Raw genomic sequence first — 288,358 nt, forward strand, 5'->3', positions numbered from 1 at the left:
TACAAATATTTAAACTTACATTTCCTACTCCGGTCAATGCAACAGTAGGGAAAGTGTTGGATAGCGGAGGAATGCAATGGACTATTCCCACTGCACTCAGTGCAACAGTAGGGAAAGTGTTGGATAGCGGACTGGTAAAAATTACTATTCCCACTCCTGTGATTGCAACAGTAGGGAAAGTGTTGGATAACGGAGGGATACAAATTACTATTCCCACTCCAATAAGTGCAACAGTAGGAAAAGTGCTTGATAGCGGATGGTAAAAATTACTATTCCCACTCCAAGTGAGTGTAACAGTAGGGAAAGTGTTGGATAGCTGAGGGGTAAATAATTACTATTCCGACTCCAGTCAGTGCAACAGTAGGGAAAGTGTTGGATATGGGAGAGATACAAATTACCATTCCCTCTCCAGTAAGTATAACAGTAGGGAAAGTGTTGGATAACGGAGGGGTAAAAATTATTATTCCCACTCCAGTGAGTGTAACAGTAGGGAAAGTGTTGAATAGCCAAGGGGTAAAAATTACTATTCCAACTCCAGTGAGTGTAAGAGTAGGAAAAGGGTTGGATTGCATAGGGATAAAAAATTATTATTCCCACTACAGTCAATTCACCACACATTTCACAACCCCCATCTACATTGAAAATAAAATGTACTGCCATAATTAACATAAATAATTATCAATTAAATATATATTATTCATAAAAAAACATAAAAATGTATTAACGTCTTTACCCCTATTAACTCCACAACCCACATCTAAAATTAATAACATAATTCCCATAATGAAATATTATTAATTAACAACTAATTTATAATTCATAAAAAATAAATTAATTCCCCCCCTTTACCCCTTTACCCCTATAAACCTGCACCTAAAATTAATTTTACAAGTCCATACTTCATTTTTAATAAATTGATAATAATTAACAAGTAATTATTAACTCATTAAAAACTAAATTACTTCCCATCCCTTACTTCTATAAACCCGACAACCTGCACCTAAAATTAATTACACAATTTCCATATGTAATTTTTGATGAATTAATTAAGAACACATGAATAATTAATTAGAAATAAATTACTTCCCACAGTTAACACTATTAAACCTCAATTAAATAAAAATAATAAATAAATATCATTAATTTATTAAATTACTTTCCACCTCTTCCCCCTATAAACCCACAACCCGCCATGGAACAAAAAAATGCAAAATTAAATTAAAATATAATTGATAAACACTAAAAATATAACACATATATTAAAAAAACATAAACAATACATATACAAAAAAATAAATCACGTACATTTAAAATATATACTAAAATACATAACACTAATTTAAAAAATCGATATTTTGAACAAGTATATTCTTAAAAACGATATTATTGTCTTCTATATTTTATTAAACGATATTTCTTACCTTCAAATCGATATTCTTGACCACGGTATTCTTGCTTTCTGTATTTCTCGCTGACGATATTTAGGACTCGATATTTCTGTAGTTTGAAACTTCCAACTCGATATTTTGTCTGCACACCATTCTCCTGTATAAAAAAACTTCACCCTCGTGACTGACCACCAAGCATTGTGGTTATTATTTGGAAACCCTAAGGGCAAAATGCCTCTGCGCTTTGACAGATGGGGGTTACATTTGCAGGGATACTGACTTAAAATAATTCACAGTCCTGGAAAAGACTACAATATTGTGAATGATATATCTCTTTTTCCTATAAAAAGCTCAGCAATGTCTCCTTCTATAACTGAGGAACACCTGTGATATGTTATTTGGTAGTCACATCACTATGCTCTAAAGCATCGAGAGTTAATACACGCATCCATACAATACCCCACTATTTTTGCACTGAAGGCTGTAAAAGCATCTCAGGTATGGCACAGACTGGAGAAGATCAACAAGTCTCACCTGCTGAGTAAAATGAAAGATCTATGGGCATTCAAAATTGTAAAGGTAAAGCTGGCTTAGCATCCAAAAGAACTGTTCTTGTGGGTCACACTATTGGTCATCCCACGGTCACTACAAAGTCATGTATTTGTTCTTGCACATGAAGCTCTCTGGGAAGTGGTGGTCACAAAATGGCTTCTGAGGCAGAATATGTTGTTTCTGTATCTTAATCATTGCATTGAAAACAGTCAACCAAGTGCTGAGCAAAGACGCAGATCCAGAACCTCTGCAGATGTCCACAATCCCAATGCAAATATAGAATGAAGTAGCTGTTGACTTCCTTGAAACCTTACCCATTTGTCGGCATCACCTGATATTCATTATTAAATGTTCCAGGTTTCCTGAAGTAATATCTACACCCAGCATTCCTTCAGATACCACCACTCCAGCATTGAACAAAGTATTTTTATCATTTGGCATTCCAGCTATTGTATATCCAAACAATGGCCCCCTTTTCAGAAAAATAATTCAAATATTGTGCAAGTAAAATAGAGTTTAAACATTGAAAAATCACATCCCTGTGGCCACAGGTCAATGGGGTCACCAGACTTTTTATGGCTACTTTGAAGAAAGCTCTGCAAGTAGCTAAGCTCATTAACCAGTCACTGTCTGAAGTCGTGTGCTAAACTGCATGACTGCAGAGCCACTCCTCATAGTAGCACAGCCTTGTCCTCTTCTGAATTGGTGTTTGGTCACAAAATCTGCATGACCATTCTGCATCCTGGTGTAGACTTGAAGTCTTGCATATCATAAGAGGTGCAATGCAGAGATGCTCTGGACAACTGTAAGATGAATCAATATGCAGACGGACATCAAGCATGCTAGGTTTCTCTCATACAGCAAGGTGACTTAGAGGGTCATTAGCATGGTGGGCGGATCACCACCGCCCAACCGGTGGTGGCGATCCACCCGCCTAAGCACCCCGCCAGTCGGCATGTTACCCCCGCCACTTTAGCATGGTGGGAGTACCGCGGTTGATCGGAAAGATTGTCCCCGCTTTTCCACCGGTAGGCAATCGTCCTTATTGTCTACCGGGCAAAAAAGGACCATAATATGGTGGCGGTGCCTTGCAGGCACCGCCATCCATATTAGTATGTGTCATTTTCAATGCCTTTCCATGGCGGAGACTCCGCATGAAAAGGCACGAGGAGTTCTCTTTGGGGGCCCATTGTGGGCCCCCAAAGGGGTCGGGGGGCCTCACTTGGGGGATATCCATGGTACCCCCCAACATTTGCATTTGCAAGGTGGCAGGCACTGCGTGGTGCCTGTCACGTTGTGCATGCCAATGTACAACATGCATATATTGCATTGTGGCGGGTGCTGCTCACAATGTAATAAGTGCGGGATGCCACCACCACTGTGGCGATGGCATCCTAATTGCCATGGCAGGACCGCCGCACCACTGGCTGACGGTCCCAGCACCGCTAGGGTGGGGGGTGGACATCCTAATGGGCCCCTTAGTACTTGCCAAATCACTTAGTCATCGGAAAGAAGATTTGAACTTAGACCCTCAGCCTTAAGTGATTATTGACATAAGCGACTCCATGAACACCTTCTGAAGGCATGGACACATCATCACTTGAAACTCATCGGTGTGTCACACTAATGACTGATGAGCATCAGGGAGTAGGCTGTGACTCAATATGGGGGGATTCTGTTTGTAAAAGTCCTGAAATAATTCCAGAGGACCTCCTGGACATTTCAGTAATAAATCTACCTGCGCCTAAACCAGGTTCCCTGACACTTCAACCTCTCATATTCAATATCATAAACATCATCCAATCATGATGCTCCTTTGGCAATGAATGTAGCTACTCCCAAATGGACCTCAATGAACGATTTGCCCACCAGCACGTCTCATCACTGTTATGGACTAATGTGAACTATATATTTGTGCTATGGGGAAATGTAATGTTGTGAGCACTATAACTTTGGGGTGTGTCCTCTCTCCTAGTCTGGTGATGCGTTTCTGGGTTCTGAGCTGGGAATGGAGAAACACACGCAGGGCCAGGAAGGCTGTTAGCATGTGACCACCAGCAAGGGCAGATCAATAAGGTTGTGCTGGCAATATTAAGTTGCGGTGTGCTTCCCAATTGAACTCTGATTGCCTGAGTGATATTAAACTTGTTGATGCAACTTTATGAGATGTTTGCATAGAGGGTGCAGCTGAGTTGCAGAAAAGTAAATGTGAGTGGCACACTCCGCTCGGCTGATGGAGTATGTGGAATTTTCCCAATCTGTGTTCCATTTGGAACGTGGAGTTTGTCATAAAGACTCCACCTACAGCAGGCGGAGCGGAGTCACTGGCACTCACCCATTGCGCCAGGCACCTACTTCAGGCTGCTCACCATAAGTCTCACTTCCCAAGCCCCAAGGGGATCTCCAGCTCCACCATCTAGAGGTTCAGACAGACAAGAAGCTGGTGTATTCTCATCTGGATGTGTGGGGAGCTCCAGCAGGGAGCATGTAACTATGCCAACATCTTGCCCACACCTCAATAATTCTTATTCTAAAGACCAGCATTGCAGCTCCGAAGGGCTGCATGGCTTCCCAGCTGTTTCTTCATACAGCCTTTTAAGTCTGAGAATGAAGTTACTAATAGGGTTGCCTGACCCAAACATGGTCGTCACCATGACACGTTCACTTCACACCCAAGAGCAGACTAGCTACCCTGGTTGAAACTGCAAATAGGAGGAAAGTCTGTTGTCGCACATCACAGGCGCCCTCCCTGGAAAAGACCTTGAGGCTGGAGCTGGCTAGTGAGTTTCTGGCACCGAGGGGTCCCTCAGCCAGCTAACTTCTACTGACACTGACCTCCTTCTACTCTGCTGGTCACGAGGACGGTGGGTGTGTGATGAGATGCCAGCTCTGCCTGTGGCGGTTGGTGTCACCTCCCTGCCGGAGTCCTTCACCAGAGGAACATCATAGTCGGTGAGCTAGGTGACATGCTGGTGCTTTTGGTGACAGCAAGGCATTGAAGTTAAGCCCAGTCTGCACACCCTGTACACCTGAGTGGATCACTGGCCAATATAGGCAACAGTGCTATTGTGGCAGGTATTCAGGTACCTACAACTAACGCTGCCTGCTCATGGAACTCCGAGGAATTCTGGAGAGTTTTTTGGCAACTCTGCATAATTCCATGTAGTGCAACACCGCGAGCTTCACCCAACCTTACAGAGAAGTCAGTGCCTCTCATTCGGAACTTGCTTAACTCGCCCACAGAGGCACGTGGGACGTTGCTCATTGTCTGCCCTGGACAATATAAATCCAGTCCAACTCAGGAATCTATTTCAATGCTACATTCCCTCTAGACAGCTGCAATCCTCAGGCAAACATCTTCTAAACTGAGATTGGGAGATAGAGCCTTTTCTGTGGCCATATCCAAGCTGTGGAACTCGCTTCCCCATTCGATCTTCAGTCTTCAATCTCACGCTTCATTTTGCAAGGCCATAAATACCTGGCTTTTTACTCTCAAATGGGCAGTCAACGAGCTCTTTCTTGCTTTCTCTTCCATTCCTAAGACTAACTGCTATTAAGGCCTTGAAGCCATTTGGCATTTGTTGCGATTTAAAAGTCCTAAAAAAAGAAGAGGCGAAAAACATGAACGGATTCCTGTCTGTGTTCCTCTTGGAATTTACTTGACTGACTGCTAGAATTTCAAAGAGCACATAGCATTCAGATCTAAGGAGGCACATGTTGTTACACCCCTATGGCCTAATATTGCATGCTTCCTTCTCCACCAACAGGCTTGAATGGTAATCACTGCAGTTAAGTGACAGAATGCTCCCTTTCTCCATAATGACACCAAGATCTATTTGGCAGCTGACTTGTTCCATGATACCTTTATCCACCAGAAGAAATTCCTGGTGCTCCAACCAGTTCTAAGAAACTTGACATCCATTTTGGCTTATTGAAATTTGACGCTATGCTTCTAACCATCAATGGGGAGAAAAGAGAATTTGATGAGCCGGATAAACTGAAACAATATTTGTTGACAGTTCCTGAAACAGACAGATACTGCGCCATCAGCAATAGACACCCTGGCGAGGGGAGATCTGAACATGGCCACTGTTTCACGGCAAGGCCCGACCTCCACTTACCCTGAACATCAGAGACTGGACTCTGTGCTTAAATGATGGGAGAGTGCCCTAGGCCGGAGTGGGCCCTGCAGATAGGGGCCATGATAAATTGCACTCTCTCTTCAAACCATGGCTTCGCAGACCCTTGTGCAGACTGGTGACCAGATTCCAGCTGCTACTCTTGGCAAGATCCAACTGCTGCTATGGTAAATGGGACTTTGTCAGAAGCCAGCTTCTATACTGCACCTCTGGGGGTGAAATCCATAAATGTACTTTGTACAACCCCGAATTCAGAGATAACCACATTTACTGGGCACCCAAATGGTCTCTCACGTTCTCCCTCCCTACCATGTGCTGGGGTGTATTTATTGTAACTGGTGACAAAGTAGGTGAGGTGGTTTACTAGGAAGTTACAGCATTCAAGATGGCATGGAGCTGTTGGTTTTTTTCATGCTGTCAGATTGGGAGTGCCGAGTGGCTATGAGACTTGGAGATAAGCTTACCGGTTTAAAGTTTTCTATAGTTTATATACAACATTTGTACTTGTTCTATTGAGCTATACGTAATTTCCTTAGGAAACATTGAGTTTTCACCTTGCTGATAGTCGATACACTACTAGTTTGGTGCCACTTTGTAGTCCCGGCATAGTTATCCCTTAACCTTCTGTGTGCAATTCACACCTAGATACTGTTTGGTTGGTCATTGGGCCATGCCAATCTTCCCACATTTTAGCTGACAGTATTAATTCATTTCGCGTATATCTGCACCACCACCTAAGAGATCCACGGCCCCACTTCCGCGATCCAAATGCCTCTGCATTAAATCCAGCAATGTAAATGGCTCCACACATTTCATTAAGCAGAAGAAAACACTCATATTTTGCATTAAAAGACCCTGATATTGCCCTACTACAGGAGACACACCTGTCCCCTTCAGAGCTGGAAAACTAAGGAGAGACTTGATGGAGAAATGTATTTGTAGTGGCCTTCTGCCTTCAACTGCTGCTGCACCGTCCATGAAAAGATGCAGAGTTGCCATTCTGTTTCACAAATCCTTCACATTCATCATTTTGAAACATGGACGGGACCCATGGGACACTATGTTTTTGTGAAGATAAAAACACTAAGTCAGATCTTGATAATAGTGCCCATATATGCACCCAACCATGATTGAGCGCCCTTCTTATCCTCCTTATCGAGACTTCCGATGGAGTTTGGTACCACCATAGTCATAATTGGAGGCGAATGGAATGTGGCCCTAGGCCCTAATTAGACTGCTGTGGCCTTCTGGACAAAGCCAACGCCAAGGACAGGGCAGACCTACATGATGTAATAGAGGACCATGGTTTACGTAACCCTTGGTGCTTGAGACACCTCTAAGACAGAGATTAAATGTTTATATCCTGGTTGCATGGGGCTTGCTCCAGGATAGATTTTTTCCTCATCACCCATTCCTCACTAGCCTTACTGCCTGACTGAAACATAGAAAAGTGGGGATCTTGGATCATGCTCTTACCATACTTGAGCTTGATCTCAGACATGACTACTTTGCCTCTAAATGTTGGAGGTTAAATCTGTCCCACTACAGAACTCCGGAGAGCAAATAACTGTTAAGGGTCACCTACACCAATATCTGCATGACAATTAATTCTTTACATAAGCATCAAAACTATGTGGTTCTGAGTCTGCTCAAGCCATCAGAATATGTTGACCTAATTCCTGACTAGCTCACAGTGCGCCATCTGGGCCCCTAAACTGACAGGGTACCAGAGGGTGTAGGCAACCTCAGAATATTATAAGCCAAATTTCCCCAATAAAATCGTGGAAACAAATGTTGCCCTTTTGTTTGTAAATCAGGCATGCCCAAAGAGGTATACAAGAAATACACAAGTGGTGTTTCAAATACCTATTGAGGCAGCTCGAATCTTGTGTAAAATATATTTGGTACAATGATTAATAGAATGAAGCGAACCAATGTCACCAGCATGAAAAGGATGGTGAAAAATATGAATAAATTAATGATTTTAAATTGCATTAGATTATATGAATAGCTATAATTGTACTTCTAACTAGCTTTGCATATCTTAAAAGGTATAGGTGTGTTAATCTGCCAGATTTCCCATAGTGGTCTAACTGACCATTTACCTGTGTGCGTGTATCATCCGACAGCCAGGTCTGGTGTAGAGCAGGCTGCAGTTCTTCTCAGGATTGGGATGCAATCCAGCTGGGCTAGAATTCAGGCACAGAGTGACCACAATAATCCTGTCAAAATGCTCCTTTACCTAAGCAAGGGCTCATGTGGTTTATGGATTAAATAAAACACATGCATTCAGTGCCTGTGATCTGGACTGGTTGCATCTTGTTTATTCTACCCACCCAGAGCTGTTGGGTAATGAACAATAATCTATAAAATAGTTTGCGCAGTACACTGGGACCTTGTACAGAGTGTTTTAAGAGATGATAATGTGCCTTCAAAGAAATTTACATGTAAGCAATTATTTTCTGAGTACGCTGATGTGCAAGAAAAATGTGTTACAAAGGTCACTGTTTAAAAAGATGTCAACTTTAGATGTGAATATGTAAAATGGAAGTATTTCTGCCAAGGGCCTAGGCAACTACACTACACTAGAGGGCCAAATACGTACTATTTCAGAAGCTTACATGAGGCATCCCACTCCAACTCTACTGGGTAGAGAACGAGCCAAATATGATATGAATACTCACTTAACTTCATAGGCAGATTACACTCTACACTATGAGCAGGGGGAGAAGGTAGGTAGACTTCTGGCAGCACATCTACATCAAAGGGAGACTATTAGTGCTATCTCTGCAACCTGCGTTTGCCAGTTTCCTTCGCACTCTTTATCGATTGGAAGCCCCTAATGATCCCACCCTGGAACAGAACTTTTTCTGAACTGTTCTTCTGCCCACCCTATTGTAGGCTGGTAGACAGCTGCTTGAGGGTGAGATCATGGAGATTGAGATCTCAGAGGCCATTGGGGCCATGTTTAATAATAAAGCCCCAGGGGATGATGGATTTCCGATTGAATTGTAGAAACTTAATAAAGACATACTAGTACTCCTACTCTATAAACTCTCCGAGGAGTTGGAGGGCCCAGTCATGCTATGTCCAGAGTCCAATAGAGCACTTCTTAGCCCTATTCAGACACTGAATAAAGATCATAATAGCTGTGCCAGTTATCACCTGATCTCGCTTCTAAATGCAGATATGAACGTGCTTGTGAAGGTCCCAGCAACTCGTCTTATACGGGTGATTCCAAACTTAATTCACAAATGCCAGGTAGGATTTATTCCAGTGTCTTTTTCCTGTGGTGATGGGGGCACAACAACCAAGTGCACTGGTGAGCAATTCAAAGTCTTGTTTTAACAAATCATGAAGTCCTATATAAATGATGCTTCACTGTTCCAGGTCCCACCGCCAAAGACCCAGTCCTCAAAAATGATGTCTACAAATGGAAAGGAGCGTCAATGTATCCGCTATGGTATCCAATTAATAACTGTTTTTCGAGACTCAAATCCATAGGCAAACTCATTTCATATGTGTTTTCCATTTATTAATTCAAAGGAAAATCATAGCTCCAAAATATAAAAGTATCCAGTCGTCAGCCAAATATAACAATATCCAATCATCAGCCTATGCGTTTCGTCAGCACTTGGACGTCACCAGGGCTGGAAAAAAAGGATAAGTACACAAATCAATATAGATTTCTATGTATTTTTAGAAAATCAATAATTCAATCGCATTCCCCAAAATTAAAAACATCATACCAATTTCATTGTTCTACAGTCCATTCGAGACTGCCTATTTTCAATCTAATTTCCATATATTATCCCCATAAATTAAGTAACATTAATGGTTTTTTGGATGGAAAACATCATGTGGTGTCAGCACCCTCCTTCTTGCTACCACATCAATCCTCGTCAATTTCTCTCATGTACAATATACACTGTTATTGTCATGCATTATGACATTATATTTAGACTTCTGCCAAAAATTGATCATACAAAAATCTCTTAAATTCTTATCCATCATATACTCCCCAACAGCCATACTGTCTGCTAAGTTTCTTTTAGTCGCCTTTTGGAACATACCTCCACTGAAGCATCGCAGCATGTGATTACATAGTCACAGTCTAACTAACTAAGAAGTGGCCTATTGACAGCCAGATAAAGACTCCATGGCTGTTGATTTGGCCTGCAAGCATTTTCATCTTATCTTGAGTTCACTGACAAAACATCAACTCCTAAACATCCCCAACCCACAATAGCGAGGCATAAATATAGATGTAAAAAATAAAATATAGGTGTAAAAAATATCGACAGCCGATGTTTATAAAGGTAAGTACCAAAAAGAAAGGGAAAAGAAATTGATGACGTAGATATAGATGTAAAAAATGTTTATTATTTTATTTTATATAAAAAAATATCAAATATTAAATATGTTAAATAATAAACTTAAGTTAAAATAAATAAATTGATTTAATAAACATTTTAGCAAAAATATTAAACAAATAAACTTAACTTAAAACAGTTAAACACACATATATAATTATTCTATATATTTACTGTAAAACAATTAAAAAACTATTAATTTAAATGTGTTTCATAATTTATATATATAAATATATATAAAAATGTAACAAATAAAAAAATATATATATATATATATATATATATATCAATAACTTAAAATGCATTTTAAAAAACTTTCTATATTTAATTAAAACATTAAACAAATTACAAATATTTAAACTTACATTTCCTACTCCGGTCAATGCAACAGTAGGGAAAGTGTTGGATAGCGGAGGAATGCAATGGACTATTCCCACTGCTCTCAGTGCAACAGTAGGGAAAGTGTTGGATAGCGGACTGGTAAAAATTACTATTCCCACTCCTGTGATTGCAACAGTAGGGAAAGTGTTGGATAACGGAGGGATACAAATTACTATTCCCACTCCAATAAGTGCAACAGTAGGAAAAGTGCTTGATAGCGGATGGTAAAAATTACTATTCCCACTCCAAGTGAGTGTAACAGTAGGGAAAGTGTTGGATAGCTGAGGGGTAAATAATTACTATTCCGACTCCAGTCAGTGCAACAGTAGGGAAAGTGTTGGATATGGGAGAGATACAAATTACCATTCCCTCTCCAGTAAGTATAACAGTAGGGAAAGTGTTGGATAACGGAGGGGTAAAAATTATTATTCCCACTCCAGTGAGTGTAACAGTAGGGAAAGTGTTGAATAGCCAAGGGGTAAAAATTACTATTCCAACTCCAGTGAGTGTAAGAGTAGGAAAAGGGTTGGATTGCATAGGGATAAAAAATTATTATTCCCACTACAGTCAATTCACCACACATTTCACAACCCCCATCTACATTGAAAATAAAATGTACTGCCATAATTAACATAAATAATTATCAATTAAATATATATTATTCATAAAAAAACATAAAAATGTATTAACGTCTTTACCCCTATTAACTCCACAACCCACATCTAAAATTAATAACATAATTCCCATAATGAAATATTATTAATTAACAACTAATTTATAATTCATAAAAAATAAATTAATTCCCCCCCTTTACCCCTTTACCCCTATAAACCTGCACCTAAAATTAATTTTACAAGTCCACACTTCATTTTTAATAAATTGATAATAATTAACAAGTAATTATTAACTCATTAAAAACTAAATTACTTCCCATCCCTTACTTCTATAAACCCGACAACCTGCACCTAAAATTAATTACACAATTTCCATATGTAATTTTTGATGAATTAATTAAGAACACATGAATAATTAATTAGAAATAAATTACTTCCCACAGTTAACACTATTAAACCTCAATTAAATAAAAATAATAAATAAATATCATTAATTTATTAAATTACTTTCCACCTCTTCCCCCTATAAACCCACAACCCGCCATGGAACAAAAAAATGCAAAATTAAATTAAAATATAATTGATAAACACTAAAAATATAACACATATATTAAAAAAACATAAACAATACATATACAAAAAAATAAATCACGTACATTTAAAATATATACTAAAATACATAACACTAATTTAAAAAATCGATATTTTGAACAAGTATATTCTTAAAAACGATATTATTGTCTTCTATATTTTATTAAACGATATTTCTTACCTTCAAATCGATATTCTTGACCACGGTATTCTTGCTTTCTGTATTTCTCGCTGACGATATTTAGGACTCGATATTTCTGTAGTTTGAAACTTCCAACTCGATATTTTGTCTGCACACCATTCTCCTGTATAAAAAAACTTCACCCTCGTGACTGACCACCAAGCATTGTGGTTATTATTTGGAAACCCTAAGGGCAAAATGCCTCTGCGCTTTGACAGATGGGGGTTACATTTGCAGGGATACTGACTTAAAATAATTCACAGTCCTGGAAAAGACTACAATATTGTGAATGATATATCTCTTTTTCCTATAAAAAGCTCAGCAATGTCTCCTTCTATAACTGAGGAACACCTGTGATATGTTATTTGGTAGTCACATCACTATGCTCTAAAGCATCGAGAGTTAATACACGCATCCATACAATACCCCACTATTTTTGCACTGAAGGCTGTAAAAGCATCTCAGGTATGGCACAGACTGGAGAAGATCAACAAGTCTCACCTGCTGAGTAAAATGAAAGATCTATGGGCATTCAAAATTGTAAAGGTAAAGCTGGCTTAGCATCCAAAAGAACTGTTCTTGTGGGTCACACTATTGGTCATCCCACGGTCACTACAAAGTCATGTATTTGTTCTTGCACATGAAGCTCTCTGGGAAGTGGTGGTCACAAAATGGCTTCTGAGGCAGAATATGTTGTTTCTGTATCTTAATCATTGCATTGAAAACAGTCAACCAAGTGCTGAGCAAAGACGCAGATCCAGAACCTCTGCAGATGTCCACAATCCCAATGCAAATATAGAATGAAGTAGCTGTTGACTTCCTTGAAACCTTACCCATTTGTCGGCATCACCTGATATTCATTATTAAATGTTCCAGGTTTCCTGAAGTAATATCTACACCCAGCATTCCTTCAGATACCACCACTCCAGCATTGAACAAAGTATTTTTATCATTTGGCATTCCAGCTATTGTATATCCAAACAATGGCCCCCTTTTCAGAAAAATAATTCAAATATTGTGCAAGTAAAATAGAGTTTAAACATTGAAAAATCACATCCCTGTGGCCACAGGTCAATGGGGTCACCAGACTTTTTATGGCTACTTTGAAGAAAGCTCTGCAAGTAGCTAAGCTCATTAACCAGTCACTGTCTGAAGTCGTGTGCTAAACTGCATGACTGCAGAGCCACTCCTCATAGTAGCACAGCCTTGTCCTCTTCTGAATTGGTGTTTGGTCACAAAATCTGCATGACCATTCTGCATCCTGGTGTAGACTTGAAGTCTTGCATATCATAAGAGGTGCAATGCAGAGATGCTCTGGACAACTGTAAGATGAATCAATATGCAGACGGACATCAAGCATGCTAGGTTTCTCTCATACAGCAAGGTGACTTAGAGGGTCATTAGCATGGTGGGCGGATCACCACCGCCCAACCGGTGGTGGCGATCCACCCGCCTAAGCACCCCGCCAGTCGGCATGTTACCCCCGCCACTTTAGCATGGTGGGAGTACCGCGGTTGATCGGAAAGATTGTCCCCGCTTTTCCACCGGTAGGCAATCGTCCTTATTGTCTACTGGGCAAAAAAGGACCATAATATGGTGGCGGTGCCTTGCAGGCACCGCCATCCATATTAGTATGTGTCATTTTCAATGCCTTTCCATGGCGGAGACTCCGCATGAAAAGGCACGAGGAGTTCTCTTTGGGGGCCCATTGTGGGCCCCCAAAGGGGTCGGGGGGCCTCACTTGGGGGATATCCATGGTACCCCCCAACATTTGCATTTGCAAGGTGGCAGGCACTGCGTGGTGCCTGTCACGTTGTGCATGCCAATGTACAACATGCATATATTGCATTGTGGCGGGTGCTGCTCACAATGTAATAAGTGCGGGATGCCACCACCACTGTGGCGATGGCATCCTAATTGCCATGGCAGGACCGCCGCACCACTGGCTGACGGTCCCAGCACCGCTAGGGTGGGGGGTGGACATCCTAATGGGCCCCTTAGTACTTGCCAAATCACTTAGTCATCGGAAAGAAGATTTGAACTTAGACCCTCAGCCTTAAGTGATTATTGACATAAGCGACTCCATGAACACCTTCTGAAGGCATGGACACATCATCACTTGAAACTCATCGGTGTGTCACACTAATGACTGATGAGCATCAGGGAGTAGGCTGTGACTCAATATGGGGGGATTCTGTTTGTAAAAGTCCTGAAATAATTCCAGAGGACCTCCTGGACATTTCAGTAATAAATCTACCTGCGCCTAAACCAGGTTCCCTGACACTTCAACCTCTCATATTCAATATCATAAACATCATCCAATCATGATGCTCCTTTGGCAATGAATGTAGCTACTCCCAAATGGACCTCAATGAACGATTTGCCCACCAGCACGTCTCATCACTGTTATGGACTAATGTGAACTATATATTTGTGCTATGGGGAAATGTAATGTTGTGAGCACTATAACTTTGGGGTGTGTCCTCTCTCCTAGTCTGGTGATGCGTTTCTGGGTTCTGAGCTGGGAATGGAGAAACACACGCAGGGCCAGGAAGGCTGTTAGCATGTGACCACCAGCAAGGGCAGATCAATAAGGTTGTGCTGGCAATATTAAGTTGCGGTGTGCTTCCCAATTGAACTCTGATTGCCTGAGTGATATTAAACTTGTTGATGCAACTTTATGAGATGTTTGCATAGAGGGTGCAGCTGAGTTGCAGAAAAGTAAATGTGAGTGGCACACTCCGCTCGGCTGATGGAGTATGTGGAATTTTCCCAATCTGTGTTCCATTTGGAACGTGGAGTTTGTCATAAAGACTCCACCTACAGCAGGCGGAGCGGAGTCACTGGCACTCACCCATTGCGCCAGGCACCTACTTCAGGCTGCTCACCATAAGTCTCACTTCCCAAGCCCCAAGGGGATCTCCAGCTCCACCATCTAGAGGTTCAGACAGACAAGAAGCTGGTGTATTCTCATCTGGATGTGTGGGGAGCTCCAGCAGGGAGCATGTAACTATGCCAACATCTTGCCCACACCTCAATAATTCTTATTCTAAAGACCAGCATTGCAGCTCCGAAGGGCTGCATGGCTTCCCAGCTGTTTCTTCATACAGCCTTTTAAGTCTGAGAATGAAGTTACTAATAGGGTTGCCTGACCCAAACATGGTCGTCACCATGACACGTTCACTTCACACCCAAGAGCAGACTAGCTACCCTGGTTGAAACTGCAAATAGGAGGAAAGTCTGTTGTCGCACATCACAGGCGCCCTCCCTGGAAAAGACCTTGAGGCTGGAGCTGGCTAGTGAGTTTCTGGCACCGAGGGGTCCCTCAGCCAGCTAACTTCTACTGACACTGACCTCCTTCTACTCTGCTGGTCACGAGGACGGTGGGTGTGTGATGAGATGCCAGCTCTGCCTGTGGCGGTTGGTGTCACCTCCCTGCCGGAGTCCTTCACCAGAGGAACATCATAGTCGGTGAGCTAGGTGACATGCTGGTGCTTTTGGTGACAGCAAGGCATTGAAGTTAAGCCCAGTCTGCACACCCTGTACACCTGAGTGGATCACTGGCCAATATAGGCAACAGTGCTATTGTGGCAGGTATTCAGGTACCTACAACTAACGCTGCCTGCTCATGGAACTCCGAGGAATTCTGGAGAGTTTTTTGGCAACTCTGCATAATTCCATGTAGTGCAACACCGCGAGCTTCACCCAACCTTACAGAGAAGTCAGTGCCTCTCATTCGGAACTTGCTTAACTCGCCCACAGAGGCACGTGGGACGTTGCTCATTGTCTGCCCTGGACAATATAAATCCAGTCCAACTCAGGAATCTATTTCAATGCTACATTCCCTCTAGACAGCTGCAATCCTCAGGCAAACATCTTCTAAACTGAGATTGGGAGATAGAGCCTTTTCTGTGGCCATATCCAAGCTGTGGAACTCGCTTCCCCATTCGATCTTCAGTCTTCAATCTCACGCTTCATTTTGCAAGGCCATAAATACCTGGCTTTTTACTCTCAAATGGGCAGTCAACGAGCTCTTTCTTGCTTTCTCTTCCATTCCTAAGACTAACTGCTATTAAGGCCTTGAAGCCATTTGGCATTTGTTGCGATTTAAAAGTCCTAAAAAAAGAAGAGGCGAAAAACATGAACGGATTCCTGTCTGTGTTCCTCTTGGAATTTACTTGACTGACTGCTAGAATTTCAAAGAGCACATAGCATTCAGATCTAAGGAGGCACATGTTGTTACACCCCTATGGCCTAATATTGCATGCTTCCTTCTCCACCAACAGGCTTGAATGGTAATCACTGCAGTTAAGTGACAGAATGCTCCCTTTCTCCATAATGACACCAAGATCTATTTGGCAGCTGACTTGTTCCATGATACCTTTATCCACCAGAAGAAATTCCTGGTGCTCCAACCAGTTCTAAGAAACTTGACATCCATTTTGGCTTATTGAAATTTGACGCTATGCTTCTAACCATCAATGGGGAGAAAAGAGAATTTGATGAGCCGGATAAACTGAAACAATATTTGTTGACAGTTCCTGAAACAGACAGATACTGCGCCATCAGCAATAGACACCCTGGCGAGGGGAGATCTGAACATGGCCACTGTTTCACGGCAAGGCCCGACCTCCACTTACCCTGAACATCAGAGACTGGACTCTGTGCTTAAATGATGGGAGAGTGCCCTAGGCCGGAGTGGGCCCTGCAGATAGGGGCCATGATAAATTGCACTCTCTCTTCAAACCATGGCTTCGCAGACCCTTGTGCAGACTGGTGACCAGATTCCAGCTGCTACTCTTGGCAAGATCCAACTGCTGCTATGGTAAATGGGACTTTGTCAGAAGCCAGCTTCTATACTGCACCTCTGGGGGTGAAATCCATAAATGTACTTTGTACAACCCCGAATTCAGAGATAACCACATTTACTGGGCACCCAAATGGTCTCTCACGTTCTCCCTCCCTACCATGTGCTGGGGTGTATTTATTGTAACTGGTGACAAAGTAGGTGAGGTGGTTTACTAGGAAGTTACAGCATTCAAGATGGCATGGAGCTGTTGGTTTTTTTCATGCTGTCAGATTGGGAGTGCCGAGTGGCTATGAGACTTGGAGATAAGCTTACCGGTTTAAAGTTTTCTATAGTTTATATACAACATTTGTACTTGTTCTATTGAGCTATACGTAATTTCCTTAGGAAACATTGAGTTTTCACCTTGCTGATAGTCGATACACTACTAGTTTGGTGCCACTTTGTAGTCCCGGCATAGTTATCCCTTAACCTTCTGTGTGCAATTCACACCTAGATACTGTTTGGTTGGTCATTGGGCCATGCCAATCTTCCCACATTTTAGCTGACAGTATTAATTCATTTCGCGTATATCTGCACCACCACCTAAGAGATCCACGGCCCCACTTCCGCGATCCAAATGCCTCTGCATTAAATCCAGCAATGTAAATGGCTCCACACATTTCATTAAGCAGAAGAAAACACTCATATTTTGCATTAAAAGACCCTGATATTGCCCTACTACAGGAGACACACCTGTCCCCTTCAGAGCTGGAAAACTAAGGAGAGACTTGATGGAGAAATGTATTTGTAGTGGCCTTCTGCCTTCAACTGCTGCTGCACCGTCCATGAAAAGATGCAGAGTTGCCATTCTGTTTCACAAATCCTTCACATTCATCATTTTGAAACATGGACGGGACCCATGGGACACTATGTTTTTGTGAAGATAAAAACACTAAGTCAGATCTTGATAATAGTGCCCATATATGCACCCAACCATGATTGAGCGCCCTTCTTATCCTCCTTATCGAGACTTCCGATGGAGTTTGGTACCACCATAGTCATAATTGGAGGCGAATGGAATGTGGCCCTAGGCCCTAATTAGACTGCTGTGGCCTTCTGGACAAAGCCAACGCCAAGGACAGGGCAGACCTACATGATGTAATAGAGGACCATGGTTTACGTAACCCTTGGTGCTTGAGACACCTCTAAGACAGAGATTAAATGTTTATATCCTGGTTGCATGGGGCTTGCTCCAGGATAGATTTTTTCCTCATCACCCATTCCTCACTAGCCTTACTGCCTGACTGAAACATAGAAAAGTGGGGATCTTGGATCATGCTCTTACCATACTTGAGCTTGATCTCAGACATGACTACTTTGCCTCTAAATGTTGGAGGTTAAATCTGTCCCACTACAGAACTCCGGAGAGCAAATAACTGTTAAGGGTCACCTACACCAATATCTGCATGACAATTAATTCTTTACATAAGCATCAAAACTATGTGGTTCTGAGTCTGCTCAAGCCATCAGAATATGTTGACCTAATTCCTGACTAGCTCACAGTGCGCCATCTGGGCCCCTAAACTGACAGGGTACCAGAGGGTGTAGGCAACCTCAGAATATTATAAGCCAAATTTCCCCAATAAAATCGTGGAAACAAATGTTGCCCTTTTGTTTGTAAATCAGGCATGCCCAAAGAGGTATACAAGAAATACACAAGTGGTGTTTCAAATACCTATTGAGGCAGCTCGAATCTTGTGTAAAATATATTTGGTACAATGATTAATAGAATGAAGCGAACCAATGTCACCAGCATGAAAAGGATGGTGAAAAATATGAATAAATTAATGATTTTAAATTGCATTAGATTATATGAATAGCTATAATTGTACTTCTAACTAGCTTTGCATATCTTAAAAGGTATAGGTGTGTTAATCTGCCAGATTTCCCATAGTGGTCTAACTGACCATTTACCTGTGTGCGTGTATCATCCGACAGCCAGGTCTGGTGTAGAGCAGGCTGCAGTTCTTCTCAGGATTGGGATGCAATCCAGCTGGGCTAGAATTCAGGCACAGAGTGACCACAATAATCCTGTCAAAATGCTCCTTTACCTAAGCAAGGGCTCATGTGGTTTATGGATTAAATAAAACACATGCATTCAGTGCCTGTGATCTGGACTGGTTGCATCTTGTTTATTCTACCCACCCAGAGCTGTTGGGTAATGAACAATAATCTATAAAATAGTTTGCGCAGTGCACTGGGACCTTGTACAGAGTGTTTTAAGAGATGATAATGTGCCTTCAAAGAAATTTACATGTAAGCAATTATTTTCTGAGTACGCTGATGTGCAAGAAAAATGTGTTACAAAGGTCACTGTTTAAAAAGATGTCAACTTTAGATGTGAATATGTAAAATGGAAGTATTTCTGCCAAGGGCCTAGGCAACTACACTACACTAGAGGGCCAAATACGTACTATTTCAGAAGCTTACATGAGGCATCCCACTCCAACTCTACTGGGTAGAGAACGAGCCAAATATGATATGAATACTCACTTAACTTCATAGGCAGATTACACTCTACACTATGAGCAGGGGGAGAAGGTAGGTAGACTTCTGGCAGCACATCTACATCAAAGGGAGACTATTAGTGCTATCTCTGCAACCTGCGTTTGCCAGTTTCCTTCGCACTCTTTATCGATTGGAAGCCCCTAATGATCCCACCCTGGAACAGAACTTTTTCTGAACTGTTCTTCTGCCCACCCTATTGTAGGCTGGTAGACAGCTGCTTGAGGGTGAGATCATGGAGATTGAGATCTCAGAGGCCATTGGGGCCATGTTTAATAATAAAGCCCCAGGGGATGATGGATTTCCGATTGAATTGTAGAAACTTAATAAAGACATACTAGTACTCCTACTCTATAAACTCTCCGAGGAGTTGGAGGGCCCAGTCATGCTATGTCCAGAGTCCAATAGAGCACTTCTTAGCCCTATTCAGACACTGAATAAAGATCATAATAGCTGTGCCAGTTATCACCTGATCTCGCTTCTAAATGCAGATATGAACGTGCTTGTGAAGGTCCCAGCAACTCGTCTTATATGGGTGATTCCAAACTTAATTCACAAATGCCAGGTAGGATTTATTCCAGTGTCTTTTTCCTGTGGTGATGGGGGCACAACAACCAAGTGCACTGGTGAGCAATTCAAAGTCTTGTTTTAACAAATCATGAAGTCCTATATAAATGATGCTTCACTGTTCCAGGTCCCACCGCCAAAGACCCAGTCCTCAAAAATGATGTCTACAAATGGAAAGGAGCGTCAATGTATCCGCTATGGTATCCAATTAATAACTGTTTTTCGAGACTCAAATCCATAGGCAAACTCATTTCATATGTGTTTTCCATTTATTAATTCAAAGGAAAATCATAGCTCCAAAATATAAAAGTATCCAGTCGTCAGCCAAATATAACAATATCCAATCATCAGCCTATGCGTTTCGTCAGCACTTGGACGTCACCAGGGCTGGAAAAAAAGGATAAGTACACAAATCAATATAGATTTCTATGTATTTTTAGAAAATCAATAATTCAATCGCATTCCCCAAAATTAAAAACATCATACCAATTTCATTGTTCTACAGTCCATTCGAGACTGCCTATTTTCAATCTAATTTCCATATATTATCCCCATAAATTAAGTAACATTAATGGTTTTTTGGATGGAAAACATCATGTGGTGTCAGCACCCTCCTTCTTGCTACCACATCAATCCTCGTCAATTTCTCTCATGTACAATATACACTGTTATTGTCATGCATTATGACATTATATTTAGACTTCTGCCAAAAATTGATCATACAAAAATCTCTTAAATTCTTATCCATCATATACTCCCCAACAGCCATACTGTCTGCTAAGTTTCTTTTAGTCGCCTTTTGGAACATACCTCCAGTGTATCTCCTAAGCATTTAGCCTTAGAGTTCTTAAGCTCTTCATTTGCGCAACCCATACAAGTGGAAAAGATTATCCTGAACAAAAGAAAAAAAAAAAAAATATATATATATATATATATATATATATATATATATATATATATATATATATATATATATATAAATATATATATATATATATGCTTAAAACCAATTTATAAATCCCTATTAACTTGAGGAAATTGTTGTGAAAAATTTCATTTTTATAATTAACTTTTTACATACCCCAAATTAGAGACATAATGGTACAATGGGAATCCTGAACATTTTTCTAATATATTATCCAATTATGGAACAAGAGAACACAAAATACTTATTGCTCTCTTGATCATTAGTCACCAAGCTCTACAGGTCTATTGCTAAAAAGCCCTAGTCAGGCAAAGCTCCCCAATATCACCCCCTGGTTCTTACCTCTCGCCAGAGTGTCTTTTACTTTGGTCTTTCTGTCACTGCCTGGCCCGATAAATCCCGCCATAGAATTGACCATCTAGAATGCCTGTATTTCAATGTGCCAAATGACCAATAGGCAGTCGCTATTTCAAGCCTCTGAATTAACATTACATCAACCGCGTTTCCCTCTCAGGTCCTCACAGTACGTGACCAATCACCTTTCAAGAGCCAATGTTACTACTGTTTGGGCCAATCGCCCACCAGTTTTATTTTTATGACTGTTTTCTCTCTGGTCCTCACTTACTTAGACCAATAGGAAGTCGCTATTGCAAGCCTCTGAGTTAACATTGCTACAACCATGGTAACCTCTCAGGTCCTCACAGTACTTGACCAATCACCTTTCAAGAGCCAATGGTACTATTATTTGAGCCAATCGCCAGTCAGTTTGATTTTTATGACAGTTTTCTCTCTGGTCCTCACTTATTTGGACCAATCTTGAGTGAGACATCCTCCTTCCCTACCTCCCATGTGTCTATGTGTCTAGTCTTCCGCCTGACCTACCTGTCGTTGGGCGGTATTGTATAGCCATCTCCAATGACATGGCCACAAAATTCACATATTACATTTGATTTGTTATAAAGGCAACCAATGACTATAATGTCTATATTGTTTTGAAACTACAATTCACATGGTCGTTGCAAAACAAAATACTCCCTGGAATATTGTATTTCTATTCACCGCCAAGTGCGCTCTGGAATTCTGATGCCTGGCCTGCCTGGAGGTGGGTGTTTTCACTATCACTTCCAGTCCCTTATGCGTACCATGTAAAGGTTTGCATTGAGTGTGGACAACATCGATCACCCATAAACATTTTTATAATGAATGTCTATACTTTCGTTAACTCTCTCTAATTATATTTGAATTACTTAATCCCCAGTAATTGATTTGACACAACCTTACCTATCCAGGGTAGAGCGTGATGACATTGCAAATGGTCGAAGTTACAAAGGCATCTAACCGGTAACATCTAAAAATTTTTAATATGGTATTTTTCCCCGCCTATTTTTCCCCTGCTAAGTGCCTCCCATTTGCTTCTCACACCTTCCAGGACTACTTATGGAGGGTATAGCGCAGTTCCAGGGAGCAGCTCCTCAACCTCTGGTCTGTGCCCTGCACCCCCGCTGCTGCTGATCTCTCTTTCGGTATCTGGGACTACCATAGACCCATAGTGCTCTGCAACCCTTCTTCTAAATTCACGGTTATTTTTTATTTGCCTGTATTGTAACCCTTCTTCCAAATTACTGTATTTAGTATTTACATACTGTTCTTGGTTTCTCTTCTGTTCGCCACTCCTACCATTTTTTCCCAGTTCAGTACCTCCCATTAGCCCCTCGCACCTCCCAGGACTACTAATGGAAGGTATAGAGCGTCTCCTGTGAGCAGATCCTCAAACTCTAGTCTGCACGCTGCTCCCCCACTGCTGCAGATTGCTCTTTCTGGTATGTGGGAATGCTTTAGTCCCCCAATGCTCTGTAACTCTTCTTCTGTATTCACTATCATTTTGTATTTGACTGCTTTGTAACATTCTTACTTATTACGGTGTTTTGTATTTGTCTGCTGTATTTGTTTTCTCTGCTGTTCGCCGCTCCAACTTTTTTCCCACTCTGTGCCTCCTGCTAGTCCCTCCCACATCCGAAGACTACTTATGGGGGCTGTGTCATGGATGCAGCACCAGTACACCAATCACACGCCAGTCTGCGCCTGTCCATGCCTGGACCATGGCTAGTGCCAAGACCCCTGGACCCTTCGGTCACCTGAAGATACACTAGCACCGACTTCCAAGCCCTGGACCCAGGACTCTGCAACATCAACTGCTGTTGAACCTATCCCCGATCCACAGCTGGACCTTTCACCTGCCCACACTGCCTCTTCTCCTCCAACACAGAAGCTCAAAAATGCATGGAAACCACCACCAAACCTACATCGATCACCCCGAACCTTCTCGGCTGCCTCCTGCTCAATGCACAATCTTGCTGCAAAAAAACCACTGAGATTTGGGATAGCATCACCTCCCTCCCACCAATGTCATTTTCCTCACTGAGACCTGGCTCAACGCTGTATCAGCACCAGACATTACCACAGCCATGCCCAACGGCAACAGGATTGCACACTGAGATCGCATCAACAAGCGCAGAGGTGGAGTAGTCACAAGAAAACTATCCACTACACGACCACAATATCAACACAGCCAACTTCCTCAAAAGCATGAGCAACAGTGACCTCACCCAATTGGTTACCAACCCCACCCACATCCCAGCACACACTCAACCCGATTGTTATGGCCATCAACAGACTAAAGTACAGCCATGTTGCCGAGCTCACCTGGACCAAGCATGCCATCATCCAATTCACCATTTCTGGATTCCCCAGCGCCATCCCTAATATACCCAGCAAATCACACTGCAGCTGGAACAAGATCTCAGAGAACCAATGGACCGAAGCCCTCCACACATCCCACCAACCCACATACTGCAACCAACCTTGAATAGGCAGTCAAGAACTTCTCAATCTGGATCACAGTCTACAAAGACAGAGTTGGCCCCTGAAAATCAACCAAGTTCAAAAGATCCTCCAAGCAAGCCAGTTGGCACACGACACAACTAACAACCTCGAAGTACACCCGCAAAAAATGGCACACCAGCTGGGAGCCCACCTCCAACCACAGCAACAAACCGTTCAGGATTATCAAAGCTCTCCATTCCATCAGTCACCAAAAACATCATCACCGCTTCACAGAAACTCTGCGAGTCCCTGGCAGACTTCTTCCACAAGATCTCGACCATCTATAAAAACGTACAACTCTAATCTACCAACCTCCTCAGCAATCTCTACCCCACACATAAGGAACACAACTACCTGTTCCCCACCTGGGACCCGCTCACCACGCAAGACAACACAAGCATCATGATTTCCATCCACTCAGGAACACATACGGACCAATGCCCCCAACAAGTCTTCAAGCTCTGGAGCAAGACGATCAGTAGCGAGCTCACCACCATCCTCATCACTTTGATCACCACTGCCACATTCCATGATGTCAAGCCCCCACTCAAAAAACCACGGCTGGCCCCAACAAAACTAAGAACTACCGGCCCATCTCTCTGCTCCCCTTCCACACCAAAGCCCTCAAGAAGGACACCAACCGCTAACTCACAGAACACCTGAAGAACAACAATCTTTCGACACTACCCAATTCGTATTCTTCACTAACCACAGTACTGAAAGTGTTCTGCTTGCAGCCACACACAACATCAGAGTCCTTCTTAACCAAGGAAAAATGCCAGCCATGATTCTCCTCAACCTCTCAGCAGCTTTCGACACAGTATGACACCCCACCCTGATCAAAAGGCTTCACAACATCGGAATCCAAGGAGATTGCATGGATTAACCCGTCTCCCTGCCTTCACTTTGGAACCTACAAACACCATTAGCAGCATCCCTCAAGGTTAGGGCCTCAGCCCAACAGCTACATGACTCCCTTGGCCAATGTCGTACGATCGTATGGACTGTACATCCTATCCAAGCCTACGATACCCAGCTCATCCTCTCTCTATGAAAATATCCCTTTGCACTCAGACAAACTTCCACAGGTGTATGACGAAAATTGCCGACTGGATGAGAAACAACTGCCTACAACTCAACACAGACAAGACAGAATTGCTGATCTTCAGAAACACCACCCCATCTAACGACGCCTGGTTGTCCCTCAAACTAGGACCCTTATCTTCTCTGACCAACCACACCCGCAGCCTTGGCATCATCCCGGACAGTAATCTCACAATGAAGAAACAGATCTGCACAGTCTCATTTGCTTGTTTACTCACCCTCCCCATGCTCCACAAGATTTTCAAGTGGCTCCTCATCGAAACCAGATGCACGGTAACACAAGCCCTCGTCACCAGCAGACTGTACTAGGGCAATGCACTCTACATAGGAATCACCTCGTACCTCCTCAAGAGACATCAGATAATACAGAAAGCAGCGGCCAGACTCATTCTGGAACTCCCTAAGTGGACCCAACCACCCTCCCACCTCGAGAAGCTCCACTGGCTCCCCATTCAGAAGAGATGCCAGTTCAAGATGAAGATCCACACCTTCAAAGCCCTCCACAACCAGGGACCAATATACATCAACCAGTGATTGAACTTGCACCTTCTGTCCAGACACCTGTGCTCTGCCTCCTTCTGCCTCACCTGCATCCACTGCAGCAATAGTCTCCTACCTTGCCGTGAATGCTTGGAACAACCTCCCTTTTCAACTACAGACCTCACCCTCTATGCTGGAATACAGAAAGGTAATCAAGACCTGGATGTTCGACTGAGCCCCTGGCAGCAGTGCTCTCAGTGCCCGGAACCCTCACAGGTATTGGCCGTGCTTTACAAATCCTGATTGATTTATTTCTTGAAGTACAGGCAAGTACTGCTTATAAAAACCTGAATAAAGAAATGTTTAAAAATGTTTTTATACATATATAATTCGATGACAGATTACAGTGGAAGGAATGCGAGTAGAGTGTCTGCTGTGCGGTAGAGGGGGTGTTTATGCTTGAGCAAATGCAAACAGCACAGCTCTTGTACATTCGAGAGTTGTCAGCTGAGCCATGAAAATCAATGACCATAGCACAGGGTCAGACACTGCATGAACATGACTCTTTAAAAGCATGCAAAATAAAACTTACAGGCTGTAGGGCCAGAAATAAGGGATAGTCAAAGCTGTTCGGAGTGGGTTCAGCACTATTTCTTGTTTCTTGATCCTACCCCAGCTGTGCTAAAAAAATATTTAGTCTTCTTCATCGTCAGCTCGTACCTCTAGCAGGTGCCCTGAGCAGTTTGCTTGTCTGTTTCTGATTGTCTGTAGCAACAGATGAAGAATGCTGCTTTGTGATTTGTTAGAGCTTCTTTTAGAGGTCGAGAGAAAATTGGGTGGGAGAAGAAATACAGGGAAGCAGGGGCGGCCTTAGGCCTGTGCAAGCTGTGCACCTGCACAGGACCGCCAAACCCCAGGGGCCACCATGCCAATATATATCCTTATTATAATAATCCTCTGAGGATGGATAGATATTTGTGTGGCGGGACCCTGGCAGGGATTTGGCAGCCTCCGGCTCTGTTCCACTTCAAAACACCCTGACCCACCCCCCTTCACTGGCCTCCGCGCTCCGCCCCGCCCAGAACCCCTCTTCCGGAGCCCCCTACCTACGCTCTCTCCCCAGGGCCGCCATGATCCTAGAGCCGCCCCTGAGGGAAGTGACAGAAGTAGAGTGTATATTAGCAGACTTAATGAAACTACCCTTCGAAACATCAGTTTAACTACTAATAGACAGTAATATCACTTTGAACGAGCACTTTAATAGAAAATGTAAACACGAAAGCTGTTTGTGGCTCATTAACCTGCCCTTCTTTAGCGTCCTATATGCTCTTATTACTTAGTCCCCTTTCCTTGTTGCTCCTATTGGTTTAGGCTTTATTACTGTTGTCCATGCCATTGGCATCAGAGGTGCTCATAGTCATGGACTGGGGTGGTGGGGATCATATTATGAGAAATGCTGATAGACATTGAGGATCATGGCCGTTGAGGGTTACAGAAGGGTGGAAGGATGGGTTTAACTACACCTTAGACATCAGCGAGAGAGACTTGGGGGCTACTAAAGAAACAACCTGGGTGAATGCAGTGGGTATGAGACATGAGAAGGTCTGCTATGCTTAAACAGGCCTGTAGTGGCCTCATGGAATCTGTGCGGGTGAGTGTGGTGATGGGTGCAGTGGGGACAGTGGTTACTCAGACATGGAGAGAAGGCTTGTCAGAAGATGCTGCAGAGGCCTAGTGGATATTGTGTGAGGGACCGAAGGAGATCTGGCTCAGAGCGGGCCCAACGGCCAAAGTGTGGCATGGCTCATTAGTTGGTTCTATGGATATGGCTGCCAGGAGACATATTGGCCAGGGAAGGAAAGTTTCTTGGCCTAGGGGATATATATGACTGGCGGGGAAGATGTGCTAGAGACTGGTACTTGTCTAGTAGTTATATTATAGAGACTACCTGGTGAACAGGCATAGGCACCTGAATATGCTTGAAGAAATTCACTCATGGAAAGAAGTTCTCGCATGCTCCATTAGTGGGTACTTCCTGAGAAGCCTCGGCAAACCACTAGGCTTGTGCTAACTGACTGCTATACCAGAAGCAGTAGAAGGTGCTCATGCATGGGATAGACTGGGCATCAAGCTTCTAAGGTAGACTCTAGCTGAGAACAACCTGCTACATGACTAGGTTATCCAGAATGCAACTTTTTATTTCATTCACAGGCAGAACTGTGGTGTTCCAGCTCGAAGACAGCAGCACTTTGTGACCAGAGACCTACCTGGCAGCTTCTGGTCTCAGTACACAGAGACAGCAACATTTACCCTGGGTGCCCTGGCTCGTGGTACTGTGCAAGCAGGAAAAAGAGGCAGCACACCTAGGGCTCATTGCATGCTTTGGAATGAGTGCCACGTAGAGGGGGGCCAGGTATGCATCAGGTAATGAGGAGTGACCTCAAAGAGCATCTGCTGTGTCAGGAAGTGTCAATGCTGAAAAATACCAGTGGGAACTATATATGGCAAACAGAGTCATGAGTGTTCAAATGTCAAAGGAGAGCTCGGTTAGCATAACGCTATAGGTGAAGCATCCAATCGGTGTAATTTTCTCAAGTATGGGTGGTACAGTAAACCAAGAGAGGGACTAGGAGCCGATTAGCAGGTCCAGCACTCACTCTCTTTATTTATCATATTCAAACAAAAGAAAGATGCTGGTGTTGCAACATAATAGGCAAGAGAAAGAGATGAGAAGCTGTTGGTCTGGATCAGGAGAGGGGCTGATCAACTGGATTTGGGCATCCATGTGATCAGAAGTGATTGCCCTCACACACCCAAATGGTTGTCATGCTTCATCATTTCCTGTTTATGTACGGTTGCTTAGCCATGGGACATTTGCAGTTGTCTTTTTTCTATGAGCGTGCATTATTTAGTGCTGATGTATGTGTTTAAAGGTTCCCTCGCACCGCACTATTTTACTTACTTTAGAACTACATCAGGCAGGCTCACACATGACTGACACCACTGGATGACAACCAGGGCCTCAGCTACGTTTATCATAGATGAGATACTCAGAACACCCTCCCTATTGGGGCAGATGGCAACACTCCAAACAGCCATAATAATGGTTTAAATTCAATCGCAGCACTAAAAAATGCAACACGTCAAGATTGCTCTTCATGGAGCAATCATGACGGAGCATCTCGGGGTCAATATTGCGCCCAAAGGCCTATTAGTCATGACCTCACCTTACTTATTCCTATTGGACATCATTTCACATGTGAATGGACCCAGGTTGCATGAAAATGCACCCGGGATTGATTGATCCTTATAATTAAGCAATCCAAAAGGATATTTGGGGCAATGATTGTCAGGATCACCATCGCGGAGAATGCCCTCAAAACAGGGATTAGTATCACAGATTTGAAATCATGGCAGCCCAGATTAATTCAGAAATAAATGAATATAAGGATTATCTGATGCAACAGAAAATTACCAAATAAAAGAAGGATATTAAAAAATTTGAGAAAGGACAGGTTTTCCCATACATTATAGAGGAATTTCAAGCTTCTAGAGGGGACACTTTATTTGACGTGGGGGCTACCACTCAACATAGGAAACAGAACTTCTACAGCAGTTCATCAAGTGCAGACAGTTAAGGAAGCCATGATAGCTATTGCAGAGCACCATCTCCACCTGTGTATGGGTACCCGATTGCGCCATACCCTAAACATCAACTGATGCTCCCATATTCCACATGCTCCCCCCAAGCACCTCAACCACATTTTCCTCAACATTTCTCCCACCAAAGTGTTTTAGACAAAGACTGGGACAGAGACGGAGGCAGTGGAAAAAGAAGAGGGGGATACAAACGGGTCCAATGTCAGCAGCCCTAATTGCAAATGCAAACCAGAAGCCAGACAGTCAACCTGTCCACCAAAGTGATAACATCACATGAAAGAGATGCTCTTCAGAAAGGCCTAGGTTTTGTGACAACTCATCTAGAGGATAAGTTGTTCCTGGCAAGCAAAGTTTACAACTTATGTAAGTTAGACTCTAGGCCTTTTTCCATGGCTAGAAGATAGAGATTCCAGATTATACAATCCCTCCAGATTCACTCCTATAACTGGGATAACTCCCAATGAAGTACTTACCTTTGAACAAACAGTACTAAAGGAGGTAGAACAGTCTAACCCTTCGACGCCTTCTACAATATGGCAAACAGAGAGCAAGATCTGATGAGGACACTTACCATTAACCTCAATAGCAACATAAAGTCTGCAGACAAGGGTGGTGCTATTGTCATTATGACCACTTCTGACTGCAACAATAATGATAATAATAATAGAGAAACTTGTAAAGCGCACAGCTACCCCAGATGGGTTGTCCTGGCGCTAGCATAGACATTGAAAGAGATAGTGGTCAGAATACCTTAGTCACTACGACTAAGGAGCCAAGTATTCAGGGCCTTTCTAAATTCTTGTTTAGACTGCAATGTGCACTGTTGAAGAGGAAGGTTATTCCTGCATTTAGAGGTCCCCACTTCGAAAGTCCTTCCTCCTATTCTAGCTTTCACGAAACGGGGGGTGGAAAGGTATCATTTGTGGTTACATCTGTTCTGCTTGTAAGGACGAAGTCTCTTCCTCAAATAGTTGAGCCTCCTTCCTTGAAGTGCCCGAAAAGCAAACCTAAGAACCTTAAATTCAATGCGCTTGCCCACAGGTAGCCAATGCAGTTGCCTCAGGTAAGGGGAACTGCGTTTGCAAAGAGGGACCTTGCAGACTAGTCTGGCCGCAGAATTCTGCACTATCTGAAGCCTACGGATCAGTCCAATTGGCAGACCCATCTAGAGACCGTTAGCATAATCAAAATGAAATGTGATTAGGGCGTGCACAATGGTTTTACGTGCTGACTCAGGCAAGTTATCAAGGAATTTCCTAATGATTTTTAGCTTGCCGAAGAGCCGCAGATACCTGTTGAACCTGGGTGGCAAGGGACAGATCTTTGTCCCACCTAACTCCTAGATTCTTAACTGAACCCTTAGGAGTGGGGGGGATCCTAAATCAGCTGGCCACCATAATGCTGAGGACGGTGTTACAGCTTGATTGAAAAACAAGACCTCCGTCTTTTCAGCATTAAGTTTAAGAAAGTTAGTGCTCATCCAGGAAGAGATGTTTTAGGCATAGTTTCAGAGAGTCAAAGGAAGGTGCGGAAACTCCACTGAAAGTAAACATCAGTTGAGTGTCATCGGCATGAGATGTCACCTTGATCCCAGTGTTTGGGATAAGCTCCGCAAGCGGAGTCAAAAAATATTTGAAAGGCAGAGGGCTCAAGGCCAATCCCTGTGGTTTTGCAGTGGAGGTGTAAGAGGGGATCGAAACCTGTTGTACTCTGCCATGTAGGTAAGACGCGATCCAGTCAAGCACCGTCTCCTGGATGCCAATTTGCTTTAGGTGATCCAGTAAGATGGAATGGGACATCATGTCAAATGCTGCTGACAGGTCGATTAGTACCAGCATGACCGCCGCCCATCGGATGACATGTGCAATTTCAATCAGTGCTGTTTCTGTGCTAAAACCAATGCTAAATCCAGGCTGGGAATCATGGAGTATGCTATTTAACTCAATAAAAGTCACCAACTGCTGGTGAGCTAGCTTTTCAATAATTTTAGCAGGGGCAGGCAACAGGGAAATGGGCCTATAATTACTAGTGACTGTAGGGTCAGCATTAACTTTCTTTAAAATAGGAAAAAGAAATGCATGTTTTCCAGGCCGCTGGAAAGAACCCCCCCTGTCTCAGCGAAGAATTCCAGATGGCATTCAGGGGGGGATTGAACAGCTAAGCCAAGGCACGATATTGTTTCGCCTGCCAGGGATCACCAGATGACCAGGATTTGTATTTTTGGGGTTCCCCAAAGAGGCTTCTAATGAGATAGTAGCAAATTCCGAGAACACTGGCTGAGTATCGCTGGGACTACAAAAAATGCCCTCACCAGAAGGAGAATGTGCTGCTGGGAAAGTTGCATAGATCTGGGATATTTTCTCCTCAAAGAAATCTGGTAGCTTATTACAAAACTCCCATGATGGGGTTGAGAGAGCGCAATTTGAATGAAAAGTATATCTGTACCATATTTACAAGCCTATAACGCAAACGTAGAACTTGTAATGTAAAGTTAGAGCCTATAGCGTAAAGTTAGCATATGTAACATAAGTCATAAGAAATGTATCTGTACTTACTCTAGAAATGCATTAGAATTAGGAAAGCCGTATATAATGGGTTAATATAGAAGTGTAGAAATGCTTAAGAACAGTAGAACGTGCTGAGTAGAATGTACGTATGTAATTAATTAAACGGAGAAAGAAGACGAAATGTAAAGTGAAGAAATGTGCAGAATATATAGCACTGTATAAGAAGAGAGTATAACGTTGTATTTTATGTAATACGGATTCACTTATAATCAATGATTTGCTAATTCAAATATATATGTATATATATGTGTGTTAAAAGTTATACTGTGTAGAAGGGTTTGTAGGAATGTTAGAATAGTGTGGTCATGTGTGATTTTAACCTAACTGACCAAGTGTTCGCAGGAGTGTAGTCCGCTCCATGTAATTTAGTGGGCTCACAGGAATAGGGGATAGCCTTGATCTGAACGTGCGAGCCAAGAGTCAAAGGTCTTGTTAAATTTAAAGTGACAATGCTGGACGAAGTTTATGGCCCAAACTGAGATAAGGGACGCTTGGAATTTGGGGTCTTGTTTAGAAGTGACTGTTCACAGGACCAAAAGAGGTTATGATCACAACTGTAATGAATAGAGTTCTGTTGAGGTGATAGACTTTGGACTGAAAGTGTCAACTGGAATGTCATGAGGTTACCAGCACGAAGATGAAGTTGGCGCCTGAGAAGCAAGGTCAACTTAACGGACGACGCAAAGAGACGAAGCTATGGAAAGAACCAGAATGAGATCATGTGAAATGTGTACGTGGTGGGCGTCAAAGGGGCGTTCCACCCATACTGTGATTTTGTATTTAGGGACAGCACCCCGGGGAGGAGAGGAGAGATCAGAGCAGATGGCCTGAGAGCAGAGGGAAGAGAGCAGTAGGCCGAGGACCCTTAGAGAGCGGATGGGTAGGCAGAAAGGGTACTGCTTCTCGACATAGGTTTCCATCAGAGACTAAGAGAGTTTGAACTTCTTTTAGAAGTCAAACTGCTGACACCTTTTTAGGTAAAAGGACTTGCTAGTAGAGATGTCACCTAGCATAGAGTAGGGACAGATTTAACTTGTTTATTCTCTTTCTGTAAATGACGCAACAGATCCACTTTGTGTCTATGCTTTTCAATTTGCTGATTCTGGAATTGATTCTAATCGTTTTCTTTTGTAGACTTAGATTCTTTAGGGAATTTATGTTCCTTTTAGTTCCTGTATACTTGTTGAATCTTATCCTGAGAGGATTGTATATGCAATTGATTCTGATTTTATATTAAACTTTTAAACTTTATCAGTCGTAAGTGGTTCTTTAGAGTTGTGTCAGTTTATGGGGTTGATTTAACCTATGTGGGTTTGCCTTTTACTCAATGACAGATAATAATCGATCCAAAGATTTGATGAATGAGATAGGTATCTAGGTGATCAGAAAAGGTATCAAAATCTCATTCCCCGCAGTTGGTAGCAGAGAAAGATGGTTTTCTTCTTGAGGAAGGCAACCTAGGTCAGGTTTAGATTACCCCAAGGTCCCTAGTCATCGACGACCAGAAGAAGAATCCCTGCCGAAGAAGGTGCTGACGGTGCGAGAGAAAAGCAGCAGAGTCGGTCGAGAGTGAGTATAAGGGTCATGCGTTGCCAGATTGCGGTGTTTTGTGTTGTACCTGTGTTGTAATGTCAAGTGGAGTTGAATGCCTGTAGTGTGATTGTGGGAAGGTTGTGAGCGCGCGCAACCGGATAAAATCTTAAGTCCAGAGAAGGGCTTAAGTGGTTCGGGTGTATCGAACACCCAGAGTAATTGTCTACCATTGTAAAGGGGGTCATGAGGTACCATTGATCGCCCGCAGGACCGTTGATAGGGGGAGTGTCAGAGTGAGTGTATGAGTAACGGACGCTGGTCGTACGTCTACTGTGTGTAAGTAACCTATCAGTTAAGGCGAGCGTCTGAAGTGAGAGGAAGACGTTTCGTCAGTTGAGGTGACAATTACAGTTAGACTGTGGACGTACAGTCAAGAAAAGTGATCGCTTGGACGGAAGTAGTCATTTTTCGGTGTATGAATGAGACGCATGCCAGACCGCGAGACGAGCTGAGAAAGGAGGGGAACTGCTGCAGAGGGGACGAGTGACGTCAGCGTAGAGCCGCGCTGGGATTGGCCGGTCAGCGTAGAACCGCGCTGGGATAGGCTGATCAGCGAGAGCCGCGCAGGGATTGGTGGTTTGTCATCGGGAAGAAAATAAGGAAGAGAATTAAGGAAAATCGTAGATTCTTGAAAATGAAGTGTTTTAAACGTTTAAGGGCGATCTTTAAGAGAGATAGAGGAAATTCGTATGCAGGGGAAGAAGCCCCACCGGAAGGCACACCAGCTTATTATATGGCTGTGAATGTAGGGTTACACTCAATACTATGGATCTCCGAGTGGAATAAGCTAACAGAAGGAAATGAGGAACTGACGTTCCCGAGATACGGGACGTTTAGGGTAGAAGCATTGAACCAACTGAAAGCGGTAATGCTCGCAACGAGACCTCTACCGAGGCCAACACAGTCCGAAGCCCTTAGTGCATGGTTTAGGGCGGCACACGATAGGAGCTTGAATAGGCGCCAAGAAAGAGTGAGACGATCGGTAAAAGCAGTGCAGGATGCTAAATGGGACGATGAAGCTAAAAAGTGGAGGGTGCAAAAGATAGAAGCAGACAAACTGTACCCAATGCTAGAGGCTACGGGAGAAAAGAAACCTCTAGAAGAAGATGAGGATAGCGAGCCGGATGAGGATCTGATAGAGAGGCTATTATTAGATAGACCACCTCCGTACAACAGAGAAGCCGAAAGTCCCGAACTACAGCAAGGGGACGGGGCTAGGTGGGGGGAATATAAACCGCTCCCCACATCAGAGTGGGACCCCAAGAAAGGTGAGGAAATATCTCAATCTAGTCCCGTACAGAGAGTAGTAGGAAGATTTGTGGTCCAGAAGGTGCCAGAAACGGAGCATGCAAGGTCGTATCAACTGCCCGATGCTCTACAAGTACCTGTTACCATAGGTCCTATAGTGTCAATCTACAACCCGGAGGGAGCCCAGCAGGAGGAACAGGCACGGTGGGACAGGGAAAGGGCAGAGATGGAAAGTAGGAACAATACGATCAATTCCCAAAGGCAGTTGCTAGGACCAAGGAGTTGGAGTACCCCATTGGATCCAGTAACGGGCCCCTGGATAGAACAGGGGGGTCAGAGAGGACACATGGATTTGAGGGGACCGAAACGGAAATCCTTTAAGGAATTAAGGGAATATTTGAAAGAATGGGATGTTGCCGTAGAGACGCAGAATAAAAGAATAGAAACAGAAACAGAATGGAGAGATCAGGATAACAGGATCCTCTCTCACTGCGGAGCTGGCGAAAGCAGTCCGGAGTGGGAGGGAGGGAGTCAAGGAAGCAAAGGAGATACTTGCCATACCATCAGTGGCAATAGACAAATGTGTGAGGACAAGAGTACAGGGTGTGGGGGAGTGCCTTGCCTCATCCTTAATGAGGGAGAACGAAAAACACAGGAATACCGAGATAGTTTCAGGTGCACTCACCATGCCCCGGACGAAAATGTGCGACATTGGAGTCACGAGAATATAGGGAGTCGCGAAGGGTCTCGCCATGCATCCGGTGATCACGGACGGGATCGCGGGAACATGGAGGGCCGTGAAGGATCTTATCGTTTATTGAGTGACACCAGACAGCAAGGGAATTGCAGTGATTTAGAACAGAACGGAGGATCCTATCTCGCAGCTAGAGAGACCGAGCCGAAAAGACAGAATGCAGTAATGGGGAATAGAACATTGTTCCACCACACCCCTAGGGAAGATGGGAAAGCTTGGGACCTAGAGAGGTGGGAACAAAGAGAAGCAAGAAGAACTCCTCATAACTCACCTGTACCTAGACGTAGGACTCGTAGTGGGGGTGAGAGGGATGTAAAAGAACCACCTAGGAGTGAGGTACTGAGAGCTGAGATAAAAGCAAAACGGCTTGATGTAATGAGTTTAAAATCAGACTTGGAGGAAATAATAGACGGCACATTGCCAATGGAAAGGATCGATCTGTATGAACAGGATGAAATACTGTTTATGTCTAAGGACGTTACTCGGAAAGCGAGGTCAGTTCATGAAAAATTATCTGAGTTGGCAGACAGGTATATGATAGACCTATCACGAACTAAAGCTTTACAGGGTAACCATAGGCTAAATTGCACGGATCAGGATCTAGATGAGCGTAGGACGATTGGGCTGAAAATACACATAAAGGAACTGATCCTGAGTATCAGGTTGTGGAGGAATTTGGATAAATGGGAGGAAAGATGGTCCAAGAGGGGATCCGTCAGAAGGAGTACACTTGCGAGGTCCCCGGATGGAGAGCTAATGGGAATGGAAGCTTTCCCTTTGCGAGAAATCGCGAACGGAAGCTACGTGCATGTGCCCTGGAGTAGGGGGGATTTAGCGGCATTTACCAATTCCTTTCCAAAGCTAAGGGAGAATCCCGTCGAGTGGTACAAACAGGTAGAGAGGTTCGTGAAGATCTCTAAGGTGCTGTGGGTCGACATGAACACCCTGTTTGACATTGTAGTACCCGGAGATTTGTGGACGGCATGCAAACTTAATGTCGAATGGCCCATTTGTGAACCCGAGAGGGATCCCCGGACGAATGGACCATCAGAGAGAGTCATGGAAAAGTACGAGAGGGTAATGGCATGGTTAAAAGAGAAGGTGCCGTTGCAGGACATAGACTGGGTTAAGATAGATCGAACCACTCAGGAACCTAAAGAGACCGTTCACGAGTTCTATGAGAGATTGCTGAAAGCGTTCAAACAGTACAGTGGATTGGACGTGATGGATCCTAAGGACATAGGACAGTTTGTGTCGAAGTTCGTCCTGGGATTGAGATCAGACATAAGCTTAATGATTCAACAGCATTTGATCTGTTGGCAAAACAAACCTTTAGATGAGATCCTGAGGTATGCGAGGTATTGCAGCGATGAAATAGATACGAAAGCAAAGAAACTTAAGGAGAAGCTGATGTTAGTGCAGATGCAATCAGCTGGAAAGGGTGGACAGCAGCAACAGGGAACAGGAACCCTAGGGAAGAAACAGAATAATCAAAGCAGAGATGAGGAGGAAAAACCGAGACCTAGGGTAGATATCGTGACATTGAAAAAGACAACGAGGTGCCATCAGTGTAACGAGGTGGGACATTGGAGACGCGAGTGTCCCTATAATGTCGAGACGGGGGAATTAGAACAGGAGGAGGATGAGGTTCAGAACAGCCTGGTAAAGGGAACAGCGGTCCCGAAGGGAAAGTTTGTCAAAGGGGGGACTCAGACTCCTCGAGCTCAGTTCCCTCAACCGCCTCGAATTGCAAATGGAGGGAAAACCTATAGACAACTGCCACTGTTCGTAGGTGGAGAAGAATGCTACTACGTTGATCCCCTTACGGGACAACGAGTGAATAGGGATGAAGACTGTACTCTAGGAGCAGCCCTGGAGGTAGACCAGAGAGGACCATACGTGGAAGCTGAAGTAGCTGGATGTCCTACGACCTTTTTGGTGGATACGGGGGCCACTCGATCCACTTTGAGATCGGCGGTAGTCCCAGGTCTGCCAATGTCGGGAGAAACGATCCAGGTGGTAGGAGTCGCAAATAGGAGAATGACGAATCCTCTGACCGAACCAGTGTCAGTGAAAATAGGGAAATACAGTGATGAACACCAGTTTGTGATTTGTGATTCTAGCCCTGTGTGTCTGTTAGGAAGAGATCTGTTGTGCAAACTAAACTGCACCATATATTGCACACCTGAAGGAGTAGAAGTGCAGACTAACGATGATGATGCCGACTTTAAGGTTGTAAACTCGCAGGGATGCGTGGAACTATACCCTACCTTAACGGTGGAGGAGCTTCCACAGGATTTGAAGGAGACGGTGTCGGCTGAGGTGTGGGATTTTACTGGAGAAGAAATAGGACTGATCAAAGGAGTAGAACCGGTAAAGATCATGGTAAAACCCAATGCCGAGTATCCAAGAACACCACAATATAAGTTGACACCGGAGACGATTGCAGGAATAAAGCCTGTGATCGAATCCATGATTAAACAGGGAATACTGAAGGAGATCGTGGGAAGTCCATGTAACTCCCCGATTATGGGTTTGCAGAAGCCTAGTGGGAAATACAGAATAGTGCAGGACCTTCGAAAGATTAATAATATAGTTGTTTCATGTTGTCCAGTGGTACCGAATCCATCAGTGATATTGTTTCAGATACCGTTCCAAGCTGAATGGTTCACAGTGATAGACTTGTGCCAGGCTTTCTTTTCAATCCCTTTAGATGAGGAGAGCCAGTATGTGTTCGCTTTTAAGCTGGAAAATCGCGTTTTAACATGGTGTCGTATTCCCCAGGGGTATACAGAAAGCCCATCAATTTTTAACCAGCTGTTGAAGAAAAATCTTGAAAGTCTAGTACTACCCATGAACTCGGTTCTGGTCCAGTACATAGACGACCTACTTGCAAAACAGACACCATCACCTTATTAAATCACTTGGCCGAGAACGGACACAAGGTGTCTCCAAGTAAATTGCAGTATTGTCTGACCGAAGTGCAATACTTGGGCCACAGGATTGAAAAGGGAAAACGGAAGGTGTCTCCAGACAGAATAGAGGCGATCATGAAAATGAATGCGCCTAAAACGCAAAGAGAAGTCAGAATGTTCCTAGGCATGGTCGGTTATTGTCGGCAGTGGATAGCCAACTTTTCACTGAAGGCAAAACCTTTACGAAAACTGACGCACAAGGGGGTGAGTGATCCGGTACCATGGGACAAAGATTGTTTGATGGCATTTTTGCAGCTGAGGGAGGACTTGTGTCGTGCCCCGGCTTTGGGAATGCCAGACTACGAGAAACCATTCTTGCTTTACTGTTGTGAAAGGGAAGGTTGCGCTTTAGCAGTTTTGGCCCAGATACACGGAAATGCCCGTAGACCAGTTGCATATTTTTCGCTACCTTAGATCCAGTAGCCGCAGCGTTGCCCGGATGTCTCAAATCCGTTGCTGCAACGGGTGTCAGCATTGAAAGGTGTGAAAATGTGGTTATGGGACATCAGTTAGTGGTGTATGTACCGCATTCTGTGGAATTGTTAATGACCAGGACCAAGACTCAACATCTGACGAATAGCAGGCTCACACGCTACGAGCAAGTCATATTGGCTGCTGAGAATGTGACCCTAAAGAGATGCTCTGTTTTGAATCCTGCTACTTTGATGCCCCTTCCAAATGATATTGATGATGAAATTTGTACAGATCATGACTGCCTTGATGTGACTGAACTATGCACCAAACCGAGACCAGATATCGTAGATGAGCCATTGACTGACCCCGATGAAATTTTCTTTGTTGATGGTTCATGCGTAAGAGACGATATCGGTCAGCTGAGAGCAGCATATGCAGTTTGTACAATTACCGGAGTTGTGGAAGCCGCCTGCCTGGAAGGAGTACATTCCGCTCAGGTAGCTGAAATCATTGCTTTGACTCGTGCCTGTTTGGCAGGCAACAAAATTCGAGTCACCATATACACCGATAGCCAGTATGGTTTCGGGGTAGTTCATGACTATGGGCAGTTGTGGTCTCAAAGAGGTTACATGACCTCCTCGGGTTCTCCTATTAGGAATGGAGAATTCGTGAGATTATTGTTAGAAGCATTACAAGGACCAGCAGCTATAGCGGTTGTCAAGTGCGCCGCGCACACGAAAAATACAGATTTTGTGTTGCAAGGAAACCGATCTGCAGATGAAGTTGCACGTTATTGTGCGGAACAGGGGTATTCTCACACCAATGTAGAAGTGGGGGGAATACAGGAAAGAACTGATTTGACTATGTTGTTAGACACTGTAGACACGTGGGATGAACTGAAGTGTGTCCAGGAGAATGCGCCTGATTTTGAGAAAAAAGCATGGGAAACAGCAGGTTGTACCAAAGGTGAGATGAATTTTTGGATTTCTGCAGATGGGAGAGCAGTTTTACCAAACAAACTTGTTAGTCCAATGGCAAGGAGATTGCATGGACCAGCACACATAGGTAGAGATGCTATGGTGAGAGTATTCAGACAAACGTGGTATAATCCGAAGTTTAGAGTAGCGGCAGAAGCAGTATGTCAGCGTTGTGCAATCTGTCAGCAACTAAACGTAGGGAAAAGAACACCAGTCACATTGAGTCACATAGGGAGGTCTGGGGGGCCTTTCAATAGAATGCAGCTGGATTTTATTGAAATGCCTAAGTGCAATCGACTCAGATACGTCTTAGTGATTGTCTGTATATTTTCCAGATGGGTTGAGGCTTACCCTACACGTAGGTGCGATACACTTACAGTAGCAAAATTGTTGCTTAGAGAGTTGATACCGAGGTTTGGGGTGCCAGCCTCTTTGGAATCAGACAGAGGAACTCATTTCAACAGCGAAATAGTGAAGATGCTATGTTCAGCCTTGAGCATAGACCAGAAGCTCCATTGTAGTTATCGACCAGAAGCTTCGGGGATTGTAGAACAAATCAACAGCACAATAAAGTCCAGACTTGCCAAAGTTTGTTCATCGACATCACTGAGTTGGCCTGATGCACTTCCATTGGTCCTTATGAGCATACGTAGCACACCAGATAGAAGAACAGGTCTCTCTCCACACGAGGTGCTAATGGGGAGAGCTATGAGACTGCCATCGGTTCCGACTGCAGCATTGTTGAACATCACGGACGATTTGATCTTGGACTACTGCAAGGGACTATCTGATGCCATTCATTCTGTGTCCCTCCAGGTCCAGGCTGCAGAGGTTCCATCAGCTCAAGACTTGTGCCATGACCTGTGTCCAGGGGACTGGGTCCTGGTGAAGAAGCATGTCAGGAAGAACTGTCTAGACGTGCGCTGGCGTGGACCATTCCAAGTCATACTAGTTACGAACACTGCAGTAAAGTGTGGAGGCTTGCCCAATTGGATACACGCCTCGCACACCCGAAGAGTTCCAGCACCTCTGGAAGAAACAGCTCCTCTCTCGGATGAAAATCCAGCAGAAAGCGGAGAAGCCACAGAGAGGGAAAGTCAAGCTGTAGAGGTGATTGAAGAGGCTGAACCTGTGTCGGAACAGGCTGATGACGGTCAAGACACCAGTGAGACCGAAGCTGTCTCAGAAGAGGAAAATAGCTGGGAGTTCGAGTCAGACACCGAACAAGCCGTAAGTGATCAAGAGACGAGTCCAAGAACAAGAAGCAGGAGGACAAGGAATGGAGAAGCCAGTTGGCCGGAAAGAAGGAGAAGGTCGACCTTGAGATCAAATCCAGAGAGCACCCTTGTCCCGATCTCTGAAGATTCAGATCTAGACGAAGAAGCTACGGACTCAGGCTCTGAGAGTCCGAGAAGATCCAGGAGGGTACGTGTGCCCTGCAGAAGATACGCCACCCCAGAGTGGACTTATCTAGCAGATGTCTTGGGGACAGAGATCTGGGAGAGTGAGAGAAGTGCAAGTGACCTATCTCGATCCAATTGTGACGGTGGAGATATGGATGTTGACGCCTGGAATCGAGACTGAGGGGTTACTGACCTTTACACTTCCCATTCCCCTTTTCCTAAGTCAAATTGAAGACCTGGTGCTGAATCGATTAGAGTTTCCAACTTTTGGTCATCCAATACCAGCACAAGAAGAAAAAGTCATTCGTTTAGAACTATTGGAATATGTTATTAGAGCTGCAGGTACGAGAATCATTGTAGATGCATAAAGACTTTTGTGTTTAAGCTATAAAGAAGAAAATAACCTAGCGCCGAGTGGAAAGAAGAATAAAATTAGGGATTACATTTAGAGGACGGAGAAGGGTTAGGGTTGTCAGTTGCTAAAGATAAAAAGACATTGTTGTGAAAAGGAGACTTTTTGTTGATGAAGAGCGCTTCACAGACTGAGAAAAACAAATAAAACAGATAAAGACTTGAAAAAGAAAACTTTTCCAGGAGAAGGAAAGAGCTACATTGTTTGATAACATGGAGAATGGCAACCCAAACCGAAAGAGCAAATGCATAATAGGTACACTAATAGCAGTAGTAATTTTTCTCATTTTTACAGTAGTTACCATATCATACATAGTAGGACATACAAGTGTGAAGGAGAAAACAGATGTAAAGCCTGTAACGACTTTGAAACCTGTTCTTGTTGGGAAGAAGGAGGAGAGCAATGTAATCCGTGAAAAGGCGCTACTGGCAGATGAAGCTCGTAGGTTACACATAGACGAGTCGCAGGGAAATTTTAAATCAAATGCATATGCCAAACTATTGTATGAGTATATCGATGCCATGGAGGCCAAAGATTGTTATGTTTGTATGCAATTGCCGGCTTCTGTAGATGAAGGTATCAGATATCATCATCTCCCACTGACATATGGGATAACATGTAGTTTACTGCTTAGTATATTTTATGGTAGAGAGGGGTTTGAGTACTACTTTTCAAATTATGATTCGGTACTGCCTGAAGTCCCGAATTATAAACAAATGAATAAGTGGGACTATTATAAAAAGGAAGATAGATTGGCAAAATTCTTTCTTCCTTGGGATACATTAGATACTTCATATGCACGCAGAAATAATCTGACTTGCAAAGTGTCAGAGATTGAGAAGAAATTCATTGGACAAGTAGATGACAGGTACAGGAGGCAGAAGATTCTAAAGATGTCAGGACAGTGGAAAACTGATTGGACCGAAGAGGAAAAGGCACATAAAAAGAAAGGTAGTAATGGTCCAATAGCTTTGGATAGAACGCAGAAAGGAAAGTTATGTTTAACTCGAAGCAAGGCATATTATGAGAGTGTATTTGTAGGTGAAGTTAATTGCGAACATGCTTTCAGGTTAGAGTATTATACGAAAGATTTCATGAAAGAGATGCAAGCGATTCCTAATGTATATTTTGTATGTGGAAGAAATGCCTATGTAAAATTGCCTGACAATTGGTATGGTTCATGTTATTTGGCAATTGTCTTCCCCAAAATATATCATGCGAAAGATTTAGAGATTATAGAAGGAAAGGCTTCGATAAGAGCGAAAAGGGAAGTAGGAGATGCTGAAGTAGTTGGAGACATATTTGGAGCAATGTTTCCTCTTTTAGGTTTGGTACTTAACGATGTTAAGATCAGGAGACTAGCTACAGTTGTGCATAGATTGTCTGCAAGTACTGCAAGGTCATTGATACTAGTGGAAGGAGAGATGCAGTCGATTAGAGCAATGGTTCTTCAGAACCGTCTTGCTTTAGATGTTCTGCTAGCAAAAGAGGGCGGAGTCTGCAAGGCTCTGAAGGTCCAGGAATGTTGTACTTATATTCCAGACAATTCAAAACCACTTGAGAAAGTCATACAGAACATTACAGAGATACATCAAGAAATCGAAGATTTAACAAAAGTAAATGTTTGGGAAAAAGTGGGTCATGGAATGGGAAAAGTTGGAGATTGGTTTGCCAACCTTGGTAAAGGCGTTGTGTGGTATATATTGAAACCTGTCTTAATAATATTAATTTGCATAATCACATTGTTGGGGTTAGTGAAACTGTACAAATGGTATAGGACGAACCGGTTACAAAGGTCCATGAGAGAGCAAGAAAGGAGATTAGCTGCTTTACAAGATCAACAGTATAAAAGTTTAAGAGCTCTCGGAACAATAAAAAGAGGGAGTCTTGTAACTAGTTCTGTGTAAGGTGTCATTCAAATTGAGGTGTTAGTGATGACCCCTAGAGGTCATCAAAGGGGGGAACTGAGAGAGCGCAATTTGAATGAAAAGTATATCTGTACCATATTTACAAGCCTATAACGCAAACGTAGAACTTGTAATGTAAAGTTAGAGCCTATAGCGTAAAGTTAGCATATGTAACATAAGTCATAAGAAATGTATCTGTACTTACTCTAGAAATGCATTAGAATTAGGAAAGCCGTATATAATGGGTTAATATAGAAGTGTAGAAATGCTTAAGAACAGTAGAACGTGCTGAGTAGAATGTACGTATGTAATTAATTAAACGGAGAAAGAAGACGAAATGTAAAGTGAAGAAATGTGCAGAATATATAGCACTGTATAAGAAGAGAGTATAACGTTGTATTTTATGTAATACGGATTCACTTATAATCAATGATTTGCTAATTCAAATATATATGTATATATATGTGTGTTAAAAGTTATACTGTGTAGAAGGGTTTGTAGGAATGTTAGAATAGTGTGGTCATGTGTGATTTTAACCTAACTGACCAAGTGTTCGCAGGAGTGTAGTCCGCTCCATGTAATTTAGTGGGCTCACAGGAATAGGGGATAGCCTTGATCTGAACGTGCGAGCCAAGAGTCAAAGGTCTTGTTAAATTTAAAGTGACAATGCTGGACGAAGTTTATGGCCCAAACTGAGATAAGGGACGCTTGGAATTTGGGGTCTTGTTTAGAAGTGACTGTTCACAGGACCAAAAGAGGTTATGATCACAACTGTAATGAATAGAGTTCTGTTGAGGTGATAGACTTTGGACTGAAAGTGTCAACTGGAATGTCATGAGGTTACCAGCACGAAGATGAAGTTGGCGCCTGAGAAGCAAGGTCAACTTAACGGACGACGCAAAGAGACGAAGCTATGGAAAGAACCAGAATGAGATCATGTGAAATGTGTACGTGGTGGGCGTCAAAGGGGCGTTCCACCCATACTGTGATTTTGTATTTAGGGACAGCACCCCGGGGAGGAGAGGAGAGATCAGAGCAGATGGCCTGAGAGCAGAGGGAAGAGAGCAGTAGGCCGAGGACCCTTAGAGAGCGGATGGGTAGGCAGAAAGGGTACTGCTTCTCGACATAGGTTTCCATCAGAGACTAAGAGAGTTTGAACTTCTTTTGGAAGTCAAACTGCTGACACCTTTTTAGGTAAAAGGACTTGCTAGTAGAGATGTCACCTAGCATAGAGTAGGGACAGATTTAACTTGTTTATTCTCTTTCTGTAAATGACGCAACAGATCCACTTTGTGTCTATGCTTTTCAATTTGCTGATTCTGGAATTGATTCTAATCGTTTTCTTTTGTAGACTTAGATTCTTTAGGGAATTTATGTTCCTTTTAGTTCCTGTATTTTTGTTGAATCTTATCCTGAGAGGATTGTATATGCAATTGATTCTGATTTTATATTAAACTTTTAAACTTTATCAGTCGTAAGTGGTTCTTTAGAGTTGTGTCAGTTTATGGGGTTGATTTAACCTATGTGGGTTTGCCTTTTACTCAATAACAGATAATAATCGATCCAAAAATTTGATGAATGAGATAGGTATCTAGGTGATCAGAAAAGGTATCAAAATCTCATTCCCCGCAGGGTGATAGAGTGGGTAATTGCTGTTGGGTTAGTGAAGGATTTCACAACCTTAAAAAGCTCTCTGGAAGATTTCTTGGCACTGGCAATGCATTCAGTAAAGAAATCTCTTTTAGCTCAGCAGAGCAGTTTGCGATATTCTTTAAGTGCTGCTCGATAACAGATCTTGTCCTCCAGAGAATACAGTAATCTCCATTTGCGTTCCAGCCTTGTGCATTCACTTTTCTTGACTCTAGAATTTGCTGAGAAGCAAGGCGTGGAAGGGGAGATTCTTGAGGAGGTAACCGGCCTCCGGGGTGCAATTATATCGAGAGCGATATGCCTTCATCAACTTGCTGATAACAGATATTACTGGCCGATCAACACTGACCTGACTCAGAAACTCACCATCAGGATCTAGACATCAGTCACTGCAGCAGAAACCCAAGGCTGGGTAATGAAGAATAAGACAGGATTTTTGGTCAATCCACCCTCCAAACCACCATATTTCTACATCTTGCCAAACATGTATAAACGTATAGCTCCCCCTCTAACATATACATAGTGTCAGGCATTGCATTCCAACTGTAACCATTAATTAAATCCTGCAATAACTACATGTGGCGAAGACCCCATCCTTCATCAGGGAAACTAGGGATATCCTGAACTTGATTGAAGATGCTAACCGCATGTATGAGATTGAACTCTTGGGGCCTCATTTATGAAAAGTTACGCATCGCTGCGTAAAAAAAAGAAATGCGGAGTGTGTTACAAAAGTGATGCATCTTCTGCAATGTGTCCTTTCAAATGGGGCAAGCCCCATGTGAAAGGGCCTGCGTCAGTCTTACGCCTGCTGTGAATCAATAAATTGACGCATTTGCGTCCTAGAAGTGGCGCAGTGAAATCTCATAGATTTCACTCCGTCACTTCTATGACCCTGTCTTGCACCAGAACGCCCCCCACCCCTGCATACATGATACCTGGTGCAGGTATAATGTAGCGCAGAGGTTTACAAAGTGACGCATCTACCTAGATGCATCACTTTGTAAATATGGTGCAACAAGGCACGTTTTTTTACGCTGCTGGTACGTCACAAAAAGTGATGCACCGGTGGCGTAAAAGTGATGCACGGCCTCATAAATGAGGCCCTTGGTCACCCTCGATGTTGAGGCAATATATACCAACATTCCCCAGAAAGCCACAATCCAGGTTCTACAGAGCAGGCTCCTGTATGAAACTTCGGCTTCAGCAACACCCGTAAGCTTCATTACAGAGCATGCAACCATCGCACTAAAAGAACGTTTCTTTCTGTTCCTGCACCAACTCTACAACCAGAACCAAGGTAGCGCTAATGGGGAATACCTTCACAACCGGTCTGGCCTGCCTGTATGGCTGAGCTTGAGAGGGAGCACATATTTGCCAATGCAAATACCGTACAATACCAACCTAATATTGTGGCTTACTACATAGGTCAAAAATAATATTATTTCAGTTAATACAAGCAATAAAATATTGCACAGGTAAACCATTAAAAACATAGATTGCTATATCATGATTCAGATTTTAACTATTTCCTTTAAACATCACAGAAGTTCGTATTGTGCCCTGTTTGGATAAAGCCACGTGGATCCAATTACATTCATCAGATTTTTTTAGGTCAATAGTCAATCAGCTTTAAGATACAACTCTATGAAAGCAGGTATAATTTGTGGGGATTCCCCTTTCATGACGAATAGTAAAGCGTGCTGACATGATCTAATACCAGACATATTAAAAAATCTTTTCAGTGACATTTTTCTTTCCATTAATAAGATCGGGCAGATTGATAAAATATGAGTCAAACTTTCTTCATGTAGTAAGCAAAGTCTGCACTTTATATTCAAAGGTTGTGGTTGTCATTTGGGGATATATTTTAAGGTTTGGCATATATCAAAACGTAACTGCAGTAGCTTGTTTTCATAAACTTATCTGAGTTGTGCCATGCGGTATTTTTGGTGGTGCGGCCACCTGTAAGTGTCTGTCGTTATTCATGCATGCCTTCTTGTTCTGAACTCTTCTTTATCTTAGAGCCATGACAGCCTCCTTGTTTGCTTGTTAATTACGTTTTTAAAAGAGTTGTACGGAAGTGCCATTTCCCATAGCTCTTTAGCTTTCGTCGTTTTTAGTAATATGTTAAGTGTTAATTTGTTTTTATCGGAGGATCTTACTGATGACATGTATTTGATCAGTGCACTTCTTTGTGCTAGTTTTTGATTTATTAGCCCAAATTCTAGTCAGATCTGAGAGGGAGATTCACTCTGGGGAAGCTAAAATAAAAGTCTAAGAAAGGGCCCAAGTTTACCCACGAAAGCTTCAGTGCAAGAGCATAGAGTTGGAGTGAGCTTGGCTTGCATTGCAGTTAGTAGTGGCTAAAAGGTCAGGCCATGTAATTTCCGGTGTATTCACTGGACACCTGAGATTAGGCAAGCAATTCTTGGTTTTAGTGCACTCTGATGTAAGTTGTGTGACTGCCGATCTTGTAACCATACGCCGAGGTATTCGTATGACGTAGCTCTTAGAATTGGTTTCCCACCCAGAGACCTGCTTCCTTTCTTGTTGAATTTCCTGCCAAAAATCGCTAACTGTATTTTTCTAAAGTTAATAGCCATTTCATTCTCAGTACAATAGATGTTCAATTGGTTGAGTAGCTTCTGGGATCCCATCTTAGATTCATAAGGACAAGATCAACAGCATATTGTAGTAAGACTGCATTACTGGTTGCCAGTTTTGGTGGATAAGAATTGGTTGTCTCCAAGTAAGCACAAAGATATGCCAGAAACAAATTACTGCATAGACGACATCATTATCTTTTGGCGTGGTAATTTACCCAGCCATGAGCTCTACACCTATATCAACTCGCTCAACCCGTACCTTAGATTCATCAAAATGACAGAGAACTCCCTTCTTTTGGATCTCGTGACCCCCCTCAATAAGTGTAAGCTGTCTATTACCACTGTCAAAAAAACACAGACTGCAATACAAAAGGCACCATCCGAAAGCAATCTTGCACAACCTCCTTTACAAATAACTTCTCTGTCTTAGACAGAACTGCAGCAATGTAAGTGACTATGATTTACAGGTCACTGAACTTAGCACTAAGCATAGAGTCCACAACTAACCCCAGGACCATGACCTAGGGATACAAGAGGGCTACAAACAACCACTAGGAAGCACTGTTAGAACCCAAACCAGGTCCAATGATGACATCATCACATGCATCACCACTTTCACTCCAATTCAACCATATACAAAGGATTATATGAAAACACTGGCTGATACTGCACTCAGGTTACCTCAACATGTCCTCTCCAAGGTTTGCATTTAAACGCACACAGAACCTCATAGACATGTTGATACACACAAGACCTCGGGCAGTTCCTATGTCAAAACAATGCCCGCTTTGCAAAATCCCCTACGGTACTAGACACTACACATGTGGTCATGTTGGGCATGCTATCTCACCAAAACAACACAAGGAATCAGGCTAGATCATTCACATATATGGACACAGAGAGGCCATACCAAGTGCAACACAAAGAACTGCATATATCTCATCCTCTGTCCTTGCATGCTTTGATACGTTGGCATGACAACAATACCAGCAAACACTAGGCTCACAGAGCACTGCAGCAATATACAGTGCAAACGAGCACCACCAAGGTGAGTGCACATTTCCTGGCCACCAACCACACCCCAGATGACCTCCAGGGGACCATCCTGGAAGCACGTAATCATTGGGACAAACAGAACCTGTTCTAGGGGAAACAACACTGGTTCTTTTGTCTAGCTACCGACATTACGGCCTGAAATAGCGACATTCCCTGGAGTGAAGTAGACACTTGAGGCTGCAGCTACGACTCCTCTGAACTCGGCTGTCAGAAGGTGATGGCATCTCACCTCTGTAAAGAACCTGAGACACTTTCCGTCATTTTGACTACAGTATGACATGACACACAGACTGCACTTGGCCTCGTGATATTCTCCGGTAGTATCACTGACCTGTCACCTACTATATAATCATTTAACTGACTCTACGAACACATTTGCTGCTCTTTTCAACTGACATGAAAGGACCATATGACATACAGTCAGCAGAGGGTCACCCGCACTTCCACTGCCATTTACATTACCTGCTCTTTCACAATTATTTATTTATTTTAAGGTTTTATAGAGCGCGAACATGACCCGTGAGGGTATCAGAGCGCTTTACAGATACAATAGAGTAATACAGGGTCATAGCACACAAAAAAGACCAGGTAAAATGATAAAAATCTTAGTACATAGGAGAGCTTACAGAGAATCAGGGAGATGAAGGTGGGACAGGGTAGCAGACGGGTACTGTACCTGGGGGATACGATAGGCTATACAGCAGGATAAATATAGCACAATGAACAAGAAAGGTGATGTACAAGGACGCAGGATAGAACCACAGTCTCTCAGGTGGCTGAGGGAACGAGATTAGCCAAGGAATTCAACCATGAGAAAGGCCTTGGCCTCTTTTTTGAAGCGAGCAAAGGAAAGGATTTTTCTAATGTCGGAAAGGAGGGAGTTCCATATTCTTGGTGCAGCTCCAGTGAAAGCCCGATTGTAGGTTGTTCTTTTCCTAAAGCGTGCAGGCCGGAGTAGGAGGACCTTGGTCGATCTTGAGTTTCTATTTCCTCCAGATAACACAAGCTTCTGAGCAAGATACGCAGGGGAGTTAGAGTGAAGGGCCTTGTGCGTGATGCATGCCAGCTTGAAGTGAATCCTCGCCTCGAGGGGGAGCCAGTTTAACGCTTTCAAGTGAGGAGTGATGTGTTAGAATTTTATTGAGCCTGTAAGTAGTCTGGCGGCTGCGTTGAGGCAGGCTTTTAAGGGTGCCAGCGAGATCTTAGGTAAGCCAGAGAGGGTGGAGCAACCGTATTCCAGTCGAGAGATGACTAATGATTGGACAGCGAGTTTGAGGTTCGAAGCGTCTAGAAAGGGTTTCAATTTCCATCGGTAGCTCAGGTGGAATCTGGCCGATTTTGCCATTGTGTTGATGTGGTCTCGCATATTTAGGTTATAATCCAAGGTGATTCCCAGAGATTTGGCTGAGTTCACAACGGTCGGGGAACAGTTTAAGGCTGTGATGGCTTTAATCCATGTCTTGATGTCGGGGTTGTTCTTGGGTGGGGAGATTAGAAGGAACTCAGTTTTTTTGGCATTAAGTTTTAGTTGATTGGCGGAGAGCCATCTGGCGGTCAGCTTCAGGGCTTCATTCAGGGTGAGGATCTCTGCCAGAGATGAGATTTTTATGTAGATCTGAGTGTCATCAGCGTACATATGAAAGGAGATATTTGCATTACGCAGGACTTCGGCAAGGGGTTCCAGATAGAGATTGAAGAGGGTAGGGGACAGTGTTGATCCCTGAGGGACTCCCGCCGTGACCGCGGAGGGAGCGGACAGTTCGCCATTGACTAGAAATCTCTGAGATCGGTACTGGAGGTAGGATCTGAACCAGTCGAGGACTGTGCCTTCTAATCCCATCCTGAGTTTAAGGCGTTCGAGTAGCATTGCATGGTTGACCGTGTCGAAGGCCGATGATAGATCAAGGAGCATCAGGAGACAGGTTTTGTCTTGGTCAAGGGCTTGAAGAGCGTTATCAACGATGTGGCGCATGGTGGTTTCGGTGCTGTGCCCGGGTCGGAAACCTGATTGACAGTCGTCGAGTAGATGGTAGTTGTTGATGTGGTGACTTAGCTGTAATTGTACACACTTTTCCAGCACTTTCGCCAGGAGCGGAATATTGGAAATTGATCTAAATTTGTCTGGGGAGGCTGGGTCCAGCGACGGTTTTTTCAGAATGGGTAGGACTTGGCCTGTTTTCAGCGAGTTCGGTATTGATCCCTGTCTTAGGGATGCATTAATGATTGCAGTCCAGCTAGGAATGATGGATTTGATAACGGTTGCGAGACAGTTTGAGGGGAGCAGGTCATTGAAGGGGTTGTTGGGGTTCAGGGAGGCCAGGATTTTCGCACGAGTGACTTCGTCATAGGATGCAAATTCAGGCCAGTGAGCTAAATTCTTTGGTAAGTATCGTGGCGGCGAGGAAGGAGGAAGCAGAGGGTCAAAGTTCGGAGGGGGGGAGGAGGCAGCCTTGAGTTCAGTATCCAAGGTTTTGATTTTGTTTGTGAAAAATGAGGAGAAAGCCTCAGAGGAGATGAGAGGCTTGGGGTTTTCTTTCACAGTTTAGGACAGTTTGTTCGATTGTAGTTTAACCATCTCAAAGAGATTGCGAGGTCTGTTTTGGGCGTTTCCTAGTTCCGCTCTGAAGAATTCTTTTTTTGAGTTGACGATGTTCTTGTTGTAGATATTTCTGGCCTGGCAAAGGAGTTTTAGGTGGTCTGTTGAGGGGTGCTGTCTCCAGGTTCTTTCATGCTGTCGGAGGGATCTTCTCTCGTCATTGAGGGAACCAGTGAACCATGGGTTTTAATCTCTGAGTTGAGTTCTTTTTAGTTTAAGAGGGCCTAGGTCATCCAAGATGCTTGACATAGTAGCGGAGTAATGATCATTGAGGTCACTGACCGAGGTGATGTGGGGGGGGGGGGGAGGGGTAGGTCTGTTTTGCAGCGGATCTCAAGCTTGTTGATGTCTAGGTTTCTGGTGTCTCTGACCCAGCGCGTTGGGAGTACCTGTTGTGGTGTCCTTGTCTTGCGTGTGCTAGGTAACAGAAAGGCGATGGTATGGTGGTAAGACCAGTCGCAGGGCTCTATTGAGGTGAGCTTGACGGTGGTTTCCTTGGAGATGATCCAGTCAAGAGTGGCTCTTTTCAGGTGGGTTGGGAGAGGGCAAGCTTGGGTCAAAGCTAGATCGGCCAGGAGGTCTTTAATGGCGTTGACATGGGGATCCTTAAGATCATTCCAGTGCAGGTTGAAGTCGCCGAGGAAAATGTCCTTGGAGTTAGGAGAGTTCTTAGCCGTAATAACTTCCATGAGGTAGTCAGTGAAAAGCTCGTCTGTGCCTGGGGGTGATAAAAGATGTGTAGGTTACATATGTGAATGAATGAATGAATAAAATATTTAATAAAGCGCGCGATGGCCAAGCGGCTTCCTGGCGCTAGGGACCTGATCAAGAACTCGGCAGAGGGGACCCAGGGAAGTTTAAGAGGGGAATGCCTGAAGAAAGAGGAAGGTTTTAAGGGCTTTGCGAAAGTGAGAGTAGATGGGAATGGAGCGAATAGAAAGAGGAAGGCTATTCCAGTACTGGGGGGCAAGGACAGAGAATCGGGTTCCCCCGGTTCTGGATTTACGGAAGCGAGGGGTGTGAAGAAGAGAGAGAGAGGAGGAACGGAGGGTGCGAACAGGGGCATGAGAAGAGACAAGAGTGTTGATGAACAAGGGTGCGGATCGAGAGTGAGCCAGGAATGCTAGACAGGCCAGTTTGAAGAAGGATCTGAGACGAACAGGGAGCCAGTGAAGTAATTTAAGAGCCGGGGTGATATGAAAGGATTTAGGGAGGGAGAGGATGAGACGAGCAGCTTGGTTTTGAATGGCCTGTAGGCGGCGAGATTCGTAAGCAGGTATGCCCACATACAGGCCATTCCCATAGTCAAGGCGAGAGATGACGAGGGCCATGACTATGGATTTAAGAGCATCAGTGGAGAAGAAGCGGGAGATTTTCCGGATTAAACGGAGGGAAAGAAAGCAGGAGGACACAACAGAGCTGATCTGACTGTGCATGGATAAGTCATGGCTGACTTTGATGCCAAGAGTGCGGACAGAAGAAGAGGGAACAGGGGGGGGACCAAAGGAGAGGGGCCAATGTGCGGGGGTCCAGGGGTTAGAAGGGCCACCGGTGAGAACAAGTTCAGTTTTATCTGGATTGAGCTTCAGTTGGTTAGCGCACATCCAGTCAGAAATGAAAACTAAGGTGGAACAGAACTTGGGAAGAGAATCAGGGGTGGAAGAAAGATCGAAAACGAGCTGAAGGTCATCTGCGTAGTTATACACAGAGACCCCCAGCTCAAGAAGAGAAGTGATGAGGGGGTGAATATAAAGATTGAAAAGGAGAGGGGAAAGAGAAGAGCCTTGGGGAACACCACAAGTGACAGGACGGGGGGGAGCGGAAAAACCGGAGAGATGAACTGCCTGGGACCTATCCTGAAGGAAGGACGCCAGCCAGGAAAAGGCCACGCCCCGAATGCCCGCTGCGCTGACACGGTTGAGGAGGATGGCATGGTCAACCGTGTCAAACGCAGCGGACAAGTCGAGAAGGACCAGAGCTTGGGGGAGATTGGAGTCGGCCTTCCCCTTGAGCTCGTCCAAGACTGCGAGGACCACCATCTCCGTGGAGTGGCCCGGGCGGAATCCTGCCTGATGGGATGCAAGGAGGCTGTTCTCCTCAATATAAGAGGAGAGGCAGGAAGTGACATGAGCCTCGAGGATCTTGCCAAGGTAGGGAAGGAGAGAGATGGGACGGAAATTGGAGGGAAGAGAGGGATCTAGACCAGTTTTCTTTATAATCGGAAGGACTATGGCAGATTTGAAAGCGGAGGGGACGGATCCGAGAGCCAAAGAGGAATTGTGGATGGTGCTACTGAAGACTGAGAGGGCTAGATATTCGCATGAGTCAGTAGTATTCGTTGAAAGCTCAGTGACAAGGAGGTTAGCGCGATGGATGCAGGCAATACCGCCTCCTTTTTTGTTGTGTGGTCTGTCGAGCCTGACAATGTTGAAGTTAGGGGGGATTAAGAGGTCGAGGCATGGAGATGAGGATTCATTAAGCAATGATTCTGTTAGAATGGCTATGTCAGTGTTGTTATTCAGAATGAGTGCGGCGACATCAGCCGCATTCTTCACTGCCGAATGACAGTTGATTAAGAGACCCGTCGGGGCAGGTAGAGGAGTGGTGGTGAGGGTCGGGACAGACAAGTGCAGTGACGTGAGGTTGCTTCTGAGCATTCTTCTATTACTGGTGGGGGGCTGATCTGTGTGGGTCGATGGCTACCGTGTGGATTTGGTGTGTGGCACTCACGTCACTCACAACAGGTAGGGGGGGTACAAAAGGGGGTGGTAATGGATGGAGCATCTGAACCAATCAAACACTCACACCGGGTCAAAAGATCTGGGTTTAATCCATCACCGTTCATTAGCCCACTCTTCCACCCCACTACAGACATGGCTATATGCAAATCAGTCTGACCCTGTGCCTCATGGGAACAGTCCAGCCCGAACTGCCAAGCCATGCCTTCCCTGGACCGGAAACAAGCTTCCGAGGACCGGTTTATGGCATTCCAGCCGTCTTCAGCCCGGCTTGCTTGAATCCAGTGACAAAGAGAGCAAGGGACTCACGTCTGAGCATACCCTGCCACACTTATGGCGGCCAAAAGCGGTACAAAAGGGGGTGGTAATGGATGGAGCATCTGAACCAATCAAACACTCACACCCAGTCAAAAGATCTGGGTTTGATCCATCACCGTTCTTTAGCCCACTCTGCCACCCCAGTTCAGACATTGCTATATGCAAATCAGTCTGACCCTGTGCCTCATGGGAACAGTCCAGCCCGAAAGGGGTTTAATTTAACCCTGTGGCTTCTGGTACGCACATAGGCCTTTTAACAGAAAGCACACGAGCCCCACCCATGCAGGGGGCTTAATTTAAGCCAGTGTCTGCCGGAACTCACATGGCTACATCCCCAAAAATAAATAATAAAAATAACGCACAATACATAAAAACACATTTGTGAGACAACACTGAGCATTTTTCAGCCCCCTTCTTTCATTAGCATGCCCTCCTTTCATTCTTCTTCTTTGTGCACAATGCCAAGCTCTTAGGGCACCTTCAAAACCAGGCGCATACTATAGGCCCGTGCAGAGGGCTTAATTTAAACATGTGGCTTCTGGTGCGCACATCGGCGTGCAAACAGAAAGCAGACCAGCGCCACCCAAGCAGGGGGCTTAATTTAAGCCGGTGTCTGCCGGAACTATCACGGCTACATCCCAATAAAAAGAATAATCACCTCCACTCCCCCTCTCAAACTGCCCCCTTCCTTCCATAAACCCAAAAAATCGAACACTTTTTTAAAAATTACTTCTGGTTTTTATTAGGATACTTCAGTTATATATAATGTTTTCTGGGTTATATATAAGGTAATAAATGGTTATATCACTGTTGTAATTATAACTTATAACTTTTAAACATACTACACAACATCCAGAATGCTCTGCAACAAAACGTTAACAAAGCCAAAAGCTCTCTCTAAACACTTATAAGGCCCCAAGGCAAGACCTATTGGCTACGCCAATGCTTGTTACTCCTGCATTTGACTTTGCAACTTCTGTGACACTATGCCCATTCTATTTGCAGCCGGGGCACTCCAGAGCCAAGGCACTCATCAATTCAAAGCAATGAGAAAATAAAGCCTGCTCTGGACTCTGTTGCACCTTCACTTCTGGTCCTACAATTAAGAGTGTTCCCTTCATGTGGAAAGTGAAATACTGTTGTCACCTTCTACTGTGAAAGTCAAGTTTGATAAATTTATCACACTCAAAGTTATGACACAGGGGACAGGCAATGCCAAAGTCTGGGGCAGCCTTTATCGCCACTCCCATATGTGCAGTGGAGCATTGTCACACGTTATTGCAAAATAGTCCCAATTCACTGCTCTTTACAAACATCAAAGTAAGATAAACAATTCAAAAATATTCTTGCATTGCACGTTCCAGATATGATGATGCTCTTGCTCACGTTAACAATCTTGCTGTAGTCAGAGTGTGACAACCCAGATTGGAGCCATGTGCGAGGAGGGAGTCCCAATGCTATCTCACCATTCTCCATACACTTGGAACACTAAGCGGAGTAATAGGAATCTCCAATCTGCTAGATCATAGTAGGGCAATCATGGATGGCGAGAGAGAAAAATACACTGGAGTAGATGTAGTGTCTCACAGGTGTTTAGATGTTTCTTGGCTTGTGCTTGCATTATCTCTCTTGGAGGTCTAAAATGAAGCACATCATACCAGCGGGAGATACAAGGAGTCACCAGCACTCAAATGTCAAAGGAGAGCTCGGTGAGCATAACACTTCTGGTGAAGCATCCTAACTAGGTAATGTTCTGAGTATGTATGGTACAGTAATGACAAACATCTGATGACCATTGGCAGAAGAGTAGGCACTTCCAAAGGAGAGAGGACAGGAACTAGTGGAAGGAGAAGGCGAAAAACAAGAAATCCGGGTCTCCAGTGGTGAACCAGATGAAAGCAAGAGTCTTTCTGAGGGAGTGGTGGAAAGCGTGGCAAGAACAGACACCTGGGAGGAGCAGCAGGATAGCCACTTGGTGCCCTTATCATGGGGAGTCATTTAACTCACTATAATGACAAATGTAGATGGTAAGTATTAACAGTGATGCCAGCGTGGCAGTTACAAAGCAACCCCATCCCTTTTTAGGTCTCGCCTATGCAGCGCATGCGCTGCTTAGGAGAAGGACCTTTTGGAATCTGCTCACTTTTCGCCCTAAAAACGTGCATGTGTTGCATTATTTTCAATGACAACGCGTGCATGTTTGGTGATTACCTGGCTGGAGGGTGCTTGACACCATATGTTTGTAATTAACTTGCAAACATATGTTGCCCCAGCTTGCTCCTGCAAGGGAAATGCTGTGCAAGTCTTTTTTTTAAACTTTGAAACTGAGCGAGGCGCCGCTTCACGGAAACCGCACTCAGTTTATTGATATATTTCTTAACTTTAGCACTGAGTGCAGCGTCCACTTCAAGGACACCACACTCAGTGTTGAAGTTAAGAAATATATAAAGAAACTGAGCAAGGTGTCCGTAAAGCGGCGCCGTGCTCTGTTTTAAACTTAAGCATTTGCAATGCAATCGGACTGATTACATTGCAAATGTTTATTAATTGCCTCTCTACAAGTGTGACAAGCTTACAAAGATCAAACTGAATACTAAACTGAAATGAAGACATTCAACATGCTGGTTTGTGCACAAGGTTTGCACGGAGTCCATGTAAAGATGCAACAGCACCGAGAGGCCACACCAGTAGCAATACAGAGCTATGCAATTGTGGCTAACATAACACAACATTCAAGAAAATCTTAAGTTCAAGGCAAAGCTAAAACAAACTTTATCAACAATGGTGACAGTGGGGCTTTTTAAAGAGGTCCAGCATATGTGCCCTGCCAGATGCACCACGATGCGGACATTACGCTAGAGGGATTTCAAACACTTCTTATCACTGTCTTGCACCATAAGTGAATGAGGAGGGTGCATGGTACGAGCATGATTGTTTAGGGATATTCACGATACCATAGAGGTGGACTTATGTGAACTGACATTCCTTTTGCATACTGTCCACTCTACACGTTTTTAACTAGGTGGATTACCAACCAGAATAAAACATTATTTGGAATATCCAACATCTTTTAACGCACTCACTGCACTTCACCATATCTACACCTCCACGGGCCACACATCCCCACTTCATCATACGGCAAAGGAACAAAAGATCTCTGACAAATAGCCCCTTCACGGGTTTCCTGTTGGGTATTGCAGCGCGGACCCAACGACTAGCAGGTCCAGATGATTAAGCATGACACCTAACTTGCTGGGTGTGTGAGGACCCTAGTTCCGCAAAAGTGGGATCCCCATATCCCTCTTCCTCCTAGTATATTCCTTTCCCCTCCACCACCACTCACTTGTTGGCGGTTGGTTCTCGCACCTAAGTTTTTTAGGCACCATCCATAGAGTGACAGTGTCCATTTTTTGTTTTCAGATGTTCAAACAAACCCCAGCCAAACAGGGAGTGCACTGCGATGGCATCTAGTTACGACAGGCTATTATGGACATCTATTTTAAATCCTCTTCAAGTTCTACATTGATTTGCTTGAACCCGGAGGCGCAAGTGCTGTGCAGCAGTGTGTGGCGTGCAGCAGTGTGTGGCATGCAGCAGTGTGTGGTGTGCAGCAGTGTGTGGCGTGCAGCTGTGTGTGGCCTGCAGCGTGCAGCAGTGTGAGGCATGCAGCAGTGAGTGGCGTGCAGCGTGTTACTGAATACATCAACCAAATTTGGGTTGGTGTATTCAGTAACATTGAGAGTAGAGTGTGACATACTGGGCTTATTGAAACATGCTGAGGGAACCAGTGTGCAACCAACAGAGCGAGAAGTGGAAATGGCACCACATGAGAGGAAGCGTCCAGAGGCTGTTGCGGTCAGTGCTGATGCAGACAAGTTGTGAGACTAAGTAGAAACATGAATCTCCGACAACATAGCCTTTTAGGGGTTCTCAACAAAGGTCTCTGATCGCAGTTGTGATTTACCCCTAAGCAAAGACAATCCTTTTAGAGTTATTTTCTTAACGCAGGTCTTCAAGACCAAGCACTCCTCTTGGAATATAGGTATTTAAACTCTTTGATGTCGCACAGTTGGGAGATCAACAGCTGAACTATACATTTTCTGTTTTGCATGTAATTGTGTTATATCTAGGGAGACGGACGGACGTGAAAGCGAAAGTGATCGGGGGGAGCGCGTGAGTGGTGTATGTATGTGCCTAAGCGAGGCGCTTGGGAGAACGAGGCTGACCAGGAGGGAGAGGGGAAAAAGGAGGGGTTACGGCAAACAGAGGAGCCTGATTAGGCCACAGCTTGAAGTCTTTGAAGTCTCCGCATGCTGGCAAATGGTGACTTGCAGAGCGCGTGAATGGGAAGAGCGGCCGGCCGTGGGAGGTGGGAGGGGAAGTAGGAGAGTGCTGGTGTGCGCACGCAGGGGGCAGGGAGGGGCAGCCTTTGAAGTGTGATGTGAGGGACAAACAAATGGTGGTTTGTGACGTGGCTGGTTTGTGCACGCGCATAGATCACATGAACTGTGGCTAAGCCGCCATAGGTAGACTGTTCTTTTGCCCTTACTATAATCTCCACCAGCAATGAACAAGCGCATTGACAGGTCGAGACCTAAAAACCCCAGCACCTGCATGGTCTGCAACGTGCCCTTATCCGAGCCCAGCTCCTTGCGCCGCAGACTTCCGGCTTCTCGACTCTTCTGGTGCACACCAGTGCGCAGTCAAAGCTCCCTCTGACCGGGCAAATCAAAACACACCCAGCACAAACCCGGAAAAGTAATTTTTACCGTACTTACTAGTAAACTGAATTTTCTTCCATGGGAAACCATTGACTGCTTTTCTGTGAAATTTCTTCTAAGTGTCGATTTTTGCAAACTACAAATATTCTTTAAAAATCGTACCACCTACTACCAAAATGTAATTACTTACCTGTCTTAGATAGATGTCCCAGTGCTAAACCTAGGAGTCCAGTACTGGATTACAAAAGTAATGTTAACATGCATTATCTGCAAATTGAATTTCCTTCCATAGGATAACATTGGTAATTTCAACTGAAAACGTTTCTGAGTCAACTTTTAAAATACAATAATATTCCTTAACCCCTTCCCTGCTGCCGTCGGCCGTTGGCCGTCGCGAGCACTACCTTGCTGGTGCTGCGAACGTCCAACGGCCGGCTTGGCCCCACCCATTTTGCAGAACCGCCGCACTGCCGCGAAAATGCGGCGGCGGCTATGGGGTTAAAAATCACTACTGTAACCAAAATGCTTTTACTTAACTGTTTACAGGACATGTCCCCTGACTGAATCTAGGATCCAGTCTTGTGGTTAGAAAAGTAAGCTACAAAGTAATCAATTGCCTTTAATTGAAATTCCTATTGAGCTCAATGTTGCATTGTGTTTGAAATTGTGTTGCCCATTGCAACCAACTGTAACTATTCCATTCCAAAAGTCTAATGCCTATTTGAAAAGTTTAACTAAAGTAATTAATTCTGAGAAAGTATATTTTAATGCTTTGTTGGTTCTAAAATAAAACAACTATATATTTTGATACAAAACAATTGGCCTAGAGTTCAGTCCTTGAGTGTGTGAGACCATTTGCTGACTGAGTGGGTACAACAAATGCTTTACACTGTCCTCTGATACTGCCCTACTGCTCGACCAAGCTACCACTTTAGAGAGTAAGGTTATATCTAACTTTAGCCTCTGCCAAACCTCTGGGGTCTGTGGACTCTGTGCACACTGTACCTATTTGGGAACAGTGCATACAGAGCCACTTTCCTACACTGGAACCTTTATCATTGCAGAGGCACTCTTCCCTAGGGCCCTCTTTAGGCCGTAACATTGTGGGTGGGGCACTTAGTATTTGTCTCCCTTCTACCGCTGACAATCAGCACTTGCTCCCTTCTGCAACCAAATTGGATTTGGAAGCTTCCCTCGCCACTCCTACATGTTCCAGTCCAGCTACAAGATCACAAGCCCTTTTGACTCATTCCAGGGAGAAGTCAACTGAGCCACCGGGGAAGCGGAGGAAGGGGAGGGTACCCGGAAACCTAAGCAGCCTAAACCTAAGCAGCCTAAGCAACCGGAGCAGCTGCAGAGATTCAATCATGAGGAACCCCAAATCTGCAGCACTTGCACTATTGGTACACAGACCGATGATCCCTTACTGGCACCTGTAAGTGACGCTCTAGAGTTCACCTCATTTGTACCCGCAACTACTGAGGGAATTGCCACGAGTCTGGCTTTTGTTCAATTGAAAGAACTAATCAACAACAGCTCTGCTGAACTTCGGGGTCAAGTAGACCTTCTGGACCTTGAATTACGAAAACTGACTAGTTTAAATGAGCCATCACAGCCTACTGTTTCAATAGGGGAAGGCCTGGGTACAAATGCTCCACAGACTATACAGTATCCCTAGAAGCTATGCTGATCAGAGTAACAGCTATTGAGGACTTGCTCAAGAAGGGACATGGAGCACACACCACTAACTCTATATTAGAACATTGGAATGTTGGTAGCTCCATTGAAAACAATGGAGTGCTCCACGCTTATAATGGCTGGTATAAGGCTGGAGCTCCAACAGTCCAATGTTTCTTTGTTCACAGCTCTGGCTATGAACAAAGGCTTCAGGGAGCCGGAGGGGATTCCAATCCCCTCACCCTCCCATAAGGCGTTGTTCTTTTTTGGTAGAACATACTCTCTCTAGTGGCAGAATGTTCTAATAGCCTTATAACCCTTCGTAGCTGGGCTATACAGGCTATTAAAGTCCCTCCCCCTTCAGCTCGGGCCTTTAATGCTGGAGAGGGCCTTTAATAGCTGGAATAGCCCTCTACGGCGGGCTATAATGCTATACGCAATTCCTCAGATTGTTTATCGGTTGATGGAGCCTTGACATTGTCCTCCCTGGCAAACCCTATGCATACTTTAAATCATGGACCTTTAGAACCCATACCAATTACTGGCCCTTTAGTTAATCCTATTTTGGCTCACACTAAGTCTAGTAAAATCGAAATGCCACTCATTTTAGATAAAGTTGTAATGGGAAGGGAGGAGGCGAGATTGAACTTGGCTCCTGAAGCTACCCCATACACAATAATTTTAGCGAACGCACCACACCCTACCACTCAGGTAATTGAATCTTGGGAGACATTGAGAAACAAGGCTCTCTGCTGACTTGGGACCATAAACGGGCTTACAGACGCCTTGTTTGGCGAATTTAAGATGGTGAGAAGAGTAGGCTGGGTAGGGAGAAGAGAAAAAACACTGCCTGGTCACTGCATTGTTCCCACTTTTAGGTCACCAAGACTAGAGCATGAGATCCTGTGCAGACTTGGTAGTGACCATGTGTCACAAGACAGAATTAATGTTCTTTCCATAGGATACTTCTATCCTCCTAGGCCCCATGGATATCAGCCCTCATTACCTAGGCCTACAATACCTACCATCCGCCAACAAGTTAGTCTCCCTTTACATAATGTATTTAAAACACTTTCTAGCTTGGAGGGCATAGATTGACTTATTCCTACTATAATACAAGCAGATAACAGAGAACCTGCTACAAATAAATCCCCTAGTATGGCGCTGGCATCCATGGTCCCAAAGGATGCTGTACAGAATCCTGGAGCATTAAATAATAACTTTACTTTACAATGCCTGGGACTAATGGTTAAAGTGCAGCCACATTATGAAGTGGTGCATCATCCTCTTGTTGCCCCAGCTCTTGTAACTCCACAAGGTCCAATGTGCTCCCAGTTGGACAACCTAGACTCATCTCAGACATATATTCCTTGTGAGAACCATTAAGGGTCCTTAGCGGTCATGTCCTGGAATATTGCTGGCTATAATCAAAAAAGGCTCAACATAGAATGGCTGTCCTAGTTGACAACTAAACCTCCAAAGAAACTTTGAAGGTTGACCCAATATATGTGAATGGATATCTTTCTTTTTATACTCCTGCAATTTCGTCTCCTGCAGGTCGGGCATAGGGTGGCTTACTGACTATGCTCTCTAACAATTTCCTTTTTAAGGTGAAGAGATTTCTTAATACGTCGCCCTTTTACCATGTAATTTTGATAGAATATTCTGTGGATTCTTGCTGGCTTCTTAATAATTTTTATTATAATAATTTTGGAATTAATCAGGCAGAAGTCCTAGTCCCATTAGAAAGAGATATTAATGCTGTGCAAGCAAAATGCCATAAACCATATAACATCATTTGGCTTGAGGACTTTAATGGCCATCCCTGTGACAAGAGTAATGCCTTGGTGTGTGGAGTCCGTGATGATGAAGGGGAGAGTGTCCTTCACTTTAATCATACAGAGTATGGTAATGCTCTAAACAGAATGTTGTCTATTAATGATCTTGTATTTTTAAACACCTATGAACCCTTAACTGGTCAGTTAGGAGATACCTTATTTAATCATTCTATTTCTTCTACCCTTGAGTATGTTTTGGTCTCAGATTCCATAAGAGGGATCTTTCATAGTTTTAAGACTGATTTCTACTCTTATAGTGACCATGCTGCATTAACGTTTCTTGTGTCCACATCAAAGAAAAATGAGTCTGTTTTTAAACTCCCAGTAGATCCTGTGGTTGCAAGAAAGAATGGTATCGCCCTGAAGTGGGAAAGAGTGGACCCTTAAAGGTTCTTGGCCAATTTACTTGCTAAATGCTCCGGGGACATAATGCACTGTTTAGACCCAGCCGTAACTGACTGCATGCTTTCGGCTTTTGAGCTCATACTATCTGATGCTAAAAAAAATGTAACCTGTATTATACGTAATGACTAACAAAAAAAAGTAGCTGTTTTGATGATGAATGCGAAAAATCTTTAAAAAACCCTCACACAGCCTTGAAGTGTAAGGCCCGTAATCCACCTTTAATGAAGTCCTTGCACCAAGCTTTGAAGACAGCAATGACTATGAGATTGAAAACACAAAGGAAGAATGGTGGGAAAATCTGCAGAAGGCCGCGATATTAAAAAGCCCACAGATGTTTTGGTCACTCATTAATGCACCATTTTTGAAAGACCAACAGGCTTTGAGTACAGACACTCACGTTGATCAGGCGGAATAGGTGACCCACTTCTAAGGCTTATTTGGAGCTAATGAGACTATACCCACCCAGTCTTGTTCCGAAATCTTAGGAGCAGTAGGGGGCGCTCTTAGTTTTAGATTAGAGGAAGTGAAGTACGCTCTAAGTCAGTGAACACTGGCAAAAGCACCAGGAACGGACGGAGTGCCCATTGATCTGTTTTGGAGGAACCAAGATTTATGGGCTCCGCTCCCAAAAAATGTTTTTAATAAAATTGCCCAAACATGTGCCCCTCTGTCATGGAAAACAGCAGTAATCGTCCCCATTTATAAGAAAGGAGATAGGTCAACTCCGAAGAACTACAGACATATCTCACTGATAGATTTGACTGCTAAGTTAATGGGTCGCCTTCTTTTAAATAGGTTGGAGGAATGGGCCTTGGATAAGAATATTATAACCCCCTGTCAGTTTGTTTTTAGAAAAGGGAAATGCACTGTCGATCAGTGCCTGAATCTGAGTCAAATTATAGCGAAATATACTGCAGCTAAAAAAGGCCACCTCTATCTTGCCTTCACGGATCTGTCCGCAGCCTTTCACTGCATGGCACAGTCTAGGCTGTGGCAGATGATGGGGGAAATGGGGATTGACAAGAATATTATCAACATCATTTGTGACCTATACATAGGTGCTTCTGCATGTGCCCGATATGGAAGGAATGGTGAAAGCACCAGAAATTTTAATATCATGAGCGGTGTTAGGCAGGGGTGTGTTTTAGCCCCTTTCCTGTTCGCATTTCACCCTAATAATGTAGAAGCTGTTCTGAGGGAGTCCACCCCAGATATTGCCTATATAGACTACAAACCGATACCTATATTACTTTATGCGGATGACGCAGTGCTAATAGGACGTGCTAGTAATGCACTGAGTCATTTAGTGCTGGATTACACACACTATATGAACTACCTGGATATGAAAGTTAATTAATCCAAGTCCTTTATCCTTGTGGCTAGTCCGAAATTGCTGAAACAATCCCAAATTGTCACTGAACAGGGGAATATGGGAGTTGTTGACTCTTTTAAATATTTAGGGATCATGTTTGATAGGAAAATTAATTGGCAAAATGTGATTCTAAAGAGAGCAACCAAGAAGGAAAAGAATATTGAGGCTTTAATTAAGTTTATAAAAAAAACAGTCTAAAACCTCTGGATGTTATAAAAACAGTGTATGGAGCAAAGACGGTGTCTGCTGCCACTTATGGAGCGGCCATCTGTGGAGTCAGAGTATGTACAACATTCCAATCAATTGAAGATAAAAAATGTTTAAAGTTACTCTCATTACCAAAGTCTTGCACCAATTTTAAATACCATATGGAAAATACAGCCCCTACATTTCTGATAAAATCTCTTTGGTGCCAATATTACTGTGGCACTCAATATGGCGAAAGGAGACCCTCACACTGAGGAGAGATATTATAAGTGATGTCCTGAAACTTGATGGGGTGTTGAATCTACTTTAAAAGCTAACGGGCTACATCACCTTTTTTTTGATCCTATAAGCTGCTGTTCTATTTCTAAGAACAATCTGAAAGCCCAGCTATTATCTAATATGCAGGTTGGAAGGGAGATCTTAAACGCCAAGTTGTCAACAGGTAAAATATATCTAACTGTACCGAGTATCTCACAAACGGAAAAAAATCAACATACCTAACTTTTGTAACTAATCTACAGCATAGGTACATCCTGGTGAGATTACGGCTAAACTATACTCCTTTAATGTTGGGTATTCCTGGTAATGTTTATGCTGCTGCCGATCTCCCACTCTGTACTTGTGATAATCAGTCAATACAGAATGGTATGCATTTTTTGCTTTTTTGTAAGCATTACCATAATGAGAGGAAAACTTTTATCACCCCCATTTTGCAAAAAAAGAACATTAGACAATGTTGTCAATGTTGTGTGGCCTTTTACTATTTACAGCTATTGTCTGACCCCTTTATTTGTTTCTCTGTGGTATCCTTTCTTTTAACTGCTCTAAAAAAGAGACGTTCAATCTGCGGATCCAACTAATTGTAATATGAACTTAATCAAGTATGAATTTTTATCATAAATTTTGAACTTGTATAGCTATTGTATCTTAAAAATGATCGTACTGTAAAGATGTGGAATGTTTTTATCTTGTATCCTTTTATATATGTAGTATACATTTATGCCTTTATCATGTTGGCAGAATAAAGTTATTCTGACTGACTGACTGATTCAAAGCAGCAACATATTTACTACTCTGTAGCATTGCCTTGAAGTTTCAGAAGCTAATTTTAACACACACGAAGGCGCAGTCTACATCGCACAGTTGTGATGGTTTAAAATATCAAATCACATCCTCAAAAGAAAGTCATGTTCTTGAAAATCTATTCTTTTCCTGGCTAAGCCTCAAAAGAAGATGTTGAAGGATTGTAAGGTTTCAGAGCCGAGCCCGCCACTGACTGCCAGTGCTCACATGTATCCTATTCAAGGCACTATGTGTTGCATTCCAGGCGGTTGATGATAGAAGGCTAGCTTTTCAGCAATCCAGGCTCTGTACACAATAGCAATCTCGGATTCAGAACATTTACTGATTTTAGCCAACTTTAGGAATTGAAACCTTTGTGGAGCTATGTTTTCAGTACGACTAGGAAGGTCTGGAATTGACCCCTTTTCCAGAACACCTCGAATTCTGAAGCATCTAAAAGCATTTTGTCGTTCCAGGCTCATATGACTTACTACACACTGAGCACCCGACCTGAGATCCACAAGATGGCCCCATGTCCATGCCACCCATAAAGATTCAATAACTTCCCCAGGTAATACGGACATGTGTGCTCTCAGCAATCTATCATCCTGAGGTCTACTTGGAGGAAATAATTTTTAAGACTTACACTTTTCTGCATCACTTTCAGGCTGCAGTGATGTATCTAGATTTAAGGAATCATTTACGTGACATACATGGCACCACTATACTGATACTTAAGACACACAAGAACATACACTTCACAAGTCATGCACGCCCAGAGATGGGGGGGGGGATCCAACAAGATCATTACTGTGCTTCGGGTCGCACCACAGGTTGTAAACCGCAATAGCAACTCTAAATGCAACGCAATGCAAACCTATATGCCCGCCTAGCTTTACCCAGCTCACTTCTATTACAAGGCAGAACTATCTCATAAAAAATGACTGCCAATGCATCACAGTCAGCTTTACAAACAATACCATGCTTCAATAATATAAGGAGCACCATGCAATGCCTGATGAAATTACCATCCACAAAACTTAATAGGGTAAAAAGAGGATTTTAAGTAGGCCATGCTGGCAATCACAATACAATCGTTTCTATAGGTAGAAAATAGTTTGATCCCGGATCATAATGGAGATGCTGTAAATTATAAAAGAGGTTGGCGTGCAAAGACAATATTTCTAGCTTCTACATCCAATTTTCTAACCTCACCTTCTTCCTGTTGATTTTGTTTCTTTCAAGTGGGATTTAGCAATTCCACGCATTCTATCCCCCTCAACTCCCTGCTTTAACTTGCATCTTGCAGCATGGTTGTTGGTACTACCTGATGTACTCTGCATCTTCTTCACCCACCTTGCCTTCTCTCACATTCCCTCCCTCGCTCTCCCTCCCTCTCCATTCTTCCTACCACCTCTGACTTGCACCATCTCTTGATCTTCCTTGCATGGCTGAGCACGTATTTCAATCCAGTTTAGAAAAAAAGAAGTCTATCTACCCTATTTACCATTATTATACCTTGCGGTTCCAAAATTTTGAGGAGCTGTGGTAAGTTAAGTTTCTAGTTTATTTTAATGTTTTGAGGTATGCTTGACTCTGGAACCAAGATTCCATACCAGATCAATGCACTTTTCAATGATGTTCCCTATTCATCAACGTTACTCTTTTCCGAGATGACTATGGCAATTGTACATTCTGGGGCCCATTCCAATTCGGGAAACAAATCCGTACGGTTCGTAGCCGTTTCTGTACGAATCATAGTAATCCGTCCGAATCGCGTAGTACGATCCGTAGGTCAAAACTCTGTCCGAATCCTTGCGAACCGTATGAAAGACAATGGAAAATCCATACGACATACACCCATACAGTGAACCGTATGATTCGTAAACATGCTGTACGACCGGCCAAGTACGATCCGGACCTGGGACTGTGTATGTGATTAGTACGGTCAACATCGCGTATAGGCAATTCGCACGGAGAGCCACACAATAACATACGCACCGGACCCCTGAATTCAAGGGGTGTACGCATGGGGTGTACGCACCATACACCTACGTCCTTGGGGGGTACGGGCCGTACCCCTAGGCACAGTACACTGACATTCATGGGTTGTACGCACGGGGATATACACACCGTACAGATGAAATACAGGGGTGTATGCACTGTACACTGAAACACTGTACTCCTGCAATCATGGGGTATATGCACCGTACAACGTGCTCCGTTCCGTACGCATTACGAGGTGAAATCAGCTTTTCCTGACGTTTTCAGCTCCCGTAAAAAAAGAGTTGTACGGAGTGGTGACCACATGAATCGTACTTGCTGGGTTGTCAAAGGCTGCTGCAATCAGTACGAACCTTTATAAAAACAACGGGGTTGACCCTGTGTCCCTCAGAACCTGGGTAATATGTAATTTAAACAAATAACGGTTCTGTCGGGTTCAAACAGCAAGCAATTTGTCCAAACAATTATTTTACACTGCTCCTAAATAGTACCAACATAACACCTCCAAAGCACTATCTCAAATCCTTATAGTAAATAAAGAAGGAAGAGCTATATGTTACTTTATAGTTTCTTTATATCGTTCTTTAAATCAAAAAAGTCATTTCTATACATTATTACCTACTGGCATTCGCCAGTAGGTATATATAGTTAGGATTATTTGTCTATGGAACTTTTGAAAATTCTATGTCTAATAACTTTGGCGTTTGTGGACGGAATCGGCTGAAATTTTCAGGAAAATGGCACATTTTGTTTCTGAGCAGCCCCTGAAAATTTGGGGGGGTTTCCTCAAGGGGTGGACGAGAAAAAAGGGGGGTCCCAAAACGCGTTTTTCCCATGTTAATTTCCATAGGGCCTTTGGCCTCACTTTTAGCTCGAATGGCTGAATGGATTTGCACGAAACTTGGCAAAATTGTAGGGACTGTTAGCCCGATGTGCCTTTGCTAGGTCTCAATATATGTGCTCCAGTGGATTTTGAAGAAATTAATGTTCAAAACAAGATATATATCTGTAACAGCGCTCCGGGCTGTGCTCCGGTCCGCTTACTTTTCGCGAAACGGAACTTTGCGATGCGAAGCTGATTGGCTCCCCAGTGTCTGTCAACATTCTAAACAGTCCGGAGCGGCCGCCATCTTATCTCTTGGTAGGATCGAGAGAGAAGAAGAGGTGAAAAACGAAGGGGGAATTTAATGAAAGGGGGCAAGGTATACCCCTCTTGACCCCCTAGGAATGTTGTTGGGGTTATTAAAGGGTCCCGTGGGGAAAATAAAAAAAAAATTATTTTTCACGGTAGAAGCGCTTCTCGGGCCGCGAACTGGGCCGCAAACTGGTAGCGAAACGGGAATTCGCCATTTTGTGCTTTGTTTTAATTAAATTACTAGGTATAAGGGGGTGCGGGAGACGTATCCTAATCCCTTATGTTTCCTGAGGGTGGCTGAGGAGGCTCATATATGTTGATATATGTCTTCCAGCGGCTGTGCGTGCGCCATCTTGTCTCTCGGTAGGATCGAGAGAGAAGAAGAGGTGAAAAACGAAGGGTGAATTTAATGAAAGGGGGCAAGGTATTCCCCTCTTGACCCCCTAGGAATGATGTTGGGGTTATTAAAGGGTCCCGTGGGGAAAAAACAATTGATTTTTCACGGTAGAAGCGCTTCCCGGGCCGCAAACTGGTAGCGAAACGGGAATTCGCCATTTTGTGTTTTGTTTTAATTAAATTACTAGGTATAAGGGGGTGCGGGAGACGTATCCTGATCCCTTATGTTTTCTGAGGGTGGCTGAGGAGGCTCATATATGTTGATACATGTCTTCCAGCGGCTGTGCGTGAGCTTTTTATTTTTTTTGCTGCGTGACGTCTGTTAACGTTCGATTCGATGGAAATCAGGAAGTGTTGACCGCCAATTTGTCAGTGCGATAAAATATTTTGTTATAAATGAATCCTTATTGATAAACATTGTCTGCACCATCTTGCCTTTTTTCCAATGCCACAATTTTGTCGTGCACGGCAGCCATTTTAGATGCCAGGCCGGTCCCAGGCTATCACCTAGCCCTGCGGATGTAGTTTATGGCCCCAGCTGTAGAGAATCCAGACATGCCAACCCTCCCGATTCAGGCGTGAGACTACTGATTTCAGTGCTAGTCACCCGCCTCCCGATTTCTGCAAGCAAAAACCCGGGGGCATATTACCAACAACTAGCGATAATTTTTGTCTCTAACTTGTTTAGAGACAAAAATTATCGGCGCACATTGGCGATTTTTATCGCAGATAAACCTTGCTATTAGCAAGGTTTATCGCAAATGCGATAAAAAACGGCTGCAATGCATGAATCGATTTACAAAAGGGGGTGGTGATGAACAGAGTGTCTGAATTGAGCAGACCACTCTTACCCAGTCCAAAGATCAGGGCTTGATCCATCACCGTTATTTATCTCACTGCCCCATCCCAGCTCAGAACCTGGCTATATGCAAATCAGTCTGTCCCTGGCCCAGTGCATCATGGGAACAGGGCAGACTAAACTACCAAGCCAATTCTTTACCAGAAAGGAGCCAAGCTACCGGGGACCGGTTTCTGGCATTTCAGCCTCTTCGGCCCGGCTTGCTTGAATCCTGATGGAGCAGTGAGAAAGGGACTCATGTCTGAGTATACCCTGCCACACCTATAGTGGCCAAAATCGATTTACAAAAGGGGGTGGTGATGAACAGAGTGTCTGAATTGAGCAGACCACTCTTACCCAGTCCAAAGATCAGGGCTTGATCCATCACCGTTATTTATCTCACTGCCCCATCCCAGCTCAGAACCTGGCTATATGCAAATCAGTCTGTCCCTGGCCCAGTGCATCATGGGAACAGGGCAGACTAAACTACCAAGCCAATTCTTTACCAGAAAGGAGCCAAGCTACCGGGGACCGGTTTCTGGCATTTCAGCCTCTTCGGCCCGGCTTGCTTGAATCCTGATGGAGCAGTGAGAAAGGGACTCATGTCTGAGTATACCCTGCCACACCTATAGTGGCCAAAATCGATTTACAAAAGGGGGTGGTGATGAACAGAGTGTCTGAATTGAGCAGACCACTCTTACCCAGTCCAAAGATCAGGGCTTGATCCATCACCGTTATTTATCTCACTGCCCCATCCCAGCTCAGAACCTGGCTATATGCAAATCAGTCTGTCCCTGGCCCAGTGCATCATGGGAACAGGGCAGACTAAACTACCAAGCCAATTCTTTACCAGAAAGGAGCCAAGCTACCGGGGACCGGTTTCTGGCATTTCAGCCTCTTCGGCCCGGCTTGCTTGAATCCTGATGGAGCAGTGAGAAAGGGACTCATGTCTGAGTATACCCTGCCACACCTATAGTGGCCAAAATCGATTTACAAAAGGGGGTGGTGATGAACAGAGTGTCTGAATTGAGCAGACCACTCTTACCCAGTCCAAAGATCAGGGCTTGATCCATCACCGTTATTTATCTCACTGCCCCATCCCAGCTCAGAACCTGGCTATATGCAAATCAGTCTGTCCCTGGCCCAGTGCATCATGGGAACAGGGCAGACTAAACTACCAAGCCAATTCTTTACCAGAAAGGAGCCAAGCTACCGGGGACCGGTTTCTGGCATTTCAGCCTCTTCGGCCCGGCTTGCTTGAATCCTGATGGAGCAGTGAGAAAGGGACTCATGTCTGAGTATACCCTGCCACACCTATAGTGGCCAAAATCGATTTACAAAAGGGGGTGGTGATGAACAGAGTGTCTGAATTGAGCAGACCACTCTTACCCAGTCCAAAGATCAGGGCTTGATCCATCACCGTTATTTATCTCACTGCCCCATCCCAGCTCAGAACCTGGCTATATGCAAATCAGTCTGTCCCTGGCCCAGTGCATCATGGGAACAGGGCAGACTAAACTACCAAGCCAATTCTTTACCAGAAAGGAGCCAAGCTACCGGGGACCGGTTTCTGGCATTTCAGCCTCTTCGGCCCGGCTTGCTTGAATCCTGATGGAGCAGTGAGAAAGGGACTCATGTCTGAGTATACCCTGCCACACCTATAGTGGCCAAAATCGATTTACAAAAGGGGGTGGTGATGAACAGAGTGTCTGAATTGAGCAGACCACTCTTACCCAGTCCAAAGATCAGGGCTTGATCCATCACCGTTATTTATCTCACTGCCCCATCCCAGCTCAGAACCTGGCTATATGCAAATCAGTCTGTCCCTGGCCCAGTGCATCATGGGAACAGGGCAGACTAAACTACCAAGCCAATTCTTTACCAGAAAGGAGCCAAGCTACCGGGGACCGGTTTCTGGCATTTCAGCCTCTTCGGCCCGGCTTGCTTGAATCCTGATGGAGCAGTGAGAAAGGGACTCATGTCTGAGTATACCCTGCCACACCTATAGTGGCCAAAATCGATTTACAAAAGGGGGTGGTGATGAACAGAGTGTCTGAATTGAGCAGACCACTCTTACCCAGTCCAAAGATCAGGGCTTGATCCATCACCGTTATTTATCTCACTGCCCCATCCCAGCTCAGAACCTGGCTATATGCAAATCAGTCTGTCCCTGGCCCAGTGCATCATGGGAACAGGGCAGACTAAACTACCAAGCCAATTCTTTACCAGAAAGGAGCCAAGCTACCGGGGACCGGTTTCTGGCATTTCAGCCTCTTCGGCCCGGCTTGCTTGAATCCTGACGGAGCAGTGAGAAAGGGACTCATGTCTGAGTATACCCTGCCACACCTATAGTGGCCAAAATCGATTTACAAAAGGGGGTGGTGATGAACAGAGTGTCTGAATTGAGCAGACCACTCTTACCCAGTCCAAAGATCAGGGCTTGATCCATCACCGTTATTTATCTCACTGCCCCATCCCAGCTCAGAACCTGGCTATATGCAAATCAGTCTGTCCCTGGCCCAGTGCATCATGGGAACAGGGCAGATTAAACTACCAAGCCAATTCTTTACCAGAAAGGAGCCAAGCTACCGGGGACCGGTTTCTGGCATTTCAGCCTCTTCGGCCCGGCTTGCTTGAATCCTGATGGAGCAGTGAGAAAGGAACTCATGTCTGAGTATACCCTGCCACACCTATAGTGGCCAAAATCGATTTACAAAAGGGGGTGGTGATGAACAGAGTGTCTGAATTGAGCAGACCACTCTTACCCAGTCCAAAGATCAGGGCTTGATCCATCACCGTTATTTATCTCACTGCCCCATCCCAGCTCAGAACCTGGCTATATGCAAATCAGTCTGTCCCTGGCCCAGTGCATCATGGGAACAGGGCAGACTAAACTACCAAGCCAATTCTTTACCAGAAAGGAGCCAAGCTACCGGGGACCGGTTTCTGGCATTTCAGCCTCTTCGGCCCGGCTTGCTTGAATCCTGATGGAGCAGTGAGAAAGGGACTCATGTCTGAGTATACCCTGCCACACCTATAGTGGCCAAAATCGATTTACAAAAGGGGGTGGTGATGAACAGAGTGTCTGAATTGAGCAGACCACTCTTACCCAGTCCAAAGATCAGGGCTTGATCCATCACCGTTATTTATCTCACTGCCCCATCCCAGCTCAGAACCTGGCTATATGCAAATCAGTCTGTCCCTGGCCCAGTGCATCATGGGAACAGGGCAGACTAAACTACCAAGCCAATTCTTTACCAGAAAGGAGCCAAGCTACCGGGGACCGGTTTCTGGCATTTCAGCCTCTTCGGCCCGGCTTGCTTGAATCCTGATGGAGCAGTGAGAAAGGGACTCATGTCTGAGTATACCCTGCCACACCTATAGTGGCCAAAATCGATTTACAAAAGGGGGTGGTGATGAACAGAGTGTCTGAATTGAGCAGACCACTCTTACCCAGTCCAAAGATCAGGGCTTGATCCTTCCCAGTGAAAGAATTGGCTTTTGTAGTTTGGTGTGCCCTGTTCCCATCATGCACTGGGACAGGAACAGACTAATTTGCATACAGCCAGGTTCTGAAACTGGGATGGTGCAGTGAGCTAAAAAACGGTGTTGGATCTAGCCCTGATCTCTTGACTGGGTGAGAGTATTCTGTTTAATTCAGAGACTCTGTCCCTCACCACCCCTTGTTGTAAATATTTTTGTCCACCCTAAGCGTGGAAGGGTATACTCAGATGTGAGTCCCTTGCTCATTGCACCATCAGGATTCAAGCAAGCCGGGCCGATGAGGCTGAAATGCCAGAAACCGGTCCCCGGTAGCTTGTTTCCTTCCCAGTGAAAGAATTGGCTTTTGTAGTTTGGTGTGCCCTGTTCCCATCATGCACTGGGACAGGAACAGACTAATTTGCATACAGCCAGGTTCTGAAACTGGGATGGTGCAGTGAGCTAAAAAACGGTGTTGGATCTAGCCCTGATCTCTTGACTGGGTGAGAGTATTCTGTTTAATTCAGAGACTCTGTCCCTCACCACCCCTTGTTGTAAATATTTTTGTCCACCCTAAGCGTGGAAGGGTATACTCAGATGTGAGTCCCTTGCTCATTGCACCATCAGGATTCAAGCAAGCCGGGCCGATGAGGCTGAAATGCCAGAAACCGGTCCCCGGTAGCTTGTTTCCTTCCCAGTGAAAGAATTGGCTTTTGTAGTTTGGTGTGCCCTGTTCCCATCATGCACTGGGACAGGAACAGACTAATTTGCATACAGCCAGGTTCTGAAACTGGGATGGTGCAGTGAGCTAAAAAACGGTGTTGGATCTAGCCCTGATCTCTTGACTGGGTGAGAGTATTCTGTTTAATTCAGAGACTCTGTCCCTCACCACCCCTTGTTGTAAATATTTTTGTCCACCCTAAGCGTGGAAGGGTATACTCAGATGTGAGTCCCTTGCTCATTGCACCATCAGGATTCAAGCAAGCCGGGCCGATGAGGCTGAAATGCCAGAAACCGGTCCCCGGTAGCTTGTTTCCTTCCCAGTGAAAGAATTGGCTTTTGTAGTTTGGTGTGCCCTGTTCCCATCATGCACTGGGACAGGAACAGACTAATTTGCATACAGCCAGGTTCTGAAACTGGGATGGTGCAGTGAGCTAAAAAACGGTGTTGGATCTAGCCCTGATCTCTTGACTGGGTGAGAGTATTCTGTTTAATTCAGAGACTCTGTCCCTCACCACCCCTTGTTGTAAATATTTTTGTCCACCCTAAGCGTGGAAGGGTATACTCAGATGTGAGTCCCTTGCTCATTGCACCATCAGGATTCAAGCAAGCCGGGCCGATGAGGCTGAAATGCCAGAAACCGGTCCCCGGTAGCTTGTTTCCTTCCCAGTGAAAGAATTGGCTTTTGTAGTTTGGTGTGCCCTGTTCCCATCATGCACTGGGACAGGAACAGACTAATTTGCATACAGCCAGGTTCTGAAACTGGGATGGTGCAGTGAGCTAAAAAACGGTGTTGGATCTAGCCCTGATCTCTTGACTGGGTGAGAGTATTCTGTTTAATTCAGAGACTCTGTCCCTCACCACCCCTTGTTGTAAATATTTTTGTCCACCCTAAGCGTGGAAGGGTATACTCAGATGTGAGTCCCTTGCTCATTGCACCATCAGGATTCAAGCAAGCCGGGCCGATGAGGCTGAAATGCCAGAAACCGGTCCCCGGTAGCTTGTTTCCTTCCCAGTGAAAGAATTGGCTTTTGTAGTTTGGTGTGCCCTGTTCCCATCATGCACTGGGACAGGAACAGACTAATTTGCATACAGCCAGGTTCTGAAACTGGGATGGTGCAGTGAGCTAAAAAACGGTGTTGGATCTAGCCCTGATCTCTTGACTGGGTGAGAGTATTCTGTTTAATTCAGAGACTCTGTCCCTCACCACCCCTTGTTGTAAATATTTTTGTCCACCCTAAGCGTGGAAGGGTATACTCAGATGTGAGTCCCTTGCTCATTGCACCATCAGGATTCAAGCAAGCCGGGCCGATGAGGCTGAAATGCCAGAAACCGGTCCCCGGTAGCTTGTTTCCTTCCCAGTGAAAGAATTGGCTTTTGTAGTTTGGTGTGCCCTGTTCCCATCATGCACTGGGACAGGAACAGACTAATTTGCATACAGCCAGGTTCTGAAACTGGGATGGTGCAGTGAGCTAAAAAACGGTGTTGGATCTAGCCCTGATCTCTTGACTGGGTGAGAGTATTCTGTTTAATTCAGAGACTCTGTCCCTCACCACCCCTTGTTGTAAATATTTTTGTCCACCCTAAGCGTGGAAGGGTATACTCAGATGTGAGTCCCTTGCTCATTGCACCATCAGGATTCAAGCAAGCCGGGCCGATGAGGCTGAAATGCCAGAAACCGGTCCCCGGTAGCTTGTTTCCTTCCCAGTGAAAGAATTGGCTTTTGTAGTTTGGTGTGCCCTGTTCCCATCATGCACTGGGACAGGAACAGACTAATTTGCATACAGCCAGGTTCTGAAACTGGGATGGTGCAGTGAGCTAAAAAACGGTGTTGGATCTAGCCCTGATCTCTTGACTGGGTGAGAGTATTCTGTTTAATTCAGAGACTCTGTCCCTCACCACCCCTTGTTGTAAATATTTTTGTCCACCCTAAGCGTGGAAGGGTATACTCAGATGTGAGTCCCTTGCTCATTGCACCATCAGGATTCAAGCAAGCCGGGCCGATGAGGCTGAAATGCCAGAAACCGGTCCCCGGTAGCTTGTTTCCTTCCCAGTGAAAGAATTGGCTTTTGTAGTTTGGTGTGCCCTGTTCCCATCATGCACTGGGACAGGAACAGACTAATTTGCATACAGCCAGGTTCTGAAACTGGGATGGTGCAGTGAGCTAAAAAACGGTGTTGGATCTAGCCCTGATCTCTTGACTGGGTGAGAGTATTCTGTTTAATTCAGAGACTCTGTCCCTCACCACCCCTTGTTGTAAATATTTTTGTCCACCCTAAGCGTGGAAGGGTATACTCAGATGTGAGTCCCTTGCTCATTGCACCATCAGGATTCAAGCAAGCCGGGCCGATGAGGCTGAAATGCCAGAAACCGGTCCCCGGTAGCTTGTTTCCTTCCCAGTGAAAGAATTGGCTTTTGTAGTTTGGTGTGCCCTGTTCCCATCATGCACTGGGACAGGAACAGACTAATTTGCATACAGCCAGGTTCTGAAACTGGGATGGTGCAGTGAGCTAAAAAACGGTGTTGGATCTAGCCCTGATCTCTTGACTGGGTGAGAGTATTCTGTTTAATTCAGAGACTCTGTCCCTCACCACCCCTTGTTGTAAATAGCAATGCATGAATATCTCTGAAAAGTCAGCGATATTCATGCATTATCGAGCAAATGCTCTTAGCCATGTTATCCACCTCCCATTGGATAACTTGGCTAAGAACTGCTAAGTGCAGGTGTTAGCTTTTGGAGATATTCGCGCTTAGCGCGAATATCTCCAAAAGTTGGTAATAGGAGATAGCGATGTTAGGGACTGTTTCCAGTCGCTAACATCTTGGCACGCCCACTTTGCATGTCATTAGTGATAAATATCACTGACATGCAAAGCGGGGCCCAAGATGGTCGCTATCTCCTTTTAGCTGTCACTAACTGGTGTTAGCGACAGCTTGGTAATAGGGAGATAATTTTATCTCCGCTTTCTTGGCTTTTAAAGCCAAAAAAGCGGAGATAAACCCCCTTGATAATATGCCCCACGATTCCTCGGGGGTTTCAGGTGACAGGGCTTGGTATTGTGTTACGTGGTAATTCTTCCAGGAAACGTCAGAGGGTCGATGCAGGGGTTCTAGAAGGGGTGATAAACCATTTAAGCCTCATGAACAAGCGCATGGTCTTATAAAGATCTGTGAAGTACTCGGGGCGGCGGTGTGTGTGTGTCCTCTTTCAGGAGCGGGCGGGGGGGGGCACTGCCAGCAACTTGCCAGGCCAGGCAGTGTTCAACACTTGCATCACCCTTTCTCTGCCTGCTATTGCGCTCCATGCTTCAGAAAGGTAAGAAAAAGAACGTGCATTTGAGTTTGAAATGTTCGATCCTGTAGCAGTACACTTGCAAAGCCCACACATGACAATAACCCGATTCAAGGTCCCATTCACCCGATAAAAATATATAGCACTCCAACAAAGTAGGATTATAAAACTTTATTAACTTTTAAATATAACGAACGCAACAAAAACTGTAAATACATTTAAACATTTTTTAACGAAAAAAAACAACAATGGTCAGAAGCTGTCTTTTGTGCGAATAGTCCCAAGGCAGCACAACGTGCTGAGTTCTGGACGGCACCCAGGTGATGTCACCTGGGTGCCGCACTGGTTTTTGGTTTCCTACAATGCAGCTCAGAAAAACAGCGTGGGGCGTCCCGGGTGGTGCGGGGGGAGGCCTCGTCAGTAGCGGTCTGTTGTGCGAATAGTCCCAAGGCAGCAGAACGCGCTGAGATGTGGATGGCACCCAGGTGATGTCCAGTAAACTGCCGCACTGGTTTTGGTATCCTACAATGCTGCTCCGAAAATTGGCGTGGGGCGGCCGGGGGGGGGGCGTGGGGGAGGCGGCATGAACGGGCCTCCCCAGGTGGCGGCCATCCAGCTGAGTTGCGCCCGCTCTTGCGGCTACAGCGTCTCGCTCACCATGTTGTTGACTTCCGCCCACTCTTGCAGTGCAGCGATAGGCGGCTGCCACAGGACTCTTAAAATGGCGGACGGCTCTTCGGTTTTGGGCCTGGTCCACTAAAATGGCTCTGGGACACCTTGGAACTCGGACGCTTGCCTGCTAGGGCTTGGGCTCCATTCTCGAAAGCGTCCCCTCAGCCGTGAAGATTCTACAAAAGTCTTGGGGGCCCTCGACTCCTGCAGGCTTCCGGTGGGGAGCGGCTGCCATGATTGCTCGCGGAATGACCACGACGGAGCCACGAGATGGTGGTGCTCTCATGCTGACGCCAGCTTCAGTCTGAATCATCCAGAAACAAGGTGGGGCTTTTATCGTTTGGGAAAAAAAAATGTTCTAAACCAATGAAAAGTGTTATTGTTAGGTCATATGACCAAGCCTTCCATCTTTAGGAAACCAAAAGTAAAATGAACCAATGAAAAGTTTTATAAACAAGTCACATGACCTGTTATGCGGCATAAGGCTACAAAAAGCGTAGAAAATCCGTTGGCACGTGAGGCGGCGTCAGTAGCGGACCGATGTGCGAATAGGCCGAAGGCAGCACAACGCGCCGAGATCCGGATGGCACCGAGTTAGTGTCCAGCAAGTTGCTGCACTGGTGTGGCTATCCTACAATGCTGCGCCGAAAGTCGGCGTGGGGCGCCCCATTGGCCTGTGAGGTCGCGTCAGTCAGTGGGGGCTGTGCGTCTCCCCCAAGATGGAGGCTCCTCGGCTGCAGTGGAGCGCCCCTTAGCGTTTCACTCGCCGTTCAACTGAGTTGTGTCCGCACTTGCGGCTACAGTAGGCCGAAGGCAGCACAACGCGCCGAGATCCGGATGGCACCGAGGTGGTGTCCAGCAAATTGCCGCACTGGTGTGGCCATCCTACAATGCTGCGCCGAAAGACGGCGTGTCCAGCTGAGTTCCGGTCACTTTTGCGGTACAGTGACTCGAACGCGCCGAGATCCGGATGGCACCGAGGTGGTGTCCAGCAAGTTGCCGCACTGGTGTGGCCATCCTACAATGCTGCACCGAAAGTTGGCGTGGGGTGCCCCGTTGGCTTATGAGGTGATATCAGTAGTGGACCGATGTGTGAATAGGTTGGAACCAGCACAAGGCACCAAGATCCGAATGGGAAGTCCTGGATGTTGAGTGCCATAGTTGAGAGTTCTGAGCAGTGCTTGTAAGACTGTCTGAAGCTTATTTGCACCTGCTGCAGCTTCACTATTGCCCTGGTGTGGCCAAAGATCGCACATGACATAGGCGGCCGGCTCCCGAGGTCCGGCGGGACTTTTTTCCTTTTCCTTTTTGCTTCTTGTCCTACAATCCGTTTCACCTGAAGACACGACCAGGTCCCTGAATGTGTGCAGGGGGACGTTATTGATTGAATCAAAATGGCGGCTTCACACAAAGCTGACTCAAGTGTTGCTGTTGATGCTATACAGACAAAAATTGGTTTTCAGTTTGTACATTCTTCAGGATTTTTTTTCCATCCAAGGCTGATTGAGAGTTTGTAGAAAAATGGCTTCAGATTTTCCACATACTACTCTTCAACATTCTTCCTAAATGTAACAATGTGAGACTCACTAGGAGAACGGCTGTTTATCTTTCCTTTCAAAATGCTGCCAACAATATTTTCTGAATGGAAGACACCATCTTGTAGCATAAAGGGCCGAAATGGGTTCTGGTCTGGCCGATGGTTGGTGGAGACATTTTGACTATATCTTGGACCTGCCCGGCCTCGCTCAAAATGGCGCCGGTATAAATGGGACTCGTAACTCCTTGTTGTGTACTGGTTGAACAACCTTGATATCACGAGATATGAATGCAGTTTTGATGCTCATGGCGGGCGGGGACGAGAATTGATTGAATATTTTGACATCCCTATTGATATTAAGTTCTGATGTGTTATTGATTACTGTAGTATTGAAAGTTCGAATTAACGTCACCCATGGTACTTGCCCACAAATGTATATTTAGATAATTTTTTTGTAACTGGCCCTGTCGTAATTTAATTACAAAATGTACGTCCACCGATTCCGCAACTGTTAGACACCTTAGTTCTTGCAACCTAATGGCCCGCTCGTTACGTTCCTCTATAATGTAAATGTCTCCTCATCATATACGATTTCAGTTTGCTCCGTGGCCGGCCCACGTGGTTATAGGCCCGTATTTGTATACTGACATTTTCACAATAAAGGTTTTTAAAACAAAACATGGTAGCAGTATTTACATTGGTAAAGTTTTTAATTTTAGTCACTGTTTTCGAATCAGTAAAAGGCAAGTGAAATAAAGCAGTCCAATTACATGACGAATAAAAGGTATAATACGTAGGAACGCAGTAAAGATAAATGGTCAAGGGCAGTTGTGTTTTCCACTCCTGCAACATAAAGTGATCGATAAGAATCTGATAATCAGGCGTATCGGCGACTAAGACAGCAGGCCGAGTCTCTTTTACTCAACGGCCCCGTCATGGGACGAAGAAACGCCCTTTTTCTCGAAAAAGGAATATATTTTACTTGCAGGACAGTTGTAAATTTTCCGGGAAAGTACATTAGCCTGGAATATTATAACATATATGTTTAAAAAAAAAAAGTTCGAAATCAATAAAAAGCGTATTTTTTAGGTCATATGACCAAGCTTTTCATTATTAAAATAACAAAAGTAAAATGAACCAATAAAAAGTTTTATTAACAAGTCACATGACCTGTTATGCTTACGTTACGCGCTGCGCACCGCGCCCCGGATCACTTCCGGGTGCGCTAACGCGGCGTGTCATATAACGCATTACGCGACAACGTAGGTCAAGAATATAGTCAAAATGTCTCCACCAACCAGCGTTCGGAACACAACCCCTTTCAGCAGTCCAAAAAGTTCTGTTAAATGACAACAGAGGGGACAGGCAACAAGAACCATCAGTCAAAGAGGGGAGGGCAAGTTCTTCTCTACCGGGTCATGTTGGGGCGCTACCGGAACTGATCGAATTGGTAGTCTACAGTGTTTCTGGATGTTTCAGACTAAAGCTGGCGTCAGCATGAGAGCACTACCATCTCGTAGGTCCGTCGTGGCCATTCCACGAGCAAACATGGCAGCCGCTCCCCACCAGAAGCCTGCGGGAGTCGGGGCCCCCAAGACTTTTGTAGAATCTTCACGGCTGAGGGGACGCTTTCGAGAATGGGACCCAAGCCCTATCAGGGAAGCGTCCGAGTTCCAAGGTGTCCCAGGGCCATTTTAGTGGACCACGCCCAAATCTGAAGAGCCGGCTGCCATTTTGAGAGTCCTGTGGCAGTCGCTTATCGTTGCATCGCAAGAGCGGGAGCAACTCAACTACATGGTGAGCGAGACGCTGTAGTCGCAAGAGCGGGCGGTAAACAGCTGAATGGCGGAAGAGGCACAGTGTAGCAAAAGCGGGCGGAATGGCAACTAAAACGGTAAAGGGGCGCCCCACTACAGCGTGTCTTCAGGTCAAACGGATTCTGGGACAAGGTCCAGAATAGAAGAGTCATCAAAAGGCAAAAAGTTCCGCCGGACCCCGGGAGCAGGCCGCCTATGTCGGGGGCGATCTCAGGCTACACCGGTGCTATAAGACTTGGGGAGGGGGTCGGAGCCAAGCGTCTTCTCCGAGTTCGTGCCATCACACCGCCCCTCGGGGGCCTCCGTCAAGCGGTTTAGGGAGGTACCATATAACATTGTTTTCAAATGCAGTCAGGTCCACAAACGACCCCCACTTACTTTGAGAATAGTGAAGCTGCAGTAGGTGGAAATAAGCTTCAGACAGTGTTACAAGCGCTGCTCAGAACTCTGAACTATGGCACCCAACATCCAGGACTTGCCATCCGGATCTTGGCGCCTTGTGCTGCTTCCGACCTATTCACACATCGGTCCACTACTGACATCATCTCATAAACCAATGTAATGTAAATAGTTATTTAATAAAATGTTTTACCCTGTTACTTTGCTGGTGTGTTGTCTATATTTTTAATATTTGCATAGGGTTTGTCGTTATTTTGGGCGGGGTGGGTGACGTAGCCGAGCTGTCTTGCAGCCCTCATGGTGTGGAGCTCAGTTCATCTCACTATTTTCGTATTTCTCATGAAGGGTTGTTCCTAATGTTTCTATTTTAGCGAGGTCAAAAAGAGATCCAATTAGTGGTCTACTGATTTTGCTCGATTACTTTTAATTTTTTACACGATTTTTCACTATCTGCAAAGACTAAACAGAGTATTGCGACTTTGTGCTTGTTTGTAAATAGAGAATGAACCAAAGAGAACCAATTCTAAAATAGTAAATGCTTGGATAACAATCAATCAAATGGAGAGACAAGCAGGCACGACGGATTACAACGGGGGTAAAGGTCTGCGTTAACTACCCTTCACTATCTGCAAAGAGAGAGTACTACTAAGAGAAAAGAGGGGAGGGGGGGGCAGCGTTCAAAGCACATCAGCGTGCATAAACACGAAAACGCTTTTACCTATCACGTACTTGACATTTGACAGCTTTTGATATTTGCTATTAAAAAACCATTGAAATTCACAGAAAAAACCATAGGTTATAGTCCATATATAGTTAGGAATTTGCATTTACAAAACCTTGAAAATTCACTGAAAAAACCATTGGTTATAGACCATATATAGTTAGGGATTAGCCTTTTCAAAACCTTATTTTACTCGCATAAAACCATTGAAATTCCATATATAGTTAGATGCGCTAACTATATATCGCGCACCCGCAATCCACTGCTGATGATGTCACATATTACATCATTCATGACATGGTTAGTGACATCACTGATGACATCACTGATGACATCTCAAATGACATCACTGATAAAATCACTGATAACATCTCATTTGACATTACTGATCACATCACTGATGATATCATTCATGTGATAATACCATGAACCTCTTCAGACTCTAATATAACCTTAGATACAATCAGTGTAAACAGACAGTCACAGACTGTCACTCATCCATGGAGTTACTCACACACCTAGTCAGTCATGCAAAGAATCAATCACACCTCCATTTCCTCAACTATACAGTTATACACACCTTACTTATTCAAACATATACTAACACATATTTACTCTCTTATACAATCCCTGATACATGTTCACAATGATCCATACAGCCACTCACACATTCACTGGCTCTTATGCTCAGTTATTTATATATGTCAACTCTCACATGTACTGTGTTTTACATATGTACTTACTTTGACATGTAGCACTGAGATATCCATTCACTCAGCAATACACTCATGCACAGTCAACCGCCCATACAGCTGTTTCCACATGCAGTTTTGAACCCATACATATAGTGAATCAACTACTCACACATCTATGTACAGAGTCACACACCTCCCAGCCACCCATACACACACACTCAGTGTCCCATACAAATACTTGGACAACCAATCAATAACCCATACAGTTATTCATATAGCTACTGATCAACACATGCAGCAGTTTGTAGAACAACAGATATAATGATGCACAAATTAAGATAGTTTAGTCACTAACCCATGCACTCATTAAGACACATTTAATCATTCTCTCATACAGTCAGTCATGCACCTACTAAATCCTTCTTCCAGACACTTATACATCCACTCATTCTTCAATATGTAAGACATATTTTAACTTTACAGAAGCATACAGTCACTGGATGTTGTCATCAGTGATGTCATCAGTGATGTCATTTAAGATGTCATCAGTGATGTCATTTGAGATGTCATCAGTGATGTCATGAATGATGTAATATGTGACATCATCAGCAGTGGATTGCGGGTGCGCGATATATAGTTAGCGCATCTAACTATATATGGAATTTCAATGGTTTTATGCGAGTAAAATAAGGTTTTGAAAAGGCTAATCCCTAACTATATATGGTCTATAACCAATGGTTTTTTCAGTGAATATACATATAACTGTCATCATATCAAATAAAGTGCAAAACCAAGTGACAATAGTGAATAGTGTACTTGTGATAAACAGAATATATCCAAGGTTTCATGTAGAAAAACTGTACATGTATATACAAAATGTCATTTCATACGGCCATCAACTTATACAATCTGAGAACCCTATCGTTTCTTTCAAATTTGTTGGGGGCTCCGAGTTTGAGTGGCCTGTGAGTAGATGTCGACGTTTCGACCCTGAAAGCGCCAATATTTTCAGTCGCAGCGGGTCTTTATCAAGACAATATTGTAAGCAGCATGACAGTCCTCTCAACCAGGTGCGTTAGTCACATGGAAGGAGAATTTTTCTTTAGTCAGAAAGTGTTCGCGGTGGAACAATTGAGTAATCTGCCGAGCCTGCTGCGGTAAATCAGCTGATTTACCGCAGCAGGCTCGATACTAAAGAAGCAGACTATTAAGTTCTTCCACCGCGAACTTTTCCGGACGAAATACATTTTCCTTCCCATATGACTAATGCACCGGGTTGGGACAGACTCGAGACTAAAAGAAGCAGATTACTCAATTGTTCAATCGTTTCTTGCTAGGTCCCTTTCACACGCTTCCTTCAGTTTCATCCTGCTTTGTAAAATGGTTTTCAGCACTGACCAATGTTTAGTGGGAAGATGACAGCTTAGACTGTAAGTAAATTACATTAGACATCATCTTAAAAGCAGCGCCCTCATAAAAATCTAACCACATGAAAGAAATGTCACAGGAGTCGAGACAACACCTCTAAGCAAGAGAGAAGAAGAGGCTACAGTTGCTGGCCTCAGTAAGTTCAAGGGGGGAAATTAAAACATAGTAAAAGGAGAAACTGCATAAGGTTTATGGCATTCTGGAAAGAGAGAATGAAAGATAACCTCTCTAGATGCCTGCTTTTTGATTCAATCTTTCCAAAGGCAGTCACCCAAGTGTGGCAGTCCACTTTGTACCAGTAGGTTTGAGAAGTTAGCACTTTGATGAAAACACAACACAAACATTAGCTATAGCTGGGAAAAAGCCACAATGTCTTATAAACAGTGTCGCAGCGAGTATGCTTTCTTTCCTTTAGCAGCAAGAAACACAATCACATCTCTTTGGGCCCGTCAGCTTCACTCTTTCACAATATTATTACTATATCTATCTTGACACCATAAAACCCACCCACACTTCTGGGCCCAGTGCTTCAGTGACCCAGGATGAACGCACCCACAAATCTTTCACTGTCAAATAACTATGCGTAGAGAAATCCAGGAATGTCGTGCCCAGAGGCCTTGACAGAGGTCTTCTTTGACAGGCAAGAAATGCAGTGAAGAGCTAAGTAAAGGTGATAAGTTTCGCAGCAACCGGTCATTCTTCAAACTCGATTTAGCTTACCTAAAAACAAACATTACGTACAGTCAACTTCATAGAAAAAATGTCAAGAACAAATAATAGGAAACGATTGCAAGCCTTGGTGACTTTTAAAGCCTGCAATGTTTTTGCAGATGCCTGCCAGCGTGGCGGTACCTTGGCGACTAAAGTGTTTGAGAAAACAGGAACAACGATTAGCTTCCTAGAAACTATGGAGAGTCCCACTTTCATCCGTCACTAGGATTTGCCAACTCAAACATATTAAAAAACTGTTATGTCTGTTATGTTTTACTTTCTGCAGACCTATTCGGATCTAGAAACATTCTCATTTTACGCTTTTTTTCTACTCAGAGTCATTGTCAGTGACATGCCGCCAACTCCTATCCATGGCACAGGACTTCCTCAAAATGGCCCGCCTTTACAAGCCCAGTGTGTTGTGATATTTTTTTTATATAAATTGATTGTTCAGGGGCGTCGAAAACTGAAAAAGGCTTCCCCTCGTGAAGTCTTGAGAAAGGCGTTGTACACACAGTCCTGCCAAACACACAGCCATGTCAGAGTGCAGAATGCAGGCTTCTAGGCGCTAAAACACTATCTTCTCCTGGATCTTTTATTTCAACTTCTTTTGACCTACAGCTGGTATATTGGGCATGATTTCTTAACACCTCCATACTGTGAATCAGAACACGTGTGTGTGTGTGTGTGTGTGTACACACAAAACACACGTGTACGGACACTTGTGCTGCACAAGGGTGAGGCAACAGAGTATTGTTAAAAGAGGGATGAAAGCAAGTGAGTGCAGGCAAGGTAAGCTTACAAGCGAAGCGGGGACTAAGTGAGACGATCTTATAGTTGAGTGGGTCCTGTTCCCTGCAGTATGCAGTGGTTTTGTCTTTTTTAGGATGGTTGGTCCTTGAAGCAGCAGGTTCAGAGCTTTTTCTCGCAGCGGTGGATTGAGTTAGGCACATGGCGAGAGGAGTTCCTGGTCCTTGGTGTGCGGCTTCAGGAAGTCCATGATGACTATTTGTTGAATACAACGTTCTCCCAGCAAAGTGCTCTTGACTTTGAAGATCACCAATCACAAGGAAGCAATCACCAGTTGTAAGATCAAAAAGCCACGTTTTGACCTTTTGACAGAAGGATAAAACCTTGCAATCTTCCTGAAGTGGAAGGGACAGGAGACTCCACATTCTGGAGCCCAGCACCTAGAATGAACTGTTCCCAATTCTAGCTAATCTAAAAGGTGGAACACCATAACATATTTAGAGCAGAGGTTGAGACACGAGGAAGAGGTTTAAGTGTCCTCTTGTGAAGTCTTCTCTTTTTAGGACTGGAATTACCTGCAGAAGTCGACAGAAGTCCTTGAGCCACATGTTGAGTACCCAGAGTACTGCTTTTGACGGGGCAGAAGCGGGCAGTTTTTATCTTGCAAGGGTTATGCTCAATGCAGCAAGACCAAGTTGGATATGGTGACAACCCAATGATCAAGGCTAGAGGTCTGATCCGTATATTAAAGTTGTGACAAAGACAGTAGGCCTATACACTATGAAAAGCGCATGTTAAATCCAATAGGCATTTACAGGTGGATTGTTATTACACTGTGTTAAAGCCTACTTGTCACATGGGATGTGACAGAATATCACAGTGGGCAAGGGGGGTTGAATTTGTATGACTGAACGCCTGATGGGTTGCCTTGTAGGAAAGCTTACACGTAATTCAGTAAGCCTGAATTGGTTTGCTGACAAGCCAATGAGAGAAGCCACAGAACATAATGGTTCATTGGAAAAAGGTATGTCATATGCTCTAAGTCTGATTGTTTATTTTGAAAAGCTATGACCAAGGCAGGACCGGAAACAATGTGCATAGGTGCCAAGAGCTTATTGTGAGACTATCGAGGACAGAAATGTCATCTTATAAAGATATCACGGCCAAAATATCGTGAACGAAGATATTGTGAAGGCAAGTTGGCATATATAGGTAACTGTAGCTCAAGTGTGGAGGCTTTGCAGTATCTGTATTCATAAAAATGGTGTCCTAAATATCATTTGCAAAAATATTGCACTTTTGGAGTTAATAATAGAAAATCTACACCTAAAGGGAAGATATTTTTGTAAACCATACTTAAGACGTGATATTTGTCAGGCAATATTTCAGTATGCAATAGTCTGGCATACAATCAACCTGAAAACTATTATATCAAGTAATATGGTCATCATGCTTGAACAGCCAATGAGAGTTTGGCAAAGATTGTCATAGGCCATAAATAATGGCCTTTAATCATTAGACACTTGTGTGCCCTTCATGCTCTGCAAGACAACACTGAACAAACCCTCAGGTACAGAAGTCTACTTCACTGTGAGCCACACCAATAACCGTAGCCACATTCAAACAAGCATTGGCATAGCCAATAGGTCTTGCCTTTGGGACCTTATAAATGTTTAGTTATACAGCACAATATCATTGGTGCAACAATATCAACTGCTGAATGTCTAAACACTTATAAGGTCCCAAAGGCGAGACCCATTGGCTATGCCAATGCTTGTTCTCTTTCCTGGGGTTCCCTTAAGCGAATGTTGAAACCAAAACCAAGAAGTAGGTGGCAAACCTCCCCGCCGTTGGGAGCGCCAGGAGAAACTGAGAAGTGGTTATCATGTTGAATATCATGCAGCAATGCAGTCAATCTGAATGCTGATCTTCAGAGATGTATGAATTCACAACAAGGAGGAAACAAGGGAGGAAAGAGTAGGACAAAATAGTGGTGGAGGAAAATGCCCAATTGGTGCTCAAACTAGGCGAGCTGGAATCATGCATCGAAGCAGCTGCAAGAGAACCTGCCCCTGCCATCAGGCTGCTTAAATTACCCAGGACGCAGCCCTCCTGCAAAATTGATTGACTGTTCTTCTCTCTCTGACTTGGTAGACCGTCCTACTTTACCACAGCTCCAGACTCCCATGAACTGGCCTTTGCGGTCTCCATGATCTTAGCGTTCTTTTTTTTTACTTTCTCCCATATTATCCTTCCAAACTATTCGAAACTCACCTGACCTCCCCCCAGGGCAGGACACAGAGTACTTTTAATACACTTAGACTGCACCTTTCTATTCATACACATTATGCTATATTTTGAGCTGTTTGTTTTACAGAAGCAGCCTACTCCTACTGTGTAGAGAATACAGTCTACACACGTCAAATCTACCCTGGTGAAGCACGCGGCCATTGCTGAAGATAAGACTATAACCTACATCTTGGATTCCCCTGGTCTCCTTACTGATGCCAGGGATGATTCTGGTGGATGCTGTGATCTCCATGAATATGTTTATGCTATTTTGAGGCCATTAGCTCTCACTCTGTTTTTTTTGTAGAGCCTTCTTGGAACATCAAGAAGGCTCCACACTACATGGCAGCAGTGGCCTGCAGCTGCTGCCGCTGCTGATCACAGAGGACACTGAGCAGGCACACCCCCATGATAGGGCTCACTTTGCCCATGCCCCGGTCTGTCAAATTCCTGGGGCTAGTAACCTACGTATATCATGGAAAAACCCTCAATGGTCCTGTTCGTGTGGATCCCCATGGAGGTCCACCCTTTGGTCAAAAGTCAGGCATCTGCTTCATTCTCCAGATGCCATGATCCTGACATCACTGAAACAAGCTGGGGCTGCGCAAGCAGGACCCAAGCTTCCGCTATTAGGGCCATCGAGATCTCACCTCAATCCATATTGGAGCCCGTGCATTCTGGCAGGCCAGGCCCTCTGAGGTAAATAAAAACGTGTCAGAGCACTGAATGTCAGGCTCAACATCTCAATCGAAGTGGCATTTGATGCGCGTCGCACACAGGCTTTCTTAAGAGTTGGTGAGGAGACTGGGGTGATCTCAACAATCGAGGAAGGCAGCCCTCCTGGTGTTTTAACCGTTTTGGAAAGTCTCAGAAATATATGACCGCATATGTCTACATCTTGGCTAAACTAATTCTCTGAACGTGTCATGTTATATTCTAACAATATCTAACGATTAATGCTTTTTAATTATTTTTCATCACCATACGTTTATTTCCGTTAAAAGACATGAAGATTGTCATGACCATCATCAGCAATATCAACAAAAAAGAAACTTAAAACTCTTTTTTAACTCAAGGTACAAAGGGCATCAGTCACCAGCGAATTCATTCACGAATCTGAGTGCGGCATGCAAAATTCAGTGTACACACTTTCAACCCTCTTTTAAACTCTTCTGACTCATCACATGTGTCCAGCTGTCCTGCTCTCCCATTAGTTTATTGTTATTTAATATATTTTCTGGCCTATTTTCATTACTGGCAGCGGCAGTAATGCTCCCATGGGCTCTGCACTGGCAAGGAGCAGTGGTGGGCGTAATTCTGAAACAGAATTGAAAACACATATAATTTATCCATGAGTTGGATTTTGTATGGAAATTCTTCAATGGGGCACGCTATAATATTCAGTATGCGTTTGTCAGGGCGGTCTAGTCTTTTCATTTGGAATTCTACTTTATGCAGTCAAGAATGGCCTGGTATTTCGCACCCTATTTTCCTGCAACCGGGAACAATGTAACCTGTTTTACTGTCCAGAAAGCACAACTTGTGTAAATGTTTAAGTTTCATCCGCATTTGCATCCAGGCCTTGACCATAGCTCTACCTACACTCCTTGTCTGGGAGAGCATGCAATATTCCCACCTGCCAGGGCACTACCTAATGCTCCCCTCCCTTACCTTCTGCACCACCCCCATCAATCCCACCCTGCACAGAAGGCCATGCTTCCATTTTCCACCTATTCACAGTAGGTGATAAATGGGAGTGTTATCCCACATGGAATTGAAAATTCCATGCATATCTACTTCTGGTAAAACCAGTTGTACATAGTTATTCTCGAAACTTGGGGGTTAAGTCTTATTTGCATAGTATTGGCGGTCCCACTAACTATGGGTGGAGAGTTTGCACCCTACCGATACTGTTCACCTTGGAACGAGTGCATATATTGGACAGCTACTCTGCCTAGTTTGGCCCATGTAGTTTCCTACTGTGCACACTGTGTTTTGCCTCGTGAGGAGAGGACGGATGTGTCTATAGATGTACAGTATTCCCTCCTGCAGTTCAAAGCATGCACTCCAGGGGAGGAGGAAGGATACCGTCCAGTAGCATAAGGTGTCAGATGAATACTCCACTGGGCTCAGCCAAGAAGTGATGGACAAAGACTCCAGTGAATTGCTGAAATAAACTGCTCGAAGAAAGCCAGTGGTTGAAAGTGGAAAGTAGTAGCCCACTCGGTGTACATTGTAAGCAATAGGGCTGTTTGACAGCCTCACTGTCAACTCAGAACTAAAATACTCTACAGTACCACACGGTAAAGCCTTGAAAACCTGAAGTTTTTGGTGCACTATAAATAAATAATTAGGGGCAGATTTACAAGCCCCTTGCGCCTCTTGTGCGCCGCCGTTGCGTCACTTTTGTGACGCAGTGGCAGTGCAAAAGATGCGCAATGGTGCGGGCTATTTTCAACGTGACACATCTGGGAGATGCGTCACGCTGTAAAGCCCTGCGCCTTAAGGAGGCGTTCCGGTGCAGGGGGGGGGGCGCGTTCCGGCGCAGGAACGCCTCCTAAAAGTGGCTGAGTGAAATCTACAAGATTTCACTCAGTCACTTTTAGGCCAATGCTACATCAAAACCCTGCGCCTGCTTGAAGCAGGCGTAAGGCTTGACGCAGCATTAGTAGAATGGGAGCCCCAGAGCATTGATGGAGCTGCGTCGCGCATGCGACGCAACTCCAGCAATGCAACACCTTTACGGCACAGATGCGTGACGCATCTGTGCCGTTTTTGCCCCATGGTGCGCTGCATTGTAAATGCGGCGCATCATGGGTGGCGAAGGCATGGCGCACAATTACTGGCACATCCCTGCTAATTTGCAGGGATGCGCCAGTAATTGTAAATGGATGAAAAACAGCTGCCTACAACTAAACACCAACAAAAGAGAAGTACTCATCATGGGCCCAAACCCCGACGCCTGGAGCGACACCTGGTGGCCCACCGCCCTCGGAAACCCGCCAACCCCCAAAGACCACGCACGCAACCTGGGAATCATCCTGGACTCTGAGCTCAAAATGGACCGCCAGATCAACTCTGTCTCATCTTCCTGCTTCCACACCCTCCGCCTCCTTCGTAAGACCTTCAAATGGATCCCCCTCGAACACCGAAAGACAGTCACTCACGCCCTGGTCACCAGCAGACTCGACTACGGCAACGCACTCTACGCCGGAATAAACCAAAACCTCATCCGCCAGCTACGGAACATCCAGAACGCCGCCGCAAGACTGGTCCTCAACCTGCCAAAACACTGCCACATCTACCAGCGCCTGCGCACACTCCACTGGCTCCCCGTCGAGGCGAGAATCACCTTTAAGATGCTCACCCTCGCACACAAGGCCCTCCACGGCACCGGACCAGCATACCTGAACTGCAGACTCAAATTCCACGCACCCCAAAGGACCCTACGATCAGCCCAGCTTTCCTACGCGGTGGTCCCTCGCACCAGAAAGACCAGATCAGGAGGCCGCTCCTACTCCTTCCTCGCGGCCAAAGCATGGAATGCCCTTCCGGTCCACCTCAGACAGACATCGCTCCCCATCTTCGCAAGAAACCTCAAAACCTGGCTCTTCGACAGACCCCCTCCTTGATGGAATAGAACCTGCAACCCCCCTCTCCCCCCCCACCCCTAGCGCCTTGAGACCCTCACGGGTGAGTAGTCGCGCTTTAACAAACTCCTGATTGATTGATTGATTGTAAATATGCCCCTGTGACTCTATTTCCCCAGACGTTTGTGCATCCGATTTTTCCCCAGTGCCATAACGAAAATGGTGGGGCCCTCCACCGAATGGGATGAGGGGCTCCCGTCTATCCATTATCTTACAGATATTCATTGGCATGGGACAGAGTGGGGGCCCCTTGAAGGTTTGGGTGAACCCCTGAAGGACTAGGGGACACTTGCGCCAGCTGAGGCTGCAATGACCTGTGTTACGCCCCTGTTTTTTCCCCACTACCTAGAATGAGATCAAAGGTAGGAATAACTCCCGGTTATAGCGTTTGCTTTTTGCAAGTGCTAATATGTTTCAATTTTCTACTGTTTGTAGGTGAATGATCGACTGTTTTTTTCCGAAAACACATTGCGACCATAGGACGATTTTGTGTCTCTTAAATTATGTGTAACAGAAAATCCATGACAAAGACATTTCTACACCAATAAAGAGAAATGATGAACTGCAAAACCCAATCCCACATATGGAAGTCAACGTAACTTTACGAAGTGTAAGAAATTGTATGCAACCTTTCTGCTCGAAAAGGTGCTGTTGCCGTATAGTCATGATTCGTAGTCAAACACACAATTATAAATCAAACAAAATGATACTGTAAAACAAGTTATGGTGACTTGAAATCGAGACACCTTTGTAAGCAAAAAAAACTCATTAGTGAACTGACGTGGCGTGATTTGTTGACGTGCACACCAAGCCCAAACCATGTAATTAACTGAGGAAGGTCAGGTCTTGTTTTTTCACAGCTTTGCTGAGCTAGCCCCTGCTATGAGAACCTGGGAGTTTCCTTTTGACAAACATTTCCAAGTACCGAACTGGGAAGGTCTTTTCTTCGGTTGATTCATAAGGGACACCCTAGAAAGGAAGGACTTCATCTTCAGTACATTTCCCAGGGTAGAAGACATCTAGTTTAACTCTCCTACAGGATATTGAGAATAAGTAATTCCATAGAGGAACACAACTCTTCCTCAAACCTCTCTTACCTGATTGCTTTGGAAACACTGAGTTAGGTACCACTCCCCATTTGCACCTACTCTGTATTTACACTAGGGGTGGGCAGAACTCGCAGAATCTTACTCCACAGAAATCCGCAGAGTTACATAAAAACTCCATGCGATTCTGCAGAGCTCCGCCAATGGGCGTACAAAGGCTTGTTGAACTGCTCATGCTGTGATTTAGGTCAAACTGCACCACGCAGAGTAGATTTTCTATTTGAGTAGAAGCTTTCTGACCCCACAAGATTGCGACTGCCTGCTTTCAACAAATCTCAATGGCTGTCCTCCTAGCAACCAGAAATCATGCTAACGGATACCAAATGTTGCTCATGGTCACAAACTTAAAGTTCTGGAGCCTCACATGACAAAAAATTCCACCACGCAGTGAATGCATATTTTGGCCAGAACTTCACATTATTCCAAATTCTGCCAATTCCGTGGGTGGAATGCAATATCCTGCTCCTCCCTAATTTAAACATGGGTAAAAAAAATGAATATTAGGTATATTTACCCAACCAATTTCCACCAAGTTAAACCTGGCAAAGTTTGACCTGACATACCCCAAACTTTCTACCTTCTCCCCTCCTGGCTTCTGAAAATCGTTTTTATTGGCCTTGGAATCTAACCAGTGTTAAAGTGCTAGCTCTCACTCCTTTGAACATGGTAACATTGGCTAACTGAATTGGCACATTTAATTTACTTATAAGTCCCTAGCAAAGTTTTACTACATGTCCCAAGAGTTTGTAAATTAAATGCTACTTGTGGGCCTGTATCGAGTATTGGCCACCCACTTAACTAGCCCTTACATACATGTCCCCAGTCTGCCAATGCATTCCATAGGCAGTTTTGCTTTGCTGGTAGCATCATTTTATTGGTTTTAGTAAAAGTGTCACTGCAAAAACACACATACAGTCCTGCATAGGGGACTCCCTGGAGCAATTCACAACAGTCCCAATTTCCAGTTGCTCCCTTCTTCCTAACCTCAGGAGTGCGCTCTGTTCAGTAAGCCAACATTTTCCCCCAAATTCTGGTTTTTTTTTGTGGGGCACCTGCATGCTATATATATATCGTTTTTTCTAATTTAGCACAACGTTACATGCCTGTCCTCCATTCCCACAGTGGCGGAGCACTGTTGATAGCAATGTTCTCATTCCCAATAAAATTCTATTGCCCCTCAGGCATCCCAACTCATCTAGAATACCAAGCAGGGTGAACTTTGGTGGTGCCTCTATTGTGTGACCCAGGATATCTGAGAGTATTCAAAAGATACAAACCCAACATCGTTGAATAACTGAGTATCCTCATACCATGTGAACAAAATATCCCACTTCTTGCTTACATCGGGTAGGTTCAGAGAGTTTCTGGACTTTCAAGTCTTCAGGTGAGCAATGAAGTAAATTAAGTTGAATGAGGCACAAGCGGGCAGATAGGGCCAGGGTGCCATTAATGCTTCTTGTCACTCCGCCTCCTTCAAGTGGCCCAACCATTCCTCCCAGCATGCCCTAAGGTTCAGTAATGTAATGGGGAGTGAGTAACTAAGGAGCTGTATATCTGGGTGATACCTCCCTTATTCAGCGGGCCCATGGTTATTCTTGCCACCAGTGAATTGGTTTCCAATGGTGTAGTCAGCACAGTGTGATAACCTGCCAATGCCAGTTTAGGCTGGGGATAATGGTAGAATTGGGATTTATGTAGGGACAATTCTGTTTGGAGCATATGCAAAGTTTCATGTGGTCACCCTCTCAAGCATCTGCCAATCTTGACATCCCTATCCGGTCCCATCCCCGAAACCCTTTAAAGTGAGCTTATCAGTCCAGCAATCGTCCTGTCCAAAGACCGTTTCCAAAGTCACTCAGTGATCCCACCCCAACCATTGCAACGCTGACCTCCAGGCCTGAAATACTACCCTGGTAATCTTTGGAAGTGCCTGGGGAGGTATGCCTCATATAGTGTGCTATAATATCATCCAAGCTCTATAGGCATGATCCACCCATCTACCATACATCCAGTCCTTCACCACCAATATATATGCAGCCCAATATTTAAAGACAGATGTCAGCCATGGCCAGGTCTCCTCTGAACGTGGACCTAACACAATTGTCAAAGAAAATTCTAGGGGTTTATTGGCACATAAAAATGTATGAGCCCTAAAGGTGGTGCATGCAAACCAGGAGTTTGGGCTGGAGAAGGGGAAGTTTTGGAAGACATACAACTGGTGCGGGAGAATCATCATCATAAGGCCACCCTCCCCAGCAGATTGAAGGACAATTTGGTCCATCTGTCCATATCCGCATGAATGGCATGTGTGAGCAGCCGGTTCCCAGGTCATGTGGATTCCTAGGTATCGGACGGACAATTGTTGGGCAGAGTAAACAGGGTGGCAAGTTGCATCCCCTTATTCACCCTTCAGTGTCACCAGGAGGGATTTTGACCAGTTTACACTCAATCCAGAGGCTGACTGAAAGGTGTTTACGAGAGGGCCGGTAACATCCAGCTTGGCCATGAGGAGAAGAACTTTGTCAACATAGAGGGTAGGTATGGGCGGAAAATCCGTTCTGCTCGCGGATTTTGCGGATTTTCGGGAAATTCGCAATCCGCGAGATTCGCGAATCTCCCGCAAAATCCGCAAATCCGCGAGCAGCGGATTTTGCTCGCACTGCTCGCACTGTTCGCGTGAGTTCGCGCCCCGCGAATAAGTGCAAAATTGCAGAAATACGATCTTAGCAAAACTGAAAGTAACTACTTACCAGGTTCAAAAGTTCAGGCTCATCATTAGTAGCCATTTCCTGTAGTGCTTCCTGAGGGGCCCCTCTAGAGTTCAGTTGCCAGTTGAAACTATTATGTGACCCTGCTCTGAACCTCAGAATAGTTACACATATGCCACAAAGGTCCTGAATTGCAGCTAAGGGAGACAAGCAGGAGCCAGGCTGGAAGTTAAAATCCATTAATCAGCCCCTAATTCATTATTGTCAGTTGGGGCAGGGCAGGTGTTGTAACTAATTTTGCAACAATGAAAGCACTTAGCAAGTGCAAAAGATCACTAATCAGGGCGCACTAAGGAAGCAGGTGCCAGCTAAAAAAATATTCTGTGACACATTAATCAGCCCCAATTTAATTCAGGTCACTTGAGGCAGGGAAGGTGTGCTTTGCTTTGCCGAAAATAATGTACACTGGACAACCAGAGGGTGTGGTGATGAAACAGAGGGTGGCATGGGTGGGCCAGAGGGTGGCATGAGTAGTCAGAGAGTGGCAGTGGTGACAGAGAGTGGCAGTGATGAAGAAGAGTGTCCCAAACAGGCTGGACACGTAGAAACAACAAGTTCGCAAAACTTGCGACCCGACAGGTAAGTTTGCAAATTGCGAAATTGTAAAAACCCTCGCAAACTGGCAGAAACACGGGCAAACACAAAAAAAAAAAATCCGCAAATTCGCGGGAATTCGCGGATTTTGCGGATTGCGAGTTCGCAAATCCGCAAAATTCGCGAACGCGAGATCCGCAAAATTCGCCCATGCTTAATAGAGGGCAATGCTCTCCTAAATTGCCATTCCACAGTTGAATCCCTCAGAACTGGACACCGCAAAGCACCCATTTTTCAAACGGTTCTATTTCCAGGGTCACGAGAAGAGGAGACAGGGGGCATTCCTGCCTGGTGCTTCTTCAAATTGAAACCCTAGGGGAAATTGCTCAATTCATTTGCATCTAGGCTTGAGGATTGGCATATAATCTGCTAACATAGGCCAAGGCCCAATTTACATAGTACTTCCTGCAAGTCAGCCCAGTCTATAATGTATGATGTTTTGTATTCTTTTTAGCATGACCTCAATTTAATGAATTTTTAATGGGAATTTTTAAAACTTTTGATATATTTTTTACTGTGTATAAATAATTCTGATTTTATCCTGTATATTTAATGTATTGCAGCATATGTAAATTTTGTATAGTACTATTGTCTTTTTATGATATTGATTTATCAAAATAAAGTATTTTGACTGACTGACTGACAGCCCAGTCCAAAGAGTCAAAGGCCTTCTTGAAGTCAAGGAGCATGAGTCTGTTTTGCGTTGTAAAGACCGAAAAGCAAGCCAGAAGCTTGTGGACTCTTTGGATACAGTGTCTTGTGCTATGATAGGGAATGAATCTGCATTGGTTAGAGTGACCAAGTGGCTCAGCACTTGAGTAAGGCGCCTTAACGGGACTTCAGCAAACAGTTCAATCACTGTGTTTATCAGAGATATGGACAGCTAGGAGGCCCAATGGTCAAGTGGCTCGGGTTTTGGTAGCACCACTATGGTGGCTAAGTCTATATCCAATGGAAAATGGCCTAGATTAATGGTCTCCAGGTACAGGTCTAGAATGGGAGGTTGGATGGTGTGGTTCAGTCTGTGATAATATTCTGTGGGGCATCTATCTGACCTGGGAGTACTTCCCAGATTGAGATCTGAGAGGGTCTTGCTAGCCTTCTCTATGGTCAACAGCTGATGTGGGTCTTGCAGTTCCGAGGGGCTCAGTCTGGGCAATAGACTGTTAGCAAGTAGTTTGGTGTGCACCTCCCAGGCCACCTCCTAAGCAGATTGAAGGGCAATTTGGTCCATCTGTCCATATCTGCCTGAATAGCATGAGTGAGCCGCCGGTTTCCAGATCATGTGGATCCCCAGCTATAGGACACTCAATTGTTGGACAGAGTGAACAAAGAGCTAAGTTGAATCCCCTTGGTCACCCCTCAGTGGCACCAGGAGGTACTTTGGCCAGTTTACTCTAAATCCAGAGGCAGACTGAAAGGTGTTTATGATCTGAATAAGGCAAAGGCCGGTAACATCCAGCTAGGCCATGAGGAGAAGAACTTTGTCAACATAGAGGGCAATCTTGTCCTCAATTGCCATGCTACAGTTGAATCCCTCAGACCTGGACACCCTAATGCACCCCTTTTTTCAAATAGTTCTATTTCCAAGATCAAAAGAAGAGGAGACAGGGAGCTTTCCTGCATGGTGCACCTCGAATTGAAACTCTAGGGAATGTTGCTCCATTCAATTGCATCTGGACTTGAGGCTTGGCAAAAATGCAAACATAGGATTGGAAATGGGAACTATTTACATAGTATTTCCTGCAAGTAAGCCCAGTCCAAAGAGTCAAAGGCCTTCTCGAAGTCATGACGCATGTGTGTTGTTGTGCATTGTAAAGACTGAAAGCAAGCCAGAACCATGTGTGCAGTGTCTTGTGCTATGATGGGGAATTAATCTGCATTGGTCAGAGTGGCCAAGCGGCTCAGCACTTGAGGAAGGGGCCACACTAGGACTTCAGCAAACAGTTTGCTGTGTTTATCAGAGATATGGATGGATAGGAGGCGCAATGATCAAGTTGCTTGGCGGGTTTCAGTAGCACCACGATGGTGGCTAGGTCTATCTCCAATGGAAAATGGCACAGATTAGTGGTCTCCAGGTACGGGTCTAGAATGGGAGGTGGGATAGTGTGGCTTAGTCTGTGATAATATTCTGTGGGATGGGAAACTCAGCGACTAGGCAGACTGGGTACCAGTAATGGTGTTGCCCACCGGGATTCAATCGGAATATCACCCTGTGGTGGACCTTTGGCAGAAGGGGGAAGTAGTTCCTTTTTTAAGACTCCAAGAACAATACGAGATGGCACCCGCAGAACGGGTTCGCTATATAAAAATCAGACATGCACTTCAGAAAGTCATCCCAACAGGAACTGTCCTCCCAGAATCCTCCCCGTTGGAAGATAAGCTGCTTTCGGAACAAAAAGGTAAAAAGGCCATCCCCTTACATATTGCAAATTACTCAACAACCAAACCGATCCCACGTTAAGCCTCTGCGAAAAATGGCAATGGGAGGTAGGGGACTTAAACAAGACTGAATGGCAGGAGGCCTTGGCGTCCCCTCGAGAGGTGGCAATATCCTCCAAACTTAGATTTGTACAACTGAAAATACTCCATCATATTAAATATACTTTAGTAACCCTTCACAAGATAGGGAAAACTGACAACCGACTTTGCCTTAGGCAATGCGGGAGGGAAGGCACCTTCTATAATACACTGTGGGAATGCCCAATATTGATGTCCTACTGGGAAAAAGTATGACTGTACTTACACAAGTGGGTGGAGTGACATTCACCCCGGAGCCCAAGAGGTGTATTCTCAACATATGGGACCCAACGGATCTCAACCAGGCAGGTCAAAATTGGGCGACATTGGACATTATGCTGGCGAAACGCAACATAGCCAAGCATTGGGGGGCTCAATCAGCTCTGACCTATCATGAGTGGCGAAGGGACGTGGATGGGGCAATGGTGGCTGAGAGGGTGGCGTATAGCCATCGGGGATACTTCAAGAAGTGGGAAAGAGTATGGAGCAAATGGAACACCTATAGGGGGAACATCTGAGATCCGCCCAAGTGGGTCTTCTGTGGACTCGAGTTGAGTGTCAAAATGTAGATTTGTATTACCATCACCATGATAACAAATTGTGGAATGTTTCTGTACCTATGCTTATTGAACCAAATGGTATGTGGAGCCCAGAAAATGTCACGTTCAGTGCTGAACTATCAAACTGTTATTTTTATATCATATGCAATAAAAAGAAATAAAAAAAATATTCTGTGGGTCATCTATCTGACCTGGGAGTCCTGTCCAGATTGAGATCTGGGAGGGCCTTGCTAGCCTGCTCCACGGTCAACATCTGATGTAGGTCTTCCAGTTCCGATGGGGCCATACTGGGCAATACACTATTAGCAAGTAGTGGAGTGAGCGCCTCCCACGCACGTTCACGTTTGGCATGAAGAGAGCCTTAAGAGTCTGCAAAGGTGGAGGTGATATCAGGGGCCATTATGGCTTCCGCCTGGTTTGATCTAGTTATCTCAGGCACTATTCTAGACTCAAGTTCCCCAGTGGCAAGCTAGTGAAGGAGTTTGCTGTATTTATCCCCCCCCCCTTTGAACACTCTTCTAATTGAGGCTTCCCAGCACCAACCAGATGTTGTTAATGTAAGGTGGCCCTCTCCAATGCCAGATAATGGCACACCAGTTCCCTAGGAGTAGCCAGGTGTTTAGTCTCCAAAGCCAAGATAGATGTTTCCAGGTCGGGTACGTGGGCTAACATCTCACAATATTTGCAGCTGATATAGGACCGCCCTCCCCTCTCATTGTAGCCTTAGAAGACTCCCACAATGTACCAGTTGAGTCCACTGACCCCCATTATCCAAAAAGGCCTTTAGCCGGGCCTTCAATATCCAAGTGAACTAGTGGGCAGATAGAAACCAGGCACTGAGTCGCCACGTCTATTACATCCCCTTCTGCCCCCGGGCTCCTATGTGTATCGTGATTGGGGCATGGCCCAATATGCCCCTGACATGAATATGGGGACCTAGTGTGTGTAGGAGGTTAGGGCCTGGGAGCAAGAATAAGTCAATGCAGAACAGTGAAGCATGTGCTGCTGATGCATGTGAATATTCCCTCCCCTGAGTCTCCACACCTTCCAAACATTGCATAGCCCGAGGCCCTGAGTTCAAATAGCCAATCTCTTCCCAGCCCTGGAAAAGGCCTCTGATCTCCGTAGGGAGTCTTGAGGATTCAGGATGTCATTAAAGCCCCTTCTTTTGAGTGTCCTACTGGGGGAAAAGACAGTGTGAGTGTCTGCAGTGTAGGTAATGCCAGTTGGGGAAGGACATATACACTAAGTAAATTGTAGTGGTGCCTTCCATAAAACCCTCCACCAACACGTATCACACCTGATGTCCCAATGAATGCTAGAGACGACCAGTGGCAGAGACCTATGAAGCATGAGCTCCACTTCCCTGGTGCCTTGGTTAAATCCAAAGTGGTACATTTTATTGCAGCCATATCTGGCCAAAAAAGCACAATTGATGCCCAGTAGATGGGTCTCCAGCAACATTACAATCTGAAGAGCATGACAGTCAAAGAAGTGAAGGACTGCCCCACATTTAATGAAGTCCACAAGGCTGTTCATGTTCTACGTCATAGCTGTAATATTAAACAAAAACACACAAGATGAAGGACGGAATTTTGCAAAATGGCAAAACATTCACCCCCAGTCACAGATCTGGGTTAAATCCATTGTTATTTTTCTCACCAAGCCACCTCAGTTCAGACTTGGCCGTATGCAAATCAGTCTTGACCCTGTGCCTCATGGGAACAGTCCAGGCCGAACTGCCACGTCATGTCTTCCCTGGACCGGAATCAAGCATCCTAGGACTGGTTTCTGGCTATTAGCCGTCTTCAGCCAGGATAGCTTGACTCCAGTGGCGTAGTGAGCACGGGACCCACGTCTGGGCATACCCTTCCCACATAGGGTGAACAGCAAAACACACAAGATGATGGATGGAATGTTGCACAATGGCAAAACATTCACCCCCAGTCACAGATCTGGGTTTAATCCATCGTTATTTTGCTCACCAAGCCACCTCAGTTCATACATGGCCATATGCAAATCAGTCTTGACCCTGTGCCTCATGGGAACAGTCCAGACCGAACTGCCAAGTCACGTCTTCCCTGGACCAGAATCAAGCATCCTAGGACCGTTTCTGGCTATCAGCCATCTTCAGCAAGGATAGCTTGACTCCAGCTGCATAGTGAGCACGGGACCCACGTCTTGCCTTTGTCACCCCGAGTGGGATGGGTATGCTCAGACGTGAGTCCCATGCTCTCCACAACACTGGAGTCAAGCTATCCTGGCTGAAGACGGTCCTAGGTTGCTTGATTCCGGTCCAGGAAAGACATGGCTTGGCAGTTCGGGCTGGACTGTTCCCATGAGGCACAGGGTCAAGGCTGATTTGCATATGTCCATGTCTGAACTGGGGTAGTGTGGAGTACAAAAAAACAATGGATTTAAGCCCAGATCTCTATACTGGGGTGAATGTATGACATTGTTCTGCATTCTGTCCATCAACTGTTATTTTTGCATTTGTCACCCCGAGTGGGATGGGTATGCTCAAACGTGAGTCCCATGCTCTCCACACCACTGGAGTCAAGCTATCCTGGCTGAAGACGGCTGATAGCCAGAAACCGGTCCTAGGATGCTTGATTCCGGTCCAGGAAAGACATGGCTTGGCAGTTCGGGCTGGACTGTTCCCATGAGGCACAGGGTTAAGTCTGATTTGCATATGGCCATGTCTGAACTGAGGTTGTTTGGAGTGCAAAAAAATTATGGATTTAGGCCCAGATCTCTGTACTGGTGTGAATGTATGACATTGTTCTGCATTCTGACCATCAACTGTTATGTATTTTTTTTATAGCTGTAATATTATCCATAATGGCCTATGTTAAATGGAGGCAAGGATGTATCTAAGGGACGCTCCCAGTCAGTGAGGTGCTCATTGGACCCCTGTGAGCCTTCTCCCAGTGGGAAGGGGCTGTGGTGTGTGAAATAGTGCAAGGTGTGCGTGCTGTAAATTGTGCCGAGTAAAACAAAAAGAACAGACAACACATTAAGACAACCAACTTCCCATCCCACCAACTACCCCCCTCCCTATACTTCTCTGCTGTAGAAGCATCGTTGCCCTTATACAGATCACAAATGGAAACTAGGTGGAGTCAAAAAAAACTTTTTCCAGATCCCCTTTTGAATCTCCAAGCTGTAGAAGGCTTTTATAGGGATATGTTGGTGCTGGCATGTAAAGAAACATCAAGACAGGTGTAGCTGCCCCTCATTATGAATTCAGTTTTCTGTGTCAACAAGAGGTGGGCCCCCCTCTGCTGCACCTGAATCCAACATGTGTGGACTGTCAGCCTCCTCTTTCTTGGAGTCCGATGTGACCTGGTCATCTTGGGGATTACGCCCACCCCCCCTAAAAGATCTTTTCCTGCACCTGGGACCTTTGTGCCTGCTTGACACTGAATCTCGTCTTTTCTCTCCCAGGCCCTTGGGCCAAGATGGCTGTTTATTTAACAGAAAACGCCTTTGATCTGACAGCAAGCCTCTTCCAGAGTCTCAAAGAAGTGTGAATTTCCTCTTTGGATTACGCATTATCATGCTGGAAACAAGAGCATATATTGGAGGTCCATGGCTTTAAGATTTTGTTTTATGTGGTCATATGACTTCTCATGAACATGTCATGTATAGTCCAGGAATATCATCACACATCCAATTTGGTGCATGACTTGTCCTTTTCCCCGTGAAGGATGACATCCCTTTTGTGATAGTTCAGTATTTTGAAGTTTGTGGGTCGAAGTGAGGTGGCTTCTGGGTCACCAAGCTATGTTTTTGTTTAAAGAGAAAAGCAAGGCAACAATGAGGCGTTATTGAGCCAAGATCTAAACCATTGCTTCAAGAACAGTTCAGGTATAGTTCCCTCTACCCCCTCGATAAACTGAGATTACTCCTGCTGGATCTGTTTTTGGTGCCCTCTGTACAGTGGATAAGGGTCCTTGAGTTCACAGTCAGAGGGGACACCTCTGCCTTGATGTCATGGATTGTATCCTCCAGTGTGGAGCTGCGCCCTTCAGCTTCAGATAATCTGGCTGCAGTATTACAAAGGTCTTGTCATAGAAGAACTACGTTCACCTGGAACTCTCCGATCTTAGTTTCAAACGTCAAACGTGAATCTTGTATTGCCTGCAGGATCAGGGAGATGTCCCCTTCCTCTGTGCTCAATTGCCCTTGGATCTCTCTCAGATAGCCCCCTTCTGACCACCAGTTGGCTCCGTTAAACGTATTATTCTGGGCTTAGCCAGTGTTGTCGGAGCTTAATTGCACCCCACGTCTGTCTTGGATCCTTGGTGAGCAAGTTTTGATGTTGTGAACTGTCTTCGTTCCAGCCTGCCTGCATCACAACACTCCAGCTGTGGAAGGCATGAGCAGCCAGATTCCAGGCTCCCAACTTGTCCGATGCAAGGTGGGATCAGCTGCGCTGGGACGCCCCCACAGGGCCTTCTGGCCAACCACACTGGTATGTGGCTTGTCGCTTCGTGTCCAAGTTCGCTGTCCCCTCTCCTGGGTCCCTTATTAGGGGCAATGACCTTTATCACTCAGGAGCCTAGTGCGGCCTAAGGTCTATTCCCCCCTAGGCACCCTAACTGCCATTTCAAACTGCGGTCTGGGGCTACTATCTCTTCAGGGGGAAATGTGTTCTCCCCTTGGCCATCACTCTGGAAGCATCAAATCTCCCCTTCCTCCTCTTGAGGTGGGCATGCAGCCCCCAAAAACATCCAGGCATTGCTCGATCTGCAGCACTACCGCCATATGTACCAGGAAATGCACCCAGAATATAGAACTCCATCCCAGTCCCTATCGGATTCACCCCCTCCTTCTTAAAATTCAAAAGGCAGCTCAATGACTTCTTCCTCAACGGATCTCTCCCAAATGGATAACTGTTGACCAAGCACAGAATCCTGACCACTATGACTCGGCGCCACTCTAAACTAAGTCTCCTACCTCACCCACCTCTGTCTCGTTCCCTGGAATTCTCCCTCCTCCACGAACAGACGACGTTCATGAGTCAATGTATATACCATCGTTATAATGTTGAGATTCCTATACTACCAATTTTTGTAAAATGCGCCAATACTTTCGAATGATTATACCATTGTTATAGTGTTGTGATTCCTATGCTACCAATTTTTGTAAAACACACTGATACTTTCGACTTGTCATGAATCACCACTTATACTACTGCCATACTATGTAACCTTTCGACTGCTAATGTTGTAAAGCGCTCTGATACCTTCGGGTCTGGCCAGCGCTATACAAAACTCTTAAATAAATAAATAAATATGTCTTGCACATAGCCATCCAAAGTGTTCTCTCCATCCCCTGTACCGGGTGACCCAGCAGGACCAAAGCTCCAGGGCAGTTTCACCCCCCACACAGTTTAAGTATCAAGATTTATATTGAATACAATAGATTCCTAAGCACAGCACCATTAATTCACAAATGAAGCAGCTACTAGGACAACCTTTAGCATCCATATTATGTAACAAATTCAAGGAACTGCTACCCACGGGGAAGAGAGAAACATTAGGCCCAGTAGTAAGACAATTCACATAATATTTCTACTGGGTGAAACTTAATTAAAAGCAAAGGTCCCCGCGTTATCTAATGCCAATGCGTTTTGATTCCCAGGTGGTTTGTGGGATTCTCTTCAGGGCGTGGACTGGTTTAACTAAGAAACAAGAAGGGGGTATGAATTATACACGAGGAGGGACTCTAAACTTCCCAATTACTCAAGTTATGTGGTGATTTCTCAAAAGTACCTGATTGAATAGAGAAAAGATTTTGCACGTTGCAGGCAAGAAAAGGCAGGTTAAAATTTGGATGGCACGATCTATAATGAGAACGGATCCACCATCAGTCATAAACATGGTTTGGTAAATGTAAATATTCTGTAACTAGAAGAACAAGAAATGCACTTACTTGCGCCAGACGGGCGGTGCTTTTACAAAGGTTATAAAAATGCTTGCTGTCATTAAATGGAAACCTAGTTGTACTTTGGGTTGACGATTTATGAACAGAACTAAGTATCTAAATAGATACATTGTAGCTTTGTGGGCTAAATGCCTTACATTCGCCATGCCGGTGATGTGTTCTTTAATGATTCCTTTCAGCTCTCAGTCAGTTCAACATATAGCTTGAACAGCGCTGCACCGCTGCCAATTTCACAAATCGGTCAAAAGAGTTACTTCCTTTAAAGTTTGCACAGAAACAGGCTGCATAGCGTCTCTCTGTGTAGACAGAAAAGGACGTGTCAGTGTGGGTCTTATGCTACAAAAAAGAATTTAGCACGCCCTTGTAGTGAAAGTTTGCATAGTCTTACTTGCAATCAGCTGTGAAGGTCATCTAATGGTGTCTCATTCCCAGTTGATCTCTCGAGAAAGCTTCTGGGTCACAGGAAGTTAAAGAGTGACCTGATCCCATTGCATTATAGTAAAGTGAGTCGGTGAAGGTATTGAAAGTGAGGAGTGCAATGAGTAAATCATATTCTAAGGGAAATATAGAGCATATTTATCTTAGGTTTGTGTGTATCTTGGTATTAGAAAATATATACCTCCTTCCAAAGATATTTGATTCATGGTGCAAACTAGAAATGCAAAACCTGGACTGGAACTGTTTTAGCATTTACCCATTTCTGACATCTCATTCAGTCATTTGGTGATGCTATTGAAGCGAGCTATCATGTAGACTTCTTTTCTTAACAATGAAGCCTCAGCGTCACCCCCTCTTAGTGATGGTTTGATGACTGATAGCACAGTCCATTTAAACTCAAGTTCATGGTGATTGGAGTCAATTAAGTGGTTTGCTATAGGTGCTGATACAACTTTATTTTTTATCCTTGATGGGTGCTGCGCTACACGTTGACGAACCTCTTGCGTAGTTTTTCTAATGTAAATTGCAATTTAGTCATCTCATATTGTGCTTGGGTCTGTATGCAAATAGTCATTGTGTACTCATGTTGGGGTCATTGTGGCCCATATGCATTGGTGTCCCTATATGATAAATCAACCAATGTAGCAATTTGTGGTTGATATCAGGAAATGACCCATTGATACCCCACATGGTTTAGTTTAGACATGTTGAGTAATACATGAGATCATGCATTATGCTATATTATACAGTCTATGCAGAGCTGCAGTCAAGTTGCTACCCACACTGCGTGGTTTAGAATACTTGGAACTATACGCTTCAAGCTAATGTCCATCTCTTTTTATGTAATTTGTAGCCAGAGGATCTGATCGTTCAGTCCTTTCTCCCATGACCTTAGGCAGTATACCCATCGCTGTTCTCGAGGCAGAAGTTTCTTCCGAGTGTTTTGTGTTGACTTTTTCCAAGACCACCAATGTCATATCCACATCCTGATTACCTTGTTCTAGGTAGTGGCTTGTCAATTTGGCATTAGTCTGTTTGCATCGTATCATGCTTCTGTGCTCATTAATTCATATCTTTATTTTTTTGCGTTAGGACATTCCCACATAGGATAGACCACACAGGCACGTAATCAAGCATCGAAGATTTTCACTTTAACAGAGTTATAAAAGGTGCTTTACAAATAGCCAGTAAGGATAAGAAGAATTAGGATGCTGAACTAGACAAACTTATATGTTCGTACAGGATCACAATTCATGACACGTGTGGTGAGTGTCCCTTTGGACTTATGAGAGGGAGATTTCCTTATTGCAAAATTAATCCAAGTTGGGTGGGTAGGAGTAGGAAATATGCGTGGGACAGCACAAAAGTCAGAGAATGCATATCCAATTCACAAAGAAAAAACAAAAATTATTTTGGCACTAAACTTGGTACTAAGAATGTAAGTTCGGAGGCGGGTCAATTGGTCAGAATTAAAAGTGCAAAGAGAATGGGCAAATTGCTGCCTCGTTTTTCTGAACCCAGAACTTTCACCAAGATCATGCGAAACACTGTCATGTTGGATGATGGCAGTGTCCATCACATGAGCCATGCTGCAGGTGCACGACAACAACATTTGTTGTTTGACAAAGTCTCCAAGGAAAGGGAAAAGGGTGAGGATTACTGGTGGTTAAGTCCTGTCACTGGTTCTGATTTGTTGACTGGACAGGGTATTACATCCAGTGATTCAGACACAGTCACTGGTTCCGATTTGTTAAATGCACACAGTGATTCTAACACTGGACCCATTTCTGGGGATTAGGATAGTATTGTTGCTCAAGACTTTCCTGCTGCTTCGAGTGAATCCAAACCAGTTGGCGGGAAAGATAGCATTCATGTTTCCACTAGATCTAAGAGACACATTGTTATGCCAAAATCTTTACATGATTTGTTTGGGAGTAAGTTGTTCTCCTCAGGTTGAGGAGGTCTGCCTATACAGGTTCTACTGTTGCTCAAGGTTGTTGTTTTTGTATTTTGTTTAGTTTTGTTTATTTTATTAGGAAAAGAGGATGTCTAGTAACCGGGTTTCTTGTAGAGTAGAATGTGAAATGTAGAACTTTAATATGTCATAGGAAATGTGTATATAAGATTGAACTTAGATTGTTTAGTTTTGTTTTATTTTATTAGGAAAGGGGATGTGTAGTAACCTGGTTTCTTTGTAGAGTAGAATGTGTAATGTAGAACTTTAATATGTCATAGGAAATGTGTATATAAGATGGATCTTAGAATGTATGTAGCAGAGAGAGCCTGTACCCTGCTTGTTGCTGCAAGCACCCTTATTGCTGTACTGCGCAACAATAGAATAAAGAATACAAATTATTCCATCCTCATCACCAAAATTGTTGTGAATGCTCACACACGATCTAGGATAATTTGTATTCTTTATTCTTTAGTTGAGGAGCATAGAGTGTCATCTTTGCCAAGTTTGGGGATAAGTGATATTTCTGCAATGGCCATGGTGGCTGTCGGGCCGGTGATGTCTGTGAATGAGTTAAAGAGACACAACAATTGATTTTGGCTTTGTGGAAGGAACATGCGGTAGAAGTGTACCAGCCGAACATCTGGGCCTGGCGTTTTGAAGCTCGCCAGAGCTCTTCTAGTGTGATTGGTTCCTCGAGAAGTAGAGCGAGTATTGCACGTATCTTGTTCGGGTGGGAAGTCTCTTGGGCATAGAGGGTAGAGTAGTATGTGTTCAAGGGTGTCAGATTATCCCTTTCAGTGATGGCCCATGTGTCTTCTGCAGTTTTGGTTTTAGCTATATTTGCCTTTGCTGACCTCCATCTCAATCGACGGGCCAGGATTGAGCCCACTTTGCCCCTCACATCATAATATTTTTGCTTTAGTGCCAACAATGCTCGTTGCTTAGACCATCTTTAAAAGAAAGTATGCATGATTATTAAATAAACTATGTGACAATGGGCATCACCAAACCTAACCATATTCAAAACGCACGCAGTTAAAAGAATAGATTGATAGTTCATTCAAAATGTTTCCTTTGAAGTTTCCCGGATTAGATATTCAGACATTAATTGTAGCTTTCAATTTATGGCAACAATTAGAAGTCATAAAAATATACATTTGTCATTACATAATGGCATTATTTTACGCTATTATACAGGGCACACACCTATTCTGTTGCATATGTTTGGCATAGATTCATGCATAGCAATCTTTCCAACTCTTGGATGAGAGTAATCATTCTTCTTAATAAAGGCCACAGGCAGCACTGGATTAAGAACTGGACTACTGAGAAGAGGTTTGTCTGTCCTGCGTTATCATGCTGCCTTTATGTAGTTAGTTTAGTTATAGCCTTCGTAGAGCACAACCATGCAGCCTAAAGTCTCTTGGTGCTACAACATTACGTAGAAATAGGTGAATATGTAGTGGAGCGAAAAATGAAGGTTTTAGGCTTCTTCCTAAAAAGGCTGCAAGTGCAAATAAATTTCAGTGTTTCTGGTAAACTGTTTCTCAATGGGGGAGTGTTAGAGCTGCCATCATTGGTGTGGTGTTCCCCCAAACCTTTTGCCTTCAATCCTCCTTTTTAGCTGAAATTGTTTATATTTAATTTACATGTAAAATGGTGCTGTGGGCCTGCCAGTTATGGCTGTAGCCAATCCAAAGCCGAAAGGCGGACTGGGGGGGAGGGTATGAGGACGGTGGCTGGAGGAGTTGTTAGGGGAACAATGATCAATTAAAACAAAGACTTAGCTGCAGCGGATGCCGCTGGCCACCTCAGTGGTCTTCTCCCGGCAGTCCATGGGACACAGTACAGGCTCCCCACCCAATCCAGATGCTATGCCCATGCTATACTTAGCATGAGAGAAGCACCTAGATTGGCCTGGGCCAGCTGGTATGATCCTCGCTCAATCACAGAGAGCTTGTGGCATTCTTCAACCCAGCTGCACAACACAGTTGGGTTGGAGATATATAAGTCTGTATATCTGTTTGGTCAACCTAAGACAGCTGGCCAAACTGACATGAGCACTTATAAGTGCCCACCACTCCTCCTCCCTACCATGGCCTGGCCCTGCTCAAGACTCCATGGCTCGGTCAGGCTGCTCAGAAACTGATAAATCAAATGATAATAACATTGTTTTATTATCATTTTATTTTCATCTGCTAGCAGTGGGGCGACGCTCCTCCTCTCCTACAGAGGAGCTGAGCCTGGGCCTGTAGCCTGTAAATTAAATTATAGGGCCTATCAATGTAATGTTATCGGTGAGCCTGCATCATTTATTGTACCAACCACTAAGGTAGCCTTATAGAACATGTCTCAGGTCTGCCATTACAGCCTGCATTGCAGTTTTAAACTGCTATTTCGACCTGTCAAAATAAACCTTTATGCCAGGCCTAAACCTTCCTTTTTAAAAAACAGAGATCACCCATTAGATAGTTTTAAAATCCTGATGTTCACTGGGTTACCTTATTTTATATACTAAATGATAACTTTAGATTAGTAACAGGGGGGAAATATACTGTTTACACTCAAATGAATTGTAATTTTAAATTCTATTTAATGGTTGGATGTTGAGTCAAATTCCGAAAATGCTACTTTTCAAGTCAAGTCAAGTCAAGTCAAAAATTTGTATAGCGCACTACTCACCCGGAGGGTCTCAAGGCGCTTGAGGGGGGTTGGGGGGGTGTGGGGGGGGAATTCGTAACTTATCGAATAGCCTAGTTTTGAGTTGTTTTCTGAAGGAGAGGTGGTTCTGTGTGAGGCGAAGGTAGGTGGGGAGAGAGTTCCAGGTTTTAGCCGCCAAGTAGGAGAAAGATCTTCCTCCCATTGTGGTTCTTCGGATGCGCGGAATCGCGGCGAGGGCTTGATTAGACGATCGTAGTTGGCGGGTGGGGGTGTAAAAGGTCAGGCGCGTGTTGAGGTATTTGGGTCCTAGGTCGTAGAGGGCTTTGTGTGCGTGGGTGAGGAGACGGAAAGTTATTCTCTTGTTGACGGGGAGCCAATGAAGGTCTCTCAGGTGACCGGAAATGTGATCGTGGCGGGGTATGTCTAGGATGAGTCTGGCGGAGGCGTTCTGAATGCGTTGGAGTTTTTTCTGTAATTTTGCTGTGGTTCCGGCGTAGAGGGTGTTTCCGTAGTCCAGTCAGCTTGTGACAAGTGCTTGGGTGACCGTCTTTCTTGTGTCGGTGGGGATCCATCGGAAGATCTTTTTGAGCATGCGTGATATGTTAAAGCATGGTGATGAGATGGCATTGACTTGTCTGGTCATCGAGAGGGAGGAGTCTAGAATGAATCCCAGGTTGTGAGCATGGTCCGTTGGTTTGGGCGCGCTGCCTAGGGCCGGTGGCCATCATGAGTCATCCCATGCTGAGGGGGGTGATCCTAGGATGAGGACTTCCGTCTTGTCTGAATTTAGTTTTAAGCAGCAGTTCTTCATCCACTCGGCTACGTCTTTCATCCCTTCATGTAGGTTGATTTGGGCGGTGTTAGGGTCTTTGGTGAGGGAGAGGATCAGCTGTGTGTCGTCATCATAGGAGATGATGCTGAGGTTGTGTTGGCGTGCGATGGATGCAAGGGGGCTCATGTAGACGTTGAAGAGGGTGGGGCTGAGCGAGGAGCCTTGGGGAACGCCACGGTGGCCTCTGATCTGAAAGGGAGGAGGCGGACTCTCTGGGTTCTCCCGGCGAGGAACAATATGATCCAATCCAATGCTTTTCCTTGTATTCCGATGTTGTTGAGGCGTTGTACAAGGGTGCTATGGCAGACCGTGTCGAACGCTGCGGAGAGGTCCAGGAGGATGAGGGCAGCTGTTTCCCCGTTGTCGAGTAGTGTTCGGATGTCGTCTGTGGCTGTGATGAGGGGGGTCTCGGTGCTATGTTTGGCTCGGAAGCCGGACTGTGAGGGGTCGAGGGAGCCGTTAGACTCGAGGAAGGCGGCGAGCTGATTGTTGACGGTCTTCTCTATGACTTAGGCAGGGAAAGGGAGGAGCGAGATGGGGCGGTAGTTCTTAAGTTCAGTGGGGTCTGCTGTAGGTTTCTTCAGGAGGGCACTGAGTTCGGCATGTTTCCAGCTTTCCGGGAAGGTAGCGGTGTTGAGGGAGCAGTTGATGATATCCTGGAGGTGGGGGGTGATGATGGAGTCGGCCTTGTTGAAGATGTGGTGGGGGCATGGGTCGGTTGGTGATCCGGAGTGAATGGAGTTCATCAAGCAGATGGTGTCTTCAGTGCTGATCGGGTTCCAGGCGCAAAGGGTGGTGGTGGGGGGCTTCAGTTCGGTGGTAAGTGGGGTGGACTGGTCGCCGAAGCTGTTATGTATGTCCGCGATTTTTCTGTGGTAGAACGAGGCTAGAGAGTCGCAGAGGTCTTGAGAGGGAGTGATGTCGTTGGTGTTGGCGCTGGGATTGGTAAGCTCTTTGACGATGCTGAAGAGTTCCTTGCTGTTGTGGGCGTTGTTGTCGAGTCGGACCTTGAATGCTGATTTCTTGGTGGATCGGATCAGCTGGTGGTGTTTGCGGGTGGCATCCTTGAGGGCGGCCATGTTGTCTGTGGTTGGGTTTTTTCGCCTGGTTTTCTCGAGGGTGTGGCAGGTCTTTTGGGAGTTCTTGAGGTCGTCATTGAACCAGGAGGCTTTTTTGCTACCTGGCTTGTTGTGTTGCTTTTTCAAGGGTGCTAATTCGTCGGTGCAGAGGGTGATCCATTGTGCGAGATTGATGGCTGCTTGATTTGGGTCCGATGATTTGGTGGGAGGGTTTTTGTTTAACGATGTGGTGATCTGGTCAGTGGTAAGTTTGTTCCAGTTTCTGCGGGGGACTTGTTGTGGGTGGTGGTGGGTCGTGGTCTTTCTGAAGTTGAAGTGGACGCAGCTGTGGTCCGTCCAGTGGAGTCCTGTGGTGTGATTGAAGGAGACGTGTTTGCTGGAGGAGAAGATTGGGTTGAGTGTGTGTCCGGCGTAGTGTGTGGGGGTATTCACCAGTTGTTTGAGTCCTAGATTGGCGAGGTTGTCCAGAAGGGATATAGTGTTGCTGTTGTTGTTATTTTCCAGGTGGAAGTTGAGGTCCCCTAGGAGAATGTAGTCCTCGATGGGGAGGGCGTGTGGGCTGATGAAGTCAGTGATGTCTTCGCTGAATTGTGTGTGGGGTCCTGGTGGTCTGTAGATGAGGGTGCCTCTAAGTGTGGTTTTGGGGTCGGTGTGTATCTGGAAGTGGAGGTGTTCGGCTGTTGTGAAGGTGTCGTCGGAGCTAGTCGTGATGCGGATGGTTTTCTTGTGGACGATGGCGATGCCTCCTCCTGTCTGGTTGATGCGGTCCTTTCGGATGATCTTGTAACCGTCCGGGATGGCTATGGCGATGTCGGGCGCTGATGAGGCGTTCATCCAAGTTTCTGTGAGAAAGGCGACGTCTGGCGTGGTGTTGTCTAGTAGGTTCCATAGTTCAATGGCATGTCTGTGGACCGAGCGGGTGTTGAGCAGGAAGCACTTCAGGTGGTTGTTGTCGGGGCTCTGTTTGGCGTTTGTGGATGTAGTGTGGGTCTTGATGCAGTCGAACTTGCAGGATTGGCAGGTGAAGGGTCCATGGGTGTGTCCTGGGGCGGCTTGGTGGCAGTCGGGGAGGCGGCCGATGTTGAGTGCGGTGAGGGTTGCGGCGTCGTACGTTAGGTGGGTGGAGTGGGTTTCGCGAGGGGCCAGGGGGTTTGGTGCTGGGCGCGGTCCAGGCGCGGATGGGCGTAGACTGGCTTACCTTTGGCGCGCCTTTGGCGCGCATAGGGCGCGTCCGCTGCGCGTAGGTGCATCTGATATAAGTGGATAGTGGAGGGGGGCGGAGCGAGGGAGGAGCAGCTGGGAGGCGGGGTGGCGAGTGGGGAAGGGATCATTTGTGAAATCTGTAGGGAGCGGGGGTGGGGCCGCTGGGGAGCAGCGGCAGGGATCGGGGAGCGGGGAGGAGGAGATGGGCTGGGACACAAAATGGCACCAAGCAACAACAACAAAAAACAATGTGGGCGAGATCGGGGCACAGGCTGGCACAGATGCTAAAAAAGGCAGCAAATACGATATAACACGGAGCGTGGCACAGAGATGCTAAATAGGCAGCAAATACGATACCAAACGGAGCTGAGCACACAGTGAGGATGAAATGAGGGCACACAGTGAGGAAGAAATGCGAGGACGGCAGCAAATATGATAAAACACAGAGAAGGGCACAGAGATGCTAATTAGGCAGCAAATACGATACCACACGGAGCTGGGCACACAGTGAGGATGAAATGAGGGCACACAGTGAGGAAGAAATGCGAGGACGGCCAGGAGCGGGTGGAGCGACTGGTTCTGACAGGGTCAGGATGGTCACAGCTCTTCACCGCTCTGGTCTGTCCTTATGTTATAGTAGGAGGGAGGAGCAGCTGGGGGGCGGGAGCGGGGTGGCGAGTGGGGAAGGGATCGCTTGTGAATTCTGTAGGGAGCGGGGTGGGGCCGCGGGGAGCAGCGGCAGGGATCGGGGAGCGGGGAGGAGGAGATGGGCTGGGACACAAAATGGCACCAAGCAACAACAACAAAAAACAATGCGGGCGAGATCGGGGCACAGGCTGGCACAGATGCTAAAAAAGGCAGCAAATACGATATAACACAGAGCGGGGCACAGAGATGCTAATTAGGCAGCAAATACGATACCACACGGAGCTGGGCACACAGTGAGGATGAAATGAGGGCACACAGTGAGGAAGAAATGCGAGGATGGCCAGGAGCGGGTGGAGCGACCGGTCCTGACAGGATCAGGAAAGCAGCTGATAAGCACTCGATAAACTAGTTTGGAGCAAGTATACTCATCCATAGTAGTGTAAGCAATATACAACAGGGTGTGTGCGCTAGGTAAAAAGGCCCTGCGAGACCTTTTGTACGTATAGTAGAGCAAAAATCCAGATAGAGATCTGGAATACCTAGTGCACAACTCAACTCACTCCAAGGAGTGTAGAGACGATTAAGTGGTATTCAATTCAATTACAACATTTATCATACAAGTTTACAAAGTAATCATCATTTCATGAACATCTGGTGGTGAAGAAATCTTCAGGCGATATGGTGATGCTTTATGGTTTTTATTTTGTTAATTGGAAATTGTTGGCTGTCACAAAATCCACGATTATGGTATCATTGCATCAAAGTAAAAACATTCCCAATGCATTTCGGGCACATCTTGCCCTTCATCAGGGGAATCTGCAAGAATCAATACAATATATTACCAAGAATGGTTTAAGAGGAAACGTGCATACATAGGTATACTGCTGGCGTTAGGCTTATACATAATGACGGAATCGTCAACATAGGAAAGACTAGATGCCTGAGTGCCGCAAACAATGGTGGCATTGGAATGAAAGGAATACCAGTGGAGACAATAAGGGTGAACAAGGTGTTAATTAAGGCGTGCGAACCCAGGATATTCTACGAAGGAAGCCAGAAAGTCTCGCATGCACTAAATGTCTGGAATACGAAATAGCGGGTGATGAGTACCGCTATGTGCTCAATAACGTGTGAAAACAAGATCCTAAAAAAATGAAGCTTAAGCTTACTAAAACTTGTAGCTTCTAGCTACCTGCGATCTGTGAATACGGCCCGAGAGGAGAGTCCTTTGGGGCTATCGAGCAAATGTAACAATAATGATAAAGATATTGAGGATAATCAGACTGGATAATGGTTATTAGATACATAATCTAATGGATAGCAGCGGGACTTACCCGTCTGAGATTCACGGAGTGAACCGGAGGGTGAAGAAAAAAGTGCTGTATCTGTTGAAAAGGCACGTAAGTTAGTTTACTGCTTAGCTGTGCTGCGGAGTCAGTGAATGACCGAAGAGACATCCATCTAAGTGCAAGAAACTCACTGATACAAGTAGAGTTCTCCCCGAGTAGTGATAACGGGACGATACCAAACGGAACACGCTGGGTTGTGTTGAATCCGCAGTGTTGCGGCTATAATGTGTGTAGAGGAGATAAAAAGAGGACTGTGCTACCAAAGAGTGGCGGCCATCTTAGAGAAGGCAAAGTAAAGTGAAAACAAAAGATGGTTACCGATTACCCAGAACCCATGTGTGTGGCACGGAAGTATCAATCTTAATGTTTACAAAGATGTGAATGAAAAAGTAACCCATCTATCAACAGATGCGTTGATATTCACAAATATAAAAAATACATCGATTAAATGTGCATTTGATATGCAGTAGCATTAAGTTCACAAGATGACACATGAACAGATATTGAATCATGTTACGAAATATAGCGTACAGCTAAAAATAACATTCTTATACAGAACAGATCATTATGGGATAACTCTCTTATAAGAAACAAGCTGACTCAAACTTGTCATTGAGCCCTGTGGGAATTAAAGTTTGCATAAACAAAATCCAATGAGCTTCCCGTTGTGACAAGAGTTTAGACATTTCACGATCTGGACGCTGTTCTAAAACCTCCAGTACCCCAAATCTGAGTTGCGAAATGTTGTGCCTACTGTTGTGCCAGTGTTGTGCGATGGGGGAACTAATTGTGTTGGTTTTGGGTTCAGTTATTCGCGTACGCAACACACGTTCAGTTTTCCCTACGTAAAACAAGTCACAAGGACATTTTATGTAGTACACCACATGATGACTGTTACATGTGGCGTTAAATTTCATTGTGATGGGTTTGCCTGACCTCGGGTGGTGGATCTGTTTACCCGTGATGGCATTATTGCAATTGGAACAGTTAAAACATTTCAACATTCCTTTGTGAATGCGTTCAGTAGGGTATTGGCGTTTATTCAGAATCTCTTTGACATTAGGTGATCTCCTGTATGCAAATAGCGGAGGTTTCGCAAACATCCCTTTAAAATCTGGCTCTGATTGTACAGATTGTACACCATTTTTAGGATGGTGGATTTGATCAAGTTGGATTGAGTGGAGTACGCAGATACAAATACTTGTCTGGAGGGTGTGGTCTGCTTACTGCTCTTAGTCAACAATGTATCACGGTCGAGAGTAGCAGCTCGTCTAGCTGCCTCATCAATCACTTTGGAAGGATACCCTCTCTGTTTATATTTGGTTTTGAAAACATCAATTGACTGCAGGCCTGTTTCTTGGTTGGAGTTGATGCGTATGATTCGCAAGAATTGCGAATAAGGAAGGTGGTGTTTGAGTGACCATGGGTGAAAGCTCTGGTACGCTAGGGCATTGTTTCGGTCAGTGGGTTTACAAAAATAAAGACGTGTATTAACATGTGTAAAGCAGCAGCGTGCTCATGCTAACTTAGTAAAAACAACAATGCCCCTATGGGCTATGTGACTTGGACACACTATCTGAAAAGAGGTGGAACTCCCGACCACCAGAAGACGTTAGAGTTGCCGCAGTGGGTGTGCCTGACCAAGCAGTCCATGGCAGCCCAGGAGGCTCGGCAGTTGAAGCTGGACTGTTCCCATGAGGAACAGTGTCAAGATTGATTTGAATATGGCTGGGTCTGAACTGAGGTGGCGAAGTGAGCTAAAGAACGATAATGTATTCAACCCAGATCTGTGATTGGGGGTGAGCTTCTGAAAAGTTTCAGCGTTCCGTCCATTGTCTCCTCTTGTTTGCTTTGTTTTCCCTAAGTTAGCAGGGTATGCCCAGAAGTGGGTCCCTTGTTCACTTTGCCACTGGATTGAAGCTATCCTGGCTGATGAAGGGTGTTGCCTTGAAACCGGTCCCAGGATGTTTGTTTCCGGTTCAGGGAAGACCTGGCTTGATGGTTTGGGCCGGACTGTTACCATGAAGAACAGGGTCAAGACTGATGTGCAATTGGCTAGGTGTGAACTGGGGTGGCGAAGTGAGCTAAAGAATGATGATGGATTCAACCCAGATCCCGTCCATCGTCTCCTAGTGTATGCTTTGTTCACCCTAAGTTGGCAGGGTATGTCCAGACCTGGGTCCCTTGCTCACTTTGCCACTGAATTCAAGCTAGCCTGGCTGATGAAGGGTTTAGCCCATAACTGGCCCCAGGATGCTTGTTTCCGGCCCAGGGAAGACCTAGCTTGGAAGTTCCGTCTGGACTGTTCTTTTGAGGGACAGGGTAAAGACTGATTTGCATATGGTTGAGTCTGAACTGGGTGGCGAAGTGAGCTAAAGAATGATGATGATGGATTCAACCCAGGTCTGTCACTGGGGGTGAGTGTCTGAGAAGTTTCAGCGCTCCGTCCATTATCTCCTTGTGTTTTCTTTATTAGCCCAAGAGGGAAGTCAGAATGTCCTGGCACTTGTAAATATGGCCCAGGTACCTGGACTAGAATTCAACAAAAAATAGTGGACTAAAATGATATGGCTAACTGGGAGATTAAGCACTTTTACAAAAGGGCAAGCACTATCATATGGTGAGGGGGAATAACATTGTAAATCCCTAGCAGACATGCTCATAAGCCCCATGGCCAATTATATAATAACCAGTGAATACACAAGACCATCAACAATGTTATGATGCTGAGAATATCCTTCGGAATATATTACTCTGAATTATGTACATGTAAGCCACATGCAGAAATGCACCAAACCCTTGATTTGTTTCAGGAAACTTTGCTCTTGTGTGGTTGGGAGAGGGCCACTGGAATTCCTTCTACCACCCATTTCCACTGGGCAATAATGGTAATCATCCAGAACCTTCCTAGTGGAAAGGCACTGGGCATAGACAGACTGACGGGATTTTTTTTAAAGGAATATGCCTTGCTTCTGGCTCCACACTTATTGGCATTTTTTGAGGATGCATATGAAAAATGTACTTTGCTCCACATCATGAGAGCAGCCTTAAATCATTACACTCCTCAAACCAGATAAAGCAGCTCATCTCAGGATATCTCAAAGGCCACTATTACTTATTAAAAAAAAGATTCCAAAATACTGGCTAAAACAATTTCTAATAGGCTGCTGCAGTTGGTTCCTGACCTAGTACTACCCAAACAATCGGGTTTCATCCCCATGAGGTCTACAATCTACAATTTGCAAACGTTATTTACATTGCTCCACAGTTTTACACAGGTCTAAAATTGCCATCAGTGCTTTTATATGCCACTATGATGTTCGATTCATTTGAGTGGGAATAACTATTTCTGGCACTTTAAAGAAAGGGGCTTCAGTACCCCTTCATTGAATGGATTAGATTGCTACATACCTGCCTGGCAGCACATACACACATTAAACAGGGCTGTCTCTGCACATTTATCCCTAACTTGAGGCACTTGACACGGATGCCCTCTAGCCCTGATCCTTTTTGCCCTAGAATTAGAGCCACTCACATGTAAAATATTACAGCACTACTCAAATTATGGCCTCAGCTTCTTGAATTGGAAGCTATTGGTATCTTTTTATGCCAATGACACCCCAGGAAACCTATAGTCAATCCCCCACAATTTGAGAATAGACAAAGATCAGGTATCTCTCAGGCTTAAACATTGATTGGCCCACATGCCTTGTCTGTCCCCTAAACCATATAGCTCACATGTGCACTCTAGATTATTCACTTTAATTATGTACTGACTCAGCTAAGTTAATAAAAAAAAAGAAATGGGTGGGATGCTTGAATTCATCTCAACCAGGGCCGTGCTGCGAACCCAAAACAACGCTGTCAAAGTTTGTCTGACCAGCCCTCATATGGTAAATTCCCCACCTGGTTATTTGTAACCAGCAGGCGTTTGCCTTCGTTTGCAAGGTACAGAGTTATATAGACCCTCCTGCGTTTACTTGAGTTTCAGAAAGCAGTCTAAATTCTCCAAGAATGACCTTGTACTAGGCCCAGCCAAAATAATCAGCAGTTCTTCAAAGTTGATGCAAAAGAGTTGTCTTCTTCTGTAGCAGATGCAGAGACAACTCAGAAAGACCTTCTTCCGGGATGTCAAGGGTTGAGGTGTGTATGATCACAAGGGTGCAGTGGCCCCACCATCCGGGGATGTGCTAGGTGTAGACAAGCTTGCCACACTGCCAGGTCATATCCATCAACATGGAGGTGCCCCATTGCAGGTCGGGCGTAGATAGTATTGCTTCACAGTTCTAATTTGAACCAAGCAGTATGGGTCCTTTGTCTCTGAAATACAGTGTACGTTTCTGCACAATTAGAGGTTGTCCCTTCCCTTCCAACCATGTGGAACTATTAATCTCCGTATTCCAGATTTCCAGGCATGGGGTGTCTGTGCTGGTGTTTGACCCCCTCTAATGGGACTCATTTCCCCTAGCATTGTTGAGGTGAATGGCCCTGCACTGGAATTCCATATCGGGTGCATATTTCTCATCAAAAATGGTGGCTCCAAATATGGCAAGAGCCACCCTGGCACCACAGAAGGAGGAGGGATTGGACGTATTTGTGCACTAGTGTGGTGGTCTTGCTACATCCAAGGACCTCTTTCTACTAAGTCTCAGGACCGAACAGTGTCCTCCCCTATAGTGCCCCTTCTGTGATTCCTATCTAGCTCAGGTTGAATGTTAAAAGGTTCCATAAAAACGTACATTCCTGTAGGGTTGGTCTCATAACGTGTGACGTTTACAACTGCTCCCTGGGGTTCTACTTTATTGAGTTGTTTCTTCTCCACAATCCTACATAGGTAGAGGTGGGCAAGACTTTTTGCTTTCTTGAGGCTATCTCTTGGGATAAGCAAATCCTGTCTGTCTCTATGGCGTGGGGTATCAGCGAATATATGTAACACAACCTGTTCATGGGTTGAGTGCCCACAGTGGGCATGTGCTTATGACATGTGTTGTTTAGAAGGGCGCTGTGTAGTTTGTGAGGAATGCTAGTGTTTGACTCATTAAAAGTGAGGTGGTAGAGGTCCCTATGCAAGCATTGCAAGAATGTCGAGCTAGGTTCTATGAAACTGGGCATGCACAAGAATACATAAATAAGTAACTTGGGAAACATTTGTAGGTCTTGGTATGGTCTTCAGGGCAGATGTCTGTCGTCTGGGCACCCAGGGGTGTCTTCTTGTCTTGCTGCAGTGGAGAAGAGAGTATTTTACCAAAAAAAGTCCTTTAAGTCAACTTACAGTCTGTGTTCTTGAGTGGTTAGCCTTGTTAAAGACCGTTTGGAAGCTTTGGTTGAAGGGGCAGCGGGTCACTGTAACAATGATGCGCACAAGGCTCTATTTTAGGCCTGTTCCATAAGAGCTGTGTGTTATAGGTTAGCTTGGAAAAAACACATAATTAGACAGGCTTGGGAAAATTCCTGTGCGTTCTTTTTAGGGGTAAACTATATGGCTTCCCTGTGGCCAAAACTCCTGGAAGGAGGTGGTGGCACTTTTTAGGGAATGGTTTAAGTTTGTTTTAGCATTATTTTGTAAGTACTTTGATCACTCCCTCTTCTTGCTTCGGCAGGGAGAGTACTGCAGGCTGCTTCTGTTAAATATATGTGCGTGTGTAGTTTTATCGGTGCAGGGGTGTCCTTTTGACCTCCATGAGCAGTGTACAATGTGAGGGAAAATGGACGCTTGAAAGTTTTAGGGGATTCTGTGGGTAATAGCAATGTTTCTGTTGTCATGTGCATGTCGCTCTGGTCTCTGCAAGTGGCGTGTAATGAGGTTCTCACTAATGGAGTTGGGTGATTGGGTTACACCCTCTTTTTGTAAGGTTAGGGTTTTGGGCTACTTTTGGGCTTCTTTGTGTGAGTTCCGTTGGGCGTTTACCTATGGTTTTGGGCGATGCTGCTTCTAAAGTAGCATACTGGAGGCAATCTGGGAGTTGTTAGTGGCCCGCGTATAACTCTGCAGGGGATTGGCTGGTTTTGAATTTTTTTGCTGTGTTTTAGTCCAGAGTCAGATGTGCAGTTGGGATTTGTCGGTATTGGCCCGATGTTAGGTATTAAATTCCTTTTCTTACTGTGCATTTAGTCATATTACGTAGTTTAACATTATGTGGCTAAATAGATGCCATTTGTACTCGCATTATGCAACCTACTGAGTTATCCTTGCGGCATGTGAGCTTCGTTAGCTTGTGTGTCTCCATTTTGTAATTTACGGCTACTTGAAGTCTATTTAGGCCACATCCACACTAGGCCCCATTTTGCTTTTTGCTTGCTTCAGCAGAACTGTAAAACTGTACACTGTTATTATTCTCTCTCTGCTGACCAAGGTTGAAGTCTGAATTGCTAATAAATAGATGTTCTTTTCGTACATTCCTTTCTGTATGTGTAATTCTGCTACACATTGAGGCCCAGCACATAGGCCTTGGAGTACTGATAACACACCCATCTGGCAGGTGTTAGCTCATCTCTCTGTACCTCCTTTGCTCATGCCCAGCTCAGGCTGGTACTTTTCCACAAGAGGCATGGCTGAATTCCACAGAAGGGTTTATCATGTATTAGCAAGTCTTGGGGAGTCAGTCCCACTCGGCAACCATCTTATGGTGAAGGCCTGACCTGAGGGCTCTTCTGCAGAGCATATATTCAATAAAGTAAGTTTGCTTTCTTCACTGTCTGACTGATTCTTCATTTGGGAAGGCATAGCAGGGGGTTGTGGAAATAACTTGTGGGGCCATCGATGACCCCGTCCTTCAGTTGGCTCCCAAACAGGAACCACACAAAGTGTGGCCCCCTCACCAGTAAGCGGGTCACAGAGGCCCGGGTGGTGTCTGGATGGTTGGGCGAACCAGGCCCCACATCTACAAGACCGAGCTTGGTTCTCACAGCTGCCCACCCTTCGGATCGGGCGGATCCTCGGCTTGTGGTCACCGGCTGGAATCCTGAGAAGGCGAACTTTGGAGTTGACTGTTTGGTCTGCAGAGTTGACAGTGGAGAATAACTTGACTTAAACCTGAGTGTTCCAGGTGAGTGATTTGATTCTTCGAAAAAGGCGCCTTTGCTTGCACAACACGAGCCTGCGAGCCGTGCCAGGTACAGTCTGCGAACTGTCTTGTCTTGGAAATTGGTGGGTCTGCAGACCCTGGAGGGACACAGAGCGCTTGAGAGCAGTCTACCAGGCCAACTGGTAATTAGCCTTTTTGTGAAAAGGTCCGATACTGTTCACAGGTAATCTGCCAGACCAACTGGTAATTGGATTTGTTCTTGAAAAGGTCTGGGGCTAGAGGCCTGTCCTCTTGTATTAGTACAGTCTTGTGTGCAGTTTGCGGACTGACTTGCTTGGATAACACTGGCCTGTGGGCGGTACCTTGATACAGTCTTTTGGACTGTCTTGGACAACACCAGCTGATGAGCTGTGTCTTGGTGCGGTCTTCCGGGCCATCTTGGTTTGTATTTGGTGGGTTTACGGACCCCTGGAAAAGACATAGAGTGTTTGTGAACAGTCTGCCAGGCCAGCTGTAAATTTGGCTCATGCTCTAAAAGGACTGGGGCTGTTTACTGACAATCGACCAGGCCAATTGGGAATTCGGCCCATGTTTGAAAAGGTCTGGGGCTAAAGCCTGTCTTCTTGAACTTGGTGCAGTCTTCGGGCTGCAATGTGTGGTTTGCAACCATTCTGATTTGGTTTTGGACCATTGTTCTCTTGATTATTTTTCTTTCCTTGTTTGTAAGTTTCATATTTGTCCATTGAGGACAGTGTATCTGTCTTATGTTATTGGAAGAGAACCAGCCTGCACCTCCAGAGGGTTCCCCAAATTTCGAAGTAAACGCGAAGCACGGCATTGGCCCTATTATGTTTAGCACGTTGTGGCATAAATATACGAGGGACAATACTGAACTGCAATGGCCACTTGCTGGCTTGTTTGATGAGCACAAATTGAATTTCTTTCAGGACAAATTGTTTGCTAGAAAAAGTAGGCAATCGATGTTTGATTCTTATAGAGTGTGGCTGAAAGAAGCGAAGCAGCGACGTATGAGAGCAGAGAAAGAGGCCAGGAAAAGTGACACACAGACAATAACCCAGAAAGAGGTGGCATATGAGAGGGAAAAGGTAGAGAAAGGCAAAGTATGTGCAAATAAGAAGTTTCGCTTACAGACTGATAAATATTATGTTACGAGGGAAGAAAGGGAAGATTTTGTTGAAGAGCTTTTGGTTTCTCACCCTGCCACCTTATGCCCCTGAACGGATATACCGACAGTCCAGATGTCCCAGTCTCTGGCCCCTACTGCCACCCTCCCGGATCCCTCTATATCCAGTTCTACTGCCTAAACACTGACCCTTCTTGCCCCACTTTCCCACACGTCAGTAACGAGAGTGGGTACTGCTAGCCACCCTACCATGTCTGTAGATTCCGCTTTGGCTATTATGGCTCTTGCCACACCTACAGTGCTTGTCCCCTTACATGATGATTCCTGTCTTTGCATTCACTCTTTCTTCCCTGGGTGTTACACCTCAAACACTGCCGAATGTTGATACATCTGTGTCCGGGATGTTTGAAGGAAACTGGGCAGCAGCGCGAGATGGCATGGAGAAAGTGTTGGTGGATTCTGCTGTGGGCGATGAGGAGAAGACGATGGTGACAAATCAGGCAGCCCAGTGGGCTTGGAATGTGATTTATACTGCAAAGGATGTGTGGAGTGTGAAGAACGACTATGAACCATTTCTACAGCAGCTTGCTCTTAAGCACGTCAGCTACATTATATAGGACATACGAGACAGGGTCAATGCTATCGGCATGGCTCCAAATTAAGTTTTTGCCAATGTGACAACATTAGCGGGGTACTGAGTCAGACGGCTTCAAAAGGTTCCGACCGTAGGGGCACAGCACCATATGAGGAAAGCCCATCCCATTTATCATCCTAAAGTACGAGACCTGCGCGATTCGGCGAATACAGTTATTCGTCCGCGGGTTGATGCCCAGTTTGAGGAACAGTGGAGCTATACTCCCTGGAAGAGGAGTGAGGTCCTGTCCCTAAAGAGCTAACTGTCAGACCCTCAGAAAAAGCCCACTGCATAATATAAGGAAATTACAGAGGCGTCCTCCTCCGCTGTGATGACACTATCTGATATAGAATTATTTTTGCGGCCTGCTGGTACCAGTTGATATATGGAGACAGGTTCATACGCAAGATCATACAATGGAATTAGGAGGTACCTGGGATGAGATTAAGACATTGGATAGAGAGCGCAAGCCTGGTGACAAGCCGAAAGCAGATCTGTTAGCCTTACCAGGTCGTATTATAACTTACATGCACTCCCTTATTCCCCCAAAGAAAGTGGATTGGGATAAGTTGACTGCGTGTCGCGAGAAGAAAGATGAAAGTGTGTATCATTTCTTTTCTAGATTTGAGGGAGTGTTTTGGGATTTCAGTGGTCAGGACTTATCGCAGGTAGTTAGTGTTCGCTTGATCATTAATAGGTTTGTTAGTAATTTGCTTCCCGAGATTGCAGCTAGGCTGCAGGCTTCAGAGAGCACTTGGACTACGTCCTCCCCGTCAGTGATTTTGAGTATGGCTCAGTATTAGGAGCATTAAGAGAATGAGGATAAAGAAAAGGTGGAGAAAAAGGCAAAGGATTTGAAGATGAGGGTATTGTTGCAGCAACTTGCGAGGGGCAGAGGCAGGGGGTCGGGATCGGCCCAGCGGTTACCTCGGTCTAAAAGGGGTGGTGCTTCCACTGCGCTCCTCTGGCTTAACCAATGTGTGGATTGTAAAAAGGAGGGGCATTGGTGAAAAGAGTGTGCGGAGTTGTCGCACAAAGGTGAGGCTCTGAGAGGTCGAGGATTTAGAGTAAGCATGGGCTGAAAATTCGTTCCGCTCGCGGAATTTGCGGGTTTTCCACGATTTCGTGATCCGCGAATCTCGTGAAATCGAGGTAAAATCCGCGAATCAGCGGGACGAATTTTCAGCCAAGCACTTACAGGGTTACAGCAGCAGGTGCAAAAGTTGAAGCAAATTTTTTGCAACCTTTTACAAAAGGGTTACAAAGAAATTAACTTCAACTTGGGCACCTGCTGCTGTAAGCCTGTAAGTGCTTCCTGGCGCCTCGTTGCCTACTTGCAACTATTCTCTGACACTGCTCTGACCCTTGAAGCAGGGTCAGAGAATAGTTACAAGTAAGCAATGAGGCGCCTGTCACGAAAATTAAACCTCAACAGGAAGCACTGACAGATATAAAAACAAGCATTTGCAATGCAATAGGTCTCGCATTAGGAAAGTTTGAGCTATTGGTCTTGTAAATGACAATTTTTTTTATTTATGTGTTGTTTTGAAAATAGCTAAATTAATAGCTTTGTCATTTACAATACCAATAGTTATAACTTTCGCAAATGTGACACCTATAGCATTTGTAATGCAACATGTTTTGTATTTACGTGACTTAGATGTATTGATATTACAAATTACAATGGCTTTTAATTTTTTTTAAATCATTAATACTTAAATAAAAGTGATTTTAATGTATAATGCCAATAGCTTAAACTTTTGTAAATAACTTTCGTGAAGATTATGTTCAGTGTATTTTATTGTGACGAAAATCCAAGAACAGAAGTGAAATATTACCATCTTTTTGAGACATTTGTAATAAAGCTTGGAACATTGAGAGAACATATTTAAACCAGTTGTTGTTGAATGGTTGCGCAGATTGATGCTGGGGTGGCGCTGAGTGGTGCTGTGGTGGTGCTGAGTGGTGCTGTGGTGATGCTGAGTGATAATGTGGTGGCGATGAGTGATGCTGTGGTGGCGTTGAGTGATGAGGTGGTGGCGCTGAGTAGTGCTGTGGTGGTGCTGAGTGGTGCTGTGGTGATGCTGAGTGATGCTGTGGTGGTGCTGAGTGATGCTGTGGTGGTTCTGAGTGGTGCTGAGTGATAATGTGGTGGCCATGAGTGATGCTGTGGTGGCGTTGAGTGATGAGGTGGTGGCGCTGAGTAGTGCTCTGGTGGTGCTGAGTGGTGCTGTGGTGGTGCTGAGGGATGCTGTGGTGGTACTGACTGGTGCTGTGGTGGTGCTGAGTGATGCTGCGGTGGTGCTGAGTGATGCTGTGGTGGTGCTGAGTGGTGCTGTGGTGGTGCTGAGTGATAATGTGGTGGTGCTGAGTGATGCTGTGGTGGTGCTGAGTGGTGCTGTGGTGGTACTGAGTGATAATGTGGTGGTGCTGAGTGATAATGTGGTGGTGCTGAGTGATGCTGGGGTAGCGCTGAGTGATGAAGTGGTGATGCAGAGGGCAGAAAGGCACAAAAAGCAGTCAAACAAAGGTCAGAAGGGCAGAAAAACAATGGAAAAGCGAGTCTAACAGAGGGCAGAAGGGCACAAAAAACAGTCTAACAGAGGATAGAAAAACAAGGGGAAAATGAGTCTAACAGAGGGCAGAAGGGCACAAAAAACTAGTCTAACAGGGGCAGAAAGGCACAAAAACGAGTCTAACATAGGGCAGAAGGGCACAAAAACGAGTCTAACAGAGGGCAGAAGCGCAAAAAAACGAGGGAATAACAGAGGGCAGAAGGGCACAAAAAATGAGTCTAACAAAGCACAGAAGGGCAGGAAAACAAGGGAAAATGAGTCTAACAGAGGGCAGAAGGGCAGAATAACAAGGGAAAAAAAGAGTCTAACAGAGGGCAGAAGGGCAGAATAACAAGGGAAAAAGGAGTCTAACAGAGGGAAGAAGGGCAGAAAAACAAGGGAAAAACGAGTCTAACAGAGGGCAGAAGGGCACAAAAACGAGTCTAACAGGGGGCAGAATGAATCCCGCCTGCGTGTTTGTCCACGAAGATGCCACCGTTTTGTGCAATACCTCTACTCAACTGGAGTACTTTCTACTGTCTAATCAGCAAGTGCTCCCTCGTTGGCTAAATGTATAGGGGCAGATTTACAATAACCGGGGCATCCCCAGGGATGCGCCAGTTATTGTGCGCTGCAGCTCCGCCACCCATGGTCTGCCGCATTTACAATGCGGCGTACCATGTGGCAAAAACGGCACAGATGCATCACGCATCTGTGCCGTAAAAGCAGCGCATTGCTGGAGCTGCGTCGCAAGAGTGACGCAGCTCCAGCAATGCTCTGGGTGACCCTATCTCCCCAATGCTGCGTCACGCCTTGCACCTGCTTCAAGCAGGCGCAGGGTTTTGACGCAGCATTGGCCTAAAAGTGACTGAGTGAAATCTTGTAGATTTCACTCAACCACTTTTAGGAGGCGTTCCTGCACAGGAACGTCCTCCCCTGCGCCGGAATGCCTCCTGATGGCACAGGGCTTTACAATGTGACGCATCTCTCAGATGCGTCACGTTGTTAATACCCAGCACCATGGCGCATCTTTTGTGCTGCCGCTGCGTCACAAAAGTGACGCAACTGCGGTGCAAAAGAGGCGCAAGCGGCTTGTAAATCTGCCCCATAGTGCTTTTACTGCACTGTAGCTGCGTAAAGGGCCAGAAGATGTGTCTCCAGTGACCATGTGTGCCTGTGTGACACATCTTCTGGCCCTTTACGCAGCTGCAGTGTAGTAAAAGCACTATACATTTACCCAATGAGGAAGCACTTACTGGATTAGCCAGTAGAAAGTACTCCAGGGCAAATCGCAAACAAATCAGCAATTTCGCCGGAAAATTCGCTGACTTTTTTTTCGATTTTGTGGGTAAATCTGCGAATTCGCGGAAAGCGAATTCGCAGATTTCGCCCATGCTTAATTTAGAGGACGTGGGAGAGGGGGAGGCGTACGAGAGGGGATGCAATCGGAATATGAATCATTCAATAGACAGAGTGGGAATTATTTTGAAGACCCCAGGAGCCGACAGCATTATCATGAGGACAATGACATGGATGAGGTGACTGGGTTGTGCCACAGCTAGGACAGCCATGGACAGTTCCAGTGCCTATACATCAACGCGGACCCTACGTCACTGCTGATTTGCAGGGCACCACAGAGAAATTTCTAGTTGACACAGGGGCTATGAATAGCTGTTTCACATACACTGGTCCGGGGGCAGCTCTGTCTGGCCAAAACAATGTTTTGGTTGGTTTCTCAGGCATGCCGGTGGTTCGCCCCATTTCCAAACCTCTTGAATTGACTATTGGTCCCATTACATTTGATTCCCCATTTTTATTTTTTTAACGGCCAATTGTAGGGAAAATGTTCTGGGATTGGATTTGTTAAAAAGATTATATGCAATGATTTTCTGTTCTCCTGATGGTGTGACCCGCAGGTGGCCAGTGCCAAACAATGTTTTGCCAAGGATGCTCCACTTCCAGCGGAATTTAAAACAGTATCCTGCACATTGTGGGCTACAGGGGACACATATGTGGGGTTGCTTCAGATCCCGCCGGTGTCCATTCAGCTCAAGGATAATGCTAAATTGCCGTGTATCCCTCAGTAAAGGATTTCGCAGGCAGGAGGAAAGGCTCTCCTATAAATAATACAGGATTTGATTAAGTCTGGTGTGGTTGAAGAGACTGTGGCGAATGCGTGTAATAGCCCTAATCTTCCTATCCTTAAAAAGATGCCCTTAGACTCTCCTGATATTTGCCCAGATATCTACCGTTTCGGTATTGGACTGTGGGAGGTCAATAAGATTTGTAGTTCCCCAATACCCAGTGGTCCCCGACATTGCTACAATTTTGACAATGATTCTCCCATCTGCAAAATTCTTTACTGTAATAGATTTAAAAAAAGCTTTTTACAGTATACTGATCCACACAGATAGCCGATATCTGTTCGGGTTTGAAATAGCTGGTCGGAGTTTTAGATTCTGTGGTGCTCCTCAAGGCTGTACAGAGAGCCCTTGTATATACAGCCAAGCATTAAAAACACAATTGGATTCTCTGGAACTCCCCACTAGTAATGTGCTGTTACAATATGTTGACGACCTTCTTGTGGCCTCGGATACTAAAGATGGCTGCAAGGCAGCCATAGTTAAACTACTCTTGCATTTGGCACACCATGGCCACAAGGTGTCACTTTCTAAATTTCAATATTGTCACTATATTGTCAATATATATCACCTACTTAGGTCACCTACTGTCAAAGGAGGGACGTAGACTAACCCCAGAGCGCATAGCCACCATCACTAATATGCCTGTTCCCAAGACCCAACGCGAGGTACGCGCGTTTATTGGAATAACATCGTATTGTCAGCATTGGATTCCTAAGTACTCCCTACTAATGACACCCTTCTGTACCTGACTACCAAAGGTGTGCATGAACCCCTGCCTTGGACACCTGAATGCCAGCAAGCTTTTGAACAGCTAAAGGTTGCGCTTTGCTCTGCTCCTGTGCTTGGTACTCCTTATTACCAGAAGCCTTTTGTGCCCTATGTGCATGAGGTGGACAGTTCTGTGCTTTCTGTTCTAACAAAGGGTTTTGGTGGTAAGCAGAGGCCCTGTGCCTATTTCTCTGCCATGCTTGATAAATTTGCCAGAGCACTCGGAACTATCTGAGAGCTGCATGGCAGTTTCTACCAGACAATCAGAAGGGCTCGTCCTTGATACTGACCTCACAGTAATGGTCCCTGGTGCTGTGGATACTCTTCTGAACAAGACAAAGACACAGCACTTTACTAATGCACGTCTTACAGCATATGAGTTGACTTTGTTTGCTCCACACATTACCATCAAACAATGTGCTACTCTGAACCTAGCCACGTTGCTACCCCTCCCTTCGGAAGAAAAAGACAATGATGTCCATGATTGTTTATTTTAGACCAAAGAAGAGACGAAGGGACGGGTAGACTTGACTGATGTTTCCTTATCTGACCCCCCCAAGGAGAACTATTTGTTGATGGCGCTTGTTTTAAATTGGTGGATGGCTCTACTATTGCAGGCTATGCAATCACCAAATTACATACTGTAGTTGAGACGTCTAGCATTCCATACCATTCAGCCCGAACAGCAGAGTTAGTCGCACTTCTAAGGGCCTGTGAAGTGAGTGGAGAAATGAGTGTCAATATTAATACTGACAGTCATAATTTTGGGTGCCTCTGCGCGAAGAGAGGGTTCCTAACATCACACGGCCAGAAAATACAGCACAGTCCACTGATACTTAGACTGCTATGGGCCCTGACCCTTCCTGCTAAATTGGTTATAATAAAATGTAGTGCCCAATAGTCTATCACAGATGTTGTTGGGAAAGGCAATGTGTTTGCAGATAGAACAGCCAAGGAGACAGCCAGATCAAACATGAATAAGGTGTTTGTGGCAGGTCTTGCTAGATGGGTCCCAGATATTGGGATGTTCGAGAATACAGTGGAAAGTGTGAAGGAAATACCGAGTGAGCGACTGTAAACAAACTGGACATGTGGAAGGAGAGGACAGGACGCTTGGACAAGGATGGGTGTTGGACTGACTTGTCAGTAAAGTAGAGATGGTTGTTAACTAATGTTTTCGTTCTTCCTGTGGTCACTATGGCCCAAGTTCTGGCGCAAATTAGTGCGAAAGGCTTATGTAAGTTACTAGACTCAGTATGGCAGATTGACAACATTCCTAAGGTTGCTGCGCAGTTGGTGAAACACTGTATTATTTGTCTAAGGCACATCCTGGTAGAGGCACCCCCACACCTGCTGTTAACTTTGACACTGCCTTCCTTTCGAGGTTCTCCAGGCGGATTTCATTTAAATGGATCGAGCAAATAATTTAAAATATGTTTTGGTGATGATTTGCATGTTCAGTAAGCGGATAGAGGCCTACACCGTTAAAGAGATTACAGCCATGGCTATGGCAAAAGCACTTTTAAAGGAGTTGTTCCCATACTAAGGATTGCCATGCATGATCTAGAGTGACAATGGGAGCCATTTCAATGGCAAACTTATTTATTTATTTATAACGTTTTATATAGCACGAACGTGACCCACAAGGGTATCAGAGCGCTTTACAGTATACAGTATAAAAACATGGATGAGGTGATATACAAGCATTCGAATGTGTCATTTCATACAAAAGAGATATAGAATATATGGATAACAAACATAGGGGACCGAGAATCTGCAGGGCATTGCACAATATACAGTTATTGAGCATTAGGTGATTGTGCTAAAAACAAACATTTAATATACTCCTTCGATTCACAATGGGTATAAAGTATATAGATAATAAATGGGACCCAAGGCCAACTAAGCTTTACACTACATACAGTTATTGAGCATTAAGTGGCTGTGGTATTAATCTTACATATAATAGGCTCGTACATTCCACCGGAGATAGGCAATGATATGTGGATCTTATAGGTGACTCGGGGTGATCCTAGGATTAAGACTTAGGACTTGAATTAGTTCATTTGTAGTATTTTTACTTCTTTTTTGAATGCGGTAAGGGAAGAGATTCCATGCACCACTGGAGGTAAGGAGTTCCAAATCTTTGGTGCAATCCCTGAGAAAACTCTGCAGCCAGTTCTCTTCTTATGAAAGGATTGAGGTTTCAGAAGGAAAGTACTTGCACTTCGAAGTTGTCTGCAACCTCCCGACCTTTCTAGCTTTAGAGCTAAGTACCTGTGTGTATTGTTATGTATTGCTTTTTGTGGGTCATTCAGGCCTCTTTTAGGTGTATTTTTGCCTCGTAAGGCAGCCAGTTTAGGGCTTTCAGGGTCGGAGAGTTGTGACTATTTCATTTGGTTCCTGATACCAGTCTATCCGCAGCATTAAGTGATGCCCTCAGCTGAGCCAGCTTGTATTTGAGGAGACCACAAAGAGTGGTGCTTCCATAGTATATATCTTGGTTGCCATTTTTAGATCGGCCTAAGGGAGGAAGGGTTTGAGATTCCTAAGTATACTCAACTTGTAGTTAGCTCCATTGTTGATATTAGAGATGTGCGACTGCATATTCATATGTTTGTCTATGGTGATTCATAGGGATTCTGTTGATTCAATGATGAGGGGAACACAGTCAAAAAAAGTCAGGTGTTTTAACCATAGGTCTAACTTAGGTGTGTGACTCGGTGGTGAGAAACCACCCCCAATCGTCAGGCCTTGTTGAGAAGTAGAACAGCACTCTTAAACTGAAGCTTGCAAAAATACATGAAAGTACAGAATAAAAATAGCCAGATGCACTACCACTAGCATTGTTGTCTACAAGAGAGTAACAGCGCATTCTAGGACAGGATTGTCCCCCTATGAGATTGTCTTCAGGTGCCCTGCTAATGTCTGGGACGTCCCTAGACCTAGGTGGTTCTCTGAGATAGAGTATCCTCTTTTGATTGACTAACTGTATCAATTGTCTAAAGATCTTCGTTTTATTCATCAACAAATACATACCACTCTGCAACCTGCACCAGAGGCGCCTGGGCATCGATTCCAGCCCAGGGACAACGTCCTGATTCGACAGTTCAATGAAGAAAGTGTCTGGAGCCGAGGTGGAAAGGCCAAGCCCAAGTGCTGTTGGCCACAAGCACCGCTGTGAAGGTGGAAGGCAAAAAGCACTTGGTGCATGTTTCCCATGTAAAGAGGGAACTTTTACCACTACTAAACAACGCCTGGGTCCGTGACGAAATCGCCGACCAGGAAAGTGAGCTGGTGCCACGCTTTGTTCCATTCTCAGACGCATGATTGAGAGGTGCCCAAATGGATCAGGAGAGTGATAAGGGTCTGTTTGAGATGTTTCCCCCAGAGAAGCTTGAGCTCTTTGTACATCAACACCTGAGTTCCCAGGCCAACCTGAATGCAAATTTCTTCCTCTATTTGCTGATGAGGAAGTGCCTGGGCACACCAGGTATAATCTGCGGCCCGACTAAAGGACAGTGCACCGGCAGGGCAAGGCAGGAGCTAGGGAGAACTTGAGTTTAGGGCATAGGTGCTGTGTCTCTGGTGCCTATTTTAGACCAGAGTAAGGAATACAGAAGCACTGCCCTGAACTGCACTGCCCTGAACACTGGACAGGATCGTTGGCGGTATTTGCCCAGGAGGGAGGTTGCCCCATCCTGAAAGAAGATGAACTTGCTTTTAAGAGTGGCAGATTGCTTGTTAGTAAGGGCTGTGGTTGCACAGCTCCTCCGTTGGAGCGTTTGATGAACAATAGGAGCCTGCCTGTGAGGCTCCAACGGACACAGGGAAAAAGAATACCTCTCTGGTTGGTTGTATTAGTGGTCTCAATTTTTTTTAAGTACTTTATTTCTATGTACCCATTTGGTCGTGCAACAATGAGAGAGGAGCGCCCTTTAATGGCTTGCCCGGAACAGCAGAATGGTCCTGGATGGTCTACTGGAAATAGGGTACTGGTGTCCATTCTGGTGCTGATGATAACATTATTTGGAATAGTCTGGTATTTGGAGGATAAACACCCCGTACATATTCTAATAGGGACAACCCCAGTTCCAGCAGAACATTAATTTATTACATTGGCATAAAGAAAAACATAGACAAACTTACACTCAGAATGCGTTTATTCAAATGCTTCATCAGGTGCATAGCACGACTAATGCCACAGAGTGCTGGGTATGTGGCCTACTCCTTTCAGTTATTCATAAAAATGACTAATTGATTTCCATGCCCCTATCTTACTTAGGTAGCTGTGAAACTTTGTTTTAACTACTGTCTATGGCTTATATGCATTTTTATGCAGATGCAATGAAGATGACGCAACCTGATTATGAAGCAATTCTAGATTATATAATGGTGCATCAAGGATATACCCCTGGGGAAGTTGGAAAGGAGGGTACGCCACACCCTAATGCTTGCATGAATGTTTTTACAGACCATGAAAATGTCAACTGGCTAAAAAATGAAGTATTAGACTTTCAAGGATTCAATCTGACTAAATACTTTAAATGTTTCCAAGAGGGTAATATCACTGAGGATAAAGCTCTGCCTGTTCCTGTCATGAATACAATGGCTAGTTTATGTGTTCAAGGGTCAGGGAATATTTCTGTGGGACGGAGTCATTGTAACTATACCTACCAACTAAATACGACTAGTAGCCCACCCTTACTGATACCTCCGAATGTGTACTTCATCTGTGGGGAACACGCTTATAAGTGGCTCCCTAGGGGATGGTCTGGCCAATGCGATTTCTCCTTCCTTATGCCTCCTGTTTACATTGCACCATCCACATACCACAGAGATCATAGGTTGCATCGAAGGGATGTCCTCATGCACTGAGCCAAAAGAGTGGTCATTGTAGACAATATTGATCAAACTGATACTTCCCTACAGCAATTCACTGATATAATGAAGGGTATGGTGCCATTCTGGGGTCCCATGTTTAATATCTGCAACATACATCGTCCAGCTAGAGTAGTTGAGGGAGTCATTAATACTACTGCCGGTATACTCAATAATATCACAGTCGAGCTCCAAGCTACGAGACTCGTTTCACTTCAAAATCGGATGGTTTTAGATGTCATACTAGCTGATAGGGGTGGAGCATGTCGGGTCATCGGCAGTAGCTGCTGTGTGTACATACCTGACAGTGCTCCAACTCTATATTTTGCCATACAAAAGTTACACAGATTAGCCACAGAGATACACCAGGACCATGGTTCATGGTCTCTCACAGGGTGGCTCTGGGACCTATTGACTTCATGGGGTTGGAAGATATTTCTCGTACTGATAGCCGTTACAGGGGTTATCTTCACCTGTTGTTTATGCATCAATTGCTTCCCGGCTTGTTACACGTATTATGCAACCAAACTCACCTTTAATGTTGTGATGCCCACACAGGAAAATAAATATTCCCCTATGATCGTGCAAGAAATTTAGTCAATGATGTTAATAGATGAGGGAATATTTTATTATTGAAGTACAATGATTCCTATATGCCCTGAATGAGTTCTGCCATGGGGATGACTATGCAATAGTTCCCCCCCTTTTAGAATTGTAAAGAAGCTTTTTTAGCCACATATGCTAAAAGGAGGGTCTGTTAGGTTTTAAATTCCCTTTCTTATTGTGCATTTATACATATTACGTAGGTTAGCATTATGTGGCTAAATATATGCCATTTGTACTCGCATTATGCAACCCATTGAGTTAACCTTGCGGCATGTAAGCTTTGCTGGCTTGTGTGCCTCCATTTTGTAATTTACAGCTAATAGAAGTATATTTAGGCTGCATCCACACTAGGCACAATTTTGCTTTTCACTTGCTGCAGCAGAACTGTAAAACTGTACACTGTTATTATTCCCTCCCTGCTGTTCATGGTTGAAGTCTGAGTTTCTACTGAATAGATGTTCTTTTTGTACATTCCTTTCTGTATGTGTACTTGTGCTCCCATGTTAGGAGACATTGAGGCCCAGCACATTGGCCTTGGATTACTGATAACACACCCATCTGGCAGGTGTTAGCTTATCTCTCTGTACCTCCTTTGTTCATGCCTGGCTCAGGCCGGTACTTTTCCACAAGAGGCCTGGCTTAAGTCCCCAGAAGAGCTTATCATGTATTAGCATGTCTTGGGGAGTCAGTCCCCCTCGGCAACCATCTTAGGGTGAAGGCCTGACTTGAGGCCCCTCTGCAGAGCATATATTCAATAAAGTAAGTTTGCATTCTCTACTGTCTGACTGACTCTTCATTTGGGAAGGCATAGCAGGTGGTTGTGGAAATAACCCATTGGCCCTAGAGGGCCCTGTCCTTCACCGATACGGGTAATGCAAATTAATTCAGTGGATGTTTCCTACGGTCTGGGTGTCATGTGGTTGCCTGCTCTGGCGGTTGGAGGACATACTTCTCCTGGGAGTGTGGGAAACCTGGCTCCCGACACTGGAGCGTTTTGCCTCATTTTGGATCTGTAAGAGGCCTCCATTTGGTAGAAACTCTGAGCCTGGTGAGACTTACAACAGTGAAGTTGAGCTTGGCTTTGCCTGCCCTCCAGGTTATAAAATCTGCCATAAGCCTAGACGGGATGGAAGAGGGGGAGGAGTAGGATTTATATATAAATAAATCTGGAACTTCACCCCTCTTTGCGTAGAGGACATCCCGGGGCCCTGAGTCACTGGGGTGCTCACTCAAAGACGCCAGTGGTGCTCTATGTACAGACCTACTTTGTTATAGACTACCCGTGGGAGATGCTCATGCCTATGACATGAACTGATTGATGCAATATACAGCTTAGTGCATTCCCATTCTGAACTACTGATCCTCGGAGATTTTAATCTCTCGGAGAATGGCACTCTTGATACTGCTTTTAAAGAGCTTTTCCAGGCCTGTAAGAATGTTAATCTTCAAGAGCTGGTACTACACCTACTCACCAGAAGGACCATACGCTTGATCTGGTCAGATGAAAATGACACAGTTGTACAAGAAATACTCCCACAATGTTGGACAGACCATTTATTGGTCCTCTTCTCCTTGAAGGTAGCCAACCACCATCAACAAGATGGCAACATGTCAGCTACTCGAGTTAGTAGAGAGTGGTCTAAAATAATCAAACTTAGTGGACCTCCCCCAGCTTGTTAATGACTGCTATGTCAAGCACAATTTGGTGGAAGTAAACTGTCTTTGCTAACAAATCACATACTCTATTTAGCCTAGTAGGAGGCCTGTCCAACCCAGATTGTGCTAAGGCTTGGCACCTTGTCCAGGATGTGCTTTGCTTCAGGACCCCGAGAGCTGGATCCGGAAACCTGTCTGGTGGTGGCAGCCCTCAGCCAGGACACCGGTGTGAGGCATATTTCATTAAATCCCACACAGGGGTGTAACATAGGCCCCTGTAGCCCCTGTGGTTTGGGGGGGTCCCTCAGTACTGCACTTTGGCTGGAGAGCTCCAAATTGAGTTTGGAGGGGGACACTCCACGTACCCTGCAGGGGGGGGCCTCAAGTGTCATTATGCCACTGATCCAACACTGGCATCAGTGTGAGTTTAATGTGCTGAGAAGTTTGATACCAAACTTCCCAGTGTTTAGTAAAGCCATTATGGTGCTGTGGAGTTCGTAATGACAAACTCCCATACCATATACTCTTCATAACATTACTGCAGTTACAATGTCTAAGATTTGACTTCGACACTGTAGGGGTATATGGCTCATGCACCTGTATCCTCACCACTGTTAGAGTGCACCCAGCTAGAGGGGTGGCTAACCTATGCCAGGGCAGCAGGTTGTAAGCATCGCACACACGGATGTGTGCAATGTCAACTCTTCACTTTGCTCTGCACCAAAACATGCAGCCTGCCATGGCAGTATGTGTGTGTAAAGGTACAGGGCCTCTAAGGGTGGCAATTAAGCGCTGCAGTCCTCAGAGGCCTTTCATGGTCACAGTGCCCTTGGTACCTGTGATACATTTTACAAAGGCCTTAAATCAATCAATCAATCAATCTGTACATTTATAGAGCGCGCTACTCACCCGTGAGGGTCTCAAGGCGCTAAAGGAAGGGGTGCTGTCATTGCTCGAATAGCCAGGTCTTGAGGTGCTGAGTCGGCTGGTGACGAGGGCCTGGGTGACGGTCTTTCTGGTTTCTGTGGTGATCCACCTGAAGATTTTTTGGAGCATGCGCAGGGTATTGAAGCAGGATGAGGATACAGCATTGACTTGCCTAGTCATCGATAGGGAGGAGTCCAGGATGAATCCTAGGTTACGTGCATAGTCCGTGGGAATAGGTGCAGAGCCCAGCGCTGTGGGCCACCAGGAGTCGTCCCAGGCGGAGAGAGATTGTCCGAGGATGAGGACCTCCGTCTTGTCTGAGTTCAGCGTCAGGCGACTGAGCTTCATCCATTCTGTGATGTCTTTCATTCTGAGGTTCCGTGACAATTGTAAGTGGTGTTTTTAACTCGCACGAATATGGTCGAGTCTGGTATCTATGAACCGCAAATGACGAGTTTAGTAAGTATGCGCAGTTTCGCTGTGCTAACTTAAACCGTTCGTTTGTTATGTGGGTTTTTCATCTGTACCCACGGGTTCCATCTTAGATACGGCATCCATTTTGTCTCTTGCCCTCAAGTAGTCAGCGAACGGACGCTGTCCGCTTCGCGACCCTGGGACTCCCAAGATATTTTGCGGAAGACACATGTTTGTTGTAAGTGTCCTTTATGACGAGGGGGATGCTACTGTAAGGCAGGTGGCGCCGCTCGAGGCTCATCTTGCCTCACAGGCTTATTGTCTCAGCCGTGCATCTCATTAGGCACGTCCCTTTGATGCCTGTATCTCGTGCTTTCCGATACCTCCCCTTTTACACCCTTTCCGATTTCCCCACTGTCTCCGTCTTCCTTTGCACCTGTCTTCATTCCTATTTCCGATCTACTTTACTGCTGATTGGAATTTGCTAATGGTGGGAAGATGGGTTTTTACAGTTGGGAACCGCCAAATGTTTCCGCACTTATGATCCGGACCTCATGTGTTTGAAAGCGACCAAAGCGACCCCTCTGGGGGATGATGGTGGGAACCGGGTTGTAAACTTTTGTGTACCATGTTGTCTTATGGGTAAAAACTGTATAAAAGGAGCGACTCCACAGAACCAATTTGAAGCAGTCTCCCCGAACTACACTCGATGTACTTCCTGTGACTTCTGTTTTCCCTGCAGCAAATAAACCTTGAATCTTTGATGTCAGAGGAAGTGTCCCGTGTCTCTGTGACTTGTACGCCGGAGCAGGTTACCCACGAAGGTTTCAGGTGTTGTGCCCTGGCACCGCTGGGTCCAAAAGAACCCAGTCCTTCAGTTGGCGCCCAACGTGGGGCTGCATCAGTGGTACCGGTCCAAGCCCGACGATCGTGAGGAACTTCGTGTGAAATCTCCGAGGGAAGGTGCACCCCGCTTCATCTATCCTGTTGTCGAAATAAGTGGCCCGAAGACTTTTCCCGCGAAGATTCCCGCCTCCTGACGGCTGCGACGGACTGCTGCCCTGACTGTAGACCTGTTTTGGCGCCTGGCGTAGACCTTGGTAGAGCGAGACGATAGACGGGCCTTCCTGGTGACGCCATCGATCTTTGAGTTAAGTATTTGTGGGTCGCTCCCATAGTCCTTGGTTGTTGACACTTTAGCGAGTGTCTTTGTTGTGCACGCTGTGTGAATGTTTTTGTCGGTGACACTTTGCTAGCGTACTTTGTTGTTGTATTTGTTTGACGACTGCAGCCGCCAAAAACCGAGGGTTTTGTTCTTTGCTGGGACTTGGTAAATCCCGTAACCCTTGAAGTTTGTGAAACTCGGCTAGTGTGCAAGATGCCTGGTCGCAGTACTTTATTTAGTTGTTTCAGACCTTGTGGTGCGGATTCCCTGCTGGAGGACTCGTGTCCGATACCTCCAGTTGGAACTCCTACTTATGACTTATATAGCAAACATGGGCTAGGCCCGATTGCTTTTAATGATTATTGGATTAAATATACAAAGAAAGACGGCGATCTTCGTTGGCCACCTCACGGTAGCTTCGAGGCATCGATCTTAGATAACCTAGAGATGAAGTTGTTCGAACGTAAATCAAGGCCGGCCATGTTTGATGCCTTTCGGTTGTGGCGCAAAGAAGCCCGACAGAAAGAAATCAGACAAAATAAACGTAGTCAGCGAGATAATGTTGCTACCATTGTAAAGAAAGCTGAGCAGTTTCAGCGTGATAAGGAGGATAAGGATAAGGAAGTGTTTGAGAGATTACAGCGTATGACCATAGATAAATGTTATCCTGCTTTACCTATGGAGTCGGATAAGAAGGAAGAGGCAGTTGAGGATCCTTTAATGTCCTATCTTATGAAGTCGCCACCTCCGTACGTACAGGGTACCGCAGCTCCCGTGGTCCCTGCCGTACCTGTTCTTCCACCTATTGTTCCTCCACCAGTTCCTCAACTTGCACCCGTTCCTCCGACTGTTCCTGCTCCTTCGTCTGTTTCTATTCCTACTGCTCCTCCGCTTCCACATACTCCTGCTCCCGCTACTGCTCCTGTGTTGTTAACCCCCGTTGTTGCTACTGTTTCCACTCCTTCTCTTGTTAGTCCTGTGTCTTATCTCTCTCCCTCTACTCGTAGTCGTAATTCTCCTATTGCACCAAGTTTTTTTCAGTCGCTTGGACCTGTTTTTGGGTCTGCTGGTTCTGATGGTCCTCAGAGACGTAGCCAGCTTCCTGGTAACAGGGAACGCGCTGCGCTATATAATATGGCGATGGGTTGGATGGACAATCCGCAGAGAAATCCACCCCGAGTTGTTCTTGAAACGTTTAGTCAATTCAACATACCAACTCAGAGATATGTGTTTGACGAAATGTGTAAGTTACTACATGATCAGATAGCGGCTAATGCGCCTGACGAGGTGCTGACCGCCCTGTCTAACCTCCGGCTTCAGTTCGCAACCGGACTGATAGTAGATACTAATGTCCGACGAGCTATTGAGCAGTTGCTATCCCTTCGTCCCGCTCCCATTCCTCATGCACTGTTTGTTGAGGATATTGAAAAACAAGACGAGTCTGGCCAATATCCCATGCGCGAAGTTCCACCGGTTTGGGTACCAGCTGATAATACTAATGCTGCCCACCCAGTACCGGCACATTTTGAGAGAGTATGGATACACCTTCCATGGAAACGATCGGAAGTGCTTCAGGTGAAGCAATCTTTGCCCGATCCTCGTAAAAATCCTACAGGGTATTATAAGGAATTATCGCAGCTCGTAGATGCTACGGTGATGAATCTTGCCGATATCGACATGTTGTTTGGCAACGTCGTACCGCAGCCGGTATGGGCTAAGATCCGTCACCAAGATCACGCAAATGTATTAGGTGGTGATTGGGCTGCCATTACAGCAGCAGATGCTGGACATGTGGCTGCTACTAAGCCCGATCAATTGATTACTGCTCTCCCTCAAAGAATTATTACGTTAATGAAAACGCTTATGCCAGCTACGAGGGTAAATTGGGACAAGTTGTCAGCTTGTAAACAAAAGAAAGATGAGAGTGTTTCAGACTTCTTTACGAGGTTTGAAGAAGCATTCATTGATCATAGTGGACAGGATATGGGTACTGAGGGTGGACAGAGGTTGTTCGTGGATAAATTTGTTTCGAATTTATTGCCCGATTTGAGCTATAAATTAAAGAATTCGGAAAGTGCCTGGGCCGTTTCTACTTCAGCTCAGATATTGGCTACGGCACAATATTACGAAAATAGGGAGAAAGAAGAGAATGACCGTGCTGACAAAAAGACAAAAGAGCTGAAAACTAAAGTGTTGTTGCAGCAAGCGTATCCACCGCGTTCCAATCAGAATGCGCCTCAACAGAATAGATCGCAGTCTCAATCGAATAGATCGCAGTCGCGTAACGATTCCTCTTTCCAAAGATCCTCGTTAGGGTATAATCAATGTGCTTATTGTAGACAAGAGGGACACATCAAATTCAATTGTCCTGCTCTGAATGAACGTAATAGTGGTAATTCGTCCAAAGGAGGCCGTGGTGGTGCACAGCAGGCATCACGTGGTAGAGGTCGTGGTGCTCAAAATGATCGCTCAGACAATTCATCTAGTTCTAATAATTGTTTCGATCAACGTGGATCATCGCAAGGACGATCTGCACAGTACAATGTAGACGATTATTACGTCGATCAGGGAACTGACGACAGTAATTACTAGGACAGCCGAAGACAAGGGGAGGGAGTGGTATCAGTTCCGGTTGATCAGAGAGGGCCTTACGTCGCAGTTGCTACATCGGGCGTCGTTGAGCCTTTTCTGTTGGACACTGGTGCAGCGAAAAGTTCTGTTATGCATTCGAAACTCCCTGGCGCACCTTTGTCTGGCTTAACAAATGTTTCCGTTGGATTCTCTGGCGCCCCCGTTAGCAATCCAGTTTCACGCCCTTTGCCCCTTCAAATTGGGCCACGTGAGCTCGAAGCTCCGTTGATTTTGACCACTGGTTGTGGCGAAAATCTTTTGGGTCTGGATTTGCTTAAACGTTTGTATGCAACATTGTATTGTTCTCCTGCGGGTGTAAAGCTTACGTTAGGAGAGAGGGTTGTCTCTCCCATGTACTTGTCTCTCGACAAGCTCCCACCGGAATTGAATTCTCTTCCTGTGTCTTTGTGGGCGACGGGTCCAAATGATGTGGGCCTACTTGATATCTCCCCTTATGTTGTTCAGTTGAAGGCTAATGTGCGACTGCCACGTATTCCCCAATATCGTATCTCCCTTGATGGTGAACGAGCACTGTTAGCGATCATTTATGATTTGATCGAGAAAGATGTTATTGAGGAGACTCGGGGAAACGTGTGCAACAGCCCTGTACTACCCATTCTTAAACGTACTGATCCTACAAAACCGCCTGTTTATCGTTTTGTTATCGATTTACGGGAGGTAAATAAAATTGTGGTTCCTCAATTTCCTGTTGTGCCTGATATCACGGCGCTACTGACTCTGATTCCAGCTACTGCATCATGGTTTTCGGTGATTGATTTGAAAAATGCGTTTTTCAGCATCCCGATTGCCGAAGAGAGCAGGGACCTTTTCGGTTTCTCTCTCGGTGGGCGTAGCTTCCGGTTCAAACGCGCTCCTCAGGGCTACTGTGAAAGTCCGTCTATTTACAGTCAAGCCTTGAAGGGACAACTGGATGCGTTTAGATTGCCGGTTGGTGCGGCCTTAATCCAATACGTCGACGACTTATTGGTGGCTGCTGATACTCAGGACATTTGCAAAATTGCTACGGTGTCGTTGCTGCAACATCTCTGTGAGTTAAATCATAAGGTGTCACCTTCTAAACTCCAATATTGTTGTCAAGAAGTAACCTATCTAGGTCACTTATTGTCAAAGGAGGGAAGGAGATTGACCCCAGAGAGAATTGCAGCGATTGCGCGAATGGCTGTGCCAAAAACCCAAAGAGATGTGCGTGCCTTTCTAGGTATCACGTCATATTGCAGGCAGTGGATTCCTAATTTTTCATTGTTAGCGAAACCATTGGTGGCTCTTACGTGCAAGGATGTTCCAACTCCTTTACCATGGACGGAAGAATGTCAGAAAAGTTTTTCTGAACTGCGTGATTCATTGTGTTCGGCTCCTGTGTTAGGTACCCCTGACTACAGTAAGCCGTTTACGTTATATGTTCACGAGAGGGAAGGTTGTGCTTTGAGTGTCTTAACGCAACCTTTTGGTGGTAAGCAACGTCCATGTGCATATTTTTCCTCGACCTTAGACCCAGTAGCTAGAGCATTGCCGAGTTGTTTGAGAGCAACTGCGGCAGCTGCGGTCTCCATCCGACAATCAGCAGGATTGGTCATGGATAATATGCTTACGGTGATGGTTCCGCATGCAGTCGATACTCTGTTGAATCGTACGAAAACTCAGCACTTGACGAGTGCGAGGTTATCTGGGTACGAATTGACGCTTCTGGCAAGCCACATTCAGATAAAACGTTGTAATGTCCTAAATCCGGCAACTTTGTTACCAATTAGTGCAGAGTCAGATGAAGTAACAGAGCATGACTGTTACTTGCGGACGGAAGAGGAAACAAAGGGTCGAGTGGACCTTAAAAACACCCCATTGGAAAATCCGGACGGCACTTTGTATGTGGATGGGTCATGTTTTAAGTTGCCGAATGGCGATGTGACTACTGCTTATGCTGTTGTAACATTGAACACTGTTGTTGAAACTGCAAGATTGAGTCAGAATTCTGCCCAAGCTGCAGAGCTGATTGCTCTCACTAGAGCATGTGTGTTAGCAAAAGGGAAACGTGTGAATGTGTACACCGATAGCCAGTATGCCTTCGGTGTAGCGCATAGTTTTGGACGATTGTGGCGAGAGCGTGGTTTCTTGACGTCGCATGGCACGAAAATACAGCATGGTCAGCTTGTGAACGATCTTTTGGATGCATTGACGTTGCCTGCACAAGTTGCGATTGTTAAATGTAGTGCGCATCGTAAAGTGACGGATGATGTTGGTCGTGGTAATGCGTTTGCAGATGAGATTGCTAAGGAGACTGCCCGGAACCTTAGCACTCGAATGTATGTGACGAGTTCGGTTAGGTGGCCTACAGAATCAAGTATGTGTGTAGATACTTTTGAGAGTGTGAAAGCAATTCAGAATGAGGCCACTGAGACTGAAAAGATGAAGTGGAAAGAGAGTACGGGAAAGTTAGATGCGAGTGGTTGCTGGATTGATTTGTCGGATCAGAAAAGATGGTTGTTGCCTGATGCGTATGTACTGGCCGTTGTGACAATGGCACATGGGTTAGCACATATTAGCGCGAAAGGCATTTGCAAGTTGTTGGCCGATGTGTGGAAGAATGATGGCATTACAAAGTGTGCTGAACGTCTGGTGAAGAATTGTATGGTGTGTCTAATGTACAACCCTGGCAAAGGAACCCCAACTCCCCCTGGCAGTTTTGCTCCTCCTTCGTATCCCTTTGAGGTGATCCAATTGGACTTCATCCATATGGAGCGATGCAATAACCTGAAATACGTTTTGGTTGTGGTGTGCGCATTCTCCCGATGGATCGAGGCCTATCCCCTCAAGGATAATACTGCTTTGTCTACTGCGAAAATCCTACTGAAGGAATACTTTCCTCGGTATGGAATGCCTAGAGTCGTGTGGTCAGATAATGGAAGTGAGTTCGTTGGGAGTGTGATGAAGAGCGTGTGTAAGGGCCTTGGAATTAATCAGAAATTCCATAGCGCCAATCATCCCCAGTCAGCTGGATTGGTTGAGGGGTACAATGGCACCCTTAAACTAAAGTTAGCGAAGATTCAGGCTACGACTGGTCTTTCGTGGCCTGACGCTTTGCCTCTAGCATTACTGTCAACTAGGGCGACTGTACACTCCCGAATAGGGCTTAGCCCCTATGAGATAGTGTTCGGCCGTCCTGCGAATGTGTGGGGGGTTCCTAGGCCAGGAATATTCTCCGATCTTGAGTACCCGATGTTGATTGATTATTTGCATGACTTGACTGCTAAACTGAGGTTAATTCACCAACAGGTTTATGACGCCTTGCCAACGCAGACGGAGGGTCCAGGCCACCAGCTCCAGCCCGGGGATTGGGTGGTTACCCGCAACTTCTCACGCAAGAATAATCTGGACCCCCGATTCACCGGACCGTACCAGGTACTCCTGGCCACGAGGACTGCCGTTCGTCTCGAGGGGCGGAAAAATTGGGTACATGCTACCCATTGTAAGCGAGTCCCTATTCCTTTGCCGGCAGACCCGTGGGTAAGGAAAGGCATTGCGTCAACAGAAACAGAAACATTGCCGGCGTTTGTACCTTTTAGCGACGCACAGCTTGTTGGAGAACACTCAGCGCAGCAGAAAGCCACTGTTGAACATTTGTCAGCAAAAGACTCAAGACCAGAACAACGAACTGATCAGCAGGACGCTGTCTCTTCAACAGATCCTTTGTTCGACGAGCAGACACGTCCTGGGAAACATCGATATTCTTTGCGATCTCACACTAAGGACAAATAAAATTTTCTTGCGTTGCTGTAATTGACAACTGCAATATCTTCGTTTCCCATGATCAATTTTGAACATTCATATCATTGAAATTTTTTTGAACATATGTCGAGCTTTTTCCTTGTATCTTTTTCCTTCCACAGCTGAGAAATATTGTGCTAATATATATACATATTGTGTATTGAGGGCCGTAGGGCCGCGCGCGTACTTCCTTCTGGACGGTAGGTCTTGACGTTAGGTTAAAGGCCGTCGGTTCCTAGGAACTCCTGGGGATTGACTATTGCTGCACAGAACGAAGTGCGTCAAGAAACGTTGCGGACGGTCGTAGGGAATGGCATTTTCGAAGCTAAATGATTTGGAAGGAGCTCAGGCATACAGATTCAAGCTGCAGCAACTCAGTCGTACTAAATGTTTCATATTTCAATTGTTTATGTTGTTTCTGACTGCTTCTGCATTTTTGGCGGGTGGGGTGTATTGCACTATGTCCTACTTCCTACCTGCTACCCCTACTCCTACTCTTCACCCTAATCTTACCACTACCGCTTCTCCTCATTCCTTTCACATGTTACCGGAACACGAGCAGGCTAGACGTGTAGAATTCCGCAACAATTCCTTTATTCAGCTCCTCCATCAGCATCAGTTAGTGGTTAACACTACTAATTGTTGGGTGTGTGGGTTGATGCCACATACTACGGGTAAGGGAATTCCGTATCTGGTGTTACCGTATAGTTCCCAAGGGTCAGCTCGAGCATTCCAAACAATGTTTCGAAGCGCACTGGGTTTCCACCCCAATCGAGAACCTCGTTCCCCCAACTTTGCTCCTGCCCCGTATCAGAAGCTGCTATCAATGGCAATAGAGGATATGGAAGATGAGATCCATGATCCTTTTCTTATCCCTGAAGAAGAGGTACGAGCTTACAGGGTCCTAAGTAGAGGGGAATACAGTATGTTCACTAGTGAAAAGCAGCTTAAAAGCTCGCCTCCAATATGGGTCGTACCCCACACTGGTAATTTGTGTCTCATGGGTCGTGGCCAAACTCCGCAAGCCCGATTTGGAGACAGTGCTTGCACTGAAACCTATGTTGTGCCAATGACCCCGTCCCCTGTGTTTCTGGCTGCCAAGGGTACATACTTTATCTGTTATGATCGTGCATATACATGGTTGCCCACAGACTTTATGGGTACATGTTTCATTGCAAATTTGTTGCCTCCGACGTTTACTGTAGATGCCGATTATCATAAGACTAGAGTTGTACGAGGCATAATTAGCGAAGAAGATACTGCCGGTCAAGAGGCAGGAGACTTTTTCAAGGGTTTCCTCCCGTTTTGGGGACCTATGGTTAATAGTAGGAACCTGAGACAGTTGACTCGAGTGGTGGAATCGACAGCTAATGTTACTGCCAGTGCCCTTGGTAATATCACCATGGAACTTCAGGCGGAGAGGCTTATGACGTTACAAAACCGTATGGTTTTAGATGTCGTCTTAGCGGATCGCGGTGGGGTATGTAAGGTGATCCATTCGAGCTGCTGCATTTTCATCCCAGATAATGCTCCTACTGTCTATCAAGCCATCTCGAAGTTGCATAAGATCTCCGAATCCATACACGTGGATGTAGGGGATTGGACGCTACTTGGATGGTTTTGGGGCCTGATGTCGACTTGGGGTTGGAAGATTCTGATGATCATCGGAGTTGTGGTAGTGTTCCTGTTCACGTGTTGCCTTTGTGTGCAGTGTGGTCCTGCCTTATGTGGTCTCTGTGCTACAACGTGTATGAGACAACCATCTGTTACCAAGGGGACTCGATTGGACAGAGCTATGCTACAACAACATCTCGATGGTCTGATGAATATCGAATATGATTCCGACTAGTGCTTGCCTACATGAGGGCAAAAGGAGCGTCTGAGGTTCCGTGACAATTGTAAGTGGTGTTTTTAACTCGCACGAATATGGTCGAGTCTGGTATCTATGAACCGCAAATGACGAGTTTAGTAAGTATGCGCAGTTTCGCTGTGCTAACTTAAACCGTTCGTTTGTTATGTGGGTTTTTCATCTGTACCCACGGGTTCCATCTTAGATACGGCATCCATTTTGTCTCTTGCCCTCAAGTAGTCAGCGAACGGACGCTGTCCGCTTCGCGACCCTGGGACTCCCAAGATATTTTGCGGAAGACACATGTTTGTTGTAAGTGTCCTTTATGACGAGGGGGATGCTACTGTAAGGCAGGTGGCGCCGCTCGAGGCTCATCTTGCCTCACAGGCTTATTGTCTCAGCCGTGCATCTCATTAGGCACGTCCCTTTGATGCCTGTATCTCGTGCTTTCCGATACCTCCCCTTTTACACCCTTTCCGATTTCCCCACTGTCTCCGTCTTCCTTTGCACCTGTCTTCATTCCTATTTCCGATCTACTTTACTGCTGATTGGAATTTGCTAATGGTGGGAAGATGGGTTTTTACAGTTGGGAACCGCCAAATGTTTCCGCACTTATGATCCGGACCTCATGTGTTTGAAAGCGACCAAAGCGACCCCTCTGGGGGATGATGGTGGGAACCGGGTTGTAAACTTTTGTGTACCATGTTGTCTTATGGGTAAAAACTGTATAAAAGGAGCGACTCCACAGAACCAATTTGAAGCAGTCTCCCCGAACTACACTCGATGTACTTCCTGTGACTTCTGTTTTCCCTGCAGCAAATAAACCTTGAATCTTTGACGTCAGAGGAAGTGTCCCGTGTCTCTGTGACTTGTACGCCGGAGCAGGTTACCCACGAAGGTTTCAGGTGTTGTGCCCTGGCACCGCTGGGTCCAAAAGAACCCAGTCCTTCAATTCCTTCCTGGAGGTTGGTTTTGGCGGTGGCTGGGTCCTTGGTGAGGGAGAGTATCAGTTGGGTGTCGTCGGCGTAGGAGATGATGTTGATGTTGTGTTTGCGTGCGATGGTGGCGAGGGGGCTCATGTAGATATTGAAGAGGGTTGGGCTGAGTGAAGAGCCCTGGGGTACGCCGCAGATGAACTTGGAGGCCTTGGAGCGGAAGGGAGGGAGGGGGACTCTCTGGGTTCTGTCGGAAAGGAACAAAGTGATCCAGTCCAGGGCCTTTCCTTGGATCCCAGTGTTGTAGAGGCGGATTATTAGGTTGCGGTGGCAGACGGTGTCAAAGGCTGCGGAGAGGTCTAGGAGAATGAGGGCGGTTGTTTCTCCTTTGTCCATCATGGTCCTGATGTCATCGGTGGCTGCGATGAGAGTGGTTTCGGTGCTGTGGTTTGCTCAAAATCCGGACTGGGACGGGTCGAGCGAGTTGTTCGTCTCGATGAAGGCGGTCAGCTGTTGATTGACGGTCTTCTCAATGACTTTGGCCGGGAAGGGAAGAAGAGAGATGGGGCAGAAGTTCTTGAGGTCTTTGAGATCCGCCGTGGGTTTTTTCAGTAGGGCATTGATCTCTGCGTGATTCCAGCTCTCCGGGAAGGTGGCTGACGTGAATGAGCTGTTTATGATGTTCCGGAGGTGGGGTGTGATGATGCTGTCGGCTTTGTTGAAGATATGATGAGGGCATGGGTCAGAGGGGGATCCGGAGTTGATGGTGTTCATGACGTGGGTGGTGTCTTCCGTGCTGATGGGTGTCCATGCGTTGAGGGTGGTGGTGGTAGGGGTCGTTGGTTCTGTGATTGGAGGCAGAATCTGGGGTCCGAAGCTGTGGTGTATATCCGCGATCTTACAGTGGAAGAATGTGGCGAGGGAGTTGCAGAGGTCTTGTGACGGTGTGATGTCGTTCTTGCTGGCGCTAGGGTTTGAGAGCTCTTTGACGATGCTGAAGAGTTCCTTGCTGTTGTGGGTGTTCTTGTCCAGTCGCTCTTTGAACGATGTCCTTTTGGTGGTGCAGATCAGCTGGTGGTGTTGGCAGGTGGCGTTTTTGAGGGCTGTCATGTTTTCTGAAGTCCGATCGTGGCGCCAGGTTTTTTCGAGGGTCCGGCATGACTTTTTTGATTCTTTGAGGGTGTCTGTGAACCATGATGTTTTCCTGTTGCCAGTCTTGCCTGGGGGGTTCTTCAGTGGAGCGAGGTCTTCGGTGCAGTTGGTGATCCATTGTACGAGGTTGTGGTCTGCGTTGTTAGGGTCAGCGGTGCCGGCTGGCGGGTTCTGGCTTAGTGATGGGAGGAGCTGGTCTGTGGTGATTTTGCTCCAGCATCTGCGGGGATTTGTTGTGTGCGGTGGTGGTATGTATTCTTTTTGAAGGTGAAGTGGATGCATCTGTGGTCGGTCCAGTGGCTGAAGGAGATGTGGTTGCTGGCGGAGAAGATGGGGTTGATCGTGTGGCCGGCGAGGTGGGTGGGTGTGTCAACCAGTTGCTTCAGTCCGAGGTTGTGTGGTTGTCAAGCAGGGTGGTGGTGTTGTTGTCGTTGTTTTTCTCTAGGTGGAAGTTCAGGTCCCCTAGGAGGATGTATTCTGGTGAGGCTAGGGCGTGCGGGCTGATGAAGCCGGCGATGGTATCGCTAAAATGTGTGCGCGGGCCCGGGGTCTGTAGATGAGCGTACCCCTCAAGGTGGTCTTGGGGTCGGTGTGTATTTGGAAGTGTAGGCGTTCGGCGGCAGAGAGTGTGTCTTTGGCGTGGGTCGTGACGTTGATGGTGTTCTTGTAGATGATAGCGATTCCTCCTCCAGTTTGGTTTGTGCGGTCCTTCCCGGTGATCTTGTAGCCGTCCAGGATGGCTACGGCGATGTCTGGGGCCGAGACCGAGTTCAATCAGGTCTCAGTGAGGAAGGCGGCGTCTGGTATTGTTGAGTCGAGGAGGTCCCAGAGTTCGACGGCGTGCTTGTGGACGGAGCCGGTGTTGAGGAGGATGCACTTGAGGTGGTTGTCTTTGTTGCTTGGTCTGGCTGGCGGGGGGCAGGATCGGAGGCAGGTGAATTTGCAGGTTTGACAGGTGAAGGATCCATGTGTGCGTTTCGGGGTGGCTCGGTAGCAGGCGAGCGGTTGTCCGGTGTTGAGTGCTTTGAGGGTGGCGGAGTCGTATTTCAGATGGGTGCCCTGGCTCTGGCGGGGGCAAGGGGTTCCGGTGCTGGGCGCGGTCCAGGCGTGGACGGGCGCAGACGGGCTTGCCTTTTGCGCGCCAGCGGTGCGCCCGCTGTGCAGCCTCCTTATGAGGGGTTGAGGGAGGGAGGAGCAGCTGGGAGGCTGGAGTTGGGCGGCGAATAGGGACGGCAGGGGGACAGCACAGCAGGGGGGCGGGGCCACAGGGACGCAGCGGGGGGCAAAGGCACAGAGGGGATCTGGGGAGAGCAGGAGACAAGCGGGGAACGAGGGTCACAGAAGGCAAGGGGTCACAGAGGCAATGGGGGCACAAGGCACAAGGGGAACAAGAGTTACAAAAAACGAAAGAAACGGAGCAGCACAATACAAAGCGGCGATCACCTGAAGGGTCTCAAGCAGCACCAGGAACGAGGGTCACAGAAGGCAAGGGGTCACAGAGGCAAAGGGGGCACAAGGCACAGGGGAACAAGAGTTACAGAAAACAAAAAACGAAAAAAAACTAACAAAATAACGGAGCAGCACAATACAAAGCAGCGATCACCTGAGGGGTCTCAAGCGGCACCAGGCGACAATGGGGACAGCGTCACAGGAGGACCGTGCGGCGGCTGGGGGCGACCTACCTGCGGGCAGGGTTAAAGGTCGCTCCCTTCAGCAACGTGCGGCCTCCATATAAGGGGCTGAGGGAGGGAGGAGCAGCTGGGAGGCGGGAGTGGGGCGGCGAATGGGGACGGCAGGGGGCGGGCCCGCAGGGACACAGCGGCGGGGCAAAGCACAGAGGGGATCGGGGGAGAGCGGGGGGACAATCAGGGAACGAGGGTCACAGAAGGCAAGGGTCACAGAGGCAATGGGGGCACAAGGCACAAGGGGAACAAGAGTTATAATAAACGAAAGAAACGGAGCAGCACAATACAAACCGGCGATCACCTAAGGGGTCTCAAGCAACACCGGCGACAGTGGGGACAGCGTCACGGGAGGATCGTGCGGCGGCTGGGGTGCGACCTACCTGCGGGCAGGGTCAAAGGTCGCAAGAGAGTTGCCAATTGGGTTTTGCAATGGTACAGTTTGGGGAAAGGCATAAGACCTGGTTGGCAGGAGCCCAGGGCCCACTCAGTCGACGGACATCAACATTTAAGTAAAAATTGGGGACAACCATGCAAGAAAGGGCACTTTCCTACACAACCCCCCCAACCCCTCAAATGAAAGAGGATGGGACTAAACTTTCCCTAAAGAGTCTTCATTGTCTAAGTGGAAGAACCTGGAAAGTCCATCTACATTGGCATGGGCAGTCCCGGGTCTATGTTCCACTGAAAAGTCCATTCCCTGTAAGGAGATGGATCACCTCAAAAGTTTAGGATTTTCACCTTTCATTTGCATTAGCCATTTGAGAGGTCTGTGGTCTGTTTGAACTGTGAAGTGAGTACCAAACAAGTATGGTCTCAACTTCAAGAGAGTAAACCATAGCAAAGGCCTCCCTCTCAATAGCACTCCAATGCTGCTACCTGGGGAGTAACCTCCTTCTTATAAAAGCAACAGCTTCGTATTTGCATTCATCATTGGTCTGGGATAGGAATGCTCCCATCCCCAGCTTAGAGGCATCAGTCTGCACAATGAACTGCTTGGTATAGTCTGGAGCTTTGCGAATTGGTGCCGAGCACATTGCCTCTTTCAGGGTGTCAAAAGCCAGCTCACTCTGCAGTTTACCTTTTGGTGCATGTTCTTGGATGTGAGTTCTGTGAGGGGTGTCGCAATGTATCCATACCCTTTCAAAAACATCATGTAGTATCCAGTCAAACCAAGGAATGCTCGGACTTGAGTCTGGTTTATTGGATCTTCACAGTCCAGGATGGCCTGGATCTTGAGTTGTAAATGTTACACTTGGCCTCCACCAACAAGGTGGCCCAAGTATACAACCATTTCCTGCCCTATCTGGCATTTGGATACCTTGATACTTAGGCATGCAGTTTGCAGGGCTTTTAGAACCTACCCTAGGTGGATCAGGTGATCCAGCCAGGTGGAGCTAAAGACAGCAATATCGCCATGATATGCTGCACTAAAGGCCTCCAGTCCAGCAAAGACTTAGTTCACCAACCGTTGGAAGGTGTCAGGGGCATTCTTTAAAACAAAGATCATAGCAGTAAACCGACAATGTCCATCATGTGTGGAGAATGCTGTTTTCTCTTTGGCTCAGGGTGCCATGCCAATCTGCCAGTAACCTGCAGTTAAGTCAAAGGTACTTAGAAATATGTCTGCACCCAATGCATCTATCAATTCATCAGCTCTTCTTTTTTTTTTTTTTTACTTTTTAAAAAAAAAACTAATTTAACCAAAATATGCAAAATCAAGAAGAGGTTACTCTACCCTTTCAAGCTTTTAAAGGTAGATTTTTACCGGGCTGGTCACACTCCAGAAGGAGAGAGGGATACCATGTATCTCCAGTACCACACCTTCAATTTCTTGTATAGGCCTCAACCTTGATCTTGAATTATTGATAGATCGCTGTATTCCCTCTTTACAGAGGAAAGAAACAATCCCATCCTGGGACTCTATCTAGAGCATATTCTTAATCATTGGGCCCAAAAATCATAATTATAACAATAAAATAAAAATCATACCATAGAATTTTTATCCTCCACCTGTCAGAGTTTAGAAAATATAGAAAGGCAGAGCCCATTTCATGAATCTTTATAAGTAGCAAGCACCCATTTATTCCATATTTCCCAATATTTTGATTTTTTAGTACATTTGCTAGATTGGTCTAAAGAGGATACCCTCTAAATGGAGTGAATGCATTCTTCTTCTGAGGGGGGACAGGGCAGGATCCATTTAATACAAAGCTCTCTGCAAACTAATAATATCAAAGTAAAAGATAGGGCTTTGTAGTTTTTTTTAATACCCATCCATCAATCTCCCTTGGGGGAAGCCCGAAAATAACTAACATAGTTGTTACTTTTATATTCAACCCATAATATCTGATATGGTCTTACCCACATTATTCCAAAAAGCATGTATTACGGAACAACTCCAGAACATGTGGACCTCATTTGCTCTGTCGTCTCCATGTTAAGGACACTTCTTGATCACTTGATTTCCCATTTTCTATATTCTCTGTGGGGTCCAATAGGCCTTGTGAACTGTGGTTCTTTTTTGAAGGAGCAGCATTTATACAAGACCATAGAGAAGACATAGATACTTGCCCAATGTTTTCGAGATCTTCATCCGGCAGGTCTTTCCTCCATATCTCCATGTACAAGGCCTGCTCCTCTTTCCCGTTTTGGACAAGTAACCAATACCACTCTGCCTCTTCTTTCATTTTTGTTTGTCGAGAGCGTATCTTTAGTATCAAATTCGAGTTCCCTTTTAGCTCTTTTCCAGAAGATTTTGTCCAGCTTATTAGCTGATAGTTTTTAAACTTTGAAACCCGGTCTCCACATATCTCTGATAAATGAGGCCACAAGATAAGTTCTGCCTCAACTAGGAGTCGCCCCCAAGTGGTGATCCTGCAACGCCTCAAAGGGGCTGCTAGGGCATCTTTTAAACACAATGGCATCCCCGGAGAGTCCCAAACTGGAGTAATTTTGTTTTTTAGCTGGAAGTCACACCAATACAGATACAAATCGGGAGTTACGATTCCTCCATATTCTTTTCTCTTTCTGAGTTTTTTAAAAGCTATTCTCGGGCTTTAATTTCTCCATATAAAGCTCGAAAAGAGCCCTTGCACCTTCTTAAACCAAGCTTTTGGAAACTCTAAAGGAATAGTGTTGAACAAAAACATATATTGTGGGAGAATTGACATTTTTAGTAAATTCGATTTACCTAAAAAGGAGAGGGACAACGCTTCCCAAGATTGTAATTGAGAGCTTACTTTCTTTGTCACTTTTTCGAAGTTTACCTGTGCTATTCTGTCAATGTTTTCGACTATCTGGACCCCCAGGTACCGTATTTCTTTTTTTGTGTAAATAAACCAAAAATTTGTATTCCATTTCATTAGTTCTGTCTTTTGTTGGTTAAGAAGGTATCCTGAGACCTTTCCAAAATTCTCTATCTCTGACCAGATTCCTGTATATGATGTTTCCAAATTAGCTGTGAAAATGACAAGGTCGTCAGCTTACAACCCAATTTTTTTCACCCATCCGTTACATTTAAAAGAAATAATATTCTGGCAGGTTCTTAATTCACAATCCAGCAGTTCGATGTAAATATTAAAAAGTAACGGGGAGAGGGGACAACCTTGTCTGGTCCCTCTTCCAATTTGTATAGATCTAGTTAGCTTCCCATTAACCAGAATTTTTGCTGAGGGTTTTTTATAGATGTCTTTAATTGATGTAATTGATGTCAGACATGTTTCACCCAGATCAAAATGTTGTATAACTTTAAACAGGAACGACCAGTTGACCCGATCAAAAGCTTTGGCAGCATCGAATTTCATTACTGCCAAAGAGATCTTATGCGTTTGGGCCACATCTATAGCTCCAATGAGATCTTGTGTTAATTCACTGAGCTGCCTCCCTTTCATAAACCCTTTTTGATCAGTGTGTATAAGCAGACCCATCACTTTATCCAAACGTTTGGTAATAATCTGTGTGTAGCTCTTATGATCACAGTTTGAAAGAAAGATAGGCCTATAAAACTCGCATATATGTGGTTTTTTATTTGGTTTTAAAAGAATTGTGATAGTTGCCTCTTCCCATGAAACAGGGGGGTATGACTTTCTATAAAGGAGGAATTAAATAATTGCAGAAGAATGGGTGCCAATTCTTCTTTTAATATACTGTAAATCTCATTGGGGATGGAGTGGGGAACTGCTGCTTTCTCCTTTTTTTAAGATCTAATAGCCTGAGTTATTTCTTCCACAGCTATAGGGTGATTTATTTGTTCTTTTTCATTTTGTTGGAGTTAAGAAAGAACCAACTCTAATAAAAATGAATCCAGGAGATTTTCATCAATTATCTTCCCCTCTGTATTTAACTTTTTGAAAAACTGGACAAAGGCTTCCTCGATTTCAGCATCATCCATAATTATATTGCCTGTATTTAAACATCGAGATCCTCTATCCAGTTTCTCGTTTGGTCAGCTTTTGTTTTCCCAGCGAGGAGCTTGCTACGCCCCTCCCCATATTCATGGTGAGCTAGTCTACAGGCATCCCACATTTTTTTAATTATGGCCTCTAAATAATCAGCCAGCTTATGTTTTTCAGTTGTTAGACTTCTTTTTTTTAAATTCTTTTTATTTGCTAAAATGAAGGTAATGGTCAACACATACAGGGATTGCTGATTATCACATAGTTGTTAGACTTCTTAAGATATTTGAGTTCCCCGGTTCCCTTTCGAGGCTTTCATGTAATCTATGTATCTCATTCTTTAAGTTTTTGGTCTCCTCTTGTATTTTCTTAGCCTGTGAGCAAGATATGGCTATGAATAAGCCCCTCTGGAAAGCCTTATACGTATCCCACATTGTTTGAATTGGGGCAGAATTATTGTTAATGTCAAAAACACTCTTTAGTTTCAGCTTTTAATTTTTCAATTATATTGTCATCTAATAATAGTGCACGATTAATAGCCCACGTCCGCTGTGGTAGAACATTATGCATAGCTACTTTTAATATAACCGCAGAGTGACCTGACATATGCTCAGGAAATGGCTGATTAGAGTAGTATTTCTACTTACTGCCCACTAAAAAAAAAAAATTTCCACCATTTGTTTTAGACTTATTGGCCATCTCCCTTCAAATTTCTACTAGCCCTATGTCTGACATTAGTTGTCTTACAGCCGTTCTCATTTTTTGTGTGTTGAATACTACTCTACGTGAGGTAGAATCTTGACTCAGTTCTAAAACCAAGCTGATTGTCATTATTATTGTCTAAAACAACAGGCCAGAGATTTTTTTAAATAGCATTGTTAAATGAGGTTTTATTTTTACATTTTCTCCCACATGCTCCTCTACCCTGTGTATCAGTAAAAAAAAAATGATTTGCTGCATTTTAAGTGAAAACCCCTCCCCCCACCCTTTGGGGAAACCTTCCTTGCTACTATTAGAGGAGCTCCTCTAATTTTAGGCTCTATCTCTGTCCAGGCATTATCTTGGCAATTTTTATCTGGATGATGAACCCGTTATCTGATTTATTAAGGCATTCGCTTAATCTGGGTCTTTGAAGTTAAGCATTTTGTTATTCCACATTACTTTAAGAGAGATGGGGAAACGTAGATTTGCTGTAGCACCTAGATTTTTTAATTCTTGCATTGATTTACCCAGCTTCCAATAATTTTCCTGAGTAATATGGGATATATCTGATCTAATGCGAAATGTCCAACCAGCCTTTTCATAGAACCCCGCTTTAAATCCTCCTGCCAAGATCTTTTCTTTGAGCGTATACGATTTGAAGTTAACCAGGATCTTTTCTGAGATTTTTCTTCCCAGGTTTTTTTAAAAAAAGGATCTCGATGGACTCTTTGTATGTCATCTTCCAGTGTCTTTTTGTCAATATCTGTGTGGAGTTATACCTGGAGATTAATAATTAAAGACCTTATATCATCCCCCTCGGCATCTTCTGGTACATTCAGGAGTCTGATGTTGTTTCTCCTTGCAACGTTTTCTAGACTTTCCAATTTCTCTTATAGGGTTTTATCATCCCCCCTTAGTGCCTGGATATCCTGAGTATGTTTATCTACCCGTATTGTTAAGTCCTCAAAATTGAATTCCATTGCTCCAACTCTATCAGAGAAGGCATTTATTTTGGATTCAAGAGTCTCACAGACAGTATTTTTAGCTGATTAAACGTATCTCTTATCCCTGTGAGCAGTGTAGCTAGTAATCTCTCTGTGTGAGAGGTAATTCCCTTATCGCACTCTATATTTAAAGTGCCTGGAGGGTTTAACTCTTTAGATGTACCCCCCTTTCCTGATGATACAGTTTCTTCTGAGTTGGACGAGGAAGAAGAGGGTAACACTCCATTTGCAATTTCATTAGTCTCTTGTGAGAGCAGTTCATATCTATTTTCTAAGGATATTGGCTCCATTTCCTTTCTTACCTCTCTATCATTTTTATTCAGGGGTTGAAGTGGGGGTAGTTGTAAACACAGTAGGCTATTTTCGGTCACTATCGGGTCTGATTATGTGCAGCTAGATGTTTTAGTTCCTTTACAGGAGGTTGTATAGCTTGAACTTTAAAATAAAATCTTAGTTAGGGGGTGACTCGAATGTTCCCTGATTTATTATTAGCTGATTTTTTATGTTCTTTTCTAGAAGGGGTATTTGCTGTAGGGGCTTTTGACTTTAGTGTGGTATTGGCAGTTTTTACTACTTTCAATTTCTGTTGTATCTCCGTAGGCTCTGACAGTGCTGGTTTTTTATCAAATTATTCCGGGGGAGATTTATTTGCCCCCCAATTATACCTGCTCCTGAGAGTGTACCTGTTTACTTAATTTTCAGTGCACAAGTCCCCGTCCTGTCTCTCCACTCCTCATTCACAGTTCAGTTTTGGCCCCCAGTCTCTCCCCCTTCTCCTTACCCGAATCATTGAGGTTAGCCATGCATTTGGTACAGCCTCCTTTAATTTCTCCAAATCACCTCCTTCCTTGTCACCTCCTTCCTTATCACCTCCTTCCCTGTCTCCTGGTATTTGTATTTTTGACTGGAAGGGAGTACCAGCCAGCTTAACAGCCAGTTTAACAGGAACACATGCGAAACAAACGGGCAGGCCCGAGCTCCTCCGTAAACTAACTCTCGCTGCACAGCCCCTTCTCTGCGCTACACTCGCAGCGGCCCCCGACCATCTACAAGGCACCACCCGATCTCTGACGCCACCTCCGCAGGTCGAAAACCTGGGTGCCAAGCGCTGAACACGCCAAATCAGTGTCTTTTTGTCAATATCTGTGTGGAGTTATACCAGGAGATTAATAATGCATGACCTTATATCATCCCCCTCTGCATCTTCGGGTACATTCAGGAGTCTGATGTTGTTTCTCCTTGCTACATTTTCTAGACTTTCCAATCTCTCTTTTAGGATTTTATCATCCCCCTTAGTGCCTGGATATCCTGGGTATTTTTATCTACCCGTATTGTTAAGTCCTCAAAATCTAATTCCATTGCTCCAATTCCATCAGAGATAGCATTTATTTTGGATTCAAGAGTCTCACAGGCTGTTAGTATTTTTAGCTGATTAAACCTATCGCTGTGAGCAGTGTAGCTAGTAATCCCTGTGTGTGAGAGGTAAGCATGAGCGGAAAATCCGTTACGCTCGCGGATTTTGCGGATTTTTGGGAAATCCGCAATCCGCGAATTTTGCGGATTTCCCGCAAAATCCGCAAAAAAAAAATCCGCGAACGTAACGGGTTCAAAAGTTGAACCCCCACTCATGCAACTATTTTACAATGGCGCCAGCAAGCTGCCAGCGCCGTTGTAAAATAGTTATAAAGTTAGCTTGCACAGGAACCACTAGATAAAACGAAGCAGGTGCTGCTTTATTTTATCTAAGTGCTTCCTGTGCAAGCTAACTTTGTAACTATTTTACAACGGCGCTGGCAGCTTGCTGGCGCCATTGTAAAATAGTTATTTACACTTACAGCTCACTCAAGGGACCCCTTCGCCCTTCGGGGCGATTGCATAGTAACACACACATGGTCGCTCGAACTAGTTGATGCTCAAATTCAGTGACTCATTCATTAGCCCAAAAACAATCGTGAGCGTCGTCGAGGCTGGACAGGTGTGCCTTCTTCCCAAATCTACCGTGGAAAATCAGCTGTGATGCTGGATAGGCTTTGCATCCTTGACTTTCACGAGCGCAATACCCGAACTTCTTTCTCTTCATCTGCTGAACTGATCTTTCTCTGACCTTTTATTCACACAAGAGGCACATACCCTACTGGGCACATTGTGTTCGCACGGGTTTCTGCAAGTTCGCACGCGTTTTGTACAATTTCGCAATTTGCGAGATTGTACAAAACCCTCGCGAACTTGCAGAAACCCGTGCGAACATTAAAAAAAAAAAAATCCGCGAGGATTCGCGGATTTTGCGGATTTTGCAGATTTTCGTAATCCGCAAATTTGCAAAACCGCAAATTCGTGGATTGCCAATCCGCAAAATCCGCTAATGCCTAGTGAGAGGTAACTCCCTTATTGCACACTATATTTAAAGTGCCTGGAGGGTTTAACTCTTTAGATGTACCCCCCTTTCCTGATGATACAGTTTCTTCTGAGTTGGACGAGGAAGGAGAGGGTAACACTCCATTCACAATTTCATTAGTCTCTTGTGAGAGCAGTTCATATCTATTTTCTAAGGGTATTGGCTCAATTTACTTTCTTATCTCTCCATCGTTTTTAGTCAGGGGTTGTAGTGCGGGTAGTTGTAAACACAGTAGGCTATTTTTGGTCACTATCGGGTCTGAATTATGTGCAGCTAGATGTTTTAGTTACTTTACAGGAGGTTGTATAGCCTGAACTTTAAAATAATATCTTAGTGAGGGGGTGACTCAAATGTTTCCTGATTTATTTTCAGTGGATTTTTTATGTTCTTTTTTAGAAGGGGTATTTGCAGTGAGGGATTTTGACTTTAGTGTGGCATTGGCAGTTTTGACTACTTTCAATTTCTGTTGTATCTCTGTAGGCTCTGACAGTACTGGTTCTTTATCAAATGATTCTGGGGGAGATTTATTTGCCCCCCAAATATACCTGCTCGTGAGAGTGTACCTGTTTACTTATTTTTCAGTGCACAAGTCCTCGTCCTGTCTTTCCTGTCTCTCCACTCCTCATTTACAGTTCAGTTTTGGCCCCCAGTCTCTCCCCCTTGTCCATACCGCAATCATTGAGGTCAGCCATGCATTTGGTACAGCATCCTTTATTTTTTCCAAATCACCTCCTTCCTTGTCACCTCCTTCCTTATCACCTCCTTCCCTGTCTCCTGGCATTCGTATTTTTGACTGGAAGGGAGAACCAGCCAGCTTAACAGGAACACATGCAAACAAACGGGCAGGCGCCGAGCTCCTCCGTAAACTAACTCTCATTGCACAGCCCTTCTCTGGCTATACTTGCAGCGGCCTCCGACCATCTGCAAGGCATCACCCCTCCTCTGACGCCACCTCCGCAGGCCGAAACGCCGGGCGTCGAGTGCTGAACATGCCAAATCTCACACCGGCAGCCCCACAAACGCTTCACCGAATACACCCAGGGACCGAGAGCCCAACCAAAAAAAACATGAAAGGAGACGCCGGTAGGTTAAATCCACAGAAATTATGCCCACGGTTCAAATTCATCCATTTTAGTGTTTCTGCTGATGCATCCCTGAAGAGAGAGTAGTGAGCCTGCGACCGCTACTAGCTAGCAGCCACCATTTTCCCCCAATTCATCGGCTCTTGGGATAGGGTGACAGAGTTGAGTACTCTATAGTTCACACAGAACTTCATTTTTTTCTTTCCTCCCTGTGGATGAAGTTTGGGGACTAGAAGCACTGGACTTGCCCAGGGGTCACTTACCACTAGCTCCAGCATCTTGCTGACTTTAGCTCTGATGGTCTCCTTGACTTGATCAGACTGTCGATAGATTTTGTTTTTGACAGGTATACTGTCCTCAGTATCCACATCATGGGTACACACCAGTTTGTCTGACCAGGGGTCAAGGTGAAAAGCTTAACATACTGTTGGAAGACTTGCTTACAGTCAGCCTGCTTTTGGGCAGTGAGAGTGTCTGAATAGAAAACTCCATCCAATGACCCAGATTTGGCCTGGAGGGCCCTTGTTGTCACAGGCTCCAAACCCACACCTTTTTCCCTGGTTGGAATTTTACCAGTGCAGCTTTTTTGTCATACCCGTGCTTCTGGAGCTCTTGTCTGTCCTCAAGAAATTTGGAAGCTTTTTACTAGGCTGTTCTGGTACTTAGACCTAGTACGTAGTCCACAATATCCGGTTTGTGTTCTTGGAGAGACTTCTCCCAACCCTCTTTAACAGGACACAGTGGTCCTCTAACATGATGGCCAAACAGATGTTTAAAGGTGGAAAACCCCACTCCCTTCTGAGGCACCTCCCTGTAGGTGAAAAGCAAGCATGGCAAGAGGACATCCCAACTCCTTTTAAGTTTTTCAGGGAGACCCATGATCATGCCCTTCAATGCCTTGTTGAACTTTTCAACAAGATCATTGGTTTGTGGGTGATATGTAGTAAACCTGTACTGCACTCCATACTCTTTCTGCATGTGTTTGAGGTATGCAGACATGAAGTTTGAACCTCTGTCCGACACCATCTCCTTAGGAAACCCTACCAAGGTGAAGACACCAATGAGTTCCTTGGCTACTTCAGGAGTTGTAGTAGTCCTAAGGGGAATTACTTCAAGATACCTGGTAGCATGATCCACTACGACCAGTATAAATGTGTTTTCCGAGGCTATGGGATGTTCAAGTGGACCCACTATGTACACACCTACCCTTTCAAGGGAAACCCCAACCACTGGTAGGGGAATTAAGGGAGCCTTTGGGTGCCCACCTTTCTTGCCACTGGCTTGACAGGTGTCACAGGAGCTGACAAACTCCTTTACTTTCTGGGACATCTGGGGCCAGTAAAAGTGGCTGACTAGCCTTTCCCAAGTCTTAGTTTGGCCAAGATGCCCAGCTAAAGGGATGTCACAAGCCAAAGTGAATAAAAACTCTCTGTACATGTGAGGCACTTCCACTCTCCTAGTGGCACCAGGGTCGGGGTCTCTGGCCTCAGTGTACAGGGTGATGTACCACTGATATCTCCCCTTTATTGTGCAGAAGCATGCTGCCTCAGGCTTTCAAGAGTTGGGCAGGCCTGTTGTCCAAGGCACAGTTGTTCGCTAGTAGGTCCCCCTGGGCATAAGAGCTCAACCTGGTGAGGGTCAAGTTCCATGTGCTCAGTTCCGTCTGGGGAAGTCATCTCCCTGATGAGTGGGGTCCTGAGTTTTTGGCTGGTCCGAAACTCAGTTCATAGTCTTCCTAACTTTTATCTTGGAAGATTGGGCCATACTTTCATGCTCCAACATTTCTTTCCACCCTATTTCCATCTGTGTGCTCTAGTTGTAACACACACAAACTCAAGGATGTCCAACATTGCTGCATAGGTTTTCAAATCGAACTCAGCCAATGCTCAGGTCTCCAGGTCATTTTCAAGCAGACAGGCAACTGGAAGTTTTGGAGAGATCATCACCTGTTTTAGGCCAGCAATCCCCCCTTCCCCCAGTCTAATGTCACTATAGCTGTGGCATGTTTAGTAGAAACACTGTCAGAGTTGGTGACTGGATAAGATTTTTCAATCAGGTATCGCTCTGAGGAAACCAGTGTGTCTCTCACCATAGTGACACTGGCACCTGTATCCCTCAGGGCTTCTATTCTAGTCCCATTTATCCAGGGGTATTATATATACTTCTTTAAGTTGGGTGGCTATACAGCCAATGTGGCAAACTCAGCTTCAACCTCAGTGTCTAGAACTGCTTCAGTTTGGATCCTGATTTGCTCTGGGCACACTGTTGATTCCATCTGGAGATTATCTACACCAGTGCTAACCGGAGGAGGACTAGGAGCATCTTGTTAGGACTAACCCTGGGAGTAGTTCGCGAAGTAGGGCCTCGCGTAGCTTCGCGAAGTGCACTTCGCACTACACGAGCTATGCGTAGCACTATGCGAACTGCGTAGTACACTGTTCGCACTGTGCAAGATGCCGTTTTCAATGACTGCACAGTGCGGACAAGCATCCGGCACTGTGCAATCATTGAAAATGGCATCTTGCACAGTGCGAGCTGTAGTTTTCTGCAGCTCAAGGAGATTTTTACTCGAGTGGCAGCTTTCTAAATGTGGACTGGTAGTTTCTCATTGCGAGCCGTCGCGAGCATATGCGATCACTCGCAATGAGAAACATGTCTTCCCCGCATTGAGAATCTCGCCGGGTAGGTTTATTTTCCACGCTTGCGATCAGCAACTTGATGTTGCTGATCGTGAATGAGGAAGAAGTCTACGCATGTTTGCACTGTGCTACGTGCAGTTTGCATAGTGGGAAGTTGCGCAAACTTCACAAACCAGACGAGCGTAGCGTAGTGCTTTGCCCAGGGTTAGTTAGGACAAGTAACATCTCCAGTTAAGAGTCCCCAACTTGTTGCAGTTAAAAAACCAGGCCTTCTGGAGATCCAAGTTCTTCCCTTTGTACCTACCAATGTACTGGGAAGAGTTTTAGGGCCACCTCCTGAGCAGGTTTTTGGGGCCATTGAGAAGACCCTATCTTTTTATCTTTGTGGTTCTCACACTCTTTCCCCTGGAAGGTTTTGTTACCCCTTTCTTTTGGTCACTCATAGTAGTGGTTTTGGTTAACCTAGTCTTGAACCAGTGGCCTACCTTCTTTCCCAATTCTTGCAGAGATATTTGACCCAAGTCCACCAGATGTTGATGTAACTTCTCATTAGTGCCATTACTCAAAATTAAGCCTGGGCTGTGAACTCCGCTCCATTCATGAAGTTTGCAGAGTTTTCTGCACTCCGTGCTCCGCGGAGCTTGCAGAGTGTAGAAAACGCCACTTCGTGTAATGCAACAGAGTGTTTCTCCCGCTTGAGCTCATGCAAAGTAAATTTGAGAGCGTGAGCTGGTGCTCAGGTAGAATTTGTATCCAAGCGGCAGGAATGGCAGCTTGCATTGCACTCTGCCACTTGCGGAACTCCGCATTGTTTTTTTGTTACTTTGCGGAGTTTCGCATGGCAAAAGTCTGTAAACTGCGGCCAGGCTGACCCAAAATATGTTTTTTCATAAGAGGTTTGTAAAGTCCATTGAAATCCTGCATATTGTCTCAATCAGAGTGTTCTTCATGAGGTCATAAGACCCAGCATCTACCCCTGTAAGATTCAGTAGTCTGTCCTCCCTGCAGTTACCAGTGAACAGTTCCCAAAGGAGAGCCCCCCCAGTGTGACTACCTCACTTTCCTTATTTCACAAGCCCTCTCAAAGGCTGTGAACCATTAGTGATGTTATCACCTTCCTCAAATTTGGGGTCAATCCCCTTGGGGATTGTGGGATCATAAGACTGCTCTCTGCCCCTATTTTTGAAGTTGATGCCACCATTGATGGGAGCTAAGAACATCTCTGCTCTTTCTTTTTCCAGAGCCAGAAGTCTGGTCTCCAAATCTAATCTTTTGGTCAACCTCACTAACAGACCAACTCTCCTCATCGAGGCTATCCTCAATTGACTCAGAAGTACCTGACCCACCTGTGTGGGATCTAGGTTCTGTGAGTTGTATTCTTGGAGTTAGAGGTACAGGGACCCTGTTCTCTCTAGGATGCGAGGGGGTTGGAAGGTATCCTCATCCCCTCCATCCTCTTCCTCATCTGAGAGGTCTTCCCCTTGCTCACGGGGATAGTCCTTAGCTGCCAACAGCTCCAGGAACTATTGTTTGGAGAGATGGGACCCAATGGAAATGATTTTAAGCTTACTTAGAGACTTTAACTCCTTAAATGCTATATCAAGATAAGGGGTGAGGTTGAGGTCCTCAACCATATTCTCTATTTCATTGGTGATGTTTTCACTAACAGTTGGGTTCTTGTTAAGAGACAGTCTAAATAAAATTCGAATCCCTCTTACCCAGAACTATTTTGAGCTTTTTTTTTCTATAATTCTAAAGGGACTTAACCAACGACCTAACAAGACTTTAGTCATTTGTAAAAATGTGTGAAAAAAAAGGTGAATCAACTGATACTGCCCATGTTCCTAAGAAGATGAACTCGCTTTGATCCTGGATCAGTTTATCAATGTCCAGGATCAAGGCAAGTTTAACTTCTTATGAACAGGGGCAATATCAGTTGATTCATCTTTGAATGAGAAACTAGCTAAATTGGAAGGATTAGAAAATAAGCTAATGTGTACTCGCTTACACTGACACCTGCTGACAAAATACTTGCCAGCAAATATCATACCTAAAGGTTTGCAAGTAAAAAAACGAGCCCACAATATTCATAGACATTCCCAAATTCAGAGAGTGATTCAATTTTGTCCCCATAAGGTTTCAAGGCATTGGATGATGCTTGACATAGAAACTGCACTTGATTACATTAAAAATCTTACTCAGGAAATAGTGGAACTGAAAAAGGAAATCCTGGAGGATAGAGCTCTGAGTAATGTTATGGAAGCCCTTGAACGTGCTGAGAAAACCAAAACAGAATTCAATACATTTACAATGAGTAAAAACGTGAAAAGTTAACCAAAGATATCAGGAATTACGATAAAAAAGTAACATATCGTTATCTAGGTGATGATTATTACCAACAAGACAGCTAGGGTTACTACATATAAATAAGTAGACAGGGCCCAAGAAGATTTGCCACTTTCACAGACGCTTCACTAGGTAGAGGATCCGAGAGTGATTCAGAAAGAGCGTCAATAAGCCGCTCACAGAATTAATGAACACAATTAATGGACACAGAATTAATGGACACAGATACTGAGATAACATGAGCTCCGTTTTAAGGGTATACCACATGATCACCCAACAGAGGGAGGGGTCAGGATTCAGGGATTCAGGCTAGGACAGACCAAGGGGTTGGAACAGGTTTAGAAACAATCATGGAGTCATTACACGGGTCATGTTCTAACCACAGGAGAAAAAATTGTAACAGAAGGGGGGAGAGAGAGAGAGTCAGTGGATTCAGTCTCCCTATGCGTATAAGTAAACAAAGTGGAATCCACTCAAGGTGGTGGTGATCCCTAAAGTGATGGGGAGACACACAATGTTGTTTAAATGCCCCTCACACACCAACAGGCCCCTTGGTGTCATGCTTCATCATTGGGGCCTTCGCACCCCTCTACGGGATGCGGCGTGCTACGACTCGCGGGTACACAGGAGCACTTTGAAGTGAACTATGTGTGGGGGTGTGTTTGTATATAACCAAGGTGTGAGTGAGGTGAGGTGAAAAAAGTGAAAAGTTAAAAAATACCTGGCACGTGGGAGAAAAACAGGATTTTATTAATCCCCGGCTGGTATTATTAAAAGAAGTGCAGAGCGTGGTTAAGTAGATACGAGTTAAGGTATCGAAAACCACTGTGAAAGTGTCAACATGTTTCGGAGGGCGCAGCCTCCTTCTTCAGGACAAGGGTTATGCACTTACCCTCACCTTACTCACATGTAGAATGTAAAAGTGTTTCATTAAAAAAAAATTACTAAATTACCACAATGTGTAATATTCCTAACAATGTTATTTAGTGTTAGTGAATGTCGTTGCGCCCAGTTGGCGAGAGAACCTGCAAAAAGAAATGCATACTTAAATACATGCCAGCAGATTCATGGAGAAGAAGAAAAACCTTCTCAAAATATCACAAGGTCAAACCAAAAATGCTGGGACCTTTGTGATGAAAAAACACACAAATGGACATTACTATACTGACACATACAAATACAAAACACAAAATTACTCTCAGCTCTGATGGAAAGAGAGCACATAATCATAAGGAGAAAGTCTTACTTAGAGTTCTAAAATGTAAAACCTCATGAGCCTAAGCGTATATTGGCGATCCCTCCTTCCTGCTCAGAAAGACCTAAAACAACATTAATGATCAGGGTTCAGTTGAAAAAAAGGGAAGGTATAGAGTCTACCATACTTGTTGAAAAAAAAGTTCGTCTGCTATCACCCATTAACTCACGGTTACTGCACTCGCCATTAGCCTGCCTTCCCTCAACGCGGCTCCGATGAAGTGAGCCTCTCTAGAATCAGGGCCTTTAAATACACTGCCCCTCGTGATAATTAGTGATGGCTAATTAGTTAATGAGAGTCGGTATATGCCCAAATACGGAGAACGCCATCGCCGGAGATCCGGTAATGCGCTCCCGTGAAACACTGCCTGCACGCATGCGCAGAGCCGCCTGTCTATTGCGCATGCGCGGTCTAACAACCAGATCGCGCATGCTCCGAAAAGGGAGCGCTTAACACTAGGACCGCGGAGAGATGATATCTCCGACTGGATTAACAGGCTAAAACTTGAAAAAAATGGGCAATGAATATGATTCCCAAACCCAGGAGACCGGGATCTAAATTGATATAAGTTATTGCGCAATACTGTGATTTAAAAGTATATCGTGCAATAGTGCTCTAAATAGATTTTACAAAGGGGGGGGGCGGGCTTACATTATCCCTTAGTTTTTTTAGAAAAAACTGGAATGAATTAGCGTGCAAATGAGTTTCAGTTATAGGGCACCGATGGATCTGGAGTGCCAAGCGGGGTGGTCACGAACATACACACAGGCGATGGCATTCTGTCCTACTAGACCGAAGGTTAGGAAGCCAAGGTGATGTTTTGACAGATATTTTACGGGCAAACCGGCCTAAGTGATTAATTTGAGACAATGGTTATCTCAAGAGGTTCCACGGGATGGAGTCATTCAACCCCGTTGCGTCAGTTCCCAGCCTGAACACCCACCGTTGTTCTTTTTCCAAAAGGCCCACCTCTGAAGGTAATTGTTCAATAACCGTCCACTGCAGTTCATTCACACAGTGTTGATGTTCAATGAAGTGGGTAGACACTTTGGTGGTGAGTTTCTTGCATCTGATGTTACTTTTGTGTTCGTTGATTCTTGTTTTGACAGGTCTAGTTGTCATACCAACGTATTCTTTTCCACAGGGGCACGTGATCAAATATACAACGTTCTTGCTGTTGCAATTTGTGAACATACGTTGCTCCCATTGTGTCCCATTTGAGAAAGTCAAATTCAGGCTTTTTTTAGTGAGGTGGCAATTGTTACAGTTCCCACATGGGTAGTGACCATGTATGCCCTGAAGTCTTGTTTGATCCTTTTTCGTGGGGGGCGGTCTTGTGTGGACAAGCATGTCTCTCAAGTTCCTGCCCCTTCTGTGGGCAAACAAAGGTTTCTCTAAAGACAGACCACTACTCGTTAGAGTGCGCCAGTGTTTGTTTACCAACTTGGTCACTTGGTTGGTTACCGGGCTGTATGTGGTAACACATACTGTTCTTTTTTCGGCTTCCTCCCTACGAGGATTGTCCTCTAGGAGGGCTTCACGGTTATTGTTCCTGGCCCTTTTTGATGCTTTTCTGATTACAGGTTCTGGGTATTTCATCTGTCTTAGTTTTATACTAAGGTCCTTGGCCTGAGACTTATACTTAGCAATATCACTGCAGTTCCGCCGTAGACGCAGGAACTGTCCATAGGGAAGGTTCTCCCTCAGATGACGTGGATGGAAGCTGTCAAATCTGAGAAGGCAGTTCCTGGCCGTTGATTTGAAATGTGTTTCAGTTTTTAGGGTTCCTGCTTCATAATAAATGTTTAAATCCAGGAATACCATGCTTTGGTTGGACACCTGATGGGTAAATTTCAAGAAAGCATTCTGGTTGTTAAGCCAAACGGTAAAGTCAGTTACCGTGGTCATGTCTCCTTCCCAGATAACCAAGATGTCATCTATATATCTCCGCCAGGTACGTATCCTCGTCCTGTATGGGTTATCTGGGTGTAAAATTTTTGTAGACTCAAGGTGATGGACATATAGTCCAGCCAAGCTCGGGGCAAAAGTACTGCCCATGCTGGTCCCATGTTTTTGCCAGAAGAGGGTGCCTTCGTACTCAAAGAAATTCTTAGTAAGGGCCAATGAGATACATTCAAGCACTACATTCCGTGGGGTGTGGTATTCCCAGTTTTTTGAGTGTAGTACCTCCTCAATGATTTGTAAGGTCTCCTCGTGTGGGAGGCTCGTATAGAGACTCTCCACATCGAGACTGAGGAGCATCTGGGAGCTAGGGTCAAATGTCTGGTTTTTCAGCAGTTGGAGTACCGCCTTAGTATCCTTCAGATATGTGTCAGTGGCCTGCACAATTGGTCTAAGAAAAGCATCCGCAAATTTGGACAGGGGTTCCAGAATAGATGAGATGCCTGAAACAATGGGGCGACCGGGAGGATTGTCAAGGTTTTTATGCACCTTGGGTATAGTGTAAAAATACGGAGTTCGTGGGTTCTTTTGTATCAGAAACTCCGACTCCTTCTTGGTAATCCAGTCATGGGCAAGTGCCTCTTCCACCATGCCTCCTATCTGAACTCTCAGTGATTCAGTTGGATCTTCAGTGAGGATCTGATAGTTTCTATTGTCAGAAAGAAGCCTCCTGCATTCTTTATCATAGGCTAAGGTGGTTTGGATAACTATTGCCCCACCCTTGTCCGCGGGTTTTATGATCAGGTCTTTTTTCATCCTCAACTCCTTAATGGCCTCATTTTCCATCCTTGACATGTTCTGAAAAATCTTCTGTTTATTTTCTAGACATTTTAATTCTTGCATTATGGCCTTTTCAAAAGCCAGCACCTCTACCGGAAGTTGATTATCTAAAGGTGTAAAAGTTGATCTTGGTTTTAAGCCGGTGTCTGAGGTCTCTGTGGGTGGCTCCTTGTCTTTGAAAAAAGCCCGCAGTTTTATAGTTCTGATGAACTCCTGCATTTCTTTGTGCAATAAGAAAATGTCTGGTTTATTCGTAGGGACATATCCTAGACCTTTATTTAGTATCTCCCTCTGTAAATCAGTGAGGGGCCAGGGGGTTATGTTAATAACTAGGTCCCCCTGCTGCTCGATGACACCTGATTCGCCGTCATGCTCCTCGTCACTACCCGTGGGTCTGCCTCCTCTGCGGGTTGCCAATTGACGTTGTTGCCCTTCTTGTTCCGCCCTCTGCGCGATCCTTGGCCCCAGGATAAAAAAGGCTGTTGGTTCTGGGGAGCATTGGTTTGATCCGGAACCCATTGTGGGTACATTTGTCCCATCTGTGGTGGTACAAACTGATACTGTGGGAATTGGAAAGGCGGTTGATAAGGATTAAATTGGGGTCCTTGAAAACCTCGCCAGCCACGTTGGCGTGGAAATTGGGCCCTTTGTTGACGGAATCCTCCCCTTTGTTTTCTGTGTTGAAAACCCCCTGATTTATTACTTGAATTACTGCTATCAGAGTTGACGCTGTCAGTGTCACTTGAGTTGTCTTTCATGACATAGTCAGCTCGGGTGTAGGGGTAGGCTCTCTCAGGGGTAAAGCGATCTTTGTCTTTTTTGAATTTGTTAAACTTGCTTTGTTTCAAGGTTGCCTCAAAATCCTTCATTTGTTGAGTTAGCTCTTCAAGGCCTTTTTTTAAGTCTGCAGGGGAAATGAAAGCTTTGAGCTGTACTTCTAGTCTTTGTATCTCAACTTTTAATTCCACTGACTTTCTTGCGGCAGTTTGAACTATGAGTACCAGCCAATCCCTGGTACAATGCCACGAGATGAGTGACCACGCCTTTTTAAAAACGAGATCATCTTGGAAAATAAAAGGTTCTGTTTTGACTAGTAGGCCTTGAGGAGCCATCTTGCTTCGTAAATACTCTCTCATTAGTAAGCCATGGAGGGCTGTCCTAATTTGGGTTTTGCGGATATTCATTAATTCATCCCAGTCAGCTACAGCTGGGCCAGGGTCACTGTTACTAAGGCCTTCAAAGGGTTTGTCATCAGTCAGAATACGATCGATATCGTCTTCGCTAAAGGTCAATCCATGTTCATCCTCCATGATATTAGATGAGGAGAGCAGGAGGGTTATGAGACTAAAGTGTTTTGTATGTGTGTCTGTGTATGTCCAAAAGTGGAAAACAAAGATGGGAAAGGGGCTCCCACAGCTGTGCGCTGTCAATACACAAATTGTAACAGAAGGGGGGAGCGAGAGAGAGTCAGTGGATTCAGTCTCCCTATGTGTATAAGTAAACAAAGTGGAATCCACTCAAGGTGGTGGTGATCCCTAAAGTGATGGGGAGACACACAATGTTGTTTAAATGCCCCTCACACACCAACAGGCCCCTTGGTGTCATGCTTCATCATCGGAGCCTTCGCACCCCTCTACGGGATGCGGCGTGCTACGACTCGCGGGTACGCAGGAGCACTTAGAAGTGAACTATGTGTGGGGGTGTGTGTGTATATAACCAAGGTGTGAGTGAGGTGAGGTGAAAAAAGTGAAAAGTTAAAAAATACCTGGCACGTGGGAGAAAAACAGGATTTTATTAATCCCCGGCTGGTATTATTAAAAGAAGTGCAGAGCGTGGTTAAGTAGATACGAGTTAAGGTATCGAAAACCACTGTGAAAGTGTCAACATGTTTCGGAGGGCGCAGCCTCCTTCTTCAGGACAAGGGTTATGCACTTACCCTCACCTTACTCACATGTAGAATGTAAAAGTGTTTCATTAAAAAAAATTACTAAATTACCACAATGTGTAATATTCCTAACAATGTTATTTAGTGTTAGTGAATGTCGTTGCGCCCAGTTGGCTAAACTAAGGGATAATGTAAGCCCGCCCCCCCCCCCCCCTTTGTAAAATCTATTTAGAGCACTATTGCACGATATACTTTTAAATCACAGTATTGCGCAATAACTTATATCAATTTAGATCCCGGTCTCCTGGGTTTGGGAATCATATTCATTGCCCATTTTTTAAAAGTTTTAGCCTGTTAATCCAGTCGGAGATATCATCTCTCCGCGGTCCTAGTGTTAAGCGCTCCCTTTTCGGAGCATGCGCGATCTGGTTGTTAGACCGCGCATGCGCAATAGACAGGCGGCTCTGCGCATGCGTGCAGGCAGTGTTTCACGGGAGCGCATTACCGGATCTCCGGCGATGGCGTTCTCCGTATTTGGGCATATACCGACTCTCATTAACTAATTAGCCATCACTAATTATCACGAGGGGCAGTGTATTTAAAGGCCCTGATTCTAGAGAGGCTCACTTCATTGGAGCCGCGTTGAGGGAAGGCAGGCTAATGGCGAGTGCAGTAACCGTGAGTTAATGGGTGATAGCAGACGAACTTTTTTTTCAACAATTATGGTAGACTCTATACCTTCCCTTTTTTTCAACTGAACCCTGATCATTAATGTTGTTTTAGGTCTTTCTGAGCAGGAAGGAGGGATCCCCAATATACGCTTAGGCTCATGAGGTTTTACATTTTAGAACTCTAAGTAAGACTTTCTCCTTATGATTATGTGCTCTCTTTCCATCAGAGCTGAGAGTAATTTTGTGTTTTGTATTTGTATGTGTCAGTATAGTAATGTCCATTTGTGTGTTTTTTCATCACAAAGGTCCCAGCATTTTTGGTTTGACCTTGTGATATTTTGAGAAGGTTTTTCTTCTTCTCCATGAATCTGCTGGCATGTATTTAAGTATGCATTTCTTTTTGCAGGTTCTCTCGCCAACTGGGCGCAACGACATTCACTAACACTAAATAACATTGTTAGGAATATTACACATTGTGGTAATTTAGTAATTTTTTTTAATGAAACACTTTTACATTCTACATGTGAGTAAGGTGAGGGTAAGTGCATAACCCTTGTCCTGAAGAAGGAGGCTGCGCCCTCCGAAACATGTTGACACTTTCACAGTGGTTTTCGATACCTTAACTCGTATCTACTTAACCACGCTCTGCACTTCTTTTAATAATACCAGCCGGGGATTAATAAAATCCTGTTTTTCTCCCACGTGCCAGGTATTTTTTAACTTTTCACTTTTTTCACCTCACCTCACTCACACCTTGGTTATATACACACACACCCCCACACATAGTTCACTTCAAAGTGCTCCTGCGTACCCGCGAGTCGTAGCACGCCGCATCCCGTAGAGGGGTGCGAAGGCCCCGATGATGAAGCATGACACCAAGGGGCCTGTTGGTGTGTGAGGGGCATTTAAACAACATTGTGTGTCTCCCCATCACTTTAGGGATCACCACCACCTTGAGTGGATTCCACTTTGTTTACCTAACCACAGGAGAGCCACGATGAAATACAGACCCAACGCCAGACCTACTGTTTGTAGAACCTATTGGTCTCAATAACTACATTGTACCCTTGCAATTGACCACCAATACTCAAAGCAGGAACACACAACTATCCTTGACCCAAGGAAATGAAGTAATGCTTAGACATGATGGCACAACGAATTTGGAACACAACTTAGTCCACCTGGCATCTGACCCGATCATAAACATCTCTGATTACACCTTAACCACTGCAGAAAAACAGATTCTTTCTAAGGGCCTCACATTCATACCTACAGCTCCACCAGACTCCGTCAAAATAAAGCTGGAATTACAGCAATTCCTTAGGAAAATAAGATTCAAGTACTTTTTTGCTAACAGAGAATCTACTCCATCACCCATTGCCGTGACTCCTTTCAGGACCCCTCTATTTTCACTCCTTCGTCCTATCTTATGAGCCAAAAGATCATGGGCTATGAACAAATTGTTATGAAAGAGATCATGGATCTCCTTGGCTGTATTAAATACAATGTCACCAGAGAAGCAAAGAAGGCTCTTGAGTTATTGAAACAGAACTGAGACATCATTATCAAGGCCACAGACAAAGGAGGCTCGATTGTGGTCCAAAATACTGATGATGACATCATGGAAATTTCACAGCAACTCAATCACCGGGAGAGCTATTGTCCAATTACCAAGGACCCTACCCCTGAGATAATTAAACGTATCCAGGAGTTGACACATAAGGGACTTGTTGAAGGATATCTGAGCGAGCACAAATACAATTTCTTGAATAAAAAGAACCTGCGGATACCAATGATTTACACCTTACCCAAAGTCCACAAAAATATGGACTATCTGCCAGGAAGATCGATGATCTTGGGTTGTGGATCAATTCTTGAGCCTTTAAACCAATACATTGACAATTTTCTACAACCTTGGGTTATATAACCAAGTCTTATGTCCGGGACACTATGCACATCATTCAAATCATGGAAGACCAACCTATTAACTCGGCCACACCAGTGAAGATGACTCTGGATGTGACGTCTCTCTATACAAGTATATCCCAGAACAAATAATTGTAAGCAGCTCAAGAAGTCTTAGAGAAACACCAGAAACCATTCTGGGTGCCCTATTAGATATAGCCTTGACCAAAACTTACTTTGTGTTCCGTAATCAATACATTTTACTAGTGTAAAGGAATGGCCTAGAGAGCAGGATTCGCTCAAAGTCTGGCAAATTTGTTCATGGATGCTTACGAAAACAAACACATCTAAAATCTTGACATCCCGTTTATAGACAACATTGCAATGTGGAAATGGTACATCGGCGATGTTATAATGTTGTGGACTGGTTCTCAAAGGAGCTTGATCGATTTCCGAAATTGGCTCAGTGGCAGATCATCCAACATTCAATTCACCATGACACACAATAAGGAATCTATCTGTTTTCTGGACCTCACTCTTAAGACTGAAGAGGGGTTGATCTACACTACCCTTTACAGAAAACCGACGGAGTACAACACTTTGCTGGAGTATGTTTCCCACCACCTTAGGAGCCTCTGGGACAATTTGCCTTATGGGAAATTTCTGATACTGAGGCGCAACTGCTCCAGAAGATATCATTTCTTTAAGGAAACCAATACTTGAATCCAGCCATTAAGAGAAAGAGGGTACCCTAAGGGCCTGCTCAAAAGAGCTAGAAAAAGGGCATGATACTACCCCCGTGACACCCTTCTAGAAGTCTAACCTAAGGAAATACACATGGAGAAACTTGTTTGTGTCACCACCTTCAATCCAAGGAGCCATGAAATAAAGCAGGTCCTGAAGGTGTATTGGAACTTGGTGGCAACTGACATCAGAATAACAGAGGATCAATTTTTGCTTTTAAAAGAGGCAAAAATATCAAGGACATTGTTGTGAGTGCTTATCTGGAAAGCCCGCTTGCACCCGACATTAGGACACAGTTGAGCTTACCACCGCTTGTGGATCATTACAAATGTGTCCAGTGCCATGCTTGTACTTTGACTGTTGAGGTACTACATTCACACATCTAAATCGAGCATACACATTTCCTCAACACACCAACTGTATCAGCTCGAATGTCATATATGCCATCAAGTGCCCATGTGATAAGGTGCACATAGGACAAACCACCCAGAAAGTGAAGACAAGATTCCTGCAGCACTGCAGCAGGATCAGGTGCAAGGTACAAGGAGCTCCACTAGTGGAGCACTTTACCTGCAGGGCGGTCCTCCTGACAGTCTTAGATGGTGGGTAGTTGAACGAATCTACCTCTCCCCCAGAGGTGGGAACATTACATCTTTCCTTGATTTTAAGGAGTGTAAATGGATACACACGTTGGACACAGTCACAAGGGACCTCAACGAGATGGAGGAAAAATACAGGCAGCTAGGTCAGCTACAACACAAACGATCCTACATCCAGAGCTGATTACTCTCTATGTTACTGTTTTTTTGCATTTTGTCTTACGTGGATTAATGTACCAGGTCATACACAGTACCATGTAGGACATTATGCACTCACCGGTTAACAAGTTTATCATTGTTTATGATGTATACTCCATAAATTTGGGTTTTCAGTATGTTTCCCATGATGTATTTGTTTCTCACCAGTATAATATCAGTTAGCAGCTCACTTTTTTTCCTAAACCATGTGAAAGTTTTGATTTAACTGTCATGATTTTTTGTGTGATCTTTCCAATTTTACTATTTACTAGTGGACCACTGATGTACACTACATGAATCCGCGCTTGCCTCATGCCGCCCTACTACAATGTTTTCAATTTCACATAATTTACATTGTACTTGACTCCTTTCTCAATTTATTAAATCAGATATAGTATCATATTTGACAGCAGGCCCTCACTGATAAATATGGATATTACTGTTTGCGACGTATACTTTATAGTTAGCGCGTCTTTGTGTGATGTCACAAAAAAATTGCTAGTTCTTCTCAAACCATTTAACACTCAGCAATAAACGGATATAAATCTTATAAGTCGCTGCTTTGCTTTTGACTCAAGACAGTGGGCGATATGTGCTTCAAATCAAGACTCTTTGATTTGACGAAGACATCGCGTAGATTAGCATGAGTCTCCCCAGCAGGATGTCACAACTGACGGTGTTAGGCACTCGCACATAGCTGCTGCCCTTGAGCGTAAACGCGGGAAGATTTCACGACGCGGCTACGTGCCACTAACCACTGCCTTTATTAACATCAGTTTCCTGGCACAAACGAGACCTCTCGGCTGTTTGCAGGAGAAACGCATATGTTGTGCAACCAAATTGAAAGGTATGTTGCAACAGCGTCACATTTTCATTCATGAATTCTTGACTCATCACTTATCCTTGAACCTTGTTGTTCAAACAGATTTTAACACCCTCTACTATCCCCCACAGATATTTACTAAAAATGCTGAATTGCCACTTTATATGGGAAGTTAATACAACCCCTGCTACCTTGACCTATGTTCAATATCCATCATTTAGTCTCTCCCTTGAACAACCCTTGTTTTTATTTCTTTAGTCCAAATCCAACTGGATAGGCTTGGTCTCGGCTTCTCTGATTCATCCCACGGAGGTAGGTGGTTAGCTACATAATTCGGCATCCTTCTTAAACCTAATCATTCACAGAGCACTGTCCGATTTCTCCCATCCATTCCTAGACTCCGACCTTCAAAGTGGTTCTCCTCATGTTACCTTGCATGGTAAGTCCTTGTACTACCTATGCTGCGCCCTCAGTTAACTAATTTCTACACTGGAGGACTTTGGACCATCATCGTATGGTAAATTATAATTCATTTTTAACACTCACCCAGTTGTGGGAGTGTTTGCTATTGATGAGTCGACCCAGCTACTTAATGGCGTTTTAAAACAATATTCTTTAATAATGGAACACACATGACTCATACATGAATATTTTCCCTTAAGGCTGTCTTTCCTCGTTGTCTGTTCGTCCTGAAGAGAACCCCATGTGACGCTTCTCTAATTGCGCACACGTCTGGGTCAAAACGTCAAAGTACTTTGTGGTCTATACCCATTAGGTCTACCGGCTCCAAGAATTAAAAATCACATTTAATGTGCTCCACAGACACTATATTTAGAATTGAAAAGGACAGACTCTATTTTACAGTTGTCTTTTGTATAGTTTGTATATAGTTGTATGTCTTGTATCACTTGTATAGAATTCAAACCCAGTTACCTACTTCACTTTGTAACTTTATTTACTCAACTTGCCGTCAGTGATGACATTTGCTGCCTATTGAATTGTGACATCCATATATTATTTACAGAAAAACGTAAAAAGCAAAAAACTACCTTTTATATCAAATATTTCTTGTCAATGATGTTCTATCCTGAAATCAACAAAGAAATTCATTAGATGTATCAACTGTGTTTTTTTAATATTTAAAAAAACACAATTTCAAAGCAATTGCTTTACCCGACCGAACATTTTGTAGTGTATCGCACCATATTCTATGGACCTGCCACACAGCTATCTACTCTGAGTGTTCCATTGAGCTGCCACTGCCCATTCCAGCTGCCTAGCATAGTCATATGGCTGCCGCTTGTCCCTGCCACCTGCACCCTACCTGTCCAAGGTTCATGCCCCACCCGCCTCTTGTGTCCTCCATGGTCCATTTGGCTGCCACTCCCTTGGGCCCTCCATGCTCTGTTTTTTTTAAACTTCTTTTTTATTAAAGAATCATCAGTGTTAGGAAGCATGTTTACCACAGTGCATATTTGACAGTACATATATACATATATAGCAACTTTCTGTAAAATATTGTCTTTTCCGACTGAACTGGGACCCAAAGGAACTGTCCCCAAAACAATCTTGATCTCCCACCCCTTTCGGTCTATGTATCATGACTTCCCTTACATATTCCTATACATATCCTACTGGCTCCATACTTTTCTCCATTTCTTTGAGCTGCCTCGACTCTCATGTATGGTTTTCTCTGCTGCACAGCACCAATTCATGTCCATTTTCCAATGCGCCACTGTCGGTGGCTGGCTGGCACCCCAGGCCCCTGCAATATGTCTCTTGGCCACCATTGTGGCCACTAGTAACCAGATGTTTTTTATACTTAGGCCATATTTGTTCCCCAGATACATATAGAACATGCCACCATGCCTCCATAGGTATTGCAAGCCCTAGGACTTCTGACATTACTTGCGTCACCCTCCTCCGGAACTGTCGTATAATCGGACAGTCCCACAGTGTATGGAAGAATGTGCCCTTCTGCTTATAGCCCCTCTGGCAGTCCTCTGAGAGTGCAGCCTGAACATGAGTGTGCCAGTGGAATAAGAATAAGACCTATGTAGAATTCTCAACTGGAACAGTCGAAATCGCTCCTTGATTGCCCCCTCTCTAGCGCTTTTCACAGCTTCCACCCAGTCATTATCTTCAAGTAAACCTACGTTGGTTTCCCATTCCTCTCTTAACTCATGAGGGGGTCTGTTGACTTGTTAATGATTTTCTTGTATGTACAAGACAGCACCTTTTCGGTTATCCAATCCAGTAGTAGTCTATCTTGTAGTGGGCTGTATTCGGGGAGGTGCTCCCCCTCTTTGATATGCCTATGTAACACATGCCCCAATTGTAGGTGTGTGTACCGCTCTGATTTTGTTAGTTGGAACTCCTTTTGCAGTGTAGAGAACGGGGACGGGCCTGTCCCCATTCTCTGTTTTGTTACAACTTTCCCTCCTACCCGCCCTGCATAGTCTGTTGTGAATCCCCTTGTCCTGCCCTCTTTTGAGTGTGTACAGCCCCTACCCCTCCCCTCTGTCCTCCATGGTCCTTAGTGCACGCTCCTGCCCCTTCCATCTTGCACACAATGACTGTTGTGCTGCCACTAACACTTCTGCTTGCCATGCATGGTCTTCTGTGCTGCCATTCCCCTCCCACCTGTCCTGTGTGGTCATTTTCCTGCCCTTGACACCCTCTCACCTTTCCTCTAATGTCTGTATATATCCCATTATAGTCTCACTGTTGGCCTCCTTGGTGTGTTGTGCTTCCAATGCCTATCCCTCCTGCCCTCCGTGGTCAACTTGCTGCTCCTGCTCTGCCCCCTTGCCCCCAACCTTGTTTTCCATGTGCAGACCCCTATCCCATCACTCCTGCCTTGTCTGGTCCTTTGTTGTGCCGCCGCCCCTCCCTCCTACCCTTCTTGGTACATTATTCTGCACCTGTTGCTCCTGTATATCCGGTATGGTCAGCTTACTGCCCTTCCCTTTCCCCCTCTGCTCTGTGTTGTCAATGTGCATGACCCTGTCCCCTCCCTGTTGCTTTCCATGGTCAGTTGTGCTACAGTGCCATCCCACTTGCCCTGTACGGTTTATTGTGCTGCTACAACCCCCTGATGCTTGCTATGTAAGTCAGTTTGGTGCCCACGTCTATCTTCCTTCTGTCCTCTTTCATCCAAGTCCAAGTTCATACCCTATTTCTCCTGCCTTCCGTGAGCCAATGTACCTTACTTGCCAACCTTTTGAACTTGGTGAGAGGGACAATTCGAATGGAAAAACCTGGGAAATTGAGTTTCCCCATTGACTCACATTTAAAAAGAGCTTTTAGGAAGGAGACAGGCTAAAATAAAGCCCTTTTGGGCCTAAAAACATCAGGAGTCTCATTTCTGAAGCTGGTCTTTTGGCATGTATGATTGTACTGCCACTGCTTCTTCCGTCTGATCTCTATGGTTTTTCATGTTGCCACATCCTCTTTTGCCTGTACTGCATGGTTGGATAGCCACCTTGCCCCCTTTCCTCTGCCCTTCATGGTCCATTCTGCTGCCACTTCCCTTTCCACCTGTAGAAATCAAAAATCCACTTCTCAGGGGTTCCACTGATACTTAGTCCTTTTAAACTCACAAGGAAGTACTTGGCACAGAAGCTGAAATATAAAATAACATCTTTATTAAACTCAAATGAGTGAGACTACGTCACACAGAAGCCTTAACAACTGAATGAGGCAGTCTGCTAGAATGGTCTTACTTCACATCTTATATACTCTTTATCCTGCCCCAGGCATGTAAGGGAGTTGTACCAATTACATTCCTAAACAAATGGAAAATCTGGAGGGTCAGCAGGTGAGAAGCCTTTTGGGTTTTAGCAGGATATCGGCAAAACATTATAATTATATAGTTCACAAAGGTTAATCTGATTTAGATGGCACTGCAGGGCATGGCATGATTACATGTACAGTATCCCAACCCAAAAGTTAATCATTAAGAATGTCCCAAATTCAACCTCCAAAAGCCGGACACACCTATAATTGAAAGCATAACCCATGTAATGAAGAAACATAAAAAGAAACAGTAACAGATGATGAACAAGATAAGGCATGTGCAAAGAAACTAAAAGTTAACGATGTCCTGAACATTGATTGGCAATCTCAGACAAAGATCGATCAGGGAAATTGGCTTTGCGAGGTCAGTTTCAGGTGAAGAGGTCAGTTTCTTACAGTTCATTTCAGAGTCAAAAAGAAACCTTAGTTAATGTATACATGAACTAAGAAGGCCAGGCCACTTTATTCGTCAGGCTACCTTCACAGGTCTACGTGAGGGCAACACAAAATGGTGGCAGAGAACAAAATGAAGTCAGACTGGAGAATTACAGAACCTCAGTCCCTCCTTTTGCCATTACGTAGGCAATAACCTAAGACTCATGTTAATCAGAATCTAGGTCTATATCGATATTCATTAGGTCGTCAAGGTGTTGCTTTAACATCATCTTATTATTCTCTACTTCTCTCGGGACAGGTCTCCGAACACACATAGTAGCACAAAGACTCACTTCTGGTGGACCATTTTTGGATGTTAGAGGCGGAGCCACTTCCTCTTCCATGGCAATTCAGTCAAATGAGAACTTAATTAACATTTACTTTATACAATTGTACTGGAATCGCTTGTGCAACTGTGCCCAAAGTCCGTTCAAAGCCTCTCTGGCAGGCTTCTATCGTCCATCAAATCTGCTTCCATTGTCTTCTTCCGCATTGGGCCTCTCGATTCTTAATGAAAATAGTACTGCTTAGTTGGAGTGCCCTCCTGGCAAACACTCACAGCTCACTCGAAAGTCTCAATGTCTCAAGGCAGTGCACCAGTGTCTCTCCTCTGCGGCAGACACTACAAATAAAGTGCTCTTCATTGGTCATGGGCACAGATCATCTAATGCAGACTCTGGGTCTACATTCTCAGGCTCCAACACTCATTATTCAGTGTCAGAGGACGCTCAGGATGCTCTTTCATGGGCACCATAATGTAGTGCCTTTTGTCAATCTTGAATCCTCCGGTGCACTGCCCTTCCATTGGAGCAAAGAAAAAGGGGAATGGCCAAAACTCAGGCCAAGGGGCTCAAGGGACCACACTGTCAGTGGTTACCAGCACATGACAGGTAGAAAACTCAAGGCTCAAATCAACCCTACCATCAACAGCTCCTCCTTCTTTTCTGATGTTCAACGCCTTCTGATGAAGCTAGCACGATGCTTTGGAGATACCATTGATGGTGCGCTGGCGATCGCTGTCAAGCCTTGCTAATTTCTGGGTGCTGGGACTGTAGGGCCAAGACGTCTGCCATTCATCTGTAGCTGTCACTGATGGGAATTAGGCTTAAATCAGTGTTCTGCAGGTCATGACTCGATCCCGCAGAACCTAGTGATGTAGGAAATGTGACACAAATTCAGTACAAAAACAGTTCATTGTATTTAACAAGGGGATTGCAAGCAGGTGGCCTGCAATCTTCAAAGGAGTGGCTTCAATGTGAGAGCACATCCTCTACCATCTAGGGGTAGTTACATGGGAATTCTATCTGAATGGATGTCCTCACATGTAGTGGCATTGTCTAATGGGGGAAAACATATTTTCCTCAAACATATTTTCCTCAATGATTAAGTCTAGGTGTTCCTAAATTCCATATCTAGAACCCCTCAAAAGAGAAAGCACATGATACAGATTATCAGGACATGTAGATACCGCCCTTTTATAACTGTGCATTCCATCACTAACCTGACAGTCAGACTATATAAAAAAAAACATCCAAGTGGGCATGAAGTAAAATTCTTGAAAAACCCATCTGGTCATACAAAAGGGAATTATACATAATATGGGGGTTCCTGGTACATCACTGCAGTCTGGAAGTGTGAACCTGAACAATACACCAACAATAATAAATGGGCTGACTGGTGAAAGGAATACAGAAAAGGGAAATGGGACTAGGACACAACTAAAATCCCCAATAACTAGGCACAATGTGACATCGATCAGGGGAGAAGCGGCAAAAGAAAAATCTATAGGAAGGACAAGAAATTACTTGGGTGATAGTCAGGTATGTGATACAACACCAAGAGTACAGGTGATACACAAAAATCAAAATAGTTCACAAATGTTAGCTCTACCGCTGGCCGCTACACCATATACGGTAATCTCAGCTAATGTTCCAGTTCCTTCTTCGGGGAAAAATGAAATCTGGTACTTAGGAAGCAGAACATGATTAACTAATGCAATATAGAAATTAAGTCACCTTGTACAAGAGTCACAGATCTATAATTTCATCCTTAGGTCCAATCAAGGAAACATAAATCTAGGGCTGCCTGTTCCTTGAGGTAAGGGGCAGTAACGTGACTAACTGTAGGTGCTACACTTTGATCCTGTATATTTCTTTATTTTTCTTTAATACCATTATAGCCAAATAGACATGATACACTGGTGAAGTGTTGTCTGTCTTGTTCACAGTATGAAAATATCATACCTGTGAAATTTAGTATCAGAGCAAGTTCAACCAACTGTTGCTCAAAGATGTACATCGTCATGACATCCCCTTACAACACAGGAAAACTTGTAAAAGTATCAGAAGCAACAACATAAAACAAAAACATACATAAAATAAAAAAACACACATGTCAAGCCATCAGATATATGTGCTGTATACTAAGCACAAAAAGCATAGACAAATTACAATAGCACATGTAAATGAGCGGTGACGTACGCACTTCATGCAGCCCAAAACCCAATATTCGGGCCTTCTTAATTTGGCAGTCTTAAAGTTAAAAGTACACTTTCTTTTACTTTCCTCACCCTCCTTTTGACAACTGGTCACCAGTTAGTGGTGATCAGCTGTCAAATACAACTTACTGTGTCGCTTCTGACACACAGGACCAGCAGGAACAATTTATAGAAGGACAAAATGCAAAAACGTGAAAAACACACAAACATTTTTTCTTCAAAGGAGTCATACAAAAACTCATCTTGTTTTGACATACTGCTAACCCCCACCTTACTGACCTCAAAGGCAGAACCTGCCTCTCCTCAGCCCTCTCTCTCTTCACCCTGAAGCTGTCAAAGACAAAAAGCCTTCCTAACTCTTTCTAACTTGCAATAACCAACCCTATCCAAAACCACATACCATATATATTACTCCCTTTAGGGGCCACAATCAACTCCTATTGCCAGACTCAAAAACATCTACTGTGAATAATTCACAGAACACAACAACACAACATACCAGCTTTAGAACAAATGCTTGTTACCACCCTATGCAATGGTACTCATTTCATCAAACTTAAATGGATGAACGTCTCAGTAGGCCCAGCTAGAGTTAAAACCTTCAACCCTGATATTAAACTCAAACCTCTGCACCGGTCACATTGGCTCACTGAGCCACTAAAAGCAACCCCAAATGAGAACAACCTGCAAATTTGTATTATACCTAAATGTATGCATTTACTGAAGCCTAAAGCACTTTAAAAGCTACTCTAAATGAAAAAAAATGCTGCCTAAATAGTGCCCTCACCCAATTTCGACTTTGCCACCTGGGTCACTTAAAAATAAATATCCTATAATTGTGCTACATATTAATCATCCTCAGAATGTTCTTTACAGATTGCAGAGATTTGACATTAGACATATCTCATGTAATTCCTTAGAAAAATGATTTTTTACGCTTGCGCCAAGTGAAATTCCACATACAAATGTCCTCATTATGCAGTAAAACACAACTAAAATTAAATGTTAATGCTAGGAGGTCATAGTATGAGTATTAAGCTTTATAAATATTAAAAAACAAATTTAGAAGCACTTATTTTTAATAATTATTTTTCATAATTAATAATTATTTTTCATAAACCCAATCATTTTTGATAATTCCACATATAAAAGCAAGCTGCATCTCTTGCCTATCATTTTAGATGCATTCATTCACAAGCCTAAGCACATAAGCCTAACTTGAAACATGACACATTTTTGCGCCACTTTTATTTTTAAAAGGACAATTATTATTTAGCAAAAGAACCAAGAATATGCTTACAAAAAAATGCTTAAAGAGAGGAATACCGCAATTGAAATGTCTTCCTGTGATACAAAATAATGAACCTTAGTTTTGGAACCTTTTTAAAACAACATTCTGAAATGCAAAGATTCACCCATGTTTAACTGAGGGCGAAGTCCTGCCTGAGTAAACATTCCTGTCTATTCGTGATTGCTTCGTGTTGCTTGCTTAGCGGCAGCAACAGCTGTTTCTTAGTGTTGAAAATATGGGCACGGTGGCTGTCTATTTAAAACTAAAACTAAGACATTTCAAGTTTCAAAATGCGTGTGTAATACATCAAAATCCAATGTATTCAGATTATGTGTTTGCCTATTAATATCTAATACAATGTATCTAAGGAAAATGCTGTAAGTTTATTTTTTTGCAAAACACACAATTTCGATTTTGTGGGCTTTTTTATTCCTAGTGAATGTGATTTTTTTAAGCATTTAACAGTTTGTACATGTGTGTAATTGCTTACTCTATACATTATATAGTAACATATAGCTATTTTAGCATATCACAGGATTCATTTCAGGATTTTTATTTAATTTCTAATTAACTAACATTTTGCATAACAGACTGAAGACAACAAGAAAGACCACAAACACATATTGAGCTAATTTCAGACATAAACAGAAAGGGGTCAAACACTCAGGACACACAATACGGCGCACTTTAGCCATTCATTTCATAAATAGCGCCATCGCTATTTACTTACAGAAGTTGCACTAATGGGAAAACCACAAACCACATAGACATTTAAACACACATTTAACCCACAGATCAACACTTAGGACTGAAACAAAGGACCGTCCGCAGACTGTACTTAAACTAAACCATTTGTAAATACTAGTTGTAAGTCATATTTACAAGAAGCGCTTCTCAATAGTATTCCAAAAGACTGCAAAAACAGCCCCACAGACCTTTATTTCCAAGAAGCCAAGATACACTCAATTCACTAGCTTTGGCTGGCAGAACACCCAAAAAAATCGCTCTGCATATCTCCATTCATAAAATTGCACAGAATGTATGTATTATGTCTATATTTTAATTCCCTGGGGATACAGAATCACCAAGGAAGAAATATGTTTTTATACCTAAACCTATTTAGATATCCCCTCAAGGGAGCCGGCTTATTTTATTCACATCTCACTATGGTACCTCCAAGAAAAAGCAACACATTCTTCAATGTGAGCTTTGAAAACAGGTATGCCAAAAATACTGTAGAATATGCAATATTATAATCAAAGTAGTGCTTAAGGTACTCTTCGTACGTTGCACCGTTCAACAAAACCAGATAGAGAAAAATCTCCTCATTGCCTGCCTACACAAATTGCAATTCGCATATACAAACCTATACAAATCAAAGTTGGCCAACACAAATTCCAAAATTCCAAAGCTATACCAAACAAATGGTTGTCACAAATCTAACTGCAAGTTCTAAATGACCTAACGGTCTTTTTTTTTAAAATACTCACGCCAAAAAGGTTCTCAGTCAGGAGTGACATCATGTGGAGGTTCAAAATCAGGAAGATCAGAAATATACTGGGCTGCAGAGACAAAGAATCCCCAGAACCTCCGTGCACAGAGTACCTCCTTAGTAGAGTCCTGTCCTGTCCTCCTCAGTAGATCTCTGTCTTCTGACAAGATCACTCCCTCAGATAGCCCCTTCTCTGATGAGGCCGCGCCATTTGTAGAAATCAAAAATCCACTTCTCAGGGGTTCCACTGATACTTAGTCCTTTTAACCCCTTCCCTGCTCATGACGAGCTCAGCTCGTCATGAGGCACAGTTGAGCTGTGCTGATGACGAGCTGACCTCGTCATGAATAAAGCCAAATAGCATTTTCCAGCACAAGAGGGGAATTGCCTTAGCAGCCAAGGTGTTAAACTCACAACGAAGAACTTGACACAGAAGCTGGAATATAAAATAACATCTTTATTAAACTCAAATGATTGAGACTACATCATACAGAAGCCTTAGCAACTGAATGAGGCAGTCTGCTAGAATGGTCTTACTTCACATCTTATATACTCTTTACCCTGCCCCAGGCACGTAAGGGAGTTGAACCAATTACATTCCTAAACAAATGGAAAATCTGGAGGGTCAGCAGGTGAGTAGCCTTTGGGGTTTTAGCAGGATATCTGCAAAACATTATAATTACATAGTTCACAAAGGTTATCTGATTTAGATGGCACTGCAGGACATGGCATGATTACATGTACAGTATCCCAACCCAAAAGTTAATCATTAAGAATGTCCCAAATTCAACCTCCAAAAGCTGGACAAACCTATAATTGAAAGCATAACCCATGTAATGAAGACACATAAAAAAAAACAGTAACAGATGATGAACAAGATAAGGCATGTGCAAGGAAACTAAAAAATAACGATGTCCTGAACATTGATTGGCAATCTCAGACAAAGATCGATCAGGGAAATTGGCTTTGCAAGGTCAGTTTCTTACAGTTCATTTCAGAGTCAAAAAGAAACCTTAGTTAATGTATACATGAACTAAGAAGGCCAGGCCACTTTATTCGTCAGGCTACCTTCACAGGCCTACGTGAGGGCAACACATAATGGTGGCACAGAACAAAATGGAGTCAGACTCGAGAATTACAGAACCTCACACCTGCCCAGTGTATTGCCTCCTCAATGAGAGGCTTTTATTTCCAGAGAAATTATAGTTAGAGCTCTAAACAACAAAAATTACATACATGCCAATCGACCCGATTCAGACAGGAGACTCCTGATTTTCAAAGCAAAAAAATTGCTTTTTTTGGCTGTCTCCCACCTGAAAATATATCTCCTTCAATAAAAGTCAATAGGAGAAAAGCATTTTCCCGATTATTTATTTTAAATCTCCATCTTTTCTTCTAAAATATTTGCATGTATGAAATTAGGACATATTTTCTGACTTCTCAAATAGCGACTAAGCAGTTTTAAATAATTTGCTTTTTTTATGATGTATTTTATATAGTTCCTCAAGGCACACAGAAAGGTCACACATTCAATATGGAGCATAGAGGGAAACAGAACCCTGGTCGCCCTCCACTCTAAGAGTTAGAAACAACAAAAAGACCAGGATCCTAAGACTACAGAAATCCTAATCTATTGTATTTCCTATTGTAGTCCACATGAAGACTTGTAGTTTTCTAATAAGTAGTATGTATGTATTACTATATAATATAAAACCCTTTTAGACACTTTGTTGACAGTTTTTAAGAACTCAGGGACTCTTAAGGTGACATTTTCAACTCTTCCAGTCCCATACACACAATTCTTAGTGTAAAACAATTGTGAAAAGGGTGAAATGACCCCTTACGGGCACACCACCAAGCGGGTAACTGGCAGGTACTCACCAGATAGGCCCATTTTTGTCATCATTGGAGGTGATAAAGCCCAACAGAAAAGTGTCCAAAGAAAAATGTAAAAGGTGTATAAGTGCGTGCAGTGAAGTGAAAAAGTAGATCACACCTCACAGTGTGGCTATATATGCATACCGCTGTCAAATGCCATTTGACAGCATTTGACAGCGGTATGCATATAAAGCATCCTATGCTGTTTTTTATGTTTGAGTGGGTTCACTTAGAAGAAGAATAAAGTTATTGCGAATCGAGTGAAGCCTTTCAATTTTATTCACTATTTGCCATACTGTGAGATGTGCTCTACATTTTCACCAGCAATACGGCAATAATCTACTGAGCTAACTTTTTAACATAATTACCACAATTCAAGTCCGTCTTATTTAACCTAGAAAATCGAGTCTAAAAGATTTATTTCAGAATTTACCATATCGACCACGCGGCATTAACTTCAATGCGACTATAAGTCCCACAATTCATGCGCACACACGCGCATCATCACCCATCAGGTGATCACATACATCATTTCCTGAATATGCGTTTGAAAATATATGTACCCGCTTAGTGTTGCTGAACGCTCACAGTCTACAGGAGACAGGCAACGAAGAGCACCGGTTGTGATCACAAGGTGAAATAAAAGGTGAGACCGCCTATAAATAGCCACGATAACATGTGCTCAGCGGGATGACGTTAAAATTAGAAACATACTATTCATTTCTCTCATATAGACTTAACATGCATGCAAAACCATATCGCAGATGCAATTCAGTTTGAAAATAAACACAAAGGATTGAAGATTGACAAAAATGCTATCAACCAGCATTTTCAAGTAAGTCTCGAATAGAATAGTGATTTCAGTATGCAGACACGTGACATTAAAATATCTGACAAACTCACTTACCATGCACAATAGATAATGTCATCCCTGTCGACCGAGACTCAAAGACCTGTGTGACAAGTGCTACCCAGAAACAAGTGTGATTGCTCCATACCAGAACGTAACTAAAAAGCAATAAGTTCCTTATTGCCGTATTATATAAAAATATTATATAAATGTACAATAGTGACACGCAATGACACAACCGAATTATATAACATGAGACAATTGTTTTGTCTCTTTTCAACATTTAGGACTACAAGGTGTTATGGGATAAGGCCAAAGTACTGGATAAAGATACAACGAGTCTTCAAAAGACAGAGGTAACAATTCTTAATGGTATAGACAGAGTGAGACAGATAGAAAAGAGAAGGTCCCCTCAATCAATTCATTTCCCTTTTATTCGGCAGGTACACAGTCCAGCCCTAATGAAAACCCCGCTAAATCACTACCGGGTTTAGAAACGCGTCGGCTTTCTTCCATTAAATAGTATATTGCATATGGGACTCACAAAGGGTTATTAAGCCAATAGTGTGCATCCCAGTGGTGTACACTTAAAGTAAAGCGATATCCCTTGGTAGGAATCCCTTGTGAGCATAGTCCTAGTACATGGTGATATACATATCAGACAGGACTGATTTGCGAAAAAAACTGGTGTACTGTTGGTAAGAAATGTTACACATATTGTTTTGTATTTAATTGTTTTGAATTATTTTTACACCTTCGGGTGCATATAAATTGTTATTATTTGTTCAAAATTGTGTCGACCAATCCAAAAGTTAAGTAGTGTGTCAAACTTGGACATATTGAAAATTGAAATTGTGTAAAAATATATGGTGTAAATAGATAAACAAAATAAGTGCCTAAGAATTAATAAGTTTATCTACTGAGTCCGCCCAAATAAAAAGCAGCAATACAAAACCGAGACCAGGTATTTGTTTTTTTGATTAATAGATGATGTCCTATCTGGTCCCGTAAGGACAAGACCCCCCTATGGTTTAATGGTTCCGGAAGGCCAGCACATAGCTGAACACTTCCTGGGTGGTTTTCAGCGGGATTTCTCCCACCCCTCCTTCACCAGTGTTAGAGGTCCTCTAACATGCTGGCCATACAGAAGTTCAAAGGGACTGAACCCTAAGGATTTCTGAGGCACCTCCCTGTAGGTAAACAACAGGCATGGTAAACAGATGTTCCACTTCCATCTCATGGGCTCCGCTAGGCCCTAATCCTACCTTTCAGAGTGGGGTTGAACCTTTCAACCAACCCATTTCCTGGAGGGTGGTAAGGAGTGCTGAACTGATAAGTTACCCCACACTCCTCCCACAGAGACTTCATGTACCTAGAGATGAAGTTGGGACCCCGGTCGGAGACCACCTCTCTGGAGAACCCCACACGGGAAAAGATCCCCATCAATGCACGGCCCACCACTGGGGGCTGTGATTGTCCTGAGATGGACAGCTTCGGGTTCCGGGTGGCATGGTCCACCAAGACCAGTATGAACCTGTTGCCTAAGTCTGTCTTGGGGTCCAGGGGCCCCACGATGTCGATGCCCACCCGCTCGAAAGGGGTGCTCACCACAGGAAAGGGTTGGAGGGGAGCCTTGCATTTCCCTCCGCTCTTACCACTCACCTCACATGTCTGGCAAGACCTACAAAATGTCCAGACGTGCTTCTTCATCTGGGGCCAGAAGAAGTGGGTGACAAGCCTTCGGAAGGTCTTGTCACGCCCCAGATGTCCTACCAGAGGCACGTCATGAGCCAGACCCATTAGGAAGTTCCTGAAGCGCTCAGGTACCACCAGCACACGGGCTGCCAGGGCTCAGCGAACTTAGGCTCACTATATAGCAACTCATCCTCCCAGTAAATGAGATGATCCTTGGACTCTCCTTTTGCTGCCTGGTCTGCAGCCTGCTGCCGCACACTAATGAGGAAAGGGCACTCCTTCTGCACCTTTCAGAATTCCTCCCTGGAGGGGCCACCTTCTTGCTGCCAATGGGTCAGTTCAGGTAGGTACCCCAGTTCAGCCACCTGTTCCCCAGTAGGCTCCAAGGCATCCCCCTCAGGTTCTCCTTCTTCCTGGGCTGTGGGATCAGCTTGGGCGGGTTTCCCACACCCCCTGCTTCTTCCTCTCCTGGCAGGTTCCTGGGCCACTCTTTTAGGCTCCAGTTCTACTGAATCACCCCTGCTGGCAGCCTTAGTCCTCATGGTTACACTGATCCACGCAGGCAAACCCAACATTTCCAGACCAGCCTGGTGTCCACCTCCTTCCATGGAGAACTCCCCAGGTCATTACCTAGCAGACAGTCTACAAGCAGGGCTTGACTTACAACAACCTCCAAGAGACCTGGGACCCCCCTCCACTCAAAGGGAACCCGCACCACTTTGCAGAGGCGCACTGAGCTGTCAGCTGCAACTACTGGGCGGAGTACATTGGGAATGACCTGCTCTTCAGACACCCACTAACACTTCATGGATATCACACTGGCTCCTGTGTTTCTCAGAGATTCTACCTCCCTCCCCTTGATGGTCAACTTTTGCCAGTATTTCTTAGTGTTGGGGGGCAGATAGGTATCCTGGACCATCTCTCGGTCTCCTTGAGAGACAAGGGTCATGACTTCTAGTCCCTCCTCTCCACTGGAAATTTACTCCCCTCCAAAAGCTACACTTGCTAACCCTGGGGCGGGAGCCCCAGTGGGTGCTGGCTGTTTCTTAGGGCAGATATGGATAACATATCCCACACCATTGCAGTTATAAGCAAGTAGGGGAACCTCTGTTATCCCTTCTGCCCATAGGGGGGCATGGTTGCTTGAATTTGGGGGGTTGGGACTCCTTTCCCTGGGAACTGTTTTGGGGACCTTGAGAGAACTCCTTTTGGTTACCCTTGTCCAACCCAGTCTTCTGCTGGGGACCCTGCCCACCTTTGGCTGTGGTACCCACGATTCCTCTGTGAACCCTGGTACTTGTCCTGCCGTCTGCCTCCTTAGCAAGCTCAATGGGGTCTGTCAGCTTGCTGTCCAAAAGATGATGACGCAACTCTGGAACACAAAGACTACTCAAGTGCTCCCAACTAATTAAATGCAAAAAACCCTAATAATCAGTTACTTTGCTGCCCTTTATCCAACCTTCCAGTGCACACGAGTACAAGTTCACACTCTCCATCCAAGTCTCAGACTCTTTCTTCTTGGAGTTCCTAAACTGCAGTCTGTACTGCTGTGGAGTAAGTCCATACCTGAGAAATAAGACTTTCTTCATAGTGGGGTAGGTCATGGCACCTGCTAACTCTAAGGGCTCCAGAGCACTCCTACCAGAAGCCTCAAAAAGGTTTCCAGGGTCCTCCCTCCAATGCTGTCCAGGCACACAATTAATTCTCAATGCAATTTCATAAGAAGTAAACCAGGCATAGATATCCTCACTCCTATTATAATTCTGTACTAAATCCTTTGGAATCTATACTTTACCCCCTGGCACTGGCTGTGCGCTGCTACCATTTGAACTGGAATCCACCTGCTTGACCTTGATATCCAGTTCCCTCATGCTCAACTCATGAGCCCAAAGCAATCTCTTTTCCTTCAGGGCACGGGCATTCTTGCTCTCCTCAGCCTCTTTCTCTACTTCCAATTGCTTCACTGTTATTTACATGAGCTCCAACTCATGATTTCTCACTCTTTGGTTCTCCTCTTATGGTTGCTGCCAGGCCTTGAGCCTGGATTGCCCACTGGCAATTCATGGGATTGAAACCCCCACCTTCCACTGGCATCATTTCCATCTTGGGCTTCCCACCAGGCCTTCAAGATTCTCTGCAACTCATCCTTCCTGAAGTTGCTCTTTATGGGGCACACAAACATTTTGCAGTATTGCTTAAGCTCCTCAACTTTGTATGAATACAAATCCTCAATGACAGACTCCAATTCTGCCTCCTCACTTGGTGCCTTTCCATTAACAGACATGATGCTTTTAAGAGTTACTCAAAAATAGAACCAACAAAAACTCACCTGTAGTGATGTACACCAATCCCTGTGGGTCAAGTGCAAACACAAGTTCAAAATCCCACTGCTGAACAACAATGTTAGATATGGGGGTCTCTAGTTGGCAGAGGTAGGTACCACTGTCCAAATAGGGACCCTTGCTTCTAGTCAGGGTAAGGAGGATACACTCTTTAGATAACCCCTGCTCACATCCTTGGTAGCTTGGCACGAGCAGTCAGGCTTATCAAAGGCAATTTGTAAAGTATTTGTACCAACACTCACAGTAACACAGTGAAAACAACACAAACTGACTCCACAACAGTTTATAAAAATAAAAGCATTACATCTAAACTACACAAGAGCAAAACAACAAAAATCCAACATACACAGTTCAAGAATATGGTTTCAAAAGAGTTCTTAAGGTTGCGTTAAATTAATTCACAGTTGCGTCACGTTTTAGCCAACAGTACCTTTAGATGCAACAAAAGTTCCAAGTTAAAGCTGCAGCGTTCAAAAGCAAGCGATGCGTCACTCCTGAGACCCTGGGGAGGTGATGCGACAACCACACTGGACGCAGCGTGTGTGTTGCGATGACTCCGGTCTGTATGGGGAGGGATGCGATACCTAGCGTGGATTCTGGTGTGCAGGTTTTGGTGGAAGCGGCTCGCAAAGGTACGATGCGACGATCTTCAGGACAGCGACGATCTCAGGTGTGGCGGCGATGTGCGATGCAGAGTCGATCTTCTCCTCTCGCAGCCCCTCAATGCGATGGCTCAGCGACGTGATGCGGTCCGCAAGCAAGCGGTGAGATGATCTCACCCAGTGATGACATGCTCTGCGACTATACTCGCAGCGACGATACTCTTCCCGCACCGGAGCGATGCGTTCCGCAAGTTAAGGATGCGGCTGTTCTTGCAGAGGCAATAGGCGCTGCGACGATCTCGATCTTCGCGGCCGCGGGAATATCCTTGCACTGACGGAGATGCGATTTGTGAAACTTTGCAGAAGGTCTTTCGTATCTTCTTTTCCAGCTTCCTAAACACAGGTACAACTTCCAGAGGCGCCACAACTGGCCCAAGCACTCTAGGAAGGACAGAACTCTCTCCGTAGATTTCAGGGAAGCTCCTTTTGTTCCTGGGACTTCTTAACAGGGAGCCAGCTCAGCACAGGCCCTTGGAGATCACTTCAAGCAAGGGGACACAGCACAAGGCAAAGTTTTTCCCCTCTCCTTGGCAGCAAAGCAACTGCAGGGCAGCCCACCAGCACACAGCAGGACAGTCCTTCCTCTTCAGTCTTCCAGCTTTCTCCTTGGCAGAGGTTTCTTTTTGATTCCAGGATGATCTAATTTTCTGTAGTCTGGGGTCCTGTACTTATACCCCTAAAAGTCTTTGTTCCCTATGTGCAAGAGGGCTCTGAGCCTGGTCTGAACCAGTTCTGGGTGTTCCTTGAGCACTTTGTTTTCCTGGCTTCTCCTTTCCTTTCTGAGAGAGGGGCAGGGTCATCAGCCGCACAGCAGGAGGTGGAGCCAGCATTGTGGAAGGCAGGCACAGCCCTATTCAGGCCTAGGTGCTATCTCCTCCCACCACTCTAGATATAGATGGAGCTATTCAGCCCAGAGATGTGCTGCTCTTGGGACACCTATTGGGCAGGGGTAAGGTGTATCCCATCCAGCCCAAAATAGAGACCATAACATAACATGTATTTCTAAAGCACGTTCACCCAGAAGGGCATCTTGGCACTAAATAACAGATTGTTATTGTTACCTGCTGAATGCATCTGTCCTGCCAGGATAATCTCATGAGCCAGCTCCAGTAGGAAGGCCCTGTAGCATTGGGGGACCCTTTGGGCCCTTGTTGTCCCATGCACAGGAGTCTTGGGCTCACTGTAATGGGGGTTGTCTACTCAGTAAATGTGATAACTTCCAGAGGCATCACCTGCTGCTTTGGCTTCAGCCTGTTTACTCAAGAGACTTAAGAGACTCCAGACTTTAGAGAGCGCAGCGGTCAGACCTTCCAGAACAGACCCACATCACTCCCCATTTTAGGTACCTCCACTGGCTTCCCATCCAGAAGAGATGCCAGTTTAAGATGCTGACATACACCTACAATGCCCTCTACAACCAGTGTCCAGCCTACATCAACCACTGACTGAACTTCTACCAGCCTGCCAAACACCTATGCTCTGCCTCCCTCACTCATACTCCCTGCATACACCAAAGCTACAGTGGAGGTAGTTCCTTCTCCTACCTTGCCACCAAGTCCAGGAACAACATACCCCCCCACCTTCGAACAGCTCCCTCTCTCTCAGAATTCAGACAGAGACTCAAGACCTGGCTCTCCGAATGAGCACATGAGATCCCAGCGCCTGAATAGTCACGCTGTACGAGTACTGATTGATTGATTCCCTCATACCCTCAAGCAGCGACGGCTCGTGGAGGGAGTTACGGTGGGGCAGGAGGGTGGGGAGGGGGAGGGGCAGGGTGGAGGTTGCTAAAAACCGGCATATGGATAATTGCAGGTAAGTAAACAATTTAATTAATAAAACGAATTTCGTAGTGCGCCTTGCATCGCAAAATGCAATGCAGTGCGAGCTCCGAATTTCGTTTTATTAATTAAATTGTTTACTTACCTGCAATTATCCATATGCCGGTTTTTAGCAACCTCCACCCTGCCCCTCCCCCTCCCCACCCTCCTGCCCCACCGTAACTCCCTCCACGAGCCGTCGCTGCCCTCAAGAGTTGCACACTCCCTTTGTGCCCTACAGAACTCCTCCTTGTGGGTCCTCAAGTGTCGGCAGGCCACCAAGTAAAGCAGTGCCTTCCTCAGTGGGCTCTGGGGCAGCCACCGCAGGAGCCCCATCCACATCACTAGAAAGATACTCAGGGGCTGGTTTCCCATACACTCTGCTGTTATGTTTGCTGTATCTTTAAGAGTGTCCTAATTGATCACATCATTCATGGAATGATGACATTCAAATTGTTATTTATTCAGTTGGCTGTTACCTTAGCTTGTTGATGGTTGTACATTAAAGCTACTCTACAACTTCTACTTCTTTTGATTTGAGTGCTTTTATCACTGGCAACGAGGGTCAAGGCTTGATTGGGGACAGGCGCCCACAACCATCAATTCCCCTACATGTATATTGCCTCCTTTGGACTTGTTTTTGGCAATTTTGGACTAATCTGGACAGTTTGGACCTACTTCTTCTACAACTGTAATTGGACACTGTGCAGTTATCTTATTGGTTTGAATTATCTGGGATTATTGGATTTCTACGTTTCAATTTCAAGCTCCTTTCTCAACCTTTATCACTATTTTCAGAGTTTTGGCCTGTTTTCTCCTCATCGTGCTTCTTCGTGAAAACCCTTAACCCAAACTCCTTACTGGCGATCTGGGAACTTACACACCCCACCTGTGTGTAAAATTTCGTCAATATCATACGTATTTTAATGTTACTAAATTGGATTGGTGAGACTTGTGAACAACGTCTGCTTACTTTGTTTTCGTTTGAAATTCCTAGCGTGGAGCATCGCGAGCAACCTCGCAGTCTGCACGCTCTGACTCCGTGTTCGGTCCTGGCGTCTCCATTCTTCTTTGCCTGATACGAGAAGTCTGACGAGGAATCTGACGAGCAACGCAACGTCCAGCGTCATCACGCTAACGGACATTTTGTCATTACCATGACAACTGTCTCAACGCCGATGCGCACGGCTGTGCATCAATAAATCTTTAATATTACTTGTATTTCGGCATGATTTTCAACGCCGATGTGCTATCATTGCCTTAACAACAATTTCAGCGCCGATGCACACGGCTGTGCATCAGTTAATTTTCGTGTTCCAGCATTATTTTCAGTGCCGGTGCGCACGGCAGCGCATTGAACCTTTCAGTACAAGCAGTACATTGCAAGTTTTGGATATTCAAGTTGTTTTCTTTCTTCTTGCGCACGACTGCACATTTTTTCTGACTTATTGTGAGTACATTTTCTCAAAGAAACCACTTATACATTTAACATTTCAATTTCATTTGGTGTGTGTTTAGAAACATTAGACTTTAAGTTTATTTTTAACATGGCCACCACATCTAACATGTCACAACCTCCACCTTTTCTCTCGGAGGAGGGTGAGCCTATTCTTCCTTGGAAGAGATGGAGGAATTTGTTTGATTCGTATTTAGTAGCGATTGGAGGAGAGAAATTTTCAGCTATTAGGAAACAAGCTATTTTTTTGCCTAATTTAGGGGTTGAAGGCAGACACACATATGACAGTATGGATACAATACCTGTTAGTGGGGCTGATGGTGAACCTGCAGACATTTTTGAAATGTCAATGTCTATGTTGGAACAATATTTTCGCCCTAGAATTAATGTTGTTTTGGAACGACACAGATTTTTCACTCGTGTACAGGGTCCACGTGAACGAGTTGGAACTTACGTTGCTGCTTTAAAAACCCTCTCACGTACGTGCAATTTTGGAGACTTATCCGAATCACTTGTTAGAGATCAACTTGTTCGGTGTACAAATATTTCTAGGGTCCAAGAAAAGTTGCTATCAAAGAACCCTACATTAAAGGAGGTGGTTGCCATTGTAGAAGGTATGGAGAATACTTCTACTTGGGTCAAAGAAATAAGGAAAAACAAAGAGGATGAAAGTCACACTATTAGTGAGAATAAAAAGAAAACTCTTGATACTGTACACATGTTGGAGGAAGATGATCTTATGGTGAGGGTTATGAAGAAGTTGCCAAAGTCAGTGTGGGCTCCAAGAACAAACATATTCAAAAGACTCAAAAAAACTCTTTTGAAAATCATCCTTAGAGTCTCTTTTTCCTAAAGAACGTGATTCTCGTCAACAACGTCCGTTTAGTAACCAGAAAACACGTTGTTTTAGGTGTGGGAGCTTTTCTCACACTTCTAATTTTCCTCATTGTTTTGCAAAAGACAGTATTTGTAATAACTGTGGTATCAAAGGACACTATGCATGCGTGTGTAGGTCTGGAAAAAAAAGGGAAACTAATGAACCTATCTCTGACATTGTACGTACAGTTGTAGTTTCTAATGTTAATGGCGAAATGGTTGACACTGAACATATTTTCATGCCATTCTGTGATATAGGAATTGACAAATTTATATTTAAGCTAATGGAAGACTCTGGGTCCCCTTTTACTTTAATTGGAAATAAGATTTGGGATGAAGTGGTTGGTTTACAAAATGTTCGACTGTTGCCTTCTGATATTTCTCCTCTGAGCTATATTAAGTCAAAAATAGAGATTTTGGGATACACTGTAGCCAACATTTCTTTTAGAGGTAAAAGTATCTCTGGCAAGGTTTATGTTGCTGTCAGAGGTGACAAACTTCTTGGATGGCGACATCAACATGATTTAGGTATTATTCTTAATCCTGGAGCTGAAGATCCTAAAAATCAAGTCATGCTGATGGAAGATTTCCTTTCTAGTTCTCATTCTACTCAGGTAGATTTTGTGTGTGGGGCTGAAAAATATTTTGCTGATTATCCAAAAGTCTTCTCTGATTCTTTGGAGTGTTTAAAGGGTTTTGAACACAGAATCATTCTTAAGAAATCTGCCAGACCTTGTGGGCACAAAGTGAGGAAAGTACCTAACATGATGCTTGAACCACTTAAGCATGAAATTGAAAGATTGTTGAATTTAAGTGTGATTGAAGAAATTGAATCGTCTGAATGGTTAAGTCCAGTGGTTTTAGCGCCCAAGGATGGTGGAAAGTCGATTAGGATGTGTGTGGACCAGCGCGGATTGAATGAATGGATTCGGGTAGATCGACAGCCATTACCCAACATAACTGAGAGTATTAGTATCCTGAAAGGCGCAAAGATATTCAGTGTACTTGATCTCTCTTCCGCTTACCACCAAATTGTATTACATAAGGATTGCAGGTATTTAACATCTTTTGTTACACCTTTGGGTGCTTATCAATTTCTACGAATGCCATTTGGTTTGGCTTCTGCTGCTGCGTGTTTTCAAAGAGTGATGAAGATGGTTCTGGGCAGCCTTTCCAATGTGATGCTCTTTCAAGACGATATATTAATCTATGGTGCAGATGTATGTGAACATGACAAAGTATTAAGATCTGTCTTAGACAAGTTGAATGAGAGTGGACTTACTGTGAAAAAGGAAAAGTGTCGTATTGGTTTAGAGTCTGTCACATATTTGGGACATGTTATTTCTGGGAGTGGAATTCAACCCAAATTGGAGTTAGCGGAGAGCATTGTCAAGGCACCGACTCCTGTGGATAAAGACCAAGTCAAGTCATTTTTAGGAATGGCAGAATTTTATTCCAAGTTTGTTAAGGGTTTTGCCAGTCTTGTTGAGCCCATTAGGTCTCTTTTGAAGAAGGTTACACATTTTTCTTGGTCTGTTGATTGTGAGAAAGCTTTTGAATTGGTTAAAAAGGAGATAGGTAAAATGCCAACTCTTGGTCATTTTGACTCCAAACTCAAGACCATTTTGACAACCAATGCCAGCCTTAAAGGTTTAGGTGCTGTGCTTTCCCAAGTTGTGAATGGTGAAGAAGTCGTTGTTGCTTTCGCTTCAAGTGCCTTAAAGGAAGCTGAACATAATTATTCTTGTATTGAGAGAGAAGCGTTGGCAGTATTTTGGTCTGTATTTCACTTTAAATTCCGTTTGTGGTCAAATCTGATCATCGTCCCCTAGTTCAAATTTTCTCTTGTCATCAAAGTGATCATATGACGCCTAGGTTGAAAAGATGGAGTGAGGGTTTGCAACAGTTCAATTTTATTGTACAGTATATTCCAGGAATGAACAATAAGCCTGCTGATTGCTTATCACGTCTTCCCATTGAGAGAGATTGTGTTACAGATGGTGTTGCTACTTGTATAAATTGGGTTTTGGAATCTAGCATTTCCAAGGAGGAATGGTCACAATGTGTTGAAAATGACATCATTTTTCAATTGTTGAGGAATGTCATCAGGGATGGCTGGCGAAATTATGATGCTCTTGAGGGTGTGTTGAAGCCTTTTTGGACAGTGAGGGATGATTTGACTTTTTTCCAAGACAATTTAATGAGGGGTGATAGAGTTGTGCCTCCAGGTGATTTAAGGGAGAGAGTTGTTAATCTTGCTCATGAAGGGCATTTGGGTAGGAATCTCACGAAAGCTCGCATTAGGGAGAGGTACTGGTGGCCTGGTATGGATCGCATGGTGGAAACTGTTGTCAAAGATTGTCATTTGTGTGCAGTCAATGACAAGTCACATACCACTAGTCAGTCTACTTTGTCACCTGTTGAGGTTCCTGTTGCTGTATGGACAAAGTTAGGCTTGGACATTGCAGGTCCGTTTGAGCTCATGCCCTCACATGAGCGATTTGTTGTATTATTGGTGGATTACACTTCTAAATGGGTGGTTTCCAAATGCATGAGTGTTGTTAATTCTAGAACTGTAATTGAATTCTTGAAAGATGTATTTGTTTCAGAGGGTGTTCCAAAGTTTCTGCTGACTGATAACGGGGTACAATTCATCTCCAGTGAGATGGATGGTTTCTTGAAAAGCCTGGGTATTATCCATCAGAAAACTGCTCTTTACTCCAGACACCAGGCAGCTGGTGATCCAGGCAACTATCATCTCCCGCCTGGATTATGCCAGCTCTCTTCTGGCTGGGGCTAACCAGGCCGAGCTAACCCGTCTGCAGCGGGTTCAGAATGCTGCGGCGAGGGCGATTGTCGGCCTGCCCAGATTCAGCTCGGTGGCAACTGTCCTTCGTACCCTACATTGGCTCCCTGTCAGGAAGCGCATTCTTTTTAAGGTCTTGTGTCTCGCTTTTAAGATTCTGAGAGGTATTGGCCCGGAAATCCTATCCAGCTGTCTTTCCTTTTATGTTCCCACCCGCACCCTCCGTTCCCAGGGTTTGGCCCTTGCGGTGGTCCCCAGATTTAGGCTTAGTCGCATGGGTGGCCGCTCGTTTAGTGTAAAGGCCGCGTCAGCATGGAACTCCCTTCCTGTTGAAATTCGTCTGATGGAGGACCTCTTGACTTTCCGAAGGGCTTTAAAAACTTTCCTGTTTTAGCTGCTTTCATGTTTTTAGTTTCCTGTTGTGTTATGTTCTACCTTGTCTCTGCGCCGGGACGCCCCTTGGCTGGGGTATCTGTGCGCATAATAAATCAATATAACATAACATAACATAACATAACATAACATAACTCTTCACAAGCAAATGGCCTCACGGAGAGGATGAATAGGGATGTGAAGAGTTGCGCACAGAGTGCTTTGTAATCCAAGGTTTCTTTTAGCAGTGTCTTGAGGGAGACGTGGTGGGCACACCGCACGACTCCCAATGCTGTCATGCCTTTTGAGGCTTTGAGGGGTAGATTAGCTTATTCTAAGCTCAATCCTACTTGGCTTCCGGAGAAGGTTGGTGAAGACAGTGTTGAAAGGGAAGTGAGAAGGAGAGAAGTGTTGACAAATTATCAGCAGAGATATAAACAACGCTATGATGCTAAGATGGTTGTCAAACTTAGGAAATGGAATGTAGGTGACAGTGTTCTGGTGAAAAAACCGAAGTTTGGTCACAAAGGTGTCTCAAACTTCCCCGGTCCTTTCACCATTGTTTCTATTAGGAAAAATGTTGTCACTTTGGATAATGGTTGCACTTGGAATATGTATAAACTAGCCAGATGCAATGATGTCAAGAATCATTTCAATGATGGTTCCAGACTCTCCAGCAACGCTAGAGTTTTTCCTTCTACTAGTTGCCAGATAAATACTCCTAGGAGGTCTTTACAGCTTCCTAGGAAGTTCAATGATTTTGTAATGCAGTAATATATTTTGTTGATGGATGACCTTTTCCTGTTTGATGTTTTATACCCTACTTTCAACTTTATTTTTATTTCTTTACTGTGTATAGGGGATGTGTTATGTTTGCTATATCTTTAATAGTGTCCTACTTGATTACATCATTCATGGAATGATGACATTCCAATTGCTATGTATTCAGTTGGCTGTTACCTTAGCTTGTTGATGGTTGTACATTAAAGCTACTCTACAACTTCTACTTCTTCTGATTTGAGTGCTTTTATCATCTGCCTTTCTCCTTTTTCTTAGTAGGTGAATGGGCAATTGTTCCAGGCTCCCGCCCTTATTGACTTCTATCCTGGGCAGCCATGAACCTTGTCAATGCAAAGATCCAATCAAGTAACCACGACATCTCTACATGAGCCTTGAACTCCATTTCTTTCTGCTCAACGTCATTACCAAGCAAACAGTCCACAGGCATTACCAACAACATTCAGAAGAGCTGAACTTCCCCTCCCAACTCAAATTTAACGATGACCACAGGGTAGTGGCACTCTCTGTTGTCAGCTGGCACAACATGGTGGAATGCAATCGGAATTACCGGCTATGGGGACACCAACTGACTCCTACCATAGTCATACTGGCACCTGTATCCCTCAGAGCCTCAACGCCTTGCCTATTGATGGTGACCCATTGCCTATACTTAGCAGTATCTGAGTGCGCATGGATCTTAGGAACCATTTCACTGTCACCCAGGGATACTAGGATAACCCTTCTAGACCTCTCCCCAATAACTAGGATAAACTCCTCCACCAGCACTACTCAAGCCACCCCTGGGTGGTTCTTTCCTCAAGTGGGAGGTGGTGCTCTTTTTGTACACTTGGGTTCCTCCTTGCAGTGTCCATACTTGTTGCACTCATAGTACTTGGTGGGCTTGGGCTGCTGACATTCGCCAGTGTAGTTTTTTTTCTGGTTGCCAGAGTAGAATTGAGAACCATACTTTTTCCCTTTCAGTTGTTTCAGGGGCCTTTAGAAAACTCTGGGCCTTCTTTAGATCTTGGCAGGACCCCCATTATTCCCTCTGTGGCGGCGTTTACAAGTACTCCGTCAAGCTGATGGATTCCCATGTGCATATATAGATGTGGGCTGGCTGATCATCCATCGCGTCAAGAGACTCTTTACCATTGCGTAAGTGGCTCACCTCATCCAATGCGGCAGACTCCTCGCTGCCTAACAGTACTCCTTCTATAAGGGCGGCGGGTTTGCAGCAAGCCTATTTAGATTTCACAGTTGTGCTGGCAGTGTCCTAGCGGTGGATTTATGACAGCGTCGGTCCATTGCAAGACATATTCAGCATTGTACTATTATTGTGGTTTTACGCTCCTAACCTTACTCATTATTTTCATTCATTTTATTTCTGAAATTGTAAAATATTACTTGTGTGAATTATCTCCTTGATTGCTACATATTTCTAATTTTAAAATTGATATTTTTTTGTGTTAATACAAGTGTGTTTATTTTATCTTAATAAGTGAAAAAGTAAACACATATGCATTACACATTCGAAAAAAATTGCATGTAGGAACAATTTAAACATGCATGATTCCAGAACTAATTTAAACCGCAATTCATATGAAAACAGGTACAAAAGTAGCCTAACTTCAATTCCGGCGATGACTGAGTTGATTTGATTTGTGGTCAAGTAGCAGGAGCACAGGAAGGATTAGAACAATCGGGTTCATGAGGGAAACGGAAGTGGTAAACAGAAAAATAGGTACGTTCTTACCTCATCTCCCATCAATTCTGCCAACCCAGGTTTGGAGGTTTCCCCACTACAATTTCCTCGGCGGAAAGGAACATCGTGATTGGGCTGGCTGCAAAATTGTCTGGTCTCCATCTGTTGGCTTCTTTTCCCTATGGCGCCATCAATGCAGGAGGAAAATTCTGATAGAGTTGGTGGCACTCAGATGGACTATCGTCCATGGACCCAACAGCATCTAAATTGAGCAAGCAGAGCATCTAGTTGGCAGATGGAGAAGCAGACTAACCAGATCCACAAAGATCTAAATCTGGCCCTTTGTCTTTTTATCTTCCCCCTCCATCTTCTGATTGGAACCCTGACCACCCATTTGGGAGCCCCCCAGATGCCTCTTTGGACCCTCTAGTGTAGACCAGAAGTCCGCCTTCTCAGCAACTTTCCTTGGGCCAGCTAACTTGTTGTGAACTAGGTGCTGGCACAGCCCTGAAAAACAAATATCAAGCATGTGCGTCTTTGAAATTAAGTTGTACAGCCCTGAATAATCTTAAAAATTGCTGCCCCTCACCCAGCCCTAAAGTACCTTGCTGGCATAATCCAGGAAATGCACCCATGTTTGTGATGAGATCTTGTCGCTGAATCGAAGATTATACATCTCAGGAATATTCCAAACCTACTAAATAGGATGGCCTTCATAGCAGTGTAGCATGTCTGGTCCTCTGCCTCTAGTGTAAGGAGTGTGTCCCTCCCCACCGTGGGCATAAACCTCCATAAACACTCCAAAACTCCTCTGGGACCTTGTGCACTCTTAGAACCACTTCATAGGCTGCTAACAATTTGTGTATGTCATCCACACCACATAACTAGACACCAAACCCTTGGATATCTGGACTCTGGAGTCACCAGTGGACACTGCAGCTTGGATGCATGACGGTACGATGCGTACCGTCACAACGCGTGCTTTTACAACACGTTCCTTACAACGCAAGTCGTTAGCACGACTTGCGTTGGGTGCGGATTGAGAATAGTATAATTTACTATTCTAACACCAGTCCCCGTGGACACTAGGGAAGGTGTTGGAATAGTAAATATACTATTCTTAATCCTCTAGCGCCCTCCAGCGCAAGTCATGGTTACGACTTGCATTGTAATGGACACGTCGTAAAAGCACTGCGGAGTGGATGTTCCCCCTGCAGCTATGCTGCTATCACTGCTCTTGCTGGCTAAATATGTAGGGCTCTAATGTCTAGCTCTTTGAGGTTGAGCCCATGTGTCAGTTTCCAGTCCTTGACCAGCCTCCGTTCTTCTCGAGCCTGCTCCAACTTAGCAAGCTCCAGTTTTAATTTAATTTCCTCCCATATTACTGCCATCTCCTCTGGGTAAAGGTTCCTGGAGCAGACACTGCTTCCTGGTCTGGGAAACATTACTGCTCCTGGCAAGTTGTTGGAGCCTTCTACAAGCAGTTCCAAATCCACATTGGAATCCAGAACTAGGTTTTCCTCCTCCTTGTGAATTTCCTGCTCCTCCTTCCCTGGATGGTCCTCCCCTGCTTCCTGGGTCCCCGTCCAGGAAGCTCAATGCCTCTTGTAGCTCCACCTTCCTGTTAAAACCCCTTGTAGAGCACAGTGTAAGGTTCTAACCTGTCCAGCTAGAAATTAGTAACTGCAGGTGCAGATGCTGCTTCTCCAGAGTGAGACATGGTTTTAGCATAAAAATGAAAAAGCCAATTAGGGAATATTGAAAGAGGCTTGAATTGGTCTTAGTATAAAGTTGTAGAGAACGATATATTACTAAATGGTATTGCACAAACACAAGTCCTTACCGCTAATCACCAGTGTTAGCAATTGAATTTCTAGTTGGCAGAGGTATGTACCTTGTCCAAGTAAGGACCCCAATGCTAGTCAGGGTAAGATAAATATACATTAAAAGATAACCTGTGCTCACACTCTCCTATCATGTCATAGAGCAGTAAGGCTTTTCTAAAGAAGCCATGTGTCAAGTATATGTGCAACATACAAAGTAACACAATGAAAACCCCTCACAGATTCATAACAATATATACTATTTTATGAGTAAAATAAGACCAAAACCACAAAAATCCAATAAGTAGAACTGGAATTATGAATTTTTGAACACTAAATCAAGAAGCAGAGCTTAGAAGTCAATAGTGCTACGGAGTTACTTGAGGTCACGCTTGACCAGTTCAAATCCAAAGTTTAGGCTGACTGCGATGGAGGGTAGGCCAGCTATCGGATTCATGCAGGTCTCCCTGAGACAGTACCTAGGATGGAGCAATCATCGACGTTGAAGGCTATGCATGGAGTTGAGGAGAAGCAGCTTTTTTGTCTATCCCATGGATGGAGGCGAAGCGTCGGCGCCGATCCATACAGTCAATGAAGGCTTCGGTGTCGAACACCTTTATGATGCAATCACTGCATCCCTGTTGAACCGTGCTGTGTGTCGTAATAAGGCCTCGCAGTCTGTTGAGGTGATGTCATTGATTGTCTCCTGCTTCGGCGTCGAAGGGCAATGCATCGGTTCTGATCCGGCAAAGACATAACTCCTTCAATTTTGAAGGTTCTGGAGAGCAGAAATCACCTTTGATGGGCCCAGGACTGTGTTGGCACCATTTGGCAGACTTGCAGATAACAGAGTCCATGTGCTGTTGCAGAGTTGAAGGAAATCTTTGATGGCCCTGAGACTTTAGAAACTGATCCAAGCGAGCAAGCTCTTGGAGTCACTCCTGGTTCAAGTGAGATGGGTCTAGTCCTCGTCCTCAGCAGGACAGAGATCAGCAGGCAGCAGGACAACTCAGCAAAGCAGAAAGCAGTTCCTTCAGAGAAGCAGTCAGGAAAGTGGAAATCTTTATAGCACAGCAGTCTTTATTCCTGGCAGAGGTTTTCACAGGTCCAGCAGTGTTGGTGGGGTCAGAGCCCCAGTACTTCTACCCAAATATGCGTTGTGAAAAGGGGGTGACTTTAGAGCAGGTATGTGAAGTGCAAAGGTCCACTTTCATCCCAGCCCTATCTGCCAGACTGTGTGTGGATGCTAATTATCCCTTTTTGTAGGACACAGGCCACTGCCTATCAATTTATAAGTGGCAGCTCCCTCTATCTGCCCAGGAAGAGCTATAAGAATGCAGATCAGTTATCTGTCACACCCGCCTTTCCTGTGTTAGTGGCTGTCTGGAGGGAATGCACAACGTGTAGTTGTCTCCCACCCCAGACATGCATTTTACACAGGCTACAGGCAAGCAGAACTACCTTAAGAACAGAGAAATGTGCACTTTCTAAAAGTGGTATTCCTAAAATAGTAATGTTAAATCCAACTTTACCAATTCAGAGAATTTATCAGTAACGTTCCAAAGATATAAAACATGATTTGGCTACTCCTTTTCCAATCAGGAATTACAGCTTTAGAGTGTTTTAAGGAATTCCCAATGCTAGCCTATGAGAGGAGTACACCTCACAGTAGTGAAAAACGAATTTAGGTGTTTGTCACTACTACAGCATGTAACACTTACTAGTACTATATTTTACTTACGCAGCACCCTGCCCTTAGAGCTATCTAGGGCCTACCTTTGGTTGACGTATTTTTAATAAAAAGGCAGTTTAAAGCTTTACAAGTGGTTTCAAATACCAAGTCGAAATAGAAGCAAACTGCACACACAGGCCTTACAATGGCAGGCCTGAGACAGGTTTGAAAGGCTATTTCTGAGGGTGGTACAGCCAGTGCTGTAGGCCGACTAGCAGCATATACATTATAGGCCCTGGGTATATGGTATACATCTTTACAAGTGATTTAAATGTACAAGAAATATGTCATTTGGGTATACAACAATGTCACCCTGTTTAGGGGAGAAGTACATGTACTTCAGCACTGTTCAGCAGTGGTAAAGTGCTCAAAGTCCTACGGTCAACAAAAGATACACTAAAAAGAGGAGGTAAGCAGGCAAAAGGTTTAGGGGAAGACCACCGTATGGATAATAGGTCTGACAACAATGAATTGAAATTAATATTTAAATAAAAAATACGTTTAATATTTATTTTTGAGTTAAATAGACTTTTTTATTTTTCCCTCTACTTTACCATGTGGAGATCTCTGCCACGTTTGTGGAGTCTCCCTTTTCAAAACCAAACCATGACTATAACAGATTGCTGGCTTGCACAGAATTTGAGCACGGATGCCAATTAGGGATAGCGAGTGGCAGCAGATAAGTTGGCTTGCACTTTGTTTCACTTGTATTTGCGGTTGCTATCCCTGGTTTCACAAGTTTGAAAGGCAGTGGTTTGAAGACAGGAAACAGGACACGAAGGTCTATATGTAACGTCTGTAGTTCACACTCATTTCTCTTCCTCTAGCGCTTTAGGAGTTCATAACGCTTTTCATGATGTTAGGAGTCAGAAAAGTGGTCAACCATGTGATGATTGATGTCTGTACTGAAATGTTGCATGATGTCACTTCAGCTACCCTTTGCATTTTGGTAAACTGATATTCACGAATTTAGTAAAGAAGTAGGCTAATATTTTGCACTCAATGTATTGAGGCGAATAAGACACAAGCTAATTATTTTGCAACAGAAAAAGTCCAAATGCTTCTAAGCTTTACTGAAATGGTACAACCAAAAACCACATTAAAGCTGTAATCCATACATGCTATGACATTCTCTACACAGTCAATCCATCTGATGACAACCTCACGGGTAAATCGCAAATAGGAAATAAAGGCCACATGTATTAAGCATTTTTGCAGTCGGAAACGGCTCATCATTCCATTTCGACTGCAAAAATGCATGTACATATGTATGAAACAAAAATTGCGATTCGGTAACACACTACAGAATCAATCAGGGGTTCGTAAAGCACGCTATTGACCCGTAAGGGTCTCAAGGCGCAGAGGGGGAAGAGGCTCCGGATCAGTCGAAGAGCCTGGTCTTGAGGTCCTTCCTGAATGTGTGTAGGGTCGGGGACCATCTGATGTTAACAGGGAGCTTGTTCAAGGTCTTGGCTGCGATGTAGGACAAGGCTCTGCCGCCGGTTCTGTGTCTGTGGATGCGGGGGACCTCTGCCAGGGCGAGGTCGGAGGATCGGAGGTTCCTCTTGGGTAAGTGGAAGGATACTCTGTCGTTGAGGTATTTGGGTCTGATGTTGTTGAGGGATTTGTAGGCATGGGTGAGGAGTTTGAAGATGATCCTGTTCTCGATGGGGACCCAGTGGAGGCCTCGTAGGTATTGGGTCATGTGCTCTTGACGAAGTGTCCCAAGGACCAGTCTAGCTCTGGCGTTCTGGATTGTTTGGAGTTTGTGTGGAAGAGTTCTGTTTACTCCGCATAGAGGGTGTGAAGGATGAAAATCCAGTTCTTCCCCTTCTCTAAATCCTTAGATATGGGTATATAGTTGTTAGCATGATGTACCTATGCACTCCCTGATATCTGCTATATACGTGTATCGTTTTGTATACTTTCCCTTGATCAAATACGAGTGTTTTAAGTATTTTCCTTATGTTCAGTGAACTAGGCCGAGAATCCATGTAGACGCCATTTTGTTGGCCCTGTTCTGTGTTGAGCTGAAGTCACGTGTTTTCCATCTTAACCAACAGAACTCCTTCTCTCCGAGTTATAGAGGAGCAGCTGAAGGTGACTGTCTTTACCTCTGTCTGAAGGACCAAGGTTACATCTGGGTTTGAATGCGATAAAGCACATTCCCGAAGGCGCCGTGCCTGTACTCCCGAGTGTCTGGGCGACGGGAGTCAACCTCTTTGACCTTACTCTAATGAATAGAGTTATTCTGAGCCAATTCTCTGTGCCTAATATGGTCTTTCCTCGAGGCCCCTAGAAGCATCTTGTATTTTTCCATCTATGGTGACTGCATGTGTGTTCGAAAAGTATATATGACCTGTCTTGATTGTAAGCCAGCAGTCTTCTCTGTGCACCTCAAGGGATGAGGTTGGGAGAGGCTCCTCTATAGAGTATTTTGTTTAATAAACAATTGAACTTTCCTCACTGCCAACTGACTGATTATTTGGTAATTACGCATTGGGTGATCTGGGGGTAAGTACAGCTCCATAGGTGATTTATTTGCAATACATCAGGTGTTCCCGTAGTCCAGTCTGCTGGTTAAGAGTGCACGGGGGACAGTCTTTCTGCATTCGAGGGGGGGATCCATATAAAGGACTTACGGAGGATGCGAAGGCAGTTGAAACTAGTGGATGCGACTGTGTTGATCTGGTGGTTCATGGATGATTCCGAGGTTCCGAGCGTGGTCTGTCAGTGTTGGTGGATTCCAGAGGGCAGAGGGCCACGCTCAGGCAGAGGTGCAGGGTCCAAGGATGAGGACCTCGGTCGTCTCTGAAGTGAGCTTCAAACAGCTGTACTTCATCCAGGCTGCCACGTTTGTCATTCCTTCCTGAAAGCAGAGTCTCGTGTCTTCGGGTTTCTTCATGAATGAGAGGATGAGCTGGGTGTCATCGGTGTACGATACGGTGCTGAGCCCATGCTGTCTGATGATGGCAGTGTGGCGGCCCATGTAGATGTTGAAGAACATCAGGTTGAGTGATGATCCTTGGGGTACTCCTCAGTTGATGTCAGTGGTTTCGGAGAGAAACAGGGGAGTCTGATCCTCTGGGTTCTTCCGGAGAGAAAGGATTGGATCCAGTTGAGGGCATATCCTTGTATCCCAGCGTCATGGAGTCTGGCTGCGAGTGTGTGATGTGAGACAGTGTTGAAGGCAGCGGAGAGGTCTAGAAGGAGGAGGGCTGCGGTGTGTCTCCGGTCTAGTCGCATGCGGATGCCATCAGTGGCGGCGAGCAGGGCGGTCTCGGTGTTGTGATTGCTGCGGAAGCCAACCTGGGAGATGTCTAGAAGGGAGTTCTCTTCGATGAAAGTGGATAGCTGGGCGTTCACGATTCACTCAGCGACTTTGGCTGCGAAGGAGAGGAGCGAGATTGGTCGGTAGTTTTTCAGGTCCGTTGGATAGGCCATAGGCTTCTTGAGGAGGGATTTCACCTCCGCCCATTTCCAGTCATCAGGGCAGGTGCCTGATCTGAGGGAGGTGTTGATCGTCTATTTCATTCAGGTGTAAAGGTAGTGGCAGCCCTGTGGAAGATGTGGGGTGGCAGGGGTCCTTTGGGGCTCATGAGTGAGTTTTCCTCATGGTCGCGGTAGTATGCTCGACAGTAGTGGGGTCCCAGGACATAATGGTTGGCTTATCAGCGGCGGTAGGTAGGGAGGTGTTGTCACTGAAGTTGTCATAGAGGGCCTTGCTCTTCAGATGGAAGTACGAGCTGAGCTTGTAGCAGAGTTCCTGGGAGGGCGTGATGTCCATGGCCTCGCAGGTGGGCTTTGCAAACTTCTGAATGACGTTGAACAGTTCCTTGATGTTGGTTGCGTTGGTCTGGACTTTGTCTCTTATGTAGGTCCATTTGGTGTCTCTTATGCGCTGGTGGTATTCCTTCAGGGGCCTCTTATGGTTGTTCTGTGCTTCCGTGGTTTTCTGGTTTCACCAGGTTTTTTCAAGGAGTCTACAGGAGCGTCTTGCTTCTTGTAGTTCAGTGGTAAACCAGGCGGCCTTCAGGGGGCGTTGTTTGGTGGGGTGGCGGAGGGGTGCCTGCTTATCCACGCAGCAGGAGACCCAGCGGTGGAATTCCCTGGCAGGGGAGTTGGTGTCTGTCGTGGAGTAGGGGGGGTCTTGGATGAGGGTGGTGTTGAGGTGTTCCTCTGTGACCTTGCTCCAGTTCGTCGTTGTGGGCGTGGTGCGGGCTTGGGTCCGGTGGTTGCGTTGAAGGTGAAATGGACTCCGTGGTTGTCCGTCCAGGTGGGCTGGGTGGTGTGGCTGAATCGGATTTTTGATCCTCCCACAAAGATGGGGTGAGAGTGTGACCTGCTCTGTGAGTGGACGTGTTGAGAGCTGCTTCAGTCCTAGGTTGGCGAGGTTGTCAAGGAGAGTGGTGGAGTCGGGATCGTTGCTGTTGTCGAGGTGAAAGTTCAGATCCCCGAGTAGAACTTAGTCCATGAAGGTGATGGTGTGGGGTGCGCGAGCTCGGTGATGGTGTTTGAGGGCTGGGTGCGAGGTCCTTGCGGTCTGTAGACGAGGGTGCTGCATAGGGTGGTCCTGGGGCTGGTCTGAATCTGGAAGTGGAGGTGTTTTGTGTTGGAGAGGGGGTCACTCGTGTGGGATGTGGAAAGTCGTACAGGGGTTCTTGTGTGCGATGTGTGTTTGCGATTTAGTATTTCGAAGGGGCGTGCTTAGGGCGTTCCTTCCAAATACCAAATCCAAATGGGATGTATGAATGTTTTGCGGCCAAATTACGGTTGCAAAACATTATTATGTTACTGACTCCTTGAAGAAGGTGGTAACCCATTTGCACATGGGTAGGAATCCCCAGGGGGCTCCTTCTCCTTTGAGAATGGAAAATATTTTTTGGGAGAGTAGGCAGTGGTCCCACGGACCACTGCCTACTCTAAAAAACATGAAACTGCAAAGTTTCATTTTTTCTTTTGTAATGCATCCCGTTTTCCTTCAAGGGGAACGGGCTTCATTTGAAAAACAAAAAAGATTGCTTTATTTTAAAGCAATCACAGACATGGTGTACTACTGACCTCAACAGGGCACCATCCCTGTGATTGTGAAAATTCCTAATGACTCACAAATTGCGACCTACCACATTAATATGCATGAGGTAGGTCTATTTGCGACCCGTTAAGAATCCCTAATGAAACTGAAAAGAATGTCATACATTAGGATTAGCAATTACCTAATTGCGATTCCGAGAAAATCGCAATTATGGAATCGCTACTTTTAATAATGATGCATGTGGCCCAAAATGCCCAGTCAAGATTTCCAATGAAATTAAGTCTGAAATTGGGAAATTCCCATGGTAAACCCTAATATTTGCAACAGAAGGTGATTATACAGGGCTAGTTGTATAACAAACAATATTGTGTCAAGTTATATTTTTTAAATCCTTAGAACAAGCAGGTTTGCTCTGTGGGAGGTTATGTTCTATTGCATGCTGATTATTGGTATAGAGATTTATCCGTCCCTATTAAACACCCTAAGCCCCAGTGGGCGACAGCAGAATTAAAATTAAGTGAAAGATGGAAGAAATTATGTTGTTTGTGGTAACCAGAAGTAGCGTCAATTATCTTTGGCTTACCTATTGGTACCTTTGCTAGTGTCCTGCTTATCCTTGTCTCAAGGTCATGAAAGTAGAGGGACGTTCACACAGTAAACACCATTCTAAGAGCTTATCTTCTTTCTATAACTTCCACTCATCGCAACACCCATCTTCTTGTGAAGGATGCAGGAGGAGGCTTATGAGGGGCAAACAGTGGTACACAGGGTCAACCCTGTGATTTCATTGAAGGGGTCAAATGCTCAGGGCTTTATTATGGGTTTATCAGTCCTCCTGATGGCCTGCCATCATGGCAACAAAATGAGACCCACCAATGCCATCAAGCGCCCGCCCACTGGACTACAACTGTAATCCATGGCAGGCAAGCTGTGCTGCGTCAGTCTCATTACATCAGCAGTATAAGGCTCTTGGTGAGCCTTAACTGCAGATGCCACAGTGACAACGCCTGTAGCACATTCCTGCACAGTGAGTACCGCATGCACCCCCAGGCCCAGGACTGGCAGGGGGCCCTGTTAGGGCCCTCTTAGTTGCCTCTCAGCCACCCTTTTTTCATGATGGGTGCACAGTCGCCATTAAAGGTGCAATGGACAGGCAACTTGTAATGTGCACAGCGGTTCCACAGTTTCACTGCCAGCATATTGCTGCCCCCTCTGCTGCGCGACTGCCGCGGCATCCTTGATCCCAGCAGATGGGGCAGTCCTGTTGTGGTCATACTGCCACACTCTGAATGCTGCGGGCGGACCAGCAGTGGTAGTGGTGGTCGGACCACCACCACGAGTATGGTGGAGGATAGCAATACTCATAATAAGGGCATAAGTGATCTCACTTTGTTGCCGCTGACATTTTGGTAAAACGAAGTCCAATGATTGTAATAGACTAGTAAACATAGTATGATGTCAGGTGTTGAAATCTCCATTCTGCACTAGAATTTTAAAAGAAGTGGGAGAATGTACAGTGACCGTTTTGACTCCGAACATTCAAAGCTTTTAGGGCCAGATGTAGGTAAATCTCATTTACCGACTCTAAAATACCGAATTTTACCAAATCTGTATTTTAGATTCGGTAAAAGAGATGTAGGTAAAAATTCGGTAAAAAATACCGAATCGGTAGGATTCGGTATTTACCGATTCGGTAATTACCGAATCCGTATTTGCCATTGATTCCTATGGGTATTTGCCATTGATTCCTATCGGTAAAATTACTGTATTGTCAAGGGGAACAGGGTGTCACTTTGATACCCTGTTGCACCCCTGATTCTGGGTCCCTAAGGGCATGTATGTGTGTCACATGGCACACAAGCCCTTAGGGCATGTATGTGTGCCACATGGCACAGGTGTACATGCACAGATGTGCATGTACACAGGAATTTGTTATTTACCATCAAATAGTATTTGGTGGTAAATAACGAATTCTTAAGGGCCTGTGGCACTCTTTTTAGTGCCACTTACATATAAATTTACCGATTCGGTAAATTTACCGATTCTGTAAATTTAAAGGCCCCTACATGTCAAACACCAAATACCGGTCGGTAACGGCTGAAATCGGCCGTTACCAACCGGTATTTGGTGTCCTACATCTGACCCTTAGTTTTAAGCCACAACTTTAGGAAAAGCAGCGGTCTGACAATAGTCTAAGGTATATGAAGGAAATTCCGGATTGTTTTGAAGACATGTTTCACTTTCTTGTCACGTTAATAACAGTCGCCTTTCACTTTGAATAGAATTTTTTTTTAAAATAGAAAAGAGCTCAAAACATGATTCCCCATAAACCCCAGTGTCAGAGCTACAGTGCAGCTTCACGGGTGTTATTGCAAGTCATAGTTCAAAAAGACTCAATCAGTCACTGCATATTCTATTTCTTGAAAAAGTCAATAAAGAGACAGTGAAATGACGAAGAACAGGCAAATGATGAAAAGGAAACAACTGTCAGACATTGGTTGCACTCTGGAGAATATTCAAGAATAATGAGGAATTCAATTTATTGTTGCTTTGAAAAAGGAGGCAAGACTCTTAAGAGTATAGGATACATAATTGTAGTAAACAAAGAAATTAAATTTAAAAAGTATGTATTCTGTTCATAATTATCTATATACACGTAAAAAGACAGGGGAAATATTACTCATAAAATAAGGAGTTTTCTTCTCATACCTAGGAAAACCTCATTTTATGGCAAAACTGGTTGCTCCTAACATGTTTGCTCAAACTTGTTGATGAGTGTCGATGAATCATGAGGAACCAGCTAGCAATAAAGCAGCGATAGCATCTTGGGATCCCTGAAGAATATCAGCCCAGTAGGGAGACCTTGTCCACCCACTGACTCAAAGAATGCTTTTCTGTCTAACAGAGTTCTAGAAAGCCTTTGATGCTCTAGTACCTCTAGTCGAAAGTACTTAGGGGGTCAAGTCCGCCCGCCATTCCCCCGGGAATCTGGACCACCCGCAATGCTAGCGGCGGTCCCGCACCCTATATTAGGATGCGCCCACAACACTGGCAGGCGCATCGCATATTTGAAACATTGCGGTGGGCGGTGCTGACAGCACCGCCCGCCGCAATGCCACAAAGGCAGGTTGTGCCTTTCAATGCACATCGTGCCATGCACCGCGCGGAGCCTGCCACGTTGTACATTGAAATGCAGGGGAGTACCATAGTATCCCCATGTGCACCCCTCACCCCCCTCACACCCCAGAGTCCCTGGGGGCCCACAACAGGCCCACGCAAGTAAACTCCACATGCCAAAGGCATGTTTCTGCTCCCATTGTAATATAGCTGGCGGTGTCCAACAGACACTGCCACCATATTGAACCCTTTTCTGCCCGGTCGACTTGTCGACCGGGCGGAGAAGCGGCGGATGGTCTTTTTCCGCCATGGACCCCCCCAGCCATCGTAATATAGTGGGGTGGTCTTTGCTGCATGGCTGTTGGGTGGATCGCCCCCGCCGGCCCGCGGGGGCGATCCACCCGCCATCATAATGGGGCCTCCCACTACATAATCCACATTACCCAAAAGGCCATGGTTGGACATGAAGTTGGCCAAGGGGTTTCATAAAGGAAATATTGAGTTGAAAAGAAGACATTCTTCACGAACTTGCAAGACATTTGTGTTCTCGGAAACAGAGAACAGGCAAAACCTTTGCCTAAATCAGGTAAGAGGCATCCCACCCCGGAAGAGAACAATTTTCTACTCTTGGATATTGAGACCCTTCTCCCTCTGGGGGCAGAATTGACTGTAAGATATGTCCAAAGCCCTGACATCCTTAACTCTTTTGAAAGATATCAGATGCACCGACTTTGTATGTTTGGCTAACAAATCTTAAAGTGAATGATGCGCCTCATCCTCATTGAGAGTTTCAGTTAGAGCATTCATTCAATAGTGTGCTCTGCCTTGACACAATTCACGTATGACGCCTGACTGCCAAGTATTCTTTCTGAACAAACTCAAAGGAGCCTTTGACTTTCTACAGATAGGCTGAGTTTAGTCATGGTTGGGCGTGTGTCTCAGATCAATGGGAATGCTGCCAAAGTGGCAACAATAAGAAGAGTTGCTTCGTGTATTATGTAGCTGTCCTTCCCTGGATGTGGCCCGAAGGGTGAGGCTAAAGCCTTTGTTTGTACAATATGCCGTGTGTGCTCATGTCACACTGCAGTTCCTTTATGTATGAAAGAGAAATGCCCAGAGGTGATTGCAATGTTCACGTTTCGATATACTGTATCAAGGCCTTTTAAATGTAAACTATTGTTCTTCCATAAATATCTTAAACATTTTAAAGCATGCGATTGAAGAGCCAGGACTGACATCTTAGACTGTTATTTTTTTACATTTATGATTGTAATGTTGTTATTATTAAAACTAATGCAGTTTGACGGACGGATAGTCTGCGTTAGAAATGAGACTGCTGACGTCTCTGGGGCCCACCTATAAACAGCTTCTGTGAGACCAGAGCACAGGTATTTCTGTGTAATTATTGATGGCTCGTCTTGTTTTTCTATACAAAACCAGGTATGACGCTCGAGGGATATTAAAATGAAAAGCTTTTCAGCAACTTGGACTTAGAGTGTGCTAAGAAAAAGGCAAATGAAACCCTCTTTAGTTAGGGCTGAAAAACAACCCTGGGTTTTCCAGAAACAGATTGAATCAAGTGTTTTGGTTTCCACAAAGAGTATGCTTTTAGAAGAAGATTCGAAAAACAATGAGACAATTGAAAGGTGATGAGATACTCCACTTATGCAGCGTCTATGGCACAATGCCTCAAGGTATTATGAAACTTGGAACAAGTATAGTTGCTCAGTTACTTTGAACTTGAGAGATTTAAATTTAGAATAATGATTGAAGAGGAGCGTTTTTGGAGATATTGTGTACAATCTCTCTATAGTGTCCCATACACATACAGTATACAGACCTTTACTCCATGGGTGATGTATAGGAGGAAGACGGCAAAGCGAGGAATGAAGACTGTAAATACCTCGTAACCGGAATATACATTGATTACATAAAAACGTTTACAGTTTTATAGCATTTCAATAGGTCATGTCAACATATCTAGTATGTGAATGGACATCCAAATTGAACATGTTCTCTCCCAAGATGGATTTGCGGTGCTATCCTTTCACTCGTGTTCATTAGCTGCCAAAGAAGCATGGGCACCTAAACTAGAGTTAAGGACATATTCAAGTTGGGCTGCACCTGAATCTGTCTGATGAAATCCCTGCATTGCCAGATTGGGTTCTGTGACTTTTAATGAGGGTTTATGTTACATAGCCAATATTCCGGATTACATTAGTCAAGGGCTCAGGCTGCCTGGCCCACAGTTTGCAATGGCACTGGCCTCCATCTCCTTATTAACAGCATCAGTGCAGCCCAAATTTATATCTTTCTCATGTTTATTGGGATAACATGTATACCCAGTTTATGGAGGGCCCTATTTAGAGTTGGGTGGGCAGAGGGCTCCATCACAAACGTGACAGAATCCCCTGTCTATCAAACTTCCTAGTTCACCTGCTCAAGTTAGAGTCAGGTGAATGGTGATGTTTCGGCTGGCGTAGCTTCCTCTGGTCCCACTCGGGGAAATCTTTCATCCACGGCCCGACTGACATTGAGACGTTGGTTAAAGTACCTCACTCATTTTGTTCTATTTAGGGGGAACATTCAGGTGCACCATTTTTCAGTTTGGGACAGTCAGAGAAAGGCTGGCAGTCTCAAACATGAATCACATATTTGAATCAACACTCTGGGAGAAAACTCCTTTTTTTAAAACAAACCACCTCTTTGAGAATTAGTTTTCGTAAATCAAAAACTTTGTTATGTTGATTCACGGAACATGGCACCTTCACCGCAACATTTCAGTGCCTTGGCACAGGCTCCTCTGAAAGCATAGAGATCTCCATCAGGGAGAGTGAGATCTCTGTAAGGAAATGCCTCTTTTTGTATGGTCACCTCCAGGTTTTGTTTCTGATGCTGCTGCCTTTTTTACTCTGCCTACGCGCTGAAGCCTGCTAACTGGACCTCAATGCCTATGCACTTACCCTTAAACAGATATGTCCAATTGTTTACTACTTACTTGGCTGAGCTAGCATACTTGTAAGTCCCTGGTAAATGGTACCTAGAAAATATATGTTAGAGGTTCCTCCCTAGAGATTGCAGCACTGGTTGCGCAGCTCTTGGTCGGACATGACTAAAACGAGTATCCCATACCACCATTTACCAGCTGTAAAAGCAGTTTAACTGTTGGCCTGACTTTGCCATTCTAAATAGTGGCAAAGCAAGACTTCCCACTAGTATATGTGTAAATCACCCCAATAGCAGCTCTAGCAAGTCTTTAGGCTGGGTGCAACATATCTCATGGACAGAAATTGTATTTTACATGTCCTGTTGGTAAAATTGGTAAACTGTAATTTTTACTATGGAAAAGCTTGGTCGCCCAATTGACGAGTGCAGAGTTACATGCTGACCCCCTCAACTGTGCTAATTCTGGAACGGTGCAACCTAAGTGGGTCATCCAAGCTATCAAAAAATTACCCATTTGATTCTCAGCCCCACTTGACTCTCAGGTCAAAGTTACTGTAACAAGTTGCTGTGTTCAACTTTAGCCCTTTGTGCCCATACTGTTTGCACACAGGGTCATGTAGCTAAGACAGCTTTCTGCCCTCCTGGAGAGATGCGCTAACGACTTCCAGCAAAGGATAACATAGGAGACTGCTCTGGAAGGAATTATAATCTTTCTCCTGCTAGAAGCCCCATTTCTTTTGGCCCAAAAGGGTAGCTTCAAAGGAGAAGCCTCATTTGAAGGTCAAATGGGAAACACTTGGGAAAGGGATTGCTCCATCGTTCAGGCAGACAGGCTGGCACTCAGGAGAGGAGAGGTGAAATCAGTTGCCAAACCAGTTTTCTATGGGTGTGTTTCCCCCTTGGTAGCCACAACTTTGGGTTGCTCTAGGAAGTCCCACACCTCAGAAGTTGTAGACGTTGGCAGAATGGTGTATCCTGGGATGCTGTAACGACCGGATTCTCAGACCAGATAGAATCAGCTCACCAGAGCACCACCAACCAAGCCGAAATACAACCACCTCCCTCCTCAGGACCCATCTATCCAGGCACCTGGGTACCTACCTGAGGATGGGAGACTCGCAATATACAAGCTCATATCATCAGAAACACCACTAAATCTATAGGGATTACTAGGAATACTCACTGATTACTAAGGACGTCCATGCCCTACACCACACTCATACCTCATAGTCTCGCGACCACATGGGCCCAGACTAATCTACCCTGGGGCAGTTCTGATTATTTACCATTACACACTGGTTACACCCAGTGCTCGCTCAAGATAGGCACTGTATCCCCCCAGTGCTCTCACTATTTCATACACACTAACCTCAGTCAGTGCTCTCATTATCGCCTCTTTCTCTAGAGACGATCTCATTGCACACCAGTATCCACCCTGGTGCTCACTTACTTACAAGCCACAATCCGGTGGGTATAACGCCGCATCCCAACGACGATCACTTTCCTATGAATACCTTCAGCTCTCTCTCTCTCTATGTTGGGAAGTCTCTCTCACTATTCACTAGGGGTACAATAATATTATGGAATGGCCGAATTACTTAGTGTATAACTTATTCTCCTAGCTCAAGGGCTCCTCTCTCCCTAAGTATTCAGTGGCTACTTACCTGCTGTAACACCTGACTAGAAGAAAAGGTTACCTGCACTATAAGAACACGAGGCACACACTGTATGCAAAAGTTATTCCCTGATTTAAGCGCTCCTATTTCCTTTTGATCCATCAGTTACTATACAGCATCTGGTTAGAAGAAAGGTTAGCTCTATCATAAGAACAACACATGCACACTGGTTCACTAAGAACTGGGGTATCTTTATTACAATATAACACTATACTATAACACATAGCCTGAAAAGTAAAATGGGAATAGACACATACACAGATCTGCGGGGTCTCTGTAAAGCTCTATTACTATACCACATCCACATGTAACTAACAGGGACTGTAAATAGACTGCACACCGCTGAAAGAAAAAGGATTAGCAGTACAATAGGGGGCTTTAGCCTAGGAAATAAAAGACAAGATTAAGGTGTAAGTGTAAAGCAAACTAGTTTAGAATACCTCACCCTATTAGAAGGAATGTTTCTCTCTCTCTCTGGTGGAATCAGGGCTCTCTCTCTCCCTCCGTCACCACAGCTTCACTCCTCTGGCTCAACTGCTCCAGCTGGCAGCTTCAACTCCTCCATCTGACTGGTAACTGCTTTAATGCATCCTGATAAACTGGCAGCTCTAGCTGACAGTTCCAACTTCGTTCATCTGACTTCTCTCTCCAGCTTCAGCAATTATCTGCCTTCTCTCTCCATTCCAGAAAACCAATTGAACTGAGCTGTTCTCTTCAGCTCCAGCAACCATCCTACTTCTCTCACTCCAAGAACCAAACTGACTGACTCCGCCTCTGCACTTCGCTAATATGGAATACTCTCTCCTCATGGAAAGTTCCAGCCAGCAGCCTCCTCCCACCGATTCCATGTACCAGGCTCCTTGCTCTAGACGCTCCCACAGTGATCAGCTGCTTGTTTCGTCTAGAGACCTGAGCCCAGAGACACTTCCTGATTACATTCAGCTCTGGCCGGTTCTCTCCAGTTCGCTTAGGGCGAACAACACCTTATAACTAAAACATTACCTTTACCCTGCAAGCATCTCAGTTCTGCAGGGACAGAAAGCAAAATGGAGTCTCTCTAGTTCAGGGCCTTGTAGGCCTGAGAAGGATGAAATAACACTTAGCTCTATCAGAATACCTACACAAACCATACCAATATGTAATATAAAGTCAGGACTACAGGATCCACCCTCTACTATAGGTAGGATGATGAAAGGACACATAATTATGTCAAAGCCAATAGGCAATAGATGGATTAGAGTCAAGAATAAGGGATCTATCATCATATAAAGCAGCTATCCTCTAGTTTATGCTTCTAGGTCTGGAAAAAGGCCTTAAAAGGACCAACACAAAGCAAGAATACAGATTCAAGATGTTAGCAAGCTTAAAGTCACCATCACTCAGAAATAGAGCCAAAAACCATGTCAGCACAGATGCCCAGAAGCCACACTTTGCAGGAAGTCATATAGAGAGGGAACCTGGTAGCCCATTGACTACTAACTGCATCTGGCCCTGAGGGCATTTTCTGAGCAAAGAAGGGCATCCCTGGCACCCTGAACTCAGAACTCGATTGGAAGAGAACAGAAATAGGACTGCCCTGCTGCACCGTGGAACCATAAAAGAGAGGCTGCACCAGTTTGGGCTGCACCTGCTGAGCTTATTGGCTAGCAAAGAGGAGGGACTGTGCCTGCTGTGCCATGCTCCAGGGTAGTTTTCAGAGCCCAGCTAAGGTCAAGAGACTCCAAAGGTCAGTGAGGTGGCCTCCAGATCACAGCACAGGGACACAAAAGTTGAGAAGCCTACTGCAGAAGTTGGTAGCCCAAAGACTTTAACCCGCCACCAACCACTGCTGTGCAGCACCAGCGACCAGTTGAGTCACATAACCTGATTTACTATACTTTGTAAAATCTGGATCTCTGAAACTCTCCTGAGGATTTTTTTCATTGTGGTGCCTAAACATACATAAAAATACAGTCTATATTTATAAATTGGTGTTGGATTTTCTTGGTGACTTGCTAATTTCTTCTTCATTGTTTTGGTGCTGTTTAAATCCTTTGTGTAAGCCTTGCTGTGAAGAGCCATAGCTACCCAGGTTTGAGCTGAAGGTTTGACAAACAAAACCTAAATGTCCTAAAAGTGTATGACATGGGGAGGTTGCACAACCCCCGAATATAATACACCCCAGTTCCTCACAATCTCCACAAATGACTGGCTATAATCCACCAGGGCAGCAGAGTATATCTATCTGCTGTGCTACTGGAATAGAATCCAAGATGAGTATTAACTAGATGAGTTTGAACATGGAATGGAATAGAATGGAAGATACATTTGCATAGCGCAGCTATCACTCCAAGGAGCATCTTGGCGCTTGGTGCCAACCAAGGTGGAACATGTTGGCTAACTGATGTCGTTCGAAGGGTCCTGTACACTTTATACTAGGGCTTTACAGGCGGTGTCTGTAAGGCAGAAAACCCAGGTTTTCAGGGCTTTCCTGAAGAGCCTTTCTGTTGAGATTTGCCTAAGCTGTGGTGGCAGTTTGTTCCACGCCCTGGAACCAATGACAGCCAGGGATTTCCCACCCTTATTGGTGAGCCTGAATTTAGGGGTCACAAGTAGGTTTTGATTGGAGGACCTTAGGCTACGCGCAGGCAGATAGCGTCTGAAGCCATTCGACAGATACCTGGGCCCCTGTAAGTGAAAGGTTCTAAAAGTGATAACCAGGATTTTGAATAAGATACGCTTATGTATTGTTAACCAATGGAGGGCATTGAGTGCAACCGAAGCAGATGACTTCCTAGGCCAGCCAAGGACCAGGCGGGCAGTTGCGTGCTGGACCATCTGCAGTCTGTGGAGCACGGATGTATTTGCTCCTGCATACAGGCTATTGCAGTAGTCCAGTCTAGATGTTATGAGTGCAACCGCTACTGTTTTTCTTGCTGGGAGGGGCAGGAGGTCAAAAACTTTCTGAGGGTTCTGATGATGTGAAAACAGGTGCTGGCCACGACCACTGCTTGTTGCTTAAATGACAAAGCGTCATCGAACTTAATGTCTAAGTTACGGGCAGAGGAGATGGTGTTTGGGGGAGCTTCGGCATCTTCAGGCGACCACTGTTTGTGCGAGAACAGATTTTAAAGACCAAAAGACAAGATTTCTGTTTTCCCCCGAGTTACATTTGAGGTGGTTGCACTTCATCCACTCGAAAGTAGCAGTGAGGCAGTTTTTGAGGTTTTCTTCAGCTCCAGGCAGCTCTCTGTCCAGCATCAGGATGAGCTGTGTATCATCAGCGTATGATATTGTGCTGATCTGATAGGAGGAAATAAGCTCAATCAGGGGGACCATGTATAGATTGTAAAGTACAGGGCTCAGAATGGAGCCCAGAGGGACCCCTGCGCTGATATATTTTTCCTCAGAGCTGAATTCCCCATAGTACAGTTACTGACGTCTTTGGCCAAGAAAAATTTTGAACCATGTCAGCACTACCTCTCTTATCCCGGAGTTAAATAGACGGTCAATCAGGATAGTGTGCAAGACCGTGTCGAAGGCCGCCGAGAGATCAAGTAAGATCAGGACGGCCTTCTTCCCTTGGTCCATGGCCGTTCGCAGGGTCTCTGCCATGAAAAGAAGGGCGGATTCAGTTGAGTGTTTGGCCCTGAAGCCAGATTGGTTGGTATGCAGGATGTTATTTTCTTCCAGAAATTTTGTGAGTTGTTTGTTGACAAAGGTTTCAGTCAGTTTAAACAACAGAGGGAGCAGCGAAATGGGACGTAGGTTGGAGAGGATAGTCGGATCAGACAGGGGTTTCTTTTGGAGGGGCTTGACGGCTGCTAGTTTCCATTCGCTAGGGATTTCAGCCGAGGAGAGTGAGGAATTGATAATGCTGTTGATGATGGGGTTTACCTCGTTAACCAAGGCTTGTAGGAACGAAGGGGGGCATCATCAAAACCTACTCAATGTCCATTTATGTGCAAGAAAATACCCAATATGCACATTGAAGATCTGATTTTGAGATGGGTGTCAATGAAATTTACCAATTTCTGGCAGCATTACTAACTAGAGGAGAACACACCTAAGTAGTTTCTATAGAAAAAAGTAAATCAAGGAAATTCCAGGATTCTCCACCAATTTCCGAGTTTCCTTAAAAAAAGGGAGCATTTTCGGACTTAAATAACACAAAGATCGAGCCCATTTTCTAGGCACCAGTCCCACTTTGCACAATAAATGAGAGAACACTGCATGTGCACACACATGCAAGCACACACGCCTCATTCTCTCTCCCTCCCTTTCTCTCTTTCCTCTCTCTATTGTCAATACCCTCTTTCCAGGTTAACTAATAGAACATGTGGTGGTGGAACTACTTAATCTACTTAATCTTTTCCAAAGCCCAAGGATGCTGGTACAGGTTTTTTTAAATAGATGCTTAATTGGGAACATCTGCAAATGTATTCTATATATATCTAAGCATATAGCACATCACAGCTCTTCATGACATGAACAAATCTAGAAAATGTTAGAACACATTCTAGTAATTCGCTGTTAATAATATGGCCACACATAGAGGTAGGCCATTTAAATTAGGGCTCATTCATAATGCCCTGAGGACTCCCATCTGGAGCATACTTCAACTTCTTCTGCCTGGGATTTTCAGTTGTATACCATTATTCAGTAAGGGTTTACCAGCAGGTCTTTGAAATCTATGAGTTTCTTAGAATTCTCCTAGGTAGTAGTTGGAAATGACCATATTTTGTGTGTTATTCCCCCAGTTTTTTGCATTCTTTTGATGAACCCGTTTTTGTTGGCCTAAGAGCTCTCCTCATTTTACTCCTGCTAACCAGTGGTAAGTGCCTTTCCTCGCCTTTTCTAAACATGGTAAAATTGTCATATACCTAATTTGCACATTTAATTTACATATAAGTCCCTAGTATTTAAAATGAATGTACCCAAAGCCTGTAAATGAAATGCTGCTTGTGGGCCGCAGCACTCATTGCACAACTCAATAAAGTAGCATTGTAAAGCATGTCTCTATTTATGTCAATCCAGCCTAGGGTAGGTGGTAAATGCATAGTATTTAAAAAGTAGGGCATGTATATTGAATGTTGTACATGGCCTGACAGTGAAAAATGTCCTAAGTTAGTTTTTCACTCTGGCATGTCAATCGCTGGTCGTGGTGGTCAAATTCAGATCCTGCAGACCTTGGCGTTGAAGAAGAGGGAGTCATCCCTTCTCGAAGTCACCCTGCCAACAGGAAGATATCCCAGGGTAGCGGATACCCATGAAAAGGAACCACTTCTGGTGGACAAAAAGCCAAAGGTGCAAAAACCTTTAAGAAGAATCCAGAAGGGCTGCAGACACTAAGAAGACCAACCTAGAACAAGAACACAAGCAGAATAACTAGAAAGAACTCAAGGAACTAACTAGTAGTGTGAACAAAGAACAAGGATGCTAGCGATGCACTCCTCACAAAATCTGATAGCCTTAAATATTGTAAAATGACCAGGAACAAGAAACAAACTACAGGAAGCAAATGGCTGCCATCTTGGATTGGAAATTCATCCATAGGAAACATTAGGAAAGGCGCGATCTGGGACTGGTTATAAAGGAAAGCCAAGATCGTGCCGCCTGCCCAGGACTCCAAAGAAACCAGCAAGAATGGTGCAGCCTTCACCATTAGAATGGTTCACCCAGGTTGCCCTTTCCCGCCCGACCACCCACCCTGCAGGTGAGAGCCAACGCAGAGCTAACATGTTTCATGCGGCCGCTCGTGCAGTGCGGAGACAGAGGCGTGTCACGCTCAGTGCAAGGTGCATTGCACCCAGAGCGAGGCCCAACCAACAATATTCCCTATTTAAGAAGCCTTGAACTTAGTGTGGTGATGGCGATAGAACCTATGGATAAGAGCAGGCGCATGGACTGCCAAGGATGGTTCTGAGGACTGTTTGGAAACAGGATATTTTTTTGAAACTAGCAATATATTGTAGTTTACCCCAGAAAATGCGGAAATGTATAATAGCATTAAGTCCATTTACCAAAATGGATGGAAGGGGTGGGGAAACTCTGGGAAACCTATCATGCACATAAGGTTTCAGTTGGGAAACGTGGAACTTGGGTTGGACTTTCAAACTACTGGGAAGAAGTAAACACACAGTTACAGAATTAATTTTTTAAGTAATGGAAAATAGACCCAGAAATCAGGGACTGAATTTAGATTTCCCACATTTAATAGGTAGAAACTGGGAGGATAACCATTCCTGATTTCCATCCTGATAAACTGGCTGAAGGCACCGGTGTTTGTCAGAATACTTCTTCATTCTTTCCAAGGCCATTTGTAGATTCTTAGTTGCCTGCTTACTTGTTTTGGTTTGTAAGCGAAACAATTCCGAAACAGCAGGGACACACATTTGGTCTTTCACCAGCTCATAGAATGATCTCAGATGAAAACATCCCAAACAAAAGAAGGGAGACACCTTGGTGGCACTACGAACACTATTGCCAATAAAGGGAAGAAGGGACACCCAATAATCACCAGTGGCACTATAAAAACACCTTAGGAATTGTTCTAAGGTTCGGTTGGTCCTCTCAGGGATTCCACTGCTCTACAGGTAAAAACCAGAAGATAAGGCTGTGGTTGTTCCCAATGTTGAGCAAAAAGTTTCCAAAAATGTGATACAAACTGTGGTCCATTATCTGAGGTTATCTTTTCTGGACAGCCATGCTGCCTGTATACATCCCAATGGAAGTATTTGGCTGTTTCTTTAGCACTAAGTAATTTAGCTAAGGCAAAGAAGTGAGCCATCTTGGAAAGAGAGTCCACTACAACCATGATAGTTATCTTTCTCTTGGAGAGCGGTAGTACCAAGATGAAGTCTAACCCAATGGAATGCCATAGTCCCGGAGCAACTAGTAACAGTTGAAGCAAACCAGTGAGTCTTTGATGAGATACCTTGGCTTGTGCACAAATTGGGCAACAACAAGTGTAACTCTTGGCATCCTGTACCCTAGTGGGCCTCCAAACGTGTCGGGACAGTACTTCTAAAGTATTCTTAAATCCTCTGTGACCTCCAAATCTGGTGTCACAACATAGTTGAAGAACAGTCTTTTGTAAGTCTATGGTGGGCAAAAAAAGGCAATCCCTATGGAAATGTATTCAATTTTTGATGTATAAAGGGAGTTTACCTATTTCTTGTGGTAGACGTCCTTGTTGACCCTTTCAAACCTTTTCAATGAAAGAGGTTATGCTCATTATCACTCTGTAAGGCGATAGGACGCGCTAGAACCTAGTGGCAGTGGGTTCGCGGCTGCTGTGGCTGCGTGTGGGCTCGCCTCAGAGGTTTTTTATCGCAGGACATTTTAAAACCACTTACAATGCCTGTATTTTTATCTTGCCGCTGCTTGCCCCCTCAACTCATTCCCGCTCCCCTAGCCCCGGTCCGGCGCGGCTGAGTGCCGCTTGTTCTGGAGGGCTGACGGGGTTGCGGCAGACATCTTTGGAGGGGCAGTGGCAACTCCTAGGACAGCGCTCTAGTCATCGCGCACCTAGGCTACAAAAGCGACGCCCCATGCGCACATGCAGTGGACGCACGCAGCGGGCGCACCAGTGGCGCGCCAAAGGCAAGCCCGTCTGCACCCATCCGGGGCCGGCCAGGGCAAGGGGCACCCCATTATGCCCACTTTTTAACTTACCCCTCTGGGGAACTCTACCTTTATCAGGGCCCTTGGACCCTTAGCCCTACAATCACCGCTATAGTTGCTAAACTTGGCCTTACCAGGCCTTACTTCACTTCCCCCTTCCCATCTGTTCCACTTCCTTCACTACTTCCACTCCATCCCCCCCCAGAACCCCCTCAACCATCCAGACCAGCATCAACTGTTTCGGCCTTCCTTTTAAACACAAGATCGGCAGTCAAGCACCACCTTGAACTCTTTGAGTTCCTTGACTCTCACAAACCCGATCTTTTGTTTTTAACAGAAACTTGGTTCTGCTCAGATTCCCTCCCTAATATCCTCGCAGCCCTACCCCCTCCTACTATGTCCTGCGGGCCGATCAGCGATGGATCAAACCCAGATCTTTTGACTGGGTGTGAGTGTTTGATTGATTCAGATGCTCCGTCCATCACCACCCCCTTTTGTACCGCTTTTGGCCGCCATAAGTGTGGCAGGGTGAGGAAAATGAAATTTTACATGGCCAGTATGTCCCCTTCGTGTACCCCAACGTTTAGTGTACGTGCATGTCACCCATGCATTTTCCCTCTATGGCCTGCAATAATGATGCCTCTGCATTTCCGTCCCACATTAGGATGCCAGTCACCATGTCTCCCATGTAAGAAACGTTAATTCTGCACTGAGGCCTATGTGGCCCATGTGTTTGCATTGTGCACTTTCAATGTATCATGAAAAACCCATTTTGTGGCTCAGCCCGAGCCAGTCTCTGAATTCAGGTTTTCATGCCTCCAGAGACTCTGAGGGCTGCAGCTACGTGTCCCTGACCTCGCATACTTTTGGCTAAGCCGAGAGGGGCCCAGCCCGGGGTGCCAAGACAGTATTGTGCACAACAGTTATCTGCTTGCTCTACAGAATCACATTCCTGCCTGGTGAAGAAGGTAAACAGAACCCGTCTGCAGAGATAGGGCCTAGCCTTTCTGTCTCCGTTTAAGTGATTTACAGTGCTCGCATCCATAGAAAGCTCAAAGCCCCCACGCAATGAACGAAGAAATATATGCCCACACTGGTTCTTAGTGAAGAGCGACCTTTGCTTCAGATAATACATCCCCGGACTTAAGATATCAGATAATACCAGACGTGCAGGTCGCCCTGACACTGAAGGCCTCCCTGCTAGGCCGAAAGTCAGCTCCCCCCAGTTTCCCCCAGTTACACGTCAATTGCACGTCATGACCAAGTTGTGCACACGAGTAGGGCGAAGTTCAAGCTGGCCATGCGACCCCCTTCCATGCATCCACCCACCTATGACTCACCTATGACTCATCAAGTGACCGCCCATATGTACGCCCATATGCACACCCACATGCTCTTATCTCTTTCTTTCTCTTGCTCTGCCTGGAGCGCTCCTCCTCTATATACAAGATTGAATGTATAAATATTGTACTCTGTGAATAAAGTTTAGAAGACCCTTCCTGAACCTTAGTGGTGATGGAACCGATTCTCCCTTAACTCGAGTTACTGAAATAAAGCCCTTTTGAATCGGACACCACGGACTCTGCCTCTCATTTTATGCATGACCCTTTGTTTAAGTATAGAAATTATGCCAGGGTAATACTTTATTTACCACATAAATCTGGCGCCCGAATAGGGACAAATCCCCTTCCCCACGCGCCGGTGATGTAGGTCCAGCCCTTGCCCCCTTCTACAGCCGTGACGGACTTCAAAGTGTACACGCCAGCGGGACTTCCTGCTTATTCCCTCAGGCCCACGGAGGAGACAGACTGCGACCAGGCATCCACACGAGGCGGTGAGGATTGCGGATCATCCCAACCAGAGCCCAAGCCGTGAGAGAGCAAGGTCCGAGGTTTCCAGAGGCCCACCTGTTCCGAGGCGCATGCGCAGTATCAAGTTTCCGAGGCCTTCAAGTTCTGCTTCCCGGTGAGTACCGCTATTGGGAACGCATAAAGTTCAAGACGGTTCATTTATTTGAGCTCGGTAAAGACGTGTCCGTTCATACGAACACGGTAAAGACGGGTCCACGGTAAACGTGGGCACGGTCAAGACGTGTCTCTTTACGAGACCGGTATGGTTGTACTGTATTCCAGTGCATAAAGTTAACTGTTTTCAAGTACATGTTTTACTCCATGTATCTAGTTCAAATGTATCTGTTTTAATGTTTCAGTGTTGTAGTGTGAATGATTGTTTTAGTCAGTCTATTTTGGTGTATATTGTGATTTCGTCAAGTTGGTTGATAAAGTTGAAACCGACTTTTCAACATGCCACTGTTTTCAAAGTTACGTCAGATAGGGACCAGAAAAGGCATACTAGAAGAGTCAGTTAACATCCCGCCTAGAGACACACCTGGTCATTTTATGTATAATAAGCACGGGCTAGATACCATATTGTTTTTAGATCTATGGGTAGATTACACGAAGGATTTAGAGGAGAAGTACAGATGGCCTGCCTCAGGAACGTGGGATTCTGAGTGCATTATGAGAGTAGAGGAAGCGCTGTGGAAAAAGAAATCAAGACCCTCTCAGAAAGATGCCATTGAGTTATGGCGTAAAGAGTCACATAGGAGAACAGAGAAAGAATTCCACCAAGCAGAGAGAAGTAAACAAGCAGCGGAAAAAGCCAAAGAAAAAGAACTGCGGGAGGAGGGGGAACGGGTCAAGGCAGAACAGGCTGATAGAGAAAGAAATGCCTTTGTTACTGGTATTTATCCCGTCCTCTCAGAAGAACTAGCTAGAGTGACCCCCTCAGAAACACCCCGCAGGTCGCGAACGCCACCACCTGTACCCTTTAGAGTACGTAGAAAGAAGCCAACAGCCTCGGAGGCTTTTATTTCCTCCTATCTAGAAGAGCCCGCACCGGACTATGTAAACGCAGATTTCCCTCCGCCCCCATCAGCGGATCAGCTCCAACAGCTTCAGCTTCAGCAGGTCGTGAAAGACGACGTAGGGCCCGGGGCCGTAGGGGGAGGGGGGCCACCGCCAAGGCCATCAACGCCATTAACGCCATATAAGTTTACTGTAGATGTAGCAATTTCACACTGTATATACGATCCAGTACCAGGAAAGGGTTCAATGCTCGTGATTTCACTAAGACTAAGAAAAGCCGTCGACTATTTGGTCACACTACCTGACATGAAAGAACACCTAGATAACATATATTGTTTCATTAGGACGGGACAGGGACCCGAGTGTATAGAACAGGCCATGGAACACAGAAAGGTAGGGGTTAAGAACTACATTCTCCGTTTTATGATTAACTGCCTGATCAGGGAACAGGACGATGGAGACGGGGATGTAAAGTCAGGTCTGATCGAATGGAGTGATAACATAGATGCCGGTCGGCATGATAAACAGGGACAGACAGATAGCATGTACAAGAAAATACGAAAGGAAATATTGGCAATACACAGAGCAGAGCCTGACGACAAGAGTGAGTCATCAACGGAAGAGTTAGAAGTGGAAAAAGAGGCGAAAGACAAAATGAATTATGTAGGCAAAGCACGACAGTTTGACAGGCCCAAGTGCCTCGATTACCGTAAACAGGGACAGTCTATAAAAGAAAGATATTCCCTTGAAAATCTATTCCAAGCTACTGAAAAAGCACTGAAACGACGAATAGAGAACGAGCGATCTCACACCCCACACGAAATGGAGTTGGCCCGGTCAGCCACCCAGTGGATGTCCAATTCTAACATATATAGTAGTGATATAGGGGCTCAAACGTCCTTGAGCCTTCCGCCGAACGAACAGCGTTTGGCTGGTATTTACATGGTCCAACATTTAATAACGTTGTACGAGAGTCAATATTCCGATCCCGGTCACTTGTAAAAATTACTGGACGATATAATCCTAGAAAGATGGACAGGCCTAGGTAATGATTTAATTAATGTCATCTTGGATCAACGACATAAGTACATATATTTTCTGACCACACGCATGCTTCCCGCCCCACACCGCGACAGAAAGCCCCTATACATAGACAGACAGAACCCCCTACGAGAGGTACATCCCGTCAAAGATGCAAACAATGTGCTTCAACGAGTGTATGTTTACACCCCCTTGACGAAATTAGAAATACTGGAAATGAAAAAGATGTTGCCTAGCCATGATAAAGACCCGGGGGGATTTCACCGAGAATTAAAAGACATTCTCCGCATCGGAGATTATACGTACGCTGACATTCTGAAACTATTGAAAGTACTGTTGCCTGCAGGTATTTATGAAAAGCTTAAGGAAAAAGACTGGGAGGTGGGAGAGAAAAAGTTAAGTTGGACAGAATTGGAAACAGAGGAAAAAGCTAGGCTCCCGGGGGTTGGTCTTGGGGACAAAGCTAAAGAACTACCTGAACTCCTGATACAGGTTTTGCCGAGATTATTGACTACTAAAAAGGAAGACTGGGATGCTATTTCAGCCTGTAAACAAAAACCAGACGGGGACACAAGCGATTTCTATTCTAGATTCGAGAAATGTTTTACTATTAATAGTGGCCTTAAGCCCGGTAGCAAGTCATATCCACATCTTTTCGTGAGCAAATTAGTAGAGAATTCCCTACCCCAGATCAAGAATAGAGTACTGAAGGTTGAGAGTACTTGGCAAGCAAATAGCCCTTCACAAATGTTGCAGATGCTACAATATCACCAGAACAGGATTAGAGAAGAGCAGGACCAGGAAAAGAGACGCATGAAAGAGACAAAAATGAAGGTGCTGGTTGCCCAAACGGTACCGGCAAATACAAACAAGAATGGCCCGACACCTGTCAAAGGGAACTGTAATTATTGCAAGCAACCAGGTCACTTTGTAAAGGATTGTGCTGTCCTGAAACACAATATAGCTACAGGCAAGACGAAAGAACGACCACACACTCCTAGGCAAACTAGCACCCCACAGAGCACACAACAGACAGTAGCGGCTTTTCCACCCCCACCACCGCCTGTTCATGCCACCCAGCAAATGTATCAGTACACGCAGTCAGATTATCCAGAATACCAAGCATTCTCATGAAACAGCCTTGAGAGGGAAGATGGCTTGCCCCTTATTGAGGTTCCTGTAGATCAAGAGGGTCCCTATGTACATAGTTGTGTATTGGGAAAGGACAGAAAGTTTCTGATTGACACAAGGGCGAGCAGAACTACCATCAGCCATGACGAGGTTCCAGGGGCACCCCTCTCGGGCTCACAGACTATTTCCCTGGGTTTTTCAGGGAAGCCTATTGTTAATGAAGTATCGAAACCAGTCTCCCTCGAGGTTGGTCCACTGGCACGTACCACAGACTTGCTACTTACTAAATCATGTCCAGAAAACTTACTTGGTATAAAGACATTGAAAGAACTAGGAGCAGTTATATGTTGTTCTCCGGAGGGAGTGCGACTGTTTTTACGTGATTTTAAGGGACATTATGTGTTGACAGATTTTGTCCACAGGCTTAATGATTTACCACAGCATCTATGGGCACAAGTTCCGACTGACGTAGGTTACATGAACATAACACCACACCGTGTCACACTCAAAGCAGGAGTAGTATTACCACGTATACGACAATACAGAATACCACCTGAAGCCAAAGTGGCTTTATTGAAAATTATTGACGAACTCATTGCACAAGGGGTGGTAGTGGAAACTGACTCGAATGTATGTAACTCACCTGTCATTCCTATCCTTAAAAGATCAGACCCTAATGCACCACCAGTTTACAGACTAGTTGTTGACCTTCGAGAATTGAATACATGTGTAGTCCCACAATACCCAGTGGTTCCAGACATTTCTTCCTTACTGACTGCTATTGATTCTGAGGCAACGTTCTTTACAGTAATTGACCTGAAGAATGCCTTTTTCAGCGTTCCAATTCATCCAGATAGCCAGTATCTTTTCGGATTCAGTCTAAAAGGACGCAGCTTTAAATTTACGAGAGCTCCCCAAGGTTTTACAGAGAGTCCTAGCATTTACAGTCAAGCATTAAAAAGACAGTTGGACAGTATTAATATGCCTACCAACACTGTACTGCTCCAGTACGTTGACGACATCCTAATTACAGCACGATCAGAACCAGACTGCGAACATGCATCACTGACGGTTTTACACTTTCTGGCAGACAAGGGGCACAAAGTGTCCCCTTCAAAGTTACAATTCTGTGCACAGCAAGTGGTGTACCTTGGACACTTGCTGTCCAAGAGGGGTAGGCAGCTGACACAAGAACGTATTCAGTTAATTGCTAACCTTTCACAGCCCAAGACACAAAAGGAAGTACGGGCCTTCATTGGCCTCACTTCATACTGCAGACAGTGGATTCCCCAGTATGCCTATCTAGCCAAACCACTCATACAGTTGACAACACAGGAGGCAGCGTCTTCGACTGTCCTCCGTTGGACACAAGAACATACCGTGGCATTTGAGGAATTAAAAAGAGCCTTATGTCAAGCGCCAGTTTTAGCGACCCCATGTTACAGCAAACCTTTTACACTTTTCGTAACTGAACGAGATGGAACAGCATTATCTGTCCTCACACAAGATCAAGCAGAAAAACACAAGCCTTGCGCTTATTTTTCTAGTACACTGGATCCAGTGGCCCAAGCTCTGCCTGCGTGCCTGAAGTCAGTTGCAGCAACAGCCCTAGCCATAAGACAAAGTGACTCGATAGTGCTGGGACACCCCCTGCCAGTACAGGTACCGCATGCAGTGGAAGTTCTCTTGAACAGGACACAGACACAGCACCTGACTGTAGCGAGACTGACAGGATATGAACTGACGTTATTTCAGCCACACATAGAGATCAGACGATGTAACATTCTTAACCCTGCTACACTTTTGCCCTCAAGTACAGTAGACACTGCACCACATGACTGCGTAGAAATAATGAATATAGTGACGAAACCAAGACAAGACCTGACGGATATTGCACTTCCAGACCCTGACCTGACACTCTATGTAGATGGATCATGCATGAGAACAAGCACAGGAGAATTAGTGGCAGCATATGCAGTGACTACTGCTACTGAAGTCATAGAGACACAAAGAATAGACATATTGTCAGCACAAGCAGCAGAGCTCATCGCTCTGACACAAGCCTGCATAAGAGCTAAGAACTTGAAAGTGAACATTTATACAGATTCGCAATTTGATTTTGGCGTTGTTCATGACTTCGGAGTACTCTGGAGGGAGAGAGGTTTCTTGACCTCTCATGGAGCCAAAATTCAGCACGGCCCGCTTATTCAGTCCCTGTTAGAAGAAATACATTTATCTGCAGTCATAGCTATCCTGAAATGCAAAGCACACACCAAGGCTACAGACACCATTTCCCAGGGTAATGACCTGGCTTACCGAACTGCTAAACTTACAGCCCAGACACCAACAGACACGACAAAGACAAAGGTACCATTACTGACAAAAAGTATGACAGTCAGGGATCCTTCTCAAGATGTACTCGACATACTGACACATGCCACTCCAGATGAAATAAAGAAATGGACTGAACAAGGAGGGGTCCAGACTGACCAGGGTTGGATGACTAAGGGCAAAGCCACATGGTTTCTTCCTGATTCCATGGTACAAGTGATCATAAACACAGCACATAGTCCAGCACACTTGGGAGAGAAGGCAATGTTAGACAGCCTACAGAATATCTGGTTTAACAAGCACCTGCGTGCAGCAGCGAAACAGAAAGTACGTACATGTATGATCTGTTGCCAGTTCAATCCAGGTAAAGGCATTCCGGTGGAACAAGGCGGATTTCATCCTCCTGACCACCCTTTTGAGGTCCTACAGATGGATTATATCCAAATGGACAGATGTAGAGGTTACAAGTATGTCCTGGTAGTTGTGTGTGCACTATCTAGATGGACAGAAGCGTATCCAGTCCCAGATTATAGTGCTGTGACAACGGCCAGGCAATTGGTGCGTGAATTCTTCCCCAGATACGGATTGCCCCGTGTCGTGTACTCAGACAATGGTCAGCCTTTTTCATCTGAATTAATGAAACAAGTGTCCCTTCTGTTAGGATACAATTGGAAGTTTCATTGTGTGAGACACCCTGAAGCAGCTGGTCTTGTCGAAAGACATAATCAGACAATTAAGACGAAATTAGCAAAGATCTGTGCAGAAAAAGGCGTGGATTGGATGGTAGCCTTGCCGGTTGCCCTCTTTTACATGCGTATGGTAGCCCATTCCAGAACAGGCCTATCACCATATGAAGTGGTTTTCGGTAGACCACCGAATATGTGGGGTACGCCTATGCCTAAGAAAATAACTGATGTTGACAGTAACATGCTGACAGATTACCTGGCTTCCTTGATGTCTGCACTACTCTCTTGTCGTTCACAGGTTGCCGCCGCCTTCCCTGACAACACCCAGGTCAAGGAGCACGCCATAGTCCCTGGAGATTTCGTCTTTGTGCGGAACTTTGATCGATCAAGCCCCCTTGAGCCGCGCTGGAAGACGCCGAAATTGGTATTATTGACCACGAGGACAGCCGTCAAGGTCGAAGGAAGAAAAGGATGGCTCCATGCCCATCATTGTAAAAAGTACTTTGGAAACTCTTGAACTTTGGTTAAGGAACAAGACATTAAAGCCAGTACAGACTTTGAGCCCACTTTGCTAGAAAAGACTCTGCAGCAAGAATATAGGTCCAAGTTACGATCTAGAAAGTCAGACAGCGTTTAATTGTTTAAGTCCACTAGGTGGTGAATCGGTTATACAGGATTTCTGACATGTATAGGATCGCGGACCCCAATAGTAAAAAGAGCAAAATGAAAGAGAAATACTGCAAGATATTACGCAGTAGATGTATAGTAACTTTGATTTTTCTGTCTCTTCTGTGCATCACTGTAATATGTATCAGCTTAATACTACATGTTTTCTTTCCTCCTATTGCCTCACATATAAACCTTTCCATTAATGACACCGTAGAGCATACATTTAGTGATCTGCCACCCCATGAACTGTCATATCGACTGGTCCTGCGCAACAATACTTTTATTCGGATGTTGCACCGTTCTCATCAGACCAGCAATGCGACAGATTGCTGGGTATGTGGCCGACTCCCACCTTATCAGAAGACGAAGGGAGTTCTACCTCTCTTCCCTTTTCCGTTGTCCCACAATGGTTCGTGCGGAGCATGGTTTGCCTTAATGACATCATTAGACAGAAAGTTCACAGTTTCCCAGGGTGACTGGATATGGGGAGACTTGAATAAAGTAATGAATGAGGTATGTTTTCCTGACGAAGACGGCTCCCTGAGGAAATATAAATTTTATGGTCAGAAATGTTCCCTAACGTGTACCCCACCGTCTCCATGTACGAGCTTAAAGTGCATGTAACTTCCCTCCTGTATCAGCTATGAAGACGCAAATACATTTGCGTCCAACGTTAACATGTCCTCTTTCAGATCCACCATGAATGGGTCAGATATTCCGTTCCTAAGTGTGCCTTGCCAACGTCTTTTCATGGTGCACTTTTCACGTTTTCCCTGGCTCAGGCAAGTTAGGCCCTGATTCCTGTCATCGAGTCCTTTTCTGCTTTCTGCCTCTGAATGCTCCAGCTAGGATGAGCATCTGTATCCATGACCTTTGTCTTACTCCCTGCGTGGCTAACGGTGCCTGGCTCAGCCTGTTGCCTGCCAAACCGGTATCTTGCCTTCGAGTTATCTGCTCCGCTCCTCGAAAATACATTCCTGTCTGGTAGTTTAAGAAAACATCCTTCCAGCTGCAGAGCAAAGGGCCCGGCCTCACTGTCTCCATGCAAGTAATTCATAGCTCCTGTTACCATGGTAGGCCCATGCCCCCTCGCATCTCATGCAGACACGAAGACGCATATGCACGCACTAACAGTCAGTATAGAATAGCCTTTTGCCCGAGAGACCTTTTCCATTCAGATAATACAGTTCCTTAAACACAAGATATTAGATACGATTTGGGATTATGTTGTTCTGACACCCCAGACTTCTGTCTCCTCATGTAAGGCTAAATGTCAAGTCCCCTTCACCCTCCAGTCCCACGTCAATCACACGTCATACTGCTGCGCGCGCATCTCTGCCATATATTTCTGCTGACACTGCAGGATTCTCTTGTGGATCCACCCACCTGTGACATCACATAATGACGTTTCTAGTACCTGCCCTCATGCACGCCTATTGTAACGCCTCTTTCATTACGTATGTGTATTCTTATCTCTCCTCTCAGCTGTTACGCCTCCTGCATCTGTCATTACTGTAATGCATTGACTATATATATGATAACTTGTCAATAAAGTATTGTCTATCCTTTCCCGAGCCTTAGTGGCAACGGAAATCGATTTGCCATGGTTCGAACCATATAACCAATTCCTTTTTAAGGAATAAAACCCCTTTTAAAACCTCAAATACCACGGATTCTGCTTCTTCTTTTTGACTGAGTTATTCTTATTGAACTTTACCGCATAAATTAAGTATAGGTAATTAATATTTACCACATAATTGGCGCCCGAGCAGGGACCCCTCCCCCACCTTACGCACCGGAGGTGCGTTGCAGGCCCGGTCCCCTGCCACAGCCGGACGGACAACTACGCGTACCCACAGGATTTCCTATATCTCCCTCAGGCCAACGGAGGTGACTGAGGCTGCGATCAACACCCAGACGAGGCGGTGAGGAGTGCGGAGGATCCCGACCAGAGCCTAGCTGAGAGAGAGCAAGATCCGAGGTATACGGAGGCCCACCAGGTTCCGAAGTTCCGAAGTATCTGCGTCACGAGTCGAGTCCAGTCCAGTCCAGTGTCGAGTTTCCGAGGCCTTCTGTTCCGTGCTTCCCGGTGAGTACCTTTGCTGGGGACGCATCTAGACGTGCGCATTAATTTGTGCCGGTCAAGACGGGTTTGGGTACACAGACCCGGTATGCACTGTTTTTAGCGGTGTATCTGTACTGTTTAGCAGTATATCCGGTCTGCACTGTTTTAGCAGTGTATCTGTACTGTTTAGCAGTACATCCAGTATCATGCAGTTAGCTAGTTTTATTCTAATTATTATTGTTCGTTTTGAAAATGTTTTAATGTGGTTTTAAATGTCGTGGTATGAGTGATTGTTCGATCTTCATTATTGTGTTTATTGTATTAACTGTGTTCAAGTTTCAAGTAAACATCAAGCATCAGGGTTCAAGATGCCGCTGTTCTCCAAATTAAGACAGATAAAAACCAGAAAAGGGGTACTCGAGGAAGCTGTTCCTATTCCACCTAGGGACACTCCAGGGTACTTTATGTACCACAAACATGGCTTAGATGCCGTACTATATCTCGATTTGTGGGTAGATTATACTAAAGACTTAACAGAGAATCAGAGATGGCCCGCTGCTGGGACATGGGATGCCGATTGCATCATGAGGGTAGAAGAAGCATTATGGAAAAAGAAAGCCAGACAGTCACAAAAAGATGCCATCGAATTATGGCGTAAAGAATCGCATAGACGCATAGAGAAAGCGCTCAGAAAAGAAGAGAAGAGTAGAGAGGAGTCTGACAAAACCTGAGAAAACGTATTAGTTGGGGAAGGGATACGAGTAAAAGCAGATAGCTCCCGCATATACAGATCCACGTGTCCAGGCGCCACCCGCTGATGGCACTCCGCCCCGAAATAATCCGCCCCCACTTCTACAGCAACAAACTCCTCCTGCCGACCAACATCTTCCGCCCGTTCCACCACCTCTTCCTGCACCTATTCTTCCCCCTCTCCCTATTTTCCACCCAACAAATCCTTTTGGACCTGGCACCTCAGGAGGTGCCACAGGAGGTTTTCAGACCCCACCACAAGCACATAGACTGACTTATAGGGATTTAGCACACCAACGTACACCACAATCAGCGAATTACGACATACTTAAGGAGCCTCTTACAGACTGTAGATATGATCCAGTGCCCGGTAAAGATGACGACAGGATGATGCTATCATCAGTACGTCTACGACGAGTTTCAAACTACTTACTGTTACTACCCGGAATGGTTGATCATCTAGACAAAATATATCACTTTGTCCAAACAGGGCGAGGTCCTGAAAGCATTGGCGAGGCCATGGCATACCAGAAAGTCGATACTCAAAAAACTGTTGTTACGTTTTTTTATAAACTGCTTGATAAGAAACAGAGATAGGCCTGGTGCAGACCAGGAAGAAATGAAAGCACTTAACAAATGGGGTCAGAATATAGCAGAGGGAAAACATGATAGACAAAGTTGTATAGAAAATATGTACAAAAGGATCCGAAAAACAGTAGTACAGATACATGAAAGAGAACAGCCTGAAATAGAGAATGATGGAAATAAGACTGCATCCTCGGAGGAGGACGATCAACCAGGAACGACAACTGGACAGTCACAATTACAATTACCCACTAAAGAAATGATAGCTTATGTAGGTAAGGGAAGACCCTTGAATAATTCGATACGTCCGGTACGTCCAGAAAGTAAGAGACTCTATCAAGCTGCCATGTCAAATCCGAGGACGCCTGAACACTTATTTCAGGCTACGGATAAATTACTTCGAGAACGAATGGGGTACCATGTACTCGATTCTATGGATGAACAAGAATTAGCCAGGTCAGCAGTACAATGGGCTGACAGTTCGGATAAATATAGTGATGATGCGCTAGCACACATGTTTTTGAATCTTTCACCACACGAACAGCGTTTAGCTGGTATGTACATGATACAACATCTCCTTATATTGTATAAAAGCCAACACTCTGATCCAGGTCCCCTACCCGATATATTGATAGAACTACTCATGAGGAAATGGAGAGGTCTAGGTACTGATTTAATTAAAGTAATTCTAGAACATCGGCACAGGTACAGTGCCTTCTTGTGTCCAAGGCTTGATCCGGCTCCCTTCATGGAAAGAGAAACGTATTACATAGACAGACAGAATCCCTTGCGAGAAGTGCACCCAGTTATGAATGATGATAACACCCTTAGACGTGTGTTTGTGTACACGCCTTTAACAAAATTGGAATTGTTAGAAATGAAGAAACTAGTGCCTAGTCATGACAAAGATCCAGCAGGGTTTCACCGCGAAATAAAAGACATGTTACTAATGGGTGATTACACCTATCCGGATATCATGAAAATATTGAAAGTATTATTGCCTGCCGGTATTTACGAGAAACTCAAGGAAAAGGAATGGGAGGTGGGAGAGCAAAAGATTGAGTGGGCTGTATTAGAAAACGAAGAAAACACTCGAACTCCAGGCCTAGGGCTTGGGGACAAAACTAAAGCATTACCAGGATTATTAGTACAAGTATTACCACGTTTATTGTCAACGAAAAAGGAAGACTGGGATGCAATCTCAGCCTGTAAACAGAAACCTGATGAAGACACTAGTGATTTTTATTCCAGATTTGAGAAATTTTTTGGTATTAATAGTGGCCTGAAACCAAGTAGCGAGTCATATCCACATCTTTTTGTGTCCAAATTAGTCGAGAATTCTCTGCCTCAGGTTAAGAACCGAGTATTGAAAGTCGAAAGCACCTGGCAAGCTAATACCCCTTCACAAATGTTACAAATGTTACAGTACCACCAGAATAGAATTAGAGAAGAACATGAACATGAACAAAAACGTATGAAAGACACGAAAATGAAAATGCTAGTCGCTCAGTCAGTTCCAGCTGATGGCCAGAAAAAGGGTAAAACAGTCCAATAATTCAGCAGGTCCTGTTAAAGGGACATGCAACTATTGTAAGCAGCCAGGTCACTATATAAACGATTGTGCAGTTTTGAAACATAATATCTCTACGGGTAAAACCAAAGAGAGACCCCGTCCACCCAGACAAGACCAGGCCCACCAACAAGTACCACAAAATATCCAGCCTATGCAAGCCTCACAACAGACAGTACAGACTGTAACAGACTGTAGCAGTACCACAGTCACAACCCATCACCGCAACACAAAACACGACACAACAGATGTACCAGTATGCACAAAATGATTATCCCGACTATCAGCGATACACATGAAACAGCCTAGAGAGGGAGGTTGGCTTGCCTCTTATTGAGGTTCCTGTAGATCAAGAGGGTCCTTATGTACATAGTCAAGTATTAGGGAAAGACAGAAAGTTTTTAATTGATACAGGGGCAAGCAGGACGACCATCAGTCACGACGAGGTTCCAGGGGCACCCCTCTCAGGCTCACAGAATGTTTCCCTTGGATTTTCAGGAAAGCCCATTATTAACGAAGTGTCGCAACCACTTCCCCTTGCAGTTGGTCCTTTGACACGGACTACAGACTTACTACTTACCAAATCATGCCCAGAAAACTTGCTAGGCTCTAGGAGCTGTAATATGTTGTTCTCCGGAAGGAGTACGACTATTTCTGCGCGACTTTAAAGGTCACTATGTATTGAGAGATATGGATCCCAGATTACAAAATGTCCCTGCACATTTATGGGCGCAAGGCCCCACTGATGTAGGTTGTATGCACATCACACCATATCGAGTTACACTCAAGCAAGGAGTGGTATTGCCCCGAATGCGACAATACAAGTTACCCCCAGATACTGTAGTGGCTTTACTGCAAATCATTGACGAGCTCATTGCACAAGGAGTAGTTGTGGAAACTGACTCCAATGTATGTAATTCACCTATCATTCCAATTCTTAAACGCACCGATCCCAATGCACCACCAATCTATCGATTAGTTATCGATTTGCGCGAATTAAATAAATGTATTGTACCACAGTACCCCGTGGTCCCAGATATCTCTTCATTATTGACAGCTATCGATCCAGAAGCAACGTTCTTTACCGTAATTGACCTGAAGAACGCTTTCTTTAGTGTTCCAATTGACCCAGAAAGCCAATACTTGTTCGGATTCTGTTTAAATGGACGAAGCTTCAAATTTGCGCGCGCACCTCAAGGATTCACAGAAAGCCCCAGCATCTATAGCCAAGCACTGAAAAGACAACTTGACAGTATTCACATGCCTACTAACACTGCTCTACTTCAGTATGTCGATGATCTGCTGATCACCGCCCGAAGCGAACCCGAATGTGAAAAAGCATCACTGACGGTTTTACATTTCCTAGCCGACAAGGGGCACAAGGTGTCCCCTTCGAAGCTACAATTCTGTGTTCAGCAAGTTGTTTACCTTGGGCACTTGCTGTCCAAAGGGGGGAGACAGCTCACACCTGATCGCATCCAGTTAATTGTAAATATGTCACGACCCAAGACACAAAAGGAGGTACGGGCCTTCATAGGCCTCACTTCTTACTGCAGACAATGGATTCCCCAATATGCATTTCTAGCAAAGCCACTCATTCAGTTGACAACCCAGGAGGCAGCGTCTTCGACTGTCCTCCCTTGGACTCAGGAACATACACAAGCTTTTGAGGACTTAAAGAAAGCCTTATGTCAAGCACCTGTTTTAGCAACACCATGTTACAATAAGCCTTTTACACTTTTTGTTACTGAACGCGAAGGTACTGCCTTGTCAGTACTCACACAGGAACAAGCAGGTTCACACAAACCGTGTGCTTACTTTTCTAGCACATTAGATCCAGTAGCCCAGGCTCTGCCTGCGTGCTTAAAATCAGTTGCAGCGACAGCTCTAGCAATCAGACAAAGTGATTCTATAGTGTTAGGACATCAGTTGACAGTACAGGTTCCACATTCCGTGGAAGTTCTTTTAAATCGAACACAGACCCAGCACTTGACTATAGCACGATTGACAGGTTATGAATTGACATTGTTTCAGCCACACATAGAGATCAGACGCTGTAGTACATTAAATCCTGCCACACTTTTGCCGTTAAATGGAACAGACCCATTGGCACATGATTGTATTGAAGTCATTACTATTACGACGAAGCCTAGACAAGACTTGACAGACACTCCATTACCAGACCCAGACCTGACACTTTATGTGGATGGTTCATGCATGAGAACAAGTACAGGAGAGTTAGTGGCCGCCTACGCAGTCACGACAGACACTGAAGTCATAGAAACAAATTGTATTGACACCCTGTCAGCTCAAGCTGCAGAGCTCATCGCTCTGATACAAGCCTGTATCCAAGCCAAGAATAAGAGAGTTAACATATACACAGATTCCCGTTATGCTTTCGGAGTTGTGCACGACTTCGGCGTATTATAGCGAGAGAGAGGTTACTTAACTTCTCACGGTGCCAACATTCAACATGGTCCCCTTATTCAAGCTCTGTTAGACGCAATACATCTGCCTACTGCCATATCCATCATGAAATGCAAAGCACATACAAAAATCACTGATATCGTTTCCCAGGGTAACGACCTGGCAGACCGAACAGCTAAGCACACAGCTCAGACTCACGCAACTGACCTAACAAAGACAGTAGTTCCGACACCGACTCACTGCATGACAGTTAGGGATCCCGCCCATGATGTAATTGACATACAGACACATGCCACACCGGATGAAATAAAGAAATGGACTGAACTGGGAGGGATCCAAACAGATCAGGGATGGATGACGAAGGGAAAATCTACATGGTTTCTCCCCGACTCTATGGTTCAAGTTATCATCAACACAGTACACAGTCCTGCACATCTAGGAGAAAAAGCTATGCTAGACAGTATTCAAAACATCTGGTTCAACAAACACTTACGAGCAGCAGCTAAACAGAAAGTGCGTACTTGCATGATCTGTTGTCAGTTCAATCCAGGTAAAAGCATTCCTGTAGAGCAAGGTGGATTCCATCCTCCCGATCACCCTTTTGAAGTCCTCCAGATGGATTATATCCAGATGGAACGTTGTCGAGGATTCAAATATGTCCTCGTAGTTGTATGTGCACTCTCCCGATGGACAGAAGCATATCCAGTCCCAGATTACACTGCTCCGACCACTGCCAAGCAGCTGGTTCGTGAATTCTTCCCACGGTACGGCTTGCCCCGTATCGTATACTCAGATAACGGCCAGCCATTCTCATCCGAGCTTGTAAAACAAGTTACACTTCTGTTAGGCTATCAGTGGAAATTCCACTGTGTCCGGCATCCCGAGGCAGCAGGTCTCGTGGAGCGCCATAATCAGACTCTGAAAATTCAACTTGCTAAAATCTGCAGAGAGAAAGGTGTTGACTGGATAGTAGCTTTGCCAGTTGCGCTCTTCTACATGAGAATGATAGCACATTCTCGATCAGGGCTATCCCCGTATGAGGTGGTCTTCGGTAGGGCACCAAATATGTGGGGGACGCCTATACCTCGTAAAATAACGGATGTTGATTGTAATATGCTGACAGATTACCTTGCCTCCTTGATGTCTGCACTACAATCTTGTCGTTCACAGGTAGCTGCAGCCTTTCCCGACAACACCGACGTGAAGCCCCATGAAGTGGTTCCTGGAAATTATGTTTTCATAAGAAACTTCGACCGACGGAGCCCGCTGGAGCCCCGCTGGCAAACGCCGAAATTGGTACTTTTGACGACGAGGACGGCTGTGAAGGTTGAGGGCCGGAAAGGGTGGCTGCACTCGAGCCACGTCAAGAAGTTTCATGGACTGCCTTCTGACTTAAATTCTCAGCCCTGCCCTCCTCCACAGACTGACTCAAAACTCCCCCTGGTTGAGAAAACCGCTTCGCAAGAATATAAACTAAAACTAAGGTCTAGCAAGTCAGACAGTTTAATTGTTTAAGTCCTCCCCTAGGTGAATCGGTTAAATTAGTTTCTGACATGTATCCCCTAGACCGAAATAGAGAGAGAGATAGACAGAAACAGCTCAAGAAAGATGAATATTGTAAATCACTTCGTAGTCACTGTATAGTGACACTATTGATTATGTTTTTTCTAAGTTTATTGATTATTGCTGCAAGTATCCTACTGCACATTTACTACCCTATTTTCAAGCGTGCACATTCTGCTTTCAACGTCACTGCCGAACATTCTTTTAGCGAATTACCCCCGCATGAGTTGTCCTACAGACTTGCGCTGCGCAACAACACCTTCATTAGTATGTTACATCACTCTCATCAGACCAGCAACGCTACAAATTGTTGGATATGTGGCCGACTCCCTCCCTACCAGAAATACAGGGGAGTTCTGCCTCTATTCCCGTATCCGTTCACACATAATGGTTCCTGTGGCGCATGGTTTAGTTTGATTAATTCTTTAGACTCAAATACAGTAGTTTAAAAGGGCAACTGGGTATGGGGAAACCTGAATACAGTTCTGCATAAAGTATGTTTCCCTGACAAGGAGGGACTCCCCAAAAGGACAGGGACTGATCTAGAAAATGAAGTATATGGATTAGGTAACTTTACACTTAACCTCATGATTCTGAATGTTGAATCCGAATCCGAGCCAGTCTTGCCCGCTATGTCCGTATTACCAGTCAAAGGTGAACTATGTGTTAGAAAGAATGGTTCAGTACACCTGGGTCATAGTAAATGTACTACTGTGATCGAATTCAGTGATAAGGGCAAGTCTGCGTTTAAAGCTTCACGACATTCCTACTTCATTTGTGGTCATACCGCATATATACGTTTACCTCTAGATTGGGATGGTACCTGTTACATTGCATTCCTTTTGCCACCTGTTTTCCTAGCTCCTCCTGATTATCATAGGAATACCCATCTAGTACACAATAGACCCCAGAGAGATCTCCCGATTGTCGACTATACTGAAACGGCATGGGAGCAATACACAGACTTCAATAAAGGTTTCTTTCCCTACTTAGGTGCTGTCTTTAATAGTAAACTGATACGCACGTTAACTAGAACCCTCGAAGCAGTAGTGAATGAGACTACTTCCGCCCTAGGTAACTTAACAGAGGAGCAGTCTGCGATGCGGATTGTTGTTCTTCAAAATCGTCTCGTCCTTGACGTCATCCTGGCCGATAGGGGCGGAGCCTGTAGAGTCATCGGATCGAGTTGCTGTGTTTTCATTCAAGAAAACGCGCCATCAGTATATAGAGCCATTACTCGTCTTCATAAAATTGCAAGTCAGATACACCAGAATCCAGGCACCTGGACTTGGTCCGGTTGGTTCTGGACTACGTTGTCAGCCTGGGGATGGAAGATCCTATCCTTCCTAGGTATCGCCCTTCTCATAGTATTTAGTTGTTGTCTATGTCTAAAATGTGGGCCGGCGATTTGCGGCTTGTGCGCCACATCATGTATTCCTCATTCAAATTCTCATTCTAAACGTCATAAGAAGAAAGAAGAGCAAATGATACTACGTGAACAGATTGATAGACTTATGAGTATCGATATATCATGAAGGGTCCTTAGGGAACAAGGAGGGAATGAGGAAATATAAATTTTATGGTCAGAAATGTTCCCTAACGTGTACCCCACCGTCTCCATGTACGAGCTTAAAGTGCATGTAACTTCCCTCCTGTATCAGCTATGAAGACGCAAATACATTTGCGTCCAACGTTAACATGTCCTCTTTCAGATCCACCATGAATGGGTCAGATATTCCGTTCCTAAGTGTGCCTTGCCAACGTCTTTTCATGGTGCACTTTTCACGTTTTCCCTGGCTCATGCGAGTTAGGCCCTGATTCCTGTCATCGAGTCCTTTTCTGCTTTCTGCCTCGGAATGCTCCAGCTAGGATGAGCATCTGTATCCATGACCTTTGTCTTACTCCCTGCGCGGCTAACGGTGCCTGGCTCAGCCTGTTGCCTGCCAAACCGGTATCTTGCCTTCGAGTTATCTGCTCCGCTCCTCGAAAATACATTCCTGTCTGGTAGTTTAAGAAAACATCCTTCCAGCTGCAGAGCAAAGGGCCCGGCCTCACTGTCTCCATGCAAGTAATTCATAGCTCCTGTTACCATGGTAGGCCCATGCCCCCTCGCATCTCATGCAGACACGAAGACGCATATGCACGCACTAACAGTCAGTATAGAATAGCCTTTTGCCCGAGAGACCTTTTCCATTCAGATAATACAGTTCCTTAAACACAAGATATTAGATACGATTTGGGATTAGGTTGTTCTGACACCCCAGACTTCTGTCTCCTCATGTAAGGCTAAATGTCAAGTCCCCTTCACCCTCCAGTCCCACGTCAATCACATGTCATACTGCTGCACGCGCATCTCTGCCATATATTTCTGCTGACACTGCAGGATTCTCTTGTGGATCCACCCACCTGTGACATCAAGTCAAGTCAAGTCAGTCAAGTCAAAGAATTTATATAGCGCACTACATACCCAGAGGGTCTCAAGGCGCTAAGGAGGGGGAGGAGGATTACTTGTCAAATATCCACGTTTTAAGTTGCTTTCTGAAGGCTAGGTGGTTCTGGGTGAGGCGAAGGTGAGTGGGGAGTGAGTTCCATGTTTTAGCAGCCAGGTAAGAGAAGGATCTGCCTCCCATGGTGGTCTTGTTGATGCGAGGTACAGTGGCGAGGGCTTGGCTGGAGGAGCGTAGTTGGCGGGAGGGGGTGTAGAAGGACAGTCTTGAGTTGAGGCATTCTGGTCCGATGTCGTAGAGTGATTTGTGTGCGTGGGTTAGCAGTCGGAAAGTGATTCTCTTATTGACGGGTAGCCAGTAGAGGTCTTTCAGGTGACCAGAGATGTGTTCGTTGCGTGGGATGTCTAATATAATTCTGGCTGAGGCGTTTTGGATTCGTTGGAGTTTCTTTTGGAGTTTAGCGGTAGTGCCTGCGTAGAGGGTGTTTCCGTAGTCCAGTCGGCTCGTGACCAGAGCATGGGTGACTGTCATCACATAATGACGTTTCTAGTACCTGCCCTCATGCACGCCTATTGTAACGCCTCTTTCATTACGTATGTGTATTCTTATCTCTCCTCTCAGCTGTTACGCCTCCTGCATCTGTCATTACTGTAATGCATTGACTATATATATGATAACTTGTCAATAAAGTATTGTCTATCCTTTCCCGAGCCTTAGTGGCAACGGAAATCGATTTGCCATGGTTCGAACCATATAACCAATTCCTTTTTAAGGAATAAAACCCCTTTTAAAACCTCAAATACCACGGATTCTGCTTCTTCTTTTTGACTGAGTTATTCTTATTGAACTTTACCGCATAAATTAAGTATAGGTAATTAATATTTACCACGTCCCCCAAAGGAAGGGGACCGATCTAGAAAATGAAGAGTATGAGCAAGGAAATGCTTCCCTTAGCTTTATGATTCTGAATGTCCAGCCCATGCAAAATGCAGGTCCACCGTTTATTTCAGTCCTACCAGTAAAAGGTGATTTGTGCGTAAGAAAGAAAGGATCAGTACATATGGGACACAGCGAGTGTAATGCTGTAGTAGAGTTTACTTATAAAGGAAAGTCTTCTTTCAAAGCATCTCGCCATTCCTATTTCGTTTGCGGTCAGACAGCCTATGTACATCTGCCCTTAGACTGGGGTGGGACGTGCTATATTGCGTTCCTGCTGCCACCCCATCTTTCTGGCCCCATCCAATTATCATCGAGTTTCACGACTAGAGCATGTTAGACACAGGAGAGAGACCGATGCCTCAGCGATTGATCAGACTGAGACAGCTTGGGAACAATATACAGATTTCAACAGAGGATTCTTTTTCTTCATAGGTCCCGTCCAAAACAGTAAACTGATTCGTAGGTTAACAAGTACACTGGATGCAGTTGTGAATGAGACTGCATCTGCCCTGGGGAACTTGACCCAGGAGCAGTCTGCCATGAGATTAGTTGTTCTTCAGAACCGCCTTGTTCTTGACGTCATCCTGGCGGATAGGGGCGGGGCTTGTAGAGTGATCGGCTCCAGTTGCTGCGTTTTCATTCCAAATAACGCACCATCTGTGTACGCAGCAATATCAAGACTCCACAAGATTGCTCATGATATACATCAAGACCCAGGCACATGGACTTGGTCCGGTTGGCTCTGGGGTGTAATATCGGCCTGGGGATGGAAAGTGTTGTCGTTCCTAGGAATGATACTGCTTATGATATTCAGCTGCTGTCTCTGTCTGCAGTGTGGCCCGGCCATTTGCGGCCTGTGTGCGACTGTCTGTGTTCCACATCCACATGTCCAAAGAATAAAGAATGAACAAATGATGCTGTTTGAACAAATAGACGGTATCATGAATATAGATATGTCCTGAAGGGTACAGTAGGGGACAAGGAGGGAATGAGGAAAATAAAATTTTACATGGCCAGTATGTCCCCTTCGTGTACCCCAACGTTTAGTGTACGTTCATGTCACCCATGCATTTTCCCTCTATGGTCTGCAATAATGATGCCTCTGCATTTCCGTCCCACATTAGGATGCCAGTCACCATGTCTCCCTTGTAAGAAACGTTAATTCTGCACTGAGGCCTATGTGGCCCATGTGTTTGCATTGTGCACTTTCAATGTATCACGAAAAACCCATTTTGTGGCTCAGCCCGAGCCAGTCTCTGAATTCAATCAATCAATCAGTGACATTTATAGAGCGCGCTACATACCCGTAGGTTCTCAAGGCGCTGGGGGTGGGGGGGGGGGGGTGCCGCTACTGCTCGAACAGCCAGGTCTTCAGCTTCTTCCTGAAGGAGAGGTGGTCTTGGGTCAGGCGCAGGTCGGTCGGGAGGGAGTTCCAGGTCTTGGCGGCAAGGTAGGAGAAGGACCTTCCTCCTGTAGTCGCTCTTCGGATGCGGGGGACGGCGGCGAGGGCGTGGTTGGCTGATCGGAGGTGGCGTTTGGGAGCGTAGAAGTTGACTCGGCTGTTGAGGTAGCTCGGGCCTTGGTCGTGTAGGGCTTTGTGTGCGTGGGTGAGGAGGCGGAAGGTGATTCTTTTGTTGACGGGGAGCCAGTGAAGGTCTCTCAGATGTCTGGAGATGTGGCTGGTTCGTGGGATGTCGAGGATGAGTCTGGCTGAGGCGTTCTGGATCCGCTGGAGTTTCTTCTGGAGCTTGGCGGTGGTACCGGCGTAGAGGGCGTTGCCGTAGTCCAGTCGGCTGGTGACGAGGGCCTGGGTGACGGTCTTCCTGGTCTCGGTAGGGATCCACCAGAAGATCTTCCGTAGCATGTGTAGGATGTTGAAGCACGCCGAGGAGACGTTGTAGACTTGCCTGGTCATGGAGAGGGAGGAGTCCAGGATGAAGCCCAGGTTGCGTGCATGGTCTGTCGGTTTGGGTGCGGTGCCCAGGGCGGGAGGCCACCAGGAGTCGTCCCAGGCGGAGGGTGAGGAGCCCAGGATGAGGACCTCCGTCTTGTCCGAGTTCAGTTTCAGGCGGCTGGTCGTCATCCACTCGGCTACCTCTTTCATCCCTTCGTGCAGGTTGGCTCTGGCGGCGGCGGGGTCGTTGGTCAGGGAGAGGATCAGCTGGGTGTCGTCGGCATAGGAGATTATGTTGAGGTTGTGCTGGCGTGCGATGGCCGCGAGGGGGCTCATGTAGATGTTGAAGAGGGTGGGGCTCAGAGAGGATCCTTGAGGGATGCCGCAGATGACTTCGGTGGCCTCTGACTTGTACGGTGGTAGGCGGACTCTCTGTGTTCTTCCGTCGAGGAAGGAGATGATCCATTCCAGCGCCTTGTCCTGGATTCCGACGTTGCTGAGGCGCTGTACTAGGGTGCGGTGGCAGACAGTGTCGAAAGCCGCAGAGAGGTCTAGGAGGATGAGGGCCGCTGTTTCTCCGTTGTCCATCAGGGCTCGGATGTCATCGGTGGCGGCGATGAGGGCGGTCTCGGTGCTGTGATTGGCTCGGAAGCCGGACTGTGAGGGGTCGAGGGATCCGTTCGTCTCGAGGAAGGCGGCCATCTGCTTGTTGACGGTCTTCTCGATGACTTTGGCTGGAAACGGGAGGAGCGAGATGGGGCGGTAATTCTTGAGTTCGGTGGGGTCCGCTGTGGGTTTCTTGAGAAGAGCGCTGAGTTCGGCGTGCTTCCAGCTCTCAGGGAAGGTGGCGGTGTCGAAGGATGTGTTGATGATGTCTCGCAGGTGGGGTGCGATGACAGCGTCAGCCTTGTTGAAGACGTGGTGAGGGCAGGGGTCAGTCGGTGATCCGGAGTGGATGGAGTTCATCGTGAATTCAGGTTTTCATGCCTCCAGAGACTCTGAGGGCTGCAGCTACGTGTCCCTGACCTCGCATATTTTTGGCTAAGCCGAGAGGGGCCCAGCCCGGGGTGCCAAGACAGTATTGTGCACAACAGTTATCTGCTTGCTCTACAGAATCACATTCCTGCCTGGTGAAGAAGGTAAACAGAACCCGTCTGCAGAGATAGGGCCTAGCCTTTCTGTCTCCGTTTAAGTGATTTACAGTGCTCGCATCCATAGAAAGCTCAAAGCCCCCACGCAATGAACGAAGAATATATGCCCACACTGGTTCTTAGTGAAGAGCGACCTTTGCTTCAGATAATACATCCCCGGACTTAAGATATCAGATAATACCAGACGTGCAGGTCGCCCTGACACTGAAGGCCTCCCTGCTAGGCCGAAAGTCAGCTCCCCCCAGTTTCCCCCAGTTACACGTCAATTGCACGTCATGACCAAGTTGTGCACACGAGTAGGGCGAAGTTCAAGCTGGCCATGCGACCCCCTTCCATGCATCCACCCACCTATGACTCACCTATGACTCATCAAGTGACCGCCCATATGTACGCCCATATGCACACCCACATGCTCTTATCTCTTTCTTTCTCTTGCTCTGCCTGGAGCGCTCCTCCTCTATATACAAGATTGAATGTATAAATATTGTACTCTGTGAATAAAGTTTAGAAGACCCTTCCTGAACCTTAGTGGTGATGGAACCGATTCTCCCTTAACTCGAGTTACTGAAATAAAGCCCTTTTGAATCGGACACCACGGACTCTGCCTCTCATTTTATGCATGACCCTTTGTTTAAGTATAGAAATTATGACAGGGTAATACTTTATTTACCACAAGGGTATGCTCAGACCTGAGTCCCTTGCTCACTTTGTCACTGGATTCAAGCAAGCCGGGCTGAAGACGGCTGGAATGCCAGAAACCGGTCCTCGGAAGCTTGTTTCCGGTCCAGGGAAGACATGGCTTGGCAGTTCGGCCTGGACTGTTCCCATGAGGCACAGGGTCAGACTGATTTGCATATAGCCATGTCTGAACTGGGGTGGCAGAGTGGGCTAAACAACAGTGATGGATTAAACCCAGGTCTTTTGACTGGGTGTGAGTGTTTGATTGATTCAGATGCTCCGTCCATCACCACCCCCTTTTGTACCGCTTTTGGCCGGCAGGCAAGGCAGGCGGAGGCGTCGCCCTGATTGTCCATTCAGATCTTCATTTCCAAATACTTTCATCCCCGACCATCACGGCTGTTGACTGTATAGGGATGCGATCTGCCTCCTTCCAAATCTCTATCACCTGTGTCCTTGCTTACCGTCCCCCCCACCCCACCCCCACTTCACTGCAGAGTTCCAGGAACTGCTTGCCACACTAGCAGTTAATAACTCCTCCGTCCTAGTACTTGGTGATTTTAACTTCTGGCCATCTGATCCCGCGGAAGACACAGTATCTAAAGACTTTACTGATCTTCTCTCCAGTTTAAATTTTATTTCACATGTGCTCACCCCCACTCATATCAAGGGGCATATCCTGGACCAAATCTGGTCAATAAACATCCCGGTCACATCCCCAATCATTACGCCCTGTCTCTGGTCCAATCATTCTCTAATTTCGTTCTTCCTAGACCTCAGTCCAATTAAACGGCCCTCCTTTCCCAAAAACACCTGGGCTCGTAACTGGAGTAAGGTCGAGATCCCCTCCCTTTGCTCCACCCTACAAGACTCCTATCCTGCCCTAGAGTAACTCGCCTCCTCATCCCAGCTTGCTGCCATCAACATCTGGCTCTCTAGGACATGCAACCAAGTGGCCCCCTTGAAACGTGTCACAGTTAAACGCGCTCATAACGCCAACAAATGGTTTACTGATGACCTTAAAGGAAAGAAATTAGCTGTGCGTCAGGCCAAGCGCGCCTGGATGCGCGCCTATTGCCCAATACTGAAAACCCACTACTCACTCATGCTTACCATATATAAAAAGGCAATTCTCCTGGCCAAGACCAACTATTTCTCGGGCAAAAAACTCTCGCCCGAAAATCGGCTGAGGGAAATTTTCTCCACCGTCCACGAGTTGGCCTTATCAGACAGAACTTCTCTCAAACCTCCCCCTTCTCAATCCCTCTGTGATTCTATAAACAAGTTCTTCATTGAGAAAATTGTAGCCATCAAGGCTAACATACCTTCACCTCCCTCTTCCCCCCCTGCCTCTGAACCCCCACCTAACAGGCTCCATCTAGACCACATACCTCCGCTGACGAGGGAGACTTTATCTTCCCTGTTGGTCCGAGTTAAATCCGGTTCCCCCTCTGATGTTTGCCCAGTGTTTGCTTTGAGAGAGATCTTTCTAGCTTGTCCCAACCCCCCTAGGCTTTTCTCAACAATTCCCTCAGCAAAGGCTCCATCCCTGACCTTCACAAAGCGGCAATCGTAATCTCCATCCTGAAGAAACCTGGTGCTGACCCCTCTTCCCTTTCCAATTATCGTCCCATCTCCCTTCTCCTCTACCTGGGCAAAATCTTGGAGTGCCACATTGCCTCTGTCCTCGGCTCTTTTGTCGAGGACAGTGGTTGTCTGGCCTCCTGCCAGGCCGTCTTTCGCCCTCTCCACTCCACCAAGAGGGTTGTGGTCTCAGTCCTGGACAGTCTCAGGGAGGGGATGGATGCCAACCGGTCCCAAGCCCTGGTCCTCCTTCATTTGTCTGCTGCCTTCGACACGGTTGACCATTCCATTCTTCTCACCTGTATCGAGGCAGCGGGCATCAGGGGGCCCCCTTTGGCTTGGCTCACTTCCTTCTTGAGAGACCACACCCAGGCCTTTCATCTTGCAGATTTTTCTGCTTCTCCACGCAAGGTGCAGTGCGGCGTCCCTCAGGGCTCCTCCCTATCCCCCCTCTTATTTAACTTGTACATCTTCCCCCTCATATTTGCTTTACAACAACTGGAGGTCACAGTTTTCAACTATGCAGATGACCTCCAGTTGATCTTCAACCTCTCCCACTCCCCTGAGTCCATTCACAATTTTCAATCGGTTATGATTTTCATCAGGGACTGGATGAATTTCAACCACCTCAAACTCAACCCAGATAAAACTGAGGTGGTTCTCACCTGTGGCACATCCAGTCCCTGGACCCCCACGTGCTGGCCCCCCTCACTTGGTGTCCCTCCCCTACCTTCTCACTCAGTTAAAACCCTTGGGATCACGCTGAGCCAACACCTCACCTTGCACTCGCAGATCAGTATGGTGGTATCTTCCTGTTTCTTCACCCTTCGCACCATTAGGAAAATTTCCAGATTCTTTTCTCCCACCGCCTTAAAACTCATTCTGATGGCAATGGTGTTATCTCGCCTTGACTATGGGAACATCCTGTACAACAGTGTCCCGGCTTATGCCCTTCATCTCCTTCAGGTGGTCCAGAACCAAGCCGCCCGCCTCATCCATGGTCTCCCTAAATTGCACCACGCCACCCCTTTACTACACAACCTGCATTGGTTGCCCATCAGAGAGCGGGCCCTTATCAAACTTGGCAGCATCACGTTTCAAGCCCGAGCCGGAACTGCTCTAGCATTTATAAATTCCGAAATCAAAAATTACACCCCGGTGAGACAACTCCGCTCCTCCACCCAGTCCCTCCTCTCCGTACCATGCTTCAGGAAAAAAAGGATGGGGGTGGTGAGATTATCTGTACTTGGTCCCACCTTTTGGAATTCCCTTCCCCCCATCATTAGATCCATACCCTTGTACTCTGACTTTCGCAAGGCGCTTAAAACATATCTTTTCCTGCAAGCCTTTCCGTTTTAAACTCCTGCACCCCCTTCCTCTAGGTTCAACTGCATCCTCAGCGCCAAGAAACCGCTAGGTATATGTGCGCTTAATAAATGTTTTTAAATTCAAATTCAAATTCAAATAAATTCAAATTAGGATTGTTTTCTCTGTTATCTCTTTTTCTTCAGGATATCGACAAGACAGTGCATCCACAATTCATTATGCAGTTCCTGGTATATATGTAACTTGAAAATAGAATTGAGAAAAGAAATAGGCCAATCCAGCTTAACAACTTTGTTGATATTGGATGGTTTTTAAGGCCTTAGATTCCGATTGTCTGTTCTAATTCCAAAAGGGTACTTAGCCCAAAGTAACAGATGTCTCCATTCAGTACATCTCTCTTTGATTATCAAAAAATCCCCCTCCAACACCGAATAATTTCATTTTGCAGGTAGTAAGGAAGGAGAGTAGTGGAAAACAGGATGCTCTCTGGAATCATCATCGTGCTTCTGTAGGAAGACCTCCCCTAAAGCATTCTTGCCGGCATCTGTAGCCACCAAGAGTGTTTTCCTTGGTTCTAGATGACGAAGTACTGGGGCAGAAGTATAGGTCCTTTATAGAAAATGGACAGCCTTTTCAGCCTGGGAATCAATTTGGAACTGTTGGGCCAATTGTTCCTTCTTTAAGAGATGAGATATTTTGGTAGAGTAGGTAGAAACATTTTAATAAATTGCCGCTAGGAATGAATAAATCTCAAAAAACGTTTGGTTTCTTTGACAGTGGATAGAGATGGTCAGTCGATTACTGCTGCAACTTAACATGGATCTATGGCGACATTAGTAGAATTTAAGATAAATCCCAAAAACACTACTTCAAAGGTATACTTTTTGGGTTTGCAGGTCGTATAATTTTACGGATTTTAGAGAATGACTATAGCACATGATGACGATAGTCAGATAGACTTATGGAAAAAAATCTGAACATCATCTAGATATACTATGGTGAATAGATAAAAAATGTCTGCAAAAATACTATCGATGAATAGTAGAAATACCAAAGGGGATTTACAGAGTCTGAAAGGCATCACTCTGTATTAATAGTGCCCAAAAGGGGTCTGGAAGGCCGTCTTCCATTTATCGCACTCTTTTATCCATAGTAGATGATATGCCCCTTTAAGATCCAATTCGGTAAATATACAGATCTACAAACCGCTTCCAAAATGTCTCTGATAAGTGGAAGCGGAAATTGATTCTTAATGGCTATCTCTTTTAATTTTCCGAAGGGTATACACGGCCTAAGATCCTTGCAGTGGAGTATCGCATTGTATGCAATACTCCACTGAGCCAACTCTAATCACCCGGGAGATGTTTGGCCGAGGTGTGTAGGTGTGTGGTCTGAAGGTGCTTATATGACAATCCAGGTCTTCAGCTTCTTTTGGAGACCAAGAAGTGAGGAGAAGGTTCTAATGTGTTGAGTGAGGGCATTCCATGTCTGAGTGCGATGTAGGAGAATGAGTGACCTTCAGTTTTGCTATTGCGGACATAGGAAATGTATGCAAGTTAAAGTGAGGCAGAGGTATCAGATGGGTTGGTGAAAATATATGCAGCTGTTCAGGTATTCTGGTCTTGTGTTATGTAGGGCATTGTATGTGTGCATGAAAAGTCTTAATTGGCTGCACTTGTGATTGGCGAGACAGTGAAGCTTCCTGAGGTGCAGTGATTTGTGGGTGTGGCATGGGAGGTTGTGTATGAGTTTTGCGGCTGCGTTCCTGATTGTCTGGAGTCTGTGTAGGAGTTGTTTGAAGATCCCGGCATAGTGACTGTTGCCATAGTCCAGCCCTCTGGTGATGAGTGCTTGTGTGACAGTCTGTCTGGTGTTCTGAGGAAACCATTTGAAGATACTTCACTGCAGTGGAAGCAGGAGGTGCACAATGCATTGACTTGAGCTGTCATATTGAATTTTTCATATAGGCTGATATCTCAATTTCTTGCATGGTCTGTGGGTACTGGTCCTAGCTCCAACGGCCTCCAGATGGAATCCCATGGTGAGATCTTGTTGTCAAAAACTAGTACTTCCACCCTGTTGGAGTTGAACTTCTGTCAGTTGGCTTGCATTCAGTCTGCTCCATGGTCATGCAGTTAGTGAAGATGGTTCTGCTAGTTTGTGTCTTGTCCATCAGGGAGAGGATGAGTGTGATGTCATTGGTGTAGGAGATGTTTTGTGATCGGATGATGTTGGTGAGTGGTGTCATATATATGTCGAGAAGAGTGGTCTGAGAGACGATCCCTGTGGGACACCGTATATCAGTTTGTTGGTCCCTGATGTGAAGGGTGGCAGCCTGGCCCTTTTGGTTCTTTCCATGAGGAAGGAACAGAACTATTTGAGAGTGGATTCTTGTATGCCAATCTCGTGGAGTCTTCTTTTGAGGGTGTTTTGGGAGACAGTGTTGAAGGCCGATGCCGGAGAGGGCTGCTGTTTCTCCTTGGTCCAGGATGATTCAATTGTGATCAGTGGCTACGATGAGTGCTGTATCGGTGCTGTGCTTCTTTCTTAACGCCTAAAAACCACCACGGTGCGGGCGTTCTGAAGAGTGGGCGGGGCTGCGTCGGCCGATGGCCGACGGCAGCACTAGGGAGTCCGCAACGGGTTAATCCTGATTTGTGTTGTATAGAAGATGGTAAAGTTCAAGGTGGGCTGTGAGTTGCTTGTTAATGGCCTTCTCAATCACTTTGGCTGGATAGGGGAGCAGGGAGATGGGTAGGAATTTGCTCAGTTGATGAGAGTCTGATGTGGGCTTCTTGAGGAGGGCATTGATTTTTACAATCTTCTATACATCCAGTAAAGTGATAGTTGATGATGTGGGTCAGGGTACTCATGTTTAGTTGGTTTTTGTGCAAATCTTAATTTCTTTCTTATTTTTGGTGACTTACCTTCCTGTTCTGTATTTATCCCACCTCAAGGAACTTTTCGGTTTCACAATTTTTAGGTTTGTCTTTTTTTTCATACCAAGACTTTCTAGTGTCATCGGCTGCAGTCTCGATCTGTCCCGTCCAGGTGCAGGCATTGTGGTGAATTGTCATGCCAAATGAGGGAGGTTTAGGCTTTAACATATGGAGATGACATATGTTGGAGAAAGGCACAAGGCATGTGCTGGTACATTTTGAACGCATTTCTGCCGTGCAGCCTCATCTTCCTGAAATGATCCGTCTGGTGTCCTACTGGCGTGAAAACCACTGAGGAGACAACTAGCCACCAGGGGAATAGAACTCAGGTGTAATGCACATATATGTAGTAACCGTTAATCATGAGAATTTCATCTGTAGTAAAAATAGATTTATATGATTAAAAGTTGTGTGTGCAGACTGATTAGGGTTTAGTAAATGCATAAGGCTTTTTGTACTTTCTGCATCTTCTCTCACCAAGCATTTTAACAGTGCCTACTGTAGTATGCATGGCACACCAGGCTGTGCCGTGTGATATATGAACCGTCCACTAACACAAGCACCTTGCACTGTTTTCTGCGCACTTCGCAGTGTCCACTGTGTTCACTGTATACTGCAATCAGTGACTTATGCTCTGTTCAGGGTGCTATGTCCATGAGATCCACTTTGTGAACAATGTTCAGTTTATTGAACTGTGCTTTGTGATTTGTGCACTGCAAACATTGCCAAAAATCCCACATTACTCTACACCATACACTGTCCCTTGATGTGTACTTTGTGAATTATGATTGGTACAATGCATCATGCCCAGGGACACTTTATGTCCTGCACGAGGTATTATGCTTTGTATAATATAACATGCCCTTTGAGTTATGATGTCTAAACTATGATCTGTGCACCTCACTATATAGTATGATCAGTAAAGTCTTCTGCGTTTCATACACTCCACAGTGACAAGTGATCTGCGTGGTGTGATCCACGTTCACTACGCTATGGTTCTAAATTGTACACAGTTGAGTATATTTGCTTCAAGGCATTATGATATGTAACCAGTACACTATGGCATGCGTTTGATGCACAGTGTGAACTATTTTTGCTGCACTATGCCTTGCAACCTGTACAGTGTTAAATATGTTTCCTAATCAACCCAGTAATCTCTAAACTGTGAAGTGTGTTTGGTGTCCTGCACTCTGAACACCATGTAGTCTCTTAACATAAAACTATGTTCTCTGTTACTGTTCTATGCCTTGTATTATCTACACTGTGAACTATATAAAGTGCACTGCACTATACCCTGTAACCTGTAATGTGAACTATGAACAGAATGTACTAAGCATCTTTACGTTGCAAACACTCTGATTCAGCATTTCCGACTATGAAAAAGGTTTTCACATGTTCTAAACTCAAACTTTTCTGAATACTGAAATGGGATTGTAAATGGAGACTTTTTTGGTATCTTGATGTGGCGTATCATAGGTGTTCCTCCCAAATACAGAATTAGTATACTATGTCTCAATGGTTTGGGACTAAAATCCGGTTGCAAAACATTGAAAAGTTAGAGACTACAAAGGAGGTGTTAACTCATTCACAAAAATGAAGGAGTCCGCTTGATTAGGGTTCCCGCTTGTGTATTATAAAGAAAGGGGAGGAGGCAGTGATCATTGCAAAAATGGTTACGAATGCACGGGACTGCTGCAAAATCTCAAATAAACAAAAAAAAGCTTTTCTTTTCAAACGTAGCCACGTTTCCTTTAAAGAACGTGGGCTACATTAAAGACAAAGTATGGTTTAGTTAAAGAGATTATAGACTTGGTAGTCTGCTGACCACAGCAGGCCAAGATTCTTGTGAAAGCCCATAGGAATGAATGGGCATTACCGATTCGGTATTTACCGAATCGGTAAATACCGAAATCTTCCGATTCAGTATTCCAGCACATCTGGAATACCTACATCTCCACCCCTTAGATTTACCGATTTTTAATTACTGAATCAGTAAAATTCGGTAATTAAAAATCGGTAAATCTATTCTACCTACATCTGGCCCCTAGTTCCTTAATATTCATGAGGTAGGCCAGATTGCGACCCACTGTGATTCTGAATTTTATGAACCAACCTTTTAGTACATAGGCTTGTTTGTAGAGTGCTTTATAGAGATATGCGACATATATCTGGGAGGCAATTGTGGCAAAACATAGCTATAGGCAAAAATAACAATAGTTACTTAATGACATAATAGCGGGCAAAAGAATTAGGTAGTAGAATAAGAATAGGGGATAATTGTGGCAGAACATAGCATTAGACAAAAATAAAAATAGTTACGTAACAACATAATAGTGGGGAAAAGATTTAGGCAGTAGAAAAAGGTGAAAGAGTCATTGTGATAGTGGATGAGGATTAGCCAATCGATGGGCTAGGAAGTACCCATCCGTATCTGGTTGAAGTGACTCAGGACCAGGGCTAGACTTCAGGAAAGGCATGTATTCATCAGTAGCGCGTTCACTTCCTTTTTGAAGGACACTGCTGATGGAATCAGTCTCATTTTCGTAGGCAGGGAGTTCCAGACTCTTGGGGCAATTCCTAAGAAGGAACGGTTGTAAGTTTTTGTTTTTTTGAATTTTTTCGGTTTAAGGAACAGGGTGCTGGAGTTCCTGGAGGTACGGGCACCACCCGACAACTCAAGTTTTTTTGCAAGGTAGAGAGGAGAGTTGAAGTGAAGGGCTTTGTGGGTCATGAGGGCAAGTTTTAGGTGCAGCCTTACTTCGAAAGGTAACCAATTGAGACATTTCATGTCTCGGGAGATGTGATTGCTCTTCTTGGAGCCTGTGATGAGCCTGGCGGTCGCATTCAATGAGACTTCGAGGGGGGGCAATCTGTACCTTGTAAGACAGCAGAGTGTTACACTACCATATTCCAGCCGTCAGATGACTAATGCTTGTGCTGCGGACTTGAGGTCAACAGAGGGAAGTAAATGTTTTAGTTTCCTTAGAATGCTCAGTTTGAAGTTCACTCCTTGGGTAGATGTGCTGATGTGATCCTGCATGTTCAAGTTCCATAGAGTCTATGATATGTGGTGTGCAGTTGAGAGTGGAAAGATTTTTCATACATTCCTCAATGATGGGGGCTTACTTTGGCGGGGAAATAAGTAGGAATTCTATCTTGAGGGCATTTAGTTTGATATGGTTGAAGGTTAGCCAGCTGAGGGTGTTGTGTAAGGTTCCATTAAGTGTTTTGAAATCATCAGGTGAGGAGATTTTCATGTACAACTGGGTGTCGTCTGCATACATGTTGTATTGGATGTTAGACGCTTTGAGGATTTTAGTGAGGGGTTCAATTAATACGTTAAAAGTTGTGGGTGAAAGTGAGGAGACTTGTGCCACCCCCAGGGTGCAAGGACTGGGATGGGAGAGGGATTGAATGGATTTAATTTTCTGTGTTCCATTATGGAGAAAGGAGGCAAACCATTTTACCACTGAACCAGAGAGCCCCATACTATGTTCCAGAAGACTCAGGAGACTGTCATGTTTGACCGTATTGAGGCTGATAAGAGGTCGAGTAGGATTAATAGGCAGGATTTGTTCCGGTTGAGCAGTGTAAGAGTGTCATCAACAATATGAGTGATGGCTGTTTCGGTGCTGTGGCCTTGACGGATGCCTGATTGGAATTGACATAGTAGCTGGAAATCCTCAATGTGGTTACATAGATGTACTATTTGAGAGTGGATTCTTGTATGCCAATCTCGTGGAGTCTTCTTTTGAGGGTGTTTTGGGAGACAGTGTTGAAGGCCGATGCCGGAGAGGGCTGCTGTTTCTCCTTCGTCCAGGATGATTCAATTGTGATCAGTGGCTACGATGAGTGCTGTATCGGTGCTGTGCTTCTTTCTTAACGCCTAAAAACCACCACGGTGCGGGCGTTCTGAAGAGTGGGCGGGGCTGCGTCGGCCGATGGCCGACGGCAGCACTAGGGAGTCCGCAACGGGTTAATCCTGATTTGTGTTGTATAGAAGATGGTAAAGTTCAAGGTGGGCTGTGAGTTGCTTGTTAATGGCCTTCTCAATCACTTTGGCTGGATAGGGGAGCAGGGAGATGGGTAGGAATTTGCTCAGTTGATGAGAGTCTGATGTGGGCTTCTTGAGGAGGGCATTGATTTTTACAATCTTCTATACATCCAGTAAAGTGATAGTTGATGATGTGGGTCAGGGTACTCATGTTTAGTTGGTTTTTGTGCAAATCTTAATTTCTTTCTTATTTTTGGTGACTTACCTTCCTGTTCTGTATTTATCCCACCTCAAGGAACTTTTCGGTTTCACAATTTTTAGGTTTGTCTTTTTTTTCATACCAAGACTTTCTAGTGTCATCGGCTGCAGTCTCGATCTGTCCCGTCCAGGTGCAGGCATTGTGGTGAATTGTCATGCCAAATGAGGGAGGTTTAGGCTTTAACATATGGAGATGACATATGTTGGAGAAAGGCACAAGGCATGTGCTGGTACATTTTGAACGCATTTCTGCCGTGCAGCCTCATCTTCCTGAAATGATCCGTCTGGTGTCCTACTGGCGTGAAAACCACTGAGGAGACAACTAGCCACCAGGGGAATAGAACTCAGGTGTAATGCACATATATGTAGTAACCGTTAATCATGAGAATTTCATCTGTAGTAAAAATAGATTTATATGATTAAAAGTTGTGTGTGCAGACTGATTAGGGTTTAGTAAATGCATAAGGCTTTTTGTACTTTCTGCATCTTCTCTCACCAAGCATTTTAACAGTGCCTACTGTAGTATGCATGGCACACCAGGCTGTGCCGTGTGATATATGAACCGTCCACTAACACAAGCACCTTGCACTGTTTTCTGCGCACTTCGCAGTGTCCACTGTGTTCACTGTATACTGCAATCAGTGACTTATGCTCTGTTCAGGGTGCTATGTCCATGAGATCCACTTTGTGAACAATGTTCAGTTTATTGAACTGTGCTTTGTGATTTGTGCACTGCAAACATTGCCAAAAATCCCACATTACTCTACACCATACACTGTCCCTTGATGTGTACTTTGTGAATTATGATTGGTACAATGCATCATGCCCAGGGACACTTTATGTCCTGCACGAGGTATTATGCTTTGTATAATATAACATGCCCTTTGAGTTATGATGTCTAAACTATGATCTGTGCACCTCACTATATAGTATGATCAGTAAAGTCTTCTGCGTTTCATACACTCCACAGTGACAAGTGATCTGCGTGGTGTGATCCACGTTCACTACGCTATGGTTCTAAATTGTACACAGTTGAGTATATTTGCTTCAAGGCATTATGATATGTAACCAGTACACTATGGCATGCGTTTGATGCACAGTGTGAACTATTTTTGCTGCACTATGCCTTGCAACCTGTACAGTGTTAAATATGTTTCCTAATCAACCCAGTAATCTCTAAACTGTGAAGTGTGTTTGGTGTCCTGCACTCTGAACACCATGTAGTCTCTTAACATAAAACTATGTTCTCTGTTACTGTTCTATGCCTTGTATTATCTACACTGTGAACTATATAAAGTGCACTGCACTATACCCTGTAACCTGTAATGTGAACTATGAACAGAATGTACTAAGCATCTTTACGTTGCAAACACTCTGATTCAGCATTTCCGACTATGAAAAAGGTTTTCACATGTTCTAAACTCAAACTTTTCTGAATACTGAAATGGGATTGTAAATGGAGACTTTTTTGGTATCTTGATGTGGCGTATCATAGGTGTTCCTCCCAAATACAGAATTAGTATACTATGTCTCAATGGTTTGGGACTAAAATCCGGTTGCAAAACATTGAAAAGTTAGAGACTACAAAGGAGGTGTTAACTCATTCACAAAAATGAAGGAGTCCGCTTGATTAGGGTTCCCGCTTGTGTATTATAAAGAAAGGGGAGGAGGCAGTGATCATTGCAAAAATGGTTACGAATGCACGGGACTGCTGCAAAATCTCAAATAAACAAAAAAAAGCTTTTCTTTTCAAACGTAGCCACGTTTCCTTTAAAGAACGTGGGCTACATTAAAGACAAAGTATGGTTTAGTTAAAGAGATTATAGACTTGGTAGTCTGCTGACCACAGCAGGCCAAGATTCTTGTGAAAGCCCATAGGAATGAATGGGCATTACCGATTCGGTATTTACCGAATCGGTAAATACCGAAATCTTCCGATTCAGTATTCCAGCACATCTGGAATACCTACATCTCCACCCCTTAGATTTACCGATTTTTAATTACTGAATCAGTAAAATTCGGTAATTAAAAATCGGTAAATCTATTCTACCTTCATCTGGCCCCTAGTTCCTTAATATTCATGAGGTAGGCCAGATTGCGACCCACTGTGATTCTGAATTTTATGAACCAACCTTTTAGTACATAGGCTTGTTTGTAGAGTGCTTTATAGAGATATGCGACATATATCTGGGAGGCAATTGTGGCAAAACATAGCTATAGGCAAAAATAACAATAGTTACTTAATGACATAATAGCGGGCAAAAGAATTAGGTAGTAGAATAAGAATAGGGGATAATTGTGGCAGAACATAGCATTAGACAAAAATAAAAATAGTTACGTAACAACATAATAGTGGGGAAAAGATTTAGGCAGTAGAAAAAGGTGAAAGAGTCATTGTGATAGTGGATGAGGATTAGCCAATCGATGGGCTAGGAAGTACCCATCCGTATCTGGTTGAAGTGACTCAGGACCAGGGCTAGACTTCAGGAAAGGCATGTATTCATCAGTAGCGCGTTCACTTCCTTTTTGAAGGACACTGCTGATGGAATCAGTCTCATTTTCGTAGGCAGGGAGTTCCAGACTCTTGGGGCAATTCCTAAGAAGGAACGGTTGTAAGTTTTTGTTTTTTTGAATTTTTTCGGTTTAAGGAACAGGGTGCTGGAGTTCCTGGAGGTACGGGCACCACCCGACAACTCAAGTTTTTTTGCAAGGTAGAGAGGAGAGTTGAAGTGAAGGGCTTTGTGGGTCATGAGGGCAAGTTTTAGGTGCAGCCTTACTTCGAAAGGTAACCAATTGAGACATTTCATGTCTCGGGAGATGTGATTGCTCTTCTTGGAGCCTGTGATGAGCCTGGCGGTCGCATTCAATGAGACTTCGAGGGGGGGCAATCTGTACCTTGTAAGACAGCAGAGTGTTACACTACCATATTCCAGCCGTCAGATGACTAATGCTTGTGCTGCGGACTTGAGGTCAACAGAGGGAAGTAAATGTTTTAGTTTCCTTAGAATGCTCAGTTTGAAGTTCACTCCTTGGGTAGATGTGCTGATGTGATCCTGCATGTTCAAGTTCCATAGAGTCTATGATATGTGGTGTGCAGTTGAGAGTGGAAAGATTTTTCATACATTCCTCAATGATGGGGGCTTACTTTGGCGGGGAAATAAGTAGGAATTCTATCTTGAGGGCATTTAGTTTGATATGGTTGAAGGTTAGCCAGCTGAGGGTGTTGTGTAAGGTTCCATTAAGTGTTTTGAAATCGTCAGGTGAGGAGATTTTCATGTACAACTGGGTGTCGTCTGCATACATGTTGTATTGGATGTTAGACGCTTTGAGGATTTTAGTGAGGGGTTCAATTAATACGTTAAAAGTTGTGGGTGAAAGTGAGGAGACTTGTGCCACCCCCAGGGTGCAAGGACTGGGATGGGAGAGGGATTGAATGGATTTAATTTTCTGTGTTCCATTATGGAGAAAGGAGGCAAACCATTTTACCACTGAACCAGAGAGCCCCATACTATGTTCCAGAAGACTCAGGAGACTGTCATGTTTGACCGTATTGAGGCTGATAAGAGGTCGAGTAGGATTAATAGGCAGGATTTGTTCCGGTTGAGCAGTGTAAGAGTGTCATCAACAATATGAGTAATGGCTGTTTCGGTGCTGTGGCCTTGACGGATGCCTGATTGGAATTGACATAGTAGCTGGAAATCCTCAATGTGGTTACATAGATGTACCTGTACATATTTCTCAATGAACTTTGCCAGATTAGGGGTGTTAGTGATTGGGATGCCATTTGCTGTGACCAACTGAGGGAGTGCTGCCATAACCCCGGATTGCTGACTTTTGTCGGAGTTCTCTTCTTGCACGTCTGCCCACTTCTCGCGCCCCCCGCTAAGCAGGCGCCGCTCGTCATCTCAAGACCAAGGGAGTGCTGCCCCTACTGCGGACATTTGTTGCAGCGCCGAACCTTGTTTTTGGACACCTGACCACAGGCTGAAGGCGGGACTGCGAGGAACAGCGTGCAGTGCAGCGCTGATCGGCCGCAGCTGGTCCTCTTCCCGCCCCCTCCTCGCATAACTAAAAGCGTGCGGAGAGTTTACCTGTTGGATGCCATTTGCTGTGACCAACTAAGGGAGTGCTGTCATAACCCCGGATTGCTGACTTTTGTCGGAGTTCTCTTCTTGCACGTCTGCCCACTTCTCGCGGCCCCCGCTCCGTGGGCGCCACTCATCATCTCAAGACCAAGGGAGTGCTGCCCCCACTGCGGACATTTGTTGCAGCGCCGAACCTTGTTTGTGGACACTTGGCAACAGGCTGAAGGCCGGACTGCGAGGACCAGCGTGCAGTGCGGCGCTGATCGGCCGCAGCTGGTCCTCTTCCCGCCCCCTCCTCGCAGAACTAAAAGCGTGAGGCGAGTTTACTTGTTGGACGCCATTTGCTGTGACCAACTGAGGGAGTGCTGCCATAACCCTGGATTGCTGACTTTTGTCGGAGTTCTCTTCTTGCACGTCTGCCCACTTCTCGCGCCCCCCGCTAAGCAGGCGCCGCTCGTCATCTCAAGACCAAGGGAGTGCTGCCCCTACTGCGGACATTTGTTGCAGCGCCGAACCTTGTTTTTGGACACCTGACCACAGGCTGAAGGCGGGACTGCGAGGAACAGCGTGCAGTGCAGCGCTGATCGGCCGCAGCTGATCCTCTTCCCGCCCCCTCCTCGCATAACTAAAAGCGTGCGGAGAGTTTACCTGTTGGATGCCATTTGCTGTGACCAACTAAGGGAGTGCTGTCATAACCCCGGATTGCTGACTTTTGTCGGAGTTCTCTTCTTGCACGTCTGCCCACTTCTCGCGGCCCCCGCTCCGTGGGCGCCACTCATCATCTCAAGACCAAGGGAGTGCTGCCCCCACTGCGGACATTTGTTGCAGCGCCGAACCTTTTTTTTGGACACTTGGCCACAGGCTGAAGGCCGGACTGCGAGGACCAGCGTGCAGTGCGGCGCTGATTGGCCGCAGCTGGTCCTCTTCCCGCCCCCTCCTCGCAGAACTAAAAGCGTGAGGCGAGTTTACTTGTTGGACGCCATTTGCTGTGACCAACTGAGGGAATGCTGCCATAACCCCGGATTGCTGACTTTTGTCGGAGTTCTCTTCTTGCATGTCTGCCCACTTCTCACGGCCCCCGCTCCACGGGCGCCGCTCGTCATCTCAAGACCAAGGGAGTGCTGCCCCTACTGCGGACATTTGTTGCAGCGCCGCACCTTTTTTTTTGGACACCTGGCCACAGGCTGAAGGCGGGACTGCAAGGACCAGCGTGCAGTGAGGCGCTGATCGGCTGCAGCTGGTCCTCTTCCCGCCCCCTCCTATGCCTTCCTCTATATCATAGGCAACTACCCCGCGAACGCCGGATGCGCGCGGGACGCACCCAGGTGAAGCCTAGGCCAAGGTCGGGCTCGTCTGAGCCTGTCAGAGACTGACTGAGACTGGACTGGGCCACCCCCTTTATGTTTCAAATTCTAGTAAGATTCCAATTATACTTGTTTAATTGTTTTTTGTTGTAACTCTGTTAGTTAACATCTGGCTATAGGAAGCCAGATAAATACATAGGCACGAAAGATAGCAATCCACCCATAATGGGTGTCGGAGGTGGTTTACTTGGCACCATAGATGCTTTTTTCACTAAGGCAGTTTCCGCTCTGGAGAAGGAGAAGTCTTAACTGAACGGCGACTATCTCTTGATCCTGTTTTCATGAGGAAATCATCATTGGGGCGAATTGCTACTGTACCGTCCGCTGAACAAATATTGTCCCAGAATGTTCAAACATCTTGCCAACAACGTGAACTCTCAACTATACTCGAAATAAGAGTCATTGACGCAAGGCTAGACTCATATATGGCTTATCCAATAGCAGAGCCGGGTCAGAGGCAAAGCCTCTTGCTAACTAGTAGCGAGCCGCCATTAGACCGCATCCATACTGAGTTGGCAGAGGGGAACGCCCTTACTCTAAAACGTAAGCGTGGTGGAAAGCAGCAGAAAGGCTCGCGTACTAAAAAGAGCAAAACCGCTTTCCCTATGCGTCAAGATAAGGGGGTCACGTATAGGAAAAAAACTCCATCACAAGTAGAAAACTCTGGCTTGGAACATACAAGCCCTATTGTTGAAATAACAGAAAGCCCGCCCACACTTGGCAGGAGTACCGTATGTTCACTGGATAATATTGAACACTTAGTTAAGTCCCTAATTCTCCCACTGGTGGAACGTACAAGAATGATAGGCAAACAGCTGGAAATACTGGAGAAAATTATACGGGATAATTCAGCCCTGTTGGGAAAATTGGGGGACATTAATCCATTAAATAAGAATTCACTCGAATTATCTAAAAATAGACAGAAGCCATTAGCTAGTGTAAAACTGGGACAAGGTAGGAAAAATTCGTCAAATTTAGAAGGTGGAAAGTCAAAAGCTATTGATTCCCAACAGGATAGTAAGGCTGGTAAAGGAACGAAATTAGATAACCTTAAAACAGGTATAAATAAGACCCTAGATAAAATGGTATTAGAATCAGATAAAACAGTGGCACCTAGAATTAAAGGACATAGGAAGAGAGTTGATCTCCCCCCGGACTCCTATCCTTATGTAATTGTACTTGCAGGGGTGCTGGAGTGGAAAAACAACAGGGATGAAACATCACAAGAATTAAAAAATAAAGTCATGTACTGGCTAGGGAAAAACAGACCTCTTAGATCTGACTTGTGTGGGGAAATTATTAACGTCCGGAGAACGAACTGGTTGGGCCCCAAAGTAAAAGATATTAGTGGTGATTGTATTATCATCAACTTTAGAGACCCAAGAGTTGAGCAATTCATTAGTGGTTTTCCAAATTATGACAACTCTGGCGGAATCTTCTCTCTGGATTTAAGTTATTTCTATCCACCGGTTCCTTTTGTTGTTGATGGTAGCCTGAGACCATATAATCCACGACATGAAGCAGGGTACCGACATATTGGAAGTCGAACTAATGTTCCAATGGCACCTATGATGCATAGAGGTTTCTTGCCGTATAATTTTCATGATTACACACAGACCGGGGAACCTATTTAATATTCCAACTCATAATAGATTTGATTCCCTGTCAGGCTTGGGGGAGGCGGATTGACCAGTAAGGGATTGGTCAACCGATACTTATGTAGAAAACAACGATTCCCCTGTAGTAAAGGCCTGTCCAGTAAATGTGGAACCCCAAGACTGAGGAGTACGGACTCTGGCCAGAATAGATCACATACATACAGAAAGGCTGAAAGCTGCACAAACTGGGGTCCAAAATGTGAGAAAGGAAAAACAGATAATAACTTAGTTAAGGTCATTAACTCGAGATACTATGTTAAATGCCGGCAAGGAATAGCCCCAAGATTAAAGAATAAGAGTAAGCTTATTGTAAGTACAGCTGAAAGGGAGGTGGAATCTCCTGTTGGTTACGAGCACGGCTGTAGGAGGGAGGAACCAACCAGCAATGGGCCAAATATTCCAAGTATAGCAGAAAAGGGACTATTGTCCTATGTAACAGCCAGGGGAACAGTGCCAGCTTCTAACACCATCCCTATATCACTCCTCTCATGGAACATAGCAGGGCTGCAAAAAAACTGGCCATTCCAGAATGGAACGATTTTATTGATAAATTCAATATCTGCATGTTCCAAGAAGACCAATACTTAAATTTTTCGATGCCCCCACCAGACAGTTAGTGGTTCAGGCTTCAGTACTATCCAGGATAGACTATGCCAGTGCGTTGCTGGCAGGAATCAACCAGGCTGAACTTACGCGGCTGCAGTGAGTGCAAAACGCCGCAGCCAGAGTGGGGGCGGGTTTGCCTAGGCGATATTCGGTTTCGAGAACACTGCAATCGCTCCACTGGCTGCCTGTTGGCCAGAGGATCGAGTTCAAGGTGCTTTGCCTGGCTTTTAAAATCTTAAAAGGCATGGCCCCCCTAATCCTGGCGAACCTCTTGACCCCTTACGTCCCCTCGCGATCTTTGAGATCGATGGGTCAGCACTTGTCGGCTGTCCCACGTTTCAGGTTGAGTAGGACAGGCGGCCGCTCCTTTCGAGTAATGGCCGCAAAGTTGTGGAACTCCCTTCCCGCTGAGACTCGGGCACTAGATGATCTACTCCAGTTCAGACGGGCCATCAAAACTTTTCTTTTTAATAAAAATTCCTGATTGAGTCTCTTTTAATGCTGTGTTGTGTATACCTTCTTGTGGCGCCAGGACGCCCCTTTGCTGGGGCAGCTGTGCGCGGTACAAAAACAATTAACATAACATAACATAACATAACATAACATAACATAACATGGAGCATAACCCCACTCCATAAAAATGGGTATGCTACTTATTTTATCCCAGCAATTACGGTTGGGAGAGGACGACCATCAGGTGGTCTGCATATTTGGATTAGAGTGGCACTGAATTGGGCTGTCACTGTCCATAATATACCATCAAATGACATATTATATATATCTTTTAAGGGCCCGAAGGTAGGAAATACACTCGAATTGTTCTGTGTGTATGCTAGAGGCTCCCAGGGTGGCCAATCTTCACCCACAATCGCATTACTTGATGTGACACTAGCGGATATTTCCCCAAAGTCCAAAGGGATAGTAGGGGGGTGAATTTAATTGCACTTATGAACCCTTAGCTGATGAGGAGTTGTTTGGGCTTAGTGCAAATGATTGGAGGCAGTCCATTCCCCCTCTAAATTTAAAACCTATTAAGAAATGGTCGGCTAGAGCAATACAAATGAATGCTCTAACATTAGAACATAATTTACAGGCTGTCAATGGGAGGACTGCTTCAGATCCTAATGGGGCAATGACATATATTAGAATAGGTTGCCCGTCACGTATAGACTATATATTACTGGACATTCAATCATGGGGCAGTCTAGTGGATAGGGAGGTTAGACAAACCCAGGACAGTGACCATAACCCACTATGTATGAAAATCAACTGGGGGAGGGAGATTGAAATAAGGAATGGTCCTGTGATGATCACTAAAGAAGTAATCCCCACAAATTGTAACAGGAAGTTAAAACTGAGTAGGGTAAAATGTGAGGAAGAAAAATTAATTAGTATTAAAGAGTTGGTGCAAGCAGAGACTGAAGATTTAACATCAGGCAGGCTGGCACAGCCTAATTCCTCAGATCTTACTTTAGCTGACTCTTATAAGATAAAATTGGTGTTTTTTTTACTATAGGGGACAGGAGGGGACCTACTAATTTAAATCGAAAACCCTTGAAAAGTATTCCCTGGTATACTGCTGAATGCAAGGAAAAGAGAAAGGTAATAACAACTTCCATCAAAAGAAAGGACCCCATAGCAGTAAGACTAGCCAGGAAGGAGTACAGTAGGAGTACTAAAATAGCTAAGAGGGATTGGGAGGAGGAACACTGGCAACATCTTAAGTTTTCTGCCAAAGCAAAAGATTCAACTTTGTTCTGGAATCTGGTCAATAAACTGGATAGAAGAGGGGCAGTGCCAATATCAAATCATATAACTGAACAACAGTGGCACTCCCATTTTTTTAAATTGTATTGTGGGAAAGTTGATTTGGGACAAACATCAGGGGTATATAATGAACTAAGTATGGAGACCCAAACGCAGATAGAAGCTTTTGCTCCCCAGGAAGTGCAGGATGCTATTTCAAATATAACACCTAGCAAGGTGGCAGGCCCGGATGGACTGCCAGGTGATTTACTTCTGCACGACCCAAAATTATGCTCCGACTTCATTGCTCATATAATGAATTTAATCATGTACGGACATCCTGTCCCCGAATCATGGAAGGGCGCGGAGGTTGTAACCATATATAAAAAAGGTGATAGGGAGGACCCTGCCAACTACAGACCAATAAGTCTACTTGATACAATTCAGAAGGTAGTTGGCAGGGTCATTGTTAATAGAATAGGGATATGGCTTAATGAAGAGAATATTCTGACACACTATCAGGCGGGTTTCAGGCAGAATGTGGGCACGATGGAGCAGGTTTTCAGGTTTGCACAGTATACTGGAAATCTGTGTCCGTCGCAAAGGGTAGCCTATATTTGGCCTTTATTGATTTAAAAACAGCGTTTGATGTAATCCCCCGTGATAAACTCTGGAAGGTTCTGCTGGATATGGGGTTTCCGTGTCACCTCTTGCAGTTTGTTGTTAGGCTCCATGAAGACAAGTATGCCAGAATCCGGTGGGGGAGCCAAGGCCAGCTGACAAGGAGGGTGCCAGTCAGCAGAGGGGTTCGCCAGGGTTGTGTGATGGCTCCGACACTGTTCTCCCTCTTTATCAATGGGGTGGTAGAACATTTGAGGGAGGACCCTGCGGATGCCCCAGTCCTGGCCGGGGAGAAAACACCTACCCTCCTCTTTGCTGACGACACCCTCCTGATGTCTAAAACCCCATCGGGTTTACAGAAACTGCTTGATCGCTTTAGTTTGTTTTGCGACGAGCGAGGGCTAACTGTCTACACAACCAAAACGAAGCTGATGGTGCTATTCTCAAAAAAAAGGCTAGGAAAAATACTCTCATGTTAAATGGGGCTGCGTTGGAGGTGGTGGAAGAATTTGACTACTTGGGAGTCAGGTTGAGTAATAACATGAAATGGGACTCCCACGTAGCAAAAATGCTCCTAAATCTCAAAAGGATCTCTGTAGTTATTCTGAGGAATCAGCACTTGTCTATTAGCAGGCCAATAGCCCCGGCCCTCGCAGTTTACAAGGGTAAGGCGTTAGCTTCGGCGGTTTACGGATCTGAATTGTGGGGTGGAGAGAACACAGTGGACTTGGTAAGAGCTGAGAATAAGTTTGTGAGAGACTTAGAATAGCTCCCCTACTCGACTCCTCTGAAACCTCTCTTTAACAACATGGGCAAACGATCAATTGCGGATATAGTACGTCTCCTCCTTTTGTCATTTTGGGTGCGCCTGAGAAGGACACCTGAACTGGCAAAATATGCCTTGATGTTGGATGAGTTAATTAAGGCAGTTGGTGGTGAGTTTAGGAATAGCTGAATCTTGGGCTTCCCAGTCCCACCACATAAACAAGTTGTTAAAAAAATATATTGGGAGTGGGTGGAGGCTGAGGATCTAAAAAGCACAAAGTGGGGGCCTTTGACTAACCAATTCCTGGAACACAAGCCAAGTAGGAAGTTAGAGTCCTTCTTGGATTATATTCAAACCTCAAGAGATAGATCCCTCTTCTTGAAGATGAGATATGGTATACTCCCCCTTAAAAAGTTTACAGAAGGGTGGAAAGGAGTGAGGGATCATGATGTTACTTGTCCCGGCTGCCCATGTACGAAAGAATATCTACCCCACTTTTTGTTCGCTTGTAAGGCTTACAAGCACCCTAGATCAAAATGGTTAAAACCTGTGTGTAGGGAGATGGGTGTTAGAGATTTTAGAACTGCATTACGTATTCTCCTAACTGACACAAAATCCTTGTATATTGTCTGTGGGGTTGCAAAGTACCTTGCTAGTGCTTGGTTCATACGGACCAGGCTGTTAGGTAACAGCAAAAATTAATCTCCCACTACCTCTAGACATAGGAATATTACTGAGAATGCACCATAGTCTTTTATAATTATCCTTTTAAATGTATATGAATGTTAACCTTTTTTAAGATGCAATGGATGTAATACTTTGTACATTGGTTTTATGTTTAGTTTTGTAATGTTTGTACTTTTATGATATAAATATATTGAATAAAGTATTACCAAAACAAAGATTGGTCTGACATTATTCAGATCCTCAGGGTCTGCCATAGGTTTTTTGAGGATGAGGAGAACTGGCCGGACTTTAGGCAGTCAGGGATCCCACCTTGAAGTCGGGAGGCATTCACAATCTCGGTCCCGAGTGTAACTAGAGGCCTTATCATTTCTTTAAAGAAATATGAGGGAAGGGGATCGTTGAAGTGATTTGAGGGTTTCAGGGTAGAAAGAATGTTGAGAATGGATGTGTCATTGAAGGTTGATAATTGATTCCAATGAGCATTGTTTTTGTGGGCATGGTAGGTAGAAAGATGGGACTGGGAATTTAGGTGGGTGTCTGGTAAAGATGATAACTCGAGCAGTGCAGACCTTAGATCAGATTACATTTTGTTGGATTTTACAAGGAAGAAGGTGGCAAAGTCTTCGTAATTATGATGGGGACTGGCGGTAATTGGTGATTGAGTGGTGTGTTGTTGGATTGCCGCTTCATCAGCTCAAACAGCATTTTGGAGCAATTTCTGGCTTTGTCCAGTTGGCTTCTGAAGAAGGTCGTTTTTGAAGTTCTGATGTGTTTGTTGTACATACTCCTTCTTAGTCTCAAGAAGGAGGAGTTCAGCATATGGACAAGATCTCCATGCTCATTCCGCTAGTATCAAGTTGCGCCTGTCGGAGTTTAGGCAGTCATTGAACCAAGGTTTGGAGTCTTTGTTGGATTTTCTTTTTAGTTGAAGGGGGCAATTGCAACCAGAACTTTTAGCATGGAGATGTTGGAATGCTGCAAGAGATCATGGACAACTGTCATGAGCATGGCCGGAGGCAGGGACAGATTGCTGCATGATATGAGATCGTTCATGTTTGCATTTTGCAGCAATCTTTTTCAATGTTTCAGTTTCTTGGGTTGTAGTCTTTCGTTCAAAGTTGAGGAAGGTGATAAAGTGGTGATCTGACTAGTCATATGGGGCAATCGATTCAATCCGAATGGTGTTGTTGTTGCAGATGATTAGATCGAGGGTCGAGCCCAAGTTGTGTGTCGAGCTGTCACAGAATGAAGTCAGGTTGAGGTCAAGTAGGAATTTTTTAAGACTGTTCACTGCCAGGCAATTCGGGTCATTCCAATGTAGGTTGAAGTCTCCGAGGAAGATCTGAGGGCAATGGAGATCTAGATTGGATGAGATGGTTTCCATGGTTTGTTCGATCAGAAGGCGATTGTCTCCAGGTGGATGATAGCATATGTGTATGTTGCATAGGGGTCTTTGTTTGCTGGAAGATGTTGATGCTCAGGTATTCACAAGATGAGAGAGATGCGGAGGGAGTCTGTTTCGCTGAGAGACTGTTATGGTAAATATGAGCGATGCCTCCACCCGTACTCTTGGCTCTGTCAAGTCTGATAATATTGTAACTAGGAGGTACTAGGATGTCCAGGATAGGACCAGAGAAGACATTGAGCCAAGTTTCAGTGAGAATCAGGAGGTCGAGTTCCTGATGAAGGATGAGGTCAGTGATGTCCACGGTGGATTTGTAGTTGAGAAGGATGCATTTCAGGTGAGTTTTGGAGTCAGTTGGGGTAGACTTTACAAAGTGAACTTGCATGAGGTTTGCGGTATTTAATGCATAGGGTTATGTGTGGGTGTTCTATGTGGATTTAGTGCAATGGTTTGAATGGGTTCCAGAATGACTGTCCATGTCTAGGTTCTTTAAAAGGATATAGCAGTATGGTTTGAATAGGTCTAGATGTGACTGGGATGTCAAGTTGAGTGGAGTTGTAAGTTAGAAGAAGGGAGAGAATGTCCCGGCCAAAAAGTTAGTTCTTAAATCGAATGGGTCTGGACAGGGCGTTCAGGTAGGGAGTAGTGTTTCAAGACCTGCGCAGGTATGTCTGCTGAGGGTTCCTCCTCTTCTCTGGGGGAGGAGTGGGTGTCTTAGGGTAATGGTTGGGCATTAGTAGGCATGACTGGCGAGCCATGTTGGATGATAAGTCAGAGGCCAGCTCTGAGGTGATGAATATGAACTTTTGTATGTCAGTTGTGAATTTATGAAGTTCCCAGTTTATTTCCTTTAGTCTAGAGGCCACATAGGGCTGAGTATCAGTGATCATGGAGGGGGAGGGAGCGGGGCCAGTCCCGGGTGTGGTAGTAGTAGAGGAAAATAAGAGAGGATGGTAAGGAGAAGGGAAGATCCCGCAGGGGGAGGTCATGTAATGGGTGATTTAGAATTGTACCAAATGAGGTTTGCAAAAGGAGAACCAGTAAGTGTGTAGGTAAAGAGCTTAGAAGCACACTATTTTCCATTTTTGTTTTCTACGGGACAAGGTGGTTGTTATTATGAAGGCCCACTACAGATTATTGCATCATGATATAGCTCCAGTATATTGTATTCTGAAGAAGCCTGGTTTAGGCAAAACACACTACATTTTCCACGTTTTGGTTGGAAGTGATCTATCAGTGCTATTTGATGGCATAGGCCTTGTTATGAGAACAGGGATACAGTTTAATTACCACTCTGACAGATTATGTGGAAAAAGTGCATGGTAAAGAGAAGATACTAGAAAGTAATTTAATGAATAATATGGCTTGCCGGCATGGTACCAATGAATATTGTTTTTGTCATCATGGTGATGTAAAGTGTATTTTACATAATCTAGTTGCAGCTACCTGGTTTGTTACTTTGAGCTGTGCAGAGTATGGTACGGAGGATCTTCATGATTTTCTCAGACAAGCTAATGCGAACATTCCAGGTACTGATTTTAATTCTGTAGGTGAGTTGTGTTCCATTGACCATGCAAGTGTTTGTAAACACTTGAACCACATATTTGAAACCATGCTCCATATTATTTTTAAGAAACAACAGTGGTCCCATGCACCATAGATTCATAAGAAAAGATGAATACAGACACAGTCAATTCTGTATTAATATGACTTGTCCAGCCGGACAGAGGTCTCAATGTTTTTACTAAACAAGGAATAAGCAAGGAATTTCCTTCGACAATTTCACATGGTGGGGCACAAGCCTGTACCCTACTTAAGCACATACAGCTTAGTACATTCGAAGAGGCAGTGAACAGGAAAAGGGCTTTTTAGACAAAAAACTTCAAGATTCTTAAATAACAGTTAGAACAAGGATTTATTTCAAAATGCACCTTTACATCAACATAATACATGATATAGACAGTGTATAAGGCACATAAAAGGTCGACTGCGTTTCGATCCCACTTTTAAATCATGGGGATCATCATCAGGACATTGATTAATGCCTAATTCAATCAAGCCTCTATACCCTAGAAGAGAATAAGGGAAAGAGAAAACAAGGAAAAAATATATAGGGGGATATAAAACAGGGAAAAATTGTAGAATTCGACTGACATAGTGGTGGTAGGTGAAAAAGTGGTGGGTAATAGTAATAACAGGCAAGTCATTCCGTAAAAAGTGGAGCTAGAAGCCGACGTGCAATATAATGAGGATTGTAGCCTCAGTGGTCTTGAGCCCTAGACTCGACAGAGCTAGTGAGTAGCGGAGACCAACGAACCTAAGGTAATTGCGACAGCTTAAGTGACTAAATGATGCGAGGAAGTCAGCGAATGCGCAAATAGAACGACAATTTTCAAGGATGGGGAAAAAGGGAAGTTTTCGCTGGTAGACTAAGTGACTAGTTGCAGTTCCCCGTGAGCTAGAAGCTGCAGTGGTAACAGGATAATTGTAGCTTGTAGACTCAGTGACTAATTGCAGTCCCCCATGAGCGGGAAGCTGCAGTGGTGTTGATCAATACAGGATACACAAGACTAGTGGGGTAGTGTAGATTGCAAAGATCAACTACGCAGAATGATCGTGAAAGTCATGCCTCGCGGGGGCGCAGAGGTAAGGAACATGGGGTGTAAGACATATGAATACTATTAAACGTGTTACGAGTGAATGATAAAATCGGGTAAAGCGGCGCAGTGAAGGATACGGTGAAGACGGGCTTACCAAGAAGGATCCATGGCCAGGGGAAGGGATAGTACGTTCATGTGACTACCTTAGAGGAATAGAGGGAGAGTAATTAGGGTTGGACGTGCGAGCAGATTGAGCTGTGCGCACTCGTGAAACATATAACAAAGGGCTTACCCGCTTCTGGAGACACGGGGATGCGTCGACAATTGAATCGCGTTTGTTGCAGGGTGGACCTGGGAGGGAACCTGGATGGAGGTTACGAGCAAATCCAAAAGGGGATGGTCAAGGCAAAAAAACGTGTATGGGCAGAAGGGCTTACCGGGTCAGTCGGTATCAAGTCCCTCTCGACAATGCGATAGCTGGCTGAGAACAGCGTTGCTTACTTAAAGTGAGAAGGGGGCAAGGAAATGGAGGAAGGGGAAAGGAAACGCTCATATTACTAGCAAAATTAATTTTCTACTAAGTGACGCTGTGTACTTCTTCTGGATAATAGAATACCAAGCTTGAGGAGCACCACACTCACATATGTTATTGTGAGTCGATGCATTAAAGTATGGTGAAGATACTGATGACTCAGTGTTTTCATTCAATGAGCAATATGTAACTTGTGGCATTCCAGAAGAGTCTCAGAACAGAACTCTTAGCCAACAAGTCTTGCGATTCTAGTCCCAGTAATGTAGGAAACTCTGTTGATAGAGATATAAAGTCAAAGGGCAAATACTACACTAGGTGTCAATTTGGATTCACTAGGCATGTAATCTCCAAAGAAAGAGTGAACACTTTTATGCTTGCAGTCAAAAACACTATTACTAGGAAACCACCTAAAATACATATGACCTGAAAATAAGCGAGGCTTCAAAACCTAGCAATAATTACAATCCAGTAATCCTATCCATGTGGAATTCAGTTTGTAGCAGACAATTCCATCGCTGTAGCTCTATGCGTAATTTCATACATAAAAATGTCAGGAGAGACAGAAATGAAGGGTGTATGGGAAGAGATGTCAGCAGGGAAGTCTTTAACTAAAAAGTTTTACATTTCAGTTTAACTGATTACATATTTAACTGAAGCAAAATAAGGTTTTTCAGAATGGTTTAAAAAATCAAAAGTTGTCTAGGTGCCTCCGGCTAATCAATCACAAGCTACTACTAGCTCGCAGATCTCTTCAGAGTAGCTCACAGCCTTGAGTGCTATTTAAATAATCACAGAGTCAGATTTTCCTTTTGACATTAACCCCTTGCCTGCGCTGAACGTTCTGCACTAGTGCGGAACATTCTATACAGGTGTCGTTGGCTGTATTTTTTTATTCTTTTCACCCTACTGAGTTTTCTTCACTCTTCACATTTTTTCTTGGGGTAAATGAGACTGTTTGGCTGCATTATGGTTTCTTCATGCCTTCCTGCACCTCTACTGGATTTAACTTGCCATTTTATTGTTCAGTGAGACTTTCCTCCTCGTCTTGTGATTACCTAGTGTGGTCTTTCACATAACTGTGGTTTACGCTCATTTTGTGAGATTTCCTGCTTTATTCTTGTCATGCATGTAAGTCCGCCATTTTGTACCGCCTTGCCTTGCCTAATATAAGTGCGCTCTCCTAGTTTTGCGCGTTTTTTCTCCTTCTATTTTTCTTTGAGACCAATAGCCTCTGCTTCTTCGCCTGATAGCAATTTCTCTGAACTGGTTTCAGGTTACTCGGATTGTGTCTGTGAGCTTTATGGCTGCCAATATGGGTCGGTCGCCTAATGCTAAAGACTTAAAAGACTCTAATACCTCTCTTAAGAGATCCAAACAAGGGTCTCCTACTCCTGAGTCTTCTCAAAAAGACACCAGTTCCACTCTTGAGACTATTCTGACGCGTCTTAATGATGTACACGATATTGCTCAGTCCACTAAGACAAACACAGATTTATTACAAGTGGAGGTTTTATCCATCAGGAATTTATTTAAGGCGCTCTCCCTTCGTGTTTCAGCCACAGAGACATGTATCAGCGGTGCGGAGGATTGTGTACAAAAGCAAGCTAGGTCTCTTACGCATTTTGAGCGCTCTCTGGCGGCATTGAGGAGGGATCTCACTGAGCAGGAGGATCGTAACCGCAGATCCAATCTGCGCACTTTTGGCCTTCCGGAAGAAGTTGAAAAAGCTGCACCTTCTATGATCGATTTTTTGCATCAATGGATTCCTTCTACTCTTCAGATTTCCTTTCAAAGAGACTTCGAATTAGAACATGCTCATCGAGTACCCACTTTTCAATCTAAATCTGCTACTCAACCAACGGCGATAATTTTTAAGCCACTGCGTCATCAACACACAGAGCAAATCCTAGCTCATATGCGCAAAGTCACAGCGGTCTCCTGGGAAGGTCATCGCATATCAATCTCTCAGGACTTTGCCAGAGACACGGTGATAAGAAGGAAAGGCTTTCTTAATCTTCGGAGACGTCTTTCGGAGATGAATATGCCTTTTTCCTTCTCTGGTCCTTCGAAATTTCGCATCACCTTCAAAGGTCGTTCCAGAATCTTCGATGAACCTGCTGACCTGGCCTCTTTTTTGGATAATAAGATGGAATTGCAGATGGAACTTCAGATGCAATCTTCGTCGGCTCCTGGTGCTTCTGGCACTTGATGTGACTACCTATGCCTATAATACTTTTTCTCTTTACAGGTTTTTGAGTTTTTTGGCTCTTAAGATCTGTGTGGTGTTTTTCCTGTTCCACTGATATTGTGGTGTTTTTCTTTTTGCTGCCTGTTCTTGTTTTTTACTTGGTTCTTCCGTTTGGTGTTTGGTTATTGTTTGTATGTCTTTATTGATTATTTGCTTGAATTTTTCTTGTACTGTTTCTTGTACTGTTTATTGTTTGGTTACAAGACTTGTTCGCAGATTTCTATTATCTATTTCTATATAGCTAGCATTAAGCTGTTCTTACCATGTTACAGTTATTGTTTGTTCTTTTTGATTACCCGTACCCTGTAGTCACTGCATATTTATTTATATGCTTATTTAATTGTTGCTTCACTGATTAGTGTGCTTTACCATTATTAGATGCTTTTCTCTACTAGGTCTAAGTTATTCTATTTATATTGCACTTTATTGCTATCTTGTCTAGGTATCATATATGCAATTAATTTTTTCTCTCTAAACTTATGAGTTAGATGTTTCTTCTATTACCCTATTTAATATTACTATATATTTAAGATGATCCTTCCTTTTTCCATTAGATTAAATATAACAAGGTTTGTATATTTTACGAACAGTAATTAATTGCGTATCCGTGCCTTTGAATATTTACTGTATAATTAGTTCTTGTACATATCTCCATTGCTGTTTCATTGATTGTTGTGCTTAACAGCTATTTAATATCTTCCTCTACTAGGGCTAATTTATTGTAATTTATCGTATTTATATTGCATTTTATAGTCTTCTTGGGTAGTTTGTTTCTTATTATTCATTTTTTCCTGATGCATTTGAGGTTTGCTCGTGCTTAGTTTACTTAGTCTTAGTATCTATTTAAGTCATTTTAAGAGATATTATTCATATTATGGTCCTATAGCCTTTAGAGTCAGCTACTGTTTTGATACATTTTAGTTTCTCCCTATTTTCTATTTAACTACTTCTTGTCTTTTTTTTTCTTACACTTCATTGATTGGCATGTTTCACACTTATTTGATGTCTTTCTCCCTTCGGTTTCATTCATTTTTTCATAGTGCTCTCTCTCTCCTCCTATGTAGTAACTTCATATATGCATATTTTTTCTATAGACTTACCGGTTGAATTGTTCTTTTTGTAATATTCCTCTTGGTATCAGTCCAGATTTCAGATGTCTTCCTTTTCCTGATTAATCATAACAAGTTATATGTTACATTGGGGTTGTTCAAGCTGATTGTTATTATACCTCATGACGGTCCCCTTGCTCGTCTTCCCACGTTCCCCCTAGTATGAATTTGTTCTTTTTCAGACCTTTCTTGTGAAGTTCTTTTCCCTCCTTCTCTTGCCTTTCCTTGACTATCTGTTTCTATCTTCTCTCACTTTCATCTTTTTCTTTCTCTCTTCTTTCTTTTCTCTCTTTGGATTTCCTCATAGGATTCTCCCTTTTTGGTCTTAATGATTTGTGGTTGGCTGCTTGTATTGGTGTTGCTTGTTTGCTTTCTCTCATCCATGTATTGTATTTTCTTTTTTCTGCAAGATTATGTTGTTGTTGTAAAGCTTTATTCGAGATATATACTCATAAAAGCACATACATACATTTAAAAATGCATGTTAATTAAAATCCGTATTTCATACATATAAATACATTGAAAACAATTGTGCAAGCTTTAGCAAAAAAGGTTGTTTAAACTTATATAACAATATCAAAGCGTGTTAACAGATATGGCCCTCCGCCTGATGGACCATGCCCACCCCAAATACTTTGCTGTTCCCAGAACAATGGGCATATCAGTGGAAGTACAGATGATTCTTAACCCTTCAACACCACTAGATGCCCCATGGTTTCTACAAACTGGGGCCAGCCATACTCTCCTTGGGATAGCATAGGCCTCGCACAAGAATAAAAAATGGCCTATGCTTTCATTATTTGCACCACACACCGGGCAGCATGAAGTATTCGAGCTCCGCCATCTACCCGTCAAGGATCTCAGGGGAAGGGAACCAGACCTTAACTGGAAAAATAACTTCAATATATCAAATATATTTAAAGCACGCTGCAGTCCAGCCGGGGTTTTGGACACAATTAGAGTATCGTCAGCGAACATCAGGATCGGGACCCTGATGTCCGCTAGCGAAGGTGCATCCACACTTGCGTCCAGCATCCTACCCACAATTCCATTGATAAATAGGGAAAAGAGCAAGGGTACCATTGCACATCTCTGTCGTACCCCCCATTCAACCGGGAAGTTGACAGTGGATTCCCCATTCAACCCCCATTGGACTTTGGCAAAGTTGCACTCGTGCAGCCTCATGATCAAAGTGAGCAACTCAGGCGGAACCCCCATTCCGTTCAAAACTGTCCAGAGTTTACTCCTAGGGACCGAGTCGAACTCAGCCCGCAAGTCGACAAAGGCGACGTATAGGCTGCCATCGCCAAGGAGCACCGTCCCCCACCGCAACATAGTGAAACGGAATATTTGGTCTACCGTGCTGGTCACCCGCCTGAAACCTGCCTGATAAGGGGACAGAGCATTGTTCTCCTCTACCCAGTCCATCAGTTTGTTTACCACCATCTTCCCTACCACTTTTTGGACAGTGGCAATCAAACTTATTGGCCTATAATTGGCCGGGAGTGACCGATCACTTTTCTTATAGATGGGTATAATTATTGCTCCCTTCCATATTTCTGGGATTGCAGCCCCTTTTGCAATGGCATTTCCCAGTAGGGTCACATACCTGGCCCACCGTACTTTATCAGTTTTGAATACGTCCGAGGGTATCCCGTCTAAACCCGGTGCCCTTCCCCCTTGTAAGGAGCAAATTACTAATTCTACTTCTTTAGGGGAAAACACATTTTCAGTACAGAATACAACAGGAATTGCTTCTGGAGCCACGACCTCCCTGATCTCTGCGTACTGGGGTTTAAAATACTCCACCCAGGACGCCTCATGAATATTGTTATGTGGTTTATTTGGGGTGCCACCTCTACCCCACTTCACAATTTTCCAGAAAAGCCTTGAATCACTTGACCCGGAGGCCTCCAGCAATTCATCCCAGTACTCTTCATCCCATTTTTTCCTAGCCAGGCGAACACTAGCATTGTAGTGCTTCCTGGCTGCACCAATCATAACCCCATCCCTGCTTCTAATTGCTCTACCCAATTCTAATCTGGCTGTCCTACACTGCTTATTAAACCACCTTGCCGGTTTGGGTGGGACTTTCCTATTTGCCTTGGACGGTCTCATAAAATGTGGTTTTATGAGGGAGAAAAACTTGTCATGTATGTCTGAGATTACACTGGACCCAGGAATTACGGGGCTTGCTACCTCCATAGCGGCAATTGCAGTGTCCACCTCTGAACTTATATAGTCCATAGACACTGCATTCGCCAGCACATTTGGCCATTGAACTCCACGCATATCATTGGCCATAACAGGTAGTACTCCACCGCGAGGTTGCGAACTGCCTGGCAAGGCCGTCCACCAATTGTGGGTGACACAGAGGGGATTGTGATCACTTTATTTCCATATCGCATACCCCCTGCCATAAATTGAGGCTACAAATGACGTAGTCTATTCTACTTTTGTTGTGGCCGTTGTCAAATGTACAAACACCTTCCTGGTCACCCTTAGTCCTTCCATTTAGGGCCCTCAACCCATATTCCAGGCACATTGCATTTAATAGCAATATATCCTTCGTCCACCGTTTGACCTGAACCAGGTTTAGAGTTGGGACACCCCATTGGATATCTTCATCTTGCCCTAGAGGATTTTCCATGTTATCCAACGGTTCGAAGGTCCTATTAAGATCACCAGCCACTACCACTCTGTTTCCCAGGGACTGTGATTCGAGGAAAGTGGACAAGGCCTCTAGGGTGGGGGAGCTCCCGGTGTTGGTGCCCCTAGCATAAATGTTATATATGTCTACTGCACCCCACTTATCCGATGCCATTCTTAGCAATTGGATATCCTTACAACCCAGGCCCAGCACTTTCACTTTAATTTGTAGACCTTGCTTGACCCAAACTGTTAAACCTCCCATAGGTCGACCCCTGGCACCTCTATTCGCTGGAATGGAAAAATTTAAGTAGCCTGGGAGGAAGATGGGATCGCAAGTCCATGTCTCCTGAAATAGACACACTTCGAACCCGTTGACAAAATCTATCCAATTTTGGGACAATAGTCTACTACCTAGTCCCGCAATATTCCACGAGAAAAACTTCCCCGGGCTTGGGCCATCTCTAATTCCCTCCTCAAGAGCTAACGTAGATGAAAGGTTATTCGGACTCTCAGTGTTCCCTTCCTGATCTACAACAATGTCCGCAAAATTTGCGGCAATTTCCTGGGTGACGGTAGTACTTGTTATGAACGATTCATCACCCCCCAAACTTTGCATACACGCCCCACTGTCTCCCCTCCTATTCAAAATCTTCCCACCACTGATCACTTCTTTTGGATACACTATTGTATCCAAGGTAAACACCACAGAATTCCCACATAAGTCCCCCCTTGTCACACCTCCCCCAATATTCGGGGAATCACCTGACTTTCATCAACAACCCCACCCCGAATTTTTCATCCCATCATAGGAATTGTAGATTTGACCATTATAGAAATTTGGTCGTAACAAAGGCACAGTGAAAGGGGTGATCCCTGTCAGTGATAGATAACTAGAACTGCCTAGATCACTATTCACACCATATTGGGCACCAATTGATCTTGGATAGAAAAAGGTAAGATCCACAATACCAATCCCACCACTGCTAGTGCCCCAGCCCGGCCTCGTGATCCAACCTACCACCCTTGGATCTTGAAAATTAATTATAATACACTCCCCCCCCAAAATGTTTGGGAGTACAACCTATCCAATTAGCCCTTCTTACCCCGATAATTAAACCATCAACCTCACTGGGCAATGGTCTATTAGCCCTTAACCAGTGCATGACCTTGTTTTTTAGCATCTGGAAGGTTTCTCTTTGGCCTACCAATAGAGATGGAACATTGGTAAGAACAGCCACATAAGGGTAAGAATCCGGGGTAAGATTTATGGGAGGTATCCTAAGGGGAGGCTTTGTCACAAGGGGTGTGGGGCGGCTTTTGTCTGTAACAGCCTGGCGGGATATTGGAACATTTTGTTGAACCTGAGAAGCCTGGGAGTTATTTAGTAGAGCATTGCTTTTTCTGGAACTGTCGTTACCACCAATTACAAGACCAACATTTTTTGGAGCCTGGGAGTTATTCGATGCAGCATTGTTTTTCTGGAGCTGCTATTGCCACCAGCTACAAGACCTTGACTAGGTTTCTGGGTGCTTGGTGGATGTTGGATACCATTGCTTAAAGGGGTGATATTTTTGGGACACTCTTTACTACCTTTAACCACAGTGTCAGGGTGCTTAATTTTCCCCCCATTGTTACTACCTAAGATAACTGGCAGTTCGGTGTTGGCCTTGCGGCTTTGTCCCTTTCCCTATGGCCCGATTGCGGTGCTAACCACGGGAGAATGGGATGCAACCATGGGAACGCTTTCATCCCGCCCAGCAAATTGCTGGGGGTTCCTGCTCTCTCCCGTCCTAAAATAGGACTTAATTAATGATTTTGTGGAGAAAAAATTATCCAGACTGGCCTGTTCAAGATGATCCAGCTGGTCTGCCAATTTTTTAACTCGTTCCTCAATTGGAATCAGAAGAGACCGTATTAGTCTCTCCAACTCCTTGAACAGTGGCGGAATGGGTGGTAATGTATCGGGCACTGCTATCATTATGGGGTCTGAACTTAGTGGGACAACTTCCCCCTCTCTCATTGGTGGCCCACTAGGACTACTCCCAGTAGGATCCCGAGATCGTGTACATATTCCTACTTGTCTAATTTTCTTCGGGGGTTTTGGAACATAGCATTTCTTTGGAGCTGCACTCCTCTTCCTTTTAGGACACGGTTTAGATTGTACTACATGTGTTGAAACACTAGGTTGGGCCATGCATAACTGATCAATAGGTAGATCAATGGGGGTACTAGGAGGGATTGCAGGCAAAGTAGACGTTTCGGTTTCCAAAGACAAGACAACCGGTGGCTCTATAATTGAAGGAAAGGGGTAGGGAGTTTCCGATGCAGCAGGCAGTGTAATAGATGATAAAGGGGTAACCAGTGCCGGAAAACTTTGCGAAGGGCGTTTGTCAACAGAGGTTTTCAAAAGTTCGATAGATAACCTACGTTCTGCACGTCTTTCCGCCAGAGCAATTTCTTTATCAATGTCTTGAGGTATTCGTTTAAAGTAGGTATCCAGGGGACCCATAATGGCTGCCCCTGCCTCATTCAAGGGAGACAACAAAGTAGGAGTGCAAGAAGATGAAGACATAGTATAAAACCTCCTACGCCTTCAAAGAAATAACAGAGCACTTTACAATACAAAACGCCTCACAAGGCACACTGTTACAAAAGCAGAGTACCAGTCCAGTAAATGACAGCGGGGGGCCCAGCCCGGCCTCCTTCGGCCCCGGACGGCCACAGATGGTCCCGCCCTTGTCCCGGGCTTCTCCCGGGTGCGCTCCCGCGCGCTCCTGCGCAACGGCCAAGAGACCTCCTTTTAATCAAATGAGGAAAGATGATGGGTGTGGGGGCGGGTCCAGCAGGGAGAGCAGCCCAGGTGTGTGCAATGGGGCTCGCAGGGACTCCTGGTAGCTGGAGTCCCTGCTTCCAAGCTCGCAGCCCTGCCGGTAACACCACGCACCCCGATGACCTCTCAGCTGCTGCTCCTCACTGAGAGCAGCTCCAGGTGGGTGCGGGGCACTGCGGGACCCGCGAAGCGGGTCCGGCGAGATGTCAACCTCCTGCACAGAATCCCAAGGTTGGTGGCAGCAACAGATACAAATGGGCGCAGAAGGCAAAAAGCGATTCCACAGCCAAAGGGTCCCCTGCAAGATTATGTCTGTCTTGAATGTGTTGTCCCTTAATGTTAAGGGTTTGAACCATCCAGTCAAGAGGTCAAAAATCTTGGATTATTGCAAATCTCTTTCCTCGGATCTAGTTCTTTTTCAGGAAACAAAGGTCTCTACCAGAGAGGCACTCTTCCTAAAGAAGGAGTGGGTATCAGATGTTGTCTGCTCCGATGCTTGTGGTAAAAGAAATGGGGTTATCACTTTAATCTCTAAAAATTCGGGCTTGTCCATAGTCTCTTCTGAGCACGATATCGAGGGTCGCTGGTTATTAACTAAGCTGTCTGATGGCAATGCTGATCTTCATGTCATGAATATTTAC

Source organism: Lissotriton vulgaris, chromosome 2_1 (genome assembly GCF_964263255.1).
Source record: "Lissotriton vulgaris chromosome 2_1, aLisVul1.2, whole genome shotgun sequence".
Classification (NCBI taxonomy): Eukaryota; Metazoa; Chordata; class Amphibia; order Caudata; family Salamandridae; genus Lissotriton; species Lissotriton vulgaris.